This window comes from Apiospora phragmitis (assembly GCF_038363925.1).
Source record: "Apiospora phragmitis strain CBS 135458 chromosome Unknown utg000010l:1.0-9815664.0:1.0-9183399.0, whole genome shotgun sequence".
Classification (NCBI taxonomy): Eukaryota; Fungi; Ascomycota; class Sordariomycetes; order Amphisphaeriales; family Apiosporaceae; genus Apiospora; species Apiospora phragmitis.
In genome coordinates, this window is record NW_027117409.1 from 2067154 (window position 1) to 2294458 (window position 227305).

General features: G+C 52.1%; 63 protein-coding genes across 63 annotated transcripts; 34 read left to right on the top strand and 29 right to left on the bottom strand.

The window, feature by feature from the left end:
* Positions 1-1317: 1317 nt before the first annotated feature.
* On the bottom strand, positions 1318-2266 carry PG994_010416 (uncharacterized protein; the record flags this gene model as incomplete). Its single annotated transcript, XM_066861825.1, has 2 exons — positions 1318-2003; positions 2167-2266. The coding sequence occupies 2 exons, from the start codon at positions 2264-2266 to the stop codon at positions 1318-1320; spliced, it is 786 nt and encodes a 261-aa protein (XP_066710935.1).
* A 12691-nt stretch (positions 2267-14957) lies between these two features.
* Positions 14958-15526, top strand: PG994_010417 (uncharacterized protein; the record flags this gene model as incomplete). Its single annotated transcript, XM_066861826.1, has 2 exons — positions 14958-14972; positions 15167-15526. 2 exons carry the CDS (start codon positions 14958-14960, stop codon positions 15524-15526), a joined length of 375 nt encoding a protein of 124 aa, XP_066710936.1.
* A 4753-nt stretch (positions 15527-20279) lies between these two features.
* Positions 20280-20952, top strand: PG994_010418 (uncharacterized protein; the record flags this gene model as incomplete). Its single annotated transcript, XM_066861827.1, has 2 exons — positions 20280-20782; positions 20844-20952. The coding sequence occupies 2 exons, from the start codon at positions 20280-20282 to the stop codon at positions 20950-20952; spliced, it is 612 nt and encodes a 203-aa protein (XP_066710937.1).
* A 2533-nt stretch (positions 20953-23485) lies between these two features.
* PG994_010419 (MADS box) lies at positions 23486-24405 on the bottom strand (the record flags this gene model as incomplete). The annotated part of the gene is made up of 3 exons (XM_066861828.1): positions 23486-23764; positions 23829-23963; positions 24160-24405. The coding sequence occupies 3 exons, from the start codon at positions 24403-24405 to the stop codon at positions 23486-23488; spliced, it is 660 nt and encodes a 219-aa protein (XP_066710938.1).
* Positions 24406-32411: 8006 nt separating this feature from the next.
* On the top strand, positions 32412-33206 carry PG994_010420 (uncharacterized protein; the record flags this gene model as incomplete). The annotated part of the gene is made up of 3 exons (XM_066861829.1): positions 32412-32580; positions 32642-32874; positions 32934-33206. 3 exons carry the CDS (start codon positions 32412-32414, stop codon positions 33204-33206), a joined length of 675 nt encoding a protein of 224 aa, XP_066710939.1.
* Positions 33207-34400: 1194 nt separating this feature from the next.
* On the top strand, positions 34401-35303 carry PG994_010421 (uncharacterized protein; the record flags this gene model as incomplete). The annotated part of the gene is made up of 1 exon (XM_066861830.1): positions 34401-35303. The coding sequence occupies one exon, from the start codon at positions 34401-34403 to the stop codon at positions 35301-35303; it is 903 nt and encodes a 300-aa protein (XP_066710940.1).
* A 381-nt stretch (positions 35304-35684) lies between these two features.
* On the bottom strand, positions 35685-37048 carry PG994_010422 (uncharacterized protein; the record flags this gene model as incomplete). The annotated part of the gene is made up of 2 exons (XM_066861831.1): positions 35685-36797; positions 36977-37048. 2 exons carry the CDS (start codon positions 37046-37048, stop codon positions 35685-35687), a joined length of 1185 nt encoding a protein of 394 aa, XP_066710941.1.
* Positions 37049-37450: 402 nt separating this feature from the next.
* On the bottom strand, positions 37451-38344 carry PG994_010423 (uncharacterized protein; the record flags this gene model as incomplete). Its single annotated transcript, XM_066861832.1, has 1 exon — positions 37451-38344. One exon carries the CDS (start codon positions 38342-38344, stop codon positions 37451-37453), a length of 894 nt encoding a protein of 297 aa, XP_066710942.1.
* Positions 38345-38865: 521 nt separating this feature from the next.
* Positions 38866-40552, bottom strand: PG994_010424 (putative FUM1-fumarate hydratase; the record flags this gene model as incomplete). The annotated part of the gene is made up of 3 exons (XM_066861833.1): positions 38866-39055; positions 39111-40168; positions 40223-40552. Coding segments are annotated over 3 exons (1578 nt in total), but the record flags the coding sequence as incomplete, so codon positions are not given.
* Positions 40553-41570: 1018 nt separating this feature from the next.
* Positions 41571-42418, top strand: PG994_010425 (uncharacterized protein; the record flags this gene model as incomplete). Its single annotated transcript, XM_066861834.1, has 3 exons — positions 41571-41625; positions 41898-42026; positions 42092-42418. The coding sequence occupies exons 1-3, from the start codon at positions 41605-41607 to the stop codon at positions 42416-42418; spliced, it is 477 nt and encodes a 158-aa protein (XP_066710944.1). The 5' UTR covers positions 41571-41604.
* Positions 42419-43573: 1155 nt separating this feature from the next.
* Positions 43574-45715, bottom strand: PG994_010426 (uncharacterized protein; the record flags this gene model as incomplete). Its single annotated transcript, XM_066861835.1, has 4 exons — positions 43574-43602; positions 43666-44351; positions 44490-45439; positions 45506-45715. 4 exons carry the CDS (start codon positions 45713-45715, stop codon positions 43574-43576), a joined length of 1875 nt encoding a protein of 624 aa, XP_066710945.1.
* Positions 45716-47246: 1531 nt separating this feature from the next.
* PG994_010427 (uncharacterized protein) lies at positions 47247-47521 on the bottom strand (the record flags this gene model as incomplete). The annotated part of the gene is made up of 2 exons (XM_066861836.1): positions 47247-47426; positions 47495-47521. The coding sequence occupies 2 exons, from the start codon at positions 47519-47521 to the stop codon at positions 47247-47249; spliced, it is 207 nt and encodes a 68-aa protein (XP_066710946.1).
* Positions 47522-48030: 509 nt separating this feature from the next.
* On the top strand, positions 48031-50899 carry PG994_010428 (uncharacterized protein; the record flags this gene model as incomplete). Its single annotated transcript, XM_066861837.1, has 3 exons — positions 48031-48078; positions 48136-49585; positions 49677-50899. The coding sequence occupies 3 exons, from the start codon at positions 48031-48033 to the stop codon at positions 50897-50899; spliced, it is 2721 nt and encodes a 906-aa protein (XP_066710947.1).
* A 406-nt stretch (positions 50900-51305) lies between these two features.
* PG994_010429 (uncharacterized protein) lies at positions 51306-51654 on the bottom strand (the record flags this gene model as incomplete). The annotated part of the gene is made up of 2 exons (XM_066861838.1): positions 51306-51503; positions 51634-51654. 2 exons carry the CDS (start codon positions 51652-51654, stop codon positions 51306-51308), a joined length of 219 nt encoding a protein of 72 aa, XP_066710948.1.
* A 2232-nt stretch (positions 51655-53886) lies between these two features.
* Positions 53887-54105, bottom strand: PG994_010430 (uncharacterized protein; the record flags this gene model as incomplete). The annotated part of the gene is made up of 1 exon (XM_066861839.1): positions 53887-54105. One exon carries the CDS (start codon positions 54103-54105, stop codon positions 53887-53889), a length of 219 nt encoding a protein of 72 aa, XP_066710949.1.
* A 2418-nt stretch (positions 54106-56523) lies between these two features.
* Positions 56524-59200, top strand: PG994_010431 (uncharacterized protein; the record flags this gene model as incomplete). The annotated part of the gene is made up of 2 exons (XM_066861840.1): positions 56524-58873; positions 58983-59200. The coding sequence occupies 2 exons, from the start codon at positions 56524-56526 to the stop codon at positions 59198-59200; spliced, it is 2568 nt and encodes an 855-aa protein (XP_066710950.1).
* A 1219-nt stretch (positions 59201-60419) lies between these two features.
* PG994_010432 (helicase sen1) lies at positions 60420-66771 on the bottom strand (the record flags this gene model as incomplete). The annotated part of the gene is made up of 8 exons (XM_066861841.1): positions 60420-60518; positions 60809-63119; positions 63169-63788; positions 63826-64399; positions 64529-65193; positions 65295-66095; positions 66145-66340; positions 66416-66771. 8 exons carry the CDS (start codon positions 66769-66771, stop codon positions 60420-60422), a joined length of 5622 nt encoding a protein of 1873 aa, XP_066710951.1.
* A 1187-nt stretch (positions 66772-67958) lies between these two features.
* PG994_010433 (amidophosphoribosyltransferase) lies at positions 67959-69830 on the bottom strand (the record flags this gene model as incomplete). The annotated part of the gene is made up of 1 exon (XM_066861842.1): positions 67959-69830. The coding sequence occupies one exon, from the start codon at positions 69828-69830 to the stop codon at positions 67959-67961; it is 1872 nt and encodes a 623-aa protein (XP_066710952.1).
* Positions 69831-72447: 2617 nt separating this feature from the next.
* PG994_010434 (uncharacterized protein) lies at positions 72448-73304 on the top strand (the record flags this gene model as incomplete). The annotated part of the gene is made up of 2 exons (XM_066861843.1): positions 72448-72930; positions 73125-73304. 2 exons carry the CDS (start codon positions 72448-72450, stop codon positions 73302-73304), a joined length of 663 nt encoding a protein of 220 aa, XP_066710953.1.
* A 2993-nt stretch (positions 73305-76297) lies between these two features.
* PG994_010435 (uncharacterized protein) lies at positions 76298-78402 on the top strand (the record flags this gene model as incomplete). Its single annotated transcript, XM_066861844.1, is given in 3 exon segments — positions 76298-76390; positions 76448-78380; positions 78392-78402. 3 exon segments carry the CDS (start codon positions 76298-76300, stop codon positions 78400-78402), a joined length of 2037 nt encoding a protein of 678 aa, XP_066710954.1.
* A 355-nt stretch (positions 78403-78757) lies between these two features.
* Positions 78758-79431, top strand: PG994_010436 (Concanavalin A-like lectins/glucanase; the record flags this gene model as incomplete). The annotated part of the gene is given in 3 exon segments (XM_066861845.1): positions 78758-78786; positions 78845-79334; positions 79345-79431. The coding sequence occupies 3 exon segments, from the start codon at positions 78758-78760 to the stop codon at positions 79429-79431; spliced, it is 606 nt and encodes a 201-aa protein (XP_066710955.1).
* A 362-nt stretch (positions 79432-79793) lies between these two features.
* PG994_010437 (uncharacterized protein) lies at positions 79794-80507 on the bottom strand (the record flags this gene model as incomplete). Its single annotated transcript, XM_066861846.1, has 1 exon — positions 79794-80507. The coding sequence occupies one exon, from the start codon at positions 80505-80507 to the stop codon at positions 79794-79796; it is 714 nt and encodes a 237-aa protein (XP_066710956.1).
* Positions 80508-83328: 2821 nt separating this feature from the next.
* PG994_010438 (uncharacterized protein) lies at positions 83329-86667 on the top strand (the record flags this gene model as incomplete). Its single annotated transcript, XM_066861847.1, has 9 exons — positions 83329-83363; positions 83679-83820; positions 83882-84134; positions 84186-84427; positions 84474-84692; positions 84839-85096; positions 85343-85564; positions 85781-85887; positions 85959-86667. 9 exons carry the CDS (start codon positions 83329-83331, stop codon positions 86665-86667), a joined length of 2187 nt encoding a protein of 728 aa, XP_066710957.1.
* An 829-nt stretch (positions 86668-87496) lies between these two features.
* PG994_010439 (uncharacterized protein) lies at positions 87497-88289 on the top strand (the record flags this gene model as incomplete). The annotated part of the gene is made up of 3 exons (XM_066861848.1): positions 87497-87723; positions 87784-87859; positions 87930-88289. 3 exons carry the CDS (start codon positions 87497-87499, stop codon positions 88287-88289), a joined length of 663 nt encoding a protein of 220 aa, XP_066710958.1.
* A 1358-nt stretch (positions 88290-89647) lies between these two features.
* On the bottom strand, positions 89648-91045 carry PG994_010440 (salicylate hydroxylase; the record flags this gene model as incomplete). The annotated part of the gene is made up of 2 exons (XM_066861849.1): positions 89648-90507; positions 90562-91045. 2 exons carry the CDS (start codon positions 91043-91045, stop codon positions 89648-89650), a joined length of 1344 nt encoding a protein of 447 aa, XP_066710959.1.
* Positions 91046-91936: 891 nt separating this feature from the next.
* PG994_010441 (NAD(P)-binding protein) lies at positions 91937-93484 on the top strand (the record flags this gene model as incomplete). The annotated part of the gene is made up of 4 exons (XM_066861850.1): positions 91937-92016; positions 92203-92332; positions 92428-92739; positions 92897-93484. 4 exons carry the CDS (start codon positions 91937-91939, stop codon positions 93482-93484), a joined length of 1110 nt encoding a protein of 369 aa, XP_066710960.1.
* Positions 93485-93705: 221 nt separating this feature from the next.
* On the bottom strand, positions 93706-96222 carry PG994_010442 (MBOAT family protein; the record flags this gene model as incomplete). Its single annotated transcript, XM_066861851.1, has 7 exons — positions 93706-94221; positions 94296-94424; positions 94492-94843; positions 95076-95164; positions 95224-95345; positions 95420-95660; positions 95755-96222. 7 exons carry the CDS (start codon positions 96220-96222, stop codon positions 93706-93708), a joined length of 1917 nt encoding a protein of 638 aa, XP_066710961.1.
* Positions 96223-97291: 1069 nt separating this feature from the next.
* On the bottom strand, positions 97292-99437 carry PG994_010443 (calponin-like domain-containing protein; the record flags this gene model as incomplete). The annotated part of the gene is made up of 7 exons (XM_066861852.1): positions 97292-97326; positions 97391-97697; positions 97765-98121; positions 98190-98657; positions 98705-99064; positions 99138-99348; positions 99415-99437. 7 exons carry the CDS (start codon positions 99435-99437, stop codon positions 97292-97294), a joined length of 1761 nt encoding a protein of 586 aa, XP_066710962.1.
* Positions 99438-103512: 4075 nt separating this feature from the next.
* Positions 103513-103879, bottom strand: PG994_010444 (uncharacterized protein; the record flags this gene model as incomplete). Its single annotated transcript, XM_066861853.1, has 2 exons — positions 103513-103715; positions 103804-103879. 2 exons carry the CDS (start codon positions 103877-103879, stop codon positions 103513-103515), a joined length of 279 nt encoding a protein of 92 aa, XP_066710963.1.
* A 1339-nt stretch (positions 103880-105218) lies between these two features.
* On the bottom strand, positions 105219-105789 carry PG994_010445 (uncharacterized protein; the record flags this gene model as incomplete). The annotated part of the gene is made up of 3 exons (XM_066861854.1): positions 105219-105286; positions 105335-105427; positions 105492-105789. The coding sequence occupies 3 exons, from the start codon at positions 105787-105789 to the stop codon at positions 105219-105221; spliced, it is 459 nt and encodes a 152-aa protein (XP_066710964.1).
* A 2075-nt stretch (positions 105790-107864) lies between these two features.
* On the top strand, positions 107865-108238 carry PG994_010446 (uncharacterized protein; the record flags this gene model as incomplete). Its single annotated transcript, XM_066861855.1, has 3 exons — positions 107865-107985; positions 108057-108157; positions 108218-108238. 3 exons carry the CDS (start codon positions 107865-107867, stop codon positions 108236-108238), a joined length of 243 nt encoding a protein of 80 aa, XP_066710965.1.
* Positions 108239-110477: 2239 nt separating this feature from the next.
* On the top strand, positions 110478-113550 carry PG994_010447 (Ingression fic1; the record flags this gene model as incomplete). Its single annotated transcript, XM_066861856.1, has 5 exons — positions 110478-110713; positions 110927-111110; positions 111200-111810; positions 111928-112471; positions 112579-113550. The coding sequence occupies 5 exons, from the start codon at positions 110478-110480 to the stop codon at positions 113548-113550; spliced, it is 2547 nt and encodes an 848-aa protein (XP_066710966.1).
* Positions 113551-114482: 932 nt separating this feature from the next.
* On the top strand, positions 114483-115393 carry PG994_010448 (uncharacterized protein; the record flags this gene model as incomplete). Its single annotated transcript, XM_066861857.1, has 4 exons — positions 114483-114565; positions 114954-115010; positions 115063-115162; positions 115220-115393. The coding sequence occupies 4 exons, from the start codon at positions 114483-114485 to the stop codon at positions 115391-115393; spliced, it is 414 nt and encodes a 137-aa protein (XP_066710967.1).
* Positions 115394-118299: 2906 nt separating this feature from the next.
* PG994_010449 (uncharacterized protein) lies at positions 118300-119558 on the top strand (the record flags this gene model as incomplete). The annotated part of the gene is made up of 6 exons (XM_066861858.1): positions 118300-118308; positions 118396-118728; positions 118800-118906; positions 118960-119074; positions 119131-119204; positions 119342-119558. 6 exons carry the CDS (start codon positions 118300-118302, stop codon positions 119556-119558), a joined length of 855 nt encoding a protein of 284 aa, XP_066710968.1.
* Positions 119559-120429: 871 nt separating this feature from the next.
* On the top strand, positions 120430-121416 carry PG994_010450 (60S ribosomal protein eL18; the record flags this gene model as incomplete). Its single annotated transcript, XM_066861859.1, has 4 exons — positions 120430-120433; positions 120742-120846; positions 120921-121285; positions 121339-121416. The coding sequence occupies 4 exons, from the start codon at positions 120430-120432 to the stop codon at positions 121414-121416; spliced, it is 552 nt and encodes a 183-aa protein (XP_066710969.1).
* Positions 121417-122358: 942 nt separating this feature from the next.
* PG994_010451 (uncharacterized protein) lies at positions 122359-123883 on the bottom strand (the record flags this gene model as incomplete). Its single annotated transcript, XM_066861860.1, has 5 exons — positions 122359-122815; positions 122878-122912; positions 122980-123324; positions 123470-123503; positions 123567-123883. 5 exons carry the CDS (start codon positions 123881-123883, stop codon positions 122359-122361), a joined length of 1188 nt encoding a protein of 395 aa, XP_066710970.1.
* Positions 123884-124500: 617 nt separating this feature from the next.
* On the top strand, positions 124501-125830 carry PG994_010452 (feruloyl esterase b precursor; the record flags this gene model as incomplete). Its single annotated transcript, XM_066861861.1, has 3 exons — positions 124501-124527; positions 124597-125155; positions 125202-125830. 3 exons carry the CDS (start codon positions 124501-124503, stop codon positions 125828-125830), a joined length of 1215 nt encoding a protein of 404 aa, XP_066710971.1.
* A 935-nt stretch (positions 125831-126765) lies between these two features.
* On the bottom strand, positions 126766-128067 carry PG994_010453 (glycoside hydrolase family 5 protein; the record flags this gene model as incomplete). The annotated part of the gene is made up of 5 exons (XM_066861862.1): positions 126766-127430; positions 127497-127506; positions 127580-127816; positions 127878-127921; positions 127983-128067. 5 exons carry the CDS (start codon positions 128065-128067, stop codon positions 126766-126768), a joined length of 1041 nt encoding a protein of 346 aa, XP_066710972.1.
* A 3116-nt stretch (positions 128068-131183) lies between these two features.
* PG994_010454 (fungal cellulose binding domain-containing protein) lies at positions 131184-134081 on the top strand (the record flags this gene model as incomplete). The annotated part of the gene is made up of 10 exons (XM_066861863.1): positions 131184-131336; positions 131389-131971; positions 132044-132306; positions 132365-132857; positions 132911-133032; positions 133089-133182; positions 133241-133290; positions 133341-133431; positions 133516-133791; positions 133882-134081. Coding segments are annotated over 10 exons (2325 nt in total), but the record flags the coding sequence as incomplete, so codon positions are not given.
* A 9454-nt stretch (positions 134082-143535) lies between these two features.
* Positions 143536-147136, top strand: PG994_010455 (uncharacterized protein; the record flags this gene model as incomplete). Its single annotated transcript, XM_066861864.1, has 2 exons — positions 143536-144251; positions 145453-147136. The coding sequence occupies 2 exons, from the start codon at positions 143536-143538 to the stop codon at positions 147134-147136; spliced, it is 2400 nt and encodes a 799-aa protein (XP_066710974.1).
* Positions 147137-149305: 2169 nt separating this feature from the next.
* PG994_010456 (uncharacterized protein) lies at positions 149306-150574 on the top strand (the record flags this gene model as incomplete). Its single annotated transcript, XM_066861865.1, has 1 exon — positions 149306-150574. One exon carries the CDS (start codon positions 149306-149308, stop codon positions 150572-150574), a length of 1269 nt encoding a protein of 422 aa, XP_066710975.1.
* Positions 150575-152255: 1681 nt separating this feature from the next.
* On the top strand, positions 152256-153679 carry PG994_010457 (uncharacterized protein; the record flags this gene model as incomplete). The annotated part of the gene is made up of 2 exons (XM_066861866.1): positions 152256-152813; positions 152888-153679. Coding segments are annotated over 2 exons (1350 nt in total), but the record flags the coding sequence as incomplete, so codon positions are not given.
* A 768-nt stretch (positions 153680-154447) lies between these two features.
* PG994_010458 (uncharacterized protein) lies at positions 154448-155853 on the top strand (the record flags this gene model as incomplete). The annotated part of the gene is made up of 2 exons (XM_066861867.1): positions 154448-155285; positions 155348-155853. 2 exons carry the CDS (start codon positions 154448-154450, stop codon positions 155851-155853), a joined length of 1344 nt encoding a protein of 447 aa, XP_066710977.1.
* Positions 155854-156721: 868 nt separating this feature from the next.
* On the top strand, positions 156722-157902 carry PG994_010459 (S-adenosyl-L-methionine-dependent methyltransferase; the record flags this gene model as incomplete). Its single annotated transcript, XM_066861868.1, has 2 exons — positions 156722-157535; positions 157733-157902. 2 exons carry the CDS (start codon positions 156722-156724, stop codon positions 157900-157902), a joined length of 984 nt encoding a protein of 327 aa, XP_066710978.1.
* Positions 157903-159622: 1720 nt separating this feature from the next.
* Positions 159623-160172, top strand: PG994_010460 (uncharacterized protein; the record flags this gene model as incomplete). The annotated part of the gene is made up of 2 exons (XM_066861869.1): positions 159623-159895; positions 159963-160172. The coding sequence occupies 2 exons, from the start codon at positions 159623-159625 to the stop codon at positions 160170-160172; spliced, it is 483 nt and encodes a 160-aa protein (XP_066710979.1).
* Positions 160173-163006: 2834 nt separating this feature from the next.
* PG994_010461 (uncharacterized protein) lies at positions 163007-164492 on the top strand (the record flags this gene model as incomplete). The annotated part of the gene is made up of 4 exons (XM_066861870.1): positions 163007-163801; positions 164132-164209; positions 164267-164277; positions 164336-164492. The coding sequence occupies 4 exons, from the start codon at positions 163007-163009 to the stop codon at positions 164490-164492; spliced, it is 1041 nt and encodes a 346-aa protein (XP_066710980.1).
* Positions 164493-164719: 227 nt separating this feature from the next.
* PG994_010462 (uncharacterized protein) lies at positions 164720-165888 on the bottom strand (the record flags this gene model as incomplete). The annotated part of the gene is made up of 2 exons (XM_066861871.1): positions 164720-165349; positions 165448-165888. 2 exons carry the CDS (start codon positions 165886-165888, stop codon positions 164720-164722), a joined length of 1071 nt encoding a protein of 356 aa, XP_066710981.1.
* Positions 165889-166621: 733 nt separating this feature from the next.
* Positions 166622-170225, bottom strand: PG994_010463 (uncharacterized protein; the record flags this gene model as incomplete). The annotated part of the gene is made up of 5 exons (XM_066861872.1): positions 166622-167262; positions 167363-168376; positions 168439-168515; positions 168644-168864; positions 168918-170225. 5 exons carry the CDS (start codon positions 170223-170225, stop codon positions 166622-166624), a joined length of 3261 nt encoding a protein of 1086 aa, XP_066710982.1.
* Positions 170226-173862: 3637 nt separating this feature from the next.
* On the top strand, positions 173863-175266 carry PG994_010464 (glycolipid-anchored surface protein 5; the record flags this gene model as incomplete). Its single annotated transcript, XM_066861873.1, has 2 exons — positions 173863-174981; positions 175042-175266. 2 exons carry the CDS (start codon positions 173863-173865, stop codon positions 175264-175266), a joined length of 1344 nt encoding a protein of 447 aa, XP_066710983.1.
* Positions 175267-176298: 1032 nt separating this feature from the next.
* PG994_010465 (uncharacterized protein) lies at positions 176299-178085 on the bottom strand (the record flags this gene model as incomplete). The annotated part of the gene is made up of 6 exons (XM_066861874.1): positions 176299-176447; positions 176565-177082; positions 177367-177408; positions 177463-177564; positions 177623-177672; positions 177756-178085. 6 exons carry the CDS (start codon positions 178083-178085, stop codon positions 176299-176301), a joined length of 1191 nt encoding a protein of 396 aa, XP_066710984.1.
* A 1525-nt stretch (positions 178086-179610) lies between these two features.
* On the bottom strand, positions 179611-180573 carry PG994_010466 (dienelactone hydrolase; the record flags this gene model as incomplete). The annotated part of the gene is made up of 2 exons (XM_066861875.1): positions 179611-180245; positions 180321-180573. The coding sequence occupies 2 exons, from the start codon at positions 180571-180573 to the stop codon at positions 179611-179613; spliced, it is 888 nt and encodes a 295-aa protein (XP_066710985.1).
* Positions 180574-181128: 555 nt separating this feature from the next.
* On the top strand, positions 181129-182037 carry PG994_010467 (GAF protein; the record flags this gene model as incomplete). The annotated part of the gene is made up of 3 exons (XM_066861876.1): positions 181129-181161; positions 181235-181339; positions 181588-182037. The coding sequence occupies 3 exons, from the start codon at positions 181129-181131 to the stop codon at positions 182035-182037; spliced, it is 588 nt and encodes a 195-aa protein (XP_066710986.1).
* Positions 182038-182289: 252 nt separating this feature from the next.
* On the bottom strand, positions 182290-183263 carry PG994_010468 (hydrolase; the record flags this gene model as incomplete). The annotated part of the gene is made up of 3 exons (XM_066861877.1): positions 182290-182655; positions 182690-183052; positions 183114-183263. 3 exons carry the CDS (start codon positions 183261-183263, stop codon positions 182290-182292), a joined length of 879 nt encoding a protein of 292 aa, XP_066710987.1.
* Positions 183264-183871: 608 nt separating this feature from the next.
* PG994_010469 (uncharacterized protein) lies at positions 183872-185150 on the bottom strand (the record flags this gene model as incomplete). Its single annotated transcript, XM_066861878.1, has 6 exons — positions 183872-183926; positions 183974-184148; positions 184221-184281; positions 184337-184459; positions 184533-184924; positions 185120-185150. The coding sequence occupies 6 exons, from the start codon at positions 185148-185150 to the stop codon at positions 183872-183874; spliced, it is 837 nt and encodes a 278-aa protein (XP_066710988.1).
* A 4242-nt stretch (positions 185151-189392) lies between these two features.
* Positions 189393-190753, top strand: PG994_010470 (uncharacterized protein; the record flags this gene model as incomplete). Its single annotated transcript, XM_066861879.1, has 5 exons — positions 189393-189510; positions 189586-189770; positions 189854-190011; positions 190088-190346; positions 190409-190753. The coding sequence occupies 5 exons, from the start codon at positions 189393-189395 to the stop codon at positions 190751-190753; spliced, it is 1065 nt and encodes a 354-aa protein (XP_066710989.1).
* A 1648-nt stretch (positions 190754-192401) lies between these two features.
* Positions 192402-195362, top strand: PG994_010471 (uncharacterized protein; the record flags this gene model as incomplete). Its single annotated transcript, XM_066861880.1, has 7 exons — positions 192402-192729; positions 192785-193260; positions 193310-193413; positions 193465-193546; positions 193605-193652; positions 193709-193942; positions 194019-195362. 7 exons carry the CDS (start codon positions 192402-192404, stop codon positions 195360-195362), a joined length of 2616 nt encoding a protein of 871 aa, XP_066710990.1.
* Positions 195363-196628: 1266 nt separating this feature from the next.
* PG994_010472 (uncharacterized protein) lies at positions 196629-199157 on the top strand (the record flags this gene model as incomplete). The annotated part of the gene is made up of 6 exons (XM_066861881.1): positions 196629-196817; positions 196924-196943; positions 197013-197804; positions 197957-198352; positions 198529-198872; positions 198979-199157. 6 exons carry the CDS (start codon positions 196629-196631, stop codon positions 199155-199157), a joined length of 1920 nt encoding a protein of 639 aa, XP_066710991.1.
* A 915-nt stretch (positions 199158-200072) lies between these two features.
* PG994_010473 (uncharacterized protein) lies at positions 200073-201441 on the bottom strand (the record flags this gene model as incomplete). Its single annotated transcript, XM_066861882.1, is given in 2 exon segments — positions 200073-200200; positions 200214-201441. 2 exon segments carry the CDS (start codon positions 201439-201441, stop codon positions 200073-200075), a joined length of 1356 nt encoding a protein of 451 aa, XP_066710992.1.
* Positions 201442-207555: 6114 nt separating this feature from the next.
* Positions 207556-209115, top strand: PG994_010474 (uncharacterized protein; the record flags this gene model as incomplete). Its single annotated transcript, XM_066861883.1, has 1 exon — positions 207556-209115. The coding sequence occupies one exon, from the start codon at positions 207556-207558 to the stop codon at positions 209113-209115; it is 1560 nt and encodes a 519-aa protein (XP_066710993.1).
* Positions 209116-209554: 439 nt separating this feature from the next.
* PG994_010475 (Nucleoporin) lies at positions 209555-213495 on the bottom strand (the record flags this gene model as incomplete). Its single annotated transcript, XM_066861884.1, has 2 exons — positions 209555-210060; positions 210114-213495. 2 exons carry the CDS (start codon positions 213493-213495, stop codon positions 209555-209557), a joined length of 3888 nt encoding a protein of 1295 aa, XP_066710994.1.
* A 1735-nt stretch (positions 213496-215230) lies between these two features.
* On the bottom strand, positions 215231-215825 carry PG994_010476 (sterol-binding-like protein; the record flags this gene model as incomplete). Its single annotated transcript, XM_066861885.1, has 3 exons — positions 215231-215394; positions 215497-215697; positions 215810-215825. The coding sequence occupies 3 exons, from the start codon at positions 215823-215825 to the stop codon at positions 215231-215233; spliced, it is 381 nt and encodes a 126-aa protein (XP_066710995.1).
* A 5597-nt stretch (positions 215826-221422) lies between these two features.
* On the top strand, positions 221423-223273 carry PG994_010477 (fungal-specific transcription factor domain-containing protein; the record flags this gene model as incomplete). The annotated part of the gene is given in 7 exon segments (XM_066861886.1): positions 221423-221471; positions 221538-221680; positions 221710-221884; positions 221946-222086; positions 222205-222338; positions 222393-222659; positions 222671-223273. 7 exon segments carry the CDS (start codon positions 221423-221425, stop codon positions 223271-223273), a joined length of 1512 nt encoding a protein of 503 aa, XP_066710996.1.
* Positions 223274-223580: 307 nt separating this feature from the next.
* PG994_010478 (aliphatic nitrilase) lies at positions 223581-224610 on the bottom strand (the record flags this gene model as incomplete). Its single annotated transcript, XM_066861887.1, has 2 exons — positions 223581-224327; positions 224452-224610. 2 exons carry the CDS (start codon positions 224608-224610, stop codon positions 223581-223583), a joined length of 906 nt encoding a protein of 301 aa, XP_066710997.1.
* Between the last annotated feature and the right edge of the window lie 2695 nt (positions 224611-227305).

The window sequence follows — 227305 nt, forward strand, 5'->3', positions numbered from 1 at the left end:
ACAAAGATGGACATTAATGAAATCATTGCAACTGTAATGGAACACCCACCATTTTTGAGGCCATTGATCAGATTCACTATATTGTCACTTTGCGTGGCGAGAGACGAGACGCGAGGAGTGTGCTGGTTTCACATTCCTGTGTGTGAAGGTGTTTTCACACCGTCGTACACAAGATCAAATCCGTTTCATTACCCTACCCATTGACCCCGAAGAATAACTCCCTAAAAGTACACCTAAATAGTCGGGACATGCCATCTATGTGAACTTGTCCCCCGTCGCTTGACCCAAAACCCACAAGCCAGTAGTTGTGATCTGGTTAAAGGAAAATAAAACCTCTGAGCAAACGCCAGAACAACCCAGAGCCCATTCGACTATTCGTCATCCCATTGCCGATTACCGCGGTCCATTGAGCCCGTTAACCCCATGTTTTTTCCATGCCCCAGTACTCCAAATCAATCCATAACTTGCAACTGTAGATAGCCGCTACAAGTCTCGCTTCTTCGTAATGATTCGCTCTTGCCGTATCTATGCAGATATGCTGGTGGTTTAAGAAGAGCCACTCCAGTTGTAGAGCCAGTGATTTAAATGCAATCAAAGACCTAAACGCCGCCGTCGAAAGCAGTTCATTGATGGGCAGACAAGCTCAGGCAATACTATACTATCGTTCGCAGCTCCGTTGGCTCGATACGAGACACTCAACCGATAAGTTTCTGGATTCAGGGGATTCCGTGCTTGTGCGGAGATAAATCCAAGTTGAAAGTTTTGCATGCGTCAATGTATGCTTGGCGCGGGGCTGGCTTTCGCTGAACTAGATCCTGAGAGCGATACCGAGCTCTCAACGTGAGGAGACTCGACCCATTTTTTATATATTCTTTCTGTCCTGGCCATCTGGATCCGGTTTCATCTCGCGGTGCGGAGACGAGTTCTCGATCGGTGAACTCTTGCCGTTGCCGCATCCTTTCACCAGGGTATGTCGCTGCCATCGTGTTAGCCCAGAACCAAGCACAGAAAACATTTGAAATTACCTTGAGTGCGTCTTTCCGCGAGAAGCTTTTATCGCAGTGCTCGCAGGGAAACGGTTTGACGGCAAGATGGATTCGCTTGTGGCGTTTCAGATCGTGGTTGCGGTTGAAAGACTGTGGACACACGTCGCATTTGAAAGGTCGTTCCTGATGAGCCGGCTGCCCATGGGAGTACATCTGTGGTGGTGTCCCATGTGTGGCGGATAGCCATGTGCCATATTCATGCCCCCCACCAGTATTGGCGGGGCGTTTGGGTTTGCCATGTTGGAGAGGACAGCACCGTTCATTGGTGGTGCTAGCGCCGAGTATCCGCCATAATGACGACCGGAATAATGAGTCGGCGCATGCATAGAATGATGTGAGCTGAGTGCTGGTATTCCCCTGGGATAGCTCCCGTGGTTGTGGGCGACGACTGCGTAGGGGAATGGTGGTGGGTATGCGAGAAAGAAGGGTACGAAGGTTGCTGTGGCGTGGACGAGGGTGGCGCGTAATACCCAGATGCCGTCGATGATCGAGAGTAATTATCCGTGCTTGCTGTAGCTGCCGAACCTGGCGCTTGAGAGGCGGCGGTTTGGGAGCTGAGAATGAAATTTGGCATCGGTGTATGGTGATGTGAGGACTGCGAAAGCATCGAGGAGTGGCCAGATCCGCCTCCGGCGACTGATGAAGGAAACGTTGGCCCGACGTTGTCGTAGGGGAGGCGCCACAAGCCCGTCTCCTGTTGCGGGCGACTGAGAGCTCCGGTTGCCGAAGGCGTTCCAGAGGGAGAGTATAGCTGCTGACGGCCGCTGTAGCTCGATTGCATCAGTCCCGGCTGACTTTGGCCCAGGGTGCTGTAGGTATACGATGAATTCTGCGTCAGTGCCCAGTTCCCTTGGGGGTTGTGGTTATATGGTGGAATGCCGCCAGCCTGTGAACTCTGCGAGCTGCCACTATGTACGCTGGAGGAGAGCGGGCTGAGGCCGTCGGTCCCAGTGACTCCTGAATTCCATGTTAGACGCTCGTTCCCATCCATTTTGTGAGGTGATTTCTAGAAAATATCGTTGGCGACGATACTTGAAATTATTGCTCGCAGGTAATAAATGTGTGGCGGGGGGGTATGGGCTGGGCATCAAAGATTTAAAGAAAAGAGGAGGATTCATACTGGGAACTTGGACATCCACCTGTGTGTTGGGTGGAGGAAGATGGAACAGAGGCAAACCTCCAGCAGCTGGTCTACGAGAGGCGAAGCTTGCGATTTCCATTCTCCCTTGAGGACCCCGAAGGTAAAAGAAGGCTCGACTCGACGTCGTACCTGACTGTTATCCGAGTCTTTGCAAGGAAGGCTCGAGGCACCCGCGTCCCCAACACACTTTCTCTCACTCCAAGATGGCAATTGGTTGCTTCGGTTTTATCACGTCGCTCTGTGACCCGAGTCGAGGTGTGGGAGAAAGTCAAAATATTTCCAAGATAACTACGCCGGGGCGGAAACCGTAGGTGTCGAAAAGGATGACCAGCGAGGTTCGTGATGCATACGGGAAGCGCTATTCAAGGAGTAGAATAACCACGGTGATGCCAAAGCTTGGAGGTGATTGTTGATGTTGGGGCCCCACAAGAAGGACCGGTCACCAGCCGACGAGAGGTTTGCTTTTGTTTGGTTACGAAAGGTTGAGCTGTCGTCACGTCCGTCTTGGATCTGAGCCGGGAGCACGTAGGCCGCGGCGTTGTAGTGGTGGTGGTTGACTTGTGTCTCTGGTGGTGTTGAAAATGGGGGCTGGCCGTTACAGCAACCACTGCTGGCTATGGCTTGACGGCAGAAACAGCCAAGGAGAGGAATGGCACTGCTACTGCAATTGTGCCGTGTGTAAGTAGGTAAGGACAGGTATGTAGATGTTGGAGTCCCCAGTTGCAGGTTGCCCTTCCTGGTGGGTTCACGAGCTTTAAGGTAAGTTGGTGGGAGGTGTTCGGTGGAGACGTCGATCACCCAAGATGGCGCCGGGAGGCGCCTGTCGTCGAGATTATATGCCAAAGGGTCTCTTTGGGTAGTAGCTGTGACCCTGGTCGTAGCTGTGGTACGGTACGCCTCTTTTGCGACTTGCTTTGTCGGCTGGCTCTGTGGCTTCTTTTCGCTCGCTCACTGGGGAGGGGGGTAGTAGGTACACTAACACGCTACTTGGATCCCTAGGGCGGGATCTCTCCTTTCAACTTTGGACGACCTGGTCCCCAGACTAAAGTAGTTCACTCGGGCTCGGTCTAGCTGAGCTGGGCTGAAATGGTTGCCGGACTGGGCGTTCGAGACTTGACCGTGACAACTTGGTCCCCTGAGTGGGTTACTTCCAAGCCAGGTATCTGCTCAGTACTGGGAAACTCTAATTCCCCTTGTTGTTGACTTCCCCTTTTTCGTGTGTAGGTTTATAGCTTCTATTAGTTGGTTTGGGGAGGTTGCTCCCGAGTTTCAAGCACGTCAACAAAAAAATGACGGACGAGGAACCAGGTGAAGTTTCTCTGGGGACCGAGAGGCGGTGGCTTGCCAGGTCGGGTCTGTTAAGTATGTATGTAGCTGGCCAGGTATTCTTAGGTATGGTGCAGGGCCGGCTGAACAAGTGCCGGTAGGGGTCAGATTGTATGCTGGGCCTCAGCCGGGCTGCAGGAGGTCGCAATGGCTACAACTTATAACAATTCACGGGTTTGAGACCTGCCAGTTAGTCACGTACTGTAGCGTAGACACGGAGCTGATCTGGATGAAGGGTGACGGCGTCTGTCACCGGTGACGACAATATGGAGACTGTTATTGTTGTTGTTGGCTGCTGGTGGCAGGAGTCAGAGAGTTTATGGTGTGCATATTGCTGTCTTGCCTCTGATGCAGAAGAAGAGACCGAGGAACGGACAGGGCAGGCTGGTAGCGAGCAGCTAGCTGGCCCAGTGGCCGTGGACAGCGGATCATGTCAGAGAGCAAGAGAGCAGTAGTACGGTGATTCTGCCCCTACTACGGGCTAGCAGGACGGACTGGGAGAGAGGAGGCTAGAACCCTGGTCTTGGCGACCCTCCCATGTCCACCATGCACCCAAGATTCCGGGATTGCTTAATGCACACCCATTGTTGCAACCTTTATTCTTTTATTTTATTTTTCGTGACTGACACACTGACAACGTCCGTCTTAGTGGGAATGATATGATGTAGGCTTGCACTCCAGCAACTAGTGAGTGAGCAGAGAGCAGAGCACCCATCAATCTCGCAGCCTGGCCCAGCCAGCCCGCCCGTCGGCCAAGGGTAGAGAAAGTAATTATAGAAAGAACAAGCTGAGGGACCGAGACCTGTCACATAAGACGGAATGGTCGGAAATTCCACAGGGCGTCGTCCTTCGCTTCCCACATGGATCTGACATTCGCTGTAGTGGTAGTCGCTGGCCAGCGCTTACTTATAGATAGGGTAATGGGCAAGCCTACAAGGAATCTGGGACACGAGGACGTAATCTCTCTGGGCTAAAAGGATAGGTACATGCCGCGAAGTATTCGATGGGTGGTTCTGCCCGGCTCCAACCAGGATATCTTTCCTCATCGACACCCCCTACCCTAGCGCGAAGTTAGTTGGCATGGGGGTCACTCCAGCGGATGTGCACTTATTTTCTGACAGGGGGTATCCTTCCCAGGTGCAGACAAGACAAGGGGAGGAAGGGGGGCTTCTGGGGGGGGCCTTGAGCCTTAACCTACGTTGAGTTGAGTTGAAGAGTTGAGGGGGAGAAACATCAACGCACGATCATCGACCCCATGGAATAGGCTACAAAAGTAGGTTCGAGCTGGCCCATAATTGATCAAACCATGGGCTAGGCGAATTGACCTCAGCACTACATGCCTACAAGTACAGTAAGAGTGGTTTGAGGTCATGAAAAGAAGCTCCAGGCTGCCTGGTTCCTTTCCTACTAGTTTACTTGTAATAATTCAGATGACAGAATGTAAAAAAAGCCATGGTACAGTACGCCGTACATTGCATCCCAGCCAGCAGCAGCAGCAGCAGCACCCTGCAAACCGGGCCAATCCTGGCATTGATGGAAGAGGTTTCTTTTCTCCTCTTGCCCCTCCCCCCCCCCCTGCGATTCTTCTTTATTGTCTTGGCGTAGCAGTCACAATTGGATTGATTGCCTGAAGGAAGACCGGGACTAGTTCTTTCAGCTCCGCGCTTTAGCTTGTTTCTGCTCGTCCCGTCCAAGTGGGTGCCATGCGCTGCTATGCCATGTCTCTCTTGCGGCTGGAATACCACATTCCGCTTGGTCATCGGCTACCAGGGTTGAACCTGATCGACGCGATGCAATGTGATGCGATCTCGTGGGTGAATCGGCTACCAAACGCCGAAGCTGTTCTGTTCATGTCTGGAACTGTTCTCGTCATGACACCGACGAATACTGCTAGATACATGCAGCCGATTGCGAGCTTCCGTGCTTCATTGCACTCACTGCTAATAAGCCTGCCTCTCCAATCTCGGCCTGCAGCTTACCTCCTTGGCTCCCCCAATGGCAAAACATCATACAAGCCCATGCTGCATCAACTTCAATGCTATAGCTGCGTCTGGGTATGCACAATAGTATTTAGGTATGCAATCACTGCGATGAGCCCCCACACACATTACTATGAGCAGGTTCGCTTCGACATCCGTACCCTCATTGTCACCCCCCAGGCCCTGGAAAATATACCCTGTAGCTGGGCAGAGCTTTCCTGGCAATCAACCCTCTCAACTTCCAGGGCGAAAAGTGAGTCTAGGCCGTGGCGTATACTATCGGCGTTGATCTCTCCAACTCGATTGCCAGGCGAGCGAAGGCCAGAGGATGCAGTTCAGGCATAAGAGAGTCAGTACACACCTAAGTTTGGTGGTTTCTCATTCATTTCATTTCTTCCTTTCACTTCCATATTTTTTTTCTCTCGCTTAAAGGCGCCTGCTCATGTTGGCCCTGTACTTGTGAACAAACTTGATGACTCTAGTAATAGCAAATAGGTCTATTAGCGATATATACTCGCGATTGGGAGCTGTGGGCTGAGTATCATAACGGGTGCAATACTAACCGACGGGTAATTCCGCAATATAGAATGTTCAGGGACCATAGCTTAACTGAAGTCCCCTGCCGCTGGGAATATGTCAAGTGCAAGGAATCTGGGTGCGGCTGATATTATGATGCTCTTCAACATGTCATCAGCAACGGGCGGCTTCCTTTCCTTCTTCCTCCTTTGCAAGGTAGCCGAGATGACTTGATCCGATCGGACCCTGGGAGCTGGAATACCAAAATGCTTTTTCTTTCCGTCAACCGACCGCCCCTCTCTGGCATACCCTACAGCTCGTCTCGCCACTTTTGATTCGCGGTCCCCGAGAGTCCAATTGAGGCTGCGCAGGCCAACTATTCCCAGAAATGCCGCGGGCATCGCTGAAGAGTTGGTGTCAAGTAGTCGCCTATCTGAGATTGTATCTCTAGTAACCTAGTGAAGAGACCAAGGCTAGTCAAGAAGGGGACTGGTCCAGATAAATAGTAGACGAGCAAGTATAGAGTATCTAGCTCTTTCTAGTAGCTTTTGACGAGGGGAAATTTCAACTGCCCGGTCCGTGACAATCCAAGAGAGAGAGAGGCCTCTTTGACATTACGATTGCTCCGGTTTTTTCCATGTACATTTTTGTTTTAGGCAGCTGGAGATCGTCCTTCAACCTGAGCATATTCATTGTTAGCGAAGCTCCGGTTTCCGGTAATGGAAATGAAGAAAGCAACACAAGCGGGTCACTATTGATTAGCTAATAACAAGCTTCTATAACGGCGGTGGCTGCTTCTCCAAGACACGGGTAATAAATAAATCAACGTGTACTTTATATAGTCCGGGACTCAGCAGCTGCAATATCGTTTCGGTCGTTCAGCCCTTTATCATGAACACACGGTCCATCTACTTGGATAGTAGGGAGGAAATGAGGCCAGGTTGATACCCAATATGATGCTCCTTTCCATCAAATCCATGTACTTCACATTATTGATCTGGGAGCCTACTCACCTACCCTACATATCTCGCGGTTCCATTTTTAGCATAGATGTCTCGTTTATTGGCTGTTGATATTAGCAATAATTACCATAGCATCAATAATAGGTGTGATGGGTTCCGTAGTGCATGAGGGGGGCCGGGTTCCTCTCAGGGCATATATGGATGGAGCTGGGTTCCGTGTAACACGACATGTCCGATTTACATGGTTCTTTGCAGCTGCTCCCCCGAATCAAGTGAACCTAATAGCGGAAGCGAGAAGGGCCAGACCTCTCTTCATCGCAGAACAAATGAACAGGTCAATCATGATACGATACGGCCGACGGCGTAACAGATCGGCTTATAGTTCGAGTAGGTATCTGCCATGCGAAAGATTTCTATGTTCCAATTCACATATACCAGAATGGATCAATCCCCTTGGTCTGCTGCATATATTGTATATAGCACGAGTACAAGGCATGGCGGACCGTTCGTTCTACAGGGATCTGCTCCCCGCTTCTAAGGGAAGGACCCAGACTCCCCAATAGGGATGAACACCGACGGGCAGGTCACACACGATGATGGGCGTCTCGGCTCCGATCTCACGGCTCAGTGCGCCATAGTGCCAATTGGGTAAGGTTGGGTCGAAGTCGAATTTCGAAGTCGGCCAAGCTCGTTGAGTTCCCAAGACTTTAATCATGCCTAAGATCATGTCGATAGCCACAGCGGTACAAACACGATAAAACACAAACACTGTCGCGGCCACCTTAAAGGTTAAACGACCCCACCATCAAAAAAGATGGGATGGCAGGCCAGGCCATGCCATGCCCATGCCTAGATTTGACATCAACCTCGAGCCGACCCAAGCACTAATAGGCATCTGCATGGCGCAAACAAGGTTAAAGAGACACGCTGCATCTTCATATATTGCCTTTCCTTCTTCCTCAAAAGCTGAAACGACTTGGGCATGCATGCCAACCCCATGCCACTTCGGCGCCTGCAAGCCCATCCTGTATTTGGCCCTTGTGGGTGGTCAGATTCGAGCATCGTGGGATTCCCAACACACTCTCGCGCGCGCTCTCCCACTCACTCTCTCTTGACTCGACTCGACCCGACCCGACTAGACCCGACTCATTGACCTTTTCCCCGACGCACCCTGGAAGTGTCAGACTTATTACCAGGAAGTAGTCAACATTATGGTTGCCCGAAGCATCATCTGCCCGCCTCACCCGACCTAGACCTTGCGATGACATGATTGGCACTTGTCAGACAACTAGGTTCGTTTCAACCCCTCGAGACTTCCTAACATCCCATTGACCCCCTTCCCGTCCAGCCAATCACAGCCTCTAGTTTGATATTCACGGGAGATACATCTTCCTACCTCCTTACAAGCCTCGATCCCCTTCGCTGGGCGATCGGCCACTGATTCTGTGGAATAGTACAGTATGGTTGTCCCAGCCACTCAGGCCTTCAGATAACTTTGGTGAGCTGCAGAGCCTGCAGCAGATCCTGCTCTCCGATCCTGTCAGCGAGTAAGCCGGGTTCTCTGGCCGAGTCGCAGGGAATCATCAATACGACACACACCATTGAAGCACGTTTCCTTGTCCCAGCCCAGCATTTGAGGGGAGACATCGCGCAACAACACTGCTTTCTACGTGCGATTCAGAACGGCCGGCTAGCTAGGCGACAGCGGATTGCTAGTGAGCCAACCCAACCATGGTCGTTGGTACGGGACCAATTAAGCACACACGGCGGCAAAATCCCGAGGATGGCTCACCAACGACATTGTACGAGCACCACCACTGCAACCACGGTGTGGCTCGCGTCGCAACGATGCAGGCTTCAGCCAGGGCTCTTGCAGCACTTGCAGCATGGGCATGGGGGGCCTGTTTCTAGAAGACCTTCTTCAGCCCAAGCCCGATGGCGGCGCTATCATCTCAGCGGGTGAACTAGCCCATGCACTGTTTTCCTAATCAGGAACTAAGATAACATTCAATGTCGATGTGTTGGTACTAACTCTTCTGATGGTGATTTCTCCTCTCATCTTGAATCTCACCGAGATCGCATGGGCGCTCTTATCAGCAAGTAGCCTCTCACGATGCAGTGTCAGCGCATTCAAAGAGGTCATCTTGAGAGTCACAAGAATCCCACCACGCCAGCCAGGATATCAGGTGGTTGCCCTCTGTAAATCGGCATAATCGTATATCGTCTAGAACTCTGTTATACCGAGGCCAAGTCAGGGATTGCCACCGATAGAGACCTCCGGCAGTACCTCTCATCTGCAATACGCATCGACCATGTGCACACCACCCTGCGGAATCTTACTACTAGTATGCGGAGTGGTCGGCGAAATGTGCAACATGAAGATCTCCGTGAACAATGCTTGGATATCCTGGGCCTCTTGGGCAATAGCCCTGCAGTCTGCAGTGCTTCATGGCAGTTCCTGCTGCATAGCTTCCTCCCTCGTTCTTTCTACTCTCACGTACGACTGCAGTACGGCTCTTTGGTCTCTCATCTGTCACTGAGCCTTACCTCATTGGGGAATGATCCGGTCTGATCATGCATGCGCAGAGAAGAAACGCTATGTGCTCTGTAACAATAAAAGACACAGCCAGCAAAGTAGCCTTGCTAAACACCGTTTCGTGAGTGTACATTCTTCATATGGTGGTATAAACACTAGGGAAAAGGCACGTGTCTTGGATGCCTGTGAAGAAAGTGGCAATGGGGAAAGATGAGGCGAGCTACGGTTGGCTTGCAGACAGATGGGCGCCGCCCAGATCCGCAAGATCTGGGCTGCTGATGGCTTCGGTTCATGTTCCCGAGATCCCTTGCCTACCTATTCTAGGCTTGTGTGTGCGATGTTATGAGAAACCACTGCCCTTGGCCTATACGTAAGGTAGAGTATTCCAAATGATGCTCATCTGGTGGAGAGGGTACAGTTGCTTGGACATCAAGTATGTATTTGCACTTTGCACCAGATAACTCTTCGCCAGACCTATTTGGGTCGCAGGTACCATATCCAGCGAGAGTCAAAGTGCTTTTTATTTGCCTTTGACGCACCTATTTCAACGACCATGCGTCCAAGCAACCGGATGAGGCCCCCGGCCGGCTGGCAATGCATCGGATCACACCACTCTCTGCGCAACACTGCGTGACAAATAAGCGTGAGGTCGAGTTCTTGGCCAGCTCTATTGCGACTAATGCAGATTGATACACCATGTCCAAGATGCTGCGTTGAGCGCTCTGGACAAGATGAGGCTGACATGGCGGATTTCCACATTCATTGCAGGCAATAGAGGTGCAGTGCAGCCTGAGGGGATCAACGATAATCCCTCCACTGGCATCCAGATGGCCATGGCCTGTATCATACAATGGAATTAATATGGAGATGGCCGATCAGCGCGTCCCTTTCTATTTGGGATCTTGTTTTCCTTCCCGCGCGGGCGCCGGCAACAGTACCCTAGATCCCTGCGTCGATCTCCCTTCCTCTCCCTCTTTCCTCTTTCCATTATTTTGCTCGTCTCTGGAACTGCCTTTCGGCATGGCATATTTCAATACATGACATTGTGACAAATCTCGTTTCTGCTTCAGATGGACAGGGTTCATCTGACTTGGGAATAGAAATAGACTAATAAATAGGCAAAGCGTGGCCGGGCAGACCAAAGGCGATTGGGTTATCAGCTTGTCATCTTGCATGGCATTTAGACTCGTCTTTTCTTTCTTTCAGTTGACACGATTAGTGAAAGTGCCAAACTGTATTGGTATATGCATACAGTACGAGCTTAATCAATAACAAATCAGCTCAGCTGATATAGTTATTGCATCCTATCCCATTACACCTCAAGGCAAGAGCTGGGGAAAAGCTTACCTTTCCAAATCCAACCTGACAGACATGACAATACCCATCTGCTCTCTTGCGTCGCCGATCGCCACCGTACTTGGTCTGGCCCCGAAACCATGAAGCTGTTCATGTTTACTTTTGTTTTGTGATTCTTCTTTTTTCGTTTCTCAGGGAAGGGGAGCAAAGATGGGCAACAGGGACCCCTTACCAACAACCCATGCCGGACCCTCTCTCTTCCCCTGCTCGCGGTTGTCTCGCCGTCATGTCAAAAGCACTGCTGCACTGCATGCGTCTATTTAACGTGGTTGGGTGGGGTATGTCCGTCACAATTTCGCGCGTATGAGACACGACATATAGGGTGTGTGTGAGAATCAAAAGAAGAAGACAACGGTACAGCCGTTTACGAAATGAAAGTAAACAGCCGGGCCCCCTTTTGAAACTCAACAGTTGTTGCCTTGTTTGAAGATGATGTGCAATTCAAGGTTGGGCGGGAGAAGAGAGTAAGGGCCGCCATGACAGCTGAGACACAATGATACTGTATTTTCGACGAACATCTCGGCGGTCGCGCCGACCCAACTCGATTGTAGCTGTCTGTCGGGACAAGGCGCGCTTTGTGCCTATCATTAGGTAAGCCGGTCTGCTCGTGAGGAGATCCTGTGTTAAGCGAGGACGAGATGGGCTGGGGCGTGGAATGCTCGCTCAACAGGTAGGAGTTAATATGCGGGATGTGTAGGATTGATCCTGTATATAGGAGAACAGGATGCGCCCCTGAACGGCGCGATCTAGCACTTATCCTGGGACCACCAGGCAACCGCCTGCCTACCGGCCTTATAAGAAAGATGTTGGTGAGAATATACTCCATCGCGAAGTACAAACTTGTCATACGATGGTATAGGCTTCCTATGCCAGTGCTCCAGGACAGGTGCTTTACCTCTCTCTATTCCTGTCTGACGCCTGTCTTGTTATACTAACGATGAGACAGAGGTCTAGCGGCACTGTATTTGATATCGGTACTTCAGGGGTTAGCAATGCTGGCTGGCCATCGCCATATATACCAGAGACCCTGGCCTGGCGTTAACTTATGCAGACTTCCATGACCGTGTTCGTGCCCATGCTGTCAGCACTCAGAATGGAAGATGCCCGAAATCACAGACGATGCAAGTAAGTCCGTCGCTCTAGTATACCGGTGTCATGGGTCTACCAGTCCTCGTTCAACGCAAGAAAGGCTGCTTCAGTGAGTGACGTTGCGTGGGTACCCCAAGCACCGCAAGTATCGCATCTGGATATCAAGGGCCGCATGGAGGCAAGGAGAAAAGGGGTGAAGTGGCCGAATTCCTGGGCTTGGGCATGGTATCATAGGATGGAGACTTTTACGTCTTTCGGGTGCAGAGTACAGGCTATGTCGTAAAGTTGAAGGACAGACACTACGGGATTGATTGTACTAGAAATAACGCAGTGCTTTCACGGAAATGTCGACACTTGATATTGATAGCGGCTGGGAATATGTGAATTATATCATGTCTGGCTTATCTGACCAAGCAAGATGCCCCTGAGTTGTCAAGCCTTGACACTGCAGCTGGTGGTTGGTAGAACTGGAGGCAGCAGCTATATACCCTACTTCCTGGACAATAGGAACTCCCCTCCTAATCAGAAACCCATTGAGCTGTCACGTATGCGTTAGTGTTCACTTGATAGAGACGAAAATCTGAAGATTACGTTTTATTCTCCATCGATTTATATCCCTCGTATGCGGTTGTTGAGTCTCGTCTCACACACTGAGAACCTGTATCTGCTCCCGGTGAGGTCTTGGATTCGCTAAGGGGACTGCGATTGGGACAAACTTACATATCTGCGTACTGCAGAAAGTATCAGAATGAGCCCCATATACTGCCAGTATGATCACCAGATGAGTGACAAGACAGCCACCCCCAGAACAGGGGCTTGGGCCAGGGCTTCCTATACGCGATTGTCCACGATGCGTACATAGATACCTCGTTGACGTAAGAGAGTCACATATTGCGGGATGCTACTGAAAAAAACCACTCAACGTGATGATATGGCCCTTTGAGTGGCGGTTTGCCACCGTTGTCTTGTTGCACTGCTGCGATGAGGTGGCAAGTCTACCATTTACGAGTTCTTCTATATACTATCAACACAATTACTTATGGCTCGCTCCTCTCTGGGTACCCTAATTGAGTCCAGTATAAGGACGGGCTTAATGCTATCCACCGCGGACCTGCGTGTTGTGCGTCCGATGCCAAACCCTTGAACATGCACCCCGAGACCTCCATTCAACTCCGATCGGCCCTTCGTACAGCGTACAGCATGGTTGGTCTCTCAACCATGAATATATATAGCAGGATTCAGTGGGCTTCATTGACCTAGTGCGTTTGCTTGCCGCCATGATCATTGACCCCTTTCTTAGGTCGGGTTTTTGACAACGCCGGTATCCAGCTCCGTACATATGCTTGGTTTTCAGACAGAGATATGAATAGAACCAAAAATAACCACTTCAATCCAATTTCGACTTGCCAAAGTCTTACAACTTTCCCAAAAAACCGGTTTGGCCGAGGCCAGAGGGGCGTGAGGTGGCATAGCCCAAGGACTGCTTCCCCCCAAGCATATAACTGCTATCTAAGGACAGTAAACCATTGAAAGAACCAATGGACTGACCGCACTGACCAAGAACACCATGGGGAGGTGAATCTGCCGAGATTAAGGCTCAGGACTTCGATGTGCTCGTTGCGGTCTCGATCGCCCGGAGCCTGCTTCATCCTTGTTCTATTGCCATTTCGAGAGGCAAGTTATCCCTCCAAGCCCTCGCGCATAGTACCAGCGGAGCATCAAGCGGCCACGGTCATGTGTCACCAATGGGCATTACCAGATTTTCAAGACAACTGACTGGGTCAGAGGATTGAGAAGGGAGGTCATTCAGTCAATCCTCAGCCGTGGTGTGAATCAACCAAGAGGGGCTGGAGTTTCCTATCCCCAATTTTAAGTGTACAGGTATGAGATTCGAGCTCTCTTCATCCTTCCGTGAAGAACATCATCTTTGTCGTGAATTCCGCATCTCGCGTCACTGTCAATATGTAATGCATTTCCTGTTACATAGGGCTGAGTGAGGCGGCCTGATCCAGCTGCGATGAATGGCGAGCAACTACTACTACTGCTATGACTTGCGACTGTCGGATCGAGATGCGGCCTCATGGGATAATAGCATAACAATGGCCAAATGTATACAGAAAAACCTGACTAACCATCAGGTACCACACCTTCTGTGAGATCTCGACCTCAACCTCGCCAAACTGTCGAGGTATTGCCGAATGATAAGGAGGAGACTGGTGGGCATCTTAACTCATAGCAGGCGGAGTCTTATTTCCAGTTGACAACAGCTAGGGTAATACGTCCAACACCTACTTCACGCATACAAGGGGTTTAGTCGAGGACTGTAACCTTGTATATACCCATAGGATGAAAATGGATGCCTCACCCACATATCTTTGCAGGAGAAATGGCAAGTTGAGTTGCCCTCAGACTTCACTTATGATCTGTTATCCCAAACGCTCTCTGTAGGTCCCATCATTCTACGTCAAAAGTCGTAGTAGTTTTGTGTTGTATTGGAGTTAGTCAAGTGAAAATGGCGGACACGAAAATCAGGTTTGAGACGAGAACACCTCAACGGTAAGAGCTGCTACGCAATTGTAGGGTAGACCTGTTATCATCCCCCGTGAAAGAAAGCTCGTCTTTGTAAGGGGCCGTTTACCGCGTAGTGCTGCCGACACAGCTACTTCGTAAGAGGTAAACCTCTGCCTTCGACTGCACAAGCAAAGAAGATGGGGAAGCGTTCGCACAGGTTACGGCCATGATACGTAGTAGTGTTATCAACAGAGATCTGCCGTAACGGCCCGTCGAGACGAGGCTTTGCCCCGACAGACCAAAGTCCAGTCGACAGCTTGGCTCCGACATTTTGAGATGATTAAGGAGAGAACACACGGCCGGAGTCTCTTAAAAGTCTTTAACGCATCTTGTCATACAAGTCCTGGCCAGGTTAGTAGTATAGCTAGGTACTTACCTACTGCATACCTGATATAGCCAGCGGGTTCATCGACCGTAGACCATGCTTCATTCATCATGCTCAAAGAGAATGTCAGTAATTGTTTCGAAATTTTTGCGAGGCCGGGCCCGCGGCGAGCGTGTTTGCTGCGGGGCCGCCAGAATGTTTTGCGATGGATGAGCTGCTCGCGATGGTGGCAGCGCCCACCGAAGGGGCCATCGTCGCATGGACATGGTCGTGTTTCACAGGCTGGGTTAAGCAGGCCAAACGCTCGGTTTTTTGACAGACTACAGACACGAATGAGCATGATGTCACCCCAGATGGCGGGCTGACCTGTTTCAGCCGCAGAGCTGAGAAGAGCAAGCAGATGGGATGGGAGATGGGCACAGACGAAGCTGACGGTCTAGACTACATACGACGTCCAACCCGATTGATGATCGTGTCCCGTAGTGGCAGGGCTTCAATGTATGTAAGTCAGCCGCAGCATCGCATGTACTTCTACAAAGGGAGAGAAGACATGCTGAAGGGGGAAGGTGGAGTCGCGATGGGCAAATCAGCATCAGCGGGCTCGGGTCTGGACGAAACCGAACTTGGCTTCAAGACCCTGCGCCCCTCCAAGCTCCAACCCTTTGTTGAGCACATTTGAGCAAAACAAAGCCCACAATAACGTTCCACGATGGCCGATATCCAGGACTGTGGTAGCCGGGAATGGACGGCGGCAACGGAAAGACACAGTAGTAGTAGCAACGTGAGTAAGCTGTTGGAGGAAGGAAAAGAAGGTTCTTTAGTATGGATTGTAGCGGTCTTAAAATCGTTATGGGCATAATTCGATAATACTGATTTAATACGCTAAGGCTCGATAGCTCGCATTATTATATTATATTATTTTTTTTATTAGCGATTATAACGTTCGATTAATTAAATTAATAAAAGAGTAATATAAGTATTTAAAGTATTAAACTTTAAAAGTTTTAATTTCTAAGGTAAAATTATATTATTTTATAATATAAATATATATAATAATTTTTAATTTAATTTAATTAATTTTTATAAAGTTAAAAATTTAATATAAAAGCATATTATAAAAAATATATTTAAATATAAACGTATTTATTAAAATAAAAACGAATTTATTAGTTTTATTAAAGCTTAATTTATTATATATAATGTTATAAATTAAAGTATTATTATTAAACGCTTATTTAAAAAGTATATTATTTATAATCGTATAAAATAATTAAAGAGTTAAAAGAGTTTATTTATTATTAAGTTATTATTTTAATAATTAATAAAGAATAAATAAAATATTAAATTTAAAAGTTTAAAGTAGGTTTATTTTAAATAAAAGACCGGTTTAAATACGAAATTAATAAAATTTACTTATTATTATTTCTATTTTTATTTTTAAAAAATATAGTTAAATTTAATATATATAAAATAGTAAGTTTTAAAAACTTAGGATTAAAATTAATAAGCGTATAATTTATTAAAATTATTTTAATTTATATATTTATATAATATATCTTTACTATTTTTTAATATTTACTATTATTATTTTATATTAATTTATTAATAAATAATATAGTTAATATAATAAACGTTATTTAAGTTTTAAAAGAAACTTAATAAAATATACTTAAGTTTATATTAATAATATAATAGAGTACTTAAATATATAATAAATAATTATATTTAATTCGTAATATAATAATAAAAGTAATTAAATAAAAGAATTTATATAATAAAGTTATTAAAGCTTTTTATTTTATTAATAGATTAAATTATTCATTAAATTAAAAATTATTTATATAAAATATATATAAAACGTTTATCGTTATATATATTAAATGAGCTTTCGTACGTACGTATAAGTAGGGGTTCAAGGGGTGCTTACTATATTGCTATATTCTATTATTCATGTCTATCTACAGTGCTAGCTGCAAGGGGCATCGTATGCCCCTCTTAATGAAACAGAAAAAGGGTTCGTGCGCGCAGGCACGTGGCACCCTTTTTAAAGTAATATAGAAAACCTTAGTTCCTGCTGTTTTAATAATATATTTAATCTCTCTTTTATTAATTCGAAGATCTCGCGAATCTTACGAAATCTCGTTAAGCCGGATCTTTAGATCTCGTTAAGATCTCGAGATTCGTTACATAACTTCTCTTTATTTTAATTAATATTTATATACTACTTATTTTTATATTATTTTATTATTTTTATATTATTTTAAAGTGTTTATATTAAACGTTAATTATTATTATAAATAAAGTAATTATTATAAATAAAACTATAAGTATTAATAAATAAAGTTAAGTTACGTTTAATACTTTATAAGCGCTTTAAGTTATTATAATCTCGTTTTAAAAGTAAGTATTAGCCGTATTATTAAGTTAATATAATTAAATTTTAAAGTCTCTTAAGTTTTAATAATTAATATATAATTATAATAATAATTTATAATAAATTTTAAAAATCGTTTAAATTTCTTAACTTTATAATAAATTTAATAAAAGTATTTATATTAATTAATAGCTTTTTATTATTATTAATATAGTTTAGTATTATTTCGCTCGAATTATTATTTCGTTTATTTTTATTAATTTTTAATACTTTTATATAAATATATATAATAATAACGGTTTAAATTAATTAAAACTATTTTTCATTTAATTCGTTACTTAATTTTATATCTTTTTTATATATTCGCGTATTATAACGGCTGCCGCTCGTTACGCGCCTTTTTAATAAATTATTACTTTTATTCTTATCGGTCGTTAAACGCTTTTATTTTATTTTATTAACTTATAGCGCTTAAAATTCTTTAATAATAGAAGCTTTTTTAAGCTAGATTTACGATTTTTTTAACTTTTTAATGCTTTTAAAAAACTAAATTAACCTTTTTAAAAATATATATTCGATTTTTTATAAAAATTATGTTATATATAATTATATATATACTTTTTATTATTTAATTTATAATATTTAAAATTAATATTAAAACCCTTTTTTAATAAATAAATATTTTATTTTTAATAAAAATAAAATATTTAATCGGTTATTATAAATTAAATAATATTTAAAAGTTATAAGTATTAATTATTTTTAAACGTGACGAATTAAATATAAGCGTTTAAAAACGTTATATTAATTTATAAGGCTAGTATATTCCGCCGTTTTTAATTATTTAAATTTAATATTACTTTATAAACTAATTTTATAAATACGACTTATTAAGCGGTTAAATAATTAAACCGACTTTTAATAATTAAATTAATAATAAAATAAGTTTATATTAAATTTAATATTATAATAAATATATTAAAGCGCGGATTAAAAGCTTTTATCGCTTTTTAACTTTAAACGGTTATAAAAGCTATATTTCGGCCGAATTCGAAAAATATTATTATACTTAATATACCTTTTTACTTATTTTAACCGTTAAATATAATACTTTATTCGCTATTAAAACGTGCTTATTTTATAAATCGAGTTATTTATTAAAGTATTAATAAATTATATTACGAAATTAAAGTCTTTAATTATTTTTAAAGCCGCGTATTTTATTATTTTTATAAAATAATATTAAATTTAAATTTAACGTATTTAATTTAATACTTTATTATTTAAATAAAATAATTAATAAATTTATTATACGTTTTTAAACGTTTATACTTAACTCGTTACGTTTAAAAACAATTAGTATTTATAACTTTTAAACGTTATTTAATTTTTAATAAATAATTAAATATTTAATTTTTATTAAAAATAAAGCAGTTATTTATTAAAAAAGCTTTTAAATATTAATTTTAAATATTATAAACTAAATAAAGAAAAAAATATATATAATTATATATAAAATAACCTTTATAAAAGATTAGCTACGTATTTTAAAAGAGGTTAATTTAATTTTTTTTAAAGTATTAAAAAGCTAAGAAGTCGCGCGTCTAGCTTAGAAAATCCCTTATTATTAAAGAATCTTAAGCGTTATAAGATAATAAAGTAAAAGGGAAGCGTTTAATAACCGATAAAAATAAAATTAATAGTTTATTAAAAAGGCTCGCGACGAGCGATAAGCGTTATAATATTTATGGCGAAATAAATTATTATATATAAATATAAAAAAAGATATAAAATAAAATAATAAATTAAATAAAAAGTTATTTTAATTAATTTAATAATAAGCTATATATTTTTAATATATTTTATAAAAGCCGCTTAAATTTACATGCTTTTAAACCTTATAGTTATTATTTAATAAAACTTTAATTTAATTAAAAAATTAACTTATAATAATTAAAATAAATATTTAAAAATAAAAACGTCTCTTTAAATTTATAATATTAATATAAAGCGGTTTATACTTATTATTTATATTATTAGAGAACTATTATATTAATATATAATTATATTATAATACGCTATTTTATGTTATACGCATTATGCGCATTATTACGATCGCTAATGAACTGTAATAGCAATTACTACTAGCCGTATCCTCGGACGCTGCCAAATATGCAGTGTCTTATATTGATACATGTTCTTATTAGTATTGATAGCACCTGCTAGCTTCCTGCCTGGTCTTGAAAGAAAGAGGGAGTTGTGATGAAGCTATCCTCCATTTCCTTCGCTGCTGCTTTCTCTAGTTCACCTATCCCTTCCACATTCATTATTTACTTTCAAATCATCGACAAGAGAGATACACAGCGAGCTGCCACGCAGCTCTTGCACTCGCTTCCCCAGGAACAAGAAAATCAGGCGTGCCAAGGTGCCCCAGCTTTCTGGACTCCGGTCGACAAGCTTTCATGCGGACTCGCAGTCTAGACTCCTCGACCCCGGTCCCCCGTTCGACTAGCCGACGAATACGAATAAGTCCATCGCTGCCCAGAAAACAGGGTCGTCGGGTGTTCGTGGTGCGTGTTTGAATAACCTTCTCAAAACGATACTACTACACGCTTTCGGACGACTAGGTTGGGCGTGTCTTTCTTTCCCCAGAGAGCAGAGCAGAGAGTCGGACTCGTACTAGCCTCCAATTCGGGTGTGACAAGACACGGGAGGAAAAAGCTCGCAAACTTGCTCACGCTTAATATATTAAACTGACGGCTGCACGCCCCCCTCCTCTCACTAATAAACCATCGCTGGCTACTTCTCTCTTATCTGAACTTTCAAGGCCCAGGCCGGACCTCTTCGATCACTTCAAAACAACAACTACACAAACAATATCATCACGCCTAACCCCAAGCTATATACCCTACAGGACTGGTGCCTGCCTCTTCTACGCGACTAATACCACCACCACCACCACCACCACTACTACTACTACTACTACTACTACTACTACTATTACTAATACCCACTTCACTCGCTTTTTGCACCGACTAAGAAATATATTAAATACGCAATGGCACCTCACGGCGACATGGCAGACATGGATATGTCAGGGGGAGCCTCCGGGATGGACATGCCGGGCATGTCGGGGTCCGGCTCGTCGTCGTCGGGCGGCATGATGATGATGATGTCGGTGTTCCAGACGTCGCAGAAAACGCCGCTATACTCGATGGCGTGGACGCCGCAGAGCGTGGGCGGCTACGCGGCCACGTGCATCTTCCTGATCGTGCTGGGCACGATGCTACGCGGGCTGCTGGCGCTCAAGTCGATCCAGGAGGCCCGCTGGCTCGACCGCGAGTTCAAGCGCCGCTACGTCGCCGTCCAGGGCAAGCTGCCCCTGGCCGAGCGCGTCTCGGCCGACAGCCTCGCCAAGAAGATGACGCTGTCGGAGAACGGCGTCGAGGAGGACGTCATGGTCGTCAAGAAGGTCCAGACCCACGCGCGCCCCTGGCGGCTGAGCGTCGACCCCCTGCGCGCCGTGATTGATACCGTCATTGCTGGTGTTGGTTATCTTCTGTACGTTTCATCATCCTCCGAGTCCAAAAGGATACACTGAGCTAATATCATGGTTCTACAGCATGTTGGCAGTCATGACGATGAACGTCGGTTACTTCCTATCAGTACTTGGCGGTGTTTTCGTGGGCAGTCTCTTGGTTGGCCGCTATACTGTTACATCAGAGCACTAGGTTCGGCTTGATCCTGCATTGGATATATATTGCTCGCTCACGCGGGGGTTTTGCTGTGGACATGACTTTGATGAATGGACACGAAAAGGAAGATGGACAAGGTCAATGGATTTGAATACCCCCTTGAACCTGTCGAATGTGGGTTTGGCACACGGTTGAGGGAGGAAAGGGAGAAGGGATCCCCATGATTAATTACTGAGGGACGGGAGTGGGCGTTAAGCGAAAGCGAGCGTCATGTTACATGTGGATTAATCATTCGATATCACCATCGTCGTCAATCCAGTTACCCTCGAAGGCCCCCTTCCTCCAGTCTGCCCAGACTTCGGATGTTCGTCACCATCCATTGGCATTATTCAGTCAATGCGTGATTCAGAAGTACTGGTACATCGGATAGCCCCTACTCGCTATGTGGTAGTGTTGCAGAAACATGCTCATTCTCGCGCAAGCATTCCCCCACTTGCCTAGGCTGGCTTTTAACACTCCCGCAGACTCCACTTCACGAGCCAGTCAAGACCCGGGAAATGTGAGGTTGAGGCTCGCTGAAACCTGGTCGTCCACAGTCGCACCTTGCATCATCAGACAACGAACGGTCAGGCTGCTAGGTATAGAATGCATAGAAAGAAAGATGACGATATTAATACACTTGCTATTACATATAGAGAAGGGCTTCACAATATGCCAATCTGTTTTCGTACTTCGGAGCTGGAACGATACAAACCCAAATACGTAGTAGTACTAACGGATCAATAGGCGCTTCCCATGTTCCTTGCCTTCGCCTTGCCGAAAGCGTGGACCTCGGGTCTATTCCCGAAACAAATAATTGATTGATTATTATTATCTGCCGCATTCGGCACTTGGTTACGAGATCGTCATCTACCTATCCCTATTCGGAGGGAGACACAGAAAGACAAGAGCTTAAATCAATCACCCCTCCCCCACCCATTGCCGTTCTTTTTTTATCTCCAATATACCTATGTAAGGTACCCCCCTATGAACCACAACACCCCGGCAAGCTTCAATGTCGTTTTCGTCTTCCCTCACCCCTCACCCTCATTCTAATTCTGACTTCTTCCTTCCTGGATTTGCTCCCCCTCTGCAAGCTTTCATATCCATCGACCAACGGCCTGGTGGGCAACGACGACGGGGATGACGGTATCATGAGAAAAGGCACCTGAGTGCCGGGGGAGAGGGAAGTGGGGAGCGTTGCACCATACGAACCATAGCGCAACCGACGACATACGACTATTACTATTGCTCGCTTTCTCTATTACTGGAAGACAACCGACGTTGAGCAGCATCTTGGTATATTCCCATGGGTTCTAGCATTTTCACACGCGCATCGATAGCAGCCAAACAGTCTCGAGGGCGAGAGCCAGCTGCCCTGTTTGCTGTATGCATTGAGTGAGGTGTCTATAGGACGACTGTGTATCTCGATGGCCGGCGTCTCGATTATGACACGGCTAAGATATGCCATTCCTTCCTTACCCAGTTGTACGACTTGAAAGGGGTTTCCCACCCGTGGCTGGCCCACGCCTCGCGCCTTCAACTACCGCCTGTGATCATAATAAGAACGAAACAGGAAAAGACACTGCCGGTGGGGTCACATGAAAACCGAAAACCAATGGTAAAATAGAGCACGATTACCAATATCATTGTGTGGTCGACTCTAAGGTGTGGAAGTTACTATCATACATTCCGCCTTTTCCATGGGAATCCATAAGATTGACGCAATAGGTATCTTTGATTTGGGAAACATTGCCAACTTAAACCGCCGTCGAACGGGTGACCGGGAAAGGCACCTTCGCAGGAGGCATGTATAGTGTAGCAATGTGTGGTGCGACGATGACGCCCGACTCATAGACCTTTCGGCACGCGGGTTCAATCCTCTGCCATCATAGCCACACCACGCATGATTCATGATTTCGTCCGTCGTAATCCCTACGCAGAACCCCTAGACTCCTCCCCTGGGCAATGCATAGAATAAGCTGAGTCGATGTGCGCCATATTCAAGTCACCGACCAGTTCAGCGCCCCCTCTCCTGACGGACCGGAACCAGATAGATGGAACATTGGAAAACAATAAAAAATTCAACCATGTGCTCTTGGGATAATAAGCACAGACGGTTATATATCTCATGACGAGATGATAGCACAACTCCAACGTCCATGAGACCATGTACAAACATGATCTTGGAATAGAAGTGTTGAGATTAACTTGCTGAAACATCGGATCATGCATGTGAGGCGTAATCGTCCGTATTCTCCGAGACAGAGTCGACGGTTGTCCGTGTTCATAGGAGAAGAGAACATGGACTGTAATCGTCGCGATCGAGGATCAAAAAGAACAAAAAAAGGAAGAATAAAAGAGCAGTAGAATCAAGGCGACCGAACAACGCCGCACCGTAGCCTCGAATATTATGACGCAAGGTTTATCAAAATTCGGTAGGAAATGAGAGGCTCGTGTGAATGCAATTATATTCTGGGTATCAGGTTGGCGCAGGTGAGAACAAATCGAGTTTGTCACAGTATTGTCGTTACGATTGATGTGAGCTATGCTGTGGCATGCCGGATTGCGGAGGCATGGCGTACTGCGCGCCGCGCTGCTGGACGTAACTCGAGTAAGCCAAAGCCTGCTGGGGATCGATAGGCACGTTAGGCATGCCGTAGCCAGGGGGCATGTGGCTCGGCGGCATTCCTGGTCGGCTCGATTGAGGTGGCAAGTGTTGATTCGGAGGCTCCTCAGGCGATTCCACTTGTTGGTTGTCGTCGACGTCTCCATTGCCAGGGTTGGGTTCAGGCGCATTCAAGCATGCCTGTAGAGAAGTTAGCAAGTAGTTATGCGATGGCTGGGCGGACATTGTAGATGTATTATCGTACCTGAATCAAGTTCTTGCCCTCAGCCTTGGTGACGAGCGGTTGCAACTTGGGTGTTGTAAACGTGTAGACGAGACCGGTTTCTGAAACGACCAGAAGAAGCACCTGCGTGCCTGTGAGGACAGAGAGCTCGTAAGCCTGTAGACACCAATGTTAGACGTGTTCATTAAAAAAATCTGTGCAAAGCAATCGCGTGAAAACGATAGAGGAAGAAACGCGCTGGGTCAGATAGCGAGCAGCTAGCAGTCGCGTCAAATCCACGCGCAGTGAGGTGCTATACGCATTGATGGACGGAATTGCTCAACTAGGTGGGCAATAGAGTGTTGGAACGTACCTTCTTCATAATGCCCGCCTTCCGCTTCGAGAAGGTAATGTGGCGACGCGACTTGTCGGTGATGAACTTAATCTCAATCTTGCGACGCTCGCGTCCACCCTTCTCATCGTCGTCATCATCGTCGTCGGCTACACTAGGGCGAGCGCGCTTGACACCGCGAGGCTCGGCGCTACCGTTGCTGACGGCATGGCCGTCGTCGAGATCGTTGGGCGACGTTTGGTCGTGTTGGTCGGTGATGTCGGCCATGGTTGACTGGCAATACTACGAGGGTATCACGAAAAAGGCAAAAAAAAAAAGGTTGGTGGAGATGCTGCTTTGAGTGTGGTGCCGACGACCTATACTGAATCTGGCCTCGAGCGGAGAGAGCCTCTTTCTGTAGTTGGTAGTTGGATCAAGCTGTTTTTGTTGGTAGCTTGTTGTAGTAGGCAGGCGGTGGCAGCGTTTTGAGCGGGAATGGGGTGTGGGTGGCAGGCAATTGCAGCCTGTGCTTCTTTTCTGTCTGGGTTTTTTTCCTTCTTGGGACTGGAGGGAAGCAGAGTAAGAGTGACCAGAGAGGAAAGGTCAGGTCCAGAAATGGTGCTTGCGCCTTTTTCTGTTCCTTGGGTCGGTGGATGTCGAGGGGTTGCGAGTTGGGTCCCCGGTGTAAGTAAAGTAGGTGCGTGCTTTCAGTGGCACTCACTGGCTGGTGCAGGTGCTGGGGGCCCTTAAGTGGGTAGGGGCGAGTAGTAGCGTGAGTGCGGGTGCAAGCAGGATTGGTTTGGCGTATGAATCGTGCCTGGGTGAGTGGGTGTGTCTGTACCTTCCAATCAATCAATACATTGCCTGCTGCGACCTTCCAACCGATGCTGCCTATTGATTGATTGATTGACTGATTGTCAAAAGACCGATTGGGGGGCCCGACTGATTGGATGCCCTATTGACTTGGGAAAAAAGGTGGGACCTACCTTGGTTTGAATGGAAGGAAGCCAGTCAAGTGTCAGAATCAACTAGGAATTCTTTTTTTGACTACTTGCTTTGTTTGACAGGCGGATGGCGTTGATAAAGGTGTTAGAATAAGCCGTGGCAGAATTCCTAATGGGGTATTGAATGGCAGTGTTTCCAGCTTGCTTGGGTTAAGCTTGGGTCGCCCGCGGGTGGTCTGGTGGATGGATGGGGTACGGGTATCTTTTTCGGGGTGCCTTCAGTGTTCTGTGCTTCGCTCCTACGCGTCAGGTTGTCAGCAAACCAGGCAACTACAGGTCAAGTTTAAAGTAGGGCGGGCTGGAGCGGATGGCCACAGTTACACGTCCTTCCTAAACCAAAAAGAGAGAAAACGCCAAACAGGACCCGGGGAACAATGAGTGGGCAGTGTAATGATACATTGTCGTAGGTATACACATATCAATAAATACATGTATCAGAGGACTCGGTCCGTTGGCTCGTTTGTCCAAGAATCAATCAATCAATCCGTCCGGTCCATGCAGCCAACCGAATGGTTGACAATGGCGACTGGATATCAGAGAGAGAGAATCAACAACGGCCAGCAAACGACTTCGATCCGAGCTGCGCAGTTGTGACCAATGAATGGCATGGCAGTGGAAGGGAATAGGAAAGCATAAGAAAAGAGAAAACCCAGACACATCATCAGCAATTTATCAAGAGCATACATACATAGGATAAGGTGTATACACTGTCAATAAGAGGCAATGAATATGAACATACTCAGACAGACCGACAAACAGGTAGAGGTATAAACAGATAGATAGAGAGAGGCAAGCGATAGACAGATTAACGACAGTATGCACTTACAGTAAGCTTTATTATTTCTGGTGTTGTTTCCCTTCTCGGTTCCTTTACACACAAGAAACCAAACGGAATTCGATGTCAGTATCAATTCAGGAAAGGTGAATGCGGGATGATTGAAAAGAGGATAGCGAGGTGGTAGCACACGGGCTCTTGCGGTCATGACCAGACACTTTAAAAGGCAGAAGGCGGGGACGTGGCGGCCTTTGGAGAATATTCAAAATCCTCGGGTCTGTCCTAGTCCTCTACCTAATCCAAGGGAGGAGTCTACTCCAGTCTGGACGCTAGCGAATGGAGACTCTCCCCATCCAAGAGATTGTCTCTCGCACGCTTGCTCGTCCATGGATGGGTACCGACCCCCAGCTCTCAATCCAGGTGTTCGTTTCTTCAAACCCCATGAACCATTAAATGAACAGTGCAGTGTGGGTGGACCCCCGAAAGCAGCCAAAAGGGGGGCTGGGATTGGGTGGTGGATGGGGGTCGGGTGCATTTGATGGACCGGGCATGCTACTCGACTGTAACACGAGCATTCATACTGTCCATTCTACATATATCCAAGTACCTCGATTTTATCAGTAGTAGGTGGCTATCGTTGACTGATCTATTGATCTGCCCTAGCTATCTGATAAGTCTATAGATGGAAGTTGATAGTTCCGTTGTGATTGCTTCAATCACGAAACGTGGGCGCCCCTTTTGAGTTTGAACACTACCGCATGGCAAGTGTGTATATGTTTGAGGTGCATGCGAGAAAGGTTGGAAGATAAGCCGTTTCGAAATCCCGTTGGTCACAATTATGTGAGCAGGTACGTCAGATACATTAATATGCCAGAGTTAATAATGCCATTGTATCGATTTGCTAACATGGGCATTTCACCATGGAGGAGTGCGAGCTACCACTACCAGCTCCATTCCAGCACCCAAGCCTCTATATACTGTATTAGTCAATCCCATCAATCAATCCTTGGGCCCTACGAGTCAGACTATTCCCCAAAGGGAAGGACATCCCTTCGGGAAGACACCGCGAAAGGACGACCCGCGAGACTCTAGGCAGTACAGTAGACTCGAAGGGGTAGGTAACACATGACGGACAGACACGTTGATCATGGATGTACTTATCCATCGGTCTGTGTGCAAGCACATATGTTAGAGAAGAGCGAAGATACTAGAATTGAATAAAAAAAGAGTCTGCCCTCAGCTACGTACTCGGAGCTTGACACCGCCGGCAGTGTCAAAGATGACTCGACTAAGCAATGTAATACCTTCTTACATAGCCAGAGCGTGGTGTGGCTGCATTTGACAGACAATGCTTACCTCAGTGCTAGGTGATCTAAAAAGCATACGAGTCTGCGGGCGGCTCTTCCTCCGTACTCTGGTAGCTTTGCAGCCTGCCGCGTCCAGACCAGTCACTCAATGTTCCCTTGCTCCACGATTGAACCCTGGCGTGTAATCTGCAAAGTAAGATGAGTTAGGAATAGTGCAAAGCCAAGTCCGTACCGTAGATGCCATGAGCCGCGGGAGCTCATCCTCTTGCCCATGTCCATATCAATCCTGGAGCTAAGGCATGCCTGGATGGAGGAGCATATCGTTAGCTTAGGTAGGTACTTATCTAAAGTTCCTTGAACTTCGTGCAGCACCGGCGCTAATTGCGCAAAAGCTGCTGCAGGCTATGGCCCTGGTCATGACAGTTGAAGCGGCAGCAACTGCACGCGGTCTGGCCTTGAGAAGACGAGTGTCACTGTTGCGTCGTGCCCGCTCGGCCGCTTAGCTCGCTTCCCGATTACCTGCAGCCAGTCAAGGACTTGAGTAAGGAACCTTTGGGGCGGCATACCGAAATAGAAAAAGGCAGACCTTGACAGCTGATTCCTATGTTAGCCAGCACCATATCTGCTTCTCGCGTCCGGCAAGAGGAGATATCGGTCGTGCTTTGGAAAGGTCCCGGCTCTGTGATTCCTACATACATGTAACCAACCTAGTTCCCATCCTATCCTGGGCTGGGGTGCTAGCAAAGTGACAGCCATGCCATGGACTGACGATACAAAGTTGAGTGGGGCGAACGCCTGTCTTTGTTCGTGGTTGCGTGGGGATCGGGAACCGCTCAGTGCAACGAAGAACCTTTCCCAGCAAGTAAGTTTAGTGCGTCGGTCCCAGCTACCAGCTGACAGGCGCAGTGTAGGATTTTGATTGATAGTGCTTACAGGGCTCCATAAGACGCAATCAATCGCTGCTACCTAGGTATTCGTACATGCTGCATACCACCAGTACATGTGCGCCTACGAGACGGCCTGTAGATCAATCAGGTAGTAGTATTCTGTCTCCCTTCCTCGGCCAGGAGGATTTCGGCCTTTCCAAGCTAGATTGACCGAATCCCTGGCATGACATTCACGTTGTTGATAGCTACGGCCATGGGCCGTCGTTGCTCCGTTGTTGCCATTGAAGACCCGGCAGGGATCTCTTTCGCGTACGACACACCCCCGGCACTCATCGACTTCTGCAGGGCGAATTGTGCAATCATGGTCACGGGCAGAATCACGGTAGGCAGGCAGCATATGTACATGTAGACTGGAGGGGACAGGGTGTGGGGTTTGTCATCTCAAAGACCTTTTTCGCCAACGAGATTGACCCCCATGTAAGAGGCATTCATCGTTAGCGAGCAGTTGTTGGTAGACACCATCATGACCATGTTGCCTGATAGGCCGTGCTGGAGCTAGATAGGCCCACAATGTCGACGGGCTCTGCAACTAAGGAACTAGAGAGACCGGGGACATGGGCAAGGATCGGAAGCATTTGGGCAGTATCCGTCTCGCCGTCCAGGTCATTTTTCATCGCACCGTGGGTCATTACGCTGATGCAGATATCGACAACCACCAACGTGATGGCGAAGGCGTGGCTCGCAATTGCGCGAAATGGCGTGTCTAAGAAAACTAGAACATGTCTTCTGTTTTTCTCTTACTGCCCTCGAATACTATTGCAAATGGATTGCCTTGACCCGACAGGTATGTACGCGAGGATGGCCAGTCTGCCAGTGACTCAATACAGAATTCAATACACATCTCTAGGGGATATGTACGTACATCCATTTGTGTACTGGTTGGCGAAGAAGAAAGTCTTTCCGCCGACGCCAAGCCGCCATGGCTATCATTTCAAGTATGACAGGGATGTCAAAATTAGGGACTCATGAAAGCCGTTGACAGGGGAAATGAAGCGGGGAGCAGCCTGATAGCGCTAGTTGCAATGACCAATGAGCTAGAGGCCCATCGCTAAGAAGAGGAAGAGGGAGAAGAAAGAGAGACCCAAGGCCACCTGCAGGGTCAGGTAAGGTTGGCTCTTGGGTTACGGGTTGTGAATGGGTGGGAATCTTCATGGACAAAGCTCTCCGGAGCTTGTTGATTGCGATCGATGATCGGGCGTTTACAGCAATGACGTTATATAAAAATTATATAACATGCCATGACCTCAGTTTGGTATTACACACTGTTAATCACAGACCGGCCGATTTGTAATACTTATTGGATGGATGAGCAAGCCTATGTATACATGTATCCATAGTATTGGTCCCCAAGAACCAAGTGATCGATCTCTGATAGACACATGCACAGGGCTGGCCAGTAGCTAGCAATAGCCGGGACAGAATATATATTGGACGTGCAGTTGTCAAGATTAAGCATCCTGTAAGGCAAGATCCTAACCCATTGCGGCGCCTCATCCCTCATCGATTCTGCTAGGGACAAGAGCCGCAACGCTTTTCCCTCAGTAAACACCTTATTTGCTCGCCATGCCTATTTGGCTCTAAGGGGGGATCTGAACGACGGCTTTTAATCGCAGCGTTGCCCTGTTTCCTGAACTCGATAGGAATGGTGCCGGGGTTACCGGCTTTCCGCAAGCGAACAAGGAGGGTGTGGAAGAATTTAGGTAGCACAGTCACGCCAAACAAGGGATGGTGTCCCCAAGGCATATGTACAGAATCCCGAAACCTTCAACAACGAGCTACATACATAGATATTCTCTTGAGCAGGAATCCGATACATTAGGGATCTCACACTAATATGAATGACATCTTGTACCCAGGACTAGGCATATCCTGGTTCCCGTCTTGATACGGTACTTACAGTAAGTAGGTATTGGTGATGAGTAATTGAGTGCGCAGCATATTGGTATCTCGAAACATGTCGCTGCCAACTCAAATATGGTTACAGAAATAGAGGAAGAAACAAAGATGGCTGGGATTTGGATTCAAGTATTGGATGAAACTTCTAAAATCGGTACACAAGAGTTATTTAGGTTCCTTGGTTTGTTCTAGTCGGGCAACCCAGTATGCCATTTACTGGCTGTCTCAAATGTTGTACACCATGATCTTCTGCCAAAGGTCTGCTCAGCAGCTAGGTATGCAGCGAAATGAAACCGCGGCTTCCGTTCAGCGCAAGACAGGCCAGAGCACATATCTTTGGGAACAACCGACTGGATGTGCGAATGACCTGGCGCCCATGGGGGAGGATGCCTCGCATCAAAGAATTTGAGGTAGCTGGGTGCTGCTCGGCTGTAATGCTGGCAATCCAGTTGATGAAAGTAGACCCGGCACCGGCGCTCACGATCCTGATCTTCTCTGCTCGATTCCAACAGGATGGCCACATACCTGCCGGCTCGATCTTTGGTGTATCGGATTTCCATGTAACGACCTTTCCTTTGGACCTCGACTCATTTCATATACTGTAGTTCCGGGATGGTGGCTCTGTATGCGGTCGAGCTTGTAGTTTGACAGAGGTCATACCGCATGTATTGAGCCATCCTCGATAGTGGCCGATCTCGACACTGTGTATTCATCGGTGACATCACGCCATGCCGATGGTCATTGACCTGAACATCGGGCTCATCGGCGTCAGGGAGACCGCCGGACGAAGTTCTCCCATCACCTCACGGGACAGAAGGGACGGAATGCGCGCATCGACTCAGTGACATACGACGAGGCACAGAGCTGAGCAGGATAAGGAAAGCCTCAATGTTTTATGTTTAAAAGGTATGGGATGATGGCACCTCCTGATGAGTTTAAAGCACATGACGCCACTATGTAAATCTTGTCACTTGGATGGTTAGATCTTTCCGACCCTGGCGATGCGGCACGATGATCTTCAAATACTCAATGCCCAATGCCTCTTATTCCCGCTAGTCTCAAACCGCCCCATCCATCCGTGCAACAGCACCGACTACAGCCAGTACCAACTATGTATATTCGAAGTAAGAGCAGCAGTGTGGCGTCAATGTAGAACATGCGCATCTACGACAGACATTGATGAATATTTCATTCTGTACATGTAACCACGTCTTGTTCATCCCAGCAGAAGACTCATTTTTTGTTCGAATGGGATGGATGGTGAGTGTTCTGGTTGCTTGCCGGTAACCGTTCGAGAAGCTTTGAGCTGCTCTGCTCTCGGGTCTCACGGCTGCTGTCAGGGCGTTGGAGAAAGCGGTAAGTCGCTATGCTATTTCACCATGGTGGGCTCCAGGGATCGGGGGAGGCTCGAACACAACATGATTCGATTTCTTCGTGGAGCATGGATGAGATTCGAGACAGGCCCCGCCATGATTGGCTGAAGAAATACCACGGCCAGGCACACGTCCCCCTTCCTGGTACGTGCCGCCGCTCCGGAGCGCTGAAGCAGGTGCGGCACTCTGGCACTGCTTCAGATCTGGTGACACACTAACGGGCCATGAAACCTCGTGTGTCAGGAATCCCAACGTCGCCATTCGTCTGCGAGTGCTGTTGCATTATCAGGCGAGCGGAGTTGCATTGAGGCAGAGCACTGGGCAGAGCGCCCGGGTCCGCCAGTGCATTCGCAGAGGCCGGTGGAGTCCAACGGCGTTTCCTGTACGTTTCTGGTCGTGGTAAGCCCACTATGGTGGTCCGTCGTGTTGTCTCGACATGATTTTGGTTGTCGTCGCCAATTCTTCCCTTTTCTTGGCGTCCTTCCGCAGCGCTTCCCACCCAGGAACTCCTAGCCATTATTTTCTGACGGGGTTATGGCCTGGCGATTGTCTCTGTATATTCTTCTCTCCAACCTACGCTTAAGCCGTACTTCACTTCTTTCATCCTACTGTTTTGCCTAATCGCTGTGCTGGTTTGTTGCTTTTCGTTTCGATTCTCTCCCATTACTCTTCCGCTTCCCGGTCGAAGGCGTAGATTTCTTTTTTTGTTTGTCGTGTTGCTGGTTGGTATAGACGGACAACTCGACTCTTCCGTTCATTCGCTTGCTCTGTCGACAGCCTTTACTTTCCCTTCCGCGCCGCAAACGACTTGAATCATATCATTACTTAAAATACTAGACGCCGGTCGTCAGCATCTACGCCATCATCCAAAAATATCAGTCAGAATCTAGCACGAGTCTAGGAGTCACAAGGAGGAGAGTCTGAGCAGCCAAGTCCCGTGGGACCAAGAACTCCACTATCAAATTGGCTGCTCCTTGAAGGATATCGGCAAGATGGTCAACAAAATTATGGGCGCCTTCATGGCCGCCGATGGCCTATTCGCCATTACCGGTGCTATCATGATGGGCTTTTCCGTTACCGTGTTGAACACTTGCTTCGACCCGCCAACCGAAGGAGAGGGTGCTGCGAGAGACCTGCTGTACCGGCGGTTTCCCCTGCAAGGTGGGTGCAGATCTGCGGATATAATGCGTTAGGAGGCCCTCACAGCTAACAAATGATATAGCCGGTATCGCAAATGCTGTAATGGTCTTCGTCAACTTCGCCCTTACTCTTCCGGCCCTGGCCACTCCGGCCCGAGGACTGTTGAAGACTGCCGGCTACATGATTGCCGTGAACGCCCTCTTCAGTCTCATTATCGGCTTGGACTTGTGGATCACCACGTTGAAAACGAAGCAGGAGTTCTTCGAAATCTGGACTTCGCAGACACCGCAGGTCCAGTCTCTGTTGCAGACCCAGGTGCGTGTTTTCCGACCCCTGACAATACCTAAGGCCTACTGTACTGACTATGCTCCAAGTTCCAATGCTGCGGTTATTTCAACAGCACCTCGCCTGCTTTCGTTACCGATACCACCTGCCCGAGTCCTGCTGCCGCCAAGCTGATCAAAGGCTGCGCCGCGCCCCTGACGAGCTTTACCAACGTTTTCGTCGACAACATTTTCACGGCCGTGTTCGCCTTCGTCGGTGTCGACGTACTGCTCATTCTGGCAACAGCCTGCTTGATGAAGGACCGCAAGGAGCGTGAGCGGTTCCGACACATCGACGAGAAGAGTGGCGTCAGGCAGTTCTAAGCGTCGAACGACCTTGACCCGTTATCTTCTCGACATCAATCGCCGATGCGATCTGATCCTTTTACCTCAATACCATACCGTTTGCCATTGACTTGCATAATTCTCCTATCTGTACAAAAACGGTGTCATTGGAACGACTTGAAAATACGAGGATTCGACATTCTCCTCTTTCTTTTTAAGGGGGGTGCATTTGCCAGCAAGCCCATATAGCATACCCTAGAATTGTTCGCGAAGCAAAGCCATGCGCCCACTTGTTGTTTGACCTTGTATATACCAAGGGGCGCAGGCTGCAGTTTCCTGATGCACGGCGTTCTCAGAAGGCTTATGGAGGACACCAGCTTAATTGGGGACACGTTGGGTCCCCTTTCTTACTTCCCACAGTTTCCATTTCTTCCTCGTGTATAGCGGTGTATGACGAAGGTCTCGGGGAGGTACGAAATATATAGAAACAGCCAAAAGATATACTCAAACAACCTCGAATCTTAGCCGAAAGTGACGCCCAATTATCACGGCGGTGCCTTAGCTTAGATAAAGCCGTTTCCCACAAAATCAAGTAGGAAATTGAGCTAGGCATGAATTCAACTGTAACCTATCATGAGATTCTAGCAAGCCCTGTTTGTCTGGATAATTGCACGTGGTCCGTTGTACTTGGTCTATTCTATCGTTTGGTTGGGGTGCGCGGACGGACGGACGGACAGTCGATGATTCATCATTAGAGTTGCTGATCTTTCGTCTCACTAAGGAGGATAAGAATAGTCCGTCGATCAATTCCATTCGCCAAGGATTGAGTACAACATGCAAATATAGTATCATATTCTGACCTCGCATATACCAAATAACCTATAGTGTATAGTATGTGCCTTTCGCTTTGCACACAGGACACGTGCATAATAATACTTGCAGGGGGGTTTAGTCGACGGCAGCTAAGCTGCGCTTGGCCAATCATCTTACAACATCGTCTGCTACCACTTGCATCTATATACCCTGTCCACCTACCAGGTGCCAGCAACTACTTGCCGTCTGGCCACGCTAGGACGTCACAGGGAGGGAGCGGCATCATCAGTTGGGGTTATCCTTGTGGTTATCCATAGCTACATGGTCTCTCTGGTCCAGGAACAGTTTGACTACCACATAATCAATCACGCCAAGAGGAAGACGCCCAGTTGACTGGTCGGTCCATCCTGTTAGCAAAACATGTCAAAGCCCTGGATATTCGTGAGCCCGGCGAACCGCGGCATAGGGGCCGCCCTCACGCGCCACCTCCTCCGGGCGACCACGCTCCCCATCGTGGCCACCTCGCGCTCCACGTCGCCCTCGGAGACCAAGAAAGCGCTGTTAGCAGACCTGTCACTTCCTCCATCCTCATCATCCTCCTTTTCCTCGTCGGCTACACAGCAGCATGACCATGACCGTCTGACCGTGCTCCCCCTCGACGTCACGTCCGAGTCGAGCATCGAGCAGGCGTCGGACCAGGCCGCCGCGCTCTTCCCGCCGGAACGGGGCCGGTGGCACATGCACCTCGGCTTCGCGCTGCCGGGCGTGCTGTACCCGGAGCGGAGCCCGCGGCAGGTCGAGTACGCCGCGGCGCTCGAGACGTTCCAGGTGAACACGCTGGGGCCGCTGATGCTGATGAAATGGTTCGCGGACCGGTTCCTGCCGCGGAAGGGGACCGAGCTCCTCCTCCCCTCATCACCCTCATCATCACCCCATCATCACCACCAGAACCTCCTACTCACCCTCCCGCCCCACGCGACCTGGACGACCCTCTCGGCCCGCCTCTCGAGCATCGCCGACAACACGCTGGGCGGCTGGTACAGCTACCGCGCGAGCAAGGCCGGGGTGAACCAGCTGACCAAGACGTTCGACCTACACCTCGCGCGGCAGCGGTCCCAGGACAGGGCCATGGCGCTGGCGTACCACCCGGGCACGGTCCGGACCGACTTCACGCGCGAATTCTGGACGCACGTGCCGCGGGAGCAGCTCTTCGACGTCGACTACGCCGTCGAGCGGCTCGTCGACGTCGTCGTGGCCCAGGCCCAGCTCGACACGCACCGGGGCCGGTGTTGGGACTGGAAGGGGGAGGAGGTCTTGCCGTGAGAAAAAAAAAAGAAAAAAAAAGAAGATATCAGGAAGAAGGATAATAGGGGGCATTAGCCTTAAGATTTGTATCTGCTTGATTGTATAGGACAGAGTAAGTGATGATAAAAGGCACTCAGGTGTTAATAAGGGGTTGGTTTATTAGACTTTCAAGACCTGTCCATGAACTCACGCGTCAAGAGGCGACTAGTCGAAGGCAGCGTTCATATAAAGCTAGCTATTCGAAACAGCTGGGGGGACAGAGTGAAGGCGAAGAGATATATTCATAGATTAACAGTAGTCTCCATTGAATGGCCGTGGTTCCGTCCGCGCCTGATCAGTTACGTAGCCATACCTGAACTCCAATGATTTGGGGCCACTATATATTCCATGTCCGACTCTTTACAAGGCCACATCTTGGAAACTGGCACCATCGCCAGGTGTCGGCGGCACAGATTGTTTGTCGTCCGGTCCATCCTCACTTCCCGCCCAAGGTCCGGACCCCTGGACTGGTCGCAAGGCAAGTTTTTGGCCATCCTTGTCCTCCTGTCGCATCTTCTGTTCTGCGACGTTCGCTTTTGCCTTGTCCTCGGTCTTCTCGTCGTCGCTGTCACTGTCGTCATCGTCATCGTTATTCTCATCACTGCTGCTTTCCTCCTCCTTTTTGCTCTTCGGTTCTGCTGCAGCGGCCGTCTCGCTCTCATCGTCCTCCTTGGGTGGGGGGTTCGGCGGCAGCTCCTTATGCTGCGCAGCAGCAGGCGGGGCCCCCGACTGTGGCGCCGTCGAGTCGGAGGGGCTGACCTCCTCGCTGGGCGGGCCCGGCCGCAGCGCGTCGAGGTAGAACTTGGTGACGCCGAGGATGCGGCCCTGCTTCTCGCACGCCTCGACCCACTCGGGGCGGACGACGGGGATGTTCATCTCGACGGCCTTCTCCCAGGCCATGCCGCGGCCCTCGGTGGTGACGAAGTGGGTCGTGTCGATGCGGACGCCGTCGACAATCTTGGCGCCGATGCGCTCGACGGCCGTGGCCAGGGCGTCGCGCGTGGGCGCGGGCAGGACGCCCGTGGTGATGGTGATGCCGCTGAGGTCCGTCATCTTGTGGGTGCTGACGGTGACCTGCTTGGAGCTGAAGGTGCCGGCGCTCGTGCGCAGGACCAGGTGGAAGCTGTACTCGGTGTCGACGGCGAGGCCCGAGATCTTGGTGCTGTGCATGTGCAGGGGCCGCGGGATGTTGCCAGCCTTCTGCCCGTTGCGGTAGAGCGACAGCGAGATCAGATCGGCCGTCGCCAGCTCGATGGGGTCCCACTCGAGCACGACCGATGTCTGCGTGGCGTTACGGCATCGCAGCACGGGCACCGACGGCTCGCCCGCGCCGAACGCGCTGTAGATCTGGTCCTGGAGCGCGGCGAACTTCTTGTCGGCTTCCGATTCGGATGCGTGGTTGCGGGCGACGGTGATGTCGACAATGGAGCCCGAGGCGATGTTGGGAGGCAAGAGGATGGAAGGGAACTCGATCTGGTTGCTTCTAGTCAGTCCAAGGAGCCCAGGCAAGAGTGTCGCATCCAATGAAAAGGATGCAGAGGCATAGCCGTCTTCATAAAGTGTTCGCGACAGGTTGCGACCACAATTGATTCGGACTTGGGCCATCATGGGCAGTGCATGACCCTCTGGGACTCGGAGGTTGGGACACGTACTAATCGTTTATTGGGGGTGAGCAGCACAGTGACGCCAGCGTCGACTTTGCCGACGGTAAGTGAAACCAGCATTTTGTCTTGATCAGGTGTGCACGTTTGGCGACTGGAAAGGTCGAATGCGAGATTGTCCAGCAGTGTTTTCTAGAGATAGAGAAGAATTGGGCGGCTGTCCAAACTGCTGTCGTGTTCCTGTGCTTGTGCCCTGTTCCTGTTTCGAGGCGACGGACTATCCCAATTAATTAAAGTGCAGCGGCGATTGACCACTAACCAAGCTGCAAGCTTGGACCCCGGTCGGACTGATCTCACCCAAATCTGTACAGCCAACGCAATGTTACCTAAAGTCGGGTACTCTCAAGACTAGTGACTGAGAACCAGCATATATTGGAGCAGCGTTCATAGAGTTTATCGGGGGTATCTTCAAAATATACATATACACAACAGTTGCATTTACTTTCATCAGTACTGTGACCGCCATCAAATCAACGCAGCCACGCCCCTCCTCCGGGGCGGGGGCTTCTTGAAGTCCTTGGGAGACTTGGAAGATTTCCCACTGGAGTTCCCATTGCCATGCCTTAAACCTTGTTTCTGGCCTGGTCGACGGGTGGCCCAGCTCTTGTTGCCATCGCCGATTAGGTGCGGTTCAGCAGCGTCGAGCGCCTGCCTCATCGCCTCCAAGACCTGGGGGAACGTGTGCCGGCATAGTACGACCGGCACATGGGACTGCACTTTCAGCGTTCCGTACAAGGGCGGCGGCGCCTTGCCACCGGCCCTGCTGCCATCTCTCCGCTCCACCTGCCCATCCCGATCGTAGCCGCGCTCCCGGAGGGCCTCGCGGATCCCGCGCTGGATCCATCGCTTGGCCTTGCTGTTCACGATGGGCTTCGCCCCGTGGCCGACGCCGCTGTACCAGAGCGGCCGGTCCGCCCAGCCGGTATACATGTCGATGATGGTCTTGCGCATCGGGTGCTCCACGTTGTCGAGGTACTTCATGTGGTTGAAGTCGACGCAGTGGCGCGAGCACACCTGCATGGTGATACCGGCGATCCTGGCCTTGGGGATCTTGATGCTCCACATGTTGTGGGCGGGCGCCACCCGCTGGCTGCGGAAGAAGGCGGCGATTTCAGCGCTCGAATCGAACCGCTCGCTCAGCTCGCCGTTGCCGAACAGGGTGGGCTCGGGCAGCTCGGGCAGGCTGCCGGCTTGAAAATTGCGGTTGGAAGCCGCCCCGCGCGAAAATGTGGCGGACGTCAATATTTTCTGGCTGTTGCTGCTGCTGTTGCTGCCGATGCCACGAATCGAGGCATTAGCATGGTCGAGCCTCGGAGCGCGCGCAAGACGGGCCCATCTTGAAAGCCGCATCCCCGTCATGACCTCGACCGTTCCTCCCGAATTGTGACGTGGCAAAGGCGCATGACTTTGGGTTGCAGAAAGAAAACAGAAAAATGGAAAGTATTGGTCTTGAAGGCGGAAAACGGGTGGTGAACAAGGTTTCTCTGTGCCTGAGTAATAGTGGGTTTACCAGTTCAAAAATTGATACCCGGCCTAGTGCAGAAACGCCCAGCGCATTGGATGTTTCCGTCATAGCTGACCTCTAAAGATCTCCCACCCATACTGAGTTATACTCACCTACTCACTCACTCATATACACCCAAAGCTAATAGAAACACTTTGAACGGCTATTGTATAGAAAGATATTTGCATGGTGGCTTTTTTTTTTCTCTCTTCCCTCTCCTAGGCCCAACATCTATTTACACATTGCCACATCGGGTATACACAGGCCTGCAATAGTCGGAACTACAAACGAGCTCATCGCAATAACCAAGGCTGTCTATGTTGTCGAAACAGAGCCTTATCATTTTGTACTCCGGGTAATTTTCTATCTTAGTGGCTTATCCCTTGTAAGCCGAGGGGCCGACCATCAACTCAGGCTTCACGAGCTGGTCGAACTCTTCCTCGCTCAAGGCCTTCAATTCCATGGCGCTTTCCTTGAGGGTCAGACCCTTCTTGTGCGCATTCTTGGCAACCTTACTAGCCATGTCGTACCCAATTTTGGGGTTCAGGCAGGTAACAAGCATGAGTCTGTTATCGCGCTCGTTAGTGGTGTAATCGTATGCATGGACATGGCACAACTTACGACTCCTTCATGATGGTTCCGATCTTCTCCTCGTTGGCTTGAAGACCGAACACCAGGTTCTTCTCGAACGAGGCCATGCCATCAGCCAGGATACGGCTGCTATGGAGCAGGTTGCGAATAACAAGGGGCTTGTAAACATTAAGCTCGAACTGGCCGTTCATGCCACCAATCGTAGTAGCCACGTGGTTGCCCATGACCTGGGCGCAAACCATGGTCAAGGCCTCGCACTGCGTGGGGTTGACCTTGCCAGGCATAATCGAGGAGCCGGGCTCGTTCTCGGGGAGAATCAGCTCGCCAAGACCACAACGGGGACCACTGCCAAGGTATCGGACATCCTGAGCGATCTTGGTAAGAGAACCAGCAAGCGTGTTCAGGCAACCGGATGCTTGGACAATGGCGTCGTGTGCAGCAAGAGCCTCGAACTTGTTGGGAGCAGTCTTGAACTCGGTACCGGTCATCTTGGTAACTTCCTCGGCGATAGCCTCGGCGAAACCTTGGAACGTGTTGATACCGGTGCCCACAGCGGTACCTCCTTGGGCAAGCAGTCTCAGATCAGGCAGAGAGCTCTCGACCCGCTTGATGCCGAAGTCCAGTTGTGCAACGTAGCCCGAGAACTCCTGCGCCAGGGTCAGGGGCGTGGCATCCTGCAAGTGCGTTCGTCCAATCTTGATGATGTTCTTGGCCTCGAAGTCGTCCACCTTCTTCTGCAGTGCGTCCCGGAGGGACTTGATGGCCGGCAGGAGCGAACCCTCGAGCTCAAGGACGGCGGCAATGTGCATGACAGTGGGGAAGGTGTCGTTGGAAGAGGCGGAGCGGTTGACGTGGTCGTTAGGGTGGACCGGCTTCTTGGTGCCCATGGTTCCGCCGAGGATTTCGATGGCGCGGTTGGAAATGACTTCGTTGGCGTTCATGTTGGACTGGGTGCCGGAACCGGTCTGCCAGACGACCAGAGGGAAGTGGTCGAGCAGCTTCAGGTCGGCAACCTCAGCAGCGGCTTGCTGAATGGCCTTTCCGATCTTCTCGTCTGGATTGGAGCATATACTGGTAAGTTTGCGCCGCTAGTGCTGAGGTGTAGATCATATCATGTAGGGACATCAGACGGGGAACTAAACCATACCGAGTCCATAGCGCATGTTGACAGTAGCGGCCGCGCCCTTCAAGATACCGAAGGCCTTGACAATAGGCGGGGGCATGCGGTCCTGGGGCTGGTTGATCTTGAAGTTCTCGAGCGATCGTTCGGTCTGCGCTCCCCAGTACTTGTCGGCGGGGACCTGAACCTCGCCAAAGGCATCGGTCTCGGTTCTCGTGTTGGCCGACATGCTGATTGCGGTTGCGTGCAGGTTGCGCTGGAATCGTAGGGGGTATGAGGGGGATAGAGACGCTGCCAGAAGAGGATTTGGAGGGGATAGCAGTAGAGAAGGACGATTTAGAGGATGCGGAGGTCTTGCATGTGCAAGCGATTGCCAACCGCGGCGCGGCCTTGGACCCGAGGAGGCTTCTGGCTGGGCCGGCAGCCGCAGCTGTAGCTCTTACTGATCGAAGCATGATGCGGGTGACGTGACGTCGGTCGGTCGGTCGATTTGGGGCAGTTTCCTCCAATGTTTTGTCGAAAAGGGTCTTTGGGGTCTTTGTACAGGTACGGTACAGAGCTGGTTAAGCGGGATAGAGCTTGCCAGCAGTATAGTCAATTGATCAACTCTACCAAGTGATGCGGGGCCTCAAAAGAGTTTCTAATCTTCGTATAGGCTCTCCCTTTCTAATTGATAGGTATGAATAAAAGTATATTTGAAGCCGTCGTGAAAGGAGGGAGTAGTAGTAAAAAAAAGGAAAACGCCGCTCTACCAGATTTGGAAGTCGCAGAACCATTGCGACAAGCTTCCTGATTCACCCGTCTCGGAGCTCTATGTCATCCTTGTTTCCGACCCTACACCCGATGGATAACGATAAGGTAAGCACCACTTGCTGTACTCCGTACTCTAGCGCTGCTCCAGCTCTTCTGCTGTGGGATTATTCTAGCTCAGTTGCATAACAGTTGAACGAACACACTTATGCCTCGCCGCCTGTTGGCCTGCGCATTAATGGATTCACACAGGCGTTGTCTGGTTGGCTGATGATTGGTCCAATACATCAATTTGATGCAAGTATGTAAGCCATAGTTTACCTCAGGCAGGCAAGTAAGGCGAAGTTACAGGTGGCTTATTCTGGCTTTGTCCAGTACCTAAGACGGCAAAGGATGGTGCCCGCCCTGCTCCTGTTCCAATGGCACGCATAAAATGCCACTCGTCACCACAACATCCCACCTTTTCTGACTCCCACTCCACACACAGAGGGAAATAAACCCAGCCCAGGAAACATTGACGCACACACACACACACACACACACCCACCAACGGTCCTGGGAGACTACATACTCTGCAACTTTTTTTTTCTGTTTCTTTTCTGACAACCTTTCTTACCTGTCCATACCCTCTGACAAAGTCAAACAGTCGCAAATATGCCTAAGAACAAGGGAAAGGTTAGTAGATATTTTTCCCCATCCAACTTTCGTTGATCTGGCGGGGTCCTTTTTTCCCGCCACGTACCCCTCCCATCCCTCTTCAGCCCACTTCCATTTCAGTTGCCGTCCTGGTTGGCGCTTGTTGTGATTCGGTGTAGCCATGATGCACCATACCGGCGCACTCCTGTCTACTACCCTCTCTCATGGCCCTACGGATGGTGCTGCTGAGGCAGTGAACCCAAACCACGAGGTATTTCGATGACAACATACTGACTGGAGTAATCAAACAGGGAGGAAAGAACCGACGTCGTGGAAAGAACGAGAACGACGACGAGAAGCGTGAACTCACCTTCAAGGAAGATGGCCAGGAATACGCCCAGGTCGTGAAGATGCTCGGAAACGGTCGCCTCGAGGCCTACGTAAGCCGACCCCGTGTAGCCACCGTTACTTAACCTCGGAACAATTTGGCTGACCCTTTATCCAGTGCTTCGATGGTACCAAGCGCCTTGCCCATATTAGAGGCAAGCTGCGAAAGAAGGTCTGGATCAACAACGGCGACATCATTCTCCTGTCGTTGCGTGATTACCAAGACGACAAGGGTGACGTTATCCTAAAGTACAACGCCGATGAGGCCCGTTCGCTCAAGTCCTACGGCGAGCTGCCCGAGTCTGCCAAGATCAACGAGACCGACACCTACGGCCCCAACGAGGATGGCGAGTGCAACTTCGAGTTCGGCGACGACAACGCCGACTCGAGCGATGACGAGGGCGCCAACGCCGGCGGCAAGGAGATTGAAATCGACGACATCTAAAAGCCGCAAAAGGGTCAAATGTCTTGTCCACCTGTTGGGTCTTCCGCCTCGGCGCCGCCTTCAGAGCGTGGCGTCGGCAGACAGACATGCCATCAGGGAAAGCTGTCTTCTCTCCAACTCGGCACTATTATAGATGGCACCGAGTCCCGCGACAGTTGGGCATTGCACTCGTTGTTGGGGAGCCAAGGCCGTGGTGGGAGAGACGTCATGGCCGTACTTCTCTGACCATGTTGATAGAGTCGATTCGGGGACGTGAAACGGGATTTGCCATGGGGGGCTCTTTTCTTAAAACTTTCTTGGGACTTGCAGGCGTCCTGGGTTCTAGTAATGAATGATTGCATTAGACCTAATATACTTGCTTTGGCCCATATCCAATATATACAACATCTTCCTGATTTGAGTGCAGCAAGTAATTCTTGACGACACCGTGTATAATATGTTCGCAGGAGATTAATGAGGCTTCTCGGTATATCCTGTATACTACCCGTTCATACGTATTATATTGGTTCTGGGTGTCGATAACGGACATGCCGCATTCTGCTTTTCACATCGTCGCATTAATCCTTCCACTTAACGATCATCAAAGTCAAGCCGGTAGTGTGTAAGAGTCGACATCTTTATTCAAACTACTACTCTGTGCAACTACTACTTTAATCCCTACTGCTGCTGCTCCTTGCCACTTCTGGCCAAGACTCCCCCGACGCCGCCAATCCTTTTCGATCCTCTTCTGCCAATACAGAGCGACATTCGTGAAGGGGGCCTGTACCCTCTCATTGACCCATACTTCTCGAGCTGTCCGTCCATACGATCCTGTCAACCCAAATCTTTCGGGGCCACGCTGCTTTATGACAGCACATCGATTTGCCCAACTCATCCATGAGTGTTCTAGAACTCTCTGCACACATGGTATAAGTGAGATGATATCCCCTTGAATACAACGGCTGGAATCCGGCTTCTCCAGGATTCAGTGGTGCTTTCTTGCAGTTCTAGAAGACGCGATAAATCCAGTCCTTAGCCAGCTTGGGTATTGCCGCTGAACCCAGCCTTTTCTGGTAACCAGACTGGACACCCTCCCAAGGGGCCCGTCATCTTACCAAGTCACCATGTGCTAACTACTACTCCCAACCCAGCCCACATGCACCAAGCGCTAATCAGTTACCATTCATCATCATTGTCCTCGTCGTCTGCAGAAGAGTTAGTATATATCGATTTGGCTCTGGTCGGAGGGTTTTGATTGCTTGACTTACCACTATCGCCGACCTTCTGTTTCCGTTTCTGTAGCGCTGCGGCAAGTGCGTCCGCCATGCCGCCCCCTCCTGAACTAACACCTGCAGGCGGGAGGCCACTGCCGTGTGGGCCCGTATCACCACTTCCTCCGACGGTTGCTGCGCTTCGGTCACGAATCTGGCTTCTGTCCACCTTCTTCAGTGCGGCAATACCGCCAGCCTTTTGAATGTCGCCAAGCACGGCAGATCGAGATGAATCGGGCGCAGGCATAGCAGCCGCCGGTACGCCAGACCCGTATCCGCTGTCTCGGTTGGCAGGCGGCGGTGGTGGCGGCGGTGGCGGAGGTGCGCCCCTGCACCCCCTGGCGGAGGAGGTGGAGGAGGAGGTGGTGGGGCTCCTCCAGAAGTAGCTGGCATCGGCGGCGGCGGTGGTGGCGGCGGTGCGCCTGAGCTCGGTAGGGGTGGCGGCGGGGGCGCGCCCGAGTTCGGTAGAGGCGGCGGCGGTGGTGCGCTCGAGCTCGGTAGGGGAGGAGGTGGTGGTGCGCTTGAGCTCGGCAGAGGTGGTGGTGGTGGTGCACTCGTGTTCGGTAGAGGCGGCGGCGGAGGGGCGCCCGAAGCTGGGACAGGCGGAGGAGCGGGTACACTCCTTGGTGGGGGTGCCGGAACAGGTCTCGATAATGAGGGTGGCAGCGCTGGTGCGCTCGAGCCTGGTACCTTTGGCGGCAGTGACGGCGGAAGCGAAGGCGCGGAGGGGGTGTCTCGCGGAGGCGGAGGCGGCACCGGGCCTCTAGCCGGCGCCGGCGGGGGCGCATTGTTAAGGCGCTGGCCGGTGAAAGGGGAGGCACGCCGAATTTGTGACTTGAATCTTCATGGCCGTCCACTGGTGTTTTGGGTGGTCTTGGGGGAGGAGGCGGCCCGGAGCTGCCGCCGCTGATACACTCCTCTGGGGGGTTTCCATATGAGCAAACTTCCCAGCGTCCGGCAACGGCGGCGGAGCATTGAATCGCGGTCGAGGGGGTGTTGGTTCTTGCGGAGGCGTAGGTTCTCGCGTAACGGCATCTGCCTTGGCCGACCTTCGTGGTGCGGGCGGGGGCGGAGGCACGCCGCGACGAGATCCGGCCGTACTGTCTGGCGGTGCTGGCCGGCTGCTGCTTGGGGGTGGGGGTGGAGGAGGCGGTGCCCGGCCATGACCAGTGCTATGGCCGTTGACGGGCGGCGGAGGTGGGGGAGGTGCAGCTGCAGACTTGGGCACCTCGCCACCTTGCTCCTGTAAAAAACCCACGATGAATTCTTGGTTGTCTTTGATGAAATCGTCGGTCAGTCCCTGCTCGGTCAGGAAATTACCAAAGTTATCCCGCCAATGGGGATCGTAGGCCTCCAGCGTAGCAAACTCTGATGATGGCTTGTGGAAGCCGTTGGCACTGGCTGATGGTGTCCTCGAATGTGTTGGGGCCGGAGCCGAGGGTGGAGGTGGAAGACTGCCGTTTCTCGGCGACTCTGGGGGACTAGGGGCGGAGGCGTGCCTATGTCCTCCAAAGATGCCTCCGAAGAGGCCACCGTGCTTGGCGGGTTGCGCTTGATTCGAGCCTCCGAAAGGGGTGTTCCTCGTAGCCTTGCTGGCATTCTTTTCCCGCTCGTCCATCTTCTTTTTGAATTGTTTCGCCTCCTTCTCATCAACAAAAGACAAACCGGCCAGGCACTCTTCCAGCTCGAAGGTGTGGAAGAAGGTTCGGTCTTGGTTGTACGACCAGATGTCGAATATTTCTTGGTCCCATATTACTCCACGAGCGGCGGGCTAAGATACGGCAGGTCAGCGTGATTTTATCATATATACCATGCGTGCTCTGGAGTGACAACCTACAGATATGTCTACCAGCTTGAGCCAGTAAGTGTTTCCCACCAGGTCGTTAGCGAGCACGATAGCTCCTTGGAGACCCGTGTATGTCCATTTCGACCGGTTCGGAAATGCGACATACAGCCTGGCGACGGCCACTGCCTGGATTTTGTTTGTCTGCTTGGGAATGGTGCGCTTCACCGTTTCCTTGTCCTCGTCGCTTAAAATTGAAGGCATCGTCGAGGTCGGAGCGGTGTTGCTTTAGGTGGTGAGTGAAGAAGGAAAAAGGCCCCTTCGAGGTGCCTTCCTCACCCGTAGCAAAATTATCGGATTCGACAAGCCCGTGGGTAGCGGTAGTATTGCTTATGAGGTAGGCATTTGTCGAGACGCCGTGTTAGTTGGAGGTTTGACGACCAGCAAATGTCGAGAATGGGCTTCGGATTTGTCGAGATATTGCGCACAATGAGTATGCGTGGAGTGGTGGCGGCGCTTATTATTAGTAGTGGAATAGGCTGGTAACGATGGCGGCTATGTTGCGTTGCGTTGCGTTGCGTGGTGTTGGTATGAATCAAGTCGAATCAAACGAGATCCAGGCGGATTCTGTCAGAAGCTGGAAGGATTGGTCGGTATTATTGGTCTTGTGCCTTTACTCCGTCTGCCCAGCCCAGATGTGCTCTTGTGTGTCCAAGGCCAAGAGCGTCTTTTGGAGGCCCCGACGGTAGGTAAGTACAGCAGGTCCCTCTATTTTGGTGGGGGGCCTTCGTTTAATGGGTCCCGAAGCTATGGTACACACATACGGAGTACATAACCGTCCATCAGGTTCCAGAGTATCCCGTTGGACATAGCCCAAGGTGGACGATGATAGGGCCCCTGGAATGTATAAGTCGGTAAGTACGGAGTATCTGCCTGAGTATATTCAAGGCGAGTCTGTGTTCCCTAGGCCAGTCGGTATCACTATCGATGGCAGCCGATGTTTGATTACTCTTGTATGGTCAATAATGAATGTAACGTGAGTCGTTACCTAACCGCCAGCCATCGATGAGTGAAGAGACAGCGTACGACAACAGCAGGCCAAAAGTGCGCGGAATGCCACTTTACCGTCACTGTGCAGCAAACTTTACTACTAGAACCGTTCCCCCACTGGACGATTGTGCCTGGCCGCCTGGGCCTGGGCGACTACAGTGGACACTCCAGACGTTTCCATGTTTGACTTGCACTTGGGCCTTTTTGCAAGGGTGCCCTCAGTCGGGCAGTACGGAAATGACGAATCTGCATGGCTTCTACAGGCATTTCGGATTCGGGTTACGAAGCCCCTGTTTCTGTCGAGAGGCATTCATCCCAAGTAGACGGCTGGGTATTGAGAGATATATTGGCATTCTAACCCGACAATATGATTATCGGTTTGCCTACCTAATCTATTGTGCAAGCCTGGTGCCTAAGTTGTACCTAGGCAGCGCTCCTTGCCAGGGCTGACGTACGCGCGGCGAAAATACCGGCTTGCTTACACGTACTTACATTTACTTATTTAGACATGCTGCCCAATGTCATGCTATATCTGCGCACGACTCCTGAAGACAATCTCAAACACACAGATCAAACACTGGTCATGGGGATTATGGTATTTCATTGTGCTATGTCCGGCCGTGCTGCCCGTTCAACACGTTGGCATCTTATCATCTAGTAGCAATCATACACGATCGTAAATCTCCGTAATACTGGCCGAAAGCCCCTGCTCCCTCTGGTAATCATTCACCCACGAGGAGGACGCTTATTTGTTCAGCTCCTTGGCCTTAGCCAGTCTCTCCTCCTTGGTCCCCTCTTGCTCCGGCATGGATTGAGGGATGGCCGGTCCGGGGTGGGCCTGATGAGCCTGGGCCGCAATGCCTGTGTTCTTTGCATCTTGGGCCTTGGGATCGATTGGCTGGATGTTGAAATCCGACTTGCCAGTCTAAGGGGATCAGTTAGTTACATAATACTATGAGCATTACATGCCGTGCATCTTGGGTGGGTGCTCACTTGAGGGTTGTTGTCTTGGCCAGGCATGATGATGGTTGTGATGTTGGGTATTGAGGTCTAAGTTTCAATCTTCTTTTTCCCTCTAGGATGCTGTCGTTGATGGAAGATAAAAAGAAGGCTGGATGCAGAAGGATGCAGGAAGTGCCCTTATTATATTGCACTTTGTTTGGTTCGACTGGCGGGCTTGCTGTATGCGTTGCTTGATGACGTATCTAGTCGCTGTCAAACCCGTGATTAGGCGGCTTGGTGGCGTGCGAGCCGGCCGATGATTCGCACTCAACCCCAGATTTTTGGCATCCGCTTGAATCGAATCTAGACCAGCACAACCAACACTACAGGGCGGGCGGCCTCGTTTCCTTACGTGCACGCATCACTCACGTGTGTGCTAGCCTTACGATTTGTCTAATCCAAGTTTGTCCACCCGCAACCAGCCGTCCGATTTGCTAAGCTGTGGGAGTATACGTGCTTCCAAGCCTGCCGGTGCATTTCACTGTTACGCGTGACTTCGTCCCAGATGCCCGGGAAAGGCGCCCCGCATGGCTGCCAATAGTTCACCTCAGCCTGTGAAGCTCTCACTGCCACTTGTACGCTGTCGCTTTCCATGCATCCATCGGAACTCTTGGAGCTCTAACACGTCGTAGGAGTACCAGCAGCATCTCTTCCAGGAGCTTCGCGGCGAAGATGAGCTGGTTGTCCTCGCAAAGGGCCTGGGCCTTATGCGCCTGGTCACGAACCTCCTACACAGCTACGATGCTGCAGGGAACAATTTGATCGTCGTCGTGGGCGCCGAGGACCGAGAGAATGCCTGGATCGGTGAGGCGCTTGCGGAGCAGGCAGCCATCAGCATGTCTCCTAAAGCCAGGGGTCTTACTATCGTGAACACCGACTTCACGAGTGTCGGGGCCAGAGAAAAGATGTATTCTACAGGCGGCATCTTCAGCATCACCTCTCGTATCCTCGTGGTTGATCTCTTAACAACCTTGCTCAACCCCGAGACAATCACCGGCCTCGTAGTTTTGCATGCGGACAAAGTGGTTGCTACTTCGCTCGAGGCGTTCATCCTGCGAATATACCGGCAGAAGAACAAGGTGGGTTTTCTGAAGGCTTTCTCGGACAATCCAGACCCATTCACCTACGGCTTCTCTCCTCTCTCAACCATGATGAGGAACTTGTTCCTACGGAAAGCCTCGCTATGGCCCCGTTTCCACGTGACCGTGGCTGGATCACTCGAGGGTAAGAAGAGAGCCGAAGTCATCGAACTAGAAGTACCCATGACGGATGCTATGAGGGAGATACAGAATGCCATTATGGAGTGCGTTGAAGTCAGTATTCATGAACTCAAGAAAAGCAATACTGGTCTCGAGATGGACGACTGGAATCTAGACAGTGCGCTGCTGAAAAACTTCGACAGCATGGTACGGCGGCAGCTGGATCCTAACTGGCACAGACTCAGCTGGAAGACGAAACAAATCGTCAACGACCTTACCGTGCTCCGGGGTATGTTGACTTCGGTTCTTGCGTATGACGCAGTATCGTTGTTGCAGCATCTTGATACTATCCATACGGCACACTCGCCCCAACCAGGGTCAACCCGACAAAGCCAATCCCCTTGGATGTTCTTAGACGCTGCGCATACCATATTCAGCTCGGCCAAGCAAAGAGTGTACGCAAGCAATATCAAGGCAACCGAAAACACACCGATCGATACTTTGCGCCCCGTCTTGGAAGAACAGCCCAAATGGGCCCTGCTGGCCGAGATTTTAGAAGAGATAGACCGCGACTTATACTTTGAACCTCCTATGAAGGATGATTCCAATGGCACCATTCTGATAATGTGCCAAGACACAGCAACATGCCGCCAGCTCCGCGAATATTTGCAAACTATGCACGTCAAGCTAAAAGCCGATGATCCCGCCGCAAAGAAGGACAAAGACGAAGAGAGCAAACCATCAGCTGCCTTAATGATGAGAAGGAAACTACGAGATTATCTAAAGTGGAAAAGGGAGTTCGCCCAAGTTAGCCACAAGCTCTTCTCCGAGAACCAGAAGGCCTTGGAGGGTGCTTCGGATCCCCGACTAGCCCAAAGCAAAGGTAGACCTCCGGCCAACAAACGGAGGAGGCAACGAGGAGGGGGGTGGCGTTGGATCTGTGGCCTCTGGGCGGGCTGCGAATGGGAGTCTAGTACAATATATCGAGAAGCCGTCGGAGGTGGCAGACCTGATGGCGGAAGTCGAAATCACCGAAGAGGAAGCGAAGCAGAAAGCCGACATTATTGCTGATCCCTTGGACGACATGGAAGAGTACTATGAGCTCTACGAGATGCAGGATCTGGTTGTGATACATGCATACGAAGGAGATCAAGACGAGCACATTTTGGAGGAGGTTAAGCCGCGTTACATCATCATGTATGAGCCCGACGCATCATTTATCCGTCGTGTTGAGGTGTATAGATCATCGCACAACGACAGGAACGTTCGAGTATATTTCATGTTCTATGGAGGCTCGGTAGAGGAACAGCGATACCTGGCCACAGTCCGGCGAGAAAAGGACGCATTCACGAAGCTTATCAAAGAACGGGCCAGTATGGCGGTGGTCATGACTACAGACGCCCACGGCGCCGAGGATCCGCAAGAGGCTTTCCTTCGTACTGTCAACACGCGTATCGCAGGCGGTGGACGCTTCGCCGCGACTGCGCAGCGTCCTCGTGTGGTGGTGGACGTGCGCGAGTTCAGGTCTTCTCTGCCGTCTCTACTGCACGGGCGCAGCATCGTCATTGTGCCATGCATGCTGACGGTGGCGGATTATGTCCTGTCTCCCACCATCTGCGTCGAGCGGAAGTCGATCAGCGATCTCATTAGCTCCTTCAAGGACGGCCGCCTCTTCAATCAGTGCGAGACCATGTTCCAGCACTACCAGAAGCCGATGCTGCTCATCGAGTTCGACCAGAACAAGTCGTTCACGCTGGCGCCCTTCGCCGACCTGTCGGGCAACCTGTCATCGGTGAACCCGGCCAACGGGCCGTCGGACCTGCAGTCCAAGATCGTCATGCTGACGCTCGCGTTCCCGCGCCTGCGCATCATCTGGAGCAGCAGCCCATACGAGACGGCCGAGATCTTCGCGGGGCTCAAGACGCAGGAGGACGAGCCCGACCCCGTCGCCGCGGTCCAGGCCGGGCTCGACAAGAACGCGACGGCCGAGGAGCAGGCCTTCAACCTCGAGCCCCAGGAGATGCTTGCCGTGGTGCCCGGCGTCACGCCCAAGAACGTCAAGCACCTGGTGTTGGGCTGCGAGAACGTCCGCGAGGTGGCCAACATGTCGGATCGGGACTTGGAGCCCATGATTGGGAGGGAGGCGGGGCGGCAGGTGGAACGGTTCTTTTCTAGGAATCTGGTAGATTTAGATTAGGGTGTGGTATGATACCAGCAGCTAGAACTGTTGGCTGACTACGATCTAGATTTAAGCCACATTATCTTGAATAACCTTTTACCAGCCTCGCATCTGCTTCATACACTTAACGAGACTTGGACTTAGCACATGGAACCACAATTGTATATGTTGAGTATGCGTGGGGAAGAAAAGTATCACTTGGTATCGGTCGCAAAGTCAAGAAGGATAGATCGTAATAGGTCATGCTGTCATTTCATGCTATCGTAACCATTACAACGAAACGTTCGGTTGGGGTATCGTAAGGGTATTATCGCCAGCTCTCTCTCCAAAAAAGTCCACCGCAACAACAGGAGGACTCCATCTCCGTCTAACGGTCTATCAGATCAGATCCTGATCGACCCGCTCCTCCACATCGGGTCTTTTCTCAGATCCGACTTGTCGTGGTGGCGTGCTTGGTGCGGCCGCCCCGCTTGCGCTTGCCGCCGCAGTAGCCGCAGGTGAGGAAGGAGATGAGGATGTCCAAGAATGAGACGATGCCGTGGATGATGGCGGTCAGGATTGAGCCGATTCCGTTCACGATGGCCATCAGGACAGAGCCGATGGTCTGGAACATGCTCTTAATCTAGTCGTAGGGGAATAATATGTTAGTCTCAAATTCCTTCTAGGATGTGTGAAGAGCGAGTCATGTAGGGCTGATTCAAAGTGACGAGCCGTGACTAGGTTTGGTGGTTGGTTGGGCAGGCTGAACTTACGCAGGATACGGCGGCACCCATTTTGGCGGATTTGTTTGGATATTTGATGTGTGTTTTGTTTAGGTGATGTTATTGTTTAGGATGAGGTGGTATAGATGTTCGTGTAGAATGTCGAAGCTGGTGATGTGGCTTGGTTGTTTGTTGTTGTGAATGGTCAAGTCACAAAAGAGGTTCGAGGGGGGTTTGGATGTCAACACTTATATACAGGTTCGTCAAGGTCCAGTCACACCGCAGTCACACACAGCTTACCACGTAACAAGGGAGATCCACCATGCTATGACATCTTGCCTACCTACCAACAAAGCACACACCAGAGCTAGCCGAAGAACCGGGCGCAATTACAAAGACGAGACTGAAATGAAGGATGATGGCCGAATGCAGCTGATCTACCCGCAATCCACATAATTCGATGTCATAGAGGCCCAAGTAGCGAGACCCTTACTGCTCAGGTTCTTTTCACGTCATGGCGAAAACGGCTTTTCGTGCTCTCGCTAGCTCTGTCTCGAATTTTCTATTGGCTCCTGGGGATACGATAGGACGAGGGGAAGGAGGAGTACAGGAGGCGACCGACATGGGGAGTACTTTGCCTGCCCACCCTTCTTTGGCCAATGTAATATTAGAATTGCATATGTTTCTGATAAAAACCCATCTTGCCATGGGGCCTTGCAGCCTCTGCTGCGAGTGTGACGCAGAAGTCCAGACGGGATCGACAGTGGGCTGGGTGGGTGGTTGAATCTGCAGCCACAAGAGACCGAGATTTTGACGTCATGGGAGGATACCATCGTCGATGGCCGGCAGCGTAAGAAAAGTCTAGGCTCGCTGTCGTGATACAGGACAGGGGCCTCCCACCCTCCTTACTGGCTGCGGAGGGCTGGAGGGGGATCCCAATCATTAACCGCAGTGGGGCGCCCGCGAGGTGTGAGGCTCCTCGTGGGCTGGGCTGATTAGCTTTCGGGGCCTGCCAGCCCTGTACGCAATTCTGTACGCAACACACTTGCTGCTGTGGCGTTCATCGGCTGCCAGTCTTAGGCCCGGTTAGGTAAGTATGCGCTAGTCTAGATGCCGCCTTAAGCTGCTTGCGGACAGAAAAACCATGGCAGACCGCTGCAAATAATTTATTGAACAAGGAGCCGTAAGCGAAAAGATATTTCTGTTTTCGATCCTAGGTACCTAATCCCTACCCTGTCATTCCCTTTCCCAAATTTGCACAAAGGTGGTGTGTAGCTTGCAGCGCGGCGCAAAAGCTCCGAACCGTTCAGATCTGGCCCAAAAACCGGTTCCGGTTATGTTGAGATTTGGGTTGCGGCGTGGATGACGTATGCGGGGCGTTTATGGAAAAGACAACAGCTTCGTGTAAGTCATCCTGCAGGCCCCGTGATGTGATGTTATGCCCGTAGCCTTCTGCGACGCAAAGATCAATGAACTCCACAAGGGGGAATTCCGAAATTGTTTCGGCGATACGGACTCTGTAGAAATCGCCATACATGCAATGCAGGTGGATGATGTGTATGCGTTGTTAGCCCATGTGCCATGCAGTGTTCAGTGTTAAAACCAGCTGGCGTGTCGGGAAACTGAGAGGTGGGAAAAGAAAAGACAGGGGGCGCGCGGGGGCTATTTTGTCTTCAAGCCTGCCTGCTTTGCTGAACTCTGGATCATGCAAACGATGGAAACCAGCCACACATGGCGTTTCCTGCCACCTCTATTGACCTGCCAACTGCTTCTTCTGGTGCAGGAGGGCAAGCCTCATCATCCCCAGCGATGGAATTGACCAATTATGCGCTGAAGTAGAAGCAAAAATAAAAATGCCACTCGATGTCCTTGTTTCGACCCCTTGTGCCTGACGTGTCCAGCTGCACTGCCACAGCAAGGGGGTAAGTAAGTACCAATATAATCAAGTGCCCCTGGCTATCGTGAGACTATCTCTCTCTTCTCTTCCTTATGCTCGTTATGTGTGAACAAAATGGACCAAGCAACTACTCCCTATGTAGCGATCTGACGAGCTGCTATCCACCATGCAAACGCCACACCAGACAACTGGGCGTCTACGCCCACACACACACATAGCAACAGCAACCCGTTGACCACGGTTACCAGTCATACATCCTTCATCGCCCACCCCAAAGCCGACAGTCATCGATCAAATCACCAAGCATGGACCCGAGCCGAGATTGGAGAGAGAAAAGACGTTTAAGCCCTCTCTTTCTCCTGAACTGAATGGGTTTCCCCCAGATGTCCACGCCCTCCACGAAATGCTCAAAACAACATGACTCCTCCGACGGACACCGATTCTCGAAGTGACTCTCCTCCGTTGCGTGTCAACTGCCACGTGCTTTCCGTGGCGCCGGCCTGAGTCCAGGCAGCAGGAGCGTTGTCCGAGCAGCCTCCGGTCTGGTTGCTAGATCCACTTCGGATCTCCCAGATAGGAGAGTCGCGCTTGTTGACCGCCCCCGTAGCCCAAACCGACCGGCGCATGTCTGTGAATCCGTGGATTTTGTGTTTGACCCCTCGGAGACGGACTGTCCTTTGATTGAATCGTTTCCCTCGGAGATGCTGTCGTGTCGCGCTGAGTTTAGTTCTAGGAAAGGTGTGTGTATGAGCTTTAGGGACCAGATCCGAGAGGAGAAGAGAGAGGACAGACGGTTGTGAATCAATCTCAAACGACCGAATTTCTCGTTGGGAATGGGCGACAGTGGTGGTGAGACTTGGGGCTCCTTTCTTGCACAGGGAGCTCAGAGCAACGCCTCCCTACCATGGGATAATCAAAGGGGAGATGCATGGCACAAGCGTGGGCACGCTCACTTCTCAGCCACCGTATCTCCCAATCCATCCACATACCGGCAATGCCGCGCGCTATGGCGTACGAAAGCCCGAAGAAGGCAACCGCATCCTATCGAGTGAGAAAAAGTATGGCCAATTCTGGAATACTTGTCAAATGCATTCCATGGCCGATTTCCACGGGGCCGCTGGGATCCGGCCCAATCCATCTATAAGAAACCAAACGTCTCTCGCTGTACCCCTGGGGATGCCAACATGACGATGGTCATCCCAACGAAAAAGGGGCAAGGGGATGTTTAACCACATACCTACCTACTTATTCACTCCTTTTACAAATTTTCCTTGGAGTCATTCCCTACTGGGGTTGGGGTCTCAAGATGTCATGGTTAGATGATAAACATATAGTCTTTATCATGCTGTACTCTACATATATATGGCCCCTTTAAAAAAAATGAAAAAAAAAAACTATCCACGCCACAACTCCCCGTAGTGAGCACCATTTCTCTGCTTATGTGAAGTGCCACTCATATATTATCCCCCATCCCACCCGTTAAGGTATTGTCTTGGTGATCAAGGAGGAGCTCCCTACCCTCTCGTAGTATGAGTACGGAGGACCTCTGTTGGCCTGTTGTGCATATAGTTCTTTCTATATGCATAGCACTTTCGTCATTACCGTCAAGGCTGCTCAGCCGAGACACGGCAGTACCAGCAGTGAGCAGTCAATCATGTGAGACCTGACAGACCTGACAGGCTCAATAAATCGACTCTTCCGACTTCAATGCAATCTTCCTGATGTGCTGTGCATTTGGCAGATGGCATTGGCAACGATCCTGTGTATGTTTCTGATACAAATCCCACCAATGTCAGCCACAGGACCGCAGCCACCCTGGTGTTCTAGTTTTTGGGAAGTTCCAACGGCCAGCCGCAGTGGAAGCTGCGACTCCTTCCTTCCTTCCTTCCTTTTAGCACCATTATATCAGCCAGCACACAAACCAACGAGCGCCTCGGTGGTTCCTTCCCAAACAGTCCGAGAACGACACATGCTGTCGATGATATGATGTTTGCATATGAAAGAATCCTCGGGCACATCTGGGCCATGCTCGTCCGAACTTTAAAGACTGATCACCGCCAGTCACTTGCTTTCTTTTACCTACCGAATTGCTCGGCTGGCCTGAAATGACAATGCTTTGTTTGCTGTGGCGCCATGCTCATCAACCGCTGATGGCGGCGCCTAGTAGTAGTACGCTTACGGCGTGACTACGGCAACGGCCAGGTGGCTTTTTTGCTTTTCCCCCTTCCCTTCTCGGCGCAAGAATAGAACAAAGCAAAGTTGCTGGAGAACTCATGACAGGTTGGCTACATCACTGGAATGCATGTCTCACAGCGGGATTCTCAATAATGTCTCGGGCCCCTCCAATGTCCCGCGCATGTTGCAAGAGTGTAATTCCGGCTCAGAAGTATGCAAGAGCTGCAGATGATTGACAGCGACTGACGGATGGATGGTTTGGGAAGAAGGTATGCAGCCCGTTACCGCTACAGACTCACGTTGCGCTAGCCTCTGCGCCCAATCATCCTCATCTCGGCCATATCAAGCAGGCTTGAATCTTGTCGACAATAGCTCGGTATCAGGGCTCCCCAGCCTACCTGCTATGCCGAATTCGGGTCCAGGGATGCACTGTCCCTTGCGCTTGTGGTCGACACTACTGCGTCACGTCCCAATTCGTGGATGGACTAATCCCGTCGTCGCGGGCTCTGGTGGTGGTTTCTGGTCGCTGTGTTTGGCCTTGCAACGCGCATTGCTTCTATACCGCCAGCCAGGTAACGTGGCTTGTCAGTGAGCCGCCCCCGGGAGTCCCCTTCACGGAACAACCATGGCCTTCAAGAAGTCTTGAGTCGTCCCATCCATTCCTTTGCACTTCTCGAAACTCGTCCCAACTCTCTTTTGGCTATCGTCGGTTGCGTCTCGGTCCGCCATGTGCATGCGGAGTTGACCTTGAGTTCCTCAAACCTCCAACAAGCATGATCGCATCACGCCGCTCACCAAAACGTCATATTTCCTAATAAGGTTCAGAGCCCAGGCTATGACCGGCTTCCCGACGACGACATTTTTCCGTGATGGAGCCCGAGGTGGCGCGTCGCAGCTCTGGGATCAAAGTCGACCGGGAAATCGCCGTACACACAAGCGACCGAAGCAGGAGCCGAGATGGAAGCTTGATCGCCTTTCCTCGTTCTCTCATCTCCATAATATGGTCCATGTCTGGTCAAGCACAACATGGGACGAAGCCAGAGCCGCGTCGTGCGGATACACCGCCGGTGCGGCTTAGCAAGTCCGGCGGCCGCTCGGGAGGACAGTTTCGTGAACTCTTGGAGGAGACCGGTAGAGAAAATGATTTGTTGGATATGCTCGAGTTCCTCCGACGCACGCCCCCGCCTGATAACTATATGTCGGTCCCAGACAACTTCAGCGCTTCTTCTGCAGAGGACGAGAAATGGAAATCAAAATTCAAATTCTTCCGCAGCAAGAGGAAGGCCAGAAGGAAAAGACGCAAGACTCCCATCATCAGGCTCCCCGACACAGCGATCGCTGGGCAGACAACGGGCGGGCATAGGCACATCGCCATTTCTATCCCTTTGGAATATTCACACTTTGGTCCCGACGCTCCCACCCAGTATCCGGTATTCGATACAAGCGGATTAGACTTGGTACGCGAGATTGAGGCGAGGTTCGGGCCCATACGGACATCCACTGGGGAGCGAGGCACTGTGACTGTTCTGAGGCCAGTCGAAGAGGACCGTGAATCGCTCAACTCTGAACCAACTTCGCAATCGCACAACTCATCCATACCGCAAGACCGACTTTCAGCTCTTCATGCCCCACCGCCACCGCGACAGGGCCAGCCTTCGCCGCAGGAGCAGCAAGGGTCCTCGGTGAGAGATTTTGGTCAATCTCGACACACACCTAGTTCTTCAAAAGATGACAAGGCAGCTGTGGGGGAGGAGGAGAAGCTGGCTGGCAGTGGATCTGCATACGGACTTTCTCCATTTGGTCGAGCGGAAAAGATACCTGGCAGTAGATCTACCTCTCCTCAAAGTCCTCTTGAAGGACACCCTGCAGGACAGAGCATTCAGGTTGGTGCTTCTGGCCCTGGATCCCTGACATTGTTTATGTTCCCTCCACCACCAAGAGGATCCAGCAAGAAAGGCAAACAAAGAGCAGACGTCACGAGGCCTATAGATGATATACTTGGACCCCTCAGCCCGTTTATCCCTAGCCAGAGCGGGAACCACAGTCCGCCCAAGTCAAAAATATACAGCGCTCGAGGGTCGGTTGCGGAAAGCATAGGATCACTGGGCTCGCTTGGATCCGAGCCGAAGGTATACGATGCGCAGACTGCGCAGGCGTACTCCTCAATACCGATTGTTGTTAGGCCGCCTTCCCAGCGTACGAACGATAGACTTTCGGGTGGCTCTACTTCCGGCGTTTACAGGCCAGCTCAGGTCGATGATCCGGCGCGACCAGTGGCCCAAAGGAGCGTCCAGTCTCGCAGGGATCGAGTGCACGCGAGGAAATCAAAAGACATTTCAGAAGCAGTAGCCTCTCTTGCTCCCGGAAGTACCGGTATTTCGCCAGAATCGCCAGTCCTGGGCCGCCTGCAAAAAGCAGAGTCTTCCGGAGAGTCGAAGGAATCGCCTTCTGTCGAACGCAATTTGAGTGATACTCCAGCCAAACGGCCAGCTGTCTTGCTCGATCCAAGGTCGGCAGGAGGGACCGCTAAGTTGACCACGTCACCGCAACCCCCGGGAGAGGAACCTTCCGCTCCGACAACCGATCGTTCATCTTCGTCCTCGCAGCTATCATTTGTCACAGGCTCCGACCGTATCTCGCTACATCGGCGCAGGGAGCGCCGAACGCAGCAAGAGCAGGCCAGAAGGGCACAGGTGATAGCGCAAGCTTCCTCGGAGCAGCTCTCGCAACAGCAGCAGCAGACGCCACAAGTCTCGGAGATGTCAGCGCGTGAGCGGGACCTGATACGAAGGTACGATAACCTCCGCGAACATCGCCACCGCGACATGGAAAAACGCCTGCGCCGACTCGAGAGAAATGGCGATGTCTGGCTCAAGTCCCTCGTGCCGTTGATGGAGGGCCTCAGTCGCCTGCTCGAGGAGCAGTACGTCTACCAGCGCAACGTCAACTCCCGCCTGTCATTTACCGAGGCCGACGGTGGTACGCCAGCGCCAGCGGCGCCCTCGGAGCAAGCTACCGAGCGGGCCTTCAGCTCTCGGGAGCAGCAGTTCTACCAGAACCTGCCGTTCCGCATGCAGACGACCCGCAGCCACGACGTGCCGCTCCAGCGCGCGCGGCCCTCGTCTGTCATAGCTACCATGCCGGCAAGTATCGCTGAGTACCAGCAGGAAGCCCAGACCAGCAGGCCTCGTCCCCATAGCATCCAGATCCCGGCACCGGGTCCGTCATCGGCAGCCCAAGGTCATCAGGGGGTCGGTGGTAGCCGTTCGCGAGGGTCTTCGGCGGGACCCCCCTAACGGCCCGGCGCATATCTCCTCTCCAGGCGGAGTTCGAGGAGGGAGCTCGCGGCCCGTCGAGCGCGCGAGGCCAGGGACGAGGAACTCGATGCGCGTATCGCGGAGCTGGAGGAGCAGCAGCATCGTTACGAGCGAGATTGTCAACAGCGCCGGCAAGGGCGCGTCTACCGTACAGGCCGCGGCGAGGAAGAAGCACGGGACAGCGATGACAACAGCAGCGGTGGCTCTAGTGATGAGCGAAGTCGCCTAGCTCCCGCAGGTGAGGAGGCTTTGATAGGGGGTCTTCATAGTTCCAGCCGTCGTCCTCAGCGAGAGCAACGTCCCCAAGGGGAGCGAAGAAGAGGAAAGGAAGAAGAGGATGCCAGGTTTGCTTTGTTTTAATGGGGGGTGTAGAGAGAGGCGTCAGTGGATCGGGGCTCCGACATCAGCATGTACCGCTGCCAATTTCTTTTCTCACTTTGTTCATATCGTTCTGCGGCGTAACGGGCATGATACATACGATGCCTATATCCTGGAGTATGGGGTGAGTTGACCTTGGAAAAGACGACTGTACTTTACTTTAAGAATATATCAATCGAATAATGTCTAAACAAAAACGAGTCTTGAGTCATGGACCACAAAGGTGAAAAGGTAAACAGTGCATATGGCGGACTTGTAAGCTTCTTATAATACCGGCAACGTGCATGGCGGGAGACGAAGAAGGTTGACTTGTCTTGGATAAGAATAGGGGGTGGTTGAGACATGGCCCAGAAAGCGGACTATATGCGATCCAGGTCCGGCTCGATATGCAGATACAGAGAGATGAGACAATGTCTCAAGCATCGCACAGATGCATGATAACAATACAGCAAGTGCAGGTGCCCTTACGAGGGAATGGCATTATTACCAGGGGGCAATAGGTACGCTGAGTACTTGAGCAACGCAGAGGTAACCTGGTTTCCCACATAAATACGGTTCTAGGCAGAGACGGGCATACACGGCGTAACAGCCAGCCATGTACAGCAACGACTCACAACATGCACGCAGCCAGGAAATGCATCACTCGCAGCCGACCTACTACTGTAGACCAGCCTCGTCTCAAATCGGGGGATCAGCCGCAGTCTATGCCCGTCCACATATCAGCGGCAGGTTTAAAAATCAAGTCCAACTCCAGGGGGAAATCAACCATCTATCTCGCCTGTCGCTTAATGCAATGTAGCAGTGGCCATATCAGAGAACGTGTGAAGAGCACCGTCGAGCTCTCGAGGAATCCGATGCAAACGTCACTCTGGCCCTCTTGTAAGGCTGCTACTACTATATCCTACAGAATTCCCTCTATCGGAAAGTCGGCCTCTACCTAAACGCCTCCATAATGCGTTGATGGCTGGTCTTCGTGAATATACATACATTAAAGCCGTCTTGATGCGGCTTAGAAGTCGTCTTCATCTTCCAGCTGCTGTGGCAGTCTTGGACAGGAACACGGCATTCAGCTAGTTGGGTTTTCCAGGCTTGCGTTGGATGAAGGGGTCTGCGGGCTTCTTCTTTCTCGGAACCATGGGATTAGGCGCTGGCCGGCGTGCTGAAGGGCCCTGTAATAGTACTGTCAGCAACAGGTAGACTTCATCAAGCGCAGACAAAAGAAAGAACTAACCTTCGGGGCATTCGGCGGGGCATTCGCCGAACCAGAGGAAGATGGACCTCCCTGCGATTCAATACCTAAGACTGACATGGCCGAGGGGTCCTGGTTCTCGGAGGAGCACGAGGTCTAGACTTGCCTGGAAGGAAGCCACCACTGCCGCTGGGTCCACTGAGAATCTATGCGGGTTTTGTGGTCAGCCAAATGTATCTGATAATCAGTTGCTTGCGATGGAATACGTACTCTTTTGGCAAGTGGTAATCCTTCGGGGTTGCCAAGAGGGCGCTTTTGACCCGAGGAATGGATAATCGGACGCTCACTAGTCTGTCCGGGATTCGACACCGCCTCACCCTTCTCATCCAGTCCCGCATAGCCCGCAGGGTAGTTGTTGAAACCTCCGTGGGGCGGTGCATGACTCCCGCTCCCGATAACAGTGTAGGTCTGAGGCAGCTGCGGGGCTTTCCGTTGATGCGGCAGGTTGGGCTTGACAAGAGGTGCATCTATCATCTCTACATCCTCTAGTTTGGGCTTTTCCTCGTCCTTGGGAGGAGGCAGGGGCTCAGCGGGAGGAGGCGAATACTCATCAAAGTCAGGGGCTGGCAGTCTGATACCGGGTACACCAAGCTGGTCAACAATATTGCCAGCCGTATATCGATCCCTGGCTCTGGCGTCTTCAATAAGCTTGTTCCAGAATTCACCTTGGACCAAGGCTCGCGAGTCTCCGAGGACCCAAAGCGAAGATTTGGCACGGGTTAGACCCACGTTCATACGTCTAATGTCGGTCATGAAACCGATACCGCCGGTGGGGCTCGCACGCACACAAGAGAAGATGATAATCTCACACTCCCTTCCCTGGAAAGCGTCGGTGGTGTTGAACTCAATCTCCTCTGTGATGCCCTGTCCATACCTACCCGTGAACCGGTTTCGGAGCTCATAGAGTTGCGCCTTGTATGGAGTAATGATACCAAACTTGCCCTTCGTGTCGATACTCGGGTTGTCTTTTCGGAAGCGTTCGTAGAGTGACATTGCGACCTTAATTTCCTCGTAATTCACAAGGGATCGTCCTTTCTGACCCTTCTCCTGCGTACCTTTAACATCGAAGAAGCGATAAGGCCCAAGCAGACCACGCTGATGCCACGGCTGATGACGAAGTCTTGCCATGTCCCCACCGTTAAGGAGTTTACCCTCGTAGAACTCTTGAGCTGGAAATCTGCTAATCTCAGGGTGCATACGGTATTGGGTGTCGAGCAGGTGAATATAATCGCCGTGGTTGCGTTGCATCCGAACGAAGAGACTTTGATCGTAGCCGAATCTAGCGGCCCGCTGATTAAGTACTGTCGGGGGAAGCTGTTTAGGATCTCCGACCAGAATGCATTTGGAACAGCCGTACTTCAGGGGAATCAAAGCACTGAGCTCAACACACTGAGCCGCCTCGTCGATAATGACCGTCTCGAACTCGACGGAGAGATTCTTGAACATCTCGTGGCCAGATCCACTGAGTGTTGCGCACAGGACCTGCGCGGAATCCAGAATCTCTTGCTGCACTTTCTTCCTCAGAATATCATTTTCACGAGCCGCCGTCATCCCGCTGTCTTTATTTGCGTCGATTTTGGCTCCGATCGATGTTTGTTGGCGCTTCAACTCGTCCCAACGGCGTTGGAGAGTGTTCGCGATTTGGCGATCGTCCATGGCTCGTGCTGCTTCCAGTTGTGGTCGAAGATCGCCGATTTCCTTTTTGATTGCGCCTGCATCTTCGTGGAGCTTCTGTCGCTCGGTCGGGCCACTGTTTTTCTCCTTATCTCCTTCCAGACGCGCTTTCACAAGCTCGTCCAATGTAACGTCTCTGACAGCAGCATTGATAGCATCGCTACGTCCAAGTCGAAGGACGTTGATCTTATGAAATGATCCATTTATCGTCTTAACGCCTTGCTTCAATCGGATAACCAATTCGTCGACAGCAGCGTTACTGGGGGCACACACCAGCAACTTCTTAGAGGCCCCCTGACTCTGACCAGGAACACCCGGCTTCTTGATCATCGTTCCAGTAGTGGTCTGGAAGGTGCCTGTCATCAGGGCACCAACCATAGCTACAATTGTCTTGGTTTTTCCTGTACCTGGGGGACCTTGAATAAGGGTAAAGGCGTCATTGTCTTTCGCATTTAAGATGGCCTTTGCTTGACCCTGGTTGAGCTGGTAGTTGCCCATGACTCTCTCCACAGCTTCCCGACTGTATGTCAGCATAGGAGACGGTTTTCCTTCCAGAATTTCGGGCATCAAATCGTAGTACTGGAGACTCTCAAGCGATGCATACTCTCGTTCGATAGTGGTCATGTTGGTGATTTTCACAGCATAAATCTCAGCTTGAGGTATGAGGAGCTGTATCATGGGCCCGGGTTTCCCGCTGAGACGATACGAGACCTCGAGACTTCCGTTCCGGACCGAAGTGCGCCAAATACGCGCAAGACAGTGGGGGTCGTTGGGAGATTGAAGCGGCTGGGATGATGCGGGAGAGAAGAACAATGTCACCTTCAGCGAGCCGGCGATCTTTATCTGTCTTGTCCATGGGCATGACGGTGCTAACTTCGAAGAATTTGTCCACCGACATGCGGTTCTGGATCTTGATCCCGAAAGGCTTGGACGTCGTCTCACTCATGGCTGTAGCGAATGATTGCCAAGCTTCGTAGATGAGCAAAGGCAGGAAGGTCTGCTTATATTGAGACGGGTCCATGTAGGTCTCCGAGACCCTTGAGCAAGCCACTCCGTTAGGGGGGTCATCTCCGGTATGGAAGATATCCCAGTCGAGAATTGCCTGGTGAAGGACGTCCATAGGGGGGATCAGTCGTGCTCGCATATCCTTGGCAGATCGCTGTATCTTCGTTTTTTTAACTGGCCCGATCGCCTGCTTCTTCAACAGCTGTGCTCGCTTCGAGGCATCTTCAGCTCGCAATTTTCCAGCACTCGTCTGTGCAAGGAATGCTGCATCATCGTCGGAATCATCTTCATCTTCTGATGATGAACCGACCATGATCTCGCTCTTTTGCGGCGCATGGTCCTTGCCTTGGATCCCAGATAGACCCTGAAGGCCAGAGCCTTCTCCGGCATTGATCGGCTTCTGTCCCCGTAATGCTTGAGCTCTTGCAACAATATCCGCGTTCCTCCTTTTGGTCTCTTCGGCTTCTCTCTGGCGTTTCTCGCGAATCCTTTGTGCATTGGCCGGATCGAACTTGGGGGGCGGCAGGCTTTAAAGCGGCGGCTTTAACTCTAGCCTTTTCTTCGTTCCGTGCTTTCATCTGGGCCAGAACGTCAAGGCTCTTGTTCAGGCCAGGGGTTAGATCCTTCAGATCATGTTTGGCAGGAGTAGAAGCGGTCGTTGAAGTCTTGGTGGTAGATCCTGAGGAGTCGTCACCAGATCTTGACCAGACGTCGAGGCTAGACTGCTTTTTACGAGCATCGGCCTTCTTAACCTCAACGATTTGAACATCGTCCTCGTCCTCGCCCAGGGCCCGGAGAAGCTCGGCGCGTTGTTGGTCATCCAGATTTGTGTTAATGCGGAACTTGCCCACGTGATTGCGTACACAGGTTTCGCGGATATATTGCAGGGCTGCGCCAACAACCTCGATTTCGTTCTCCGCCAAACGCCGAAAGAGTTTGACCAAGCCATTGACTGTCGTGCCGACAAGATGTTTATCCTTCAAGCGCAGCATCTTCACCATACCGAGGCACTTGACACGTGGCTCCTCAAGTAGCTCTGCCAGAGACCGCTTGATGTCATCCTCAGTTGGAACCCCTTGTCCGAAGGGCTTGCCAAAGCTGATGACAGAAGGCCATCTTGAGCTAGAAGGGCGTCTGCTAGTTCCATCACGTCGCGGCAGAAGTTCTTCATTGTCTCCGTGTCAACCAATCTACTCCAGTCATCCAGATCATTCAGAGCAGTCTCAATGAATGCCCACTGGAGAAATCCACCAATTTCTGACAGCATCGCGTTCGCCCTGGTCCAATTGCTTGGAGCGAAGAACACCCGTGGCAGGGTCGCATAGTGCTGCTAGGAAATCTTTGGAGCATCGATGTATCTGAATCTGAGGTGACCAAAGACTCTTACCAGCAACCACCTTAGAAACGGCTAGAGTAAAGGAGACGAGAGCAAGTGAGAATTGCCGTTCTACAAGCTTTAGGATCGCGTCACTTCTGCTATCCTCATCTGTCAAGGTCTTGATGAACGCTACGCCGGCCGTATGAACGGCGGGATCGCCATTGATCAACGAAGCGACAATAGCTTGGATTGTCTGGGGGTTCGCAGAGAGCTCGGTGAGTTCCGCGGAGTTGAACTCGGCCAAACGATCAATCATCCGTCCAATAACCTCATTGGTATTGCCGAGGCCCTTGTTGAACTCCTCCTTGGGCTTCGATAACTTCTCATTTTTCTTAGGACGAAACGTCTCTACTTGGATGAGTGGCAGTGTTGCAGCCAGCATGTACCTTGCTAGTTGGCCCGCCCCAGGGAGCAATATACTCAGGGCAGCGTCCCAAATGACGGACGAATCCCTGGTGATCTCGCGTTGGACGAGATTGTCATTTCGGTGATGTGCGTTGAATTCTTCAAATGTAATTCGTGAATCAAGCATCAGTGACTGGCGAATGACCGACAACGTGATATGTGAGATGTGACCGTTGGATGGGTCCCAGGCGAGACCCGGGCCATGCCCGTAAGCATATCTTTGTACTTGATTACAAGATTCAGGATCCGGTTAGTGTGGATTGTAGAAGAGGAGGGGGTGATCTTGAAATCTTTCGAGAGGAAGGCGGTGATTGTAGACAACAAGGCCTCGGCGGCACCACGGTAGCAGACTTCGCGGCCATCACCCGGCATCGAATTATCCCTAGCAATCCTGTCAAGGAAATGATGCAAGATAGAGTCGCAAGCATCGCCCCGCTGGTTTGCAGAGATCGACTCCAGAAATGGCTTCACCCATGCAGCGGCTACGGGGCCTACCTGATTCTTGTCTTCGGGCATGGAGAAAGCTAACTGCTTTGTCTGAGATAGCAAGGGATAGTAGGCTGGGCTTGCGAAAACCTGCTCGGCGACAGAGGCCGGAGCGAAGTTCGCGAATGTACCCATAAACCCTTGGGATCCCTTCTGCAAGATGATGCAGAATACTTTCAGGACGATAGCTAGGTTAGGTACGGAATTGATGCTCATGTGGTTAAGCAGAGTCTGATAAACACTAGGTTGAACGTCCAGTGCACCGAAAGCCTGTACGACGATGTGCTTGTCGAGAGCATGCAGTATTAGACTGAGACCTTCCCAGAAACGCTGGACCTGTTTTGACGGCGTGTTGAAAATAGCTATTTTCTTGATAGCATCCTCAAGATTCTCTTTGACAGCCCATTGGAAGTCGTCAGCCGTAACAGCCAGGTTACGGGACCAAGAGGTTGTGGCGAACTTGTGTCGCACATCGTCCTCGTCAAAGAGGAAGAAGGTCATTGTAGGAAGTACCTCGCCCAGCTTCAAGACACGGCGCTCCTGCACCCTCTTGAAAACATAATTGAAGGCCACGCGATTTTCCGGCACGCTCAAATACGTGATGCAGCATAGGGCCTCGTACAGTGCTATGAGGTACTCGATGTGACCTTCCTCTATGAATGTTCTCTGATCGATGGAACCCCTCGCGAGTCTTCATAAACTGCTTGGCATTCTCGAGACCTTGAGTGATACGTTCGGCGTCGAATCTGTTTAGCTCAGCTTCCATGGCGGCAACGACGTCATCGGCATGGGCCCTAGTAATGAGGATGTTTAGTACCATATTCGCGAAGCAGCAATTCAATGGGGAACCACTGAAGGAGGTTACATACTCTGAGAGATATTTCAAGAAGCGCTTTCGGCTTCGGTGCCATCCGCGGACACAAGCCGAGCAGGATGTGAGAAGTTCGTTGGCGCGCGTCTTGAAGACATTCTGCACTTCTTTGAAGGCTTCATCGGAGAAGCCCAGAATGAGAGAGCAGCGGTAAGTAACATCAAGACGAGACGAACCTTCCTCGACTCTCTGCTTTTTCTGGTCAATCCCAATGTCACCAGGCTCCGATAGATCTTCGTAGTCCTCTTCGTCGTCGTCAGAGGTCTTGGGACACATCAAATGCAGCTCCGGCGAAATGGCCATGAATTCCTCGCATGCTTGCCCTATAGCGTTCATGCTGCTATCGAGCGCCATCTTCGTAGGTGTGTTTGCTACTAGAGTAGCAGCATGCCGCGCCGGTCGATGATGGAAGCGGAAGGAGGAAAGAAGTGGTAGGAAGAAGCTTCGGCTTAGGTCGAGATTGTCGATTTGCTTTTGGGGATCGTGTTCGGTCTTGCCTAAACTTCGGATTGATTTGTGAGGTTGGTTTAGCGCACGTAAATGCAACCAATTTCCCAGAGATGCAAGTTTGGTTTTCTGCTAAGTCGGACCGTAGTCCTAAAATAGCAGCCTCGGTGGTTGTGGTGTGATGCAAGTGCGAGATCGAATGGATAGGGTTGTGTGAGAGGGCAGTTGCCATTGGGTGATCGGCTTCCGATTTGAAAAAAGAATAGATTATTGGAATGGGCAGATTGGAAGAATCGCCGGGGAGGGGTTGCTGCGGCAAGACAAATCGTGTCGGCGACCAGAATATCGGCGGCCAGGGTATCGGAGAAGATGTCGTTATTATACTTCACGAGATTCGAAGATGGTTTCGCGATATGCAAATGGCACTAGTTGGAAAGAATCTAAGAAGTCAATGAGCAATAACGAACGAACAGAACAATTCACAGTCGCACTTCAATTATAGTATTGGAAACCACCTGGCAAGGAAAGTGCAGTCTCCCTTTCGGGAAGTGTGCGAAGCCAGTATGCGAAGCCAATACTCCGTACAAAGAACAACAATGATGATCCGTGGTTGCTCCCTCCAATGCCCAAGGCAAATAAAATGATGGGTTACAGCCGGTGTTTTTCCCACCTAAGGAGGTTGCCCGTTTCCAGGCTGCCCTATCAGCGCGTAAAGAGCATGCAGATGCAGCCAAAACCCAAAGCGCGATTGGAATGCTTTATCGATAGGTTCGGCACTCGACCCTGGCAGGTATCCAGTATTATTAGCCTCAATCGTTCGGGGCCAACCTTCAATGTCCTTACTGCCTATGACTTCCAGGCTGCACTGTAATTCTTGGCAAGCATGTAATGGATCGACTGGTTGCAATTCGTGAAAAATTCGTCGCTATTCTTCTTGGCTTAAGTACAACCCGTAACGCAAAGCGGTATTGAAGTACAAACTCGGTGCAAATCTCAAGTAGGGGCGGACCTGATATTACTGTCCCTCTCTTCTCTCCAGCAGATAGCCCATCTAGCACATACATCCAGTTACGATAGTGTGGACGAGCCAACAACTATCTAGACCTGGAGACTTCCGGTTTCGATCTCTGAACTACCGATTCCGAAAGTTCAGATTCGCCCTCTGTCTGATTGCCATCGCTGTTGTTATCGTGTTCGGCGCCGTGTGGTGCAACATTGGCATTGGTGATCATACTTTCGTCCACCTCATCAACCTCTTGGTCTTTGGTTGTTTCTTCTGCGCCGACTTCGCCGGTGGTATTGTCATCCATAGTACTGTTACTCCTGTCCTTACGCTTGGGTCTCCCTCTGCCAGTGGCCTTGCTCTTCTTGCCTTGTGCTTTGCCCTGATTCTCGGGATTCGTCAACTCCTTCGGCTTTGCTTGACGCTTGGAGAATCGGTCTAATAGGTGCTCCAAGGGGCAAATCGACTCGTTCCATGCATCTGTTCCCTTGAAACTCTTATCATTACATCTGTAGCATGTTTTCCCATGGCGAATAAAAAGCTGGTGAAGACCGTACTTGAGATGATCGGGACATCGTACCTCGAGATGCCGGAAGGTGTCATCTTCGTTGGTTTTCTGAGGGACCCAGCCTAGCCATCTCGACATCCGAAAGACGTGGGTGTCCACAGCAAAGCAAGGTCGCTGCAGGGAAAACAGGGTCACACATGCTGCCGTCTTGACGCCAACGCCGGGATATCGCACAAAGTGGTGCAAAGCTTCGTCCTTTGTCATATCGTGCATGAAGTCGAGATTCAGCTTCTTTTGGTCTGTTCTTAGAATCTCGAGGTCCTTCTGGCCCTTTGTCTTTGAGGAGGCACAGATAACATCCGCTTCTTTGCCTGTTTCTTGTTCTTCGATATATGCAGCACGCCGCTGCAGATTCTCTTCATAGATCATGCCTAGGATGGCCTGGATGTTCTTTGCCTTATTAGCACCCAGACCTCCCGACTTCAGCTGTTGATAAACGTCATCATAGTCCGCAAGTCTGATATTGTTCCAATTGACGCTGCCGGCACCTGTTCCCTCTTCCGAGACTCCAAACTTGTCGACAAGTGCTTGCAGCATCTTGTCCGCCATGTCGAATGTTGTGGAGCCACTCAAGACTGTTCGAATTAGGCCGTCGAGGACGCAAGGGACCTCACCGCATCCGGCGACTTCAAGCGACGGCGCTGGGATCTTTTGCGGTGGTAGGGGCTGAACATCGTCATGCATATCGGCGAGGATACGGTAAATCTCCTCGCACTGCTCGGGATTGGGACCTTGCCAGTCTGGGTATGGTGTCTCACCAGGAGTCAAGCCGTATGGATTGTCCTTTGTCTTTCTGGCTTTTCGCTTGGGTGCCTTCTGCTCGGCTTTGGGGAACGATTGATGCTCCAGCTGCTCTAGCTGCTCCTTAAACTCCTCTTTGTCCGCTCCATTTTCATGTTGCTGCTCGTAGCTCATGGAAACTGGCACAACATCATTGCTGGAAGGAGCTCTGAGACTGCGCAGTCTCTTCTTCAGTGGTAGGTATGCGGCAACTTCATACAGACTACCCTTTGCTGTTATGTGTGCTTCCTCATCGGCAACGTTGTTGGGTGCCCATAGTTGACCTAAGTTGTGCGGCAATACGTCCCAACCGCCTCTGACTGGTACATTCGAGGTCTTCCTGCTCCGCTTCCTTGTGGTAGTGCTTGGGACGAGTGTCGCGGCTCCAATTGCACCAGGGATGAGGTCGGTTGACTGGTTGGAAACCACGTCTGATCCGGCTGTAGTGGCTGCAACCTGTGTCTGTACGGTAGAGCTTGAGGATGCAGTGAGTATGGTGGCATCGTTGCTAGCAGCGGCTTCTTTTGGGCCACCCACTTTAGAATCACGCTCTCTGGCTTGTATCTGGACTTGTGCAGCTTCTGCAGCTCTTCTTGCAGCAGCGCGGGTCTGCATGATGGATGATTTGGGCTTCGCGAAATAGGGAAGAGGGTAAGGCGCCGCCAGAGTGACCGAAGAAGGGAAAACAGAAAGTAGGGTCGCCGATGCACTGTCTATCTTCGCATCGGAAAAGAATGAGAAAATCATGGATGGAGTAAAACAGAAACTTGGGTTGAAGTGATGAAGCCGGCCAATCAGCAACTGTGCGCTTCCCTGGTGAATGTCAAAAGATCAGATTGATGTGGGAGTGTCATGCCTTCCGGATTTGGCCTGTGATAACTCTCACCATGTCTAAGAGGTACCTTAGGTAATTTAGATTGATATATTCCGTGTACATACATTTGATTTTCTAGTGGCTACCTCAAGCATGGAATTCAATTACTAGGGTGCCCTAAATTAATTATGTCTAGGTACATTTAGATAACTGTGAAATTTCCCTTGCTGATATCTTAAACGGCGTTGTGCAATGATGCAGTCACATTCTGAGTGTTTGAAAACTGCTTTATGTACCCAGTTGGGATGAGAAGGCGGATTGCAACGCCCCTATCCGTAATACATGAGCACTTGCCTATAAGTAACTCTGCACCCATATGGGCATGTAAGTGCTTTTTCATCGGGGTTTGTTGGCATTGAAGTGATCCATGAAGCCAGTATCTAAAAGGGGGGTTTTTAGAGTTGAGGGCTCATATCAAGTGAGGTTCAGTGCCAAGTGACCATAACTGCAAGATGTATACACATACATAATATGATCATTACATCCTGATGGATCTAATTGCCCAGAGCTTATACGTCCTAACTATTTTGTTCGACATATCAAACGGTCCCACGACCACGCTGCCCCCGAGTCCAGTAAGCTGAAGCGTGTGCCCGAAAGACGATGTAGAAGTACAGAGTCTCAAACAGGTACGGAATTGAATAATGAAATATGCGTGTTTCGGCTAGAGGACCACCATTTATATGTGGCCAGTGCTCTGGCTTGCGTACAGACGGCTCGCGGCGATGTCGGCATAAAAGACACCTTTGGACTTCGGAAAACCAGGCTTCTATCTGTCCAACAGGATGGTCCTGAGGAATACAGCATGATTCACAAGCTAGAACTTCTGCCAATCTATGTGACGACTTCCCAAGCCGTGGCAAATTGTCTGAACACACGACATAGGTCGGCAATCTACTCACCACCTTATTTTTGGTATGGCATGAAGCTGCTAGTATACGTGAAAGTCACGATCGCTTCAAGTTAAGAAAGTACACTGGAATGTGGTTGAACCCGTGATAGTTCTCCCCAACTAAGAGAAGGGTATTATACTCTTCTTCCTTGGCTGTGCTACCGGTCCAAGGAAGGCTAGTTTTCGAAAACACATAAGGAAAATTGATCTAACAATACATCAATATGATGGTCGTGGTAAGGTGTCAAGCATAGGCACATATACACCAGGTAGGTAAGTATGTGAGATCCAAAATCAACAGAGATGCGCACATCTGATGTAAGAAAAAGGTTTGCTTCACCAATACTTCCTGGGGAAGACAACACCTCGCTATCCTAATTGATCGCTCAGGACCAAGTCGGAAGCAACTGATATGCTGTAAGTGTAAGTGGCGATGCAGAGAATACTTGCGAAAAACATTTGTTATGGAGGGGCAGTAAGTGGAGATAAGATGCTTAGACAGGAACTGGAGAGGCAAGTAAGCAAACCCGAGTTCGGTTTTTCTTTTCCATGAACTGAACATTCATGGAGTTATCCCTTGCTGATTGCTTCTTCTACTCTTCGAAAACTGACACTACCTAGTTTTTATATAGATATATACATGTAGTATCTAGAGGGCTTTTCTATTCTTAAAGTCCCATAGTTTGGGCACATCCCAAGCGGGAAAGAGTTCAGCGCCTAGTTCTAGCTAGCTCCAACCTGGCTGGCACATGGCGTACTGCTTTTTTTGCACGCATCAATATACAGCCTAGCCATGGATTATGTGAGTATCAATACTACGATATCTTGTCTCGCACTAAGCATTGTCTTGGATCAATTGCTGTAACGTCCATCGGCTGAGAAACGAACTCGAGACCTCAAGCCACCGCACCGATGGAGCTTTAGTCATCCGACACCGTTGATCATGTGGGGCATCGGTAATCTGTATAAGCGATGAGCTAATCGTCCATAAGCAAGACAACGGCGCTAATAGACAGAAAAACCCGCGTCATAGTGTGGAAAGATCACCGAATGGCATGATAGCTCGCTCATGCTTGAAATGCGCAACATGTTACTATTTATTCATGATTTCCAATAGGGGCTGAATTCTAGGTCATCTCTTTTCAAGCATCACTCATCTCTTACTTAGCCTTTCAACCCAGAATCAACACGTGCTTTCCAGAACCGCGTCTGGAGCTGTATATATGAGGGGTGCAATCCTACTGTCCTCCTTTCTGGTGGTTTCAATCTCCATACTCCTATACAACTCAAGCACAATCGCATCCTTTTTCAAAGAGGTATTTTCCAAGAATAGTTCTCTGCCTTCTGTATCGCAGGAAGTAGAAGTAACGCCAGCCGAGATCACCGCCACATCTGATCTCAAGCCTGTCCCCACGGATATACACGCCACAAATCCATCGGAGTCTATGAACGCGGTCAAGAACGCCATGTCTAAGACTTTCTCCCACGCGAAGTTGACGCCGCATCGCTCGGCCACTCGCGGCCACTCAGACCATGGCTGGCTGAACACCTACCATAGTTTCTCGTTTGCCGACTGGTATGATCCTCGCTTCACCCACTTCGGCTCGCTTCGGGTGCTGAACGAGGACCGCGTCAAGCCCGGCACCGGGTTCCCCACGCATCCCCACGCGAACTTTGAGATTTTCTCGTACATCCTGTCTGGCGAGCTGACTCACCGCGACTCCATGCTGCAAAAGGGCAGCGAAGGTGGCCAGTCGGATAAGTTCTACAAAATGAACCGTGGCGATGTCCAGTTCACCACCGGTGGAACTGGCATCGCCCATTCAGAGTTCAACGAGCACCGCAAGGACACCGTCCACTTCTTGCAGATCTGGGCCATCCCGTGGAAGCGAGGCCTCCCCCCCGCGTTACCACACCCGCAACTTCCCCGAGGAGGACAAGAAGAAGGCGTTCGTGCCGATCCTGAGTCCGCTCAAGGGCGGGCCCGAGGCGACGTCCGAGGAGGAAAAGAAGGCCGAGCCGCGGATTCCGAACACCATCCCCATCCATGCCGACTTTGTCATGGGAGCTGGCATCATTGCCCCTCAAAATAAGTTCGAGTGGATCGTTGGTGCCAATGCCCACTGTCAACCCCAAGCGAAAGGTCTTCGTTCACGTTCCCATGACGAAGGGTGGCAAGGCGAAGGTCAGACTCGATGGTCGGGAGGAAGTTTACAGCGAGGGAGATGGGGCTTTCATCGATAACCTGCAGGCTGGTGACAAACTCTCTGTTGAAAGTGTTGGCGATGCCGAAGCTGAAGTTATCGTGCTTGATACCGAGTAGGGAGGCATTCTGCCAAGAAAGGAGGTCAGCATGCGCATATAAGAGTGGAAATTTGCATATAAAATAAAGCGAACTGTACATAGGATGAATTGATGACTATATTAGAGCCAATGTTCTGTTACTTCCATCAAGTCAAGCTGTTCGTGATTAATTGCCGTGGCTGTATAGCGGATAGGACCATATATCACGGCACAGAAACCTCTTCGAGAAGGGAATAGTCTCAATAATCATGAGGCCGGCCACTCGCACCAGTCGGGCTCCGAACCTACATGCTCACAGACTGATGAGTCTTACCGGAGTCATGACCTCGTGACATGGGAAATTTGAATCCAAAAAAGCCGCTTCAGCCGTTTCCAATGTATTTGATACCAAGCAAGACCGTTGAGACGGGTCTGCAATTGCCCTCGCGAACTCCACATCAACTCCATATGGGCGACTGCTGCCTAGAGTTTCATTTATCATGACTGCCGGATTACTGGCGAACTTCTAATACACAGGCCAAGGAGCGGACTCGATGTTGTATCATTACCTTGCAAAGAGAAAATGCCAATTCTTTGCTGCCTTCCTGTTATTACACTCGTGAGGTATGTAGTACACCGAGATTGGAGCGGTCTTTCCACTAAGCTGGTCGCCGGACAGAATGAGGGGAATATGGAGAGTCTATAACATTTATACGAAGCAGCCAAATCCTCGTGCCGACGAAAATATCCAATATCGATCTTGCGTCGATGAAGCTAATACAGCTAATCTGGCGGGATCACACCCGGAACCGGTGGGACTTCTTCACGATATCGAAGGCGATGGGCCCACACAGGGCTGGGAAGATAATCCCTTGTACATCATAGAAGTTGGTTGTAATACCTTGACTGCAGGTAGAGGGCATTTCTCGTCCAGTCGGAAATGCTAGCGGCCCAAATGGGCATTCCCTTCGTCTGAAGTCGAACGATTTCTGTGATTGCCCCCGCAAGTGCGCAGGGACTAAGCCGAACGTGCTACTTGGGCCGAGGAAAGTACCGTAGGCAACAAGCCGTGCCGCAAAAAGGATGTTTCCTCATCAGTGAAGTCGAGCAGTCCAGTGCAGCCTCATGGATGTATTTTTCTTTTACTGCAGTGTTTTCATGTGGTAAATTGTAGCACCGACAATTGCGGGCCCCATCTTCCAGGATCGTTCGGGAGATGTGGGAACGACTGGTACTCCGGAGACTGACACAATATCTCGGTACTGGAGTATGGGAGGTTCGTGGGCTGGAATAAGTACTTCTTGTTTGAGGGAGCATACCTATCCTTAAGAACAAATGGACAGCACTAGTTCGTTCTGGCCAGTAAAATAGCATGTTCATAATGAAGCTGAATGGGCTGCATTAGGACTCATGGCTACGGCGTAGCAACAGACTGCATGGTGCTTTGGGCTTCGCTTGATGGGATCCTGAGTCGACATGGAAATGAATGATAACAGGTATTATGATTGTAATCAGAAATATATCCAGCAAAGCTAACCGCACGCGCTGTTGGAACCCCAGCTTGTGTGCCTACATTAGGTAGGCAACAGCAGCTCCGAGGCAAACACCCAATTGCAGAAGACACCATCAGGTTAACATGCCATATTGGGTGTAAGGCACAATCAATAAGGCCAAGGAAAGCGAGCTTGATTCACGCTTGGCAGGCTGTGCCCCGGCGAAACTGCCTGGGCACATTCGGCGCATCATTGAGTCAGGCCGGGCGGGGTTCCAGATCGCTTTCATACTACTCCATCAAATGGATTTTATGACGGCAACATCGCAGAAAAGGCGCAGCCAGACAACAATGTAATTTCTGCACTGCAGTTAGTAGGAGACGGCGGTGGAGTCCATCACAGACTTGGAGTGACGGCATCGTATTAGGAGAACAAGTTCTTCAGCTCTCTCAGCTGCTCAGGGCATTCGTCCGATAGCGACAAGAAAGTGCAGTGCCTAGCCTCAACAGGAGAAAAAAAAACCAGCGGACCGGAATAGCTATGGCGCGATGGACGAACATATCGTCAATCCACGATTTCGCAGCGATGATCCCTTCCATCCTAGCTCTCAGACTCCTGTCAACCCCATCGAACAAGCTTAGGACGAACGACTTCATTAAACGAAATTGGCAGAGATCAGCTTGCGCGCGGTTTATACAGGGATCCGGCTGAGGTGTGGTGGATCTAGACTCGAGGCTAAACTGGAGAGCGACTGGCTGAACCGGACGTCTGGTGGAGATAAACCACCATTGGCAAACTACCAGCACAAGCAAAGGCACAAGTACGTCTACGCGTGGGTGGCCCTCTTCGCATCTGCATCTGGCCAAGCATCGACCTGGCCAATGGTGAGTGCTGGGCTGGAGAAGCATGCAACTATTGAGCGACGCTAGAAGCTGTCCCTGACATTAGTGCCCTTTCCCGATTGTGGTAGAGGCTGGTGCCATGCCCCGAACTAGCCTCGAGCAGACCACTCTAGCACTACAAACATGTATACCACCAACGACTATCAGGCCCACCATCGCCATGTTAGAGGCACGCGGCTGCAGGTACAGCGAGCGGCTAGCCCTACCGGTCCTTTCTAGGCGACGTAGGTCAGCTTGTTTTTTGGCCCTGTAAGTGGGAAAGAAGAGAGGCCCCCTTTCGAGGTTCATTTGGGCAGGCTCCATAGAGACATCGAGAGCGCGATGGACTGTCTACATCCAAATCTGGCCGAGGAGAGGGGAGATTCGAGGCGTGAATCGCCCAGCTGACGGGGCCTCGGGGCGATGAGGCTTCTTCATACTTGAAGGCTCCGATGTCACCCTCTTCCGGTCTTTCTTTTCTCTCTTCTCTCTCACCACCACACGGCACTTGACAAGACACGGTCTGACAGCCAGCCGTTGCAACCAATCTGGTTCGCGTCCTTTCGTTGGTCCTCGATAACTGCACTCATTCTACACGGCCTTCTGCCCAATCACAATCCTTAATTAGTATTATAATACCCCCTTAATTCTCACCCAAAATGCACTTCAAGAAGTCGATCGTTGTGGCCGCTGCCACCGCTGCCCCGGGCCTGGCAACTTACACCAAGGACTACAAGGTCAACACCTACTTTGTAGGCCTCCACTATGTCTTTAATATCTGATAGCAGCCTACTCACCTCTACATTTAGGGACAAGCAAATAACTATGCCGGTGACGTCGACACCCTTGGCCAGTACTGCAAGTCTGCCAGCATCGACTACATCACCCTTGCCTTCGTGAACAACTCCCGGAGCATGGTATGGGCTTCCCCGGAACCAACTTCGGTTCCCACTGTGCTGCCACCGTCTACACCACCGGGTGCCAGCAAGAAGCCCAGCAAGCTTCTTACTGGTTGCAACTTCATCAAGGACGACATCAAGCTGTGCCAGAACCTTGGCAAGAAGGTCTACCTCTCCATTGGTGGTGAGATGAATGCCGCAAGCAACTATGCCATCTCTTCTGTCAAGGCTGGCGAGGACTTTGCTCAGCAGATGTTTGACATCTTCGGACCCTACAACAAGAACTACAAGGGTCCGCGTCCTTTTGGCGAGTTGGCTATGGACGGTTTCGACTTCGACATCGAGGTCAAGTTCCCGAACCAAGACCCCTATGTTGCCATGGTCGACAAGCTCCGATGCCTCATTCGGGACAACAAGGCCGGCATCATCCTTTCCGCTTCCCCTCAGTGCCCTATGGACACCGCACACTTCCAGATGGACTCGATCCTGGCCAAGGCTCAGTTCGATAAGCTCTTCATCCAGTTCTACAACAACCCTGCCTGTGCTGCCACGAACCCGCTCAACTTCAACTTCAACAAGTGGATCCAGTACATCTCGAACAAGCCTAGCAAGAATGCCGAGCTGTACATTGGACTTCCTGGAAGCACCAAGGCTGCCAGCTCTGGCTACCTTAACCCCACTGAGGTCAAGGACCTGATCTGCGATTACAAGCACAGCAAGAACTTTGGTGGTGTTTCGCTTTTTGATGCCTACTATGCCTACCACAACGAGGATTGCGAGGGCGAGACCTACTACGATGTAGTCAAGAAGGCTCTCACCTGTGGTGGCTGCAAGGGCGATATCTGCGCTCCCAAGCTCACTACCACTACAAGCGCCACTCTGCCTACATCTTCGTTGCCTGCTGTGACCAGCGCTACTTCGTCCGCCGCCGTCATCACTTCGTCTTCATCAGCTGATGTAGTTTCCACTACCTCGTCGTCGGATGCGGACTCCACGACCATCACCGCTTCAGCCTCGGTTACCGACTCTGCTTCCGCCACCCAGTCTGCCAGCTCCACCTCGTCTGATGAGGAGGAGGATTGCACCGACGAGCCCACTGCCAGCCAGTCTGCGACTGCCAGCGCCTCAGCTTCCATTACGTCCATGACCTCGGATCTCCCCACGATCACTGCCAGCGCTTCTGTAAGTGCATCTGCCAGCACCACTGAGGAGGAGGACTGCACAGATGATGTCTCGGCCACTCAGTCCGCCTCTGCTTCTGCCAGCGCGACTGCGTCCTTCTCAGCATCTGCCACTACCGAATCTGATTCTTACTCGGTGTCTGCTACCGATTTCTCGGCTTCGGCTACTGACTCGGCCACCGAATCTTTCTCGGCATCGGCTACTGATTTCTCAGCATCGGCTACCGACTCTGGTTCGGCCACTGCCTCATCCACCGATGATATGCCCCTTCCCACTCCCGTCGCGACTGATTCTGCTACCTTCTCGGCATCTGCCTCCGGCTCTGCCAGTATCAGCGCTACCGCGTCTGCTAGCGGCTCGTCCACCGATGACATGCCTCTTTCCACTCCCGTCGCAACTGAGACTGGTTCCGATAACGGCCCTAGCGGAAGCGCTTCTACCTCCGGCTCCGTTTCAGCCACCGGCCCTGCTAGCGCCAGCGCTACCGCGTCTGGCTCGACCACTGCCTCATCCACCGATGACATGCCCCTTCCCACTCCGGTCGCAACTGAGACTGGTTCCGACAACGGCCCAAGCGGAAGCGCTTCAGCATCCGGCTCTATCACCGGACCCGCGTCTGGCTCTGGCTCGGCGTCTGCCACCAACACTGCCGCATCCACCGGTGCGACCCAGACTGGTGCTAACGGAAGCACTACCACCCCTGGCTCAGGCTCAGGCTGGGCACCACTGGCATGACCACTGGCGGCGACGCTGCTTCAGCTGGAGTTACCAAGACCACGGTAAGTGACTCTCGGGGTTTATTCCTTCCTATTCCAGCCATTATTCCTCGTTATCCCAGTGTCTCAAGGGGTCGATGCACCGTTCATTCGAGAAGTTGCCTCTATTCCCTCCTGAGACATCCTGTTTATTCCAAAAAGAGTAATACTAACGCCGAAAAAGATCACATATACCATCTCTAGCTGTGCCCCGACGGTTACAAACTGCCCTTACGGAAGCATCACATCTACAGTTGTACCCGTAACGACTAGCCCCCTTGCCATGACTACCTCCACTGTGTCGACGACGAGGTAAGCATCGTGCCTATACGCTTTGCGCACTTACATTTGACTAACATAGCTTTTTAAGAATTTACACCATCACCAGCTGTGCCCCAACCGTTACCAACTGCCCGGTTGGCGCTGTAACCACGGAGACTATCGCGCTCTACACGACTGTTTGCCCCGTTTCCGGTCAGCAGCAGCCCACTAAGGCTACTGGCACCACGGCTGTTCCCACTTCCCCCGCTGGTGGCAACGGTAGCAACAACGGTAGCAACGGCTCCAACAACGGCAGCAACAGTGGCTCCAACAACGGCAACAACGGTAGCAACGGCTTCAACGGTAGCAATGGCAGCAACGGCTCCAACGGTAGCAATGGTTCCAACTCTGGCAAGCCTGCCACGACATATGGTTCCAACGCTGCTGGCTACGCTGTTGAGTCCCCCAAGCCCGTTCAGGCGACAACCATTATTGCCGTCTACCCTCGGCTAAGAACAACGGTACCGCTGTCGGCACTGGCTTCTACTCCGTTACCGCTAAGCCCACTCCCTCGGCCTGCTCCGGACCTGGCTGCCCTGGTACCCCAAGGCCACTACCCCCGCGACTGCTGGCTCTGCCAAGACCGCAGCCTTCTCCCTGGGCAGCCTTCTCGTTGCCGCTGTTTTCCTCTTTTAAGAGAGGTTGGTGTAGCGAGGTCAATTTCATGTAAATAATTTAGCGTGTACTTAACCTCAGATTAATTACTATACTTTGAGTTATTACTCGAATCCATTATTTTGTTAACTCACAAAATTGTTTTCCCCAATGGAAGGCCAGTATGAAGGTCAAATACTTGTGAATGCACTCTTCGAGCGCTGAAAAGTCATCATCTGAAGTGCCTTGTGATGGCATACCTAGGACGCTACTATCTACAGGTGCTAACCAGGTACACTGCCCGAGTGTTCTTATACAGTCCCTAAACAACATTTCCTTCGGTTGCTGGTAAGTTTACTTTCTGACCTTCATGGCCGTTTCCTGCTGCTTGTCGATTTTGCAGGCTATCCAACTCCACCTCCATCTGCCCCGGCTCTGCCTCCACCTCTGTCCTTCCACGTTGCAATGGCTGCAGCTCTCGCGGGTGGGCGAGCCAGAGGCCGAGTGCCAGAAGCGCGAACAGGGAACGCCGCGAGGTACAGCGGCAAGCCCAGCCACTGCCTTCCTCCCTGCTGCTGCTGCTCCTCGCTGTTGCGCAGGCCCGCGTCCAGGAGGCCCGACAGGAACAGTCCGAAGACCAGGAACCCGGTCTGCTCCACCACGGCGAGTAGCCCGAAGAAGCGGCCCCTGTGCGCCGGCTCCACGAGGCGCGCCAGCACCGCCCGTGCCAGACCGGGGACGGGCGCGCCCAGTGTGAAGACCACGGTGCCCGCGATGGTGCCGCGCGAGGTCGAGGCGGCGGCCAGGATCACGGCGCCGAGGATGGGGAAGAGTGCGAAGATGCGGGCGAGGTCGAGGTCCCGGTATAGGGGGTGTTGTTGAGATGGCGAAGACGTGGTAGTAGCAGCAGCCGTGGTTCCGGTCCTGCCGCGGTGGTGGAGACGAGGAAGATGGGGGCGGTTGTAGAAGAGCAGGAGAGGCGGCAGCAGGACCAGCAAGGCGAAGATGGTGGCGCCGGCGCGCACGGCGACGAGCGTTGAAGAGGCGGCGAGGCTGATTGAGTAGCGGAAGGGTGCGGTGCGCGATAGGATCGACGCAATGGTGGTGGCGAGGGGCATGGTAAGCGCCGCCGCCGGGGTCAGAAGCCAGATAGCGGTACTGCTCCTGTTGCGGCGGAGATGGCTCAGGAACTCTCTGAGCTCAGCGAGGGTGGGGAGTATGTTCTGTCGCTCCCTTGCAACGGCGAGGCAGGGAGCCGTTTCAGCGTTTCTGGAGCAGGAGGAGGAGTACGGTCCCCACCACAGTGAGACATAGTCCGAGTGCTAGGGGAGACCAGGCCGATGCCGACATCAAAGACGGGGTGCTGACGGCTGCCACGATCTCGGCGAGAAGCACGCTGCAGATCGCGATCTGGAATGATATAGTTCTGCAAGTTGCGGCCTGCGTCAGACAGGGTCTCAGGGGCTTCACGGGTTATATATAGGGGGTTTGTATTGTACTCACCGCCAGCGGTCAATGGTCACGTCGGATATGATAGTGAAAACCATAGCCTCTGCGACGCCGAGCCCGCCCCCGATGAAGAGAACAAGCCCGGCAACAGACACTGTCTCCACGGAGATGAAAAAGGACGACACCCTCATAGCCAAGCCTATCGAGGCTAATTGGAAGAATGTTATCCCCATCAGGCTGAAGAAAAGACGGATCTGCGGCCAACGATATCCGCCATGGCACCGTAGATCAGCGCGGTAAGGATTGCTGGAAAAGGGGGATGTTATCAGTTTTAAGGGCTCCATGAATGGCTACCTGACGCGCTTTCAGAACCGGCCTTCACATACCTGGAGCCGATGCGGTCAAAGTTGATAGCATCTGGATTGCGTTGACCCCGCGAACCACCGAGACGGTTTGGCATTGCTCGGGGTGAGGGAGTCGGGGTCGACTCCCGGATTCCGCCGAAGACAGACAAACTCCTGGACGAGGGATAGAGACGGAATATCGTAAGGGTCAAGCCCATCTGGGCAAGAAAGACGATGACGGCCAGAATGCCCACAACCCACACCGGTCTTTGGCGTAGGCTTTCGAGGTATCTCATGGTGATATTCTAGCGTGGTAGATCTTGTGAGCTTGATTTTTGGTTGTCTTTTTCCAAGTCAAAACAATGTTCATTTTCACAGGTGGAAAATACGGATTGTCGATCTCAAATAATAAGGCCCCCAGTAGGCGGAGAAGTATTGGGCAAATGCAGAAAAATCAACATCACGGTGCGATGACCAGTTGCTGCGTGAACCATAATATCACGACTAGTCGGTGGGAGCAAACGAGACTGGCCGGACGGTTTGAATTTCTCTACCAAATAAACATTCTACGATACGCACGACAATGTCGGCAGTCTGAGTCTACAACAGTAATGGGCCAGGTCTTTACAGATGTAGTGCCATGGCCAGCTTCTGAAGGTTGCCTGTTATTGTGTCAAAGTCACCGCAGACTACCTGGTAGGCCTGACTCTTGGATATGATAGGAAGCGCAGGCACAAGACGCTGAACAATATTTATAGGAATATGATGCTAATGCGAAAAATAGAGTCAAAGGCGTCCGCAGTGTCTATCAAGGCTCGTTGAATGTTTGCCTTGGTGCCTTTGTTGGTGGTGAGGGTGATTGACTGACTGACTGACTGACTCCCCAGGTATGACGTCAACACAGGCAGCGTCACTACAATGCCGCCACGACTTACGAGATGTATCCATGTATACGTCAATTTTAAAATGCCCCAGCATCTGGGCCTTTTCTGCACAGCATCCTCCACTAACCTGTCAGTGGCGTGCATAGTAGGACAGCCAGACAGATGGTTGTCACTTGTGCTGCTGAAAAATAGACCCCTGTCTGTCATAAGTATGTACTTGTACCTACCTAAATAAGATAATCCATTTAATTTCCGGGCTAAGCCTAGGCCCGATTTGGCAGGGGTGATCCGGGCCAAAGATCCGACGGATCACATCCACTCATCAATTCACATGTATCGATACATTGGCCCTTGCATCTCCATCTCCATCTCCATCCATCCATGGATGCTGAACAGACCATGTCACATCCGTCAACCCTCTTTCGGACATATTTACAAATATAAATCACCGTTGGACTGAACATGGGCCCGACACATGGAGAAGCTTGGATCACTGTTGGACAGAGAGTGATCGTCGCAATTGTCGGGGGAAGCTTATCTTTAGTCCATCGACCAAAGCCAGCTATGTAGCCAGTAGGTCACCAATTAGTCCAGTTAGGCAAGAAGGCGTCTCTGCTAAGACTTGAACTTGACTATCTTCCTTCTTTTTCAGCTCTTCAAAGCAGACTGGCTAATCCAAACTGCCAGTAGTACTATCGAAAAGGGGCAATCGGGGGCGTCAACTATTTTTGCGGCACCGCTCTGCTGATATCCTCCACTCTTGCAACTGGTCCTTCAACCCTCTTCATTGCCAAGGCCCATCCCCACCGTCCAGGCGGCAGAGACGGGCCTTCAGTAGGTTGTGCTGGAACATGCAATACTATTTGGACATTACCATGGGTGCAAAGAGAGTCTGGTCATCTGCTAGAGTGCCAGTTGCAGAAGCACTTGGAGCCGCAATGGCGCACAAACACTGAGCTTCAGCTCCATCATATTCCAGGCAACCTTGGGCTAGATGATGGCTGATGCAGGTAACTTGGGCGAACCACTCCCATCCTTGCAGTCTTGAAGTTCTGGAAGAGCCCGCGCGCGAATGAACGTCTCTCGCCTACGGGCGTTCCTAGCGAACCGCAGTCCCATCCAATCGCTAGTTCGATCCGTGTCAACACCACCCCATAGTCAGAGCCGGCGTGACAGCCAAATCTGGCGATACCTGCACGCTAGCTGTCCTTTCATAGGCAATCATCTCGCCTCTCAGTATGACTTATCACCCCCGACCAGTCATGGCACGCTTAGCACATAGTGGCCCCTCTCTGGAGTCGGTCTGGCCTCTCTGCAGTAGCAATTCTAGATGTACATACTGCTTCGGCCGAGTGCTGTGTAGTAAAATTGACCCGCCTGGACTAGGCAGCAAGAGATCCAGGAGGCGAGCTGAGGGTATGCGATGGTGTGTATGTGTGTGTCGATTTGAATAAGACCCCTTAGCCGCCCCGGATCTGCCTCGAGGACTTTTTCCTTGGCCACTCCGTTCGTCAACAAGCAAGCCCGAGCATCTTCGCGGCACACGACGTATCACACGTCATCCTTTCGTTAAATCCGAGCCCTTCGTTATATATAATACAATATACCATAGCCATAGCCATGGCTCCCTCCTCATTAATACCGTCGGCGTCGTCGCAGCTGCTTTGGTGGCCAGCACCAGTGCCACCAAGTCGTACAAGATTGCCGACAAGTACAGCCCGTCCAACTTCTACGACAAGTGGAACTTCGTGACGGTAAGATTTCATGTCTTGTATATACGACTTAGATGTGCCGACTAAAACTCATCTGGAACAGGTTGATCCCAACAATGGATATGTCGATTACCAGACCCAACAGGGTGCCAAGGACGCCAACCTGGTCCAAATCAACGACAATGATTTCTATCTCGGTGTCGACTACAAGACGGCCATGCCTCTATATTGGACGCAATACCGTGGACGTAAGAGTGTACGAGTGGAGAGTCAGCAAACCTACAACCACGGTCTCTTCATTGGCGATTTCTCTCACCTCCTAAGCCCACTTGCGGAACGTGGCCTGCCTTCTGTAAGTCATAGGACTTGCTTCTAGGATGACCGTCGGATGCTAATGGGAGGAATAGGGATGTTCGGATCCAAGGGTGAATTCGACTTCCTCGAGAACTGGAATGACCTGACCTTCAACCGTATCACGGCCCATGTCGGTCAACCTACTAACACTGGAGGTGCTTGCACCATCAAGCAAAGCGATATGAGCGCTCAGATAGTGACCACTAACTGTGCTGATATCGCACCTGGTCAATATGACTATCAAGCATGCTCGGCCAACTCTCAGGATGGCATCTACGGGTCTGATACGGGCGGTGTCTGTAAGTAATCTGAATTTGATCCGGACTACTGGAGTGTCCAAGTCGGCGCTAACTTTGGGTGAAGACGCAACGGAGTGGACTTCGGAATACATCAGGCTCTGGAGCTGGAAGGTTGCCCCTGCCGACATCCTCGCCGGCAACCCGGATCCTTCCAAATGGGGAATGCCCATGTTCCAAGTCAGCGATTGCAACATTGACAAGGCGTTCGCGGATCTGAAGTTCGTCTTGAACATCAACTTCTGCTCTGTCGCCAACCAGCCAGTAAGTCAGAGAAACCCAAGCCCCCGCTTTCTTTCTGCGCAGTCAAGCCTTGGTTGTTTGCCTACCCTTGACTAAAACGAGTCATCATACGTTCCGTGGATGAGCACCCCAACCCAATATATACATACTAATTGACCACTTTGCAGGACAAATGGGGTGCCGGTTGCTCAATGAGCACCGGAAAGGATACATGCATGGCATACGTCGCCGCGAACGGTGGCGATTTCCAGGATCTTCTTCAAGGTCAAGGGCATTTCCGTGTACCAGTTGGCCGAGGATGTCGCGCAGACCTCTACCACCAGCCCGACCTCTACTCCCGGCCAGACCTCTACTGCCGGCCAGACTTCCACCGCCGGTCAAACCTCCACCGCCGGCCAGACCTCTACCACCAGCTCCAGCATCAGGTATGTAGCCCATAGAGTTTATCTCGTCAAGTCCACAAAACGGCAGATCCTGACATAAGTGTACTGTGCAACAGCCCCTCCAGCAGTGACTCATCCTCTGCCGCTGGCTCTGCCTCGGGTTCGGCCTCGGCCCCTGCGTCAGTCTCTACATCCGATTCGGCCTCCGTCTCTGGAATCACTGCGAGCGACTCGTCTGCCACCGTGCCCACATCGAGTGTCACCACCCCTGCTGGCAACGAGCAGCAGTCCCTTTCCACGTCGGCATTCCCCACCTTGTCGCTCACTGAGGCGCCTTACAAGAACGGCTCCATGAGCTCTTCTCAGCTGAGCCTCACCCCCACTGTTGGACCGTCGTCGGGAATCACCTCTTCCGGAGCCCAGCCGACGGGGAGCCCAGTCGTCAGGCGTCCAATCTTCCGGTGTCCAGTCGTCCGGAGCCACGTCCATGACCACCTCGACAGTTTCCACGTGAGTTTCTTTCGGGTTTCTAACTTTAACTCCAAATATTATTATATTGAGTAAATCTAACATGATATGTTAGCACAAAAATTTCCACCATAACTTCCTGCGCCCCGACCGTTACCAACTGCCCAGTAGGGTCAGTGACCACCGAGACTGTAAGTACTATATGCTAATCATGCGATGTAATGGGGAGTTCAGCCTTACTGACTTGGTAATTGGAAGATTGCTCTCTACACTACTATCTGCCCCGTGTCTGGTATGACCGACGCGCCAAAGCCGACAACGATTTCGGCTCCAGCCTTCCTGACGCAGACTCAATACGTCACCAAGTAAGCGCTTTCCGTGGTTCCTGAGACTTGGGATATCTCCTCAAAGAGCATTATTAACGCTAATTTTTTAGGGTCTACACTATAACTTCGTGTGCCCCGACAGTGACGAACTGTCCCGTCGGCTCCGTGACCACGCAGGTCGGCACCACAACTAAGCTCATCCCTGTCGTCACCCCGACCGGCAAGGTCGACACGCCAGCGTCTACCACCGAGACAAAGACCGTCACACGTGTCTGGACCATCACCTCCTGTGCTCCGACTGTGACGAATTGCCCCGTTGGTTCCGTGACCACTCAGGTCCGCACCCAGACCACCGTCGTCCCCGTCGTCACCCCGGGCGGCAATGGCGGCTCCAACACTAAGAACAACGTCTACCCGGTCGTCGGCCCCAGCGGCGGCAACGGCCAGACGACCACCGTCCTCTCGACCGCGAAGCACACGCAGACCAACACCAAGTACATCCAGCTCGCCTCCGCTTCCGCGGCCGCTTCCTCCAAGCCCAGCACCAACGTCGGGACGGTCGTCTACGTCACCGCCGCCGTCGTGCCCGTCCTCCCCAGCGCGAACGCGGCCGTCAAGAACAACGGCACGACCAACGACACGACCAACGGCACGGCCGTCGCCACGCCGTCCAAGCCGGTCGCGGTGCCCGTTGGCACCCTGGCTGCCGGCTGCTCGGGCAGCGGTTGCAAGATCGCGGCCAGCGGTGCTATCCGCAGCGGTGCGACGAGCGCCGCTCTCGTGGTGGTCGCTGGTCTCTTCTTCGCTCTGGCTTTGTAGAGCTCGTAGTCACTGGACTTTCACCTCCATGTCTCGATGTCTTTTGGGGCTGTGACGATCTGTCATCGTCATAGCTCCCTTCTCTAATGGTTAATTTCTACATGTCCTATACTTTGGCCTATTTGTCCCATCTATAGTTGTTGTGTAGTGTAATATGCAAACACTGGATATCTCGACTTGACTGGAATATGAAAGAGTGTAGAAAGAGATGCGCCTGAGTTAAACTATTGGTGTGATGCGACACAACCCATGCTGGTAGAGGAGGCTGAGCGCTTGCATATGTAATAGACATATATGGTCTGTAGCCAATCAATGCTGTAACCCACTACAACCACGGGGTTCTCACATTTATCCGGAGGCCGTTCCCCTCAGACTCATTGCCACATGTTCCGTAGAGCGCCGGGGTCACCATAAAGCCTCGTTCTACCTTGATACGAACGTGGTCCATCGTCTTTCCAGAACTCAAGATGCGCGACGCAGCGGCAGGTACAGACGATATTCAATCAAACCAGCCTCAACGAAGCATATATGAAAGATGCAAGATTATCACAGATGCTGTGCAGGGTCTCGAGTTCGAGGACCACTAGAGCCAGCTCATCTCAGATGTCGCTGATCCCGGTCTTGCAATAAGCGAGATGGGACTGTCGGATACTTGCAAGTTCTGCCAAATGTTGCTCTCTATTGCCCCCCCCGAGGTTTAGTGCATCTCATGATGCGTGAATCGTCCAGACGGCATTGAGGATCTATTCTTCGGCCGCTATTTGCAAGCAACTTGGTTTCGACCGCTATCCCGCCAGAATGTACCATACTCCATACAGCCCGATCGGGCATGTTGGCCATGTTGATAGAGATAAGAAACGGTATCGGCCGCAGAGAGTCAAGCCAACAGTCGACTACTCGCTCGCTAAGGGCTGGATCGCATGCTGCAGAGAGAAACACCCGACGTGTTCTTCCTGCACAGTCCCGTCCTACGATGGATATCCGACTTCGTGTTATAGACTGCACCACGCGCCAGGTCGTTCGTGCACCAGATGCCTGTCAATATGTGGCATTGTCGTATGTTTAGGGGAGAGTAGAAGAGACGCACGAAGCAGGGAATCGGGGCCAGCAACCAAGGTTCCCTCTGGTTGTCCAGGACAGCATCGCCGTTACGCAAAAGCTTGGCTTTCGCTTTCTCTGGGTCGACCGTCATGTAAGTGCAGAAAGGTTTCTCTGATACGGCCTGCGGAGGCGTAGCCTACGGTTGACTGACATCGCCCAAGTGCATTAATCAGGACAATGCAGCCGAGAAACACGCCACGATCAACTCTATGCACCCTGTGTACGGCAAATCGCAGCTCACCATTGTTGCAGCTACTGGAGACAATGCCGAGTATGGCCTTCCCGGCGTAGGAAGCCGCAGAAGGAAAGAGCAAGGTTGTGTTACCGTTGGAAACCATAGCTTTGTCAACATGTTCCCAGATGCTCGCACGGCACTTCAACGGTCTAGATGGAACACCAGGGGTGGACCTTCCAGGAGGCTCTCCTGTCGAAACGGAGGCTCAATTTCACCGACCAGCAGATATACTTCCAATGCAACACCACGCATTATATGGAGTCCCTATGGTGGTCTGGCGACCTGATGGAAATAAGGGGGCCGCCTGGGCCAGGATTGAACTGGCCTCAACCCGCATCTCCAATTGATGCGGGCAAACTACCGAATCGATGAGCGACTTGATTTGCTAATGGACCTCATTCGCGATTATTCGCTGAAGAAATTCTCGTATGAAGTTGGTGTAATGCAGGCCTTTCTGGGAATACTCGGGTTGTTCTCTACTGGAGTAAACCCAGTCCATCATAAACCCAGTCCATCACATTTGGGGGGTGCCGGTTGTTCAAGTGGACGGACCAAATGAGGCCACTGCCCAACTGATGCTGGGATGTTGGTACCATGACGTACCGCGTAAGCGCCGAATGGGATTTCCCAGTTGGTCTTGGACTGGCTGGATTGACGGCATTGTGAGCCTGAGCCATACGACTCGTAGGCTGGAACCCTCGTATCGCCACAGAACCGAGATACGTGACGAGAGCGATGACGTTGGCACCGCTATAACTCTGGATCGTTTCATACACCAACACCAAGCATACGCGCCCTCACACGCGACCGGATCCCGCATCCTTCGGTTGAAGGTGTCCCACATGACCGAAATCACACTGAGATACGTCGACTGGAACGAAAGCCAGAAGCTCTGCGACAATTGCCCGCGCACTTACATGCCTAGATTGCCGAATCCAGACTTTACGCCAGGCTCGACGATGACGGGTCGCTCAGTCACGAGGCACTAAACGGCCAGACATTGCCGGCTTTCCAGGCCGACGGCAAGCGCTTCATGGTTCTGCGGCCGTGTGGCACCCACTATCAAAGAGTTGGGATATTCTTTTTAAGGGGTAGCTGCATTTTTGAGCAGCCGGACGGGTCATTGGGCTGGGCACCAGAGCAGAGGCAATTGAATGCTTCGATAACGACTGTGGCTTTAACTTTCACAAGACAGATATAGTTCTTGAATAACGTAGAGGTTTTCATCAATTGATTAGTCATTCAAATGATTGGTTGGTTAAAGGGCGCTTTGGCGGAGTGGTTAACGCGATGCCCTGCTATGTGTTTACATGCTTAGTCTAGGCATTTCCCTCGGGAGCGCAGGTTCGAATCCTGCAGGCGTCGACTTTTGGCGATGGAAAGTACTCGTACCTCTTTTTGAGGATTTTACTTTTAATTTGTACTTGAGAACCTACAGGTGATAGATAATTCCTTTTCTAATGACACCAAATGGAAGGTGATGGGGGAGATGAGATCCATTCGTTATGCGGGGTACCTGCCAATGCTATTTTTTAAATACAAAACCTGGCACATTTACTTATTCGAAATAAGGCCATCCATTGCATCTTAACCGTACTCCTCCCCACCATGGACAACATTTCTCAGGGGGGTAATGACTGGCTTCTACGAAGCAATCCGACCGTGGAAGTCCTCTATCGCATCCTTCACCATCCCGTGCACGTCGTAGTTCCAGATCTGGTAGAACCGCCGCGTGATCTCTTCGCCAAACTTGACCGGGTCGTCGCCGACGGGCTCGTACTGCCACTGGAACATCTCGCTGGCCTCCCGCGTCGCCTTGATCAGCCACTGCGTGCGCTCGTACCGGATGTCCTGGTACGCCGCGAGGGCCTTGTGCACGAGCTCCGACTTGGTGGCGGGCTTGCCGCTGCCGCCGTTGGTTCCTTCCGCGGGGAGCAACGCGTTGGTGGTGGCAACGGTGGGAGACAGCTGTTGATCCACGGCCTCAAGCAGCCCAGCGAGCGCCAGCGCGTCTTCCATGCCAAAGCCCGCCCCAGCCCCGAGATGCGGGCCGGTCGCGTGAGCCGCGTCGCCGGTGATGGCGATGCTGCCACGGGCGTAGTAGGGGGCCGGGTGCTCCAGCATGTCGAAGACGGCCCATTTGTCGAGGTCGTTGGGGAGCAGGTCCACGATGCCCCGGGCGCTGGGCTGCCAGTTCTCGAACGCCTTGACCGCGGCGTCCTTGGGCCCGAAGGCCGTGTGCTTGCCGTCGGGGGCCTGCCACGGCTCCGGATCCGACACCACGAGCAGCACGTTCAGGAACTCGCCGACCGGGTAGGTGATGGAGTGGGCGTTGGGGCCGTTGTACATGAACCTGGTCGATGCCCTGTATTTGCTGATTTGCTCGTAGGCCTTCTCCATGGGCACCAGGCCCCGGAAGCAGAACTTTTGTGTATACGAAGCCGCATACTCTTTGCCGACAAGAATGTCTCGGACACGCGATCGGATACCATCACAGCCGATGGCTATCGCTCATTAGTTTGATGTGGTACTTCTTTGGAACGCTCTCATCGACTCACCTATGTCCGTCATCTCACTGGTTCCATCTTTGAACTTCAGCTCGACCCTGCTTTCCCCGTCGTCCACGATGGAATCTATCTCCTTGCTGAACTTGACGTTCTCTGCCGGGAGCAGCTTGGCCAGCTCCTCGATGAAAGCCGACCTCCGGCATCCCTGGAAGCCCTGCTCGCCGACGTGCAGCTTGTAGATGACCTTGTCGCTCCCGTAGCCGTCGATCCACTGGAAGTAGTCCTCCCCGTTGGGCGTCGCAACGTTCTTGTAGGCCTGGTGTACGCGCGGGTCCAGCGCCTTGAGCGCCTCCTCGGCGTTGGGGCTAAAGCCGACGCCGGCCCCGATCTCCTTGATGCCGCTGGCCCGCTCGTAGACGGTGAAGTCGATGCCGCGCTTCAGCAGGCCCAGCGCGAGCGTGACGCCCGTGATGCCGCCGCCGATGACGGCGACGTGGAGTCGCGAGCTGCGGGTAGAGTCTGGAGGCGATATCATTTCTGCGTCTTTGGGGAACCCGGTCTGAGTTTGTTTGTGAGTGTGTGGCGCTGTCGTCGCCAGAACCAGATGATATGTGGTATCTCAGATGGCAGTACACCGCACCGAGATTCTTTCTACCAGTCGAGTCGCACTGTTATACAAAACATACACCTGGACATGCAGAGTTCACTTAGACGAACTGACATATGTCCGCGCAAGCTCGCGTGGTTCTTGGCCAATCGGAGAGTCGAATGTAGACTTGATCACCAGCTATCCTGGACACGATCAATCGATCAATAATGAAATCGATTTTCTGACCTTCAAATCTACGCACTCAGCCAGTGTCTATAGACACGCGGTACTAGCAAATGCCAGGCCGTCTCTTCATCAATTTTGAGGGGTTGAAGGATAGATTAGCAGGGCCATCGGGGTGTCCTGTGGGGTCGTCCATCCGGACCCCCGAGGTGCTAAGACAGGGTCCGATCATCTCGCTGGCTGTTCACTGGCTGCAGATTCGAGGGATCAATGCTCCAGCACTTTGGCGAGGATCCCCCGCACTGATGATTGTCAACTAAGACCAGATCCTGGGAAAACAGCAACGTAACGGGTGCATTACACCTCAGGGGTGCTGGGTATTGGCATAGCAACGGCCAGGTAAGGGGGGTGGCAACGGCCATGAGATCCTTCTTGGAAATTGAGCAGATCTGGCGTATAATTAAATTCCGCGCGGACGTCGGTCAGCCTTAGGCCACGGGTTCCTCGAGCGGACATTGCAGGGATGATCTACTGTGCTCAATATCACACTCGCCCTGTCGCCGGACTGACCTCTCATCTAGAACACACCGCATAATTTTGTATAGACCTTGCAATACCCGCATACACACCTTACGATAGCCTCAGTACGTGAAGATGCCTGCGTTACTGGAGACAAGTTCGGAGCCGTATCATAAGAAGCAAACCAGCAAGGGCAAGGTTCTCTTAACTGGCAAGTACCTACCCGCTTGAATGCCTCCGGACCATAGAAGAAGACTACGATTGACCGAAACCTCCAGGTGGAAGTGGCTTCATCGCCTCTCACGTACTAGACTACCTGTTGGATTATGGGTATGCAACGCAAAGAAGAAAGAAAACGTCTACTTATGGGGGGCATTGCTGACGTTGAACCCCCTTCCTAGCTTTGAGGTCGTCGTTACCGTCAGGTCAGAGGAGAAATGCCGGACGATAGTTAAGACCCTCAAGAACCCCTCGCATCGGTGCTCGTTCGCCATAGTGGAGGACATCGCCAAGGAGGGTGCATACGACGCCGTAAGTACTTCTTCATCGCAGCAGCGAGTAGTAGAACCGCAAAACATTCCAGAATCGGCTTTGTGTGGTTCAATGCTGAGCTGAACCATGTATAGCTCTTCCAAGCAACAGCCGACAGCGGCGGAGCCGAGAAACCCTTCGACTACGTGGTCCACACGGCGTCGCCGTACCAGTTCCACGTGGAGGACCCCGTCAAGGACTTCCTGGACCCGGCCATCAAGGGGACGACCGGCCTGCTCCATTCGATCCAGGCACACGCTCCGTCCGTGAGGCGGGTCGTCATCACCTCGTCCTCGGCCGCCGTGATCGACCCCAAGAGCCACGCAAAAGTCTACGATGAGACGCACTGGCCGACGGTTACGTGGGAAGAGGCCATGGATCCAAAGAATACCTATCGTTGCAGCAAAGTAAGTCGATAAACATCCCACTTCCTCGAGATGCCATGAGTCTTGCGTGTACCAAAACATATACCTCCCTCGGTTATCTCTCTTCCCTGACCCCAAACTCTGGAAAGGGTAAAAGAAAAGAATACCGACACCTAACACCCCACCCCCTCTCCAACAGGTCTTCTCCGAGAAAGCCGCCTGGGCCATCGCCAACGCGACGGACCCCCGCCCCAAGTTCGACCTCGTGACCCTGAACCCGACCTACAACTTCGGCCCGATCCAGCGCGGCCTGCCGCGCCTCGCCGCCGTCAACGCATCCAACGCGCGGATCCGGGACCTGGTGCTGGGCGTGCACGGCCCCCGCGGCGCGCTGCCCGGTCTACCCCCGACGGCGCCCGTCTTCACCTTCGTGGACGTGCGGGACGTGGCGCTGGCACACCTGCGGGCGCTGACGGTGCCCGAGGCGGGCGGGCAGCGGTTCTACGTCGTGGGCGCGCACTTCTCGAACCAGCACATCGCGGCCGCGGTGGCGCGCCGCTTCCCGCAGCTGCGGGGACCGGCTGCCTGCCGACATCGGGGGAGGGGCACGACGACATGCCCGCCAACGTCTACGGGTTCGACAACGGCAAGTCGCGGCGGATCCTCGGCATTGAGTACCGGGGGCTCGAGGAGAGCGTGGTGGACACGGTGCGCTCCATGCTGGCCCACGAGGACGCGCAAGGGATATCTTGATCATGTTGTACGGCACTGTCTATTTGGAGGGTGAAAGGCCTGCAGCAAGGGGGTTGATGCTCATAGGAGTAGTGCCTTGTCCCGGGTATATGGGAATAGATCAGTGACGGTTGTTGAGAAATGGACAGATTGGAGTTTGATTCATCTATTTGTTTTATGCCGATTTATTTATTTCGCATCCCCGTAACCAGCCAGTATATTCGAAAAAAAAACCGAGGATCCCTTGACCCAGCATAATAATCCAAATTACAAATCTTAAAGAATCAAGTACAAGCTGCACAACAAGCTGGGGCCGGTAAATATGCCCACCCAGAAGGTCATGTTGCCGATCGTCTTCTTGTTCTTGAGCCAACGACTGCGGCTCAGGGCCACGAGGGGCAGCTGGCACATCTGCAATATCAGAAGGTAACCTCGGAGCTTCTTGAAGATGCACCACATGACGAGCTCGTGCACACACGCGGACAGGAAGAAGGTGATCAAGGTGGCCTGGTACTTGTTGACGCGCATCGACGATATCGACGAGTGGTACACATGCCGCAGGAGAAAGTTGTGGACGGGGCGGTTCCAGTCGCGAGCAAACTGGTCCCAGGAGACTAGTAAATTACCAGGCGTATTAGTACTGGCCTCATTCATGGTAACCGGGGAGGGCGTGAAGAAATAGCAGAGGGGCTTACCGCTGTTCCACCACGCGTCATAGAAGCTCCTATCGGCGAAGCACGTGAGTTCGGCCAACAGATTGAGAGCCGTCTCCCAGATCACGTACCACGCGAGCTAAGGGGTGTATCAGTTAGTGATTTCATCTGTTAGGCTGCACGGGGTGTGGGGGTGGGGGAGGGGATTCATACCATATATTCCATCATGAAGGGGAACACCAGATCACTCAAGATCCAGGGGAATTCTCGGAAGCGTTCAGAGGTGGACCACCCCTCATCCTTCATCTTGAGAGTGAACATGATTACGGGGTACATGTAGGCCTGGGACACCATGATCATGACGAAGATGAGTCCAAACATAGCTATGGCCTTCTCGGCGACGTAGTACCCAGTTGATACTCTCCGAGCGAGGGTACTCCAGCTCATAGACCAGAGTAGGCAAAACGATCCACTCGTAGTGGTTTGCAACCGTAAGATTATTTGGGTAAGAGTGAGCAGGATCTGTCGCCTTGCCCTTGAGCTCGTCCGTAAGCGCGTCAATCTCCCATTTAATCATGCGCTCAAAGAGCTGCAGCTGATTCGTGTCGAGGGGCTCTCCGGAGTCGATTGTGGCGGAGATCTGCTCAATGCTATCTGTGATACTGCCTTGGTGGATTGACTGGCGTCTCTCCTTGTATACGCTTGCCGAGGGCTGGTTGGCGAGATGGTCGATTGACAGCTCGGATATCGGCGGGACTGGTCTGAGACGGCGAAGTCACAGGATTAATAAGGTCTAACTGCTTGAGCTTTCGTAACAGAACTTCCCGCTTCTCATAGAGAGTTGATAGGTGGCCGTTGTAGAACGCATAAGAATGCTGCTTCATTAACATCACAAGCCCGCTAAACGAGCATGAGTCAGCGGAATTCTTGCCCTTGCGCATGGAAGTATGCAAGGCACCGAGTGTGATATGATCATCTTGAAGAGTTGCTTACTGGAGCACGAAGAAGACCGTATGCGTCCAAGGCCAATCGCGAAGTAAGGGGAAGCCAATAATGCCGCCGATGAAAAGGCTTTGCCAAATCTGAAAAATTTGACCATGTCAGTAGTTTTTTACTACCATAGGGCAATATTCGATCTTACGTTTTGGATGATCCAACCAGATTTATTCCACCTGATATAGCGTGCATGGACAAGCCTTTGCAGAATCCAACCAAAGCCTGTCAAACCACACATAACACCGTCGGATACAAGTAGCACGACAACTAGGATTCATGTGAGCCCAATTGCTTTTGTAGCCCAGATAGAACACTACGCAGTGTAGGTTAGGGTGACTCACCATCTCTTCGAAACATGTTTCTCATAATTTCGTTCGTTCCCAGCGGACTCCCGGTTTTTCTCCAGTTGTCGGCGGCCATTTTCAGGATAAGGAAGCCGACGGAGATCCAGAACAGCGTGTAAAAACCATGGAAAACACTGTTGGCAGCACTCTGGTTGTGCCTGTCGAAGGTAGAGAACTGCCGCGTAAACACCATGTCTCGTAGTTTTTCCCTTCGGACTGGGTGTTTCTTCGCTTCTTCCTGGAGACACAGTTAATTATCGTTGTTTAAGGCTCCGCGAACACGCAGTCCAGCTCAACTGGAAGAGGAGTCGTCGGTTAGAGGAAGAACTTACCCTCTCCAGTCCCCTTCTTAAGATGGCCCTCAGCTCCTTGTCGTCGGCGGCCACGACGTACGTCTTGCTGCGGCGATCGCCCGATGGCCGCGTTGCCAGGGGCGGCAGGTTCTCATAGCTGGAGTTCTCGGTTGTGGTCGAGTTGGTCTTGTCGCCTAGGTGCACGACGTCAGGCGTACCAATGGCCGAATTGTCATACGAGTCTGGCTTGACCCGGCGCCGCAGATAGACTGACACTGGTTTCTGCTGCTGCTGGTCGTAGTCCTCTTCCTCGCTAGTGCTCTCGTTGGGCGTCCTCGCGACCCCCTGAGCCTTCTCCACGGCCTCGCTTAGCTGGTCCGGGAAGTAGCCCTCAGGGCCATTGGCTCGAGCAGGATCGCCATTCACACCGTTGTGGTGCTGGTTGGGACCACCCGCGTCTGCGCTAGTGCCCATCTCGCTTGCATTCAACGGTTCTGGCTCAGACATGGTGATGGCTTTGTGCACATCGGCGCCGGAGGTACAAACAGCGACCAGGTCTTCTTCACGTGTCTTGCTGGACAGGCCGTGTATAAAGTAGGTAATAGATAAGAAGGCCGGTATTCAGGAGCGCTTCAGACGTCGACGCGATACTGTAATTGTGTGAAAGCTCGTAATCGAGAAAAGAAAAGAAACGCGCCAGCTGTTTGATATTTGGTAGAAAATGGTATTTTAATTTGACGATGCACGAGATTGCGGAATTCACGGGCACTGCTGCGCTCCGCGTGATATCAATATCACCTCAGCGAAACGGACAGGCCGGAAGATTGCTTTAAACTTTTCGGCCTCAAAACCAATTCATTTGCAAAGCAAGGCATGGCACATCCCACGGCCAAGTGGGTTGGGGGCCGCGCTTTCAGGCTTCAGAGACGACGGAAATGGTCAGGGCGTTGGTTGCGTTTAATTGGGAATTACGAATAAGACTGGATACTTATTACTTTCTGGTCTGTCATCGTTCAGAAAGAAAGAAAGGAGTGATGAAACAGTTTCTTCTGCTGTGCTCTCTCGCTCCTCGCACTCCGGCTCGCATTGATATTCGACTCAAGGTTACGACGTAATGGTTACGATACGTACGCCGGGGCTGAGCTGGGCTGGGCTGTCCAGTGGCAACACTCAGTGCTGTCATCTTCCAGCTTCTTCAGGCTTCAGGGGAGTGCCGGGGGAAAAGCACCCCACCATCGGATCGCTCGCTGTAACGTTGGTGGGGGGCATAAGGCAACCGGATTTCCGGCTTCCCTGCACAACTTTGCCAACTTCTGCCGACCATCGTGAGTCAAGACTCGCTTATACAATCCCATCTGGGCATGAAGCTGTTCATTTTTTTTGTTTCAACTATTTTCAGGCTTCTTTCTACGAATACTTTCAGGGCTAGAAGAATGCTAAAAGAGAAGATGTATCTATCTTCTCGGAGAAACAGCAGCGTAGCACATCCGTCGCGTGGGGCACACCCAAACATCACCTCTTTTTCTTCTTCTTCCCCTTCCCCCTCCCTTCAAAAGAATATGCTTAAAAAACCTGTCTATTGCATCTTTTCGTAGGTTGCCATCAAAGAGTCTATACGGCGATGCGGTTAGTACTTCATACAAGGCATACTGAGGAGGGAGGGCGAACAACATACCGATAAAAGTAGTCACAAGTCGGGAGCGAACTTGGCAGATATCCTCTGGCACCAGCCAGATGGTGGCTCCCATCTTTCTGGCGATGCTGATACTCAGCTTGGCGTTCATGTAGGCGTCTTCATCCGTGCCACCCGGAGTGACCAAGTCGTAGTCGACATAGCTGCTCTTCATGCCGTTCAAGACGTCCAGCAAGAAAATGCCACTGCCGATGGAGGAGTCCTTGAAGGACCGGATCGACGAGTTGCGGCCACCCTTCTTGCTCATCTCGTTGGCCCATCGGACCATCTCGGCATCCGTCATCTCCCGCTTTCCGAGCCGTTGAGCAAGCGCACCCAGGGGTCAACGTGATGTCCTTTCTCATGAGCTGCCATACGAGTCCCAACGTAAGCGTCTTCTGACCATCCGTGATATCCGCGCCCTGGATTCCGACCAGGGAGAAGCCGTTCTGCTTGCCAAGCTCGATGGCATAGTTGGTGTTCTCGACGGCCTTGAATCTCATGAGCTCGCCACCGTGGGCAGGTCGCTTATTCGCATGTCTCCAGTTCACAGATCCCTTGATGACCTTGTCGTAAGCCTGCAGGAGGATGGTGCCATCATGCAGATCGTCGAAGAACGATACAACAGCGGGCTGGACGTCGAGACTGTTTAGCCAAAGCGTGAATACTCTGGCTTCTCTCTCGCCTTCAGCATCGAAGTCCTCCACCTCCAGTTTCTCTTCCTCCGTAATTGGCTCCAGCATGGATGTGTGTTGAATAGGTTAGCAACGAAGGCAAGGTTGAGCTTGGGGTTACCGGCAACCAGGGAGGTGGGGGTCAGGAATTTGCGGCAGCTAAGCTTGTCGGCGTCCACTAGAACTTCCTCTGCTCTCTGAAGCAGATCTTGTGTTTGCAGAGGAGCGCGACTGCAACCGTACTCGTGGCCAATCTGTGACATCAAGACAGCGTAGTTCTCTCCATCCTTCACGTCGCTCGAGAAGTTGTGGACCTGGCGGTGCCATTTCGCAGCCTTGAGGTGGTAGTTGAACCACCGGAGCAGAATTTGCTCCGGGGGCAAGCGCAGGAACTGCTCCAGAGTCTCGTCCTCGTCGAGCAGTCTGTACAGCTCGGGGTGCAGCTTGATGTCGATCTTGCCCAGAAGACCTCTTCGGATGACCTGCCAGATAAGACCGAGAATCAGATGTTCTCGGACCTCAATGATATCACCACTACCAATGTTGACGACGGAGCAGCCAATGCCCTTGGCTGACTCGATGACAATGTTGTTGTTCTCCGTCATGTGGAAGGCGTTCAGTTTCTTTATCTTCCTCCTGGAACATTCATGACACGCTCGTCAATGGTGTCCGGGACGCTGTCGTTGATCAGCTTAGCCAATACCAGACCGTCCTTGCACTCGTCAAACATCTCGAAAGTGTCGGTAGGGAATGGCAGGCGGCTGCCAATATCCGGATCGCCAGCTAGAACTGCGTTGATATGACGCGTGAACTCGGTCCGCTCATCCTCGTTGATGGTGTGGGTGACGTTGGCGCTGGAGCCTTGGACCTGAATCTTGCCGATGCTTCCCTTGGACGCATGCCCACCCGTTCTTTGCGCGACGACGCCGGGCGCGGCGGGCGCGGCACCGCCAGTGTTCATGCGCTGTTGCGCGGGAGAAGAGTCGCGAAGTTTGGCAATAAGCTTGACATCGCATAAAGTTAGCAACGGGCGACATGAAGCTGAAGCATAAGAATGCGGTGTTGTTGCCACGTACTCCTACATAGTCTTCGAGCTCGACCCTGCGGGACGAATCCAGCTCGACCTCTTTCAGGGCTTGTCGGACAACATCGTAGGGCTGGCGCTCGCTCTGCTGGGTTGCCTTGATTGCAGTGGCTTCGTCAATGTAACCTTTATCGTCAACGTCGAGCTTTCGGAAGGCGTCCGTCAGGCCGAAGATGTCGCCCTGCTGGAACTGGGGGTACTTCCTGTTTGCACAATTAGATACGACTGCTGGGTGCGCTATGTGTGGGGGAAGGCTCGAGGAAGCTTACTTCTGGAGCCTTATCACGTTCATGATGCCGGTCGTTGGTTGTTTCTGGATTCGGTGTTGAGCAACCTAATAGTATGATGACTCTCAGCGGTGAGAGGTGAATTGGGGTGGATTGGGTGGACCGGCTCGCGCAGCACAATATATGGGCTGCGCCTTTTCGCAAAGCAGTACGAATGATGCTAAGTTGGTGCCTGATCAAAGCGAGTAGGTAAGTAAGGTATGTAAGCCGAGGGCGTAAGTCGGGTTCTGGGCAGTCCAGGTAACAGCCCAAGATCAAAAACAAGTAAAGAATTACCTACTTGCAGTGTTGATGGTTTGCGGACCCTCGCCAACCCCTTGAAATTGTTCTGTTCGGATAACTTTGAAGTTGAACAAGCAGCGGAGGTGTTCATGGTTGGCTGGCAGCGGGGGGCGGGGGCCGGGACCTCTGTTTTTGGAGGAGTCGCCCAGCTACGGGCCAAGCACAGGAGCTGTGATTGCGAGTGAGGGAGCTCTGGAGGCTCCATTACATCACTGCAACAGGGGTTGAGCCACTTTGGTGACGCAGCCAAGCAACGAGCATGCATATTACTTGACTGATTCAATACTTGCTCTACAGCTCTGAAGCTTCATGTCGTAGCCAATTGGCCGGTAGCGACACAACTCGCTAGGTCATATGTATATTGAACAAACTGCGCGATTCTTTGTTCTTTCTTTCTTTTTCTTCAATCCTATCTTGACTTATCATTAGTAGCACTCCCTTTTCAATTATGATCAGGTTGCCGCTCATCATCCTTCCCTGTGCTTTGTCGGATGTCACGATATGTTCGTCTTGATGGTAGGATCTTGAGTCTCTTATTAAATGAAAAATACACAATGCTCTTGGACCTGGTTGGCCTTGTCATGCTAGTGAGGCACTCCGCTCTGGGGGTCCTCGTATGTTTGTCAGGAACGACTGCTGCTCGAATGTACCACAACTCATGCTACATTCCTTAGCTTGCTTCCACAAGCAAATAAGATGGCACATGCATCGCCAATGGCCGAATCCGTCTCTAATCTAGCCCTTACAGATGGCAAACGCCACAGCCATGTATCACCGTGCAGGGTGTCGAGATGGAAGATGCAAGAGTGATGATTGATGCCGTCGCAGCTTTTTGCCGGTCGCACGAGATCGCGCTTATTTATGTAGGTAACCGTCTCCCTGCATTAGAAATTAAGTCCGACAGGCCGGTCTATCACAAATAGGGTTCCTAGGGTTCATGTCTAAGCGACTCCAAAAATCTCATCAGGCGTGACCTTGAAGTCCAAGGGAGTCGGGGTATATCTCGTGGTGACGTGGCCGGTATAATTCCACCATGTCGAGCTGAGAAGAGATATTAGCAAAGATATCCTGTGGGGAAAAGGCCATTTGGGCGCGTTTCTTCCGGATTTCCCGGCCGCATTGGAGGAACACTCACTCATAGTCCAAGTCGGTGTATTGCAGAGACACCTGAATACGAGCTGACGATGAGTTGCCGACTTGGTCGTCCAAGGAAGAAGCTTGGCGGCAACCCGGCGCATTTTCTTGGATTCGTCCTCAAGCGTACAGAGACGGTACGGGGATCCTTCGGTGTCACCAGCACAGTGTGCGGTGAAGCCCGGTTTCTTCGGGTTGCCGTTCAGGTTTCTGTCCCGTGAACTTTGAAGTTGCAGCACAAAATCATCAGCAAGCGATCATCAGGCGGCCATGCTCTGGGCGAATGTACCGTATTTGCATGTCGTGTTGGGGCAGCTTCCAGTCCATTCGGTGACGTCCCAGCTGTAGTCGGCAGTGGCCTTCAATCGCATCATGGTTGGCGGCCTGGCCGAAACGGCCATGACCAAGGCAGCGAATACGGTAGAAATTTGCATCTTTTCGGTGATGTGAACGAGTGTGAGGATGTATGAGGATTGATTAAAGGGACTCAGCAAGACCTGTAGATTATGAACTTATCAGAACGGTGAGAAACGCATGGTTCTCTTAAATAGGATCTGCCTCTCTCCTGTGCAGATCCAATCCAACCACCACGGTTCAGTGGATTAGCATTCCGGGGCTATCAGGCTTTAGCCAGAGTCCCCATAGAATTGAAAGTGGCCCTGGCATGCAAACACATGCAAAGTGGTAAGTTATAACAGTGTCGCATTAATCTGGATAGAGGAAACACGCGTTGATTCCAGGCCCTGACTGGCTGACTGGCTGTGTTGTTTCTAGGCCAGGCTGCCAGGGCGCACACATCAAGCAGGGCTGCCAAGAGCCGCCTTGCCTCATCAGACATGGTAACTGGCCGATCGCTGCACTTTGCGGGAAACGTGCCAGGGGGAGGCGGGAATTAAGGGGCGGCCCTGAATCCCATGTCAACGGCGCGGCTCCCTCGACGGCGGCTCGCCTATTGCATGGACCTGCAAAACATCAGCTTACATACTTATGTACGATACGAGCTATGTATGTACGTGCATCATCTCATATTGGGACGAACCATGAAATAGCTATGGCTGTGCTCATCTCATCGCTCGAATTCTTGAGAAAACATGAGATGAGAGAAGACTGTACTCCAGGCAATGACCCAATCTTCAATCCATGTATCTGGTCATGGAGGGTTCAACCGAAATTTGTGCCGCAGATCGAAGCCAATCTTTCACTCGTATAGGGCGCTGGCAAACACACGCGCATTTCGCAAACTTCTATTTCTAGCGCGTGTCTCAGGTTGCTCTCTGCGCCCCTACCCTCCAGGACTGCACACACTTAAGACTACACATTCATTACGTGCAGCAGGCTAAGCCTGCTAGCATAACGAGCTAGCCCGCAAGTTGAACACCCCCGGTGCACTTTTGAGCTACGCAAAACCTACCTACACATGCTTGTGTTATATAGAGGCACGGCACCTGGTTAGACCAAGCGGCACAGTTATGGCGTATGGCGTAAAACCCGGCCTACCGTCTCAAGTTGATAGGAACTGCCATGCCAACAACTGCCAACTACGGAGCTGGGCCGCGCTGCTGGAATATACATCCTTGATGCCATCTATCTACACCGTGGTTTTTTCTCCATGTTTCCCTGCGCAATCGTGGCGCAGTTAAGAGACTTCGCCTATTTTATATATTGATAGAGGTTCGGCTAAATTTTTGACATCCAAATACTTACTTAGTCTGTTTGGGCCGCCACCGTCCTCTGCAAAGTACATACATCTATGCTTGTGTTAATTCTATACCGGATCCGAGGAGGCATGGAAAGACCGACGGTCCAGAGTTCAGAACGTCCTCAGCTGAGCATCGAGTATCCGAATGGCCAATCCGCGCGGTTCGAGTCATGCCTTGTAAGTTGTCGGCCTGTTTATTGACTGTCATTTGGTTTGGTCTTAGTCCAAGAGGGCGGACCACAGTTCTACACTAGGCACGCGCCTTTGACGTGGTTTTGACTCCGAGGCTCTCCAGAATGATGTACGACTGTCTAGCTTCTCAAAGCCGTCCTTGTGGAAAACCTACGGAATCATTGTCTAGCTTGCAGTATCGCACGGCACTCGTAAGAAAAAATGATGCGTGGGAAAACATCGAAAAAGGCAATGGCCTAGGCTCGCCCCTGTCAGTTTCAGAGCTCTGCCTAGGTGCAGATGAGATAGCTGCCAGAGTATACTCGCCCACGGTAGTTAGGCGGGCTGACCGAGCCAGCTGCACAGTTCCCATTAGTTTCGGAGCATTGGACGTAGATTATGAATCTTCCTGCAGTATCGTTGAATTGGAGATTAACGAGAATATGGGGTGAAGTCCCGTACACAAATAAGCGGAAAGAAAAGGGGCATGCGAATGACAAGAGAATTGATGGTTTTTATGATTTCTAAGCTAGCTTCGCCCCGAAACTCTCCAATCCTGCCCACTCCGCTGCCCTCTTCAATCTTGGTCTAATCGTCGTTTGTCTTGTGTATCTCGTCCAAGGGCATTCGAGGATATATATAGTCGGCCCATCTACTCCCTTGCTTCTTTCTATGCCCACCAACTCGACTTCTCCAACTCTTATTCCTGACACCGATACTTTCCTTGGAAATATAACCGACATATTCTTCTCTCTGAAAGATATAAAGAGTTGCTTTCTGCCGTGCAGACAAGCTTAAGAACCATTCTGACCATTCTGATAATTCGGGTCAATGACGATCGTAGGCGACAAGAAGTTACCACCGACAAAGGTGCCAGACCCCGAACCGGAATAGTTGCTGCCCAGCGCCTGCTCGGTGATCTCTAAGACGATGTCGACAAGCTCTACGAGCGCGCCCTCGATGTCGCCGCCGTCGCTGCCGTCGCTGCCGTCTGAATCTGATTGTCGCTTGCAGTCATTATTGCTACATCGGACCTGCTCCTTGCTGTTGCCGAGCCCATGAGCTCTCACTGTCAGCAGTCATACCTAGTGTTGATGGAATCCTGTACTCTCTGTGAAGATTTGTTTGACCCTGATCTTGGACGGAAGCTGGCGGGTTCATGATCTATCAAGGAGAGGCTGACGGGATGGTACTACTTACTGTTCTGGATTGAGTGTCGGCGAGGCCCCTACTGGTACAGCACAGCTCGTGGTGAGCAACAACGAAGCGACGAATGGTATTCTGGGAAGCATATTGACTCCAACCCGATCGTGACGAAGATGTTGAATGCAGCTAGTATCACAGTCGTAGAAGGATACAGCTAATCTCCACAGAGATCATGGATAAGTCAAGGGGTCGATCTCAATAACACGCTCATGGTGAGCCTGAGCGGATATATATATACATATACACAATCATACTATACTGCACTGCGTAGTCCACCGGTGATTGTGAAGTCTTTGCCTGGAAGCAGTCCGTACAAGCCCATAACCTTGAAGTCTTATTTCGAAGGTTCTTCCCGCTGTTCTCAGCCGCCTTCATCAGACTCAGAACATCAGATGAAAGACAAGAGCTTGTTAGGCCAACTCTCTTCGGAAGATCAGACGTATGAGGCTTTAGGCGGGATGAACGACCGGGATTTGTCTCCATGGTTGTGCTCGTCTCATATCTTCGCCTTGAACATATTAAGCTCAAATTACTGGAAACGACCTTCGGGTAGTCAAGTACGTCGTCGCGTGAGCTTTCGATTGTAACCCTGCAATTGAAATGTATGGCAATCCTGTTAGATTATATGAGGACCCCGTGATGTCCAAGGTTTGCGGCGCCGCCTGCTAAGAAACGGGGCTGTCAGACGACAGTTTTTCGGGCCGGTCGCCATGCGGCTGATCGCTGGTTGAAGTCTCGGCAGGCGTCTGAGTAAGCTCAAATTGGGAATAGCACTGAGTTTGACGAGAGATCCATGTGGTGAATGAAATCTTGGCGAATTGCAGAGAACGTTGCGACCTTGAACTTCATCGTTACGCCTGCAGAAAGCAATCCCATTTACACTCATCAGGTGCGACACCTCGCGATCGCGGTTATAGATTAGCAGGAAGTGCTACATGAGCCACCATCGCCTTGGTTGGCATCGGCTCTTTTTTTTCCCGAACAATGCTTGGACCATACATCCACTTGTTATAAAGTCGTAATAGTTGGCCTATCTTAGGCAATGGCAGCGCCTAGGCTCAAGGTGACAGGAGAGTCGTTATATCATACAACCAGCTTCGAGGGGCTTGGTAGATAACCCATGTCTTACACCTACGTTTTGCCCAACCACTGCAACTGGTAAGCGTGGGCCCTTCCCCTCCTAAAAGCAGTCACCCCTCGGCCTCGCACACAATGAAGAGATATAGTAGATTGATGCGAGAGATTGGCCCCTGGCACGAATGGGGGCAATATAGTCGATACGAAGGCGAAGCTATCAACCAGATTTGCTGTGTACACAGAGGGCTATACCACAAAGTGACAACGCCATACCAATCCATGTGTCTGCGATATGTTTAGAGAAGTGGGCAAAAGGGGGCGTCCTCGTCTTACCTTTACTAATAACTTTCTTCTCAACCCACCAATCGCCCAACACGGTGAAGAGAAACGCAAGGGTATTTACAATTGGGACGGTCAAACTCAACTCTGTATTTCAGGTCAATAAATAATGTTCCGAGTAGCCGGCACACGCAAAACGGATCGAACGTACCAGCTTGCCCGATTAGCAAGAAGAACCAGACACTACCGGTCAAATTGATCAGAAGTGGTATGGCATATCGGGGATTCCTTAGAAGGTCGAGAATTGCGAAGACGCCTCCGTACAATTTGCTCTTCAGCCCGCTCGACTTGATATCTTCTCTTTCAAGGATAGGGTGAAGTGGTGGATTGTGGTCCCGGGCGGCTCGGCGGATGAACGGAGTGGTGAAGCCCCAGGCTACGCCGACCATTAGAAACCCTAGAACATAATTGAACGCCGGCGGTTGCGGATCCGAAGCTGCAGACGACATGCTGACTTTGGTCTGCAAGTTAACTTGGTTTACTTTTCATGTAATGCAAGTGGTGACAATGAGTCCTGGTTGGTACACCCAGTTGGCTGTTGAGCACTGTTGGAGCTGTTTCAGTCTCAACCCGTCATTGCACATAGCGCTCCACCAGATGAAGTGTGGCTGATACTGTGGCGACGATCCACATCGATGCGGCTATACCAATAGCCTACCTAAACTTGGCGCGCTACGCGAATGTAACTTGACAGTTTGATATCACGACCAAAGGGGTAAACCAACAGTTCATGGTTGGGAATTTACCGTACCTATACTCCTCTAATATTCAACTATACCCAGCGCTAATCCTTGAGCTACAGATGGATCAGCCCACAACAGTCCTACGCCAAGCTGTTGAATCATCATAAACGATCCTTCATCATAGGCACCTAGTTGCAACTGACCGGCACTGGGTCGTTGTTCATGAGGATGCCGAGGAGCTTGAGACTTCAGGGTTTGCCATGTTTGCTGCGCTTTCCCGTTCGACATCCGCCAGGCCCAATCCCGTAACCTAAAGCATGTCCCCAGGCCAGTCATGACGTCTTAGATGATTCATCACAGCAACAAACACATTCATAACTGCAAAAAGCAAACATCGATATACTCGGAAAACCATACAAACACATGGGAAAATAGGATGACCAGAACGCCGTCGGGTTACATGCACTGTATGGTCGTCTACCCAATGGGTGTCCACCCCTGCCGCGGGATCTGAGATAGATCAGATCGCATAGATCTTCTGATCCACTTCTCCCGCCATATGGTCTGACAGGTCAACTCGCGATGGATAATAGGCTACTGTAGATTCGGACGCCTCTTCATTGCGGATGATATTCTCCGGACCCCTGTATCATTGGTGCTCTCCCAGAGCCAAGACCGACGCATCGGGACCTGACCGCGTACTTGAGTATCGATATCACTCACCGTATTCTGGGACTGCAGGCGTGGGATGAGCATCGCTGTTCACTGATGCGGTATTGGAACGAGGTAGGTCCTGAGGTGTACATGCACTGGCTTTAACTGGGTTACATGTCGGACAAGGACCTCATACTCTTCATGGCGGTCAGCTCGTCGTAGCTTATTGCTCGAGGACCTCTGTTCCTTTGCGCCTGGGTCTTCTTTCTATACTTTATGGCATTCCACAAGCCCTGTGGCATGATTGCCATGGCAAGCATCGGCATTCATGCCACATGTTCGTCATTGACTTTGTACGGCGATTGCTAATGACAAGGCGCGGCTGAACTAAGGCGTCTAAGCTCCAAGCGAGGCGCCTTCTGCAGTAGTAATGGGTCTTTCCCCAGACATCTCCGTCCCGATACGTTCCTTATGAAGCCTCTCATTCGCTGCTACTTGCGGTCAGCACGACCGCGGATGTCCAGAGACCCTATTTCGGTCAAGTGGTGCCTGGCCTAGCGGGCGCTTAAGTGTATCACAGATGCTGGGTTGTTGGTAGCGTCACGATGCACTGTTACCGCTCTGGTCGAACTAGTAGTATGCTTCGAGCACAGTGCTGGGCATTGACACCTACTCGGCATCGGTCGTGTCACAGTGAAGTTCGATAGTAGTCGTTGCTTCCTTTGTCAGGACATCCGTACATCAAGTCAGGACACCGTTTGCAACCTCAAGCGAACGGGAGCCCACAGCCTAGAGGACGTCATGACTTCTTGGATCCAAGACCTAGGGACGCAGCTGGATGCACGCAATTTATCATGCTCCTCAAGAGGTAACACTTGAAAGAACAGACTGCTCGACTAGCTGGCAGAACCAACAGGGTCATGAGATCATTGATTTCCAGCAATCGAAATTCACAATGGGAATCACGAACGTTGATGGGGAAAAGCAAACAAGGCAACGTACTTCAGTGTTTGGTCCATCCGTCTGTATGACGTCTATACCAACGGAAAATATCTATAAAGCCCTGCCAGTTTCCCAATCACAAACACTTGTTCCCTCCTTTTCCTCACAACACACCCTGAACCAACTACCCTCCATCAATAATAGTCTCATCCCTTTGAACTAAACTTTCAACAACAATTTTCAACATGCCTACTGATGCTCAGATCGCCGGCGGCCACAAGGCTACCATCAACAACCCCAACGCCTCCAAGGAGGCTAAGGAGAACTCCAAGCAGGTTCTCGAGAACGAGTTCAACGGTGGCGACGGTAAGAGAATACTTCCCACTTGCGTATGTCACCCTGAAAGTAGTTGTTAAATCGATATAATAGTTCCCAAGCCGATGATAACAAGCAGAAGAACCCCGGCAATGTCATCGGTGGCCTGAAGGCAACTACCAAAAACCCTAATGTCTCCGATGAAGCTAAGCAGAATGCTGAGGTATGTCGATGCCATCCACTCGTTTATTCCATCACCTACTAATCTGCAATTACTACATAGGAGCGTCTTAAGGAGATGTAGTAGTTCAGTCTAGGCTTGTTATGTCAAGATAGAGGGAGCGTTTGTTTACTCTTTAGATATTGTGGTTATATGGATATTGTCAGTCTAACTATATGTCCTGCTCTCAACGTTAGGAGAGTGATTATCGCAATGTCAATCATTTTCATCACAAAACATCACGATCGTATTTCTCCTTAGCTACGTGTCGTTTTATTTGCCTAATAAACGATTGGTAGGAAATATCAATACACATCATGTGGCCGGCTTTACTCTATAATTCTATACAAACATGGCTCCATCCTATCGGACGTTTCCAGTCTTCTGCACGAGGTGATCTTCCGTGTATTTCAATTTGAGTATTCTATGCAAGAATAACCCCCATGTGTCCTATCCAGAGACCTGCTATGCCGAGTTAATAATAAACTGCGTAATTTGTGTTATGAGGTATACCGGTTTGTTGATTTGTATAACGAATTCACACGTTCACTGGGCTGGTAACTTCCAGGAAGTAAAAAGTTTAGCCATGAAATCCAGGGCCACATGCCGTTGGAAGTAATGATAACTCCACCCTGCTGCAGCCCTAAGAGTTCAGACAGGGTCCGATAGAAGGTTCGATTCGATGAAGATTGAGTAATTCCGAAAGCCGTGCATGTATCTGATATAGTTTGCGATGTAGATGCGATGCCGATACGATGCCGCTGGCTGTACGTCACGATGAAATCTCGAAGCGGACCGCTTGTTGGGGGTTGCGACAGACGTCATAGGTCGGTTGCCGAGGCTTCGCAGGAACGGATGTAGGTAAATAAATACAGAGTTGTTGGGGAAGAGAGATACTCTCGGTCCTATGTAAGGAGTAATCGAAGATTGCAGGTAATTGCGGGCAGACCGGCAATCGTGAGGCATCAACGGGACGGGGCCAGCATGCTGTCCGGGCAGGGCCTTTACATTTGAGATAAGATGGGAACCCGATCTTCAAGGTGGAGATGGTACTTTGTAAGGCTGATTTGCAAGGCGTTCAGGCGTTCCGATCAATGGAGCCCAAGGAGGAGTCAACTTTTGATTTCGCACGTCATTCCCATGCCCGACTTGGCACACTTTGCGCCTATGGCAACGCGTCGAGATGCGCGGTCCGAACTTACATGATTGTTCGTTGTGGTTCGGTGCCTGTGGACCGGAAACGGACAGGGCGTGTCGTGTTTGAAACACCATGTCTGCAAAGAGCGTATGTACTTGCATGCAAGTAGCTAGGCCGGCAGCCCGATGTCTCTGGCTTCCAGACAAATGGCGTCCAAGTCCTCTCGCAATGGACGTGTATTGTTGTTTCCCCTCAAGGTCCTAGACATACCCATCCACGATCCACCCATCCCATCCCACATTGACATGGCCGGTAACCAAGGACGGAAGACACAAGCTGAAAACGCTAGTGAGGGGTCGATGGCTGGACGATTGGCCCTGGCAGCTGCTCCCCCACTGAATTGACTAACCGGGGCAGTTTGGGGTGAAGCAGTGATCCCTGCCTTAGCGCTGTAGTGAGCCCCAATAGTGGTCTTTGCCCACACCAGCCTCCAGTTTGCACGCTTGATTTTCCCGTGCAACACTGCAACGCAACGCAACACTTTCCCAGCCACCGGCTCGTATGACCAGCCTGCCAATGGTATTTGAGTTGGAATCAGCTTAGTGGTGACTTCGATATTACCACAACTTGACCTGGCCTGCAAGTCATTGTCATTTCTTCATTTCACTCTTCCTTTCGTTCTGCCTTGCAGGACACACCATACCGGCCCTCCACTCTCTCTCTCTGTTTAACCCGATTCTATTGCATGGTTACTTCGCTGTACTCCCATGATTCTATTCTCCATATTGATCTCTACAATAAAATACCTACCTTGTCCTTCAATACTCTTCATCTGAGGCCATCCACTCGTTCGTTATCGCAGCTTATCGACGACTCTCACGACTCAGGTACCCGCGTTCTGCGCAGCAACCTTAGTGGCTTGGACGTAAATAGTCTCCGACGCAAAGTCAACAAACCAATTGGATCAGCCCGCTAAACACAGCCCTCAACCACCTACCTGCTTTGTGGCCGCGCCCGCCTACCATACCATACATACTTACATTACATATTGTATTCAACAACAACAACAACACCACCACCCCACATTCGGATTCCGGCCGCAATTTTGTTGGAGGACCAAAAGTCTCGAGCCTTCTCGATTTCTCCGATCCAATTTTCGGATGAGAGATTGAGAAGAGAGTCAAGATGGCCGCCAAAATCGTCAAGACCAACCCGCTCAACGGGATGCATACCGCGGGCATCTTCTCGGACATGAGCGTCGATGGCCCGCCAATCGGCACTCTGGTGGTCATTGTGGACCGCGCAAAGAACCTACCCAACAGAAAGACGATTGGAAAACAGGATCCTTACTGCGCTGCTCGCCTTGGCAAAGAGGCCAAGAAGACGACGACCGACATTCGTGGTGGACAGACGCCCAAATGGTGAGTTGGATCCGTGAGATTGGTGTCCTAACGCATAAAAATGCACACAGCCTGATTTAACCTATCCGTGTACTTGTAGGGACCAGGAGCTGCGCTTCAATGTCCACGACTCGCCAGATTATTATCAGCTCAAGCTATCTGTCTTCAACGATGACAAGAGGACCGACTTGATTGGCGAAACATGGATCGATCTACGCGACATTATTCTACCAGGGGTGGACAAAACGATCAATGGCAAAGCTTGAACTGCAAGGGTAAATATGCCGGTGAGATCAGGATCGAGGTCACCTTCTACGACAGCAGACCCAAACCCGAAAAGCCAGTAGCGAAAGCGAAACCAGTTGCCGCCACACCTGAGCAAGAAGCGACCTCGGGACCTTCAGGACCACGAACAGCAGTCAAGCGGAGGCCGCTGCCAAATAATCCGGGTACCGAATCCGCACCATCGCCCAAGGCAATCCCAGATCATGCACAGACGCCGCCTAGGGCACAGCCAACCCCCCTGGAACCTCATTTATCCCAAAGCAATCCCCGCTGCAGGCTCTGGAATACAATACACCACCCCCACTACCACGGGCCAGCCACTCGGACCATTACTCCCCCGGCCCTGATCAAGGATACGGAGCCTCGCCCAGTCACCGGCCATCACCACAGGGCTATCGCCCTCTAGAGAGTGTCGAGAAGGCAGCGCCCTACGACGAGAATCGTCGCCATCATTCGGACCCTTATGCTCAACCATTCGAGCTAGAACCGCGTGCACTAGTTACCCACAGCCAGCACACATATGATCCTGCGGTGCCGCCAGTCCACCACCAAATACAGCGACAGCCTGTCCAAGAAGATGAACGGCCTCCACCGCCGCCTGTTCATCGCGTAAGGAACAACAGCGGAAGTTCTGAGATGGTACACCGTAGCAGCTTTGACATGCAACAGCAGAAGGCAACGCTGGCTATGACAATGAGGCAAGACGTGTTACGCAGCGAGGCGCATCGTCACTCACTGCCTGCTCAGACATCCAGTTATCCTGGGCGACCTCCTACCGCCCCTACGAATCTGCCCCTGACGTACCCAAAGAGGTTTATGCCGAACCAGCACAAGTAACACCACCCAGACACCACTCCTATGATCCTGCGTACGATCCACACCCTCGGTCCTTGCAACCGACTGTTGAGGATGTACCCGGAGTCCTGGACACCGCCTAATGCGCGGTCCAGACACAATTCACAACTGGAGCAGTATGATGAAGCGAGCTACAACCAGGTATCGAGCCCAGCGCCACTAAATCTGAGCGGGCGGGCAAGTGCAGCTTCTGGCCAGTACCATAACCCTTCTCCCGGACAGGTGCTCAGCCAGCACCAAAGCACTTCACCAGGACCAGTGCTCGACCAGTATCAGAGCACTTCACCAGGACAGTTGCATGAGAAACACCCAAACAATGATTACAATATATCCACATCGCAAATTGTTTCGAGAGATAGTCGAGGACCCGGAAGTCAGACATATCCGAGCTCGTATGGGGCTGACCCGTACATTGGCCAAGACTCATACGCAACTCATGGCGAGATGGAACTCACACGGTATCAGGGTCCCGGCTCAAGTTATGCCTTGCCACCGGTACCAGCAACGCTTGTTCCTGGGTTTGATCCCCTCTTATCCCGGGATATGCCCACTCGACCGCAGGAAGAACGGAACCAAGAGCGCCGGTATACTCAAACTCAGCCCTTACCATCTCCACCCCCACACGAGGCAGGCAACACAGTGAGCCTCCTTATAATTATGGGATGCAAATATCGCCGGCGGGTCAAGCCCGAGCCACTCAATGGCATATAGCGGTTCTCCGAGCGCATACTCTGGTGTAACCACAGCCCTTCCAGCCCTCCCCCGCCCCGCCAGCGCCTTCCCCGTCTGCGAATTACCGTGGTCACTCTCCCAACCCATCTGCGAGTTACCGGACTCACTCTCCCAACCCATCTGCGAGTTACCGGGCTCATTCTCCCAACCCATCTGCGAGTTACCGGGCTCATTCTCCCAACCCAAATCCAAATCATACCATTAGGCGGAAGTCTGTTAGTCCTGCGCCTCCGCAAGAACATCGCCGGCTTTCTGGCGTACCATTTGGCCCAGATTCGTATGATGAGTTGAATCCATCAATGACCTCGGCCAACGACCCGTCAAAGTCCAGTGAATATACAAATGCATATGGCAAAATTGTTACGCCCGATGGCCGCGAGGTCGATCCTTCAGATCATCTCCCCATGGACACCTGGGCACCAGAGCCTGAACCAAAGCAGCCGAAGAAGGATTCGGAATCGTCACGCCCAACTCCTGGGGGTGCTCAGCCAATGCCACCGTCTGGACGCCGGGCGTTACGCGTCACAGTGAGGCCAAACTCTATGGCTGTGGTTCCATCAGGGTATCATGCTCTAGACGCACAGCCCTCGCCCCCGCCTAGCACCGGCCGAAATCGCTTACAGAAGAAGGCGTACCGAGTTTCGGCAGCGCCTGCGCCTGTCTCTTCAGGAAGTAGCCCTCTTGGTCCGGCGAGCTCGTATCAACGCAACAGCACACCACCACGAGCACTCGTGCGAGCAAGTACGTTTGACTACGAGAACCACTCCCCGTCATTCGATGCATCGACTGCAATGGTGCACCGAGGCACTTTTCAAAGCGCAGGGCCGCCGATCCCTGCGAAAATCCCTATAATGAGCGGCGGTCTGGGACCAGCTGGCGGTATGGGACACAGCGGCATGGGTGTTCACGATGATTTTGCACTTATGGAAGAGATGAGTCGCATTGATATTGGAACTGGACGAGCCAGGAGACACGGTGGCTATTAGCGTAAAACATAATGCAGGCCCAACTCTCCGATACAATCTCCAAGAAGAAAGTCTGATGAGGCCATGTCAACAACCGGATTGGGTATGAATGGAAAAATCGGTATGATGGGAACAAGGTGCTTGTACGATATATGGCTTACTGGGCAGCGGTGATAGGGGCTATGAACACGATGGGCCCCTCAAAACACATGTTGATATCACGGAAAAAAGCTGCCTTTGGGGCGGTTGGGCTTATTAGTGCGTTTTCATATACGAGTAAGGAGGTACTGTATTTGTAGACTTGGTATAATAGGGGAGATTGAACAAGTACACTCGAAAACTGGCTAGATATACCCAAATAAACGCTGTTCACACCCTTTCAATGTTGCTCACCGAACCGTGGAGACCTCCTGACGACCTTGGAATAATTAATACCTAATCAATATCTGAGTGCATGCGTCTGAGATCACAAGTTGCATATTCGCTCATGTCTATGGAACTGTTTTGAAAAGATAGGGGCACACAGAAGCCATTGTGATCTACTACTAGAAGGTCCTCCTTATTGCTTCAATGCATGGTGCAGTGCAGATGGCACTTCTCAAGGTCATCCGTATTTTATGGGTCCATCGGTACGGTAGGGTACCTGGGTACCTTCCCGGAGCCGCGGAACCGGAACTGCGTTTTTCCGGTTAGCCCTTGCACCTCGCAGCCTAGCTTAGCTCTAGCTGCAAGTGACCGAATCCGATAAACTGGCCAACCAACTCGGGTCGGTCACCAGAAAAGTGTAAGCTTTCCATCATCATCACCAAACCGATTTATTTTTGACTTCTCTCCATTTGCACATCACAAAGGCGCGTCGCCTTTTCCCAACCTTCATACCACTTTGCATCATTTGCGACACCACCGTGTTATTCTCTTCTCCTCTAGTTCTTTAGGTGGATTTTGCAGACACCATGTCTCGAGGTGGTACCACCCTCTACGTGACTGGCTTCAGCCACGGCACTCGCGCCCGCGACCTCGCTTACGAATTCGAACGGTATGTCAACTACAAGTATCAATCGGTGACTCGATCGACCGTCGTTTCTGGCTACGATGCTCGATGCATGCCTGCCTCCCACACCCAACTACCTCCCTGTCTGCCATCCTCGTCCTCAATCGAGCCTCGTTCGCGTCCATGATCGGGTCCTCGAGTCGTCTCCTTAACTTCGCTCTACCTATCCCACCGTTTCCATGTCCATCTAAACCAGCATCTCCTTCGATCGAGCGGTCGGACGGGCAGTTCCATCTGCATCGCGCGAGTCGCCCGCCAGCTGTGCGGGATCACGATACTCTTAACGCACCTGATGCGGCGAATTCAATATAACAATAAAAAACTGGGAAGTTTGTTTCTGCAACGTACGTACTGACTTGACTCCCCCTTCTAGCTATGGTCGTCTGGTTCGCTGCGACATTCCTGCACCACGTTCTGCTAGCAGCAGACTGTAAGTTTTAGCCTCTGCACAAAACAATGTGCGCTGCTAACCCTCCTCTCAGGTTTGCGTTTGTCGAGTATGAGGACCGACGTGATGCTGATGATGCCTACCATGAGATGCATAACAAGCGCATTGGCCGTGACGATCTTCTAAAGATAGAGGTACGTTCTTAACCAAGATGTGCATGCAATGCTTACCAAGGCTAACACGTGTTACAGTGGGCTCGCACCCCTCCTTCTGCCTCGTGGCGCTTCGACTCTGGTCGTGACCGTGACGGTCGCGGTGACCGCGACTCGCGTCGCAGCGCTCGCTCTCCCCGCCGTGGCCGATCTCCCTCCCTCGCCGTAGCACTCGTGAATATTCACCTAAAAAGGAGACCGCCGCGATCGTGACTACGACCGCAGTGACAGGGACCGAGACTATGACAGAGATCGACGCGACACGCGCGACCGTTCCAGAAGCCCCGATCCTCGGTAATACATCCTTCCCGGCATCCGTGTGACCGCTATGTTAAGAGCACTCTGCTAACGACCTGGCCGTAGTGACCGAGACAGAGACAGCAAGGACGATCGCGATGACAGAGACAGACGCGAGAACGGCACTAATGGCGACGACAGAAAAGGTAATTTCCCACAAGCTGTATCGTATGAGCCGCCCATGCTAATATTCTTCAGCCCTTGACAGCCCCCCGCCTCCCCAGGATGACTTGGACGTCGCTGAGTAGACTCGACCGACGACCTCCACTATTGAGGACTTGGACGTAGCTGAGTAGTGATTAGTATGACACCGGAACGCACCACTAAAGACTCTCCGGTGATGTCGTGGATGGGCAGGCTCTTTTCCTTGCAGCATATGGGATCTCCTAGTCTTCTTGGTTTGTTTGTTTGTTTCATGGGGTTTCACTCATCTTTTAGTCTCGACCGCTCGGCGATAGAGCAATCGGTAATCGACAGATAGTATGGCAGCATATTGCAGCGACCGCTGCCTCTGAATTCCCGTCGATCGGCTTTATGCAGTCGGAATCGTTCTCTAGCAGCTGGTAGAAAATTCCATTTTCGTATTTATACGCAATCCAATGATCCGAGGTCACTTCCATGTTGTACTCGTTGCTCGACTCCCTGTTCGGTCCTTGAAATCCAATGGCTACCTTGATTATGATTATGATTATGAAAACCATGAAGCAAAGTCCTGTTTGCTTAGCAATACCCTGGGTATTCCATATCATATCCGTAATGCACCGTAAATTTGATGGTTGACTGTATCGTCTTGTTCATTGAATATTGACGATTTCTTTTGCAAATGACCGGCTATTTGATAGATGCAGTGCATTCGCGCGTGACTCCGACGCCAATGACGGACCAGAGCCTCATATGATCATCGCGTTTCTGCTGGAAAGCAACGTCTGGAGTTGGAGAACACCTCCTTTCCACATGAAAGCGGCATGGCTACGTGGACATCCTGTGAGCGATTTTTACTGCGAGATGTGAGGAGGGAAAGTAGACCATGGCAGCCAATGCCGTACTACGCAGAGAATTGATGCTGAAGTCGATATTCGACAACCTGGGGTAAGGGATATATGGTAAGGATCACCGGCAGGACCCCGCCCAACAGGTCCGAAGTGGACTCATGATCGGGACATCGAAGCTAGGTATGTACATATGACAGGTCCGGGCCGGGGATAGGCTGGTAAACTCGGGGTGGCCTCTAGACCTCACGATCAGAATATCTAGGTTCCGGGAGCACCCGGTCCACGGCTATTGAAAGATAGAGTCGAGAGAGGGGAAGTTGGGTCTTTGTGGAGGATGATTAGCAAGTTCGCTTGTGGGGGAAGTCACGATATGTGTACTCCGTAATGGGATTCCCCTTAGCCTTGACGTTGTTACACAATAAACCGATTAGCTTGCTTGGCTGAAGCGCTGTTACAGCGTGAGTTGATGGATGCTACCATGACTTGGGATATCATCGCTAGGTAGGAATGTAGATGTCTGGTCAAGCTGGCCAGGGCTCTTACCTTGCATCAGATTGAAGTGAGTACCTGTATGCAAGAGGAACCCTCTAAAGCTGACCAGGCATCCATCCCCGTTTGAGCATTAGGCTGTCATTCGCTTGTGTCGCCAATCAAATTGCATCGAAGACGCTTGACGGATCTGGATCCGCAGACGCCAAAAGTAGAAAGTAGATGCACAGTCAGCCCTGGTGGATGTCAGCGGCCGTAGTCGATGAGTTCAGTGGCATCTTCTCTTTCTTTCCTTTTTTTTCTTTCTCTCCTGTATAACCTACTCCGTACATCTCGCCTACATCTACATAGCAACTAGGTAGCTTACCATTGATCTGTCTACTACATATACGGAGTAATCTGCGCGTGTAAACAGATACTACCTATTCGCAAAAAGAGCTTCGACTCCTTGCCCAGCCAATTGCAGTTGCGGAAAAAGAGGTATCGAATCTTGGCTGCTTGGTGGAGGCTTAGGCGACAGGCAGACCCCCACAAGGCACGGTCGCTTGACGCTTGATTTGACAGCTGGACAGAGAGATACAGTCACCCAAAGACCAGGTAATAAGCCGCTTCAGGGACGACTCAGACCACGCGCGCCACTGGGGAAGTGGCATCTTTTTTCCCCTTACCTAAGGTTAGTGACCACTACATGTTACCGACTAATGTTCTTAGGTCATGGCCTCGGTTCTTGACACCCCCCTGTTTCCGCTCTATTCAATGCGTCTTGTGCTTCTCTAGCATACATGTAGACAGACTGTAGTCTTCGTCTTTCCAATTTTCCCTCAACTTCTTCTTCTTCCGTGCGCTGTTGCCATTCACCTCTTTTCCCGCAGCAGGACCGGCCGACGCTCGTTTCATCTCCGTGTTCTGACATTCTGTTTCCGGCATAGTCTTATCCTAGGTTCGTCCCGAGAAGCTGGTCACTTTTAATCCGGCCTTCGGCAGAACAAGACCCGCTGCTGAATTGCTGCGATCAAAAGTTTCCACCGACCGGCGCAGATCTACTCGTTATGCGCTGGTGTCTGGGTCCTTTCTCTCAATAGATGTTCGATGATGTTGTTGGAATCGCGAAATATCTTCCAATGAGAAGCTTGACGTCAAAAAGCCCGTTCCTTTAACCGCCAAAACATCCATACAAACACGCCTCAGCACCTGTCCTAAGCGCCTAATTTAATGCTCCGTACTCCAGCTACCAGGCGATTCACTCGATCAGCCGCCTTCATACGACATCACCAGTAGTAATTACGAGCCCCTGCGCATCACCGACTGTTTTTACACCAGGGAACCCTCCATACAAACAAAATGACAGCTGTACGTGCTCCGGCGCTTGCTGAGAGGAAGCAAAGAGCTCCCAGGAGTAGTGACGAGTGTGATATGCTGATATTCGAGCCTTTCTAGTCATCAGAAGATGCCATCAAGGCTGCAAAGTCGGCGGCAAACCAATCCCAGTTCCGCGATACCATCTCACAACCCGTGGTTGCTGCCTTTTGCGCTGGCGGTGTTGCTGGCGCCGTCTCCCGAACCGTCGTCTCTCCCCTCGAGCGATTGAAGATCCTCCTGCAGGTACAAAGCGCCGGCCATAATGAATACAAGCTCTCCGTGGGCAAGGCCCTGGCAAAGATGTGGAAGGAAGAGGGCTGGAGAGGCTTCATGGCTGGTAACGGCACCAATTGCATTCGTATTGTTCCCTATTCAGCCGTGCAATTCGGTAGCTACAACCTGTACAAACGAGTACGTCCGGCCAGGCATTATGCGCGTCCCTCCGATTCTAATCTGATCGTCTACTGACCCGACCTCTGCAGACCTTTTTCGAGCAATATCCCGGCGCATCTCTGAGCCCATTTCAACGCCTAATATGTGGTGGTATAGCAGGTGTTACTTCAGTCTTCCTCACATATCCCTGGACATTGTCCGTACTCGGTTATCCATCCAGTCAGCATCATTTGCCGCCCTCGGCGACAGACCGAAACAGTTGCCGGGTATGTGGCCAACAATGGTCGCCATGTACAAGCAGGAAGGCGGAGTCGCCGCTCTATACCGGGGCATCATACCTACCGTAACGGGCGTTGCGCCATACGTAAGTACCAGCTGCAGTTCTGGTCTACGTGCACATTCGGAGACTAATTTGCTTAGGTGGGACTGAACTTTATGACTTACGAGTTTGTCCGGAAATACCTTACCCCTGAGGAGACCAGAATCCCAGCGCGGTGCGGAAACTCCTTGCCGGTGCTGTATCCGGGGCAGTGGCGCAAACTTGCACTTACCCCTTGTAAGTCTTCCTGAGAGCCTTATCTCAAGTGCATGCATGCTGACAGTTGAATCTTAGTGATGTGTTACGGCGCAGATTCCAGATCAATACCATGTCGGGCATGGGGTACCAGTACAAGTCGATAGGCGATGCCATACGAGTCATCGTAGCACAAGAAGGTTGGCGAGGTCTTTACAAAGGCCTCGTCCCCAACTTGCTTAAGGTCGCCCCGAGCATGGCGGCCAACTGGCTCAGCTTCGAGATGACTCGTGATTTCTTGGTCGGTCTTAGAGGCGAACCTGTGATATTATAGAGAGCGAGAGAGGAATGGAGACCTCAACTTCTTGGTTGGATACCATTCAGGATCCCTTCCGCCTGTATCCATTATCCATCATACTACCTAGAACAGCTACATTGTCGGAGATTAGCCCTTTACCGCTAATCGGCACGGATAAACGTCAAGAGGCCAACCACCCGAAGGCCCAAGGTATGAGGCTTTGTTTGCATTGCCTTGAGAATCGTGGGGACGATTAGATAGAAGCATAGAGCAGAGTACTCCCAAGGTGGGCGCCGTTGCACCTTCGGGGTAGGGGTAGCTACACTTGACAGCTACTGGTGGTTATCGTCCAAGTTTCGGGCTCGGGCAACTTGTGTAATTGTATATAGGTCGGCGCATACACGCAATTGATATAGTGGGATTATACAAAATAGTTAATTTCGACCATGTCAGAATGGACCGCGCCTAAGGAGACTGACTGTGAGCTTCCAGTATGCTACGCCACCTACCTTCAGGTACCTGTGAATGGACCTTGGATTCTTCGTCAATTGATGCATGTGAAAGACTCGAGGTGGATGGATTGCGGGGCCAGTCCTTAGCCGACCCACCAAAGGTTGGAGCAAAGCTGCCCAATATACACACAGCTGGCCGCCAGCTGGCGCCAGACACTTTCTCGATTACAGGGTCAAAAAGAACTGCACTTTTTGAACAATTTACCCTAACTGCCCAGTGTGACCGCCCACCCACAGTGGCTCCCCTCCAAGCAGTCTACCACAATTCCCAAACTTTTCGCGGGCTAGCCACTGCATCTGGAAGTTCCTCTTACGCCCAGTTATTTTCCCGACGACAACCTCAACCCATTGACTTACTTTCGATTTATCGCCAATCGTAAAAAGTCATCGGCAAAATGGGTACGTTTTCAATTTGGAGTCTTCGTGTGCAAGTGGAGGCGAGCGAGGTGATCGCGATGCAATGATCATTGCCGTCGCTTTTGCTGAACTCGTTCTCTGCGACCAAGGACATCTCTCTTCCGTCTCGCGGTCGATGAGATTTCAGTGGAGGGCAGGGAAGGAACAACCGCTTTCGAGATGGCTACCGCCTCGACTGCTCTTGTTGCTTCTCGCCTCCGCGTCCGTGGGCACCTCTCGTCCTTGAGTGGGCGATGAAGGTCCTGAAGAGCATGCTTGAACAAAAGCTAACGAAGGCTTTGATAATTAAGGTATCGATCTCGACCGCCACCACGTGCGCAGCACTCACCGCAAGGCACCCAAGAGCGACAATGTCTACCTCAAGCTCCTTGTGAAGCTCTACCGCTTCCTGGCTCGTAAGTATCCATGTTTCCTACATCCATATCAATGGGAGAGCGGGATGATGAAAGCTAACCTTGTGCGATACCAGGCCGTACCGAGTCTTCCTTCAACAAGGTCATCCTCCGACGCCTTTTTATGTCGCGTATCAACCGTCCCCCGGTCTCGATCTCGCGCATTGTTGGCCAGTCCAAGGGTCAGGAGGGCAAGACCGTCGTTGTCGTCGGCACCATCACCGATGACAACCGTCTTCTCGAGGTCCCCAAGCTGAGCATCGCTGCTCTGCGCTTCACCGCCACTGCCCGCGCTCGCGTCCTGGCTGCCGGCGGTGAGACTCTCACTCTGGACCAGCTGGCCCTGCGTGCCCCCACCGGCAGCAACACCCTCCTGCTCCGCGGTCCCAAGAACGCCCGTGAGGCCGTCAAGCACTTCGGCATGGGCCCCCACAAGCACAAGGTACGCTGGAATCCGAGACGACTTCCAGGAACTGGTACTAACAACACGTCTAGAAACCCTACGTCCAGTCCAAGGGCCGCAAGTTCGAGAAGGCCCGTGGTCGCCGCCGATCTCGTGGTTTCAAGGTCTAAGCCATTGGATATGGTTTGGGCTAGGTTTGGTCATGTGTCACGTCTCTTCCGATATACCACGCGCAACGCTTGTAACTGGAAGGGGTTTCTGCTTTTTCATGAATGGTTTCGGCATGGTCTGGCGTGGATTGGTACCCAAAATGATTTTCATGGAATGAGAACGCAATTACCCAACCTACGAGTTCATCTCACTTGATGCCGTGAACACGAGTGAGCCAATCGAGTACAATTGTACTCGACAATAAAGTAAATTTGCTCCGAGCATCCTGCTTGATTACCGGAGTGTCGTCGTGACATGGCAATGGCATCTGTTGATTCATGGACGTAAACTTGGCAAATGACTGTCGCCAGCTAAACCACTGTGTTCCTTGCATGCTTTTCGACGCCGCTTCATGTTAATTTCGATTCCTGCTGCCTCGTCCCGGACTTCTTGACAAGCTCCAAGAACCGTGGGATTTATAGAGCCTACATACTTATGCCGTTGGCGAAGCAGTGGTCGATGCCCCTGCACTGGCAAATAACTCGATTCCGTGGCCCGGACCAACATATTCGAACACGAGTGTAGGCTACTTTTACTATTACTTACTTGCGTTTCGAGGGCTCTGGGGGTCATAAGAGACTAGTCCTCCATCTGGAAGCACGGGTTATGTTAGGACCGTCGAGTCTGCAGTAAGCCACTTCTCCGAAAAGGGACGAGTGTACAGCACAATTCGTTGTGGCCAAGCCGATTGATGTAACGGCTCTAGGGAAATATAACTACAATGCTGAGACCACGCTCAAAGGTCTAAAGATGTCTCTCAAGTCCGGGGTATCAGTCCATTCTCTCCCTTCGGCCAATAGAAACTATACGTCTTTTCAGGTGCCCTGATCAGGACTAATAGCCACTATTTCCGTCGTTGGTCCACCCTTCACCTTTCCTTCCCTTTCTTTTCCCTCCCTCTCCTATCCTTCCCTCTCTTTTCCTTCCCTCTCTTTTCCTTCCCTCTCTTTTCCATCCCTCTCATTTCCTGTCCCTGTCCCTGTACTATGAAGCGTGCCATCATAGTCGACTAGTAGCCCGCCGGCATCCGTGAAACGTACGTCCTTGAGGTTGTTCTCGAAAGGGGCGGGATCCTTCTTCACCGAGCGTTCCAGACCCACAGCAGCATTTCCCGTCTCTGAGTGTCTATGACGTGATGACCGGGCACCGCTGGTGGTACTCGTGCCGCCAGAGAAGCCCAGGGAGAAGGCCTCTTTGGTCACCCTCGGAGTCATGCGGACCTGCGACGTGTGGATGGCGGCTATGCCTAGCCTCTTCCGGGACGCCTTGGCGACCTTGGCGATCTTGGCGATTAGGTCGGCCATGTTCATCTCGATGTTCAGCTTGATCAGGTAGCATATGGGATGGAACTGGACGAAGCTTTTTGGGATGTGTTTTTAGCACGGCTGCACAATGACGACGAGTGGGAAGGCTTTACTTACACGAAGCCCTTGGAAATCAGTCCGATGAGGATAACCTGGTTCCACGCATTAGTCAGGGGGTTACAAAACCATGGTATTAGACGAATCAGTATGGACACACACATCCAGGGAGATGGAAACAAACACCATGCCGAGATTGACCCAATACAGCAACTTGTATTTTACAAGACCGTTCGAAATCAAGTTGGACCGGACCAAGTGGATGAAATATAGATTGAGGCTGAGGTCGAGGATGGCGAATATGCTTTTCTCCAACCGATCCCATATGGCGTCCGCGTAGACCCACGTGGGATTTATGTTGAGCTGGGACGGGATGAAGATGAAGAAGCCGCTGAGGTTGATGACGCCAAGCAGAGCGACGACGCTCCACTTGAGGCGACGCGATCTCCGACGGTCATACATGAGCAGGCTGACCCGGTTGACCAAGATGCCCATGATGCATTGTATCTGCAGACGCGACGACATGTGTTAGTCAGGACCTAGGTAGGTGGTAGATTGACCATATCGTCGGGAAACCAGCAAGAAAAGAGGCAACAAACTCAACGAGGGAAAACAGTATAAGAAGGAGAAGGGCCAGGCGAACTTGAAATACCCAGAGGAGCACGATAGCAAAGTAGAAGGGCAGCCTGCACACCTCCAGATAAGTAACCCAGTTGTTAGGCATGGTGGCCGAGATACGGTATACTCACCTGCCGGGGATAGTGCCGGTGATGTGTAAGTAAGTGATGATGGCCATGGCGCCGTCGGCGGTCCACTCCAGCCACAGCATGATGATATAGGGGCTACGATCGAGGTTCTTGGAGCGCGACCAGACGCCTCGCGTCTGCTTAATACCCTGGAAGAAGGTAAAGGCGGCAGCTGCTACCGTGAAACCGAGAGAGAAGGTGGCTAGGCCCGGGTCGGTCCCGAGTACCGAGAATGGACCGCCGAAAGCCCTCCTTGGATCATCGCCGCCACCTGAGACAGGAGACGGAGAAGAAGAAGAAGAAAAAGAAGAAGAGTTCATGATTCCGCTCTCGGCGAACCGAGCTCGGCCGCTAATGCCACGATGCTTGACGAGCAAAGAAAAAAAAGAAAGATGAATCGTCTGTCAGTAAAACAGAGCCCCTTTCTCGCACTCTTGCTATCCTCCATCTCGGGCGCGGGGGTGGTTGGACAAGAAGAGCGAGAGGAATGGGAAAATTTCGACGAGATACGACGTAATGTCGGCGACCGACCGCCAACATGGGACGAATGGACAGACACATCGAGAACATCCCCGGCGCAACTGCTGCGCAAGAGTTTCCCGAATCAGGCAGCTGCAAACCGTCAAGGTTTTCGACAATGCAGTCTTAGTCATCAATACTATCTCGATTCCCGACGCTGGAACAGGCCGGATCTGTAGATTTGTATGTGAAGCAGGCATGGGCCTTGGGATGTGGCTGCTGATTGGCCCAAAATAGCAGCAACCCCCCACTAAAGACGGGAGCTGCTCAACTAACACTGACGACATCATCATCATCCAAATCAGCCACGGAACCGACGACGCCATTCCTAACTGGCAATTTTCCATCCTTCATAAAAAAATAAAAACTGCGACTTGAGCAACTTATTATCCTAATTACAGCCAAGACAGCCTTCATCATGTGCGGGCGCTACTCCCTTGGGCTGGTACGTCGCCGTACTGTCTGTTTGTTACTTGCAAGACAAGTCAAAATAAAAGCTGACAATACCCCCCAGAGACCAGCCCAGGTTCGCCAGATGTTGCAACAAGACAACATGCCGGTGGAAGACGCCCCTGAGGATGAAGGAGACAATGCACCCCGTCAATCATACAATTTCGCCCCTGGCTACCATGGCATCGTCTACCGGGCAGATACCCCGGACTGGGGCGCTGGCCCACATCGACATGCCAAGAAGGCCGGGGATGGCACGGAGGCAGCCGACGAGGTCGCTGATCAGGTTTCCTCCACATTTGCAAGCGTTGGTGACGGCTCCGGCTCCGATATCCACTACAAACTCCAGAGCATGAAGTGGGGGCTCATCCCCTTTTGGACAAAGAGAAACCCGGATTACGGAAGCATGATGAAGACGATCAACTGCCGTGATGATTCTCTGGCCCAGGGTGGCGGCATGTGGAACACCATGAAGGCACGAAAACGATGCATAGTCGTAGCCCAGGGCTTCTATGAGTGGCTGAAGAAGGATGGCGGCCGAGAGAAGATTCCTCACTTCGTCAAGAGGAAGGACGGGGCTCTGATGTGTTTTGCGGGTTTATGGGACTGCGTGCAATACGAAGGTAACTATCCATGCAAGCATTCTATCTAGCTCTGTGGTGACTGCAGGATTGATCTCGAACTGTGATACAGATGACGACAAGAAACACTATACATACACCATCATCACAACAGACTCAAACAAGCAGCTCAAGTTCCTCCATGACCGAATGCCCGTTATCCTCAATAATGGATCGGAGGAGCTGCGGACTTGGCTGGACCCCAAGCGTTACGAATGGTCCAAGGACTTGCAGTCACTGTTGAAGCCGTTTGAGGGGGAGCTGGAAGTCTATCCTGTCAGCAAGGACGTCGGAAAGGTGGGCAACAACTCTCCCACCTTCCTCATCCCCATAGATAGCAAGGAAAACAAGTCAAATATCGCCAATTTCTTCGGCAAAGGAACCTCGAATGTAAAGACCAAAACCGAAACCTCATCGCCGCCGCAGAAGCAGCCGGAAGTGAAGATAAAGAAGGAAGCCGGGTTCGTCGAGGAAGGTTCAAGAGATGATACTGCCAATGACGACGACGGCGAAACCCAGAAGCGCGAAGATGGAAAACACGCCGAGGACGACCAAGCCAAATCCGTTACCGGAGTTAAGCGCGAAGCGGAGGAAGAAGACATTTCCCCGGATGAGCCTCCGAAGAAAACCGCCAAGCCCACCCCGAAGGCCGAGAGCTGGAACCAGGTCGAAGATTAGTGCGACGAGCAATGGCACAAAAAGCCCTGAGAAATCAAAGCAAGCAGGCACTCGAAAGATCACCCAATTCTTCGGCAACAGCTCTTGAGATTCCATGAGAAACTCTTCTGTGAAGGAAGGCAGACACATTGTTCCAAGTCAGTCATGATGACGGATGATTCCTGAACCTGGGCCAACCTTGCTCTTGTCCCATATCAACCATCGTTGGCGCCGGGCGCTGTTCGTCTAGTTGGTTGGGGAAAAGGATAGACTTTTCTTTCTCCAGTAACGCATTGGAACAGGACGGCGATCACACCCTTTTTACATATTATAGGGAAGGCCCATCTACCGCAATTATGCACGTTGGTTCGCAGCTGTGAGAAGTCGGTATCGTTCATATCCAACCTGCTCTTTTCTCGATAGGCTGACATTCTCCACACATCCCAATATACATTGACAACAGTGTCCATCCCGGCCCGCTTCCCCGATACTTCTTTACTTATTCACTCATGCGGGCTGTCCAGTGCACGCATACGACGATGCATAATAGGGGCCTGTTATTGCATTAGCGCATTCTGTCATGCGCGAGCTAGGTGTCCAACCTAATGAAGAATACAGAACATGAATGGTTACAACTATATACCGTCACAGTGTACCTATATGCGCTTGTGTGTGCTACTTGCAGTCATGTTTGTCTTGCTTCCGCGTTGGTTTCAATATTTTTTTTTAAACACGGTACGGTGCTTACGTTACATCCACACGACATATGTATCTGCAGTTGGCTTAAAGTATATGATATGATTGATGTACATGTTGGTCCAGATAAAATGTTATATACACGAAGAAAAAAAGGGGATTTCATGCTTGTGGGCAAAGAGAACCAAAACCCAGGGTATAGCTGAAGTTCCTTGAAGGTTAGCAGGTCTTCCCGCCCGCCTTCGAGGTCCGTTCTTCACCTAAGCCGCCTTGATGCAGGCCTTGACCAGGACGCTATCGGTCCAGGTGTTGCCGTTCTTGGTAGGAGTCTCGCTGAGCTCGTAGCTGGTGGCGTCGAAGCCGCCGGCGCTCCAGCCGATGTAGCCGAGGAAGACGTCGGCGTTCTTGTTGACGAAGGCGATCTGCTCGCACAGGTACTTCTGGCACGAGGCCGTGTTGCCGCCGCCCGTCTCGGTGTTGAGGGCCTGGCGCTTGTTGGTGCGGAGCCAGTCGGCCAGCGGTGAGAAGGCGTCGTCGATGTTGTTGTGCGTGCACTCGGTGTGGGTGCCGCTGTTGTCCGAGTCGAGGTACTTGTGCACGTCGAAGACGAGGCCGGTCGTCGAGCCGTCGGGGTTCTTGACGCCCAGGAGCGCGGGGCCGCTGTTCTTGACGAAGGTGCCGGCCGACGTGTAGTCGGTGCCGGGCAGCAGGATCGTCTGCTTGGCGCCGGCGTTGCGGATGGCGGTCACGGCGGCCTGGGCCGACGCCGCCCACTTGGTCATGTCCAGGTCGTGCGGCTCGTTCATCAGGCCGAAGATGAGCTTGCTCTGGCTGGCGTACTTCTTGGCCAGCTGGCTCCAGAGGTCGGCGAACTGGTCGTTAGACGGACCGCCTTGGCCGACGATCTGACCGTTCCAACGGGCATCTGCGGCGCATCAGTCAGCATTCAAATCACTAAGGGTCCATAGCGATGTCTGCATATATATCTTACAGTTGTGGACCTGGCAAGACAGGTTAGCTTCGTTGACTCTTTACCGAAAACGTACACAGTAGGAGGGGTTGTATGCGACTTACATCAATAACACATGTAGCACCAGTCTGCAAGCAAGCCTGGACCAGCTGGTCATACTTTCCAGCGTTGGTCTGGTCCAGTGAGCCGCCAACCTTGTTGTTGACCAGGTATTGCCAGCCCACTGGGAGGCGGAAGATGTTCATATGGTCATCCTTGACGAAATGCTGCATCTGGCCAGCTCCATCGGCGCCATTGAGGGCGGACAGCGGAGGGTATGCCTTGCTGACATCACAAGATCCCTAGGTCCAGTCAGCCATCTGCGTCGAAGCGGAAGTATTCATGGGGTAGAAGCTTGCATACCGATGTGTCGCATCCGAAGTCGAAGCCCGCGATGTTTACTCCAACTGTGGACTATTAGCCTAGGTCTTGTACGGCATCAGGAGAAGGTGAGGGTTGGAAGCATACAGTATTGGGTGCCGGCCCGCTTCGCCACGGGACCTGCAGTAACAGCACTGGCAAGAGCCAAAGCGGCAACGAAAGGGGTATGCATTTTGAAAAAGAAACGAGAGTGTATTTGGCAAATATCAGGGGACTTGAGTGTAGAGCTTCGCTTGTAGGCTTGGGGCAGACGGCAAAAGTGATGCTAAGGAGGCGGCTCCCAGGCGAGTTATATACTTGGCATTGTCGGCTGTTTCCTTGAATTGCCGTCTGCTAGATGCGTCTTCCATCATTGAGACCGTTGACGCGGGTACTGGTATTAGCGGGCCCATAGTCAATATCCCTCGTGACGAGAGGCGGTTTCAGAGTGCGACTATTGCTGTACTCGGCAAGGGCTGCGTTGGCATAACGGGGAGAGGGAAAGAGGAATGAGATATGTTGATGTCATGGCGTATGGTACGCGCATAAGACCATTTTCGCTATTCTGCCCTGGTTTCCTCCTAGCTGGGCTCTGCTGCACGTCACGATGCGGACCCAAGTGTCTCCGCCTGATCGGAAAGTGTATAGAATAATCGCGGCAATCAGAGGTGAGTGGAACAGCGGAAGGAGGGTCGAGAAGAGGGTTGATCGGCAAACCGAAAGTGGGCTAATCCAGTTTGTTAGCGGTTTAGCAATGGGCGCTCGCATCAAGTTGTTGCAGATAAATCAATCAATCAATCTCATCACTCAATAACCTACCCTCTTAACCTCTGTTCGCCGTTGGTAGCGAGACAAGAACAAGCTCAGCTAAGCTTTGACCTGTTCGTCCCGCATCTTGGTGACTTACATCAACATACATAGGACTCGAGCTTTTGGCGATTGCTTCACGCCTGGGTTATTCCCGGTTGCAGCACTCTACACTGCAAGCCATGGTCTCTGATTCGTACGCCCCAGCTTGCCGAGCTCCAGAAGCGGTAATGACTCAGCGGCAGCGCTAAAAGGCTAAAAGTACAATCCACCTCAGCACTCACCACCGGCACGGCGGCACTCAGCTCCTCCTACGTCGTGTCGTGGAAGGCATCAAATCTCATGATGCGTTGTACTCTGAAACGATTGAGATAAATGCCCTTGTGGCTTCATCGTCCTGACGTATCCGTCAAGTACATCGTCGTATGAAAGCATTAGGTAACTGACGGGAAGCTACAGCTGAGTGTTGTTTCCTCTCTCCGACGATATGGTACGATAATAAACAACATATTCATAACCATACCGAATGAAATGAATTACCTTGATGGCAGGGACAACTAACAATGCCGACAATTGTCTCTCTCTTTTCTATCCATCATTTGCATCTCCTACATACCCTTCTCGTCCATCATTGCTGAAGCTGGATAGGTCTTGTCTGGGGCAAAATAATTTGCTCAACTCTCCTCCACAGATCAGTTAACGAAAGCGGCGGCTGATGAGCCTTTTCATCGGAAGGACGAGCCGGGTAATTGACGATCTGCTGCGATAGCCCACCTCACCAAGAGAGCTGACCTGCATATACCACTTTCTCCGTTGTCCTTAGTGACACAGCAATTGGCCTGAAGAGGAAATGCGGAAGGGGTAGCGTTCCCCGGCGGTCTAAGTGGGTCATAAGAAACAGCCTGCTCCCGTCTCCCCTTCGCAACCTCGCGGCAACGACATCCATAGACGCGTTGCTCTCATTCGAACGAGGGCGCTACTCGCGGCAGTTCAAGGGACAAGAAGGTGTGCGACGAATCGCCATGAGAGTAGTATCGAGGGGGGCGGGTTCTTGGGCTGGGCACCAAGATGCATGGCCAGTTAAGTTGGGGCTCGATAGAGCGGCAGCAGCCATATAGCACGCGTGGTATAGGCTGCTGAGCCGTCTCTGGGTTGTACGGGTCGTATAAGGAAATATGAAAGGGTAAGCTCGTGTTTTATCCAGATCGATTCTTCAATCTAGGCGCATCTTGGCTCGTCAAACGCCCCTGGACATGTTCCGTTTGCACCGCCTCCAACCAAGAGGAGGGTGTAGCCGGCAGGTTTCCCGATTGGCGCTTTGCGGCCCGGGACTTCGCCGGCCCGTCTGGCGGGAATCACAACATGCGAGATTCCCTGACGGCATTTGACACCCAGGCGGCCGTGTTCAGTCCTTCCCCAAGAAATCCAGTCCTATGCTAAGTGAGGGGGGAGGCATAAGGGCATAACAGGCTGGTGGTCGCACCTCCTTGCAGCCAAGCAATGAACACACCACATCATATTCATACCCTTGTCCGAATACCCCGGGACATGTTTTGGGGTAACGTGGGGTCCCAATCTCGGTCCACTCACCCCCAACAAGAAAACATCCGAGTAGCAACTGGAAACTCGAAAGCCCGAGTCTAGCCAAGCGACGGTCAGTATCGATTGACCAGTGCCTGACTCATCAGCAGGATCTGGTCTTAGATCGGACGAAACGGCCGACATTACCGCTTCGCTGTGAAATACTTTCTGGATGACGCCTGTATCTCCCCTGCCTCCGTGGCTTGGCTTCTCCCAAGGCCAATTCAGCATGCTGAGAGCGGTATGTACAGCGGGCCCGCTTGCTGCTTTAATATTGCTGACACCTGCTACCTTATTCAATGCATTGTATTCGAAGGCCGGTGCCTCGAAACCGCGCCAGCTGACACAATGACTTAGCAAATCCGGTGGTCACAGCCTTTGCGGGCCAGGAGGCGAATCCTTTCGGTGATATAATCGAAATTGATGGCCTCCCGGCTGCTTGGGCCTGGCCAGGGTCCAATATGCCTCCGAGCTCTATTAGGTCTAAGTCGGCCCTCTCCGTCGACGGCCTACCCAATGAATACAATCTATCTTCTGCTGTCTCCCGGAAGACCGTTGGATGCCATCCATGCAGCTCTCTGCAATCAACGAGCCATGATTCCGGCTAATGCCCAAAGGGTCAAGTGTCCCTTGAGCTTTCCCTTGTGACTCGGGGGCTGACCATCTATTCCGTCCTGTTGGTAATGTTGGTAATGCCTAGATCAGCATTGGGTTGTTTGCTGCCTATGGATGTTTCGGCCATTAAATACCTCCATGCCCTGCCTCTTTCAGCTGTATCTCATCTGCCGCAAACCCAGGTCTAGTTTGGCTCGTCGCAGTTTCCAATATGAAGGGATTCGCAGCGCTTACGGCAGCCTGCTTAGCAGCTTCTTGTATGCCCTTTCAGTTCGCCAGAAAATCATATGCTAACTATATGTAGACTTCGAGCCAATCCTGGCTCAGAAGACGGCGTATACCGATCCCAAAACAGGCATCGAATTCGGCACGTGGACGCAAGGCACTGGCTTCACCCTCGGTATAGCCCTCCCTAACGATGCCTTGACCACTGCCGCCAATGAGTACATCGGCCTGCTGGTAAGTACTGGGTTTATGTACGCTTCTGCTTGATTCTAAGGTATCCTCCTAGCGATGCACTGGTGGCTGGTGCGGAATCTCCCATGGCCAGTCGGGACAGATGACCCAAGCCCTGCTCCTCATGGCCTGGCCCCACGAAGATGAAGTCTTAACCTCCTTCCGCTATGCCACCGGCTACAGCATGCCGGTGTCCTACAATGGCGACGCAAAGTTGACCCAGATCTCTTCGAGTATCAATGGCTCAACCTATGAGGTTCTGTTCCGCTGCCAAAACTGTTTCTCTTGGGACCAGGACGGCTCGACTGGGTCTGTTTCCACGAGCGAAGGTTTCCTTGTCCTCGGGTGGGCAACAGCCAACACTGCACCATCGAACCCTGCCTGCCCGACTGGTATACGTTTCGGACAACACGTCGCATTTGGCCAGTTCGGTGCCGAGCTCGAGGGCACGAATAATGAGGCGTATGCGGAATGGGCGGAGCTGGCGACGAATACCGTCAATGGCGACTGCGGAACAACAACTACGACCACATCGTCTTCGACCACGACACCAACGACAACGCCAACCGCACCCCCTGTGGCTTGCCCAACCCCAACAGAGGCTACCTATGACTATGTTGTCGTTGGAGCTGGTGCAGGTGAGTTTCTTTTGAGCCAAGCAACTTGCGATGTTCGTCTTGTCATTGCTTTTGTCTGACTATGGTATTTAGCCGGTATCCCCATCGCGGACCGCCTGAGCGAGAAAGGAAAGAAGGTCTTGCTGATTGAGAAGGGTCCGCCGTCGTCGGGGCGGTACAACGGCACCTTAAAGCCCGAGTGGTTGGAGGGAACGAACCTGACGCGATTTGATGTTCCAGGTCTCTGCAATCAGATCTGGGTCGACTCGGCAGGTGTTGCCTGTACCGACACAGACCAGATGTCAGGCTGCGTCCTTGGTGGCGGTACAGCCGTCAACGCTGGACTTTGGTGGAGGGTGAGTGGCCCCTGATCGCATATCAGCATATCCGAGGGAAACAGTCTGACCGTTATAGCCTAACCCCCTTGACTGGGATAACGAATGGCCGAAAGGCTGGCAATCGAAGGATCTTGCTGCAGCAGAGAGCCGGACTTTCGAGCGCATTCCCGGAACCAACAACCCCTCGCAGGACGGTCTTCTCTATATGCGCCAAGGATATGACATTCTCTCGGATGGCTTCAAGAAAGCTGGCTGGACGAACGTTGAACCTAACAAACAGCCCACGATGAAGAACCACACCTATGGCCGTACCGAGTACATGTTTTCGCACGGCGAAAGAGGAGGACCAATGGCGACCTACCTGGTATCCGCGCTGCAGAGGCCAAACTTCTCCCTCTTTATGAATACTGCTGTCAAGCGAATCGTTAGAGAAGGTGGCCATGCTACAGGCGTGGAGCTTGAGTGCAGCGGCGAGGGTGGCTTCGGCGGAAAGATCAACTTGACTCCCAAGACCGGCAAGGTGATTTCGGCTGCTGGCACTTTCGGTTCTGCCAAACTGCTCATGCGAAGTGAGTTGCGCATCCATCCAGATACCCGTGAGACCGTACTAAGACGATAACAGGTGGAATTGGTCCTGCTGACCAGCTCGCAATCGTCGCGAACTCCACTGACGGGCCTACCATGATCTCAAAGGACTCCTGGATCAACCTGCCAGTTGGCTACAATCTCGCTGACCATCTCAATGTGAGTACCTCGGAACAACAACTATCCTTGGAGATTCTAAAATTATCTTCCCCAAGACTGATGTTTACGTCACCCACCCTGGCTTCGTCTTCTACGACTTCTACGAGGCATGGACCGATCCTAATGCCTCCGATGAGGCAAGCTACTTTGGTATGTACTGGGCAATGGATTCAATCAGTTCCGGGTTTGAGACTGATGGCTTGATCAGCAAACCGAACCGGTATCTTCACCCAAGCCGCTCCTAATATCGGGCCTATGGTATGTCTACTCGCGCCCAGAGGATTACTGGATACTAACGTCTATTCCAGTTCTGGGACGAGATCGAAGGTTCCGATGGTATCGTCCGACAATTGCAATACACTGCGCGGGTGGAGGGAGCAGACAAGACAGGAACGAATGGTAAGCGATCCTCTGTCACTCCATGTCTCAGCCGCTTTGGGAAACGGTAACAGTACACTGACTATGACTTGAACGTCCCCCTAGACACTATGATCATGAGCCAATACCTGGGTCGCGGCTCCACGTCCAAGGGAAGAATGACCATCACCCCCGCCCTGAACACCTACGTCGCAGAGCATCCTTACCTCCGAACTCCTGGTGACAAGGAGGCCGTGATCAAGAGTCTGAACAACCTGCGCTCGGCACTGGGCAACTACCCGAACCTGACCTGGGCCGTGCCGCTGAAGAACGTGACAACCGAGGCATACCTGGACACATTAGTCGTCAGTGCATCTGCACGAAGATCTAACCACTGGATTGGTAAGTCCTGCCCGGTCCCGTCCTTCTCGTTCTCAATTCTTGTATAGGGAGAACTAGCTAACACTATTGCCTCCTTTTCTTCACTACTAGGTACTGCGAAGCTAGGTCTGGACGATGGTCGTAAGCCGAACGGCACCGCCGTGGTCGATCTCGACACCAAGGTCTACGGTACCGACAACATCTTCGTCGTGGACGCTGCCATCTTCCCCGGCATGATGACGGGCAACCCGTCGTCCATGATCGTTGCGGCTGCGGAGTATGCTGCCCAGAGGATCCTAAAGCTACACTGAACCTCTTCTTAGCTGAGAATGCACTGTTGTTCCAGTCAGGAGAGGAAGGCAGGGGGGAAGGAGATTCGATTCTTTGTCTGTACTTAGTTACTTCCGGGGTATAACTGGGCTACCCGTTCAGGGGTTTCGAAGCCAACCAATCACTTTTGGATCGTGTGCATGTGCATACCGGTGTATACGTACACTCCCTTGCGCATACCCGTTAGAGCATGTCGCAGCCTTTCCCCCTTTTTCCGTCTCCAAATTCTTGTTTTCGCGTGCTCGATTCCACTCCTGATTTTTCTGTTTCCTTGAGTGCAAGTTTGTGTAATACCGTGTTGTGCCGGTATGCATGTGTAGCATGCGTAAAGTAAGCAGGAAGGAGTTGGACGGATCAAACCGTAAACTTACCAAGCCTATGGTAGGAGTCCGAAGTCAACTCCAAACTTCGCACCAGTTTTGTTTTAGCCTTTTATTGATCCTTCCCTTTGAATACGAAGTCATCTATAGGGGGTAATTTTCTGACTTTGCGAATCTGAAATATTCCGGCTGAACCTTCGGCAGCCTTCTCGTCACAGGAACGATCCCACCAACCACTTATTCCTCTTCTTTTTGCCTCGTGTAGACTCCTTTCCTCCTGGTAAATTGGGCATTGCATATGATTCGGAAAGAGGCCAAGTGAGGCAAAGTATGCGAGGAAGAACTAGCCAGCTTTTTATTCCCCTTACCATTGCCCTTTCAAATAGTTAGCACACACGCTCCAGGTACAGGCAGTATAGTATAGAAGGAGTACCAATTATATTTCACAGTACGGGCTCAGCTTAACATATCCTCGATGCAGCAGCCGCCTGGCTCAAAAGCATGCACATCATCCAAAGTTTCATCCCAGCTTTTCGCCCTGGAGCCCTTCGGCCGAACTATCGTTTATTGACTATCCTTACTACCGACGAACTGCGGGAAGGGGTTGGTAAAAAGGGGCGGGAGGGAGGTGTGGGGGGGCTGGGAAACCTCCAGGGAAGTTTCTTCATCTACATAGACTTTGCTGCGTTACATCGTGTCGAGTTAGTTCTCTTCCCTCCTCCCTTCAACAAGCGAAGTAAGAAGGGGGATAAAAGTGAGTCGTCAACCATCCTAAGTCAGTAGGCTGCGGAGCCCTGCATTGGGCTTGACGCCCAACACTTGTCAACGACGGATGTGCGTGGCGCTGGACGGGACGCTGCAGCTGCAGCTGAGCGTGACGGCACACGTTGCCCACGAAATCTCCGAGAGGCTAGCTGCAGCTTCCATGTTCGATTTCGTCCCACAGATGGGTTGTTGTCGTTGACTCTCTCTCTCTCCCCTCCTTACCTTGATGTCCTCCTTTGCCAAGGCCCCTCAGGGAGCAAACGCTGGAAATATCTCGTTTGCTCCTGTCTCAAGCCGTGCTTGGAATTTTAGCGCTTCGTTTCCGTCCCACTTCCCCCTCTCCCTTATTTTCTTCCAACGGTTGCTTGACCGCCTCGAGATGGGCAATCCGGAAAGAAGACCCGCCCCCGAAGGCTTCATGCACATTCGTGTAGTCCAGGCCATGGGCCCGAGAATGGAAAGCAAACATACATACACCGGTCGGGAGACGACCATACGCTCGACAAGCACAAATTTATCAAAGCCCAAATCCGTCACCCCAAGTCGTCTCCCGCCCGCCGTCCGTCAGTTCTTTCGGATGACGTGGCTCTACTGATCGAGCGAAAGAAAACGGGAGGCGGCGGCAGCGCTTGATAGCGAGGCGAGACTAGGAACTACCTTGCGGGAGGGGGTCTGGAGGATGTTATGCATCATCGCAGTTGCCTTTCTCGCATGTGAACCGTTGCCCGCCATGCCCCTCGACCCTGTCTTATGCAGACATGTCATCGGGTGGGGACGTTCGTGTGCCCCGCGTGGATTACTTATCGAGGAGTAGGTAGTGTATCTGTCGTCTGGCTTTGCCATGCCGTGTGGCCATGTCTTCATGCTGCTCAGCGAGTAGTGCTTGTATGCTTACACGAGCTGCTTCCGTATGTCCTGCCTGTAAAGCTACCTAGTAGGATACGGGTAGGATCAAACTACTCGTTTCTCATGGATCGCCCGGAAAAGTCAAACAAGGATAATTAATCAAACGTCGAAAATGATTTGACCTTTTCTTTTTCTCTCTCTCTCTGTCTCTCTCTTCCCTTCTGCATGCACTCACAGAGGCGAATCCGTCGAAGATAGAATCAATTCCCGAATTGCCTTTAGTTTTGTGCCAGATTCCTAGCAAGTTCCGAGAAATCCAAATCGATGATTTTGGGGGTCGTATGCACCAGGCTGGGTTCAGGGCTGGTGATTGCTGCCGGGGGTCGAATGCAGATGTGACATGCGGTCTGCAACCGCGCTGCAGAAAGAGTCATTTCACAACTGGCCAGACTGAAGACGATGTCCCGTTATCCCTGACCATATTGGCGGCCCGGCGCATTCGCCTATAGGTACTTGTTTGTGTTCTAAGGATGAACTTCGCATGCCTCCGGGCGCGGGCAGTAGACGCCCCGAGGTAGTATGTACTCTGTCGACAGAGCCGTCGTCATCCATGTCATCGGTGGATAGATGGATGCGTGGCCAAGGGACGAACCGTTGGAGCATTGGATGATCTCCGAAAGCATTAATTCGGATGCTCAAGCGATTGCTGCGAGCAGGGACAGGCAGCTGTCGCTTTGCATGAGTTGTAGAGGTGGTCTTGCCCTGCAGCCAGAACAGGTTGCAGCTATTTTGAGTGTCATGGTGGGGAAGCCCAGCCAGGCAGTAAATCATTAAGCTTCGGGATAGCTATGTATTTGATATACTACATTTTTGGTTGCCTCCATTCCCATCAATTGATGACCTTGTTTACCTCGTAGTAACGAACACTTGCATCATCTCGAACCAAAGGTCCTCCCTTTCCAATAGTCGTTCGTAATGGAAGTTGTCGACGTTTTGCGTCTCCAACGCCAATGCATCTTTCCTAATCCGACCAAACGAGGCGCCCTGGGCCCGACATGATTGGCCAAATTACATGAGCAACTCGGAGACCTCCTGGTTTCCGGATTAACATGGGGGTTTTCTGGCGTAAGCCACTCGCTCGTGCCTAGGTCAACTTACGCTACTACATACAAGCCACGCAGGGTCATTTGTCGTAGCAACCGCAAACCTTGACATATCCAAGTCAAGCCGTAGCCACCACGAGCTTACAGCTTACAGGGAGAATCACACTAGGTTACCAGACTCAATTATCCGGGCGCATGCTACATTTAGAAACGGGTACTTGGGTAACGTTTACGGGCGGGAAAGTCGTACCAGTCCACACCAGCCTCCTCGCCGCGAGGAGAAACCCAGCCAAGACGAGAAAGAATTGCGGATGAGAGGAGTTGAAGCCTGCATGGCAGGCCAATACGAGCACTTACGACTATTGTCGCGACCATGTCAGACTTAGGAAAGCCACAGCTGCATAGCCCAAACGAGGTGTCGTCCAAGTTGCGGTTCAAGTCAGTGCCCTTGGTTTAAATGTGCGCAACGGAATCCCACGTTGTCTTGTGTCTTGGATCCGGAACGTCCGAAACGCTTGAACTGTCACTCCCGAAAAAAGAATTAACCTTAAAACCCAGACGTTCGCAATAGAGACAGAGAGAGGAAACGGCACAGAAAAGGAAATGGAATGGGAAGGCCAGGCTGCCCAGGCAGAGAGGCAAGTCGGGGGGACGGGCTATGACAAAGATGGCATCTTCCACCAGCTAGCTTGAAACGATTTCTCATCTCGACTTCTCAAACCTCGCTCCCATCCAGAGACGGCCTCATCAATGTCGTATGTAGGCAAGAAAGAGAAAGAGTCGTTGCGCCGTTTGGCCTGATGGTCCAGACGAGTCAGTGAGTGCCGAAGATTCAACCCACGTTGTGGCCTTGTATCAACGAGCCGAAGACGAAGGGACGAGATATGTATGATGTATTTCGTCTCCCCCTCCCGTTCTCTGCTCGGTAACACTTGTGGGTTAGTGTAGCGATCTGCTTTCTGCCTTTCCTTTCTTCTTACTCTTACTCTTCCTCGGCACACAACAGCTACTCGTCATTCAGCAATGACCCTCTCAAACCGCCCCCGGTCCCACCCCGGTCAAGAGATGAAACCGACAGGATGTCAAGTCAGCACAGCTGGGCCTGCTTTGCGCTGCGCTCGGTATGGATAAAGCTTTTAGCGTAACAATCACCCAGGATTCGCATCGGGTTGGTTGTCGATGATCTTCTCAAGGGGGGGGGGTCAGTCGGTACGTAACTACACACACACACACACACATACTTTGGGAGTGCATGTGTGGTCGGTCGCGGTTGTGTGTCAGTGACGAGAGGCTCTCTTCTCCTATGAATCGCAATACTGGTTAAGAAGAAAAAGAAGAAGAAAAAAAGAACGGAGCCCCGGGGACACACCTGCTGGGCTAGCCTAAGAGGAGCCAAGAGACGAAGCAGCACGTAACTTTATATTTGTCGTCGTCCGTCCATGCATGTAGTGACGAAGTGTAATCAAGATCCTCATGCCATCGATACCTTATTAATCCCTTGGCCAATGCGATGCAAATACTGTAGTACTGCAGCAATACAGAGTGTGCTATGGTTCACTAGCAGTAGGGATATACCCTTAATCTGGTCCGGCATTTCAAATAACCAAGCTGATGGATGGATGGATCATGGATGTCGATAGATTTGATGATCTGAGAAGCTAGTAGTAGCAGAGGACCCGAGGTTGGGTAGTGAACGATCAAACAATATGCATTCACGACTACTGTCATGACATGAACTATCCAACCCATCCTTCCGTCCATCCAGCCATCCCATCCGCGATATCTGCAGGGCAAAAAAGCAAGGCGAGGCGGGTTCAGGGCTGCTAGTGCATCCTTCAAGGGTCGGGCGCTGTTGGACAGTGGACAGTGGACAGTGGACAGTGGCAAATCAATGGGTGTGGAGACGGGTGTGACATGCATGCCGGCAAACCGAGACGAACGAACATCCTTTTAGGGCTGGCCAATACCCGTATGCACTGGATAATTACGTGTGTAAACATGTAGGTATGCTACGGTATACGAGTATAGAAGAGCACTGCTGGCTTGGAGTATATACTCACGATGATCAAGCATGATAAAGGCCATCACCATAGGGCTGTCCTAGACTTGTGGATTCTCTTTCGGTGCAGCAACCGAGTTGGTCTAGGTCACCTAGGTACCTAGGTTAATAGCAAACACATACCCCATACAATATTACCTCTCTTCTCCCGGGCATCACAAATGACTGATGCCGTGATTTGAATTATTCATCTCATCCTGTACGAATACAGCAGCAGGTTCCAGTCCAAAGGGGCAAACTGGACTAGTCCCTATCGGACTGGCTTCGATGGCCTGATCTTCGCAGGTCCTAGGTTGATTGCTACAGGGGGCTAGCGCTAGGCTGGAGACTTGCATCGAGCGCATGAAGTTCGGAGACCCCATAGACTTGACATCAAATTCAGCTGAAACACGACAAGCCCTCTGTGACTCGACATCCACTTCTCACCTGTCATCTGGTCACCTCCAAGTATGGGATGACACTCCAATCGCAGTCGTAGCAGCGTCTCTTATTACTACTATTATTCCCAATGGCGCGTGGTAGCGATACAACCTCAGATTGGACCATGAGCGAACCGAACCCCCTGGTTCCCACGACCAACCTCACCCGGGTATGGTGCAGATGCGCGCGGCCTCGGCAAACATTGACGGCTATTTTTGCATCATCACCCTTGCAAGCATGTAGAAGCCCCGGCCGTCAGTTACTGTTACAGAAAACAGAAGGGACGGAAACCCCCCAAATAAGCTTTTATCCCAATGGACCAATCGCATCCCCTCAATGGCATCTGTCCAATTGAAGCTTAGCTGATGAATCTTCAGAGACTTCAGCGTATCTCATCCGTCTCTACCAACTTTGCGCTGGGGCGCGTTCTCGGATTGTCGCCATGACTAGTTGCAAGGTGCTGTATCGTCAGGCTCTACCAGATCCGGTATAGATGCCATAGCATTAGCTAGGGTCGCCAAAAAGGCCTCAAGGCACCCGTTCCATCCCATCGCAAGGAGCGACGGTTAAAGAAACAATCGGCGCCGGTGCAGCGTTGCTGTGAGATGAAATTGAATGAATACCTTAACCCTTAGCCTACCTCCTCCAGTAAGTACTGGACAGTACCTCTTTGACAGCAGTCGGACTGGCCCTTGGAGAAGGAAAAAAAACAAGCACACACGACCCCTAATACAAGGAAGTACGCATGTCAACATGCCCGTCAACTAGATCGGACCATTCTCTGAACGAGCACGACAGTTTGCCTGTCTCGCAGCGATCGGACGGTCGCTGGCGTGTCACACGACCTCCTAGTACCTGAGTCGGAGAATAGGAATTAGGAATAAGAATACGAAATGTATGCATTTTAGATGCATCAGCGCTGCATTTCGAGGGTCTTTGGTGTAAGAGCTAATAGGAGCCTCGACCGCAGACTACTGCAGGTCAACCACAGGACACCCTGACAAGACGACACTACCCAACTGGAATCTGCCGCCTCACCGCGAAGCTACTGCGGCAACTGCGTGTGGCTGCATATCTTATTGATTGACGTATGTACCTGTCTAAAAGAAAGGTACCGAATGCGTTTGATTCGATTGAGATGAAATCTGATAGCTGGCATTGGCTTTGGCACTGGCACCGGCATGGCAGGGCATTGACGGCTTGGCCGGCCATCGCAGATACTGTATGTATGTACATATTGCGCACGTATCCGATTAATTGGTTCATTCCATCATTCATCAATCAATCAATTGATTAGGTAGATTAGCCCGTGACGGTGTGGCGATGAGGATGACAACGACGACGACTTGGAGTTCGCCATGCCCATTGCAATGCGATGGATGCGGCCTTTGCTACGACTAATACGTACTAATAAAAACACTGGATCCTTAGTCACGTACGTACAGTTAAGCTACAGCAGCTCCGAATCAACCGGCAGCGCGATCCCAGGGCTAGCTTTCAACTAAGCAGGCGTCGTCGTGGGCGCAGTCGGCTTGTCCCGGGCCATTGTCGGTTGGCCCTATTCGCCCTATCCCGGATGAAATACTCTGTGCAAGCATCCGGGCCTCTCTATCGGCCAGAGGCTAATCCGGTCACAGATCGCGCAGCTCTCAGGCTATGTCCTGGGGAGGGTACGTGCGGCGGTTCAATGTAGTAGACAAGAACGAGGTCGTTCGTACTGAGGTTTCAAGCCGGTTGCCAGGTCTCAGCCTGCAGATCTCTGCTTTTTGGAACGCTGCGCCCCAAGTGTTAACATTTCTGCTATCGCATACTCGCTCTGCCTCTTCCCACTCTTCTTGCAACTGCCAATCGAACCTACGTCGTACCGGAAACGGAGCAGGGTGTTCTTCTGGAACAACGTTGTCTTCTTCCACGAGCCTCAGAAAAACAAGAGACACGGGCAACAGCCCGTGGCCCGGAGGGGCCCTGTCTGGGCTGTCTGGGGGGTTCTTCCAATTGGGAATTCTCAAACACCCCTGGTCGGGCCGTACCCTGCGCTGATCACGGTTCAGACGAGCAACCTGACGCCATGATCTTTTGACGGACCCTTTGCCCTTGGGTAAGAAAAAAAAAAAGCGCCAGGGTTTTTGCTCTTCCAAAACGACCGGCATATTCTCGTCAGGCCCGAATCAGACAAGAATCCAGCACGCAACCTGACAACCACGGCAGACCAAGAAAAGGATGCACCCCCCTGTCGCCCGTCCTGGACAGGCTATATCCTGGCAGCTTACCTGGGGCCTGGATCTAAAACAGCCAACCGGGGAATTGTTGACCGCAGGCCCAAACCTATTGTGGGGAAGGCCAAACATCGCTGCCCACCCCCTCGACGCAATGCATAGTGTGAAGTATCTCTGTGTAGCCGCAGGAAGGAACCTTGACTAAGTATCTAGCCATGGGAACGCTGGTTGGTGGTAGTCGTCCTTCATACCCAAAATTGAATCCTGCTGCCACCGAAAACATGGACTGCATTTGCCTTCTTTTCACACACCAGCTCCTGTCTGTTCTCTTCCTCTGTGACTCTAGACTGTTCTCGACTATACACTTTCCAAGAGACTTTCCCTATTAGTGCCCAAAGAGCTTTAGCCTCGACAGAGTACGACTCCTTTCCTCCCTCGGATACCCCAGTCATCCTCTCCCACCTAGACTTCAAACCGCTATTGTCTTCAGATGCTGCCCTATGTTCATGCAACACTAGCACAGCCTCCCCGTTTTCCCTGCCTTTCAGATCGATACCCTGTCCTTTCCTTTTGACCATCTTCGTGCTTGTCCTACTCGCCCTATCCTTGGTCCTACTTACAGTGACCCCCCCTTCATTTCTTGCCCAATATCGTTGCTGTGTGGCCCTGTTGACAGCGGCCGCATCTGACTATCATCACTCACTCACTAGTGCTCTGGAGCCCATCTCCAAATCTCCCTCTCCCTCTCGTCTTCACCTGTCTTGTTTCAGATATTATTTACTCGAGTCGGCCAGCCAGGAGTGGAATGAGATCAGTGCAAAAGGGAACCCCTCATCTCATCCTCTCCATTCTTTGGATTTGCACAAGGAAACGACACGGCCACTCTTGAATAAGACGTACGTCTCAAGTATATCCCGTCAAACAGCAAGAGGAGGCCATCTCTGCTATTTGTTTCCTCCCTTCGGTTCTCCGTTGATCCGATTCACCAGCACGGGCTAGTTACCTGGTTGAGGTATCTAGACTCTCGCATCCACACAGCTGCTCTGCCCCATGCTGTTGTTTCGGCTGTTTCGATCCGTTTGCCCATGTCAGTGCGGACAGTTCACATCGATCCCACCACTCTTCTGATAATCTTATCCCACAGGAGAACCCCCCATCCGAGTATCAAAAGACGGACGAATCCCACCACTATAACCGCTCTGGGTCCTCTTTTTCCTACATCTTGCCCAACTATCACCCCCTTGGATTCGTCTCACCAGCACATCGTCCCTCTGGTAGTCGGAGTGCTCCAGTTACCAAAACTAGACGACTGCACCAAGGCTGGTCGACCTTAGAGGAAGAAGACCGGATCAGGTTCCATATACGACGACTGACAGTATAGCACAACATCCCAGGAGCTTGGACATTATTATTACGTGTTGACGACATTTGCGTGGAAACGGCATCAAACGACCATTCATCGCTACTGGACTGAGCGTGATTCAATATTGAGGAGACTATTTAAGTCTGATAGTGCTTTTGGCCGCTTCAGCTTATACAGGAATTTGGAGGAATATCGGTTTTTCGGTGGCACATCTCGCAGGGATCGGATTGTTTCTGGACGAAAGCTTCATCACATCTCAGTTTGACACTGGCCGGATCCGAAAGCACTGGTTGCTCCGCATCCAACAACATCTGCGAAGGTCGCGCCGTTTTCAAGCCCCATAATGGACGTTACAGCCATGTTGAATACGTCGGGAGCGGCGAAACGAGCGGAACAGGAGGGCTCTTCCGGTCCGACGCCCACACAATCGGTGATCGATGGGTCGACGGCGTGCTCCTCAATAGTGCCCACCCCATCGCCGGAGAAGACACCCCCGAGGCGCACGTGCGAGTCGAGGGCCTCTAATCGCAGCAGGACGCCGTGGGACGCGGGTGGCTATTCGTTGGGGCTGACGCTGGACATCAAGTCGACGCAGCCAACCGTGCAGACGACGGCCATACAGGGCGACTCGCCCGTGGACACAGCCAGTCCTGAGTCCCTGCGGCACAAATTCTCGGACAGCCACAGCAGCCTGTCGTCGTACACCTCGTCGGCGAACTCGGCGTCGCACTCGCGATTCTCGTCCATGTCCACCGTGAGCGGGTTCCAGATCGGTGCCGGCCTCACCGACATGGTCACGCTCGACACGAGCTGCGACAACCTGGACTCGGCCGTGAGCCGCATGTCCGTCATGGACAACACGAGGCGGGCGTCGAATAATCGGGACGGCGGCTTCTCGCCCGGCATGGGCTCAGATGATCCGACGTCGATGCCGCAGCAGCAGCAGCAGCAGCAGCAAGGGGGGAGGAGGCCGGGTTCGCCTTCAGACGCGATGCTGATGTCGCGGGGTATGCAGGGCATCCAAGGGGCAGATCGGATGAGCCCACAAGATATGACAAAGTAAGTTGAAAAAACCCAACTCAATTGGGCCCCCTCTTTGATTTGAATCTGTACCTTTTTTTTTGTTTTTTTTTTGGTCTGGTCATGAAGACTTCGAATGGTTGGCCAAATGTGGATGAGCAAAGGGGGGTAGTCCTCCACGTGCCTGCTTTGACTAGCACATCCATCACCGATTGTCACCAGCATTCACCTTCAGCTGCCGCTGTATTCACATTAAGCAATTGTGATAACATTCTGGTGGCCGTGACTGCATCCTATCCATTTCCAGCTGCCCATCATTCGTTCTTCCCAATCGATTGCTCCAGTGTTGGTCGTGTGTGTCCCTTTATCCATCTGCACAACATCCAATCCTTCACTGTTCTCAACTTCAGATTCTTTTATTTTGTCCCCTGCTATTATCAGATACTCTGCGACGTCCCAGCGGCTTTCCCCCAATAAGAAGAATCAATTGTCTTACCCACAGTTGAAGTTGGCATATCATCTATTCGACGGCCATCCTGTCTGCGTGATAGGGTCTGTGTCGCCATCGCAACATCACAGTCCCTGTCACAGCTGCAGTGTGGTCGCTAGTTGGCAAGTTTGATCTCCTTACAGCAAGTGGTCTTCCCATTGTCTTACCCGGTGGTCTGGTGAGCATGTATGGCTGTGCTCGTCAAGTAGGAGGCTTGCGAGCACATCTTTCAGTCCATTACGGCTTCACTTCTTTGAAAGCCTGTGGGAGCCTACCCTGCGCCTATACCCCTATTCTCACCGTTAAGGTGTATCCTATTCTCGCCGCAAGAGTCTACCCTAATCTCGTCGACAACTCGGATTTCCACCGAGACCGCAGTGTCTGTCTTGCCCCTTATCTCTCCTCCCTTTTCATTGGCGAGTGCCCCAACGATTGCCCATCCTATACCTTTCCCTTCTATCGCCGCTTTGCTTCCCCGGCGAGTGGTCCAAAGATGGTTTCTTGGTGCCTTCTCTTGTAACCGGGGAGTGGTCGAAAATAGTTCCTTATACCTTTTCGTGTAACCGGAGAGTGATCGAAAATTGCTTATCCGCTTCTCCCCCCTTGAATCGAGGATATATTCACTCCCCAAGCACTTCTACCAACCTATTTTAGGGCTCCGTCTTCCAGCTGATCACAAACACTCATCTGCATCTTTATTCGGTCATCACTCGTCTGACTCGGCGCATATTTTGCTAACATTAATTCCAGTCCCAGGGAATTCAGAGCAGACTTGTCCTATCTAGCACCACCAGATCTCTCCAAAGTACACAAGAGAGCTCTTTCAGCCCCAGACTTCGCCTCAATTGGCGCGATAGATCAGATATTTCCTTCCTTGCCTCAGACGTTTCAGCCGACACCACCTCCCTCCCACCAAGGCGACCTTCGCTCTAGCTACAACATGGATGCTCTCTCAGCTTCGCCAGTCGACAACACGGTTGCTTCTATTAGTTCAGACATAAAGTGTATGTACATGGACAACTGTGACACCGGCTCCCAGCCTCGCAAGGCCATCTCGCACATCTTCGGTCGCAATAAGTTGTGTACTCGCATGATTCCTCAGCATGTATGGGTTCATTTCTGCCGCAAGCATTACCAGCGCAGCCGCTATCGCAACGCCCAAGAGTGGGCTAAGATCCAATGCGAGCTCGTCCAGAAGCAGATCCAGCGAGTGCAGTCCTGGAGCGACGACAACAAGAGAGCTGGGCAGTCCGGTGTCGTCCAGGACTGGTCTCTCTCTGTTCGAAAGCGTGAGCAGAAGCGTCTAGATGACAAGGGTACCTCCGGCAAGAAGCGACCTTACCGTGAGGAGAGCGAGGACGACGAGGATGCTATTGACCGCGCAGTTCTCAATGGCACTGCCGTACCCGCCTGGCTGCTGAGCAAATGCGGCAGCGGCTATGCTACCGAGCAGATCGAGGAGATTGTCGCTCACTTGAAGAGCGAGATGGACCAGAACCGCTTGACTCAGATCCCCGATATCGAGATCTTGCCTAACATCAGCACCGACATGCCGGAGGATGGCAAGAGCAAGGTGGTTGTGAAGCGGAAGTCTAGCAACGCCGGCTCTCACAAGCGATCCCAGTCGGTCGGTGTGCCCCTGCCGCCTCCCATGACCCGACGCAGCAGCCAGCAGAACTACTACGATGCCCTCCACACTTCGCCCATCGACAAGCGCCAGAGAGTGACGGACTTCGGTTCCTACGGCGACCGTCGCCCTTCGATTGGTCTGGCTCAGGTGCCCGAGAGAGCTGTGCCCACGATGGGCCGTATGCATCACCAGCTGCCTCACCGACCTGCATTTGCAAACATCCGTGAGGCCCAAACCGAGGATAGCTTCTATGAGGAGGATGACGGCAGAAATGCCCATTACAGTCTTGGAGGACCTTTGCCCACTCCGTCTGCTGTCCGTCAGCCTATGCAGGCTATGACCAACCAGATGGAGCCGTCGAGACCCGTCCACCAGCGTTCGCAATCCGAGATGGGTGCATTCCAGCACAACAACACGAACTTTACATTCCGTTCGCCATCTACCGTTTCGTACCCTACCATGCCCCAGCAGAACTACCCGGATCCCACTGCGTACGACAACGCCTACCTGCGCAACGATGGTGGCTTCGGTTCCACTGCCGGCCCGCCCGGCTACTACGATGACATGCCCATGAATCGTCAGTACCAGACCCAGCAACTCTGGGCCTCTCCCGCACAGGCTCCCACCTCGGCATACGGTCCCGTACGACACCATCGCCACCAAAGCACCTCGGCTGTGCCTCAGCTGGTGCCCCGGAGCTCGCCTGCCGATATGCACGCATCCGGGATGCGCAACACTTTCGACAACAGCCAGCTCGGCCACAACCGCATGCAGTCGATGTCAATGTACAATACCCGTCGTTAAGCCGCATTCCCTCACGAACCTTGGGTTCAGTCCTCAGTCGACGGAACCCCATACGTGGTGCTACGCACAACAGCTGCCTCTCTGCTTATCTTGGGCCTTTCTTTTCTCGTTCTCTACTCTTCATTGTATCTATACATTGACCACGCGACCGTCTCTTGCTGAAGATGTGGCCGCGTCTCTTCCTATTTCGCTCCATTACGACTTCTCTCTTTTCTCTTGCCTCTTACGAACGACGAGTTAGACCACGGAGGGAGCACATACCCTCACTTCCTCGGTTAATATGTGCAAAAACAACAACAGAACCGGTAGAGACAGGCCCGAGGGCACTCGGTGAAGCTCCTACCTACATCCCGCTTCTTGCGGGTTGGCACGACTAGTCAACGGGATTTCTACGATTTAGAGATACTCCCTTAAGCGTTTGATTTTTATATTTCCTTCTTTTTCATTGTCATTCTCTGCATATCTACGGAGTTGCATGACGGTGGCTGGTGGTAGCCAGCTGGGACGGAGGTAACCCTCTCTTGACTGCGTACACATACACGCCCCAATATCACCGCTTTTCGGTCGGCAATGGAAATGGAAATCCTCTTCAATACCCCCTCTCTGTATTTTTCTTATTCCCGGACGCACGGATGGAGTTTCTTTGGAAAAATCGGACACGGCTGGGAAAGGGGTGGGCGTTTGCACGGCGATTGCATGCCCGGTTACTGGGCGGCGTCAATGATTTCCCCTTTCGTTACCCTCAGAACCTCACTTATCCCTGGAGGATGACTGATCTTCTCGGTCGGTCAGTGATCAGTATAAAGGGTAGGGGGGGCTTGGGGCCGCGGCAGAGGCTCGAAGAATGGCTGTCATAGCCGAGGGTGGATGTGTTTATTCAGTCCCGTGGTTTCAGGAGAAAACCCGAAAAAAGCATCATGATTCATCTGCGATGAAATTCTCCGATCTTGTTTCTACTTTTTCTTTCTTCACGATTTGCGCATCGGACTTAGATGGGAACCTACGTAGATAGTTCTTTTATATCTCGCGTCATCTCAAAATCGATGCCTTCATCTTACCCAATTCTGTTGAAACGGACTAAATCTGATAAAGTGACTTGCCCATGATCCGGACGAGTCGCAAGTCCGCTGAGACGAATCGAAAGTCTAGGCGAAGTGATAGTCTGAAGACCTGTAAAAGGCCTGAAATAGATGCTCAATGCTCAATGTAGACTATACACCACGGAAAGACTGCCAAGATAGGTGTATTCTGACCTGTTTCAAAACCACGTCTTGTTTCTTGGCTGAGATGGGCTTTCCAACGTTCTTCGGGGTGCCGAGTAAATATAAGCATTCGCTAGTACGTGATGGGCGTCAGGGACAAAGGGGCTAGATGCCAAACGGGCACAAACTGGGAGAATATACAGCAAACCCGCGGCAAAGCCCAGCCCCGGACTGGAACCTATCAATGAACACAGTTTGGGGCTGGGGCTGGGGCTGACAGGTACTGCATTATATGACACTCTAGATTTGAATCGAAATCATTGGCGACTGACTCGAGCGGTGAAGTTGGAATGGAATCATCTACGTTCTGGAACGAAGTGAATAGAAGCACCCATTATTATTCGGTGAATTTGTTCATTACTCTCTGTTGTGGTTCGCAGCGGCCGGCAGAACATTGTTTCCCGCCATGGCTCGTGAGTCAATCATGTACGTGTTCCAGCTTCTTGCTGCGCACGCCTTTTGCTCTCCTCCAAAGACAATCACGTCTTCCTGCAACCGGGTCTTTGTGCAGCAAACAGTCAAGTCGCCTTCACCCACCGTTTCGGCCAAGACAGCGTACCCTGGCCGAGAGAGCAGCAGCTTTACCTTCCACAGACCCCTTGACCCTTACCGCTTTTGTTGGCAATCACCAATAAGTAACGAGATCCCTACCTGAGCTCGCCATCCTTCTGCTGCAGGGAAGCAAATAAAGGGCAGACATCCCAATTGCCGGTTGTTTGGATATAACTCTTTTGGCTATAATTTGCGACGAGTCGTCGGCACTCAAGAGACGAAGATGGCGTGTTCATCCTCCTCATCCATTACATTTAGGACCTCGGTGGTCCCTGCCAACATCAGTCGGAAGGTGCAAGCAACTGGAAGAGGGACACCGAACATTGCGACCATCGTCAAGCGGTATTTTCCAGAGATGTCTCGAAAGCCTGCGCAGAAATCGACCATTGCATTCGCATTCGACATCGATGGCGTCTTGGTCAGGGGCAAAGAGCCCCTCCCAGGCGCTAGCGAGACCATACGCCTGCTCCAGAGGGCGAGGATCCCGTTCATCTTTCTTACCAACGGTGGTGGTCTGACTGAGAAGGACCATGCGGCCAAGACCAGCGCCCGTCTCGGGGTCGACATCGACCCAGACCAGTTCGTCCAGTCTCACAGCCCCTTCCACGGTCTAGTGCCCAAGTACAAGAATAAGAGGATCTTGGTAATAGGTGGCGAGGGCAACCAGATTAGGCATGTCGCCGAGGCGTACGGTTTCAACGATGTGGTTACCTCTTCCGATCTGTTCGTCGAGTGGAACAGTATCCATCCATTCCCCGAGGTGACCGCACACCACCACACCGCCCATGGCCGTCGAATACCGGATATCAGGACACGGGAAATCGCAGCCATTTTGGTCTGGTCATCGTCGAGAGACTGGTGCATGGACCTGCAAGTCATGCACGACCTACTTTTGGGGAAGCTCCAGGAAAACCCGCCCGAACTGTACCTGTCCAACCCGAACTTCGATTGGTCGACGTCACACGAGTATAAGCGCTTAGCCCAGGGCGCCTTGCGTGAGTGTCTCGCGAGCCTCTTCCGCTTCTCGACCAAGGGAGAGGTCGAGTTCAAGTATACGACAGTGGGTAAGCCCACCAGAATCACCTTTAGGTGGGGCGAGAAGACGATGGTAGAATACAGAGACAAGACATGGGAGATCCTGAACACGGAGGGCGACAGTCGAAGCGAAGAGCCACCCCCCATCAGGACAGTCTACATGATCGGCGACAATCCTGATAGTGACATTGCTGGCGCGAAGCAGTATGAGTCACAAATAGGGGCCGTCTGGAAGAGTATCCTCGTGGAGACCGGAGTATACCAGGCCGGTACAACGCCCAGCCACAAACCGACACACCATGCCAAGGACGTTGCGGAAGCCGTTCGGATGGCCCTGGACATTGAGGGGTACAGCAGCACGGGGGTACGCGTTTGCATGAAAGTATACCACAACAAGGAAGGAGACGACCACAAGGAGGGACATGTCAACATAGGCGACGGCGACAACAACAGGAAAGGCCATGCTCTTCAGGATCGAACCAACACAGCGGATTCCATCGAGGCCATCCTACCTCGGTTTGGGAAGCTCAAGTTGCCTGCTCGTTGCCTGCTTGTTGAGGCAGAAGACGACCCCGCCCGGAAACCGTGAGAATCTGCCCGCTCAAGTCGTATAGTCAGTGTCGTTGCATTTGTCACAGGAGAGCAACGCCTATAGCTACATACTTTAGATACCCAAGTGCTTTCAGACGTTTTGGAAAGACTGCAGTTACTGCCAATAACGATTCCATCAATAGCTATTCCGTCAATAGTTAGTTATCCCACATCGGTTGCCCCAGATCACGGGGAAGGTCACTTTTGGGACCTACTCTCCATACTTGTATTGTAGATGGCCAAGAGAAGTGTGGGCAGATCCGGCCAGCCGGCACACGAACAGAACCGACCCAACTGACATTCTGGTCTCCGAACCTGAGAGAAGAGACAGAGGGGTCGATGTCGAGACAGCTAACCTAGCTGACCGCTCCTCATGATCCCTGATCGACGGTTAGTTCAGAGGCCACGATAGCTGATCTACAAGCACGACGTAATGTGGATGGGCCAGCAGGATGGCCTAGGAGGATGGCCGATGGCAAGGACGAACGGTCCATCCCGTAGAATGAACGGGATTGTGGCCGCTAACCCGTAAGCAGATGATTGGTTCTCTGGCCCGGCGATTCGATTGTTCCGTCCTGGCGAGTCGGTGGTGAGGTAGCCATCCACGAGCGCAGAATGTCGTCGGCCAGCTTGGATTTCCTTGGTTTTGACATGTGCGTGCAGACGGACTCATTCGAGGCGAGAGGTGTGACGGCACATGAACAGGGATGGTTGAGGGAACCAAGCCTAACTCGAGTTGGGGGTGTTTAGCTCCTGTGCCAGTAGTGGTCAATAGTAATTGGAAGTGCAGTGCGTGCACGCGACATGACAGCACGTTCGAATGGCTGGAGCAAATCAGATTGATATGCACGCATCATGTACCCTTGGAATTCACCAGCACGGTTAGATTTTCCCCTGCATCCCAACGACAGATCTGTTTCCTGCTCATCAGAACGACTTTGATTTGCGTGATTGAGTCTCCGGCCGTCCTTTGCTGGTTCTTACATGCATTCCTTGCTGTTCCACGTGGAGATAACGATAGCACACTTTGATGACTGATTCCAGGCCAGTCATTATCATATACAGACAGTACATAGAGTACACACGCCCCAAATCACCACCACCAAGCTTTGGGCCAAGTGGATGCAGCAGGCAGCGTAACACCAGAAGCAGAAGGGAGAGAGCAAGAGTGAGAGACGAGAGCTCCTAGCCAGCCAGCACCGAGGCTTTCCTTTTCTTTTCTTCATTCAGCCTTCGTCGGATTTAGTCCAGTACTCTGTGATGCTTAATTAATTTCACCATTAAGGGTTGTTTGGAAAGTAGAAGCCAGAGAAGAAGAATTATCATCTCCCAACCCCTCCTGCCCATAAAAAAAGCACGCGCCTTGACATCTGGCGCATTGAGGGCGGCACCAGACGAAGCCAGATACCACCCTACCAATCTCTACGCTTCTCGGCGAACTCAACCAAGAACGAAACCTTTTACCACCACCCACTACAGATTCAGCGACACGCTATCTCTTGTAATCGTCGAACCACCATCTCCCAACCTCGACGACGCCTGGCGAGTCAGACTCCCCATCTCGCCAACCAACCCACAACCACTTGGCCGGCAGAACCCCCCCCAAGCCATCGTCAGCTGTCCGACTCCACATACAAAAAAAGAATACCTCTTCCAGCCCTGGCCAGACGCCTCGCTAGCTCGGGGCGGCAGCAGCCACCACCAACGCGCCGATGTGGTGGTTCCTCCGTATCGTCTTCAGCTCCGTGTTCCTGCTGACTATCGTCCTGTCCATACCCATCTCCTTCGATGTCGGCGGTCGCGATAGCGGGCTGGTCTACAGCCTGTCCCTTTTCCTCTTCTACGTCCTCTACAGCGCCCTGAAGCTCATCACCCCCGACAAGTCGCGCTTCCGATGGACCATCTCCATGGTCATCCAGTCCTCCCAGTGGATCGTCATCCCCGGCCTGCTCATCTGGTCCCTGCACCGCTTCGCCGTTGACGCAAATAACACTGACTGGATCACGAGGACCGTCTGGGCTCTTGGTGGGAGGAAACAGCACACCACTTGGGCAGAATACTTCTTTGGCGATGGCGGTGTTGTGGAGGACTTGACCATCGGGGCATGGGACTCAACCCTGAGCTACTCGAGCCCGGTATTCCAGATGTTGGAAGGCTTCTGCACGCTGTTAGTCATCCAAGCCGCAGGACAAATAACCAGATGGATCGTGAACCGGGGTAGGAGTGATACTTGGGTCGTACGTATTAGTTCTCTCTCTCGACTGCGCGCTGTCGCTCGTAAAGCTACCGATACTAACTATCTATGGGACAGCTCATACTCTTGATCTTCTCAGCATCTGTCATCGCCAGCGCCGTCTACTTCCTCTGGCGTGTGGCATTGTTTCCTCAGGTCAACAACATCGATGCCGCCATGATCGGGGTGACAGTGACAACGGCCTTCTTCTTATGCGCCATCGGGATCGGGACTGGGCGAGGGAATCCGGTTGAATCCTCACTCCTTTTCGCCTATGTTGTGCTTTGCGTGTACCAAATCTTTACAGACTACGTCCAATCCCCGGAGGCGGCAGCAGCGGCTGCGGAACAAGCATCATCTCAGGCCGAATTCCCACCATTACCGCCCATCATCATGGCGAGTTATTCAACTATTATGCATATGCTAGGCTCTCTGCCCTCGGCGGTTTTCTCGTCCCTCAGCTTCCTCCACGCCGCCTTCCAGACGATTGCGCCTTCTGTTATGATCTCTCTCACATACCGGATCATCGTGTTCTACTGTGCGACCCGTATCATCCCCGCGGTGAGGGAGTCGGGTGCGCGAGCACTCATGGACGAACCGTCTTTGGACGACTCAGACGGCGCAAACCGACTGTTAGGCTTCCTTTCCTGGTTCTCGCCATCAATCCTCATTGCCGTATATACAAGCCTGTTGCTCCAGCACTTTTCCACCAACGGGGACGAGGGATGGACGCTTAAAGATGGCGATGCTGGGGGTAACGTTTGGCGATGGGTGAACGTGTCTACTACCATGGCACTATACGCAATCGAACTCTACCTAGGCCATGACGATGACGATGGTGGCGTTGTCAGTCATTGGAAGTCAGATTAAGACTTCAGCGTCTTAGCAGTGAAACGGGGAATTAAGCCGAGAGATGCGGTAAGGCAGGCTCGGAGAGAGGTAGTTAGGATGATCGCGACTTGGCTATCGGGAGGGTGGGCTCGATCCACGAGAAGAGTTGGGAGCCAGTGGATTACCCTGAGTGGGCAATTGGCATATAATTTTTTCACTATCCATCATCGCAGTGTGTCTTCGGAAACCACACAGCGGCAGCACAGGGCGATAACGGTTTGGCGAAACCTGGGCCCACCGGTAGTTGGCGTTACGGATTAGGGCAGTATACCATTGAATGCAGATTGCTTTCGGTTGTTACCATGTGCCTGCTGGCATCTTTGTATTTGCTCGTCGTTCCTCTTGACGCTGTGAAGGCAGTCACTACGGAGTATATGTCCACCTAAGGTACGTTCCACTATTGCCATCAGACTCACAGGCACTTCCAGGGTAAATAACTGGTCCGCTCTAGATTTAAACTGTACATATAGAGTTAACCTGCGCCCCGGAGCTTGACATGAATCAACCGGAGAAAGGCCCGGTATGTGGGGCTATATAAACAGAATAATGAATGCTCAGCTGCACTGTTCTCCGGTACCTGTTGATCCAGTTAACTCCTGGTTATCTAGAATCTGGAAGAACCCCTGCAGTTCAAAACCTGAGGCTCTGCGTTCATATACGGGATGTTATTTTCTTATATATAGCACTGCGTTGGAAGCCCTTGGAGACTTCAGACCTGGTCGGCGATATCCACGTTCTCCAGCCACAATGAAGACCGAACAAGCACCCGCCCTTTACCCTAATGGCGACGTCGCCGTTCCGTCGACGCCTTCAAGCCTGGAGATCAAGTGTGAGCCGCTTGACGAGGATCTCGGTCCTATAGTCCCACTGGGGGCGGCCCAGGCCATTGCTGTTCAGGGCCTCACACCCCAACAACAAGGCACCGCACCTACGGCTACAACGGTAGTAGGTAGTCCCGTATCTCTGGAGCAGCAGCCAATGCACTGGCTGGGCCTCGCACCGACTGCAGCACAGACAGTGGATGGGCCTGGTGCGACTATTTCGCCCTTGAGACCGTCTGGATTCCAGTTCAACCATGCAACCGCGGCACCGTTCACTCCTGCCGCATTCCAGCCCCATTCCGTGGGTCCGCCGGGAAGCTTTCATTTCTGCGATTCGGACCCGGCGCCGTTCACTCCTTCCGCATCCCGGCCGCATCCTGTAGGTCCGCCGGGAAGCCCCGCGCCGCTCACTCCTGCCTCGTTCCAGCCACATTCCGGAGGTCCGCCAGAAAGCACGCGAATGTTCGGAATGCCAGCCCTTCAAACCGCCCAACAACTACAACAGGATCTTCAAGATGCGCCTCTGACAGAGTCATCACAACATGCACGAGAGATCGCATTCTTTCATGAAACCTTGAGGCAGCTTGACCCGGGCGAAGTCACTCCACCTACCTTCATTCACATCCTCACCAAGGCCGCTATCCGTGATCCCGAGATAGCGATGGACATCAAGAGACTTCCCGTTCAGAACTCACTCGGTCCCGAATCCCAGGCCTTCGCAGCGTCCGTGGGCTACAACCGACCGCCGCACATGCTGCCTGATGGTCTGCCGTATCCGCAACTTCTGCCTGATGGTTTGCCGTATCCGCAACTTGAACTCCAACAGCCGCGTGGACCTTCCCTGCCGCAGACTGTACCTCAACCGGCATCTCACTCTCAGACCACACCTTCCCCGATTGCTCCAAAGAACCCAGTCCAACACCAGTCGCAAATGACAATGATGTGCTTCCCAACATGCGAACGGACAAGCCCGTGGACTTCACGTGGATGGTCGACCGCGCAGAGGCCGAGCTGGGGTGGACCGGCAAGTACGACAAGCACGCGCCGATCCGGCGGCGGTCCCTGGCGGTCCTAGCCGCCAGCCAGATCGGCAGTATCCTGAAGAAGATCGGCGGCAAGATGGCCAAGCACGGGTCGTTTCCCAACCGCGTGCACATACTGACGGCGATGCGGGAGATCATCCACGCCGTGCTGGAGACGCCGACGACGTCCGCCGCCGGCAGCGAGGCGCAGAAGTATCTGGGCCGCTACCAGTCCCGGTTTCTCGCGGTCGTGGACCAATTGACGCAGGAGCAGAAGAACAAGCTCAAGATCCTCGAGGGCGGGCAGTAGATGCGGGAGCTGCTGGACACGGTAGTACTCGCGGAGGGGATGGGGGTATCTGACAACTTGGAGCAAGCTATCATCCGGATCGACTGCTAGGACTAGTCGGACAGCAAAGGAAGCACTTGCTGGAGTTAGGCGTCACCAGAGGATAGACATGCAATCTGAAAAAGGGGACTGGTTGCCCTGGGGGGTTGATTGATCTGCAATGATACCACCTTGCCTAATATTGCAGCCTTAGGCTTCCGTCGATTCTATCGCTTACACCGAGTTTCGGAGTCTGGGATCGGTAATGACGTTTCCATTTAGTCAGTGAGGGAGGGTGTGATAGGGGCAGCCAATGTTTCCCTGGTAGCTCGATAGGAGCGCGGTGGGGCCCGATGTTCTCGCGATAGCTGCTGACACAACATCGGTCTGGTCCAATCACAGCCAGCCGAAGTCTGGTCACCCCCAGGACACCATCCTTGCCCCGACCCTTATATAGGAGCTGCTCCCGCCTTCGCTCAATGCAAGACCTATTCCCACACTCCTTCTTCTCATTTGTGTCTAGAAGTGAGCCTCTCACCAAAATTTTCTGACTCTTCCCTACCCATCCCGTTCAATTCCCACCAAGTCTTGCAGTGTTCTCCTATCCCCTGCAGTCATAAGTCCATTTTTCGTGTTCCTCTCCTGTCAAATATTGATATTTTGGGCATTCCCCTGGAATTTCTCGTAGGTCAAGTTGGTGCTCCCAGGTCAGATTTTCCCCGCTTCCTCCCCCGGGTGATTCTCCATCCATTCTCCGTCGAGTCCATCATCCGCTCCGAAGAATAAAAGAAGTTGAAGAACAACCATAGAGGACAACAGATTCAAGTAGACAAACCGCAAACAATAAACAATGGCAACTCTCGCACAGATCCAGGAGATCTTCCTGAGCTTCCTCAACCCTTGGCAGTTCATGTTTTTCGCGGCCTCCTGGTTCCCCGGCACTGTGGTTCGCCTGGTCCGGGACGGCAAGTTCGGCGTGCTCCTCTCGCCGTCCCAGCTGAAGGACGCCTGGTTCAGCAACTTCTGGGACTGGTTCGCGCCCAGACTCAGACTCAACGCCGGGCCGCGCGTCATCCCGCTCCTCGAGGGCCGCACCACGGGCGGCCGCATCGTGGAGGAGCCCGTCGGCCCCGGGATCGGCGGCACAGTCATCGAGATTGGCGCCGGCAGCGGGAACTGGGTCGACATCTTCTCAAACAAGCATCTGGTGCAGCAGCAGGGCCAGATAGCAGGAGCCGCCGCAGAAGTTAGCAGCAGCGGTGCCGAGGCGGTAGAGACGGGAGGAACAGCCACTCAACGAGGAGGAGGAGGCGGCGAGAAGGGGCCGACGAAAAGCGCGCGCGAGGCCATCACGCGCGTCTATGGCGTCGAGCCCAACCGCGACCAGCACACGAGCCTGCGCCGCAAGGTCAAGGAGGCCGGGCTCGAGGGCGTCTACACGATCGTCCCGGTTGGCATCGAGGACCTCGACAACCCGGCCAAGTGGGACGGCAAGGTCGAGAAGGGCAGCGCCGACTGCATCGTCTCCATCCTCTGCCTCTGCAGCATCCCGGAGCCGCGCGAGAACCTCCGCGAGCTATACGGCTACCTCAAGAAGGGCGGGCGGTGGTACGTGTACGAGCACGTGAAGCGGGACGAGGGCTGGGGCATGCGGGCCTATCAAGGTGAGATTTGTTATTTTTGTTCTTTGCTATTCTCTTTTTTCTTTCGCTTATCTATGTCCATCCCGACCCACACCCCTGGAGAGAAGGACGAATAAGAGCAAAACTCTTCCCTTCCTACTCCGTACTCTTCCGCGCAGCTCAATATAGAAGAGAAGAAGCTTGCTAATCTGTCCGTTTGTGTTTCTTGTTGGTTGTAGCTTTCGTGAACATTGCCTGGCCTCATTTCCTTGGCGGCTGTCAATTGTGTCGGCCGACTGAGCAGTGGTTGCGCGAGGCCGGGCCGTGGGAGAAAATTGATGTCGGCCATCCTCTGGATGAGCAGTGGCACCACACTCTGCCTCACATTCTGGGCGTCTTTACAAAGTGATGCGCATTACTATATACACTTAGACTTGTGTAGACATTTGCATGGTAGGCGGCCCTGAGCCTTTACTAGGTACATATTTGGTAGATATGGTGTCTACCCAGCCATAGTCGCATACTGCAGCGCACAATCAAACCCGACATTTCTGGTAAAGACAGTTAATTGAACAGTTTTTCCTACGGCTTCAACGTTTCTTGATGTTGGACAGTTTATCCAGCATTTTCGAGTCTCTACACTGTAAGTTGATATGTAGTGTGTGATATCGAAAACAAATAACAATAAGTAATCACAGGCTTGGTGGTGTAGTTGGTTATCACGTCAGTCTAACACACTGAAGGTCCTGGGATCGAGCCCCAGCCGAGTCATGTATTTCCCTTTTTGACACTGTCGCGTCCGCTTTTGCCATTTATTCACTGAACCATGGTGACCCCAGATGAAGATCCTATATTCTATCGATACATTTTGCACGTCATAATATTGAATAGTCACCTACGGACTGGCTACGGCACTGCGTGCCATCTTTTTTTGTAGCCTCGTCTACGACATTAGCACTCACAGGCAACCAGGAAAAGTCCTCTTGGCACATGACGTCCAAAATCTTGATGAAGCACGGCATATGCAGTCTACCGACTTATCATCTACAAGTCCGGCTGCGATATTACATATCGTGGCCAGGACCATACAGCAGTGGCATTCGGTGAAGGCTCGGCCTCCCCTGCCATCTGCCTGTCCCGCCTCGCTGCTATACGCCAGGTCTGCCGCAGTAAGGTAACCAGCCCCCAAAGTCGGCTTGCTAGACAGTTGCCATCCCTTTTGGTGTTGGCCTTGCCTGTATGCCTACTTCCGGTGAGTATGTCTGTATGCCGGCAGTTGGTGCGTTGTCAGCCCAGGGATCTCCGAATTCTAATTCTAAAAAGGTACCCAGGGCGTGCCAATCCCCCGCCCGCATTGCCTGTTTCAATGAGATTCGGCTGTTGTGACTGGACGCCACGGCGGTACTGTCCTTGTTTTTCCACCTCCTTTTATAAACTCTCACCTCGTTGGTCGGCGGCAGATCGTGGTATGATCTCATACGACAACAACGTCATCTTTCTTTGGATCTGCTTCTATTCCCCGGCCGCCCATGCACGCCAAGCCAAGGCAGCTGAGCTGGCATGAAACCCGATCGCGAGATTACCTTTCGCCCAGCTGCTTGCTTGAAGCATCCATGGCCACCACCCCCTTTAGTAGTCCAGAAAGCAGGCCTGGCAGTCAAGGAAAAAGCTGTTTGTTTCGCCCTGTTCCTCTTTGGTTGTTGGTCTCGATGCTGTTCCATGGTTACACCATCTTTATGGAATGAATGACTGGGCGCGGTGGCATGCGTTTTGCAGGTTGTTGCAGGTTTGCTCAGACTGGCATCCTGAACACCTCACTTTCTTCTTCTGCCTTGCGGTTGGTTGGGCTGTAACGGCACACACGGCGTCATAGTTGCTCACGCGATGTGTTGATGCCAATAATGGCTGGCGAATAAATACCAATCGTATTACCGGGCCCTGTTTCCTTCCCAGACATTGCCAGTTTCTCTATTTTTCACCCTCACATAAAACTATATCTCAAGATCTAAGTGACAACTTCTCTCTGTATTGCATATATTGCATTACAGTTGGCTCGGCTGGCCAATAATATTTCGTAAGGACAACAATACCATTGAAACAAGACCTTCGAATCTCCAGAAACCGCCATGATGATCTTGACCGACCTCGTTGGCATGATCCTGCGCCTGGCAGAGCTGGCATTTGCTGCCATCGTCGCCGGCATCAACGGACACTATCTCCACCGGGTACAGGGCGCTTCCAGTTGGAGCCTGGGCCGGTTCATCTACACCGAAGTCGTGGCCGGCATTTCCATCTTCCTCGCGCTCATCTGGCTCTTCCCCTTCAGCGGAGCCTTTGTGCACTGGCCCGTGGACATCGCCATCTCCATCTGCTGGTTCGTTGCCTTCGGCCTCATCGTCAACGTAAGTCTCTCTTCTCTCCTTGCTAAATTTCCACATGGCCAGTGTCTGGTTCTAACACGATACACAGCTCATCGGCGACTCCTGTGGCTACGTCTTCAACTGGGGTGGTTTCGCGTTCCGCGGTGTCAACCAGTGCGGCAACTGGAAAGCCGTCATTGCCTTCAGCTTCCTGTCGGCCATCTGCTGGCTCGTCTCCGCCATCATCGGCATCATCTGGGTCCGCGACCACGAGCGCCGCGCCTACCGACGCCGTACGTGGGGCCGCTCTCGTGTGTAATTAGCGGGACAGCCACCCAGCGAATGCAGCATCCTGATACTGAATATCGAGACCCCTTTCCAACATTCACGACATCCATAACATGCGTCTTCCTGTACCTTCTATTCTTTTTCCCACCTCTGTTCGACGAGGAGTTAATGGTTGAGCGAGCGTTGAATTTTGTTTCGCAACGTTCATTGTTGGAGATTTTATGCACGATGATTCACGATTTCGATACCCGGTACTGTCCATATATTCTACATATCTAATATACCTCAACTGGCGTTAACTGGTGGCTTCCAACTCCCACAATGTAACAGCATTCTTCTGATGAGCTTCATCCTCCGTTAATATTTTGTTGAAAGTGTATGGTGATCACTGGTGCTGTGCAGTCGAGGCTCTATGTTTTATCAGGATGTGCTGTTGTGAATATCAGTGTGCCCAAACAGCAGAGGCCTGGCTTGAGCAATGAACTTGATATCTGATATGCTCTGATTACTGATTACTAAGAAGTGAGACACGCCGTGCTTGTACTTGCCGTTAGCCGTCCAACCCGTCTCCTAGGTTGAGAATCTTATGACTGCGGCAGCAATATCACTTGGCGCAAATGCAGGATACGTCATTTGGCCAGCATCTGCCCCAGGACGAAGAAAGTGGTGGTGGGCATGTAGGAAAATTTGAGACAGAGTCGACTTTTGCTGACAGGTTGTACAATTTGAGTTTGGTGGAGAGACGCCCGAGATACGAAAGTCCAACAGCGACCTGACATCATGTTTCGTTTTGCACGTTAGGAACTTGTATGACCGACACATCGTATGTCGGCCAAGCTCTATCAAGTCGCCACCCCTCCTCTCCGGGTCGGGCAATGGGTTGCATCCGTGAAATCCGATATCCATATGTATCTGCAGATTTTCTGCCATGGAGGGTGTGGGGGGGTGATCGGAATGCTACCATACCTACTGCACTTCCTTTGGATTAGACATCTTGCATTTTGCGATGTGGCTGGGGACGCCACAGGATGTTGATCAGTGTGAGAGTTTGGAGTGTTTGTTGCATAGCCACAAAGTTCTTGGCACATACTGTAGATGGGAAAGTAGGAAAAACCTGGCAGTCGATGACCGCATCGTGGTGGGGTTTCCCGCAAGGAACGTCAGCTGCACATGGCACGGGGCGACGCCACAAGCTAGCAGCAACCTCTTGTGTTTGTTGCTTGCTCGGTTGCTACTGCAGGCTGCACGACTGCATTACTTTCCGGAATGCCAATGAAGTTGTGAACAGCATGCATGTACCTACCTCGTGGAATCTGGGTACTCCAGACCCCTAGTGCCGCCTAGCCGGATGTCCAGAGGGACGCGCAAGCCACACATCATCGTCGATCTGAGAGGAGCCATGGCCAGATGGTTGGGCGCCTGCTGTACGTCACGCCAGCGGGTAAGCCAATCCACCCTCACATTTCGTTTTTTGATCCAAGTCCCCACCCGCCGAGATGTTCCTGGAGAAGATCGCGGAGTTCTAGGCCCCAAGGGCCCCCTGGCCCTCCATTAGCCTAAGCAAGCAGCCTACCAGAACCTACCAACTTGCTTTTTTCGCTAACCTTTGGGCTGAACAGCAGTTTCCTGGTGAACAGCGAGCTTGCAAGGTACATAGCTTCATAAGCTGCCGCCACCAAAAGCCTAATTGCTCAAGCTGTATCTGTACTATTGGAAGGACAGAGGGGCTGGGGCTGCTTGCTGCATTGCATGCTCAACCTAGGACACCGACAGCAAAGAGGATTGACTGGCTTTCACGACCTCTTCCTGCTGATTTTCGTGCCTCATACTACATACAAGTCGCCATTGTTTTACGTGTTATTAGGATAAAGCTGGCTGACTGAGGGAGGCTTTGTTTCCCCTCACTACCTAAGGTAAGGTTGGAGCTCCTTACGATGAGCTACATACCATGTACATGAGTATCCATACAAATTTGAGCCGCAACATGATGGGTCTGCCTGGACAGATTAGAATCCCACAGCTGCCAGGTTTCAGGACGTTTGCAGTTCGATTTGCCTCAATAGTAGCCTTAAACGTCACCGCCACAGCTCCAAATAGTAATTAGTGTCTCACTATGACGCGGGCTACGCATGGCCCAGTTCAATGTTTCCCCAACACCCGAGCCCAGACAGGCTAGGTACCCCCTGAAGCCACAGGAACGTGGGAGCTACTTCCTCATGACTGGGCCTTTCCCGGTTGCAAGTCACAGACTCTGCCAACTGGCGGGGGCGGGGTCGAAAGGGAACAAATTCAGGAGCATGTCAACAAGACTCACTGGCCAGTCTGGCCAGTCAGAGCCTGGGGGACCCCTTCCGGACTAAACTCACCGGGCGTTATTCTAATATGCATGACCCAAACAGGAAACCGTGGGCCAGCATCATTAAGACTTATGACGACGATTTGATCTAACCCGACCCCCTTTGCTCTGTCCAACAGCCTGGCCTTGGAAGTAGCATGTTTGTAGCATGGGGGGCACGTTGGGGTTTGTACCATCCGTCTGGAATACTGAGGCAGTTGGCAGCTGAGAAACGCGGGACCCAGGGAGGCAGGCAGGAGCAATCCCATCGGAAGTGTTGCATGTCCGTCAGATCGAGATTTCCACAATGATGCAACTGCCAAACCAAGGCACATAGAGAGAGGCCTCAAGCACATCGCCAGTCACTCACCACACTACATATACGACACTTCATCCCCCCTCAACATCATTCTTCTCTCATCATTATCTTCCTCACTCACACAACAACCTTTGATACCCAATCCCACAAACCAAACACACTACTTTGATACCCATTACCCAAACAACTCCTCAAACCACAACCACCCATCATGTCTTCCATCATCAACAAGGTCAAGGACGCCGTTAAGGGCGACAAGCACCACGAGCAGCCTGAGGGTACCCACGGAACCCACAACACCAAGACTGCCAACGCTGCCGACCCTAGAATCGACTCAGACCGTGACCACCGTGCCAACCCCGCCGGCACGACAACAGGTACCACCGGCGTCGGCCACTCTGCTGGAGGTGTTGGTCACTCAACAACCACTGGCACTGGTGTCGGCCACACGACTGGTGGCACTTACAATGAGGGCCCCCACAGCTCTTCTACAGCCAACAAGGTAGACCCCAGGATCGACAGCGACCGCTCCGGTACCCACACTGGCAACATGGCCGGTCAAGGCTACGCTGGCTCGGGCCCCGAAGGTGCTCACGGCCCCCACTCTTCTCGCGTGGGTAACGCTGCCGACCCTCGTGTCGACTCAGACCGTGATGCCAGCCGCACCGTTGGCAACACCTACGGCTCTTCAGGCACAGCAGGCACCACTGGTGCTCACACCGGCACTCATGGTACTGGCATGACCGGCACCCACGGTACCACAGGTACTACCGGTGGAATGACTGGTAGCGGCATAACCGGCACCCACGGGTCCTCGGGCTTGACCGGTTCCCACGGAATCACTCACGGCTCCGGCATGACAGGAGCTGCCACCGGTATGACTGGTGCTGGCACTACTGGTCACCACCAGTCCGGCATGACTGGTGCTGGTAGTGGTGTTACCGGCGCTGCTGGACACTCCGCCTACAACACTGGTGAGGGTACTCACGGTACCCATGGAAACAAAGTTATGAACGCGGCCGACCCAAGAATTGATTCGGACCGTGACCATCGTGCGGCACCTGGTGGCGCTGGGTAAGCGTTATTCCTTCCTATTCCCCCTTTCTTCCTCATCTCAGTGTCTCAAGGGTACTATATTCACCATTCATTCGGGAATTGCTTTTATTCCCTCCTGAGCCATTTCATTTATTGTAAAAGGAGTTATACTAACGCTGAGGGCCAATAGGACATCACATGTGGGATCAGGGCCTGGCCCAGCTCCCAACACAGCGGGCGTCCACGTGAGTTTCGACTCCCTATTCTTTGCAGATGAGAAAAAGGCTAACATTTAATATAGAACTCGGACATGATGAACAAGGTCGACCCTCGGGTAGATAGCGACCTGGATGGATCGAAGACCGTAGGCGGAAACAAGGTAAGCTTTGTGCCTATATCCTAGTACTTCTCTTTTGGCTAACATAACCTTCTTTAGACTTACCAATCGTAAGACGACTGCAACCTTCACCTCAACATTTCACTCGTGCTGATCGAGTAAACCTAGGACTGGCCACAAGGACCCTCATGATGCTGCCCAGGTCCCTCCTTCAGTGATGCAGAAGCATGTTGGTGGGCCTGTGATGGAGCATGACGATCATGCTCATGACCGCGAGCGGAGACACTCTACACAGACTCATCAGGAGAAGCATAGTGGAATTTAAATTCCCTAAGAATGGAACGGAAGGATGATTCATATTTTTTCCTGTACTATACCACCTTATCACGATTAATGACAGACTTGAGTCTCTTTAACCATCATTATAATGCGGTTCTTTGTGTTTGTGATATTACAGGGTAGTTACAAGGTAACTTGGCGACAAGTTATCAACTTGTTGCAATACAAATAACAAGATTGATTCACGTACCAACATGCAATCGTTCTTGGCGATTATGGTTTGCGGCAAGTTACCAAAATTGATTTCCATCTGATGTCCCAACCATTCCGTCCATGCTTCTTCAGCAGGTGAGTGGTCATGATCTCATCCATGCCTCCCCCGAGCTCAGCCGCAGCTTGGCGACTTTCTTCAGACCAGTAGCTTTGCATCAGCCACTTCCGCATCATGTCAAACTTCTCAACGAAGTATTCTGCGTTGTCGACGCGGCTCGTATGTTCCAGCTTTTCAATGCGCACATCTTCGAAGCTAAGTGAGGAGTGCGTAAGTTCAGCTCGGATGCCGGCGGGATCGATCCACTGGTCCAACCCGTGCACGGCCATGGGCACGTGGTCGGGCATCAAGGGAGCAGTAGCCGCGAAGGGCAGCGCGGCGAAGGCGCTGTGCATGTCGGGGATCCAGCCCGTGTTGTCGTGGGCCCAGACGGTGAAGGCGAGAGTGCCGTTGGGGCGCAGGAGGCGGTAGGCTTCTGTAGAGGGGGGCAGGGTTAGCGGGAAAAGGGGTAAAGAAAGAAACACGAAGGTAGATCGACACCAACCTCGTAGGGCAACCTCGGGTTTGGGGATGATGTGCATGGCGAAGTTGATGACCACGTGGGAGAACGAGTTGGCCGGTAAGCCCGTATCCTGTGGGTATGGCGTCTTATTAGTTGGGGGTTCTTCTACTAAGTGATCTGGAGGACAAGGAAAGGAAATGCGAGGAAAGATAAAGTACAAAAACGCACCTGAGCGTCCGCGACCATGGTCTCGACCGTCCCCATCCACCTGTCCGTCTCGGCCCGCCACTTGACGATGTCGATGAAGTTCGCGTTGAGGTCGGCGCAGACAATGCGGCTCTCCCGCAGCACGGCGGGCGACGCCTTCTTCTGCAGCAGGCCGGTGATGAGCCCCGCGCCGCACGCGTTATCGAAAAGCGCGAAGGGCTCTTCTTCTTCTTCTTTCTTGTCCTTGGGGGCGACGGCGCCGTGGTCGAGTGCTGCTGGTGGCGGCGGCGGCAGTAGTCCCGCCTGCGCAAGGAGTCTCTCGCCGGGGAGGCCCATGACGCGATCCATGGCGTCGGCCAGGGCGCGCTTGGCGTCGTGGTTCTCGGCCGTGACCGGGACGCTGTTGAACTGGTCCTGCAGGCTCTCGGCTAGGTTGTTGTAGTCTTTCGCGGGAGGAGCCATTTTGGTGGTGGTAGCGATGGCGAACAAGTATCTATCTGAACGAGTTGTAGACAAGGGGGTTCTTGTGTGTATGGCACAAAACTTCAGAGGGCGGTGTCGTGGGAAACGGGGGCAAGGTATTTGACGAGCCAGTTGAGGGAGGCGAATCATGAAAAAAAGGCAAGGAGTTGATATGGATCTGATGTTACTGCTCTTAACTACTTACTCGGTCGATATGAGCTGGGTGTTTCTTATATAGATGGGCTTTCGGATACATAGCGAGACGTCGACTACGTGTAAGTATCCGCAAAGTCTCCGGATAAGCACCATGCAGACGCAGACAGTTGAATGTCTCCGGTGCAACCAGACGAAGGCTGCGCCGCCGGTTTCTAAACGTAGCCCCTGCTTGGTGCTGACGTTGTGAAATTAAAATACATTCCTGGCGAAAGAGCACCAGTCCTTCAGGAGACTGGCCGTGCTTGAGTGATTGAGCCTGGGTTTCATGGTTGCAATAGATTATCGGCCAATTTCAGTACGATAAGACAAAGAAGTGTATAGATGTGAAAGGCTCCTTTCCGAAAAAAGAATCGAGAAAAGAAAAACAAGCCTATACTATCTCTATCAAAGACTTCGCTACTCTAGGAAAGTTCGTAAATCGTGACATGTCGTGCACACATAGTCATCCATAAATGCCCCCCAACACTTCTTCCACCCACCTAGGCCAAGGAAAAAAGCACGTACTCCTGAAGCCAATTCAGTCCAGATATTGATCATCACCACGATGCCGCCTACGCCTCGTGCGTCTTGGTCTTTCCTGTCCATCCTCCGACTCATCCTTTGCATCCTCCACCGCACCCCTTACACCATCGCTCTTGGGTAAATGAGAGATGACGTTGCCCAGGATCCCTAAAAAGCCCGACTTGCCCTCAAGGAGGCTTCCGACGCTTTCCGCCATCCGATTGACCATGTCAGCGTCAGTCCCGCCGACACCCCACGCGCCTTGCATTTGCATCTCCCGGTCTCGCGGACGATACTCGAAGCTTCCTCCTCTGGTCGTCAACCGACGTGGATCATCAGGTTCCAGCGGACGACCCGAGGTATCGAAACGGTCAGGCAGTACTTCTACATCGTTCTCCTCCGATGAGAGGTCCGCGTCTCGTTTTCTCCCACGACGGTGGGTCAAAGAACGGTCCGAAGAGGGGTCTGAGTTGGAACGCCGATCCTGGGCTTCATGGAGTTTCCGCAAAGTCTGACTGGATTGTGGAGACAAGGGTATAAAAGAGACGGATTTATTCGTTGGAAGTGACGCAGGGGGTACAGGCTCTGAGCTAACAGAAGAAGACCTGCTCAAAGGTCGGGGTCGTCGTGACCTCCGGCGGCGGGGTTTTAGACCATCTAGCATACTAGGTTAGATTCACGAATTTGGCAAATGGGTGGAGGGGCAGTGAGATGAAAGGATAATTTCAATTACGAGCGAGGCGGGGGAACATCACACCTTGTGCAGTAGCTCCGCCAGGGTCGGGGGCAGTGCGAGGGGAATGGTTTAGATTGTCACCGCGACTCACCGACTCTGGTGCATTAGGGGGGTAGGGGTTGCGAGATCCTCCGGCTGGAGGCCCAGGTGGTGGTGGGTAATCCGCTGGGTTGTAAACGGGGTGAGGCGGGTAGGCATTGACGTTCATCTGCGAAGGGTTGGGGTGCTGAGTAAAACCCGCTGGAGGCGGCGGTCCCGATGGCCCTGGTGGAGGAGCAGCTGTATATGGTTGAGGGTAGCCGCCAGATGCAGTAGGCGGCGAAGGAGGTGCCTCAGGATCGTATTCGTGAGGGTAATAGCCACCAGCGTCGGATTCTTCCTCGTAACCTGATATGGCGATTAGTTCAAATACTCTCAAACAACAAGCTGAGTGAAGCTTACGCTGTCGTTGTCGTTCGCGGGACCGTCTATCCCGTCTGCGCGTCTCCCTCCAGACATCATCATTTTCGTGTCGCTCCCGCTCCATCGATCTCCCTACCAACCTCTCTCGTGACCGCTCGCGAGACATTTCCTTCTCCTTCTTAACATCATTGTACTTCTTCAGCCCAATCGCAGCCGCACTAGCCCCAAGGACACCAGCCGCAGCCTCCCGCAGGCGACTCTTGCTCCTCTTTCGCTTGGCCTCTGGATCCGATGCCACGGATTCCGCTCGATGACGGGGACGGGGACGGTGGCGCAATTCACCAGCCGACTCATAGCCTGACGCCGGCGGTGACAAGGGGTCGTTGCCGTACTCAACGAGGCCTAGTTCCCGATTAGCGCCCTCTTGTGTGGTGAAGGACCGGGCCCTTGACCTGCTGCGGCTCTGGCTGCGGCTGCGGCTACGTGACGAGCTGTACCCGCGATCTCTGTGATCTCTGTCGGAGTAGTACTCATCATCGACTTTGCGCTCGCGTGCCTCCTTCTTGTCCTTATGGCGTTCCCACAGCTTACTTGCCGCAGCCCCTGTAAGAGATGCTGCTGCAATTTCGGCTCCTGCACCAATAATTGGTCAAACCAGCTCCCACAACCCAAGCGTCATCATGATAGATACTTACCTGTTCTAACCCTCGACTTGCTTCGAGATTTGCCACGTGATTTGCTTCGGTAATGCTGTACTAACCCAGCAACCGCACTGTAACACAGGGAGTTAGACCAAGCGTCAAACCTTTTGAGATACAATGAAAGTTGCCAAGCAGCGCTGAATGAGCCGCTTGACGCCGTCACCCACTACTTCGCTCTTAGGTTGCTTCGTAGACTTACCCAGTGGCCGCAGCAGCCTTTGCTGCACTCGACTTGCTACGTTTCCTGCTTCGACTAGTCCGACTAACAGTCCGACTAACTCGACTGACTCGACTAGAAGAGCGCGAATACTCGTCGTCAGAGTACCGACGTCTGGCGCGGCCTCTCGTGGCTTCCTCTTTTTCGATCTTGTTGCTTTGCATATATTTAAGACCGCCAGCAACGGCAAGCGCAGCAGCTCCCTATTGTCCGTGTTAGCATCGAACTCAATACCAAGAGAATGAGGTTTACATACCAGCGCAAGGCCCGTGGTTATTCTTGATCTAGACTTGGAGCGTGACCGGTGGCGGCGATCATCATAATCATCCTCGTAATCTCTTTCCTCATAGGCACTTCGAGCCCTGCGGAGGACTTTGGTACCCAAAGCTCCGAGGGCTGCACCTGCTAGCACTTTCTTGCCTCGGTTCTCAGGCAGATCGCCATCTCGATCGCGGCGGCTGGCCAGGAATGCTGACAGGCCAGCGCCAGCCAGAGCGCCCTCGGCCAGATGCCGCTTCTTGTGATGGTCCGAGCTGGAGCTACGCTCACGACGTATGATAGTCCTCTTGACATAGTACTCCTCTTCATCGGATGGATAATCCCGGCGGCGACGGTCGTATCGTTCCATGGCGTAGTCATCTTCTCTGTGACGGCTATCGCGCTCCTCGCGACGATAATAGTACTCCTCGGAAGGCTCACGCCGAGCGAGCTGGCGATTGTCCTCTCTCAGTATGATGTAGCCCGGCTCAGGACGCTTGTTGTCAATGATAACGGGAGGTGGGGCTGCCGCTTCTTGAACGATAATTTGCTGAGGCTCCGGGGCTTTCTGGCGGATGACAATGGGTTGAGGAGGCGGATCCGCTGGAGTATAATACTCGGTCTCCTTAGTGTATCGCTCGACCGCGCCTGGGTGATCGTGGTGACTATAGTGATCGTGATCGTGCTCTCGCTCTACGTGCTTCTCAATTCTCATGTCGTCTACGTGGTCACCAGACCTACGCTCGATATGCTTTTCTATGCGGACATCTTCATGATCGTCCCAAGGCATCCGAGATTGACGGTCCCAGTAATTGCGCGGCGAGTCTCGCTCGATTGTCTCTCGAGACTCGCGGACAACGGTAGTATTATCGCGGCGGTCGGGTTCTCGAATATAATCCGTCTCTCTCTCGTAGTATCGATCTTGATCACGGTGACCAGAGTCGTCACGTTCGATTCTCTTCTCCACGACACGGCGCTCGCGCTCCACAGGAGGGTCGAAAGAGGACCGGGGTCGCTCGGGCAGATAAGTCTTTTCGGTTCGGCGATCAACCTCCACAAGGTCTCCAGAAGTACGGCCGGCATGGGAACGGGAGTCGCGAAAATCGTCCCGTACAGAATACCTGGATCGTCGATCGTCGTCAATTTCGTCATAGCGTTCGACTCGTTCAACACGGGATGCAGAGCTCCCGCCGCCGCCGCCGACCTTGTACCGCCGGACTGTTGTGCTCTTGTACTTCTCCTCGTCCGACGAGGGGTCGTCTTTGCGCGAGTACCGGTAGTCTTTCTCATAATACGACGACGACATCTTGCCCCGTCGTGACGCGGGGCCTGCAAGGGACCGCCAAGACTTGTCACAAATGAGTGCACACGCTGCAAAATAGAACAGATATGGCGGAAGAAAGACTGGAGGGCCAAAACACGGAAAACAGCAAACAGGCGCTTTCAGAACAAACAGACTGGCAAAAGCAGTATATATCTGGAAAAAGAGGCCGGTGATGTGGTGTGTGGTGTGTGGGATAGTAGATGGTTTGGAATGGGCTGGAAGGATGAGCGGGGGATGATAATATGTCATGCAGCAGCCGGAGTTGGCGGGGCTGGTTGGGCAGACTGGTAAGCCTCTCTCTTCCCCCCATCCACACTGCCACTACCAAGGCCACGGGACGGGCTGGCGGCTGTTGTTCAAGTTTAGGTTCAGGTTTGCACTTCCATTAGACGATGACAGCGTAAGACGAGAAGGGGGCAATGTGATTGCAACATGGCCAGCCTAGCCCAATGACCGAGCGATTCCTTGTACGCCGGTATACGTGCGTAACCTACCTAAACCTTTGATGCCTACATAAAGACCAAGCACCGGCCGTGTTGAGTGAGTGCTTTGATGATTGCTGGTTGCCATTGACTACATGTACTTAGCCTCCCTTTCACTTTGCACCCTGCCGAGTTCTCCCCATCTACATGCAAGATAAAGTGGCATGGCAAACAATGTAGTCTATCATTCACGGCATCTGCATGGGCATATTCGCGGATGCCATGTGTTTCATTGAATGGCTACTGACCATATACGCCGGCTCCAACATCGAGCATCATCGGGCTCAGAGCAACGGGGAAGAAACCTATCTAACCTAGTCGCACATACAGCCCCCCTTGCGGTGTGAGACGTTATGGCGGCAGACTGGGAGAGGGAGAGGGAGAGGGAAAGCTGACAGAAGCCAGCCTGGTGATTGCGACCACCTGCACCCACTTGATGAGCTGACATCCATGTTCTAGAAGAAGAAATCTGACAATGTGCGGCAAAGATGATTGGCTGAGACTCACGCATTGTCCCGCATGTGATTTTCATAGCCTGCATCTTGATTCTAAGATCCGGTTCTAGACATGAATTCCATTCTGCCATGTTCTGCGCCCAAAGAAAGAAAGAAAGCCCGCAAGCTGGTATGCAAGAGTAGCAGAGAAGTGCAGCGAATATCCTTGTAGCCTGGGCAGCGAACTTGGTTATGTCGTCATACGACGACTGTAGTAGCCTTGGCGGGTGCTTAGAGAATGGTTCTATCGCTGGTTCCGCCAGCTTTCCTGACCAAACTTGCGATATTCAAGCGCTGTGCAGCTTCTGCTACCCGCCTAGGTAGTAAGTACAGCTAATTGCGCTTGCATTTAGTACTACCTGCTCTGCAGCAAAGTGCAGATACGGTTATGGGAGTTGGAGATTTGATGGAAAACAAGAAACCTTGTTGGATTCGAACGACGTCTTCTAATTCAGCCTGGCGTCGCTCCATGGCTCCTGAGCCCTAATCCTTGGTCGTATTGAGCGCCTTGGCTGCGTCCAGCATTCGTAAGCTGGTGGGAACGACTAGCTTGGAGAGGTCGGGGCGACTGAGCGGGGGGTTGGTCGGTTCTTCACCCAAAACCACACACCCAGCACGTTGGGCCAGTAGCTGGGCCTCCTGTTGGAACCTGTTCTGACTTGTTACATAAGGTAAGGAAGGAAAATGATTTGCTCTAATTTGCTATCCTCTAGACGCCGACTTCGTTGATTGAGACCCCTTAGACCATTGGGAAGACCAACGAGATTAGCTTATGTCATTCTTAATCTTGTTTTCGTGGCGTATGGTGATCGTGGGATCGCAATAACAGTAATAGAGCCAGGAGCAGCCCGGTTTTGTATGTATTCCCAGAACTGGTCACAATGAATCGAAGCAATCATTATCTGTAGGTAGTAGAAAAACATGCTTTGGCCATCTACCACCGTAGATACTGGTTTACTTGGTAATATGGCACTCGTTCAGCGGATGTTTACATCAATACATGGCCCTAGCTAACTCCTAGTTGCAAACAAAGCATGTAGTTGCGCAGTAACAACAGACCTTATTATATAGACGGAGCATCGAACTAAGGAGTGATGCTATTTTGACACTCAAAATGGGGGCCAAAAGCTAGGTAGTAGGTAGGTTTGCCTCGGAAGGCAGCATGGGCATGGATTGATCGCCAAGGATGTTGTAGCTTCGAGATCAAGCATTTCGAAGGAAGCTGGGCCATCCGATTGACGCCTTGGAATAAACTGGGTCGGAAACGGGCCTCATGACGACTGCCGCATCCACTTGCTATAGAAACATGTAACCATCCCGCCCCACGATCACCTGAACTCAGGGAATGGACTCTGCTCGAGTCTCAAAAAGAGAGCAGCAGCTTCAACTCTTTGGGCATGGCCAACCTACGGTGTGTGTACGGTAGGAGTGCTTGTGGGAGCCTGGCGTCATTGGCAAGCTGTATCTGGGCGAATGCAGCATCAAAAATCAAGGCAGCCACCGTCTGGCAACACTGTAGCGGGAGACCTGTATTTGAAACAAAGCAGTCGGGAGGCCCGTCTCGAAAGGTGGCAGTGCTCTTTAGGTGGCATGCAATGGGCTGGCAAGACATGGAAAAGATAAACAGCTGGCTGGCTTTGTGGATACGAACTTTGCAGTGGCGGTGGTGGCTACTGATGGTGGGTGATGTGGTGTTTACCTACAGATACGAAGTAGGTTTCTACAGTGCTTTGGACACCAAACACGAGCGAGGCCAGTAGCTCAATGGCGACTCCTTTCAATGTTTGCAAGTTCACTACTCGTACGCGTACGTGTAGAAGCATGTTAGATTACACGTACAACGCTGCGGATATGAATATAGGTCATCAGTCAATGCTGGCAACGGGTCAATCAACGTTTGATATAGCGATGAACAAGGAGCCGCGTGGATTTGCTCGACAGTGCCCCTTGCATCTCTAAGCCGATCGCTGGCCCGGCTCTGTCCTTGGCGTTTGCACCCGCCACGCAAGAATGCTAATGCTACGCCCCCTCTCTCCCCTTCGACTACACCTCATTCGACGTGATCTCGCGGTCATGGTCTGCATGGCACTGGCAGTTTTGTCGGAACGGCTAGAGACACCTCCCTGTTCTCCAAAATAATGAGATGCAAATTCCCAAACACCCGAACCTTCGAATGGGGATCCAGGGGTTGACTGGAATCTTGACTTGTGGGAATCCCGCCTCTCGTCACGTTCGCTGGCCAATCATGGGCAACCCACTCCTTCAAGGTGCATACCACGTAATCTATCGCTCCCCTTTGATCACCCGTTGAGAGCTTGTTTGGCCTTGACTTCTGTTTGGTTTTCTTGGACTGTCCTCGTCCATATCCTTCCTTCCCTTTTTCCTTCCAAATCCAAACTTTCCCACGACACAATCGTTACTTCCTCTCAACAACTTCTTCTCCCAAGGCAGCTCACTCGTTCCTGCTGCCTCTTCTTCGCTTATAAGCTACTGGAACATTGTAATTCTTTCTCTGCACATATCTAGTATTGGGGACTCGATCAGACATCCCTCACTCTCTTGGGATTGACACGGACTGGATATTAAGCTAGCCATATTTTGGAACAAACTCAGTTTCATCAAAACACACAGACATCTGTCACGATGCGATCCTACGAGCTTCTCTCCACCCTAGCCGCGGCCGGCCTGGTCGTCGCCGGGCCTACACCCACTGAGCCGGAGCTTCCCAAGCGTGCCGATTCGCTCACCGCTGTGTCGGCCTCCGGAAACGCCTTCTGGGCCGGCAAGGAGCGCTTCTACATCCGCGGTATTGACTACCAGCCCGGTGGTTCGTCTGGCGAGGCCGACCCTCTGGCTAACACGGAGACTTGCAAACGGGACATTGCCAACTTCAAGGACCTGGGCGTGAACACCATCCGTGTCTACATGGTCGACAACTCGAAGAACCACGATGAGTGCATGAAGCTGCTGGCTGACGCTGGCATCTACCTCGTGCTCGACGTGAACAACCCGAAGTACTCCATCAACCGCGAGAAGCCCAACCCGTCTTACAACGCTGCTTACTTGCAGAGCGTCTTCGCCACCATCGACGCCTTCCAGAAGTATGACAACACCCTCGCTTTCTTCTCTGGAAATGAGGTTATCAACGACAAGGTCGACTCGACCAAGTCCGCTCCCTTCGTCAAGGCTACAACCCGTGACATGAAGCAATACATCGGAAGCCGCGGATACCGCAAGATTCCTGTTGGATACTCGGCTGCTGATGTGTCTAAGAACCGCATGCAGACTGCCAACTACTTCAACTGTGGATCCGACGACGCGCGAAGTGACTTCTTCGCCTTCAACGACTACTCTTGGTGCTCGCCCTCGAACTTCCAGACCTCGGGCTGGGATGTCAAGGTCAAGAACTTCAAGGACTACGGTCTGCCTATTTTCTTGTCCGAGTGGGGCTGCATCACGAACGGTCGCAACTTTGAGGAGTTGTCTGCCCTGATGAACAAGGAGATGACCGGCGTTTATTCTGGCGGTCTGCTTTACGAGTACACCAAGGAGGGTAACGGTTACGGTATTGTCGACCCCACGAGCAAGGACGTCGATGGCCCCGATTTCAAGTCTTTCAAGGATGCTCTCAAGAAGTACCCCACTCCCACTGGTGATGGTGGTGCCGCCTCTACCACCCACTCCGTCAAGTGCCCTCCCAAGGATGACGACTGGTTGGTCGAGGACGATTCTCTCCCGGCTATCCCTGACGATGCCAAGAAGGTAATTTTCCCCTCGCCAAATTAACCTAACCTTTGGCGCGATAGCTAATAATATCTGTAGTACATGAAAGATGGTGCTGGCACTGGTCCTGGCCTGAAGGGTGACGGCTCTCAGAACGCTGGTTCTACTAGCACTGGTACCGCCGCTCCTGGCTCCGGCTCCGTGGAGGCTACCTCGTCTGGCAAGAGCGAGGGAGGACGACCTGCCCCATCTATGGACATGACCATGCTCGCCGTTTCTGGCGTTGCGAGCCTGTTCGTTCTGGCTGGCACCCTTATGCTGTAAGTAGCATAAGTGATGAGTTTGGTTGCGTTCAGTATCCTTTGGGACAAAATCATATTGCATTTCATGATGACCGGCGTTTTTCTGAGAAGGATAAGTTATGGGTACCAAAATAGCTGGGCCTCGTAAACCTGATACGATGGCCAACCCGAATGGCCAAAGTGCCCCCGGATGGGACACATCGCTTTGACAGGATTTAATTATAGGACTGTCAGACCTGATGTCCAAATCACATGTGGTCATAATCATAGAAACCATGGCATGTAAATCATCACAAAACGTACACAATTATTTGAGCTATTTCATTTACAGGTTCAATGTGAATGTTGATATTAGCGAAGACTTCTATTCCATAAGAAGAGTCGCCGGTGTCGCCTGTTGCGCTCGCAAATATTGAAGAGGTATGTTTCCAGATGCCTTTCTACATTCCTTCATAGGTAATTGGTCTTGCACCCCATCTTCGGTCAATGCGAAGCCGTTGCGAGTGCTGTCAGGAAGTTTCTTTGGAGAGTAGCTCTCTTCAGCTGGCGATAATCTCACTTGGACTCTAAGGGAGGAAACGTCTTGGGCAGAGAGCCTGGGCGGCCCCTTTGGATCTCTGGGGGCTGCAGTGCTCAGAGGTTCATACGTGCCGTTTGTGTGTGATGACTGCCAGACTTTGCACGAAATCTTTGTCTATGATTGAGAATAGCCCCTGTTCATTGTACATGGCGGCCTTTCGCCGGTTTTGTAATGGTAAATATGTATAAAATGCCCCCATACTATGATGTAGGTCCTGGGCATATACAGGGTATAAAAGTATGTATATCAACACCAAAATCGCTTAGACCAATGCTCCAGCAAATGAGTCTCGGCCTCACGAGCAGTTCCTTTTCCTGCTGTTGTGTGCGCGGTTCACCCAGCTCAGCAAGGCGCTATGTTTCCATCATACCGGGCGACGATAACCCCTCAAAGGGGATGCCACCTTGCCGCATCATGCCTTCCCTCCCTCCTTATATTCCGTTATAATGCATTATCGACCAGAACTCTTCGGCTCTACTCGGGTTTCCTGGCATAGACGATCTGGACTCGAGTCCAAGGATGGACTTTCTGTGAAGCCAGTTCCGTCCGTACACGAGCCAGCATCAGTTGTATTTGTATGAGGGGCCAGCCTAGAACATGGCCTAAAGGGTAGAGAACCAAGCCTAAAAGGGGGAGAGGACAATGGGTTAGTCGGCTTACGCGGAGAACGGGATGATTGCTTTTTTTGTGCCCCCTTTCGGCGCCATCAAGGGCAAGCATGAGTGTGCGTATAGACCTACCCTCCAAGCCTTCCGTTAAAGCAGCGTGCTGGAAGCCGCCAATTTCGCGCATTTTTCTGTCTCCGAAACTACCAGTCATCGGCTTCTTGAGGTTCGTTTCTCGAACATCCACGAAGCCCGCCGCCTCCATGGATCTCACCATGGTTTGTTGGGCTAGGAGGTCCATAGGCCTGCCCATGCGGCGACCGGCAGCCACGAGATGGTCATAAATGGAATGAATTGCCATGCCAGATCGAACCGAGCCATCATCACTCTGCGGTCTCAGGTCCATATGGAAGGTCTCGACCCAGCCTCCAGGCTTGCAGCATTTGTATGCTTCTCGGAAAAACGCATCCCAGTCTTTGATGCAACCGTGGAGTGACCGTAGGTATATGAAATCAAAGTGGTTTGGCTGGTACGTCCATTCCTGAGCTATGTCGTCTATCTCAAAAAGGACGTTGGGTGGTATCCAAGCTGGCTGGATAGGTGACAGGTCCACGCCTCTTACTTGAGCGTGAGGATGAGCGTCTCCGAAGTCTCTGGGAGTCCGGTCAGCATCATACCAAGGAGGGTGGCATTGGAAGATTAAATATACATAGCCCACTGTTGCCAAGAAGAAGTCAGTATCGTTCAGGAGCGCATCAACCATGGCAACTTACTTGTTCAATCCCCGTACCAACATCAAGGACGTTCTGGACGTTTTCTGGAATCGGGGCAAGGTATAGTCTGCCGTCAAGTAACAACAGGTTTGCGTGGTGTCTATAGACCGTATGAATACTAAGCTTGGATTCACCGGAGACAATCTGGCGGGTTCAAGACTTACGAATATTCTGCATATAAGTTCTGTTGCTCGTCATTGGGCTGCCTGCGAGGCATCAGCAACTTCACCACCACGACGAATATACCTTCAGAAGCTCACCAATATTCTGTGTCGCCATCCCCGCGGAGGCTGTGGTACCTCCGTCCGTGGATCATGCGATACTGCAATATGCTCGACGATAGGGACTGTGTCGAACTTGCACTAGTTTCTCTATCAGCCTGGACTGCTATAGGATTGGGCTAGTTGCTGCTGTAGTTACCTATCGTCTCCAAGGGCCGAGTCTGCGTCGTCAAAATGATCTCCAAAGTCCTGCGATGGAGATACCAGTCATGAGCATCTTGTCTCTCTAAGGACGACGATTTGCATTGCAACGGAGTCAAGGTGCTAATTACCGGTTCGGCCCAGTCTAGACCCGCGACGCTTCCATTTGCTATGGGCGTGGCATCGTCAGAACTTAGTGAAGCATTGTCCGAGGCGGCCTCGCTATCCTGAGTCCCGTCGCTCGTGCCCGAGTTTTCCCAGCTCAGCCCAATCCCTGTGCTCGGTTCACTGTCCGGCACTTTGGCCTTTGCACTATCGCTGCAAGAGGCACTGTCCTTCGACTCATCCGCACCGGCTCTCTCAGTGGATGATGATGAAGTTTCACTGATGTGGACACCAGAGTCTCCCTCCGTTTTTGAAAGGCCGCTCTCAGGTAAGGACCCGGCGACTTTCTTCGTCATAATCGATTTCGAATTGACGACGATTGACTTCGTGAAGGATATATTGTTTTGGGGCCCTTCGGGGAGGCCGGATTTATAGGAGATAGAAGCGGTGTACCTAGGAAATTGCGAGTCGTCACTGGCAATATTCACATATTGAACCGAGTGAGTGCCCAAGACTTGGCCGTCCGCTTCAAGCTTGAATTTTATTATTATTAATTCAATGAAACCCGGGACGTTAGCTATGGCAAGTGTTGTGACATGTCCTGGGTTGTGTGAATGGCGAACCACATTGTCGGGTCGAAGTGGCTTTGACCTAATAATGCTGGGGCGGTTAGGATTAAAATAAAGCGAGTTGATGACAAGCGGTGGGCATTCTGGGGCATTTGGATTGAATGCTGAAAGGCGCAAAAAGAGCCAACACCTTCGTTGCTCCGCCGTAGAGACGCATTTTGCACACCACGCACCACGCACTGCGGGTCGGCCAATGGGGCCAAGCGTCCATCATGTCGATCACACTCCAGGACTCCAGGGGAACCATGGGCAGAGCCTGGGTCTCTAGCCTTCTAGGCCACCCCCCCCCCCCGAAGCCTTCCCTCGCATGGAAGGCCGGCCGCTAGCCTGTTTCCCTCTCAGCCCAGCTTCCAGGTCGAGTCTCAGTCAAATTAATGCCTAGGATCGGGCCGGAGTCTCGACCGTGAGACTCGGTGCCGGTCGTCATGAGGGGGGAACATGAGAACTGGAGCATAGGCGCTGTCAGTGTCACAAAAGTGAGGTCAGTAGTGGGATTGCCTAGCTTCCCAGCGGCGGAACCTTCCAACATGAGATTTACGGAGATTGCCGAGCATTGCTTAAGACAATTAACGATACGACCTCGCCGAATTCGCCGACCAAGAAATGAGTAGTCGAGACCTGGGACTTCTACTAATGCACGGTACTTTTACTTCCATTTGCAGTTGTTCGTTCACTGATATGACCCCTTACTTCAAAGTTGTACGTAGGCTGGCCCCCTCGACGTCTGGTTGTAGAAGTCGTCGGGCGTCAGACCGAGAACCACGCTGATTCGTTAAAAGTGTTTGCTGTGTGACGGTTAGGTACATAGGTATATTTGCATGGGTAGAGCAATCAGCTCGCGCGTACAAGCATCCAGTCTGGAACCGACTTCCCGTTGCTATTACTCGACCCGAGTAGAACTACCTAGTTGAGCTTGGTCCCCCATAAGTTTTTCCGCCATCGACTACCTTGTCGAGCGAATTATATAACGTTCAAGGCAACCTCCGCTTACCAAGTGCACAAACAGTATACTCCATACGGATAAGTCGATGACGGGCCAAGGTCATCAGTCGTCTTATCCTGGTCTTCCAGCAACTTGGCTCTATCGACTAAGTCCAGCACAACGTCACGCACGCAAGGGGGAAATGTACCAGACTGTAATCACGGCATGTGACTTACTTCTTATTGTCGAGGGGTCACACGAAGTACTTATTCAAAATCCCTTCCTGTATATTGACATTAGAATGTGACCAACCGTATTGGCGTTAAGCCATTAGCCAAGGTGCTTGATAAACCAGTTCACTGTCTGGTCTTCGGCCCGCAAGCCCATCTCTGCCTGCTTCGGGTCGTTTGGGTCACCCCGGTTGGCAAAGCCATGCCTTGCGCCCTCGTAGACCACAACTTCGTGCGCCACATCCTCGTTAGCCTCGAGGATCTTCGTCAGCTGGACCATCTTCTCCCGACCCAAAAAGGCGTCATCCGGCCCATTGGCCACGCTAAGTGGCAACCGGACGGCCAGGATGTCCGAAGGCATAGACACGAAGGACGGGTGAGCTGTGAAGCCACAGACGACCAACGGCACGCCTTCCCCAGACCCTGGAGGAGCTACCCGAGTCTTGGGGTTGTCTTGGGTCAGGAAGATGGTATGGGAGCCGCCCCAGCAAAAACCGGCTACGCCAATCTTCAGGTTCTGCGTTTTAAAGGGTGGCGGGTTGGCCCGTAGGTTTTGAAAGAACTTGACAGTCCGTGGCTTTGCTACAGATTGTCTGGTCCAAAAAAGGAACGGGACTATCAAAGCGATCGTTTTCAGGGCCCAGTATGGCTTCTTGACAAGAGTGGTATACCAATCTGGAGATGGCGCCATGAAGCCGTCTATATCGGCCAGAAGGGATTGAGATGGTGCCGCCCCTTTCAATCCACCGTGTCAGTACATTGCGTATCACGGATCACGGACTGGGCACACGGTCAGGGAGAGATTCTAACCGTCCATGAAATCGGGCAAGTAAACAAGGAATTCTCCCCGTCTGGCATAACTGTCTGCCAGGGCCCGGGTGTTCCGCAATTCCCAGCCAAAGCCATCAGAGATGATGACAATGAGTGCTTTTGGCTGAGTACCCGCTTCCGGCTGGGCAACATAAGTTGGCAAGCCGTGGATATGCTCAACACGGCCCGTCAGTACAGCGTCGCCGTGCAGTGTTCCGGTGAAGCATTCTCGACAGTACCCCGTAGACGTCATCGTAATTGATTTCTTAGGGCTGAGCTGGTTGCAGCTATATGCACTTCTCTCTGTGTCGTCTCTTCTGCCATATTAGCACAATGGACGCTGAAGTGGTGATCCCTATTACTAATAAAATACGTCTTTGCAAAACTGGCTCCGCCAAGTCAAGACTTTCATACCTACTTAAGTAATTAGAGTAAGACGACGATGATGTTGACAGTGATGCGTTGTCAGTCCCTCTCCAAGGCAAGCTTGGTAGTCGCCAAGTGGAGTTCCAGTTAGGTAAGATGGACCCAGATAGTCGCTTTATTCTTGACCTAAAGTAGGTAGTGAGCGGACGAGACACGGGAAGCCGGCGGGAGTTGCGAGTTCTCTTCCCCCCACAAACGGTCCTTGCGTAGCGTACTGTCAAAATCTTCTAAAACATGAGCTTTGGGCGTCTAAGAACCTGCCAGAGTCCGAGATTTCGAAACTATCGGTGAACGGGTGTTGGAACATCGTCTCGAGCTTATTTTCTTTTTTGAACTTGATTTAAGTGGCTTCTCCGGCTGACAGCACGATATAATAATCAAAATGGTTAGTGCCCTTGAATGCGTTTGGTCTCGGGTTTGTCGGTGACGGACCAGTCGTATCGATCCAAATAATGGCACTTACACGAGCTGATACGTTCATTCGTTAGGTGCACGCCGACGCCTCCAACTTTGCCGAAGGTGTCACGAAACAGCAGGCCTACGACCAAGTCCTGCTGCAGGCCGAGGGTCTTTTTGACGGCCAGCGTAATTGGGTTAGTTCTGGGAGATAAATCCTACTTTTCGTTTGATATGTGATTATCCGTCTCTATCTGGATGGCAGAAGAGAAAGTTGACTCGTCGCCTCTGAATATAGGTCTGGTGAGCATGCTCTTCATCCGAGGGCCGCCTATTGGTATTGGGCGTAAACGTGACAATCCCTTGGACCTAACGGGATAACCAGTAACCTATCCAACGCTGCTTCGTTGCTATGGCACGCGTACAAGTCCCTTCCGGAGCCTAGCACCCATGTCAACTGGGCAGGTACAGTGTCCCCCCCTTGCTCTCTCTATATCGCAATTCTTCACGCCCCCTTTCTCACCATGTCAATCCGCCCCCCTTCACAGGTTTCTACACACTAGATGCATCCGCGTCGCCGGAAAAGCCGCGGCTCATACTAGGTCCCTTCCAGGGCAAGGTGGCCTGCCAGACCATCTACTTTGGCCGGGGCGTGTGCGGCGCCGCCGCGTCCACGCGGACCACGCAGCTGGTGCGCGACGTCGAGCAGTTCCCCGGCCACATCGCGTGCGACGGCGACAGCAAGAGCGAGATCGTCGTGCCCATCGTGGTGGATGACAAGGTGGTGGCCATCATTGACATCGACTGCGCCGTGCTCGAGGGCTTTGACGATATTGACCAGGCCGCTCTGGAAAAGCTGGCGGCGCTCCTGGCTAGGAGCTGCGACTGGTCCTAGAAGTCACAATGGGAGGCACTTGAACAAAATATAGAGATCTCGGAGGGCAGGGCGCCCGAATATAGACAAAATGGCGTTCCACATGAAAATCTTGCGGTTTTACACAATAGAACAATGAAAATGACACTCAACATTGGATAATTCAATAGCGCTGAAATCTCGAGAATGCTCAGCAGTCTAGAGCATCGGGATATATTTACGCGTAGGCGCACTTGACTCCTGTCATCAATCCAACGCCGTGTCCAGCGTGTCTCACTCTTCAAACCGTATCTTACCCTGGCTTATGTCGGGATAGACATCGAACCGCCTCTGGCCCACGAGGGGGATGTTCTTCCGAGTCTCCTCGATCTTGGCGTTGTCCAGCTCCCAGCAGACGGTGGTCTCGGCCTCTTCGGCCTCAACGAGGACCTGCGCCATGGGGTCGACGATGAGGCTGTGGCCCCAGGCGCGGTACGAGGCCGCGTCGTCGCGTGCGGGGCTGCACAGGGCGACGTAGATCTGGTTGTCCATGGCACGGGCCTGGCCCTGCAGGCGCCAGTGCAGCGGGCCCGTCGTCGTGTTGAAGGCGCCCGGGTACACGAGCGCGAAGCAGCCCTTGCGCGCCGCCACCGTCGCCAGCTCCGGGGAACCGCACGTCGTAGCAGATGGCCACGCCGACGCGCCCGTACTCCGGCAGGTCCACCAGCGTCACCTTGTTGCCCGGCGACAGCACGTCGCTCTCGCGAAACGTGATCTTGCCCGGGATGTCGATGTCGAACAGGTGCACCTTGCGGTGGCTCGCGAGCAGGCCGCCGTCGGGGCCGAACGTCAGCGACGTGTTGTAGTACTTCTTCTTCTTCTTGTCCGCATCTCCCTCCTGGTCGGCGGCACTACTCGCCGTCGAGTCCGAGTCCGAGTCCGGGGCCGCCTCGGGGATCGAGCCGCCGATGAGGTAGGCCTTCGCCTCGGCCGCCATGGCCGACAGGGCGTGGAAGGAGGGGGACTGGTCGCGCGGGGGCGGGCTCGGCAGCAGCGTCTCGGCGTAGGCGGGGGAAGTAGTCGCAGCCGTAGGGGGAATTGAAGCACTCGGGCAGCACGATGATCTTGGCGCCGTCGCGCGCGGCCTCGAGCACCTTGTCGCGCGCGTGCGCCAGGTTGACGGCCTTGTCCGGCCCGCTGGCAAGCTGGATGCAGGCCAGCTTCACGGGCTTCTTGAGGACGGGTGATGGTGTGGTAGTGGTCGCCATTGTGCGTGTCAGTGGCCCTCGGAAGTAGGCGGCGGGTGACAAAGACGGTGCGAATTTGCAAAAAAGGCTTGAGGCCCGCAGAAAAGGTCTCATGGTGGTTGTTGAGAATGCATTGTCAGCTAAGTGCATGTAAATACAAGTAGATGCCATGCCATTGGGGCAATTGCCAGAACCGACTTGAGAGGGGCAGCCAGATAAGCTGCGGCGATAGTGGGGTATCGGTGATGCAATCCTACCCGAGCCCAAGACTCGTCCGGGAGTTCGCATTTGATGGTTACGAAATGGGTGTTCTCGCATGTTGTCCTAGCCGAACCTTCAAGCGCTTCTCGCTGATATAATGAGTGTTAAGAGGGACAAAGTATAAGGCATCACCAATCTGTTACATACTGGAACAATTTACCTGCATTGGTTATATTGGTAGGTAGTCTGCTAGATACGAGGTTCTCTATCGCCGCGACTTCAAAGTTGTGTAGTCATATATCCTCATCCTTTTTTTGGTTCCCATATTTTAAGGCGATAGATCGTTTCATACTGGTAGGATGATTGTTTTCGCATCCGGATGCCAGTCCACAAAAGCAGTATCCCATACCTTCACCATGGTGCATAACCTATTTGAGCGCCTCGGCAGCAAAGTTGGGGAGAACAAAGGCAGCCTCGTGAACTCTGGAGTTGTAGTATCTGCAGAGCTTGACCTCCTCCTTGCCGACCACTTGCGCAGGGGTGTCTTGACATCACGGCCAGCCTCCTTGCAGCAGACCATGAAGCCGATCTGGCCCGAGGGGTAGGTGGGGATTGTGGTGAAACCATACTCGGCCACGGGGAACACTTCCTTGCAGTCCTTCTTCAACTTAGTGATCAGGGGAAGATGCAGCCACTGGCTCTCGGCTGTTCGTTGTAATTAGCGGAAAGTTCAATACAATATGGTGGTAAGGCACCACTAGACATGCAGGGACGAACCTTGAGTGGTGATGACACCGCCATCCCTCAGAGCATCATGCAGCAGCTGGAAGTAGGGCTTCTGGAACAGGCTCTCGGCAGGACCCTCTGGGTTCGGAGGAGTCGGTGATAATGACATCGAAGCAGTTCTTGTAGTCGTTCAAGAACTTGAAGCCATCACCAACGTGGACCTTGCTCTTGGGGTGCTTGTAACCCTCGGCCATCTTGGGCAGGTACTCCTTGGAGAGACGGATGACAGCCTATTCAGTCGTCAATACAGTCGCCTGGGTTCGCTTATAGGAGGACATGGGTAGCCGGTGAGTGGAACCCTACCTCATCAATGTCACACAGGGTGGCCTCTTCGACACACTCGTGCTTGACGACCTCACGGAGGACACCGCCATCACCACCGCCAATGACAAGGACCTTCTTGGGGTTGGGGTGCGAGTGCATGGCCAGATGGGTGATCATCTCCTGGTAGGAGAACTCATCGTACTCGGTGCACTGGATGACATTGTCCAGGACCAGGACGTTGCCGTGCTTCTCCGACTCGAAGATCAAGACATCTTGGTACTTGCTCTTCTCGTGGTGGAGCACCTTCTTGACCTTCAGGGTCATGGCCTGGCCTGCTGCGGTGTAAGCAATGAGAACCGCTCGACGGTGAATGTGATATAGTGGCATAGACTTACCGGCCCACATCTCAGAGATCTCTCTGAACCAGCCATCTAATTCCTGTTAGCCCGATAAACTTCGGCAATCGCGACAACGAGTGAGTCTATGGAATTCAGTGAAAGGGGCCCCATGTCTTTCGAGCAGGAACCTGCTCCAGGACACCCCCTCCAGGCGGCTTGACCAGCCAAGGGTATCGCCAGATGAGCAGTTTAACGGCATCATCACATGTAAGTGTTGAGAAAACCTACCCTTAATCGTGGGGTGTGTAATCTCGGACATCTTGTATATCGGTGTTGTATGGTGGCCAGAAAGTGTCCGCGTCCAGTGTGCAGTTTTATTTGGTGTTTTATCAGGATACGAGGGGAACCGACGAGTTGGAGAACAGTGGAGTTGATGTTGTCGTTTCTTGACCCAGTTTGTGTGAACGAGAGCAGACTCTGCCCTTTTGAAAAATTTTAGCCGTTGAGCGAATAATGGCATCCGAACCGAGTCTCCGCAAGCAACCGATGTCTGCCCAACCTTGACGCGGGCCAGATGGTTTTGCGCAGACTTGCATTGAACCACAGCTTAGACTAACCTTACGCCTTATCGATACAAGTGGGATACGGAAGTCACCTGCATATATTAAAGGTACATGGATGGGGTTGTGGTTGAACATTTCTAGTCACTCTAGCCGTCGTTCGATTCGCACTTGGCGAAACGATGAGTGTGCTGATGATGAGGATAATGATGAGCCGCAACGAGTAAGTGAGAACTTCCATGTAGCTAAATAAATGAGCCATATTGAATGTATCAACCGTCTCTATCCTTCAATAGCGTCTGCAGGTGGTTAATTTAGGTTCAACCCTATACACGCAAACTTCGCCTACAAATAGTAGGTAGTAGTAGGTACCTAGGCACGAGCATCCACGACCGTTGGCACCTAATAGTTACGAGAATTGAGTTTGCTGTTTAATTCATGCTGTAGTCATGAACCCGTCGATGCGAACACAGTCGGCTCAAAGGCATGATAAGGAATTGCTAAGGAGAAGAACAGATTGGGTTATCCCTCTGATTTGGAAGTAATGCAACACTCACTGAATACTGCTTATATAACGTAACTGAATCGTAAAGTATCGCTACCTACCGCATGTTTCAACGCCACGTGCGTTAAGGAATATGTCCTACTTGAACCGAGTTCGGTAGATTCATATACTTGCCTATTTTAGTATTGCAAAGCACGTACATAACCGTCGGTGGCTTTTTACAATCCGGCGGTTGCTGGTCTCAGATGACCAAGGGAATCAATCGTACCGGATATCGCTTATCGCCTGTTAGCGTTTGCGGGCCGGTTCCGCTCTGACTTCCATCGCTGGTGTTTCCATGTTCAAGTATCTTCCGCAGTCCACACTTACGCAGTCCAAGGGACCGCTGCCGGCACCATCGATTTTGCCTCCTGTAAGCTTAATACGATACGCGTCCATACAAGCAACCCTATGCGTATATTTGACATACAGGAGTGACTCACAACACCAGGCCGGCATAGTATGCTGCTGATCGCAGAGAACCATACAAGCAATCGTGTCAGCTGTCCCATACCTTCTAACCAAGTCCTGGTTTATGCATGTCAGACAGTCCTTTCCGACCTCACAAGACACTCAGAGCTTGGCACTACAAGCAACCAACACCAGCATGCATACAGTACATTTTGCGAGTGCGAACCATTGGACCATGCCAAGCTGACGTTAGCACGGACGAATGGACGAACGTTTGCCGCACGCCAAATCGGACGAAGGATTTTGCGTTACCGATTGGGAGCTGTCCAAGATCCTGATGTGCTTGGACAACCGCCAGGTTGCCTATGGGGGTAGGGTCCTCAAGCTGGCTCGTTGGGGGCTGTTGGCTGCCTCATCGACCCTCATCGTGTCGGCATATGTCTAAAAAGCCAATACCCTGACCATGCTGGGCACTCGTTCTCAAAGTTGGGTAACACATATCACGGTTAATAAGGCGCGACGGCCAGCAGGAACCAACCGCCTTACACCACCTTGCTTTCTTTGTTCGCATACATGCATATCTGCAAGTTAGTAGTATTGGGGGCCGCTTCTGGCACACTTCTCGTATGCCAACTACACGTACCCAGGCTAGGATGCCGCAGCAGTTTGTCCCAGCAGTCTATTTGCAATACAAAGATGGGATGCCTCCCTCCCGTTGATGGCTCGGGCGTACATCAAGCAAGGGGCTCTTCGGAAGATTCTCGCCTCCAGCGGATACCGGACGCTTCGTAACTTGATGTTCGGTTTGTTTCCACCGTGGCTTCTTGGATCTACCTATTATATATTAGATTACACCGATGCCTGTTCCGTCAGCCAGGTGCCAAGCTCAGGCGTTACGAAAGAGAAGCAAGGCTCCGATTCTGATCTCTGACAATGGCGCCTAGATCTCCATCTATTGATACGCATTACCTGGGGGTACATACTTGTCCTCCTTATTCATGCATACATGTAATGAGGTGGATCAACAGCCATAATAGAAGCCAACTTGATGTTTGTCTCAATCGATTAATGCCACAGTACCCCTACGAGACTAGTGTAGGATGATGGTGAACTCCATCGAATTCCGTTGTAATATCTGGCCTGTCCCGACTTTGTGAAAAGCTGTCTTGGTATCTGTAGCCCGTTATCCAGGTTATTAAAGGAACCTCAGTAATAAGTACCCCACCTGGCTGCAGAATTAAGTGGTTGCTTCTGCCAAAAAAGAACAGCCATCGATATGGAGAAGAAGCAGGAGAGAAGCCATTGGAGATGGGGCCCTGATTGAATGATTGAGCAAGCCATCTAGGTAGCTGCATGCGCCCGTCGTAAGCAGATCCAGACGCACCCTTTCTTCCCACGTGTTACTTCCCTCCCACGGATGAGCCGGCTTCGCGGCCTGCATCAGTGCTTATGGGGAGACGAAAATCGTGGACCGATGAATGATCTCCTGTCTGTCTGGGCCCATTGAAATTAGAAGGGCGTTGGTGATGCTGGAAGGGGTTTGAAAGGATTCTGGCACCGACTATGGGAAGATCGAACCCCGTTCCGACCCTTGCAACCGCTTGGCTATATCTGGTAGTTCAGCTGGGGGCATCCTGATATCCCCGTCCAGTCGAGTCGCTCGCTAATTCGCTTATTTCGCCGTGTGTTTTATCTTGCCATAGGTTTGCTGTGAATTCATAAGCCTCGTCATTGCTTTTCTGCCCAACCTAGATTTGCGGATGGAGTCCCACCCATCTCCGGGCGTCGTGTTGCGGCTAGTGAGCTTCTAGTTGTGCATCCACCATGGACCGTCAGCTTCAGGATGCAACGCATCATGGGTGTAGCTGTATTTGAGTACGTCGTACTGGAGTAAGATAGTACATATTTAGGTCAAACCGTCCAGCCGTCGAGGCCAAGAGGAGGAGCCACACCCACTTGCATTGGACGCCTGGGAAGGCCCATGGCCGATCGCCACGGTCGCTTGCTGGAAAGGGAGATGCGCAGGACTCCCGGCCAGAAAACAAGATGGTTACTGAGCATTGGAGCCGTGTCGAACAGTCAGGCAGTCAGGTCTGCAAGGGAAATGCCCCCATCCAGTACATCCCCAAATCCGAACATGGACGACCCGCCACCCGCGGGGCCTTGGCCTTGGAACAGGACAAGGTACCTAAGGTCGTCGTCCTAAGGTAGTGCTGCGAGTAGCAGCAGATACCCGCGCCGCCATGTATTATTTGCCGGCTGGTTTTTAAAACATCCTGGACCCCCTAAAAACGGTCGCATCGGATTCTAGTGCAGCCTACACAATCTTTAGTTTTCTGCTCGGGCTACTCTCGCCTGTGCTTTTTTCTCCTTCTGGATTTTGTTCTTTTGCTTCTTCGTCTCGTAGAAACGGTGGGCTTGAAGAGACCAGTCTCATAGTTAGTTTCATTGGGCGGCTCTGGACCCCTTCTCGTATACCTCCATCACATTTCACACTCATCTGCTCGTCAACTCCATAGCTGAAGCTCCGTTCTCCAGTTCCTGCTTGACCACGGCCAAGGCTGCACGGCTACCTACTTGCGCTACCACTAGGCAATAGACGCCATCTCGCCGGCTCTTCTATCTGGCAGATGCTGGCTGATACACGGCTGGCCTGCCATAACAACGAACCGGCTGTCTTCATTCCAAAGCATTTCGCAAAGTGAAGCTGCTCTGTCCATCGTAACTCGACCCTCAACCGCATCGGTCGTTATACCGATCGCGTGGACCTCGGACCATCAGATTGTTAAATTGGCGGGAGCTGCTACCCACTATTTCCCCGTTCCCCTTTGGCAACTGACTCGCTTGACTCTCTCCCTTTTATCGTGGGTTGAACTTCCTTCCACCTGATCCGACAAACATCACGAGCACGCTGCGCTCCCACGACCGCGACCAAACCCGTTCCACTCTCGTCGCCGCAAGTTCGGCTCTGTACTTTCGACGCGGCACTTTCTCGACACGACAACAGGTATTGTCCAGCGGGATCAGCCCCTGACGACTGGCCAGAATGTGCTTCGAAAGCCGGAAACAGGACGAGGAGGGGCTCAACCGCTCACGCGAGCTGGACCGAGTAATTCGACAAGATGAGAAGCGACTGGCTAGAGAAGTGAAGCTGCTACTTCTGGGTACGTAACTGGGCACGAGGGGATCATCGAGATTTTTGTGGTGTGCAGCTTTCTGACTGAAGGACGTTGAAACAGGAGCCGGCGAGTCGGGCAAATCGACAGTCCTCAAGCAGATGAAATTGATCTATGCGCAAGGCTTCAGCAAAAACGAAAGGTTAGAAGGCAAACCGGTGGTATTCAACAACGTTGTGCAATCGATGCGAACCATCTTTGATGTCATGTCGGATCAAGGAATCGAGTTTGAGAACAAGGACAACGAGGTAAGAATCACTCTGATTCTCCATGGAATGTGGCAGTGGACACGTGCGGCCGACGCTGACGAATTGATCTTTATACTTGACAGAAAAACCAGGCGACGGTACTGGTCGACCACGAAATCTCGCCCAACGACTCGCTGCCAGAAGAATACCTCGACCCAATCAAGTCGCTGTGGGCCGATGCAGGTGTGCAGAAGGCCATTCTTAAGGGGAACGAATACGCCCTGCATGACAACCTGGGATAGTACGTCCAATAATCTCCCGAGTCTCGATATCGAATTTATATTCTCGAGGCATCCTGCTGACATAAAGGTTTTCAGTTTCTGCAATGATCTCGACCGACTGTGGCAGAAGGGCTACATCCCCGATGACCAAGACCTTCTGCGCTCCCGACTCAGGACGACAGGTATAACAGAGACTATTTTCGACCTGGGCCAGCTCACATATCGCATGTTCGATGTCGGTGGCCAGCGATCAGAACGAAAGAAGTGGATACACTGTTTTGAGAACGTCAATTGCCTGTTGTTTCTAGTCGCGATCAGCGGATACGATCAGTGTCTAGTAGAGGACAAGGATGGCGTGAGTTCACCTCGACAAGAAACTGCCTGGGGTGGTTGCGGTGACTAACGAGATGGTAACAGAACCAAATGAACGAAGCCTTGATGCTATGGGAATCGATAGCGAACTCGCATTGGTTCACGAAGTCGGCACTCATCCTCTTCCTTAACAAAATGGATCTCTTCAAGGAGAAGATTGCGGCGAGCCCCATCACGAGCCACGGCTTCGTTGACTACCAGGGCCCGGTCGACGACTGGAAGCAGGCCAGCAAGTACTTCATGGACAAATTTAGAGCGCTTAACCGAAACCCCGAGAAGGAAATCTACGGGCATTTCACCAACGCAACTGACACCAACCTTCTGAAGATTACCATGGGTTCCGTGCAGGATATGATCATCCAACGCAACCTCAAGCAACTCATACTGTGAGTAATCAATAATCATGTGGGTTTCCTTGTGGTTCTCTTTGGCTATCACAACCCCATTGCAAGTGCAATCCAAGAAGCTTTGGAACCCACTGTCCTGCGTTCCCAAACATGCCCGAGCCTGGTAAAATATATCCCTTGCGACAAAGAAATGACTAGAGAGCGCCTTGCTGACCTGTTACAAAGGATATAACATAGCGTGTCCCGCTACGTAAATCACCGTCTAGGGTTGGCCAGGTCGACCTCAATGCAGTACCCGTGTTCCGGTTACGACACCCCCCGATGAGGCGAGATAACCGATACTGGCGCCATCTTGTTCTATCATATACTACGAAACCTCCACTTATTTCTTTCTCAAATGTCTATACTATATCGGAAGCGGGCATGGTACAGGCTCAGAAGGCGGCGCGCGATTGAGTAAATTGAGATGATTGATACCCATTGAAGCATCGCAACCTGGCGCCGGCATGGCTACGGTCCCTTTCTTCAGGATGGCTGGCACAGCAGCTCAAGCAGCAGGCTGTGGGGGACTCGGGATATCGGTTCCTTCCTGCATCGGGCGGGCAGCGAGCGGTCTGTTGTTACGCTTCAACACGGTTCCCCCTTGCCTTTGTTCTTTCCCTAACGATCGATACCTCTTGACGTTTCTTCATATTTTTTAAGCTATGAATATAGCATCACGAATAACGGTGTGAGCGAAGTCGATGTAAAATAGATAATACCTTTCAATAAACAGGGGCAAAGAGTGTGTCTCTAATCTCACTGCTACATATATTCGCTACCGTCCTCGACATCCACCGGAGCCCTGGCCGTTCTTTACAAATCTCAAGTTCTGCCTCTAATCGATACGACTTACAAGTTCTTGTTGGTCCTACCAGAAGTACGACTTCTAGTTTCTAGCCCCGTTGCAATCCGCCGATCGAGTCGCGGTCCGCTCCCCGGGCAATTTAGTGGGTGCCTTTCCACGTGGGGGAGGGGGGGCAGAAGACGGGGTTGTTCTGGGGACATACTGCACCTCTACTGTACATCACGGAGAGGTTTAAAGCAAAGCATCGAATGCGGTGGCTGTCCGCCCTGTAAGATTGAGTGGTAGCATTGATGTTGCGAATGAGATATACATTGGGTTTGTCCGTGATAAATGTATTAATGTCGATCGCAAATGTCAACAAGTACATAGTACATTGATGGGGGCAGGTAGCTTCAATAAAGGTGTACATCAGGGTCAAGCTATGTATGATTGACCTTAGGCAATTACAGGGAAGGCGCATTCATCCGGGGCAACCAGAAAAAAAGGACAATGTAAACATCAAACGCCAAACGTCAATATGGGCAGACCAGTCGATGACAGGCTGGTACTTGTGAGAACCAATCTTTGGGGAGGGATGATAACAACGTTGAAACTTGGGTAACCTGCCAGACCGCCTACTACATCTTACTACATGTACTTCATATCCGACATTGAGTTCAATCAAGTGCACAACGTTTGGTGCAACACTGAACTATCTATTCCCTCAACACTTATACAAGCGACAGATTTGCAATTTCGTTGCACGCTACGTATACGGTTCCCGTATCAAACCCTGCATCCCGAGCAACGCCCATCATTCTGATCGGTTCTCCGCAATAAGTATTTGCCATTCCAATGCGCCAGCATGGCCGAAGATAACCCTCTACGCGGCAGAGGCCACAGCAGTAAGGCTGCGTACGATCCCGTGCAGCCAGGTCCCGCCGGAACAGCCCCTCGTCGTGGATGCTGGTCCTCGCTTCAGGGGAAGTTCCCCATCCTAACCAAAAAACCTTTCCAAATCTTACTGGTCCTACTATGTATATTACCCTTTGGTCTGTTAGGCTTATTAGCCTTACGAAATCGTGGCCACAACGATGCCACCTGTACATCTGGCAACTGTTCAAGTGGGAATAAGAACGCCATCAAGGATGACACATACTTCTATGGCCAGTCACAACCATGCTATCCCTCACGTGAGTACTGTCTTTGCATAACCGAAAGCTGCGCTCCCTAATTCTTGAAATCTAGCAAATATGACAGCCGCCGTCGTTGCTACGTGGGCCGGCGCTGTCGGCAAAGCCGTTGCCATGGTCCGCAATATGACAATCGAAGAGAAGGTCAGCTTGACCACAGGCGCACCTTCGGGGACCGGCTGTTCTGGAAGTATCCCTCCGATATCTCGCCTGGGATTTCCCGGTCTCTGTCTAAGTGATGCCGGCAATGGCCTACGGGCGACTGATTTCGTGAGTGGATGGCCCAGCGGCATTCATGTTGGAGCGAGCTGGAACAAAGTCCTAGCCAGGCAGAGAGCCGTCAACATGGGGCTGGAGTTTCGAACCAAAGGGGTCAATGTTGCGCTGGGCCCCGTTGTAGGGCCTATCGGCCGCGTCGTTCAGGGCGGTCGCAATTGGGAGGGTTTTACCGTCGACCCTTGGCTTAGCGGTGCTTTCGCCTTTGAGACAGTACAGGGCATTCAGTCGGTTGGTGTCATTACCAGCACCAAGGTTCGTCGGTCCAGGCAGCCCGATCACGCATGACATTGACCAGATATAGCATTTCATTGGTAATGAGCAAGAGACCAATAGGGTACCTGCTAACGGGAAGGAGGCCGTCTCGTCCAATATTGACGACAAGACGATGCATGAGGTCTACCTTTGGTAATGCCCATACCTGTCGAGCGCGTTAGATGATGGGCTAATATTAAGCAGGCCGTTTCAAGACGCCGTACATGCCGGTTCTGGAAATATCATGTGTAGCTACAACAGAGTCAACAACTCCTATGGGTGTCAAGTAAAACCCCCTTATACCTTATAATGTATCATGAAACTGACTACGTGCCGCTGTGTAGAACAGCTTCACACAGAATTATCTACTCAAGGAGGAATTGGGTTTCCAGGTAGGCCTTGCTCCATGGGGCAAATCCTCGTGCTGATGCTGACTATGTTCACGTAGGGCTTTGTCGTTTCTGACTGGGGTGCACAGCGCTCTGGTGTTGCATCGGCGCTCGCTGGAATGGATATGGTCATGCCTAATTCAGACCTATGGGGAAGTACTCTCGTTGAAGCCGTTCGGAACGGTTCGGTCCCTCAAGTGCGTCTGGATGACATGGCTGTCCGAATCGTTGCCTCGTGGTATCAGATGAAGCAGGTGGGTTACATCTTCATTGTCCTCAGCTATGATACTAGGGTAGGATGGCTGGCCCATAATTTGTCGGTGTTCACGTTAGTACTGAAATGTGTGCTCATGCAATATTGTCCTATAGGACCAAGATTTTCCAGAACCTGGCTTCGGTATGCCACCGGACTTAACAAAGCCACATCGAATCGTAGATGCCAGGAATGCCTCCTCGAAACGGGCCCTACTCGATGGCGCCGTTGAAGGGCATGTTCTCGTCAAAAACTCTAACGGTGCGCTCCCTTTCCGCAAACCTCGGATGCTCTCGCTGTATGGCTATTCAGCCCGGAACCCCGATCAGTGGAACTACAATGCTATGGGTGGGGTGTCGGCTTGGAGCTTTGGAGGAGAATCGGCTTACCAAGGACGCGATGTCGCGGGGGCTTTTGCACTCGAGTCCCAGGATCAACTCCCTCAGGTTGCGCCCAATGGTACAATTGTTAGTGGTGGGGGGTCTGGTGCAGTGACGCCTGCCTATATCAGTTCACCATTCGATGCACTCAATGCTCGTGCTTACGAGGATGGGACAGCTCTGTTCTGGGATTTTACTAGTGCTGAACCGTACGTGGATTCGGCTTCGGATGCTTGCATTATCATGCTCAACGCCTTCTCTTCCGAAGGATACGACCGACCAGGAATTCGCGACAAGTATAGTGATGGCCTGATACGACATGTAGCCCAGAGCTGCAACAATACGGTGGTGGTATTTCACAATGCAGGAACACGTCTCGTGGAGGACTTCATCGACCATCCCAATGTCACGGCCGTTATATTTGCACACCTACCCGGCCAGGAGTCGGGGCATGCCCTTGTTTCAATACTCTATGGCGAATCAAACCCGTCTGGAAAGTTGCCCTATACGGTGGCGGCCAATGAGTCAGACTACAGCAATCTCCTCAAGCCCGACTTACCAGAAGGGATGTTTGAGATATTTCCGCAGTCCAATTTTACCGAAGGCGTCTACATTGATTATCGGCATTTTGATGCAAAGAACATCACTCCTCGTTTCGAGTTTGGGTTCGGCCTTTCTTACACGACGTTCGATTACTCGAACCTAAAGATTGACAAGAACACCAGCAGCTCTACGGAGAGTTACCCATCAGGACCGGTCGAGGAGGGGGGGCCCTCGGACCTTTGGCATACGGTGGCTACAATCAGCGCAGATATACATAACACGGGGGAGGTGGACGGCGCCGAGGCTGCCCAACTTTATGTTGGTATTCCCGGAGCACCCATACGTCAACTCCGTGGATTCGACAAGCCTTTCATCAACGCCACGCAATCAGCCACTGTGAGCCTCAAGCTAAGCAGACGAGATCTCAGTGTGTGGGATGTTGCATCACAGAAGTGGCTTCTTCAAAGAGGCCAGTACGGTATATGGGTTGGTGCCAGCAGTCGAAAGCTGCCGCTGCAAGGCAGCTTTGACTTGTGAATCGTACTGTTCGGAGTTTCGGCGTTGAGGCTCTTGTTGATTGGATGGACGGGCTTGCTCCATGGCGTTTAGATGACAGTAGCGGAAGGCAGGGTTACTGTGGAATTTGTAAAGGGTTTCTAACGTAGTCATAGGCTGGCGACACTGGCCCACGATTAATGTACTATTGGGTCGCGTCATCATGATGAGGATATGCTCGAATCTAAGCGTACTAGTCTAATGTTCTATATCCCAGTGGCACAAGACGTTGGAATTAGATGCTTATTAATAAGCACATACAGTGGCACCCCTTGCTGAACAGGACGCGAGGAGGGGGGTTGCTTCAGTAGGTATTTATAATACGAAGAAAATATCCGCAAAGCACCGTTTGCTAGGCTGAGCACACGCAAGGAGGCAATTGCATGTGTACCTACTTTGCTACTTACCTACTTAGTAGGTAAGGAAGGCATGGCCACCTTTCCCTACGCCTCCTTGCGCCTCCTTCCAAAAACGAATGCTGCCATGGGGACTTAGCCTGGGTTGTCGCATTCTTTTCCAGGGACCTGAAGTACACGCGTGCATGCATCGATATACAATACCCGTAGTATAGCCCCTGAGACTAAGGCTCGGCTGGCGGCTTCCTTCTATTTTGGGGCGTCCAATCGGCAGTGAGACAAGCCAACAGTGGTTTGACCGATCTGCACTTCGCCCGGCGTCGACTAGAAAGCGAGAAACCGATTCCCCACGTTTAATGGGATCTAGACCCGCTGCCGGCCTGGGCTTGCTTAAGAGGTACGAAGTATATTAGGAGGTACTCCGTGGTAGGTAAAGAGGTAGGTTTGGTACATGCATTCCTCGGAAGTGCTTATTCCTCAGGCTTCTGCTTCAGTTGCAAGCGCCCCAGGCTGCCAGGCCTAGACCGACCCTCTTCATTTTTTCTTTCTAGGCTTTTCGCCCCCTTCATTGCGACATCAATCAAGCAGTTCCGTTCAGTTTGCTATGTGCAGGCAGTCAAGGCTAATATTGAAGCATCGTTCAATTCTTCGCAGGTAGGTAGCGCTGCCCGCGCCGTGTTCGGCATTCTCGGTTTAGCCCAGCCCAGCTTGTCCCGTCCAGTAATGTTCAGATGCCCCGGTTCGAAAAGCCGTCCCAACTTCTTCTGCCCTTGTCACAACCTTAAATCCGATGTCAACACACCTTGACTTGGCATAACAGGACAAGGCGACATCTCGCTTGATACTGTATCTCTGCTAGCCCCGTTCTCCGCTGAGCCGGGCGTCGGTCGGTATGCAGTCCATCAGTCACGCTCTCACTCTCACAGGCCTGTCGCCCGCTTCTGATACGGCCACCACCGAGTCTTCGTCTTCAGTGCTCCGATCCCCTGATGGTCGGAACGGGGCTCCGCACTCCTACGCTCCTGGCGTCTCGGAACGCGCCTGTCAAAAGTGCAGAGCTTCCAAGAGACGCTGCGACAAGGTGAGAGAGACTTTGCCCTCACTCACTTTTATGTTCAGACGTCCTCTTCCCTCATACTTGCGTCAATTCCGACTGAATCCTTACACTTGCTGACCAATAAGCGCAGGCCTTGCCATACTGTACGAGGTGTGCCAGGTATATATAGATTCCTGCCTCTGTTCTATTGCTTTGCTGTGATAACTAAGGATTCTGCAGACTCGGTGCAACATGTGTCTACCTGGCCGACACCATCACAGGGCCTAGCACGGCGACCAATCAAGCGCCCCTGGCTTCCCTACAGTCGCAGTCGCTCCCGAGGTCTGAGTTTCTATGCGCCCCGGACCCATTGGCAGAGCTTACAGCACCTTTGATCCTGTCGTTTGTGTCCGCTGACGCTGCACCGGAAGAGCAGCTGGACTGGACGGATGGCGTGCGCGCCTACTACGATTGTGTCCACAAATGGTACTCGGTGGTGCATCGCGGCTTGTTTGACTACCGCATTGAAAGTCTGTGTGCTTCGGCCGACTCCCCGGCCGCGCCTCCCTCATGTGCGTCATCCGGCTTTACCGGAGGCAGCAGCTTCACCCTACAGAAAGGTTCGGCAGACTGGAGTTTCGTGTCGGCAAGGATGAGCCGCGAGTTGGCTCTGCTCATCTTGGCCATGTACCTTTCCGCGCGCACCTGCTCGACACAAGCCGGCCGGAATAGGGCCATGTTCGACAATCTGTACAGGATCGTCAGGCGTTCATTTGCGCTCGGTATTTGCGAATCGACGTCGCCGAAAATTGAGTTCGTTCAAATCGGGGCTCTGCTCGCGCTCTATGAATATGGTCATAGCAATTCTGCGCTGGCCTATAGAACCCTGAGCGAGACGGTAGCGGGGGCAAGGGTCTTGGGAATCCGGCCCGGCTGTACGAGTGATAGAGACACTGTGAGCATGGACGGCATAAGTGCCATGGAGCATGAACAGAACGGCGCCATTTGGTGGTCATCGTTTATTGTTGATCAGTAAGTCTCAAAATGTGTAGTAGTGATCAGGGGCTGCCTTGGATCGACGTCAGATCTCAGTCGCCGCCTGTTGTCAAGGCTGCCACAGTTGCCATCAGCATCACGCATGGCCAGCATGATATTGAAGGGCGAAGAATTAACTTATATAACAGGCTCATACACCGCGACGAAGCATCAACACATCTGCCTTTCATCCTCGAATCGCCCGAGCCTATTACACTTCTGCCGGAACCCGGCCAGAACTCGACCGGAAGATTTCACCCAGAGCCTCGGTACGAGTCGCGAGGGCCTTCAAACCGGAGGTTGCCCGTTAGCACCAGCGTGAGCGTACCCTTGATGGAGTCTTTTCAGATCTCCGCGAAGGTGGCCAGCCTGCTGCATCGTGCTCTACGACACAACTATGAGACGAGGATGAGGGCGCCCGGTATGCTGCCCCATGTCGAGACTTTCGAACCCCTGGACCAAGAGATTCGCCACATGACCGCGACACTACTCAAAGATGCCACTGACTGGCGATATGCGCTGGACTGTTTCGCCATGTGTTGCTCGTAAGTTCATTAGCGCCGCCTCCAATCGGATTTATTATTGTACGGGGTCTTCCAGACGAGGAATTTCCATTTCCAGCCTGCCGGATGCCGTTGGTCACATATGGCTTCGGCGGCTTGTTCTCCTCTCTCCTCAACTCATCTCCGATACGGACACCGACCTGACGTGAGAAATGCAGTGCACTTTTTACGCTCTATCTTCCCTTCCTCCCTATCCTCGAGTCTCAGACGGCCGCGCAGATCAACAGTGATAAGGGGCTGACAACAGCCCTGGCTGCGCTACGTTTTGCGGCCCAGCTGTCATCGGACATTACGTGTAAGATGAACAGTGAGATCACCAACTCGGATCAGGAGCTGTCGTGCCGCGAGTTGGCGGTCTTGGCGGCACCGACCTGCTTCCTAGTCGTCAAGGTCTACACGGGCTTGCGCAATATCTGCCCTGAAGAATACCAAAAGTGCCAGGACGCGATCTTGGATAAGTACAAGAGCCTCACCCTCTTCAGGTGCCGGTGGGGCATTGCTGGTACGTTCACAACCGTCCTCATCCTGATCAACCAACCCTTCCCCCCTTGGTATACCGTCGCGCGAACTAGCTGACACTCAACTTTGTCCGTCTCCGCGCTCTATAGATAAGCTGATGAGCCAACTCAATGACGCGTATGGCGACAATTGGTATCGGTTTCCTGAAACCAAACCTGGCGCTCTGCAGAGCCAAGGCATGAAGAACCATGACTTGCTGCCGGCGCCACCCCTGCACACGAACGGAGCCATGCTGAGCTCAGAAGGGAATGCCATGGATCTGAGCTGATGGATGATGAGTGGAGACTAGTATTGGCCCACCGGGAAGTATCTCGTCCAGAATCTTCTCTATTTACTTTACTACTTAGGGATTACTTTCTTTATTGTCTAAATTCTGGTGGCAATCCAGGAATAGATCGGCATTTGTGTATTTTAGTTTCTATCGGATTGATACCCCATTGCTTCACTTATCTCCTGGCAGTGGCACATGCTATATAAATCTTTTCCTTCCAATGGACTCTGAGGCCCGAAACCCCTGGTTTGGGGAGCCATGAAGGGGCACCGGGTTGTTGGCGAGGCAGTCTACCCAAGGCAAACCATGCTGTAACGTTTTTGAACGGATTGATATACTTCAAGAGGCTGGTTTTATACAACTCGATGTTAAAAATGAAAAGTGCAATTCAAGTCTCCCTGATATTCACCAGCGATAACTTTACACCCACGACAAGCCTCTTGGGAGCACAACCCATTGAATATCAAACTCCATATGTAGCTATTAGGTATCAATGCTATGCAACCTACATAACTGACTTCGTCAGAGTCCCTTCCGCTGGCGTGGATATCCCTTTGCCACGGGGCCACAGAGCAGCAAAATCCGGCTCCAACTCCACACTATACACGTATGTCTACCAATCTCGCTATACGCCAAAACCATGGAGGCAGATCAAAATATTTATACAGTAACTGGATTTGGCCAATTTCCTCACCAAACTCAGTGTCGTCCCTCCACACGCCCCTCGCTATATTCTGCTGTTGAGTTGACAACAGATGGACTGCCCGAGTGTTCGATGCCCAAATATTGTCCTCCAGCTTTGAGCGAGAGGGCAATCTTCTCTTTAGAAAATCACTTTTGGTCCAATAATTAAAAGGAGAATGACGCATATTCCCTTCCTCCCCGTGCGAATTCCAGAACCTATTTCTATTATCATAACCCGCTGACCCCTGCCACGAGGACCAATAGCATGCCGTTAAGCACGCATATACCAATAAACGTAAGCCAAACGACCGATTGGTAAATAAAACCCAACGGGTCCTGCCGATAGAGCATGGCGCCTGAGACCCGTACAGCTGGCGAATAAGCTCACAACAACAGCGAGTGTGACGCCCACGTCAACCTCCACCTGCAGCTTATGGCGTCCAGTCGCAACCAGCACACTGGCGACAATGAGCAGTACGATGGAGATTAAGAAGCTGACGACGGCGCAACGGTGCATCACTTTTTCCCTGAAGCGAGCGATGCGCTGATCCTCTATGCTAGGAAGCGCAGCGTAATGCGCCGCATACCCCCTAATGGGATACTCGACGGAAGAAGCATCCTCATCTTCCGTGGCTTCGGTATCAGTATTGTGGGCCGAGTTTCGTATGCTAAAGTAGTCGGTAGGCAAGTTGTGTGCATGCAGCAGTGATTGGTGCTCATCATCCTTATCGGGATGCCCGAGCCAGCCGCGGATTTTGCGGGCAGAACCATTGAGCATGCCTCTCATACTTCCAAGCCCCGGAAAGCTGCCGGATGCGTCTGGGTTTATATAGAGCGTGTATTCCTCGTCGCCCGCCTCGCTCCCATTGTCGTATTCGTTCCAGTACCTCGTTTCAGGTTCGGCTGGCGTCTGAGAGGGTGCAGATGGCTGCGTTGCCGGAGATGATATTCGGCTTGTCCGCCTGGAAGTGGATGATGTATCTTCTCGTTGGTTTGGCGATTGGATTTGGGGCGCGGCGGCCCTCAAGGTTGTAAGTAGCTCCTGGTATTGTTGCTCCAGGGGGTGAAAGTCGCGCTGGGTAAAGCTCTTCGGATGGGACAAGACATTATCACGGAATCTGGCACCCAGAGAGGTCGAGCCAGTCCACTTCTTGTATTTCTTGAGAATCTTACGCAGTGCCTCCTTCTGAGCCCAGACGAAGCGCTTCAAGTCGTTGATGTCGTTGCCGCATTCGTCTATTTGCCGCCTGTATTTGACGAACCTCTTTTGGCGCCTACTGTTGACGCCATTCAAGTCGGTGCACTTGAGAATGAGGAAGTGAACGAGACCGTGCAAGTGCCGTAACCTTCTTGCTATCTCGTCGGCCTTGCCGGATACAAATAGATCGACACGGGAGTGTTGCAGGAGCAACTCGTGGTGCAATATATCTTCGAATCTCTTCAGCGAGAGGTCCGTCTGGCCGGGGATAGCAATGGCCGAGGCGGCCTGGTTCTTTGTTGTGTTGACCTTGATCAGTTGCTTCAGGGTGTTGTAGTCGATGTTGTGAAGACTCCATCTCGCGACGGATTCCTTCTCGAAATAATCTCCGTACTTCATGGTAGCCAATCAATCAAACGAGCATGGCCTTGGCAAGCGAGAATTCTGACGGCGAATACCTATCGAGGGAAAATTGGGTGTCGAGTAGAATGCTGCTTCGCTCCGATGTAGTAGAAGCAAATCAATTGGAGAAATCCGGTTGGGGTAGTAGTGCAGCAGAAACCAGAACTGCCGTGTATAGTATAGTAGAGATAGTAGGAGGTCTGTAGAATGCAGAGATAAGGATGCAACAAATCGCCAATGCGGTCTGTCGGGCCAATTGGGGCGATGACGTCCGGCTGCTTGGGGCTGTCTTGGGGCCTGGGTTCCACTGGGAGGGGGCCCTGAGGGAATGGCTCGTCGCTTCTTCCCACTTCCAGATAGCGACCAATTAACCTCCGGCAAGGAGGCGCGGCAAGTACCAGTAGGCGCAAGCGGTAAGTAAAGTGACCTGGATGCCAACACGATCTCAGATCAAGAAGCTCATCCACCGTCTCCAGTCGGACTCTGGGGGTGGAAGGCAGCTAAAATAGCTGAACCACCGAATCAAAACCCAAATACCTCGAAGCACGTGCAGGCGACGGAACATGCCAGTTCACAGACAACAGACGACAAGGCGATGGCGGATTGATGCTCCAACTTGCGAAGTCTCGAAATCCTTCTTGGAAGTCTCGAGATGTTTTTTTCTTCTTCTTCTGGTTCCTGGAGACAACGGCTGCCAAGGATCCCCCCACCTTCAGGAACTAAAAAGGGCTCAAAGGACAGTCCCTTCCTAATGCGGTACGCAGGTAGAAGGGCGGAAGGGCGGAAGGGCGGAGGGAAGGATGGTGTCAGGTCTAGGCCTTGGCCATACGTGCTGTGTTTGTGGTGTCCTGAATCAATGGAGTTGTTTATCTGAGCAGGTGGGGCGCCCTGCCAAATGCCAAGGAGAGGGAGGAGACGGGAAAAACGGTCAAAGAAATGGAAAAGGAGGTAAGAGGAAAGGCAATATGGCGGGCGAAGGCTATCTAATAAATCCATCAATCCTTCGTCTCTTTTATTAGACCTCCACCCTGGGTAAAAAGGTTTGCTATGTAGGTTACGGAGACTGCACGATAACATTACCTAGCATTGGATGGCCTCAACGGACGGACCGCACAGGTTGGCCGGCCGGGTTGGCCAGGCTGACTGGTTGGCTGGGTGTCGTCGTACAAGCTCGGGGCAGACTTGGGATACCCTTTCCAGCCTGACCAATCAGGCCGGGGGCATGACATATCGTCGATCACATCGCTGCTACCGAGTACAGGTAACGAATATGCAGAGCAATTGATAAATGCTCCTCTGCTCCAGTCTATCATGTCCTATCTATCCCATTCTAACCCCCATCACGCTAATAAACTAGCTACATGTACATATGTGAGTGGCCACCATAATAATCTGACCCCGGCTTGCTCCATCGTCAAAGAATACGGCGTTCAAGGAGATACATCATCTCCGTCTCTGCGCAGGCCAAATCCACAAGACTCCATGGCCGAGCGGGCTCAAGCCGATGCGGGAGGAGATTACTGGCCTCCACTCACCTATATTCAGTTGTGGGTTTGATGCTACCGAGCGCAACCCTCTGCTGCTGCACGTGTGAGGAGAGGAATCGCCCAGTACGACTTGGACTGCAAGTGTGCATCGATAATCGGTGTATGGCTCATTCCAACACATAACATCTCTTCCTATATCGGACTTGGTTTAGACTAGGTCACGACAGCTCTCGTCAGGTATAGGGTGACGTGAGGTGGTGCACGCCATTGTTGCCTGCATGTATGTATGGATTTGTCATGCAGCATGCAGCATTCACCATTCACCATTCACCATTTACCACTTACACGAGGGGAAGACGGAAAACAGGAGATATGCCACCCACTTCAGCAGTCCATGGCTACAGGACTTGATTCGCTCGCGTGCTGCATTTCCCTTTTGGCCAAATACCAATGGATGGCCCAGCACTGCGGACACCCATGTCCTTTTTCGCGGCGCCCTCAGGGGTCCTCGGTGAGCATTTTGGCAAGGGCCTGCGCAAGACTAGTAGATGTTTCCACAACCGAATTCAGCCTCCTCCCAATTCTGCGGCTTTCTCTTCTGCATCTTGCTTCGCTTTGGGTCAGGCAACTTGAATAGGCTTACAATTCCGTGGCCACCAAACTCTCGATTGGTACCATCTCGATTGCCTGTCTCTGCCTGGAGACTTATTGGGGTTCAACTTGGCCCTCCCACCCCCGCAGTTACTGCTTCATCATCGTTCCATGCCGCTGCAGTCATCACGCTTCCGCCACCCATGCCTGCTTTCAAGCAAACCTTTCAATCTCAGGAAAGATCGGTGGGGGATATGATCTTGGGAAACGTTGCCCAAGCCTTGGGTGCTCCTGGCTCCTGCTCCTCCTGAGTATACACAGGCTGATCCACAGATCCATCTTGCCTGCCCATAGCGGCCTAGAACTACACCTTGTATGGATACAGAGAGGATTACAAAATGTACTGTCAGCCAAGAACGGTATAGTGTACCTCACTCGGGCTATTGCATGGTGGGACTGATTCAGATCCCGCAGAGCCGCCACAATGGGAGGGGTGGATGATAGATGATGGGGACCGCCGTGGAGGTAGACGGAGGAGCTGGCAAGATAATTAGACCGAACTGCTCGCTCCAGGGCCGCCCGTCCCACAACCTCACTTCCTTTCGGCTATCCAACAGATGTTCCCCGTGAACTAAGGCGACTCATCTCCGCGAACTAGAGAAATCATCAGAGCTCTGGTTTGATGTCCTAGTGTGATGCATGCATCAAACCGTCGAACATCGTCGGCGTATACGCCAATAGGCGGAACTGCCTAGGATAACCGAACTTCTCACCGAGTACTGCCTCTCGCAATAACCGCGCAACTGGGTCGCTGCCTCGGAAGAGTACCGCATACCGCCGCACCAAGGTGCTCCTGGCAACATAAACGCCCCTTGCATTTCTCCTGCAGCGTACCTCGAGTTCCGCCCTGGGAGCCCAGGAGGTAGGTACTATGGATACTCGGCTGCGAAGAGACTTGTCTTTGGCGTTGTCGCCTGCCTGCACACGCCGTTTGGATCTTTGGCGACATATGTGCAGCTAATCCTGTCCCGGTGTGATCATGGACGTCCCATGTCTACGTGTCCGCGACTCGCATGGCATATTGTCTTCAATAGCTTTTGCGCATATGCATGCGTGATCCCATGCCGCTTGCCTGGATATTACTCACAGGGCTGCCAAACCCAGGGATGACTACTGCCCCTTTACGGGAAATATTGCACATCGTCGACATATCGCTCCATGCCCATTCTACTTATCATACCCAGTACTCGTCATATGCATTGTATAGGGAATTTGTATACACGAGTCCTCGAGCTGTATCGGGTTTGATCCAACGTTAGGTTAGGCTCGAGTTTCTCCAGCGAGAGAAGCCTCAAGGGTAGGACAGCATGTTTACCACTTCCAGATTACTCAGGAGCCGCGAATGATCTGCAATGAGTCGGAATTCGGCAAACTTAATGAAAATCATGTTTATTCATGTATTATTAGCGTAACGGTTTGCTTCTCGCCCGTCCTATTTTGGTATTCCAGGTCTGAATCATGACCATCAGGAGCTGTCCCGGGAATATGTTCTGATATATCCGGGCGACGTTTGCCAGTATTTCGTAAGCCAAGCCGAGAGGGGAACGCAAGCCGCCTCGCATCTTTTCAATCCGTGCCTTGGGTTTCACGGACACCTCATCCTCCGTCGCGCATGCGGCTTCCTTGTCCAGTCAGGCCCCCCCCCTCCGCCCGCCCCCAACGGAGATCAGCGAGGGAACGTGACATTTGTTTCGCCTTTTTCCTGCAGACAAGACGGCAATCCCTAGCCGTTTGCATGACTAGGATTCGGGATGCACACATCCTCATCCATATAGCACCCGGCTTTGGCACGGCTGTCGCGCCCGTGGGCTTCTCGGATTCATATATAGATGCCGGGCAAGCCCAACCAGAATACGGAAGGAGCGTAGTCGCGTGAGCAGCCACGTTATTTAATTAGTATGTTTCTCATGGTGCACATGCGCGTTGGAGTGGGAACGAGGAGAGAACTGCGCTAACGACTCGAGCATGTTTGCAAACCCATCTGATTCCCGGCTTCTTACAGTTCCTACTTGTCTTGACACAAGGACGAGAGACGGTGGAGGGACCCCGGTCTTCTGACGGCTCGGGCCGCAGGTCGATTGGATTGGTGAATCAGTAATAGTTTGATTACCTGATTGGCTACTTTCTAGGAAGTGGCTGGACTGATTACTCGACGACGGCCGTCGACAATGCCAGCCTGGAGTGCACTAACTGGTTGGCTTTAGATACCTCCTTGAAAACAGCTCCAGGGGACTCTGTACTAAGTGCCAGCAGTTGCTACAGTGGCCGACTATAGTTCATGGAGATACTCGTTCCCAGTGGCCGAAACTTCATGACTCCTTGTTGACTCGCGAGAGGCTTAGGATGAGGGGAACAGCTGACCGTCAATCGGCTGCGGCCGTACAGCACCGGTTAGTTACTTTCCTCCGAGGAACGGTCGGATGCCATTCAATTCGCACTGCTAATACAGCTGGTCTTTGCAGACCGGGCCGTGTCAGAGGGCAGGCAGATGTGGAATGCCGAGCGACGACCAGATGAGATACCTGCATCTTCCGTCTCTGTCTGTTGGTGGCCCCCCACTCCCCCTAAGGAGACAGAACATGAATCATCACACACCATGGAGAAGGGCTTGGCACCTGAAGACATCATCATAACCAATCAAGTGCAGAACATGCCATCCCGTAGGCCTAGTTGTGGCCGGGCGAAGAAGGGTCTTTGGTGATGGTGGCTAGAGATAGGTCTGTGTCGCGGCAGTAGCTGGGCTTTCTTCTCGGACGATCTCCCGGCGTGCTCGTCTTGGCGCAGACCCGGGAACGTGAAGGCTAGACACCCACTCGCCCCCTTGGCGCCCCCTTCGGCGCCCCCTTTCGTCCCAGCCGCTTTTAGCGAACGCCATGGCGTCGAATAGGAAACGGTGCCGTTGAGCCTCTGCGCCTTATTGGTTTGGTGCCCGGCATATACGGACATGGGCACGCGTCTTGGATTGGTCCCAGGGATATAATCACATCTGGCATCACGGCATCACGGCATCTGGCATCAAAAAGGCTCAAAAAGTGTGTGTGTATGTGATTCGAGTTGTCGGTTGGACTTGACTTGGGGCATTGGAGTGGGATCGACCGGGCGTCTCCACCCAGCCACCCACCGAAATATGCATCTATGTGTATGTGTATGCGAATGTAGGGCTGGGGTGATTTCTAACCGATTCGACTCGACTCGGCTCAACTCGAGTAATCATCAGCTTGGCTACAACGAATAGGTACTGTATTGTATGTATGTATGTATGTATGTAGGTAATGAGCTGGGAAACCGCATAACAGCTCCCTTCCCTTGCCTTGCCTTATGCATTGGTATTCTATGTACTTATGCATGTATGTGCAAGTATGTAGTATTATGGAAGTACTACCCCGCGGAGGCGCCCAGTTGGCTGTGACGATGCAATCCAGGAATGCACGCATTCGATACCTAATTAAACTTCAGCCAGTGTATCAATATCAGCCCAAGTCGCCTTTCTCTGCAATTCCTCGATGGAGGGTAGCCGACTTGGAAATATTGATGACTTAATAAGAGTCATGCAAACTCCGCGCGCCAAGTGAAGGAGGAGGGCTCATCGTCAACCTCCCACTTTTGTTTCCTGCTGCTCCTTCCTGCACGGTGAATGCGGCACAGTGCATTGTTAGCCATTTGCTCGGCTGGCATCCGTCAAATGTGACAAAACATCGGGGTTTGTTTCACTTGCCCAGTTCCGGCAAGCAACACTGGGCCAAGAGCCGGGGCACTGAACAGATAGAGGAGAGGGAACCAAGAACTAAAGATATACCAACGACGTTGGAACAGGATCAAGGATAAGAAGAGTAAAAAACATATATCATATTTACCTGCGTACTTATCTCTATCTACAGGGCCATAGCCTCTCATCTAGCTAGCTACTTAGCTAGCTGGCTGGCGGTCGCACGCCCACACACACTCACACACAACTCTAATAACCACGGCCCCCATGGAGGAGACAGCGCCACGGCACGGAGGTGGCGGCGGCGGCGGCGGCGTCCCAGGCGGTGGGCCCACCCGCAAACGCTCCATCGTCCAGAACGGGCGGCGCTTCTTTAGCGACCCGACGCTGGCCTACCCCTTCCCCATCGACCTCAAGGAGACGCACCGCCAGACCCTGTCGACCCTGCTGCGCCTGCGCCTCAACGGCGGCTGCCCCGTCCTGCGCAGCGACGAGCTCGTGGGCACGGGCGCGGGCACTACTGCTGCCTCCTCTTCTTCTTCTACTTCATCTTCGCAGCAGCAGCAGCATCACCAGAGCGGTTTCAAGCCGCCGCGGCTCGTGCTCGAGGTCGGCTGCGGCTCGGGCGTCTGGTCCATGCTGTGCCACCGCTACTTCGCGCGGCACGGCCGCAACGCCGTGACATTCGTGGGGCTAGACATCCGCGGAGGCGCAGGCAGCGGCGGCAGCAGCAACGGTAGTACTAGCAAAAGCAGCACTAGCACTAGCAACAGCAACGGCAGCAGTAACAACAACAACGGCAGCAGCAGCAGCGGCGCTGGCGCCGGCGACAACAAGAGCAGCGGCCGGGGCGGCAAAGACGAAGAGGACGCGGCGGTGGGCCCGCCCGCCCTGGCCGCCGAGGACCGCGACGACATGAACTGGCGCTTCGTGCAGCACGACTGCCGGCAGGTCCCGTGGCCGCTCGAGTCGGCCGCCTTCGACCTCGTCGTCTTCAAGGACATGTCGACCGCCTTCACGCAGAAGGAGCTGGCCGCCGTCACCGACGAGCTCGTGCGCGTCGTCCGCCCCGGCGGCGTCCTCGAGGTCTGGGACGTCGACAGCGTCCTGCGCTCGCTAAAGCCCAACGCCCCCGACACCCTCCTCGCCGCCGCCACCACCAAGAAGAAGGAAAGCGGCAGTGGCGGCGGCGGCGGCGGCGGCGGCGGCAGTAGTAGTAGTAGTAGTAACGGCCGTGGAGGTGGAGGTGGAATCCGCCACCGCCACAACACCTCCCAACAGCAGCAGATCAAGCAGCAGCAGAAGGACGACGCCTTCGCCGAGCTCGGCGTCTACGATGTCGACGCCAACATCCTGGGCCCCTCAGCAAACCCCTACATCGTCGAGTACAACGGCTGGCTGAGCCAGGCCTGCGACGCCCGCACCGTCTCGCCCGTGCCCTGCGCCACCATCGGGCCCTTCCTGGTGCAGGAGGCCGAGACGCTCGAGGGCATGATCTCCAAGCGGTTCGCCATCCCCCTCAGCACCGACATCGGCTGGGAGAAGAGGCACCAACAGCTGTGCGGCGGCGGCAGCGGCACGACTTCCGCAGCAGGCACATTACTAAACTCGGAACGCGCGGCGATTCGAAATACGGCGCTCCAGTGCGTCGTGGATCTCATCGGAACATGGGAGCCCATGCTGCGGTCCGTCAACAAGATGAGCCAGGAGAGCTGGGATGCTTGGTACGCGAAAGCTACGAAGAACCTGATGCTGGAGGGCGGGGCGGACGGGGGAGAGTGTCTAGAGGTTGGCGTCTGGAGCGTGAGGAAGAAGAAGAATAGGTGAATATTAGCTTTGGCGACAGCTTATATACTCGATTATGCCGTCGGATCCCATCAAGCGTACGACGATCATTACATATTCTCACATGACCCTCCATCATCCACCGCTCTTGCAATGAGAGCGGGAATAGAAAGCGCGTAGAAAAACTCGTATTATGTACGTGCGAAACTCAGGCTGTACAATCAATCTTACAACAACAAAACATCAAACCAGCCGAAAACCCTGTTTTATGCTCTGCAAAAACCCCGCTGTTCCCAATGCAAGCCCTTGACCGATCTGCTATTGTGGCCCTGACTGACCTTCACCGACGATCAGGGACTGGCCTGACAGGCCGAACAAGGGATAAATCTAGTATACGCTCATGTCCTCCAAGCTTGCTGCAGTTTCGTGAGGCAGCCAACGTCCCGTTCGCAACAGGCCCGTCCTAAGCCCTGCCCATATCTCATTTGCTGTTTTTGTTGGCCTCCAAGACACTCGCCAGCTCGGCTGCCATTTCGGGCTTCTTTACTTGCAAGAGCCACGTTTCCAAGCCGGCTCCGTCATCTCTAGCCGTCATGATCTTAATGCTCGTCTTCTTCACCGTATCTGGCTTATAGTCAAACCGGGCCAGGAGCGCCTTGTTCATGGCAACGTGGCCACGAGGTTCGGCACGTAACAGTAAACGGACAGATCCCGTGTTCTTGTTCTTCAAGACGCGAAGGGGGCCGAGACCCTGAGTACGCCATGGGGACTTTTTGTCGTCATCGGCGTCTTCACCCTTGACGATTGGCACAAACTTTGTCGCCTTGGCACGTACTTCGAGGAGTATCTCCTCGTCTTCCTCGCCCGGGCCGCCAGTGGTCAGGGAAATCTGCTCTTGGGGAGCTTCCTCGCCATCCTGGCTCTGCGGCTCAGGGGTACCACCCATGGGCGTACTGTTCATGCTCGAAGGCGCCGGGAACGGGGAGTCTTAATTTTCTTGTCAGTTACGACCCAAGTGCGACTGCTTGAGTTGTACTTACTAGCTCCCGTTGAAGTGCCGCCGCCGGGTGGCTGCAGGCTACCGAAGATACCACTACCCTGTGGTGCCTTGCTGGCCATGGGATTTTGGGAAGGGCTAGCCGAGGAGAAACTGAAGGCGGGCGCTTGAGATGCTCCGTTTGGTTGCGAACCGAACATCCCGGAGCTGCTTGGCTCTGGCGCTTTGGGGGCGGTGTTGCCACCGAACTGGAAGTTGAAAGACCCAGACGGCGTGGGAGTGGATGACCCGGCACCAAATGTTGGTGCTGCCGATGTGTTGGGGGCCGCGCCACCGGCAGAGAAGGTGAAGGACCCAGGATTGGAGGAAGCACCTTGGTCGTTACCACCGAAAGTGAAAGAACTGGTGTTTCCTCCCGGAGTACCTGCCCCTGAAAAGTTGAAGTCAAACTTGCTCGCGGGTGTGCCATTCGGTTGAGAAGCTGGGCCTCCAAACGATGGAGTGGGTGTTGTGTTCTGGCCAGCGCCGAAACTGAACATGGACGAGGGCGCTGCGGCGGATTCTTTGGCCTGGGATGCGTTATTTTGGGACCCAAAGCTGAACATGGGTGCTGCTGTTGTCTCCTTCGCCGGACTGGAGTTATTCTGCGACCCGAAACTAAAGATATTGGACTGAGCAGGTTTAGTCTCTTCCGGTTTCTTTTCAGCAGGTGCCGGTGCTCCGAATGAGAAACTTGGAGTGGGGACAGAACTGTTGCTGGCGAACATGTTGGCCGGCGCTGGCGCATTAGGCTTGGACGCCGGCGAACCGAACAAGGTCGAGGAGCTATCCATGGTGGACGTAGCACCCTGAGATGAAACCGGCTGAGAAGCTCCGAATGAAAGTTTCTCAGATGCCTGCTTGTCTGCATTATTGGTCGATCTGCCAAACATGCCAGTAGCACGCTTGATTGGTCTGCCCCCGGGTTCATCAAAGCTGCGCTTCGGAGTAGATGATTCAGCGGTGCTGTTTTGTGTAGCTGCCTGTCCGAACATGTTGCTCGGCGCGGGTTTGGCACTGTTGCTGAATATCGATTGACCTAAACCACCATTGGCTGTTGGCTTATCAGCTTCGCCGCCCTTCCCAAATCCGGCGAATGGGGATGGGGCAGCAGGCGTAGGATCGGCCTTGACTGGGGCAGATGAAGTCCCAAACACACTCTTTGGCTTCTCGGTTGTAGATGAAGTGTTTGCTTCTGCTGGCTTTTGAGTCGCACCGAAAGGAGTCGACGAACCACCGAAAATCGGGGCAGTTGAAGGTGTAGGCTTCTGCGCTCCAAATATAGATGAAGACAACCCGCCGTTCAGTGTGCTCGTTGCGGTCTCGGGCCCCTTCTTAAGGTTACCAAAGACGGATGACGAAGATGGAGTAGCGGAAGGTGCTTGTGAAGCGGATGGCTTCGCACCAAAGATAGATGAAGCACTCGTGCTAGGTGCTTTAACCTGATCCCTAGCTGAAGATGGTACAGCAGCTTTGGATGCAAATATAGAATTGCCCAAGCCGTTCTTGCTACCAAAGCTGATCGGTGTAGTAGATGCGTTGAACGTGAAATCGCCAGGTGCCTTTGCTGGTGTTGCTGGCGTTGGTGCCATTGCTTTCGCTGCTGGCTCAGACGGGGCTTCCTTAGCCGGGGAAGGTTCTTTGGGCGGTGCTTCAGTAGACGCTGCTCGAAGTGGTTCACCGTCAGGTCCAAAGGAAACCCTAGCGAACAGACCGCCGGCTTTAGTGTCGTCTGCAGGTTTCGAAGCAGTATCGAAGGGCGTCGAGGTGCCACTCGGCTTCCCAAAATTGAAAACCGCAGGGCCTCCCTGAATGGGGGGTGTCGCCGTGCCAGTGCTCGCAGCGGCGCTGGGCTCATAGCTGGGTGCAACATCCTGGCTATCAGCTTCTTGCTCAGTCTCGTGTTCCGAGTTTGTGTCGCTATCTGCTTCGGCATCGGCCTCATCCTTTTCATTGCCGCTATTGTTGGCTGAACTCTCCGAAAGATATCCAAAGATGTTACTGCTACCAGTAGGCGCCGTGGTACTCGAGCCAAACTTGTGTCCTGTCAGAACCGAGTCCTTTGAAGCACTCAGAGTCGACCCTGGTTGGAAAAGGGATGACTTCAATGCTGACGTGGAGCTGGCCGGGCCCGTTTGGAAAAGGGATAACTTGAATGCCGACGCAGAGCTGGAAGCACCATTGGTGGGTGCCCCAAAAGGATTCGACTTGGTTGCAAAAGGGCTCTCGGAGTCATCAGGCTGTTTGGTAACGGCAAAAAGAGACGGGGTCTTGTCCGTTGTAGAAGGCTTCATAGGGGATCCCACGGGCGTTGTAGTGTTCGACTGCACGTTGTTGATGATACCTTCGAGCCTGGACCTAGCAGTCGATGGGGTCTTCTGGACCTTGCTCCGCTGGTTTTCGTCTGCCTCTTCCTCCTCGTCTGCCTTTTCCACCCTGCGTTTGCTTTTGACCGGCGAAGGGGCGAATTTAGGCGCGTCGTCGGTGGTAGGCTCATCGCCTTGATCCAAATTGCGTCTCTTATTATGGTTGGCTGTAGAAGCCTTTAAGGTGTTGTCGCCCGGCTGCAGTTGATCATTGGCTTTACGCTTTGTAGAGGCCGATACCGAACTGACAAAAGCGCTTGCACCGACCTTGGCTGCTGGCTTAGCGGCCGGCTTCTCTACCTCAGGTTCCGGCAGGCCATGCACAGCTCTCCATCTCTTCATGACATCCTCTGACGGCTTCACGTTCTTGAACTCGTACAGACCATAATGCAACATAATCAAGCCGCGGCTCTTCTCATACTCCTTGGCGAAGTTCAGGATATTCACCTTCCAGTCCTTCTTGACAAAGATCTCATTTGCCGCGTGTTTCAGCCGTCGCAAATCGAGGATACAGAAGAACTGTCTTCGTTGGAGGTCATCGAAGTCTGGCGGGCACTTGTCGGCAAGGTACTGGTCGGCGTATACGGTGCCTCTCTTCGTCAGGGGTTCTGGGATGGAGTTGGCCAAGGCTTCGCCTGTGAGGTTGGTGTCGGGCTCTGGGATGCGCATCTTGAAGAGCTCGGCTGATGTGGTGCCAGCCATGCCTGCATTGGTAGTCTTGGGTGGAGGCGCAAACTTGCGAGCACCCGCTGAGGCCTTGAAAGCCGTCGCCGGGAGAGCCGGCGCGAACTGGGCCGTCCGAGAGGATTTGGGCGTCGCCGTGTCGAAAAGATTTCGAGTAGGCCTCGCAGCAGGCTTGCCTAGGGTAGGTTTAGAACGCGCCGGAGAGGTTTTCGCCATCGGAACAAGGGATGATCGGAATCGCGACGCGGCTAGAGTGGAACCGTTCGGGAACGATGCGCCTCGCTGGCCCGTTACGGGTTGCGCCTTGCGAGGCGTGTAGTCTAAACTGAAGCTCATCGTGACTGTTGATAAATTGGCAGCTGACGATGGCATGTAGAAGGGAATTGGGGTCCTGAAGAAGAGGACTACACGTAGAATCGGATGGCGGAGATTCGGGGGGGATGCGACGCGATGTGTGGGAGATGGAAATGAGTTATCAAGGATACCGGGTGGTCCACGGGGAAGCCAGCAGCATAGTGACACCTAACTGGGGTCAAAGGGGTGAATCAACGAAGGGAGCCCAAGTATCCGCCAGGAAGGTCACTTCACTTGGTATTTGCCTTGCAATCAAGTCAAATCAAGCGGGTTTTGAAAATACTCATAATCCGGAGGGCTGTTGTGTCCGGGGTGGTGTCGTGTCGTGTCGTGACGGGTATGGATAAGAAAAATTGTGAAGGGCCTCGACGCGATGCTTGTCGATCCTCGAAAGCTTTGTAAGGGAAAAAGCAGGGGGCCACGGTCCAGAAATTTTGGGCGTTAAGAGAGGAGGATGACGGGCTGCTTAGGTAGACGGGGCCAGGAGCCGTGCTTGTTTGCTTTGGGCTGCTTTGCGGGCAGGCACAGTACGGACAGTGCAAGCTCAAGAAAGCAAAAGAAAAAATGCAGGTGCAGGCAAGGCAAACTTCAAGAGTGCGCGTGCGAGTGGCTGGATCTCTCTCTGTGAGCTTCTCTCGGCAGCAGAGGGATGTGGGTGGGAGCGAGAGTGAGCGTAGGAGAAGAGAATGGAGGTGATCTGTGCTCGGGGCTAAACCGAATGGGGCGGTTAGTGCAAAAGGTGGCCACGCCGGGCCATACGAGGAAGCTCGCGTCAGCCAATCATCTGTCGCCTAGGGCGGCATTCCTAAGGACTGAATTCTAAGGCAGCTAGCAGCCTACGGAGCACGGAGTACATGCACCTGGATGGGGCTGCACTGCTGTTGATGCATTGTCGCCAGAGGAACGAAAACATGCCCGGGCGGCATTCCACCAATCGATGCATTCATTCTTTCCATCCCTCTCCGTCCACCAACGAACCAATCTGCTCGAACCTGCATACTCATAGGACCATGCGCCGACCGTCTCACATCTGTCTTCCGCGGCCGCCAAGTTGGGCAACTAGCAGCCATCCAACAGCCATCCAACGGTAGTCGAAACCCCTGATCGTGTACTCGAAATGCGCAAGGTAGGTAATTGAACATCACTCGGGGTCCTATCGTCTGCCTGAAGAATCGAGCAAGGTCTTGGGTCACTCGGAAGTTGGCGCATGGAGAGTATACCACGACTGCTGCATATCACGACTATCTTGGGTTCCGACCAGGCGTACGTGCGATGATATGATCAAGTCGGCCTCAAGCATCTTCAAGCACTGCGGCTCTTCTTGGAACAGTGCAGTAGTGCAATCTATCACCTGCTGCGTTCATTCATGTGAAAGCATCTGGCGCTGCTGGGTGTTTGAAAAACTACTTCGCATTTTCTGTCGCTGGCATCGAGATCCTGATAGGCACGAGGATATCTGATACACTTCCAGGCTCCCATCAAAACCACAACTGGCCTTCAGAGGCAGACGATGCAAGTTGCTACGATTCTCTAACATCATCACGAATGCTGGCACACAGTGCAGTCGAAAGTATGCAGATGGGCTGTTTCCAAACTGTAGTATCAAACGGTGGTATCAAATAGTTAGGAGGCGGAGCTCAACTCTCCCTGGGAGAAGAGCTCCAGTGTATAGTTGTTGTAGGTAGCGGTCGCGGCAAGTATGTATATACATGTAGTTTTACAGCTTGGCCTTGGTTTGCGCCTTCTTCAGGATAGGCTCCATCTTGGTCGCCTTCATCACGTCGCCCTTGATCTTGAGCTTGCCCGACATGAACAGCCGCTGCGCATTGCCCTGGCCAGCAACCAGCTTGCCGAAGTCCTCGTCCGAGAGCATGAGAGTGACTAGAATGCGAAGTGTCTGATTAGCGCCCGTACTGTAACTGCGGAGCATCGAATACTTTCACTCTTCCCTCCTTGAGAGGGGCTCATCGGTTCAATACATACCAGTCGGCTTAGTTCCCAGGCCCTTCTCGACAGTGCCCTTCTCCTTAAGGTCGATGTGCCAGCTGTCCGTCTCGCCGGCCTTGTTCTTTAGCGTGAAGGCAAACATGGCGTTTCCCTGCTTGATGGCATCCTTCTTGTCGGCCTCGCTGGAGTTCAGGGCAGAGTTAATCGCATCGAAAGCGGCGGACGAGGGGAACTTGTCTGGAGGAACAGGTTGTGCGTTAGTCTCGTATTGTAATTGTATGTTCGAACTGCAGGAGATAGGGAGCGCATTCGCCCGCAACCGGTGGCAGGGGAGGGAAAGTGTACATACCATTGGCGAGACCCATCTTGACTGACTGGCTGCGATATGATGATATAGACTGGGAGAATCGACTTGGACTGTGGTGTGATGAAATATGTAGATTATGATGACGGTGGGATGGAGGGTAGCGAACGGTAGCTGGTTGTACAAATATATTACCCCCGAAATGGGACGACTACCCTCGCTCGGCAAAGGGCCCCTAGACTATGACGCTCTAAGCCCGCGCGCGCGCGACCACATGTGAAGCGAACCTCGGCGCTTTCTTTCGCAATCCCGTTTCATGTGGTTCGACCATGCTAACCTTTAGTGCCAGGCCGTGCTTTCGGATTCGCTTCCAGGCTCAAAAGTGGCTGGAATCCGAGCAAGCCCAACTAAAGCCGCGAGTCAGCAGCCAATCTTTTGTGGCTGAGGACGGGCATTCAGTGAGCACGCAGCAGAAAGATCTACAGCTAGGAGGCCAAACCCCACACTGACTGGCCTGGGGTAATTCCATCATGTAGCATCAACCAAACAGCCTCGGAGCTTGTCTGTTATGTCTGTGTCGCATTGGCCTTCCTGTCAGGAGGGGTTTGCAGCTTGCTTCATGTAGTGGGTGGATGCATGACTTCGAGATTGATCTCTGTCACGGACTGATACTGTGCTGTCGACTCCTGGATCCGCGCTCGAGGTAATTTGAATTCGCACTGCAAGTCTCACAAGTACTGGCGAACAGCTCAGGGGATACGAAACTTTATTACGTGAGAAGCCAATGCGCCCAGCGCGTAGGCACGTAGGCACGTAGCAGCAACCGGGTTAAGGCCACCGACGAGTATATTACTGTCAGACCCCTGGATCAAGACGCCACAACACAATGACCCATCGAACGCCCACTCCTCCTCTCCTTCCTCCTCCGCCCCCTTGGCAGCCAGAACGTCAGAAGGTTAGTGGCACTTTATTCCGAATACTTCGGCGAAGCCCTACTACAGTGGCAGCAGCGCCTGCGATCTCAGAACCTGGTCCTGACCGACCACTGCTACCCTTCCCTCTAGATGGCTGCGCTTCCGTGTGTTCGACGTAGCCGCAGCTAGGAAGACTACATCACCCACTTCCTCTTTCACACTAACCATCTTCTTTGGCTTGATCACTGAACTACCAGTTCGAACGTCCTCCACGTTGACATTGGTGCTTACTAGCGTAATGCTTGATTCTTCCTGCTTGGCCGCGACTTTCCCCCCTTTTCCGGGCTATCCCATGGCTCTTCATTCCTCTCCTCTTTCTTTGCTATAGACTTTTGGACATTCTCTCACGCCTTCTCCTCATTATTTCATGTCAGCTTTTGCGCCCCCTTTCTCACTTTCCACGGCGGGCTGTATTGGGACACTCCCATCCTCGTACTTCGCATCCCCCTTTTGGATGATGATCTCCATAAAATCTTGCTCATTGAGTATCTTGGAACCATGGGTGCCAAAGGCAGGCGACTTTCCTAGAAGCAGGTTGCATGCCTACCACTGCGTAGCTCGTGGTCTCACTTGGGTTTGACTCAACAACTCCAATACTTGTAACCATGACCTTGGCTCCATCATGTGTCATCGCATTGAGTATACCAGTAACTACAAAGGTCGGGTTGCTTCCAGAAATACCATCGGCAAGCTGTCTGGCAGTGGGCTCGGACTTTGAGAATCACGAGTGTGCTGTCCGGGACTCGCCTCTAGACGGCAAAGATGAGCCCGGTATCTGCCTCGTCGCCGATGGTGACGTGTTGATGCTGTCGAGCGCGATGGGTAATGGAACCATAAGGTAGGTATAATGATGGGGCCGACCTTGATAGGCGAGTGGGAAAAGCTCAGGGGGGTCCCTTCTTTAAGATCATCCAACGCACTCCATTGAAGTATTCGTCGACAATATGGCCCTGAGCCACTACGCGGCGGACTCTAACTTGTAGCTCGGGCAACTCAGCTAACTCATCGACCCCCTTTTCATTTTCGTCAGTCATAGGCCCCGACCTCGTCGTTCGAGTATATTGCCGTCTGTAGGTTCCGGAGCTGTTTTCCGGGAACACTGCGGTGGCTCACCCACACAACAAGCCCCGGCCAGTTCTGCTTGGCTAATACGACACAATCGCTACTGCTCACTTGATGGTATGTGCTGGGGGGCGCAGGGACTGGACAATGGCCAACGTGAGATTGCCTAAGTACACGAGCGCCTACTGTACCACTGAAACGATGGACAACATGGTGAGCTGGCTCCACGAGAAACGGAGGGAGCTGCGTTGGCAACATCGCATCAGGCTGGGATGATGCGCGTGAGGGAGACCCTTGCATCCAGGTGAAAGAGCGCGGGGGCTAGCTTCGCGTTCTGCTACTAGTAATGCTAGGCTTTGGACGGGTTCCTTGATCCCCTACCCAGAAATAACCTTAACTCAGTGGGGTCTCTGTCAGTGGAGAGAGTGTGCGGGAAGAGTGTGGAGAGTATACTAGTCAACTATATCTCAAACAGTTATAGAGTTTATAAGTCCATGGATTCTCTAAACCATAAAGGGGGTGTGATATCCAGGCTTTACAGTCTTATTCGGGTCACTTCACTGACCGAACTGCTAGCCTATTGTGCTCGATAGGTATATGTCATATAACTAGGCGCTTGAGTCACCCGTCACTACCGCAATGGATGCTTCTGGAGGGAAGCAGTGATGCACGCCTAGCTGGAACGGACAGGACTTGGGAAATATACCCCAGTATGCCTAGCCCAGTATAGTAACGCAGCATCGCAATACGCCGCATCTGCGGTTTGATATCGCTTCGGACAACGGGTATCGTGGATCCAATAGGAACGTTCCAGCATGTAGCTCCGCATCACCCCGCCTCGTTTCCTATATGAAGAAGAAAATACCACATGGATGCCAAAGTCAGCCAACCAGAGCAAAGGAACTCCGAGAACCAGTTTCCCGTTGATCTCCTCGAATATACTTGCAAGTACTCAAAGAATAGCATACCGCTTAGGGTGGCATCAGGGATCAAGAAGCGCATAGATGCATAGGTAAACACTTACATAGGTTTCCCTTTCTCCGGAGCTTTTATTATCTTTCTTGTGTTAGTAAACCTATAGTCAGCATCCTGTATAGAGGTCGCTTCGCAATAATGCAGCTCAATGACGGAGCCAGTGCTCTCGCGGGTTCAACAACCCCCTCGCTCGCCCTGACTACTTATGTAGTACCTAATAGGCGAGTGAACTCCGCCGGGAGTCCCGACAATGGAGTCCCTGAGAGTGCTAGGAAATGTAACTGCTAGTGTAATGCTCAAAAGTGCCTGCGACCTGCGCCATCGCACCATGCCCTTTCGCCATCCATGTGATTGCCTTAAGTCCGCACGTCAAACTGTATTTCCGCGGGATCTACCCGACCTCTCGGTTTGCTCCAGATAAACTAAAACCCCCAAGCGGCAGATGAGTGTGGTGTCAGGTGGATTGGCCGGCTTTGCAACCTCCCAGTAAAGGAAGAATCATATAGAATTCTCCTTACCAACTTCCTATATAAGAAAAAACACCCACCAGACTATCTGCTACAGATGCCGACGGAATGGATGGAGGGACACTACCAAGGTCATCTGTAACTACTCTATCAGATTGGTCAACAGCTCTGGGCGGACAAGGTTGACATGCTGCATAAAAATGTGCGGGTTGTGCTCGCTAGCAGGGTTTCAAGGCCAGCATCGCAAGAAAGCCAGCCCTAGGGCGTGACGAACATCGGGAGAGGACGCAGCAGATAAGCTTCTTAGTCGAACATGGCCGAGGTTTCTCACGTAAGATTTGGTTTCTGTCTAGCCGTATAAACAAGTGGAAATATTGGGGTTGGTGGCTGCCAGGAGTGAGGATATAGCTGGCCCGGACGCATTCTGTAGTAGATATCGAAGTATTAATTATACAGATAGCTGTAAGCCGTATGCGAGTCCAATAGGGAATCTTTGACAAATCTCGGGGCTTACCATGCCGAGCTTTGATAGTGGTGTCGCCTTATCGGCGGCAGAGCAACAGCCCGGGATATGAATTCCCATAAGCACGCAATGCCATGTCCCGCAGGCGCAGGGATGTGGCGCACTGAAGTCGATAGAAACTGGTGGACGTACATGAAACCACGAAGCGAGTAAGATTACTCCATGGGACGAACTAGAGCTGCTCTCCCGGTGGCGAAGCACAAGACTGGGTTGCAATGCCACAAGACGTCGTCTTCTTTCCTCGCTGTCGAAGAGGTTGGAGGTTTCACGGGTGACGCAGCATGACCCGTTCAGAGTACCAACGTGGCCGAAAAGGGGAAACCGGGAGGGAGACAGGTTGACCCAGCTCGACAGTTCAGGGGAAGCTCGAGATGTATGGCGGCTTTTGATTTTGATCGGATCTAGCGGTGACATTGCATGTATTTTCGCTTGGCACCCCTGTCGTTCTGATCGTTGGAAAGGGGGTGAAGAAACCCAGAGGGGGGTCACAGTCAATCAGACGTCCGTCGTAATGCGAGCCCAGTCCCGACCAGTCAAAATTATCTTGGCGGATCGCTTGGCACTAACCTGATGGGAGTTTTGATGGACAGCGGAAAGCCCAATATGACCGAAGTAATCACAGGGCGGAACGACATCGGCGATGAAGAATGGGCGAACTAACAGGCCTCTGCAGATCAAGCTTGCATGGACTGCTGCGAGAAGTGCCAGTCTCTCTGCTACCGAAAATACCATATGTAGTGGAAAAGTCGAAGGTGTGTGTGCTCCTGTCCTCTGCTTGGCCTGTTGTCTGTCAACCCCGGCTGGGGATTCCAGGCCGATTTGGGTACTTTTGCTCCTTAGAGGCAATGCGCAAATGCGGGGTGGTGGTGGCACCCTGTCGTTGTTTCTCGTCTGGATCACTAATGCAATGCATCCAATCCGCATTCGCCCGTCCCCAAAGTGATGATGACCAACAGGGCGTACGCGTGTGTACGTTACCCCGAACAATGTCCATTGTCGCGGGCCATGGGAAAGAACAGAACGGATGTCATCATGAGACTCTGTCATGTGTTTTTGGAAGTCGTCGTCGTCCGTTGGTTTGGGCGGATGTCGCACCGATCCCCGCGAGCAGAAGAGAAGGAAGGAATAAATCAGATTAGGGGTAGGGGAAGCAAAAAGAAAACCCGAAAAGAAAGAAACCCATGAAGAAATCAGCACCCCGGTACAATCTTCAAGCCATGTCGATCTATAGAAGTAAGTTCCCGCGCTGAATGTGTAATACTATGTAAGGGATGGAAGGAAAGGGGAGTTACATCCATACTTCTTCCATTGATAGACGAAGGGTGCAGCAGACAACCTTGCTGCCGATGGCCGTGCGGAGGAATACCGTCAAATCGAATCAATAGAAATACCCCCCCTCAAGGACAATCAATCGCAGGTCTTCTGCTGACAGAACCACCCACGCCCATGGGAACTTCCAACTGCATCATACTCAACAATCCAACCCATATAATGCCCTGACTTATTTACCTAAATACAAACATCCGCCCTCATAAGGCTGACGTGTGCACTACTATAAATGTGAAGTCCCCCAGAAGCCTTCTTTCTTGTCTTGGTAGTTATTTGCGAGGTATAGCCATCGATATTACACACGTCCTGCTCCACTCAGCCACCCGCTATGGCTTCGGGCGCGGGCAGACGAGCCCAGGGCTGCTGGACTTGCAAACGTGAGTGCCCAAAAGCCTTTCGTCCCTTCGCAGAGTATACATTCCTCTGACCAGTGGCGGCATCAGAGCGCAAGATCGGCTGCGATCGTGGATATCCGGCCTGCAACAACTGTCTCAGGACCGGGAGGGAATGCCTGGGCTATGGCATACGGCTTGCATGGCCCGATCAACCAGATGGCCGCCGACGCGTCAACCGCATGCCTGACCGTGTCTTGCACCTCTCCCCACCAACTCCGAGCATTATGGCAAGCAGTTCTTGAACCTGACCTACGCCGATCTGGCAAGACCCAGTCATGGTTGCGCCGGCGGAAGCCTGGCCGTCGTCGTCCAAGAGCCGCCCACGCCGCGCCTAAAGTGTTTCGTCCCGTTCGTGCCCAACATGCACGAAAGGGACACGCATCTCATGCGGTATTGTGAGTTTCTGAAACACTCCTTGTGCTACCACGGGACGGGGCTAAGAAGTCTGGTGCCCAGATGAGCAGCGCCTTTCGGGGATGATCTCGACTATTGACATCAACAACGGCTTCCGGGTAGAGCTGCTTCCTATGGCTCTCGGTAATTCGTCTGAAGCTTCGCATGGTCTCCATAACGCCATGCTGGCCTTGGCTGCGCTGCGTAAGCGTCCTTGTCTCTTCGTTTGGATGTTCTTTTTATGATAGCTGCGTATCTGCTGTGATGTCTAATAGCGCCCATTTGTATTTCTAACCCGGCTCGCTAAACCGTAATCATATAGACCTCTGGGGAACCGTGGAGGCATTCCCATATAAGATAAAAGCCCTTCGATCACTGTCCTCGTCCATCTCAGCGGGGTCTGTAGGCAGCACGGCTACCCAGCTTGCGACTTCAATGATGCTATGCGTATATAGTGTTCGTTCTCCCGTTACCTCGGGCTTGATCCAGCCAAACTAACTCCCGGTCCAGGTCTTTGACGAGACTGAAGGCAGCTGGAACATGCATCTGAATGGGGCGAAGAACATGCTCAACCAACTGACCATTGCCGGCGGTAATCAGTTCAGGAACTGTTTCTTGTACACATGGTTTCTCTACCATGAAGTCCTCGGCTGCTTCAGCAACCCTCACCTATACGGGACCCATGGGCCGTCATCCTTGCAGGGCGGACGTGATCTGGGATTGACAAGACCATTGTACGCCCACCGAACCGTCAAATTGCACACAATATTGGCTGACGTATTTCACAGATAATCGGTTCTCTCGGCTGTTCTATCGAGGTCATGGAGGTCATCAGCTACGTGAACGGGCTGCGTGCGGCCGACCTGCGAGGCGACGCGACTCAATACTCTGCCGAGGAGAAGACGCGCAAAAACGAAGAGTGGCACAGAGTTGAAGCCAAACTTGCCACTCTGGAGCAGACTCTTCATCCAGATTCTATTGATAAGTTAAGCCAATCCGAACGTACTCGGATCCTCATCACTGCCGAGCTCTACCGAGTGGCTGCCTCCCTTTACCTACAGAGGACTACCAGCAGCCCCCAAGCCCTGGAGGCCAGGTCGGTATACCTGTTGCAGGCTTTCCAACTGCTAGGGAACCTCAAAATCTGCACAAGTCCTTGGCCACTGTTTGTCATAGCCTGCGAGTCCGAGGCAGACGAGCAACGAATCGAGATCATGCTGAACCTGGACAAGATGGATAAGGAACGTCACATTGGCAACTACTACGTCCTGCGAGAGGTTATCGAGGTATACTGGAAACAACACGACCTCCAAGCTGACAGTACACGACAGTCTCAAACTAAGTGGTGGGACATTGTCGATCTGAATACTGCTGCTCCGTGGTTCATCTGAGTCATGCATACTCGCAATCCTCCAAGTATGTTTCCCAAATACCTGGACCTTACCATCTCTCATTGCGCTTATTTGTCCATGCTCGTCACATGTTTATCTACCGACGGGTTGACTAACAAGCTCAGAAGATCGGGTCGGGCGTAATGCCCAACGACATCGATGAACGCCTTGGGGTAGTCGATGTCTCGCAAGTTGACATTCACTTTGAGGATGACTTCCTCCCCGGCGCCTACGGGCTCGCAGAGCGGCTTGCCATCGGGCCCGAATATCATCGAAAACCCACCTCCAGGCTATTGACGAACTGCTGTTAGTCGTCGGCTGCTTCGAGAGATAAGAGCGATGATCGGGCGGGAAAACGTACGGTTTTGGTGACAGGATTCCCCGTCAAGTTGTTCTTCTCCAGATTCGCCTCAGTTAGTATTTGCGAGGCAACCACGACGAAGCACTGGCCTTCCATGGCCATGAACTGGCTTGCTCGATAACTCGCCTCCCCTGTTTCGTGGTACAGCCACGGGAGTTTCTTAGGGTCCGGCATCTCAAACTCGGCCGGCCAGCTCGCGACATGAATCTGTACGCCCTGGGAGTACTCGTAGTACCGCAAAAGGGGCTGTAGATGCTCCCAGCAGTTCAGGCCACCGATCTTGCCAAACGGAGAAGGCACGACGCATGTGAGCGACTCGGCCTGCCCCTCGCCCCAGATGGTCCGCTCGATGTGCGTCGGCTTGATTTTTCGACGATGATGGGCAATCTCGCCTTCCGGCGTGATGAACGACTGGCCCATGTAGAGGCTCCCGTCGTCTCGCTCGCTGTAGCCCAGGACGACGAACATGCCCGCCTTCTTCACCGCCGCCTGTATCCTCCTCATTTCCTCCGAGTCGCGCTTCAGGGAGTTGTTCATGTATTCGTGGATCACATGGGTGTTTTCGATCACGCTCGACGTCCACATAGACCTGGGCAGTGAGCCAGTCGAGGTTAGCAGGCAGTACGGAGGATGAGACTTGAGCATGTCAGGCAGCTCACCACTGAAAGAGCACATGTACGTTAGCAGAATACCCTGTAGGGTGGTTGGGAAATTCGTAAGGAGTGTCTTGGGCGTAGCACTTCGCATGGGACCAAACAATGTAGCGAACTCCAGACTTTCATATAGAAGGGAGGGAATGACTTATGAAGCTGCTTACTGGATACCCTGGGATCCAGACTTCTGGGAATCCAAGAACCTGAACACCGTCGGCTGCAGCCTCTTCAATGAGGGAAATTGTCTTGTTCACGCTGCCCTGGAGGTCTAGCCACACGGGCTCGGCCTGTACTGCGCCCACTCGAACTGTTGTATCAGCCATATTGGTTGGAGGAGTGTGTTTAAGTAGACCTGAGACTGTTGAGAGGAATAGCACTGGGTTCAGTTCAGGGGGCGGTTCAGTAGCCTTAAAGCCACCGTTTAAAAGAAGGATGGGAAGCCCAACAGGTGAGGGCAGGACCGGAGTATGATAATAACCAGTTTCTGCTACCTATCCCCCTTCCCCTCACTCTCGCGATGAATCCTTCGGCGGTCCGGTCCACATGATCTCGCGAACCATTGCAGTGTCTGCTGTCGTGCGGAGGAAGCCAACCACCCAGAACCCCACACGGTCTGCACCTCAACGAAAGGACGCAAGGGAGAGAATCAGGGGCCACGCGCTTCTCTCATTGGACCAAGTGTGACGCCGTGTCCGTATATGGTTGTATCTTTCATCCCTCTCCAAGGAGGGGGAGAGGACTTGGGGGGAGGGAGATGTTGCGCGGCACCCTGCCCGTGCCCCGGTCCCGCATACCAATGGGGTTGCTTCACCGCGTGGAGTCTGCGATCGCAAACTCCTTCCGGCGGCAGATGAGCGGCTTGCAGTTCCCAGATCCCGTGACCTGCACTACATGCATATGTTTAGGCTCCTCTTTTCATATCGTTCGGGACGTTCCGATCCTTCCCAGCCGCCGGCGTAGAAGAACGGGGTAAGTCGTCCGTGGTGATATTTTCGGGGGAAGCCCGAAAACGAATCCGCTGCTGCCATTGCATTGTGCGTGGGAGGACTTTCCACAGGTGCTCCTGGGCTTCTGGGGCCACTTCTCAACCCAGTTTCATCACGCCCGATGGTCCTTCCTTTACTGCATCTGGGGAGTCTGATGTCTTGTTACGGCCGACGGATGTGGGTTAGTCGGTATGCCAGCAGATACGGCTGGCTTGTCATCGAAGCAGCTTGGATCGAGAGCAGCATGGTGCGATGACATAGCTAGAATATCCCCACGATTGGGGTTAGATTGGAGATAGATCCTCGCGTGAGAGAAAGAGCGTACCAGTAAAAGGGTGTTTAGTATGGGTTTTTTCGGTTGGGTCTATAAGCTCGCGAAACACAGGACTGCTAGCATTACGTGTTTCCCGCAAGATGGCTTCCAATACCTCTTTCCACTGCGATGACAAGATATCAACAAGTGTCTTGCTGCTTCTGATGTCACATATTAACACTCGTCAACTCTGCCGCATCCGCACGTCCGCACGTCTTTTTATACTGGTCAAACAGGTATGCATCACTGCGAGAACGGTGCGACGGAAAAGACGAGGAGCCAACACAGCTTCGTTACTGAATATATAGTCGGAGGCACAATCAGCGGCTCCCTGGGCAGAAACAAAACCGAACTCGGGCTGGCGTGTCATCATAACAAGTTAGGAGTCGACGTCAAGCGAACGTTAGCAGCGCTCGCGTGTGCTGGAGGAATGCTGTCGAAACGTCCATCTGCCCTATTTCACTCAACTGTCACAATGATCCTCAGGAATAGATCAAGTCGACAAACCACAGAGCCAGTCGCACCAAATCGGCGTCTAGTGCAATGTAAGACGCGAAAGCTCTGAGGTTACGACTGGAAAGAGGTCTAATAAGAAGGAGGCCGATGGAGAAGAGAACGGATTCATGATGAGAGGCAATGGACATACTATTAATATTCCCCCTTTTTGGCACATGTCGTGCGGACATATGTTTAGTCCCGCAACCCCAATTAGAATGGCTGCAAAACACGACAGATACCCTAGGGGTAGGAGGTTACGCCAGAACAGATTTACGAAGCTGCCATCATGTCGTTATAGAATACAATTAGCAACTATTACGTAGAAACAATCACAAGGCATAGTTGGGCATCTCCACGACTTAGGGCGTGCTGGATCTTGCTTGTCGTCTTGGACAGATAGACAGACGACACCTGCGGTGAAGGCCAGAAAAATGAGGACGAGAGCGCGGGTAAATCGAATCTTCACTTTACTGATGATGAAGACCGCGGAGGCATATCGTTGTCTCTGTCATGCCTCAGTCGTCCTCGCCCAACGTGCGATTTTGGAGGGGCAACATGATGGCGTGGAGATGTTACCCAGCACAGGGAAAGGGTTTACCGCTGTGAGACTTATTACCGGTTATCCGTCGCATTCTAGGTAGTCGCTTATGGTTTACCATGTAACTCCTGTCTTCTAGATGCCTGCCATTCGTCTCTTGCTTTGGAGGTTTAGGGGGAACCATCACGAATTTACATGGCATGCCCCCTAATTCGCAGCGGCGTGTCTTAGGTGACGAGGAAACGCATTGCCGGGCCGGCAAGAAACCAAGAGAGTGTGACCCAGTTCACCACCAGCACCGAGATGTGACTCGGAGACGGTTCATTGCCACAGCAAAGCTTAAAAGGCCGGGCTCGCAACTTCCAAGGTACAAGCCAGGAACCTTGGGCTGCCACGCACCATTTCGACTAGCGCATAGGGCGACCCACTCCCGTTCGTGCCTTTACTGTTTCTAGTTTATTTGTCTACGACGTGGTACAGTACTTCCGCGCTTCGGAATCGAAGGGCTGCGGAACCATCGTCAGCTAAGGTTCTAGCATCACTTTGTTAAGTTGTTTCCAGTGCCAGCCCCTTCCGAGAGCTTGTTTCTGGGTAGGTTCGTAGCTATCGAGCGAGGTCATACGTGTTAAGATTTAGAGCGTGTCAGGTGGCATGTCTCTCGTATATGATTAGAGATTCACTTC